The sequence below is a fragment of the Bombina bombina genome, chromosome 2 (assembly GCF_027579735.1).
Source record: "Bombina bombina isolate aBomBom1 chromosome 2, aBomBom1.pri, whole genome shotgun sequence".
NCBI lineage: Eukaryota > Metazoa > Chordata > Amphibia > Anura > Bombinatoridae > Bombina > Bombina bombina.
Window position 1 is genome coordinate 565402389 of NC_069500.1, and position 247144 is coordinate 565649532.

At 38.6% G+C, this 247144-nt stretch overlaps 1 protein-coding gene across 1 annotated transcript; it reads left to right on the top strand.

The window, feature by feature from the left end:
* The first annotated feature begins 44919 nt into the window (after positions 1-44919).
* LOC128647180 (G-protein coupled receptor 54-like) lies at positions 44920-234998 on the top strand. Its single transcript, XM_053699965.1, has 5 exons — positions 44920-45223; positions 213904-214028; positions 223166-223301; positions 227137-227375; positions 234553-234998. The coding sequence occupies exons 1-5, from the start codon at positions 44920-44922 to the stop codon at positions 234901-234903; spliced, it is 1155 nt and encodes a 384-aa protein (XP_053555940.1). The 3' UTR covers positions 234904-234998.
* Positions 234999-247144: the final 12146 nt, after the last annotated feature.

Sequence of the window (247144 nt, forward strand, 5' to 3'; positions counted from 1 at the left end):
TGTTGGAAAATCCATCACGACCGGGGCTTTTATTCATTGGTAAGTTATCTATGGCCTCTTCTACTTCTTTTAGGGTAAACTGTTCTTCTAAGGCATCTCTATCGCTTGTCTGTATTTCGTTTAGGTCGGATTCATGAAGGTATTTATCTAATGAGCTTGTTTGAGAAGGGTTGTGATGAACAGGGAGGTTATACAGGTCTCTGTAATATTCCTTAAAGGATTGTGCTATAGTATTAGGGTCGTATATCTCCTCCCCCCTTCTGTTTGTTAAGTTGAAGATGTAGTTTTGTAGGGATTTGTGTTTTAGTGCCCTTGCTAGCAATGATCCTGCCTTATTCCCCCCCCTGATAATAGAGTTTTTTAAGATACAGAGCCTTTCTACATGCTTCCTTATGTAGGTGATTCCTTACTTGTTCTCTCGACTCTTGTAGTACCTGTAATAGTTCTTTATTTTGGGGGTTGTTTTTATGAGCTAATTCATCCGTCTGGAGTTTTTTTAGTAATTGTGTATACGTGAAGTTAGTCTTGCGTTTGTGGATAGCTTTATCTTTCATGAAGTGACCTCTCATGACTGCTTTATGCACTAACCAGACCGAAGAGATCTCCCTAGAGGTATTTAAATTAGTCTGGAAGTATTCGGTCATCGTTAGTAGTGTTTGTGCTGCTGTGATTGGCATGCATGTTCATTTTTATTGAATTCCTCAGGGTGCCAGTTCTTTTTGCACACTATGCCCCTTCACAGAGAAAAAATATCCTGAAGCATATCAGTCTGACCCTGCCCAATGACAGTCCAGTGCCAAAATACCAGGCAATTCTTCTCTGAACAAGGGAAGCAACAACCACAGACGATCGTTTCGGCCTCCTATGGGCCTCGTCAGTGAGGTGCAGTTGTATCTCTCTAAAGGCAAGTGTGCATGGAGTCCACATCTGGTTTCCCCATTACTCTTAGGGTGACCCAAGAATAATTTGCATAAAAATCGAAAGAGAGAGAACAGCACTCCATGAGATAGAACAGAAGCTGGAATAACTTCCATGCATGTTCATTTTTATTGAATTCCTCAGGGTGCCAGTTCTTTTTGCACACTATGCCCCTTCACAGAGAAAAAATATCCTGAAGCATATCAGTCTGACCCTGCCCAATGACAGTCCAGCACCGAAATTCCAGGCAATTCTTCTCTGAACAAGGGAAGCAACAACCCCAGACGATCGTTTCTGCCTCCTATGGGCCTCGTCAGTGAGGTGCAGTTGTATCTCTCTAAAGGCAAGTGTTCTATCTCATGGAGTGCTGTTCTCTCTCTTTCGATTTTTATGCAAATTATTCTTGGGTCACCCTAAGAGTAATGGGGAAATCAGACGTGGACTCCATGCACACTTGCCCTTAGAAAGATACAACTGCACCTTACTGATGAGGCCCATAGGAGGCCGAAACGATCGTCTGGGGTTGTTGCTTCCCTTGTTCAGAGAAGAATTGCATGGTATTTCGGCGCTGGACTGTCATTGGGCAGGGTCAGACTGATATGCTTCAGGATATTTTTTCTCTGTGAACGGGCATAGTGTGCAAAAAGAACTGGCACCCTGAGGAATTTAATAAAAATGAACATGCATGGAAGTTATTCCAGCTTGTGTTCTATCTCATGGAGTGCTGTTCTCTCTCTTTCGATTTCTACACTTATTAACCCCTAATCTGCCGCCCCCAACGTCGCCGCCGCTATAATAAACATATTAACCCCTAAACCGCCGCACTCCCGCCTTGCAAACATTAGTTAAATATTATTAACCCCTAATCTGTCGACCCTAACATCGCCGCCACCTACCTACATTTATTAACCCCTAATCTGCCGCCCCCAGTATCGCCGCCACTATATTAAAGTTATTAACCCCTAAACCTAAGTCTAACCCTAACACCCCCAACTTAAATATAATTAAAAGAAATCTAAATAAATATTCCTATCATTAACTAAATTATTCCTATTTAAAACTAAATACTTACCTGTAAAATAAACCCTAAGATAGCTACAATATAACTAATAGTTAGTTACATTGTAACTAGCTTAGGATTTATTTTTATTTTACAGTTTATTTTAACTAGGTAGAATAGTTGCTAAATAGTTATTAACTATTTAATAACTACCTAGCTAAAATAAATACAAAAGTACCTGTAAAATAAAGCCTAACCTAAGTTACAATTACACCTAACACTACACTATAATTAAATTAATTCCCTAACATTAAAACCCACCACCCACACAACCAACCCTACTCTAAAACCCACCCAATACCCCCTTAAAAAAACCTAACACTAACCCCTTGAAGATCCCCTTACCAGGAGAAGTCTTCATCCAACCGGGCCGAAGTCCTCAACGAAGCTGGGTGAAGTCTTCATCCAGACGGCATCTTCTATCTTCATCCATCCGGCATGGAGCATGTCCATCTTCAAGACATCCGACCTGGAGCATTCTCTTTATCCGATGGCTAACACTGAATGAAGGTTCCTTTAAATGACGTCATCCAAGATGGCGTTCCTTCAATTCCGTTTGGCTGATAGAATTTTATCAGCCAATCGGAATTAAAGTAGAAAGAATCCTATTGGCTGATGCAATCAGCCAATAGGATTGAGCTGGCATTCTATTGGCTGATTGGAACAGCCAATAGAATGCCAGCTCAATCCTATTGGCTGATTGGATCAGCCAATGGGATTGAACTTCAATCCTATTGGCTGACTGCATCAGCCAATAGGATTTTTTCTACCTTAATTCCGATTGGCTGATAAAATTCTATCAGCCAAACGGAATTGAAGGGACGCCATCTTGGATGATGTCATTTAAAGGAACTTTTAAATAACTATTTAATAACTATTCTACCTAGTTAAAATAAATACAAACTTGCCTGTAAAATAAAAATAACGCAACTTTTGTTGTGTTCGTTTCGCACCCTCTATAGCGCAAAACTTGCAATCTAGGTGCATGTGAATACTCACATGGGATCAGATTTTTGAAAGAAATTTATCTCCATCATTGATTTTGCAAGGGACCTCACAGACCTGGCTATGCAGCATATTTTAAACACAAGTCTTTATGAATCTTGCAAAACAAACAGCATTGAATAGTATCTTCTTGAGAACACACACTTATGTCAAGATTAGAAACTCATACGTGAGCACTTATAATGTTTTTATCCAATAAATGTTACTTAAAGGTAGATTAAACTAAAATTGTTTCTTTCATGATTTAGACAGAGCATACGATTTTAATCACCTTTCCAATTTACTTGCTTCATTCTCTTGGTATCCTTTGTTGACAGAACAAAAAGGTTACTATTAATAGCTAGATGAACACTATGGGGCCGAATTATCAACTTCCGAAAGGAGCTTGGTGCCCTGTGTTTCTGGCGAGCCTTCAGGCTCACCAGAAACACAAGTTATAAATCAGAGGTCTAAAGACTGCTGCTCCATAACCTTCCCGCCTGATTTGAGGAGGTGGACAGACATCGCCGGAAATCAACCTCATCGAATACGATCGGGTTGATTGACACTACCTGCTAGCGGCTGATTGACCACGAATCTGTAGAGGGCGGTGTTGCACCAGCAGTTCACAAGAACTGCTGGTGCAATGATAAATGCAGACAACGTATGCTGTCTGCATTTATCGATGGGCAGCGGACATGATTTGCAATATCAGATAATGTCCGCTCACATCATGATAAATAGGCCCCATAGGGTAGGCAAATGATGTGCAGTCACCATTCACCAGCTAGCTCCCACTAGTGAATTGCTGTTCCATAGCCTACCTAGGTATGCTTTACAACAAAAAATAATACCAAGAGAACAAATTATATAATAGAAATAAATCAGAATGTTGTGTAAAATTTCATGCTCTATCTGAATCATAAAAGCTTTATTTTTCCAATTTAGCACACAAACAGGAGCTACAAGTATCAGAAGAAATTGGATGTCAAAAACACTGAAATGCAAAGCAAATTATAAGCAACAACACAAACAATATGTTTTATATATTTCATTTTACAGCATGACCTAATGCAGTTAATGTCAGATTAAAGCCCAATAAACAAGTCCAATTGATGAAAACAACAAGGAAAATAGGCTACATAGACACAATATTATATTCAATCAAGGATGCTATGGAAATTGTATTTAATTCACTCATAAACATTATCCATCTGTTCACAGGAATATGAAAGTAAAATATAAATTGTTCTATATGGCTAGAACAGTTTATTAACCCCACACCTGTTACTGATATTGCTTATAGATAATACAATAAAAGTACAGAGTCTGGGGGGGGGCGGAGCCAACTGCCGAAGTGTTCAGTCGCACATAGCAAGAGCTCCTGATTGACTTTTATGAAAATGACATTATTTGCCTGAAAACCATAATATTCTATAACCCTTGTAGATAGCTTAGAGATCACTGATGCCTTTTCAGTGCTGGGATGCATGAAGGGTGATTGCACGACAAGAAAAGACCCTGAATACTACTTCACACAGCATGCAACAGAGGCGCGAATCGCCATCTTGGCTTATGGATGCTCTTTTCTACTAACCCTCTTGTAACAACGTTATCGGCTGATCACCTAGAGTATAATGGAGAGTCTGAATAGATGGGAGTCTGAAGTGCAACAACTCCTAGATGACCATTTCAGAGACTTAAAAAAGGATTTGGAGCTCGTCCTTAACAAGCTGTACATATTCCTACCTGACCAGACATCGATTGCGAAATCACCAAGTCCGGCTGTTTATCCTCCTTTACGGAATGTAGTTCCAGACACTATTGGGGAACTAACTACCAAGCAGAGAGATGCAGCTACAGGATGGTGCAAGCAGGACCCTACGGAAACTACTGACAGCCTAAACATGCAGCTACTGGATGTTGACGACCCGGAGGCTGGTATGTTGCCTATACTATGGATCCCAGGCACGCATTTACATACCCCAAACGCTGCCCAAAACAAAAAGAAAGCGGCTGTAGTCCGGGAGCAGGATCGGAGCCATTCACGGACACGGAGGACCAATTCAACAAAAGTCCCAGCCTGCCGGACCCCTAACAGTAAACGAGCTCAGCAGAAGAGAGTCAGGAGGAATGCTCGCTACAACGATGTCGGGATCGAAAGCAAGATAACACGGAGGCCCTACACAAGAGAAGGTATTGGCGGAGGCCTCTATTTTCATAGGACGGATCCAAGGGCACAATCAGATGATCTCCTGGCAAGTCCCAGTTATGCATCTGTCACGAACTGATTTTGACTCCTCTAAGACATGTCTCTTATCTCATTTATTGGGACAGTGAGTGGCCAAATACTTAGTTATAAATCATCCCTGTATATCTCGTGTGAGACCTAAAGTACATCAGGCTAACTTTATCAAGTATTAGTTCTAACATATCCTACTCGAGATTTATTGTTCTCCATATAGGAGATTCAGGCTGAAGATTAATGCATATTACAGATTTCTTCTGCACACTCCCGAGTCCCGATAATAACAAAAGATATTTCACTTATTTTAATATGCAGCTTACTTTCCCTCTAGCCCTTTAGATGGCAGTATAGGCATATAGGAATTTTCTGTCTTGTTGCTGCAGGCTCCTTTTTCTGTTTCCATAACGTGGATGATATCGGCTAGTGACTCACTGGTATTTGTTAGCTACTACTGTTTATAACTTTATACATGTGTTCTTTAGACAAATGGAGGTTATTTAGGCTATTCTGCAGTTGTAAATTAAACATGTTAAGTAGCATTTTAAATTCTGTTTGGCTAGCTAGCAATTTATAATAGGTACTTAGTTTTTCATCCTGACCTAACTGGAGCTATCAGTTTCAAGTTATGGAGCCTAGTAATAAGTAATAGGGAGCCTAATTTCATTTATATTGCAATTATGTGTCAGAGGATGGGTCAGGACAATTTTTGTTCAAACAGTCTAATGTCTTATATGTGCATTTAGGAGTAATTGACATTGCGATGATGACAAGTTCTGTCTCCTTACTACAGTATACCATATGATATCTCCTATAATGCCTTATTATCCTACTATATTACTGAGGTCTCTTTTTTGCACTATTGTTAGTGTTGCATGTTAGTGTAAACTATATCTTCCCCTCCATTACATTGCTTACTTCGCAGTTGTTTGAAACTATCTGCCCAGTAACATATTTCTACCATGTCTTTCTATATGCCCTCACCCATTTAAAACCCCTGACCTGTACCAAGGGGCATGCCTCCAGCGGCCGAGGCGGCATGTCCACATAAGTTATTTTTTATAGACAGGAATGCATGTAACTGCCGAATCCCAATTGTTAATCTTGCCTCATCTAGTTTTGTTATTGAACTCAGGTTTTAACAGTGATATGCAACTTTCAAATATGATTTCCCCTGTATATATATATATAAAGAAATAGGGAGGATTTAAACAATACAACAAATGTTTTTCCCTATATGACTATACTGTAGCCAATTCTAGTCCTAGCTTTATAATAGTTCAACTATAGTATACATTTATTTTTAGGTGCTGCAGATATAAGTACTACTGTTAGCTATATATTTACAGGGTGATATACAGGCCAGGCTATATGTTCATCTTTATATACCTGAGCTCTTCCTAAACAGGGGACCTCAATATTCTACATGCCACATGTGATATATTTTAGGACTATATATCTAGGATATAGACAGGGAACATACTAAGTTACTTCTATCTGCTGTAGAGTCCCTACCCTTACAATTCCACTTGACTAATCTTGCTCCATAAGTAGTTCGGCTCCATATTCCCCCCTAAGGGTTTTCCCTTAGTATATGTTTACTAATGTAAACTAAGGAACACAGATTCCCTCGCATTTTCCCATTCTTTATTATATATTTGATACAATTCAGCGGCCCATATAATCCCCCTCCCTATATAAGAAAAAATGAGGAAGATACAGGTTGTTAGTGCCAGTAAGATTTAATATTGGTTTAGATTAAGATGGTCTTGCCATAGAAATATTACACAATATCACTTTTCATATGTTTGAAATTATGCTTTATTTGGATGGGTTTTATGTAACACTACATTTTATACACCCATCAATTTTAAATGATATGTACTGACTTACAAGAGCTGATTTGAAAGTAACCTGTTTATATTGTACTGTATACTGTGATGTTTATTTTGAATTTCCTCAATAAAAATAAAATATAAAATAAAAAAATAAAAAAAGTACAGAGTCTGGCATATAAGGGCAAATCAACTCATCGCTATATAAAAACATTTATTTTTATGGTTCTTTAAATAAAAGCTCTGACCCCAGATAACTAGGCTTTATCCTTTTGTCTGTTAAAAGGTTTTGATATGTACTTTTTTCAATTAATGCTTAGTCATATCTGGAATAATACATTTACTGCTTGTCATATTAGCCATACAAATAATTTGTTTGTGGTATATAAAACCAAAACAAACTTAATTTATTTTTATGGATAAAACAGCAATACATTTATGTAGACAGATTTATTCAAAGCATATTAAAACCCTTAAAATCAGAAACTTGATATCCTTTGATGTTTCCTAGCCTATAAAATAAATGGAACACAAAGGAGTCAAATGCTTAGTACAGCTTGACATAAGGTGAGTGAAAACAAAAAAATGATACTCACATACAGTACAGCACCAGATAAGTGCTAAGAGGGCAGGGTGGCACTTCACAGTAGTCCAGCTAACTCAATGTAATATATCCATATCCAACATGGCAACAGGAACAGATCCAAAGGAGATGGGATTCCTATATAGGGAAGACACATAGCCCAGCACAGTATGACTAAAAAATGCAGTGAGTGTATATTAAGGACACGCACATAGCAAAGGTACAATAATGAGCTGAATACGTAGGCTGGGACTTCTCACCCTATCAGCTGAGTGCACTCCGGTAGTCATAGAAGTGGAATCCACAAAGAGAAAAGTATGACCAAAATAGCACAAGTGTATATAAAAAAAACCTCAAATGTATTGAATTAAAACAACAACGCGTTTCTCAGCCTACACAGGGCTGTTTCCTCATGCTACATACAATCAAAGTATTACAGTTACTTGGTTACATTTTTGTCACTTTCCCAGACTGTTAAGGTGGAACTGCCACTACCTGTAATTCATTCATATTTTTTAGTTTTATTTCCGAATTAAAACATTTCAAATTTTTAAATACGTATTAGGACACTAAAAGCATACTTTCACTAGTTACAAACTCTTTATTCAATGGGCTGGATTCAGTGAAAGTCACAGCTCTGGTAGGTATAACCCCCTTTACAGGCCGCTGTAGGATTCATAAAGATTAGAGGTATAATCTCACAGACGCTTTGGACCAGATTACAAGTGGAGCTCTAAGCAATATTAGCGCTCCACTTTGTAATACCAGAGCACGATAATGTGAGCTGGTATAACAAGTTAATTGCAATGCTAATGTGAGCTTGCGTTTTCATTGCTAGGAAGCATTGCGCTCACTAGAGTGCGCTTCCATGGGTTACTACAGAAGCCTTATTCTGATGAGACTTCACAGACGGCATCAGAACCTGGCACAGTGAAGGGGGTAAGTAGCGCAGTATACACATATTAAAACATAAATGTATATGTATATAATCATATTCATATACATTTACATTGTGGTCTATGGGAACACATAGCGATAGTCCCTATAGACGGCAATGTGAAGGCATTTTTCAGTGCTTTTTTTTCTAACCCCCCTCCACTCCCACTAACTTTAAAGCCCCAAAACTGCCTAATGCATTTTTTTTTTATTTAATAAAAATGCAATTTTTTTTAAATAGAAAACTATAATACCCTTATTTTGAGAGCTGCCCTTATTTTGAGGGCTACCCTTATTTTGAGGGCGTTTGGGGCACTTTTGAAAAATAAACCAGAGATCTAATCTCTGGTTAATTTTCGAAGCCCTAATTGCTACCGCAAGCTTGCGGTAGCAATAACCAGCTACGTGTAATGGCTGGTTAATTTTAGTGCTTCCCACAAACTGGCATGATAATTTAGCGATCTAGTTGTAATCTAGCCCTTTGTGTTTGAGTAAAGGCTCATAGACACCAATACACTGTGTGCCCTTCACCCGTTACATACATCTCTCACTCCAGAGTTCATTCTGAGGGAACATGGCACAGTTTGAAAAAAAAAAAAAAACCCATTAGATATGAGATACAAAATAATGAAATTAAAAATCAGTAAAATGTTTGTGTCCGATTTGACGTTTGAAAAAATTTAAATGACAAGTTTTAATTGTACTGTAAGTTTTTTTGCATTTCAGGGTTCAGGGAATGCCTTGTTCGGCCTCCTTATCAGCGCTGCATTGTATATTTTACAAAGCAAAGGCTGCATTTATAATTGCACCATTTTAATTAAAGGGATATAAAGTGCAATACGAAACAAATAATTAAAGTCAGTTCCACAGCAGCAATGCACTACTGATAGCTAGCTGAATCCATCAGGTGAGCCAATGATAAGAGACAAATTTGTGTAGTGACCAATCACCAGCTAGCTCAATGTAGTGCAGGATATGTACATATTCCTTTCAATAAAAATAAAAATAAAAAAGAACAGAATATATTTGACAACAGAAGAGAATTTAAATGTGTTTTAAAATTATATTCTCTGTTCGAACCATTCAAGTTTAATTTTGACTTTCCTATTCCTTTAAATTTCTTTCCTATGGTGTTTGCAAATAAAATACAGTATATAATGTGGTTTAACTTTACATTACATTAATTGAACTTAGGGTTGCCAGCTGCACGCCTTAAAAATACTGGGCACACTCTAGTTGACTAGGCATGATGGCAGGTGGGGGTCATACAATGCCCCCCCCCCCCCAAAAAAAAGCTCTTGATCCAACTATGTATATGTTTAACAAGTAAGCAGTCATTTACCCCTTGGCTCCATTAACATACAAATCAATCATTTTACCTCTGGTTGCCAGTAACACATGTAAATAGTAGTGATGTGCCCCCCTTGTCTGCCTCTTTTTTTCTGCTACATATTTGTAATGTATTGAGGCATAGGAGGTATATCACATTTACCTAAAATTCAGGAACTTAATAAAACTGGACATTTAAGTGTCTAGTATTTTTGTGAAGATTTTACTGGACTGCTAAAATACTGGACTGTCTAGTTAAATTCTGGACACCAGGCAACCCTAATTGCACTATAGTTTTCAATTAAAACGTATGTTGTTATCACTGTGTAATATGGATTTATATTTTATTTGCAAATGCTGTAGAAAGGAGATATGAGATTAAAAACGAGGTAAAAAAATATGAAAGGTGCATTTATATTAAATCAACCGCATTCAGCCTTTTTCTCAAGAAACACAGTACTCAGAAGATGGATGAAGACTGGTGGGGTGGAAGAGGAAATCCCCAGCAGAGCACTGCCATGTCTGAAGATAGAAGAGGCGTACCACCTTGGAGTAGTAGCTCCCCACCTAGGAGCTTGAGTTAATTTGGGTTTAGAGTTAGATTTTTTTTTAGTGGGTGCTTTTTTTTAGAATTGGATTTTACTTTTTATGTAAAAGAGATTAATCACTTTAGGGCAATGTCCTACCAAATGACCTAATCAGAGCAACTTTTTTTAGGATAGGGTTTGTTTTTTTAAACTTAGTTATTATTTTAGAATAAGGTATTTTTTTTTTTTAGGGCAATGACTTTAAGGTGCTGCCCTACCAAATTCCCTTATTAGGGCAATCATTTTTAATGGGTTAGGTTTTTTAGTTTAGGACAATTTTTAGTGTAAGTTTTAAAGATAGGCTGTTTATGGGGATTGGGTGGTTTCAGAAAAGAAATATTTGTTTTAAAAAGCAAAAGAGCTAAATTAATTTAGGGTGATGCCCTAGAAAATGCCCTTCTAAGGGCAATCTTTAGAGAGGTTTTATTTTGGGGTCAGCTTTTTTTTAATGGGACTTTAGTTTTAGTATAGGCATAACTGTTTTGTTTTTTTTTTCATTTTTGGTACTAACTGTAATGTGTTTGTTATTTTTTGTAATGTTAGTATTTTTTTTGTGTATAGGAGTTAAGTGGAGTAGGAAGGTTATTGTGGTGGGGTATTGTAGGTTTATGGGTTAAGTAATATAGGGGCTATTGTGAAGGGGTATTGGTAGCATAGGGGTTAAGTAGGTTACAAGGGATTATGCGGTGGGGTATTGCGGTGTAGGGGTTAAGTAGTTTAGGGGGATAATGCAGTGGGTTATTGGTGGTGTAAGGGTTAAGTAATTATGGGGATAATGCAGTGGGGTATTGGCGGTTTAGGGTTTAATTAGGTTAGGGGGATAATACTGTGGTCTATTGGTGGTGTAGGGGTTAAGTAGGTTAGGTGGATAATGCAGTGGGGTATTGGCAGTGTAAGGGTTAATTAGGTTAGGGGGATAATGCTGTGGTGTATTGGCAGTGTAGGGCTTATGTAGGTTAATAACTTTTAAATAGTGTTTGTGATGCGGGAGGTTTAGGGGTTAATAGGTAGTTTATAGATGTTAGTGTACTTTGTAACAGTTTAGTTATGAGTTTTGTGAAACATTTTTGCTACACAAAATCCATAACTACTGCTTTCCGATGGCGGAATGGATCGTGTCGGTATAGGCTGTAATGCAAGCATTTTAGCCTCACCGCACAACCTGTAATACTAATGCTATGGAAATCCCACACAAAAACGCCATTTTTTTGAGTGCGGGATTGACATTGCGTTACAGGCTAAAATGTTGCAGTATAGCTATACCGACACGACTCATAATGGCTGTGTTACTGTTTTTACGCTGAAATGACCATTTGTTCAGGGTTTAAACTGTAACGCAAAACTCGTAATCTAGGTGATAGCTTGTTAAGACATGTTGTAAAATGCCACAAGAGGAATTATGAATTCTTTACAGTTATATTTATCTACTGAGCACAATTTCAGGTCCGATGGATTTAATCTCTCGACCTGTTCAAGGCAGCAGGAAACATTTTGGATCTGAAAACACAGGTATATGGTACTTTGAATGAAACTCTGTATTTAGCAGCATGTAGAGCATGATTTTATTTAAAATAATTTTTTGCTGTATAATATTTGAAATAATAATATTTCTTTTTCTACATAAAATGTATATAATATAGCTTTGCATATACTAGCCCCGATGATCGAAAGTACTACGAGGCGGAAAAATATTCCAAAAGATCTGTCGCCATGTCGAGCGAGCCTGTCGAAATATTCCAAGCTCCCGACATAGCGGCATCGCCGAGCGGTGTTTACTATACATGCCATTGGTCGTCAATGCTGGCTTTTGACAACAACCAGTATCACTGCCCATATTGGTGATGTATAGTAAAGGATCCTTTGAAATAGAACTGTCGTGCTTAACCACTGATCCTAATACCCCTAAACCAAAGTACCCCACAATCGCAAACTTAAACTAATAAATATTTAACATACCCACCGCAAGTACCGTCTACTCTATTAACCACTTAACCACCACATACCCACTGCATGTATATATCTATACATAATTATATAGAGGTATAGATATATACAGATATATATAGGAATATCTGGTTATAAATAATTAAAACATATTTCTTTATGTGAAGAACATTGGAATGAAAATCCTTATTGGCAAAACAATAAAAAGGCAATAGGACAGGCCGAGACAAAGTCAGAAAAGTCTACAGCAGGCTTCAGAACAATACAAGGATTAAATTTCAGAGTAGGGAGTGTCTGGGCAAGCAAGTTGTAATAGTCTGTGAAGATTACCAACACTTTCTTAAAAAAGAAGTGTGATAAAAAAACAATGTGTGATAAATCTAGATTGGATTAGGCTAAATGCAGGTGGTAAAAAGCTTAAAAGGGACCCAAAACCCCAACATTTTCTTTCATGATTTAGAGAGAGCATATAATTTTAAAAAACTTTCTAATTTACTTCTAATATCAATTTTACTTCATTCTCTCGGACAGAAAATCAACTGCTTAAAGGGACAGTATACACCAATTTTTATATAACTGCATGTAATAGACACTACTATAAAGAAGGATATGCTCAGATACTGATATCAAAATCCAGTATACAACCTTCTAAAAACTTACTCTGAAGCTCCAAGTTTAGTACTGTTGATGTGGTTAAGCTGGGACATCCAGTAAAAGGGGCTGGGGAAACAGGAACAGGCAGACCCATTATACAACCAGGAATCAGACATCAGTATACAGGGAGTGCAGAATTATTAGGCAAATGAGTATTTTGACCACATCATCCTCTTTATGGATGTTGTCTTACTCCAAGCTGTATAGGCTCGAAAGCCTACTACCAATTAAGCATATTAGGTGATGTGCATCTCTGTAATGAGAAGGGGTGTGGTCTAATGACATCAACACCCTATATCAGGTGTGCATAATTATTAGGCAACTTCCTTTCCTTTGGCAAAATGGGTCAAAAGAAGGACTTGACAGGCTCAGAAAAGTCAAAAATAGTGAGATATCTTGCAGAGGGATGCAGCACTCTTAAAATTGCAAAGCTTCTGAAGCGTGATCATCGAACAATCAAGGGTTTCATTCAAAATAGTCAACAGGGTCACAAGAAGCGTGTGGAAAAAACCAAGGCACAAAATAACTGCCCATGAACTGAGAAAAGTCAAGCGTGCAGCTGCCAAGATGCCACTTGCCACCAGTTTGGCCATATTTCAGAGCTGCAACATCACTGGAGTGCCCAAAAGCACAAGGTGTGCAATACTCAGAGACATGGCCAAGGTAAGAAAGGCTGAAAGACGACCACCACTGAACAAGACACACAAGCTGAAACGTCAAGACTGGGCCAAGAAATATCTCAAGACTGATTTTTCTAAGGTTTTATGGACTGATGAAATGAGAGTGAGTCTTGATGGGCCAGATGGATGGGCCCGTGGCTGGATTGGTAAAGGGCAGAGAGCTCCAGTCCGACTCAGACACCAGCAAGGTGGAGGTGGAGTACTGGTTTGGGCTGGTATCATCAAAGATGAGCTTGTGGGGCCTTTTCGGGTTGAGGATGGAGTCAAGCTCAACTCCCAGTCCTACTGCCAGTTTCTGGAAGACACCTTCTTCAAGCAGTGGTACAGGAAGAAGTCTGCATCCTTCAAGAAAAACATGATTTTCATGCAGGACAATGCTCCATCACACACGTCCAAGTACTCCACATCGTGGCTGGCAAGAAAGGGTATAAAAGAAGAAAATCTAATGACATGGCCTCCTTGTTCACCTGATCTGAACCCCATTGAGAACCTGTGGTCCATCATCAAATGTGAGATTTACAAGGAGGGAAAACAGTACACCTCTCTGAACAGTGTCTGGGAGGCTGTGGTTGCTGCTGCACGCAATGTTGATGGTGAACAGATCAAAACACTGACAGAATCCATGGATGGCAGGCTTTTGAGTGTCCTTGCAAAGAAAGGTGGCTATATTGGTCACTGATTTGTTTTTGTTTTGCTTTTGAATGTCAGAAATGTATATTTGTGAATGTTGAGATGTTATATTGGTTTCACTGGTAAAAATAAATAATTGAAATGGGTATATATTTGTTTTTTGTTAAGTTGCCTAATATTTATGCACAGTAATAGTCACCTGCACACACAGATACCCCCCTAAAATAGCTATAACTAAAAACAAACTAAAAACTACTTCCAAAACTATTTAGCTTTGATATTAATGAGTTTTTTGGGTTCATTGAGAACATGGTTGTTGTTCAATAATAAAATTAATCCTCAAAAATACAACTTGCCTAATAATTCTGCACTCCCTGTACATCTAGGACTTTGAGTCTGAAAGTCAGCACATTTTTAATTAAAAATAAGCAAAACTATACATTCTTACAAAAACACTCCCAGATGGGCTATATAAATGAATCATCTACAAAAAAATTATGCAAAGAAAATTCTATTGTATAATGTCCCTTTATAGTAAAGTAACTCTTATCCTATAAGTATTGTGTTTGTAGATAAAACCATTTTTAATTACTAATTAAATGAGAATGCTAAAAAATTGTTTATAAAAATGCTATCTTGTCAAAAGAATTTGCACATAAATGTACTCTCCATACAACACATGGGGACACCAGCCAATGGTTAAAGGTGCATGAAACCCATTTTTTTCTTTTATGATTCATATGAAACATACATTTTCTTAGTATCTTTTTTTTAAGAAGCAGCAATAAACTACTAGCTGAGCCAATGATAAGAGGTATGTATATATATATATATATATATATATATATGCACAGCCACCAATCAGCAGCTAGCTCTCAGTTCCTGTGCCTACCTAGGTATGTTTTTCAACAAAGGATACCAAGTGAACAAAGCAAATTAGATAATAGGAGTACATTTTTGGGTTTCATATCCCTTTAACGAATCAAGCCCTTATTAACAATGGTGTACTGAAAAGAGAATCAGTGTTTCGATTATTTTCAATAGGGTTCACATTTTCATAAATTAGAAGTGTCAAGTTCAAGTGTATTTTGATGCATAAACACAACCAAATTTGCTTGTTGAAAAAAATGTGGGCCATAGGGGCCGATTTATCAATGCTTCAACTGATAATACGCTGGAATCTTGCGTCAAATTAGATGCAAAGTTGATCTCCTGTAGTTAACAAAGCATCAATATTGTCAAATGTTGAAATGTGTGATGTAATATACGCTCCTGCGATATCAATCCGACGCACATTGATGCTTGTGTTATTCAAGCGGAATACTGATCATCCACCGTCATAATATTTGACTTTATTTGACCCTCTTGCCAATTTATCATACATTCAACAGGTACGCTCACATCTATTCCGACGCAGCATACCTATCGTTCAAACCACCACCCTTGAGGCCGCGAATGCCATGTAAATCAATGGGAGTCTGAAAAAACAGAAACATTATGTTTGATGCTGCAAGACAATGAAGCATATTAGATAATAAAAGTAAATTAGGGAGATGTTACCCTACTTATGGATTATGTTACATTTTTGTCTCTCATTACAAAGCTAGGGGACAATATTTAAATTAAACAAATACATTACATATTGTAGCCAACTTCCTTTTTTTTGGATAAATCTATTTACACCATGTTTAACACATGTAATACAAGTCCCACTCTCCACTTCGCACCAAATTTGACGCAACACTTTTCGCAACAAATTTTATGCAATACTAAAACTCCTAAACAACCCACAAACTGGTAAAGTTTTCCACAACTTCTTTTTGGTAAATGCATAATCGTGATTAATGAAATCAACCAATCTGATTGAAAAATAAATTTTCTACTATCACTAACAAATCAAATCGCTCTATATTTGAGTAATTGATCACTCATCAGAACTTGTAAGTGTCATTCGTTTCATTGTGTATTATACTTTGAAAGTATGTATATGTGAAATTAGTATTAAAGATAAACATTGATGATGACGACATTAGGCCACACAGTGTAATATTTTAATAATCGAATGATGTTTGATTCAATATAATCTTAAGATGATTGCTCAAAGGGAAAGTCTACCTAACATAAAACTGTCATGAATCAGATACAACATAAATTAAAATCACCTCTTTACTGTCATGCTATTTTCAGTGTTTTTCTTCCTTCCCTTGTATTTCATTTTCATTAAGAAATGTCATCTTAAATGCCAGCCCATTTTTTAACACCTGGGTTAAAAAAAGGGTTACACAGGTGCAGATAGAAAAATGACCCAGCTCTTAAAATATCCATTGATTGCAAATAAATACATATGATACCCTGATTACATGTTATATTCGCAATTATTCTTGCTCAGAATAATAATACATTTAGACTATATACTTATAGTGGTATAAATAAACGCAGAGATATGAAAGACAACATTGTTTAGAACAAAAAAAAGGAATTTAGGGACATGTAAATATGTTTGCAAAAGATTTATGACATAACACACACACATATATATTTCTATATATAAATATATATATATATATATACACACACACAAGTATGTGCAAAGATATATGTACAAATTCTGGCATTAATAATCATTTTCAAAAAAGAAAAAAAATCATGAGATAGGCATATCATGATTTCTAGAAATAAAAATACACATTAATTTATGTGAAAATATCATATATCAGATTTTTTTGTATAACAAATAAATAAAAAAATAACTTTCTATGAGTTATTATTGTTTATTCAGGTATAAACCTAGCTATTTCTTGCACATGAACAGATGAAAAATAAAAGATTAGCTTTAGGGAAATGTGCTTGTTCATGGACAGTAATGAAATTGTATAAATAAAGTTGGAAAAAACAGAATATCCGTGACATTGATGACTCTTATTTATCAACAGTCCAATGCTCATCGCGCCGTACTTGATGCGCGTGTTTTTGACAGACTTTTTAATAAATAAGGCCGTTGTATGTAGATTCGCGGCAGCGATATCTGGCGAGCTTATTGACTCCAGCGAATGCATCGAGATTGACGCAATGATAAATCGGTCCCTTAGTTTTAATTTTACAAAAACAGCAGTAGTACTAAAGTTAACCCATTATTGACTGTAGTTATTGTAAATGGTGACATTATACCAAGCGGTATAGTGGTATAATTAACATGCCGATTTAATAAAATCCATTATGAAAATAATATTTTGCATAAAAAAATTGCTGAAACTGGAACATTTGCGTTATTTAACAAGACTTGTACCCACATTTCCTCGCACAAGTTGATATGGAGTTGCCATTTTAATCCCAACCACACCCCCAGAACACTCTCAGCCAGCCCCTTGTTTGTCTCTGAGACACCTTCCATTCTATCCAGTAACTACTTCCCATAACAAAACAGATATGCAAATATTTTACAGATATAAAAATTTATATTAAAGGGACATGAAACCGAAAGCAGAGCAGAGAAAGTTTGTTAAATGAGGTAAGCGGTACTGACAGTAGGCAGGGTATTTTTTAGCGACAACAGGAAGGAAATCCAGTGGTATGGCAGTTCAGGGATAAGCCAATAGAAGGACCGGAAACAGTCAGGAGTCAGCAACAAAGGAAATCCAGTAATATAACAGTTCAGGGATAAACCAATAGAATGGACAGGCAGGCAGAGTTCAGTAACAGTATAGCAATCCATTAGTTCAGGGGTTAAGCAGGCAGAGTGGTCAGAAAGGCAGAGTTCAGCAACAGTATAGCAATCCAGTACTTTAGGGGTTAAGCAAGCAAAGTAGTCAGACAGGCATAGTTCAGCAACGTTATGGCAATCCAGCACTTTAGGGGTTAAGCAAGCAGAGTAGTCAGACAGGTAGAGTTCAGTAACATAATAGTAATCCAGCAAATACAGATAATAGCACCCAGGAGCACATGCAGTAACACCTATACTTGGGCAGTGATGTAAGGTGAATGGAGTACTTACATAGGCACATATTGGCGCCAAGGAGGACACACAGGTGTAATCAGGAGCGACATCCAGAAGAGAGACAGAGTGTGGTGATGACGTAATCGCTGCATGCTCTTCACCACCGCCTGCATCTATGGCAACAGCCATAGCGAGCAGCGGCGTGGTGGCGGTGTTAAATAGCCCCTTCCTAAGGGTTACCTCCGGGAATCGAAGTCGGCTTGGAGGGATGAGCAGCATGAAACCTGGAGACCAAAAAAGGAGCATGCACATCACGTGCAGGAATCCAGGAACCATCTGCCACAGAGTAACCCTTCCAATGCACGAGGTACTGCAGTTGCCTGCACCTGTATCTGGAGTCCAGGATCCTAGCAACCTCATATTCAGGTTCAGCATGAATAAAGAGCGGAGGAGGTCTGAGTCGATTATATCTGTTCTGTACAGCTAAACTTTACTGAGAGCGAATAAGTTGCCAATAAGTAGTGAGGTTAGTAACGTGTCGGTCTGCAGCAGGAACCCCTGTGGACTGAGCAGAAAAAGGAAAGACAGAAGGTTGGTAACCTGCTGTGGCTTGAAATGGAGAACATCATAGAGTGGAGTGCCAATGACTATTCTTTGCCAGCTCAGCTAGGGGTAACAATTCAGACCAGTTGGTATGGAGAGAATTAACAAAAGTTCTGAGATAGGCTTCGAGATCTTGATTCACTCTCTCAGTCAGCCCATTAGTCTGAGGATGGTAGCAAGAAGACAAGGAAACAGTGGTTCCAATCAATTTGCAAAATGCTTTCCAAAAAGTAGAGATGAATTGTGGACCTCTGTTGGAAACAGTATTCATGGTAATGCCATGTAGTCGTACCACATGTAACAGTAAAATAGATGATAATTCTTGGGCAGATGGCAGTTTTTTAAAGAGTACAAAGTGAGCTAATCTGGAAATCGATCCACCACAACCCAGATAACCATATGATGGTCAGAAGGAGGAAGAGCCACAATGAAGTCCATTTTTATGTGTGTCCACGGTTGTTTGGGAATGGACAATGGTTGGAGAAAGCCAGGAGGCAAGAATCGGGGATTTTTATTGGCAGCACAAGTCGTGCAGGCTTTCACATAATCCTGAGCGTCAGACTTCATAGTAGGCCACCATACATGTCGGGAAAGAAGCTTAAAAGTCCTTGTCAAACCTGGATGTCCTGAAAGTTTACTATAATGAGCCCAGGATAGCACAGGGGTACGTAGGTTCAGAGGTACAAAGAAGATATTGGGAGCCGTGGGGGCTTCAGGAGGCTTTCTAGACTGGGCACGTTGCAGTCTTTGAAGAAGAGATGTGTTAAGTTGAGCATCCACACAGGAAGGGGGTATGATATGTTCAATAGGAGCTTCAGAGGAATCACTAGACTGAGGAAGCTGATGGGAAAGGGCGTCAGCCGTTTTATTTTTGGTCCCAGAAAGATAAGAGACCACAAAGTTAAAATGGGAAAAAAAACAAGGCCCACCTGGCCTGTCGAGAATTGAGTCGATGAGCAGTCTCTAGGTACATCAGGTTCGTGTGGTCAGTGAGAATCTGAATGGGATTGGTGGTACCTTCTAGCCAATGACACCATTCAGTCAGGGCCATCTTAATGGCTAAGAGTTCACGATTACCCACATCGTAATTCCTCTCTACAGGAGTAAAGCATTTAGAGAAAAAAGCTACAGGGTGTAACTTGGAAGTTAAATCCCTTTGAGTTAAGACTGCTCCAGCTCCAATCTCAGAGGCATCAACCTCTAAAGTGAACTGCAGGTCAGGATCAGGATGACGGAGTACAGGAGCAGAACAAAAGGCCTTTTTCAGAAGAGAGAAGGCATTCATGGCTTCAGGAGGCCATTTTTGGCAGTCTTTGTTCCGTTTAATCTATCAGTGAGTGGAGCAACTATCTGGGAAAAGTTCTTTATAAACTTGCAGTAATAATTGGAAAACCCCAAGAATATCTGTAGTTCATTTAATAAAGTTGGTTGAGGCCATTCCAGAACTGCTGTGAGCTTAGAAGGATCCATGGCAAAACCCTCCTTCAAGATAACATAGCCAAGGAACTGGATCTGAACTGGATCAAACTCACATTTCTCCAGTTTGGCTACCAGAGAATTGTCTCTGAGGAGAAGTACCTGTCTCACGTGTTCATGATGCTCCTCAAGGGTGGAAGAGAAAATATGGATATCATCCAGGTAGACGATAACAGTGAGATTGAGGAGGTCACGGAAGACATTATTGACAAATGGGTGAAAGACTGTGGGGGCATTACACAGCCCAAAGGGCATTATGAGGTATTCGTAATGCCCTGATCTTGTGTTGAAGACGGTCTTCCATTCATGCCCTGGGAAGATACGAATCAGATTGTAGGTCCAGCTTGGTGAAGTAGCAAGCATTCTGAAGTGAATCATAAAGTTCAGTGATCAAAGGAATGGGATAGCGATTCTTGATAGTGATGTTGTTTAAGGCTCTGTAGTCAATAGCCCACCATCGTTCTTACTGACAAAAAAGAAGGCAGCCCCTGCAGGAGAGGATAAAGGGCGAATAAAACCTTTAGCTAGGTTTTCTTGAATATGTCCCTCCATGGACTTGGTTTCAGTTTTCGAGAATGAATAAGTCCTTCCTTTAGGAAGTGGGGCTCCAGGAAAGAGGTCAACTTGGCAGTCGTAAGGATGGTGGGGTGGCAGCACATAAGCTGCTTTCTTTTCAAACACATCTGTGAAATCTGCATATACTGAGGGAAGGCTTGAAGGGGTCTGTAGACTGGCTATAGGGATCCGGAGCAGAGGAGTAACTTTAGCAAGGCAGGAGTGGAAGCAGGAGGTACCCTAGGAGGAAAATGTCCCTCAGCCCAGTCGAACTGTGGATTGTGTATACGAAGCCAAGGAAGATCAAGGATGACAGGTTGTGCTGGAGAATGAATGGCATCGAACTGCAACTGGTATGAAGGACTTCCACAGTCAGGGTTAGGGGTTCTAACCCCAATATTATCCTCTAAGCATTGGCTTTTCCCGGCAGAATATCACAATTCTTAAGCTGGTGTGAGTTAGAACCACAATAGAAGCACAGTCTCAATCACCTTCTTCTCTGTCTTTCGGATTCAGAGGGTTTGAGGGAGGAGAGATCCATGGGTTCCTCTACAGAGTTTACTGGAGGTGCTGAGGGGAAAGAGGATAGTCTAGAGACCAGACGTGTGAGAGGACGAGAGGGAAGGATTCTATGAGTTCTGTCTCCCTCAGCTTGTCTCTTCTGGAAGCAAGAATCTAGACTGATACAAAGTGTTATAAAGTCATCCAAGGAAGAAGAGACATCACGATAAGAAAGTTCAAGCTTGATGCGTTCATGCAAACCTCTCCTAAAGCCACCTTGAGAGCACTGCCATCCCAACTGGTCTCAAGTGCCAAGGTGTGAAACCTGATTCCATATTGTGTCACAGTTCTATTGCTCTGGCAGAGATCCAGGAGTATTCTGCAGCAGAAGCACAGCCAGAAGTCCAAAAGACAGAAGATAATGCATAAATGAAAGCATCAGCATCGTTCAGGAGTTGAGCACTCTGTTTTAAAAGGGGGGAGACCCAGGCCAGGGCCTTGTCTTTCAATAAGGAAATGATAAAGGTGACCTTTGACTGATCAGACTGGAAGGTATGAGGATCATTGCAAAAGTGCAGCCTGCACTGGTTAAGAAAACCCCTACAATCAGTAGTACCTTCATATTTGTCAGGCAATGGTGTCCGGAGTATACTTCCAGAAGCAGGGGAAGAAGTTGCAGCACTAGGAGCAGAGACCGGCGTTGTAACAACGGGAACAGTATCCTTCACAGCAACTAGTGAGGAGAGTTTAGAATCCACACTCTGCAATTGTATGGTATGGGTTTCCAGCACCTGTCCTTGAAGATAAACTGCTCTTTCTAACTCATTTGGGTCCATGGCCCAAGTATAATGTAATGCTTGTGGGATATTCTGCTATCAGATAAAGCTTGGCCAGTAGTCTTCTTACCCCAGCATCAAGCTGAAATGATAGGAAATATCCCAGAGCAGAGAAAGTTTGTAAAATGAGGTAAGCGGTACTCACAGTAGGTATGGTAGTCTTTAGCGGCAACAGGAAGGAAAAGGAAGGAAGGAAATCCAGTGGTATGGCAGTTCAGGAATAAACCAATAGAAGGACCGGAAACAGGCAGGAGTCAGCAACAAAGGAAATCCAGTAATATAACAGATCAGGGAATAAACCAATAGAATGGTCAGGCAGGCAGAGTTTGGTAACAGTATAGCAATCCAATAGTTCAGGGGTTAAGCAGGCAGAGTGGTCAGACAGGCAGAGTTCAGCAATAGTATAACAATATAGTACTTAAGGGGTTAAGCAAGCAGACTAGGCAGACAGGCAGAGTTTAGCAACTTTATGGCATTCCAGCACTTTAGGGGTTAAGCAAGCAGAGTAGTCGACAGGCAGAGTTCCGCAACGTTAAGGCAATCCAGCACTTTAGGTGTTAAGCATAGTCAGACAGGCAGAGTTCAGTAATGTAATAGCAATCCAGCACATACAGATAATAGCACCCAGGAGCACACACAGTAACACCTATACTTGGGCAGTGATGTAAGGTGAATGGAGTACTTACATAGGTGCATATTGGCACCAAGGAGGACACACAGGTGTATTCAGGAGCGGCATCCAGAGAGAGAGACAGCGTGTGATGATGACGTCATTGCCGCACGCTCTGCACCACCGCCTGCGTCTATGGCAGCGGTGTGACATTCAGATAGAGAATATCATTTTAAAATAGTTTCCAATTTACTTCTATTATCAAATTTGCTTTGCTATCTTTCTTGAGGAGATACCTAGGTAGGTAGCGTACGCATACCTGAAGCACTACATGAAAGGAAATAGTGCCGCCATCTTGACAATGGATTACATTGTTGCAAAACTTCACACTCCTGAGCTTACATCCCTGTTTTTTAACAAAGGATAACAAAAAACTAAGACAAATTAATAATGGAAGTAAATTGGAAAGTTGTTTAAAATTGTATGTTGTATCTGAATCATGAAAGAAAAAAATTTGGGTTTGATATTCCTTTAATCATTTACCAAGTGCGCTTCAGAAGTTGTTCCAGTGGCATTTTGTTTTTCCAGTTCGAGAACAGGTGCTTATTTCATGTACGAGATTTCATGTATTAGGCACTGCAAGCAACTTTGGATGTTAATAGCAAGAATCCCTACTAACGAATATGTGGGAAGCAACGCTCAATTAATTACAAACATGATATTGCAGAGGGGCCCCTCACAAGTATCTATTAATCTTTTAATCTATCACTGAGTATTTATTACTGAAGGGCTTACAAAGCAGTGGATATAATGCCCTTAGTGAGGCACAGCTAAGAGCTTTTAATAATAGGACATAAAAAAGTAAAGCCCACTGCTGTGATTATATCAGTTGTGGATCATAACCAAATTTATTAGCGTAGCAACTACAAACTGGCATGACAACAAGAACAAATAGGTTGTTAAAAGGTTAAATATAATGTTTGCCTAATTAATGAATAAGAAGATTATACATAAACCACCAATCCTTAAATTAAATATAGTAAACACATTCACAGACATCATAGCATCTGTTGGCAGATCTTTTCCTCAGTTTAAAAAAATATGAATATTAACAACCAGTGTGTGCACTGTAGTGACAAACTTAAAAATAACTAACAAAAAGTGTTGGACCATTACTATGCGGGACCAATGTGACATCCTGTGTGAAAACCATTATATATCACTGTCTATACATGTCATAAATTAAATAGGAATGATGCACCTATGAAGAATATAATAGACAACGGGTTAAAAAATCCCTTTCTGTAGCACCTCAACCTGTGTATTGAGACTTGTGGGTGACATTTTCAAGTCTGTGTATCCATCTGGCTTCAGTTTTTAAAACTCTCACAAAGTCATTTCCCCTCCTCAGTGGAGTAACATGGTCAATTAAGATAAAGTAAAAGTCTATGACTGTATGTTACATCCCATGTCAAGCTGCAGGTTGTTTTGAATGTCTATTATTAATAGCTAATTGATAAGTGGATTTATCATATAATCTAAAGACCGTTGCTCCATAACTTGTCCGCCTGCTCTGAGGCGGCGGACAGAAATCAACCCGATCGAATACGATCGGGTGGATTGACACCCCCTGCTAGCGGCTGATTGGTCGTGAATCTGCAGGGGGCGGCATTGCACCAGCAGTTCACAAGAACTGCTGGTGCAATGATAAATGCTGACAGCGTATGCTGCCGGCATTTATCGATGTGCGGTGGACATAATACGCTACGTCGTATCATGTCCGCTCACACATTGGTAAAAAGGCCCCTATATCCTTCACTATATATTTCATATTATCCAAAAGGCAATGTACAATGTGTCAAATCATTTTTTTTGTGTGTGTGTATAAGTTGTAGTGATCATCATTATTTCTGTCCCTTCGTGTTTGCCATTTCTCCTTCGGTGGTAGCCTCCACCAAAGCTTGGTTACACCCATGTTTTATGTATCTGTCCCACACCTTCTTCATCTGGACGGACACTCTTGTATTAATATGTATTGTTTTTCAAAACATCTATTCTGTACTTGAGATCCAGAATGGCAACTCAAAGCATTCCCTTTTGGTTTAGGGTTATGGTGTAAAGGCTGCTGACATCAAGAGTGTGAAATAAATCCTTAATGCTGATGTCAGTTTTGTCCTAAATACCTAAAATCTCTATTGATTCCCTCAAGTAAAAATAGGTATTTTTATCTAATGGCTGTAAAAAGCAAGCAATGAAGATAGCCAAGGTTTGGTGAGGGTGTCATGTGCTTTCCCACTTTTTTTTTGCCATTGCGTCTTACAATGCGCCTCATTTTCTGAGTTAGGTGCACCACATTTTTATGCAAAATAGCTTGTCATTTTTTCATGCCATTTTATCTATTTCAGTGCCTGTTTGTTTGAATTTGTTCCTGACGGTGCCTTGGATTTTTTCTGCAGCTTCTGTATATGAATTTGGTTTGGTTTACTGACTGTTATTTGGATTCTGATTTGACTGAACTAATTGTTGACCTCAGTTGGCTTGAACATTTCCTGAGTCCTCTTGGTACTGCACTGCTCTCCCTCTGCCTGGACAACTCGTTGGATTTAGAAAAGAAATTTTGGAAAGAGTTCCAAAGACAGTGATGCCTAAATAGCCCAGACTAATGTAAGGCTGGAACTAAGTTTAAAACATAACTTTTATTAAATTACACACTGGAAATAAAAATGGGTAGTAACATTAAAAGGTAGAGAGAAATGGATATAGTTATATTAAAAGGTTGTCTCTTGGTTATTATTATATCAATGGCCTTGTTTATATATAAAATAAAAGAGATTGACTTTGGCAACTATTGATATTATTTACAAGTGGTTATTGGTACCACTGTGATATAATTGAAGTCAAGTAAGATATTCACTCAATGTCATTCCACATTGAGTATATATAAAGGGTTTGTGGTACAAAACACTATAGGGAACATTATTATTCCTTATTAAATCACGTGTTTTCTATTGTGGTAGTAATCCCACTGTGATACACTACTAAGATGGGAGCTATTGATCTAGATCTGACCATACCATATAGAGATTTGAGAATTGTTAATAAGGTGGTTATTGTTAATTGTTATCAGCTGGGATCGTATTGTGAAGTATTCTCTGTGATGCATTTTATGTTCTTCTCCTAGTTTCAGTTAGATTGTATTTCTGGTTTTCAGTATACTGTATCCACTATTAAAATGAAACCTATCTCAAATGGTAATTTTGTCTTTCAATTTCGGAACGTGTCTCATTAATACCATATAATTGTGATATTCACAGTCAGCATTGGATATTCGTGTATAACAGATTAAAATCACTAATATTAGGGGATTGCCTATATAGTGCCACTGCTTCTCTGTGTGTGTGTGTGTGTGTGTGTGTGTGTGTGTGTGTATGTGTGTGTGTGTGTGTGTTTAAACCAGAGGTATTAAGCTCATTGTATCCGGGGACACTGGCCAAGTGTTTTTCTCCCATGTGGGGCCACTTTAACTGGCTATACTAGAAACTGGAAGTGACTTTTACCCAAGTAGGAGTGCATGATAGAAACTGTAGACCACAATAGACATACAGAGTGTATATTTATCTGGTGGATGCCAAGTGAAGTGATCTTTGTGGAACTGAATAAAAAGTGACATATCAGTGCATAATGGGAGTCTACGCTGGACAATGCATTTTTGTCTTTATAGCTATCTTGTCAGTGCCTATATAGAACATCAACTTGTTACACCTCTTAGAACCCTAAAAAAAATTATGGGGCCAAATTAATAATTTACCTAATAAACAAGAGAGGGCCAGATTAAACTATTTTGAGGGCTGCATATGGCCCCAGGGCCGGTACTTTGAGACCACTGGTTTAAACTCTTTGGATTTGCCTTTAATACTTTGCTGGATTGGACACTATCTCCTGCACTCCTATACCTGACACGAGCAGTCCTCTCTCTTACTGCAGGTACCATTATCAATTTGTAACCACTTAAAGGGACAGAAAGATCAAAATTGAAATGTAGATGGTTGCATTTTTATTTGAAATAGAAGCATTTTTGCAATATACTTCCATTTGCAAAAAATATTCTAGTTATTGCTGTTTTTCTGCGGCATACACACATTTCCTCTGAGGGCCTGTGCACTAGCTTAAAGGGACAAAAAAAGTCAAAATTAAACTTTCATAAGTCAGATCGAGCATGTAATTTCAAACAGCTTTCCAATTTCCTTATATTATCAAATTTGCTTTGTTATTTTGGTATCTTTATTTGTATACCTAGGTAGGATCGTAGCTGGTGATTGGTAGCTGCGTATATATGTCTCTTGTTATTAGCTCACCATATGTGTTCAGCTAGCTCCCAGTAGTGCATTGCTGATCCATAAACACGTGATTTGGGGTTAAATGTTCCTTTAAGGGATAATACTGGGTTGATTGACACCCCCTGTTAGCGGCCGATTGGAAGCGAATCTGCAGGGGGCGGCATTGCACCAGCAGTTCACAAGAACTGCTGGTGCAATGATAAATGCGGACAGCGTATGCTTCATATCATGTCCGCTCGTACATTTATAAATATGCCCCTTAGTGGCCTATTTTAGAACGTGCAAGCGGACATGATCCGATATTGCGTATCATGTCCGCTGCACATCGATAAATGCCGACAGCATACACTCTCTGCATTTATCATTGCACCAGCAGTTCTTGTGAACTGCTGGTGCATAACCGCCCCCTGCAGATTTGCGGCCTGCCTCTAGCAGGGGGTGTCAATCAACCCGATCATATTGGATCGGGTTGATTTCCGGCTATGTCTGTACGCTACCTCAGAGCAGGCGGACAGGTTATGGAGCAGCGGCTCGCCAGAAACACGGGGCATCAAGCTCCATACAGAGCTTGATAAATAGGCCCCTTGGTCTCAACAGTGATGTTGGGTTGCTCAGAGTCTTTAAATTAGGTCATTTTGTTTGCCACTATGGTATGTGTATTTACAGTTAGAAATGATCTATCCTTATTCAGGGCCAGATTACAAGTGGCACGCTACTTAGCGATTTTGCTTAAGTGTAAACTTTGCTAGGAGTAAGCTTTTTGCGCATTTTGAGTTGTGCAAATATTAAAAGTTGAAAGTAAACATTTTGTGCGAGAGCGAAACCTGACACGTGCTAACCAAATATCTTAACCGTGTTAACGCATTCTCCCCATAGGAGACAATGGAGAGAGATGAAACCCAAATGTTTTCTTTCTTTTTTTTGTTTAAACCCTTAATGACCACAGCACTTTTCCATTTTCTGTCCGTTTGGGACCAAGGCTATTTTTACATTTCTGCGGTGTTTGTGTTTAGCTGTAATTTTCCCCTTGCTCATTTAATGTACCCACACATATTATATACCGTTTTTCTCGCCATTAAATGGACTTTCAAAATATACATTATTTTCCTCATATCTTATAATTTACTATAAAAATTTTTATAAAATATGAGGAAAAAATAGAAAAAAACACACTTTTTCTAACCTTGACCCCCAAAATCTGTTACACATCTACAACCACCAAACAAAAACCATGCTAAATAGTTTCTAAATTTTGTCCTGAGTTTAGAAATACCCAATGTTTACATGTTCTTTGCTTTTTTTGCAAGTTATAGGGCCATAAATACAAGTAGCACTTTGCTATTTCCAAACCACTTTTTTTCAAAATTAGCGCTAGTTACATTAGAACACTGATATCTTTCAGGAATCCCTGAAAATCCCCTGACATGTATATATTTTTTTTTTAGAAGACATCCCAAAGTATTGATCTAGGCCCATTTTGGTATATTTCATGCCACCATTTCACCGCCAAATGCGATCAAATAAAAAAAAATGTTCACTTTTTTCACAATTTTTTTCACAAACTTTAGGTTTCTCACTGAAATTATTTACAAAAAACTTATGCAATTATAGCATACATGGTTGTAAATGCTTCTCTGGGATCCCCTTTGTTCATAAATAGCAGACATATATGGCTTTGGTTTTGCTTTTTTACTAATTAGAAGGCTGCTAAATGCGAGGCTGCGCACCACACGTGTATTATGCCCAGCAGTGAAGGGGTTAATTAGGGAGCATGTAGGGAGCTTCTAGGGTTAATTTTAGCTTCAGTGTAGTGTAGTAGACAACCCCAAGTATTGATCTAGGCCCATTTTGGTATATTTCATGCCACCATTTCACCGCCAAATGCAATCAAATTTAAAAAAACGCTAAATTTTTCACAATTTTAGGTTTCTCACTGAAATTATTTACAAACAGCATGTGCAATTATGGCACAAATAGTTGTAAATGCTTCTCTGGGATCCCCTTTGTTTAGAAATAGCAGACATATATGACTTTGGCGTTGCTTTTGGTAATTAGAAGGCCGCAAAGTGCTGCTGCGCATCACACATGTATTATGGCTAGCAGTCAAGGGGTTAATTAGGTAGTTTGTAGGGAGCTTGCGGGGTTAATTTTAGTGTAGAGATCAGCCTCCCACCTGACACATCAGACCCCCTGATATCTCCCAAACAGCTCCCTTCCCTACCCCACCCCACAATTGTCCCCGCCATTTTAAGTACTGGCAGAAAGTCTGCCAGTACTAAAATAAAAGTTTTTTTTTTTTTTTAAATACATCTTTAGCATATTTACATATGCTACTTTGTAGGATCCCCCCTTAGCCCCCAACCTCCCTGATCCCCCCCAAAAACAGCTCTCTAACCCCCCCCCCTGCCTTATTGGGGGCCATCTTGGGTACTGGCAGCTGTCTGCCAGTACCCAGTTAACAATATTTTTTTCTCTTTTTTTATTTATTTTTTTTACATTTTTCTGTAGTGTAGCTTCCCCACGACCAACCCCTACCCCCACCCCCTCCCAGATCCCTTAGATTACTTTTTGGGGGCATTTATTCCCCCTCTTCCTCCCACTTACTACATGATTATTTCTGTAGTGTAAGCGGTTCCCACCCGCTCCCTCCCATTGCACGCGCCCGCCCGCCGATCCCCCGTGCACGCGCGCGTGTCTGTGCACGCCCCTGACTCTCCCACCCCCGATCCCGCCCCCCTCTGTGTATCTGAAGCCATCGATGGCCGCCCACCCGCCTCCCACTGCAGCTCCCACTCACCAACGATTGCGGCCATCGATGTCCGGTGTAGAGAGGGCCACAGAGTGGCTCTCTCTGCACCGGAGGGGTACAAATTGTTATTGCAGGATGCCTCGATATTGATCGCTTCCAGCTGCTTTCCAAACCGAGGACGTACGCCACACGTCCTCAGGCGTTAACTGCCTTTTTTCTGAGGACGTATGGCGTACGTCCTCGGTCATTAAGGGGTTAATATTTTATTTAAATTTTTAGCAGTGACAATAAAATAATAGAATAAAATAAAATTAAGCCTGCTTAAAGTGGTATAATGCCAGGGCTCACCTACAGTAGAGACAAATAAATAGATCATGGGTACTGGAGAATGTGGGAACAATGTAAATCTGCAATAATGAAGTTATCCATTAACATAGAGGAAGGAAATGAAAAGGAAAAAAACACAAAAATAAACAATAATTAATATGTGACGGATTCTGGCTACCCCGACTGGGTAGCTCTGCCAAAGGATCCTCCCGATACCTGGAACCTGCCGCTATGTAGCGGAGAAAGGGATTCTAGCAGAACCCACCCAAATAACTAGACAGAGTAGCATTCAGGTGAAAATACGAAGTACACTTTATTGGTAAAAACACACATTTATACACAAACTCATCTTGATAAGAGCCTTATCAGTCCCTCAAATCTCCCGCCATTCCCGGCACTTCAGACAGGCTGGCACCTCCATAGAGCCCCATGTCCTTCCAGTGACCAGCGGTACATGAATGGTGCGTTCGGGGTGATCCCTGGGGAGCCGCAGCACTTCCAGGGTGTCGTTGGAAAGCCCTTGGTCCCCAGCTGCTACCGTCAAAAAAGCGACATGATCCATGGCTGGGGGCCGGGGCTGTGGATGACCAAATTTACACTGGAAAGGTCCCTGGGAAGAGGGGGCTAAAGGGGGGTCCGTCAGCCAGAACATCCGCTCCGTGCTCTCTACTATCCGACATGGTAATTACCCTTCCCAGCTCAGTCAGCTGCTTACCGGTATGGCCCCGGAACTCAGATTCCCTTTAATAAAGTGAGCGCTACCTGTCTAGGTATGACTAGCTCCTCTGGTTGGAGATCGCCGTCATACATCTGATCGGCTGCAGTGTCAGTAGGGAGCTCTTGTTCAGAAGGTAGGTGATCTGTTATTAGGAGCTCAGTTAAAGGGACATAAAACAAGTTGGGATAGAGACAAAATAATATAATATTTACTATAATAACTTTACCTGCAAATTTATACTGCAGTGCCTCGCCATTAACCCTTTCTTTATAGTTTCTGAATTTTAAAGCTCTAACTCCCCCCACACAATTACTTTTATGGCTGTATTTATGTTTATTGTTCTTTTGGTAAAATGCAAAAGTGAATAGGGATTATCTGCTGGAGCATGTCTAGAAGCTGTGAACTCAGTTTAAATACAATTTTGAAACAGGTATTGGCGCACCTCCAAACAGTTAGCTGCTCCAGGCAGTTTAGCTATTTAATTCATTTTGCTTATTTTTGAAAATTATTTTAAAATACTTGCCAGCAATTTAAAAAAAATAATAATTATGCAAACTATTTTAAATTAATTAGCCCTTTTAGGGTATGCACAGATCTCAACCTGTTTTATGGCACTTTAAGGGCCATGACTTTTGAATCAAAGAGCTACAGGCTTCTCTTATATAGCGCCATTCTTCTTTAAATGTTGCTTGGAGCTCATGAAAATTAATATTAAGCCTTGCCTCCATTTCCTGCAGTAGTAATGTAGCTTTAGCCTCCATTTTAACTGCATCTGAGTGAACATGGAATGGTTTGTTGGCTAGATATTATGTTCCAGTTGATCTAATAAAAGCACACTATGTGTAATGGTATCAGTCCGTGCCCCCCGGTTAGCCGGGGGGGGGGGTGTTGGAGCAAGATGTAAAGGCCGCCGCCATAGTCTTCAACTGTCTGGATTGATTGATTGGGTGATGTGTGGAGGTCCCAATTTTGCGTTCTAGCATGGCTGCCATCCAAACACGCCCCCCAAAATGTTTTATTTTAATATTCAGAAAGAGCATGCCATTTTATATAATTTTTCAATTTATTTCTAATATCTAATCTGTTTCATTCTCTTTGTATCCCTTGTTGAAAAGTATACCTAGGTAGATGTAGAAGCTTCTGATTGGTGGCAGCAAATAAATACATCTTGCCATTGGCTTTCAGCTTACCCCCAGTAGTGCATGGCTGCTCCTTCAACAAGGATACCAAAAGAATGAAGCAAATGAGATAATAGAAGTAAATTAAAAAGTTGTTTATAATTGTAAGATCTATCTTAATCATGAAAGAAAAAATGTGGGTTTCATGTCCTATTAACACCTATTGCTTGCATGCTAAGTTATGAATATTTAGCATTCTAATGTTTTTCACATACAGAACAATGTAAATGTTACTGTAAATATATATTTCTATGTATATCTGAATATACCTATACCTGTATATTTATTTTTATAGATATATACAGGGAGTGCAGAATTATTATTTAGTATTTTGACCACATCATCCTCTTTATGCATGTTGTCTTACTCCAAGCTGTATAGGCTCGAAAGCCTACTACCATATTAGGTGATGTGCATCTCTGCAATGAGAAGGTGTGTGGTCTAATGACATCAACACCCTATATCAGGTGTGCATAATTATTAGGCAACTTCCTTTCCTTTGGCAAAATGGGTCAAAAGAAGGACTTGACAGGCTCAGAAAAGTCAAAAATAGTGAGATATCTTGCAGAGGGATGCAGCACTCTTAAAATTGCAAAGCTTCTGAAGCGTGATCATCGAACAATCAAGCGTTTCATTCAAAATAGTCAACAGGGTCGCAAGAAGCGTGTGGAAAAACCAAGACGCAAAATAACTGCCCATGAACTGAGAAAAGTCAAGCGTGCAGCTGCCAATATGCCACTTGCCACCAGTTTGGCCATATTTCAGAGCTGCAACATCACTAGAGTGCCCAAAAGCACAAGGTGTGCAATACTCAGAGACATGGCCAAGGTAAGAAAGGCTGAAAGACGACCACCACTGAACAAGACACACAAGCTGAAACGTCAAGACTGGGCCAAGAAATATCTCAAGACTGATTTTTCTAAGGTTTTATGGACTGATGAAATGAGAGTGAGTCTTGATGGGCCAGATGGATGGGCCCGTGGCTGGATTGGTAAAGGGCAGAGAGCTCCAGTCCGACTCAGACGCCAGCAAGGTGGAGGTGGAGTACTGGTTTGGGCTGGTATCATCAAAGATGAGCTTGTGGGGCCTTTTCGGGTTGAGGATGGAGTCAAGCTCAACTCCCAGTCCTACTGCCAGTTTCTGGAAGACACCTTCTTCAAGCAGTGGTACAGGAAGAAGTCTGCATCCTTCAAGAAAAACATGATTTTCATGCAGGACAATGCTCCATCACAGGCGTCCAAGTACTTCACAGCGTGGCTGGCAAGAAAGGGTATAAAAGAAGAAAATATAATGACATGGCCTCCTTGTTCACCTGATCTGAACCCCATTGAGAACCTGTGGTCCATCATCAAATGTGAGATTTACAAGGAGGGAAAACAGTACACCTCTCTGAACAGTGTCTGGGAGGCTGTGGTTGCTGCTGCACGCAATGTTGATGGTGAACAGATCAAAACACTGACAGAATCCATGGATGGCAGGCTTTTGAGTGTCCTTGCAAAGAAAGGTGGCTATATTGGTCACTGATTTGTTTTTGTTTTGTTTTTGAATGTCAGAAATGTATATTTGTGAATGTTGAGATGTTATATTGGTTTCACTGGTAAAAATAAATAATTGAAATGGGTATATATTTGTTTTTTGTTAAGTTGCCTAATAATTATGCACAGTAATAGTCACCTGCACACACAGATATCCCCCTAAAATAGCTAAAACTAAAAACAAACTAAAAACTACTTCCAAAAATATTCAGCTTTGATATAAATGAGTTTTTTGGGTTCATTGAGAACATTGTTGTTGTTTAATAATAAAATTAATCCTCAAAAATACAACTTGCCTAATAATTCTACACTCCCTGTAGGTATAGATATCAATTTGACATTAAAGGGACAATGAACCAAACATTTTTCTTTTATGATTCAGATAGAGCTTGACATTTTAAGCAACTTTCTAATTTACTCCTATTATCAATTTTTCTTCATTCTCTTGCTATCGTTATTTTAAAAGCAGGAATGTAAATCTCAGCAGCCAGTCCATTTTAGGTTCAGCACCATGGATAGCGCTTATTGGAGACTTACATTTACCCACCAATAAGCAAGCATAACCCAGGTTCTCAACCAAAAATGGTCCAGCTCCTATGCATCACATTCCTGCTTTTTAAATAAAGATAGCAAGAGAACGAAGAAAAATTGATAATAGGAGTAAATTAAAAAGTTGCATAAAATTGCATGCTCTATCTGAATCATGAAAGAAAAAATGTGGGTTTAGTGTCCCTTTATTATATATATATATATATATATATATATATATATATATATATATATATATATATATATATATATATATATATATATATATATATATAAAATAAATATTACATTATTTTCTATGTGAAGAACATAGGAATGTAAAATATGTGTAACATGATTCAGGTTTCGAGATTTAGGTCTGACGCTGTGTCTGGTTAGCGCACATTCACCTAGATTACGAGTTGTGCGCTATGAGTCAAATAGCAGCGTTGTGGCCCATAACGCATAATTTTCCCTAACGCAGGCATTACGAGTCTTGTCGATATAGCTGTACCGCAAGCCTTTTAGCCTGTAACGCAACGTCAGTACCGCACTCGTAAAAATTATGTTTTTTTATGGGATTCCCATAGTGCCAGTATTACGAGTTTTGCAGTGAGGCTAAAAAGCAAGCGTTACAGCCTAAAACGACAAGATCTGTACCGCCATCTAAAGTCAGTAGTTATGAGTTTTACGCTACAAAGATGTAACATAAAACTCATAACTAAAGTGTTACAAAGTGCACTAACACCCATAAACTACCTATTAACCCCTAAACCGAGGCCCTCCTGCATCGCAAACACTATAATAAATTTATTAACCAATAATCTGCCGTTCTCAATATCGCCGCCACTTTAAAAAAATGAACCCCTATTCCGCCGCTCCCTGACATCCTCACCACTATACTAAAGTTATTAACCCCTAAACCGCCGCCCTCCCTCATCGCAAACATTATTTAAATATTATTAACCCCGAATCTGCCATCCGCCCACATCGCCCCCACTATACTAAAGTTATTAAGCCCTATATCGCCGCAACTATAATAAACCTATTAACCGCTAAACCGAAAGCCCCCCACAATGAAATATACTAAACTAAACTATTAACCCCTAAACCAAAAAGCCCCCCACATCAAAATGAACTAAATTAAACTATTCAACGCCCCCCTAACTTTATATTAAATTTACAATTTCCCTAGCTTAAATTAAATTAAAACTTATCTGTCAAATTAAAAAAACTAAGTTTAAACTAACAATTAAACTAATATAATTATTAAACTAAAATTAAACTAGCTACCAATTACATTAAACTAAACTACACATAAAAAAATTCTAACACTACTCTAAAAATTACAAAGTATCTAAATACAAAAACAAAAAATACTAAGTTACAAAAAATAACAAACACTAAATTGCGGAAAATAACAAACAAAATTATCCAAAATAAAAAAGAATTACACCTAATCTAATAGCCCTATCAAAATAAAAAAGCCCACCCAAAATAAAATAAAAAAACCTAAACTACAATAAACTACCAATGGCCCTTAAAGGGACAGTAAACACCAGGATTTTTGTTGTTTAAGAAGGTAGATAATCCCTTTATTACCCATTCCCCAGTTTTGCATAACCAACACAGTTATAATAATATACTTTTTACCTCTGTGATTACCTTGTATCTATGCCTCTGCAAACTGCCCCCTTATTTCAGTCCTTTTGACAGACTTGCATCTTTAGATAATCAGTGCTGACTCCTAGGAGCTTCACGTGCCTCAGCTCAATGTTATCTATATGAAATACATGAACTAACACCCTCTAGTGGTGAAAAACTGTCAAAATGCTTTCAGATTAGAGGCGGCCTTCAAACTCTAAGAAATTAGCATAATAAAAGTAAATTGGAAAGTTGTTTAAAATTACATGCCCTATTTAAATCATGAAAGCTTTTTTTTTACTTGACTGTCCCTTTAAAAAGACCTTTTGTAGGGCATTGCCCTAAGTTAAACAGCTCTTTTACCTGTAAAAAAAATACAAAGACCCCCCCAACAGTAAAACCCACCACCTAACCAACCCCCCAAAATAAAAAAAACCTAATTCTAAAAAAACCTAAGCTATCCATTGCCCTGAAAAGGGCATTTGTATGGGCATTTAGCTCTTTTACTGCCCCAACCCTAAACTAAAAAAAAAAACCAGCCAAAAAAACCTTAAAAAAGCCTAACACTAACCCCCTGATGATCCACTTACAGTTTTTGAAGTCCTGCTTGAACAATATTCATCCCAGAGTTGAAGTCCTGATCCAGGACTTGATAAAGGTATTTCCATTACCAAAATGCGTCAACTGGTAAGCATACTTCCATATATTTATTGATTTTAAAACAACCTACACTATTTTATCTTTCTTTTTACAGAAGAAGGACCCAGGGATTGTAACAAACATTTGCTAAGAAGATAGTATTCTGGTTTGAATACGGCTAATAGGCATTGACATTGACCCCCAGCACTCACATTTGGATAATTACTACTACAGCTTTTAGGATTCACATTTTTTCACAAAAAAAACATGTTTTTTTTTAGACATTTGGATTCTTCTTAAAGGGACACACAGCCTATATTGGTTCATCGACTACATACATTTATAGCTTTGGATATATTCACGATTTGAACACATCTTTTGACTACCATTATTGTTTCCAGGATTCGCATTTTTTTAGACATTTGGATTTTTCTTAAAGGGACACACAGCATATATTGGTTCATTGACTATATACATCTATAGCTTTGGATATATTCACGATTTGAACACATCACATCAACTCTTGATATTTGGCCAAATTTTGCATTTTGTGGTGTTTTATTTTGTATTTTGTTCTTATTTCACTATTGTTGAAGACTAATTTTTTTTTTTCTCATATTTCTCACTATCCCTCAATATTCTCATATTTTCATGTGTTGTGATAGTGTATACTAGTTTTAATTCCATTGATGTCCCATCTGGTTTCTACTATGTACTCTGCACTGAGAGCTTTAATCATTTTTGATAAGTTTGTAATTTGTAACAGAATTACACAATTTTAGGAACAATTGTTTGTCATTTCAAGTGCTAAATTGGCTCTACCAATATCTGTTTAATATCTCATTTAGCTGCTATTGTTGTACAAATCTGTTTATTTATGGATCCATGTTTTTAATTTTTTAACTTGTTTATTTAATTAAAATGTTTAAATAATAAAATGTTTAAATAATAAAATGTTCATGTAAAAATTGACATCATTGTAATTGGTCCATACCCAGCCTCCGTCAAGTTGACGCTTTGATATACTTTCCATTAATTTGCATAAATGATTGGCTAACACTAATTACAGATTAATTAACATTTTTGTTAATGAGCTAAGGTTTAGCAGTTAGAATATTTTTCCCTCGGAAGATGGCACCCGTCACTAAGCTATAATAGACAAATATGTATTTTGTAAATATATTCTGAAAAACTAGTCAGTATCTCCATTTGACCGTTAACCAAGGTTGAACCCCACTAATGTTTATAGAAAAAGAGACTTGCTGGAACCATGTAACCATGTATGAAAAACACGGGTGTATTTGTGGATATTTATACCAATAATATAATGATAGGAATCATGCAGCTATGTTGGGGACCTTGAATATTATAGTACCTAAACATGAATTAATTTGATAAAGTACAAAAACTTCACAGTAAGCAATTATATACTGACAAGCAACACTAGCTAATAGCTACATATTAATACTGATAAATAATATATATGTGTATGTGTACCTGAATCTATAAGTAAATACACATGGTCAATTTTACCCTTATATTATATAGCACAGACATATGTGATTAATATGCAATATCAAATAGTGAATTTTCCCATACAATTGTCCTGACATAATCCCCCTCTTGAGATGACCTGTCACGAGTGAGTAAGACAAGGTCATCTCGATAAATGTCCTGTGATTTAGTACCTGAATGGGGTAAAATTCAACTTATAAAATATTTTAACATTTATTGGTGTAGGAAAATATCAAATGTCTGTCAAGCAATGCCCAATTGTGTATACAGTCTATGTCCCTTTAAGTGGTTGCAATGCTACATCTCCAAGAAACAAAATAAAGTGAAAAGTTTGCAGTTTATTTCTTCAGGCATCCACATAAACCAAGTTATTGTATAGTGTGTGGTTACTGTTAGGATTAAACCACCAGATTTTTTGAGAAAAACTTTATTTCTGTGTATGTGGCCCAGGAGAATATTTGCAGCAACTGTATAACAAGTTATTGTGCTGGTTTTTGTTTGATTAAACATCATGGTTGTGTCTGTATCAGACTTCCATCGCGTGGATCAGGTATTTGATAGACATCATGGATCCATGAGGAACACTTGGCACTGTATGAGGATGGCCCAGAACATGGTGGTTCCTTAAATGGTCATCTCTCCTTGTATCAAGCATCTGTCAGTTTAAGCTTGACTCCTATAACGTAAGAAATAGCACATTAAGTATATTTCTATAAAGTGATGTCACATCACATCTCTACTTGCTATGAGATGTGAGACCTGAAAAAAAAAATATTAAACATGCAACATTTTGTCATTACATCATAGTAATGCTTCACTTGGATGCAGTTTTCACATATTAAAGGGACAGTCTACCATAAAATTGTTATTGTTTTAAAAGATAGATAATCCCTTTATTACCTATTCCCCAGTTTTGCATAACCAACACAGTTATATTAATATACTTTTTACTTCTGTGATTACCTTGTATCTAGGAACCTTCTTCCAGCCCCCTGATCACATGACTGTGACTGTTTATTGTCTATTGTCTTAAATTTAGCATTGTTTTGTGCTAAATCTTAAATAACCCCCTGTGCCTGAACACAGTGTTATCTATATGGCCCACGTGTACTTTCTGTCTCTTTGTGTTGAAAAGAGATTTAAAAAGCATGTGATAAGAGGTAGCCCTCAAATACTTAGAAATCAGCATATGAGCCTACCTATGTTTAGTTTAAACTAAGAATACCAAGAGAAATTGGAAAGTTAATTAAAATTAAAAGTCCTATCTGAATAATGAAAGTTTAATTTATACTAGACTGTCCCTTTAAGTATGATATTGTTTTCACATATTAAGTATGATATTGTCATATCTGCCACTCTTTATCCGGCAAGAATTGTTTCCTGGAATAAAAATAAAACAAATCATCCTTGATTAATAAGCAGATTTGTATCAAGCCATAGTCCTTTAGAATATATTTGTAAAATAGTAAAATAATGATTGATTAGGATATCATATCCATTTGCAGTACATAGATACAGGGGTATATTAACTATACCACTTGTTTATTGTCATATTAGTTTGTAATACAGTTCCAAACAGGTTATTAGTATCAATAATCACCCCTCTAGTTATTTCTGAGCAGTGTAACTATTAAAGTATAATACTCAGAATATATGGAAAAAAACATTTCATCCATTGGTTTAATTGAGCAAGTAATTTAAGCAAGTTTTTGTTTCAGACTTACCAACAGCTTCATAGCTACCTTCAGTTTGATTGCCTATTTACTTTGGCCTAGTAAACAAGAAATCCTAGAGTCAAGTTTGACCCTGAACTAATTTAAGTTCCAAAAGATCAGTTGGATTTATGTTATTGGCTATGTCTTAACTTTATTAGCTTCTTTTAACAGGTTTACCCTATTCTAGGGACCCTTTTCAGTTTTGCACTTTTAGACTTTTTAACCATATACACCCTATTAACCTTAGGCAGGGTATTCCTTCTAAAGGAGACTCAGCAACCCTGAGGAAACTTTAGGTACAGCATTTCAAGCCTACAATGTACCTTTCTCACCCTATTTATACCTAGGTGGGTTTTCACTGGTAAAGTAACTTTGTGCCTTTGTAGAAGCTTACCTCCTCATATACTCTTTCTGGAACACCTCTGGCCAAAGCCTAATTTTGCTGTCTTAATATTAATTTCTTGCTCTGAGTACATTGCAATTCTTATAAGGTTCCCTTCCCCTAATGGTATATTATAGGCAATCCAGTTTTTTTCCAATAGGAGTATGATTAGTAAGAGGCCTAGTTATTGAGCTATTATGCTAGGCCTATATATGTATCTAAGTCTTAGGTTAATAACTTTTTATGTAGAGGAAAAGAAAATACTACTCCCCTCTAGGTTTGTCACCCAACTAAAGTATAGAGAAAAAAAACACAACATGTTTAATACAGTAATGATTTGAAAATCAGGTACTACCTGATGTCATCAGTTCTAGGCAGGACATTTGGTCTCTCGACTGAGGAATGTAGATCCCTTCTTGCAGCCTGCAACTTCACGTTACCCTTAATTCAGGATAAGAAGGCTTATAAGTCTCATGAGAACATCTTTGTTCTGTTAAACAAATAGGGAAAATGTTTTTTTCTGTAGTAGCAACACAGTTCCCTGCAAAAATTGTATTATTAAGGAATAAAGACTCATCCAGTCTTGTCACTGTAAAAGAAATCAGTTTTGTTAGATCAAAACTATAATCAGATATGTAAATTCCGTAGATTCAGATAAAATCTTGCATCCTTTGTTTGCTGTCCCCTATTGCCTTAATTAGGGGTGTTTATTTGTAGACACTTACTTATTATAGACCACAGCTTAGCTGATAAGCAGCAATAAAACTTAATACAGTTATAGTTGTTGACTAGTTAGTAGCCAAATAACCATATATTTGTTTAGGTGTCACTTGAATCACTTAATTAAATTATATCTAATGTATTTATTAAACTCTGATGGGGTTATTGAAAATCATTTTTTGATTTTTATATATTTTTTGCATTTTTTGCAATTTTTGGCCATTTTTTACTGTATTTTTCACAGTTTACCACCTTTTATTGCACGTATACACGTTTGTATAGGTAACCAACCGGTATCCTTACCAGAGATCTATCCAGACATTGCGCTATTTCGATCATCTGAGATTGTCTCTTCTATTAGTGTATTCATTATTTGCACTTTATATCTATTACATTGTATACCAATTGTATTATATGTATTTTTATATGTATTTTTATAACATTAAGTCTGATTGTATTGTATTTTATCTGAACAGTTTTTGACCTGACTTAATATATATCTGAGAGCGACCAATCCTGAGTCACTCTTTTCTATTATAAAATTTTTTTTGATTATATATATTTTTTAGATTAGTTTTTAATATAAATAAATTGTTTTAAGCATTTTGAAACTACCAGTTTCTATACTTATTTGCCTATATAGAAAGATCACTGTAGGTGTTATATATTATATATTATACATTATTAGATATACCATTGTCAATATCACCCTCCTTTTCAGTCAGCTTTGTTCCTGATTTATCCTGTTTTATATATACTTTAGCCAACTTTGGCGCTCCTTTTCCCTTTCTCGGCACTTTGAATCCAAGATCCAGTTAGGGGGTCATTTATAGTGTAGCTGTATATATATATATATATAAATCTAGGCGCAGTTCTCTACAACCACATACATCTGGGTTATTGAAAATAACAAAGAATTCTGCAATATCTGTGAGATTCAGTTTGACAGCAGCCTGCCACTAAAATAAAAATATCAGTTTTTTTATATAATATAAATACTTGTTTCTTGCAGTTAGCAATTTTTACTTAAAGAAGAAACACTATTTTTACTGCATAAAGAAATAAAATGTACACTTAAACCAGTGATAAATGCTAATTATTTCCACAACAAAAAACAATTAATAGAGCCTTAGAACTCTCCACTGTGCCTCCAAATAAAATGTGAATATTATCCTTATTATTATTTTTATTATTATTATTTCAGCAGTGTACCCGCAAAGTGTATTATGTGTTTAGACACAATAAATACTATGGAACCTCTATATCATTCTGATAATGTAACTCAATATTTATATAATAGCGGTCACCAACTTTGCCGGGGCAATGTGTGAAATTTAGTAACACTCTGAATTATATCATTTGCAAAGGATAATATGTATAACACCTGAATCCTTTTAGTTCTGATTTGTCTATTAATTAAACTGAAACCAGATCAATAAACAAACTTAGTTTACTAAAAGAATTATTGGAAATAAAAAGCAATATTTGAATAAAGCAATCAATAAGCATACATCATTACAATGATTAAATGATTATCAGGTTAAAACTAATGAAAACAATCACTAAATGATTTTATTTGCAGTAGCTTGCGTGTATAATAGAGAAACAGAAACTTTTGTTATTTAAATTCTCAGCATGTGTTGTATGGAGAGGACTTTTATGAGCAAGTTCTTTTAACAAAGTAGCATTGTATTACACTATCAGTGATTAGTAATTAAAATTGTTTTTATCTACAAACACAATACTTATAGGCTACGAGTTACTTTACTAATAAAGTGATGGTAACTTCTCCCCTTTAAAAAAAAAAAATACATCCAGTATGCTAGTGATAGTTTCATTCATCAGTAGTAATAAAGTTGCACTATAACTAGGGTGACCATATTGACGCTTTAAAAGGGGACACATAGCTCAGCATGCACAGATAGCTCAGCATGCTAAGGCACTGTGGCTGAGCTCTGTAGCAACCCAAGGGTTGCAGGTTCGATCCCCGGCGAGGTCCACTCAGCCTTTCATCCTTCCGAGGTCGATAAAATAAGCAGCGCCTTGAGACCCTTACGGGTGATTAGCTGTGCTTTAGAAGTACCCAATATATAATATATATTTGTTGTAGTTAGAGCGCTGACAATTCAAAACATTAGCTCACAGAAAAAATTACTTTTGAAGTGGGCAGCAGAGCCCTGGTATTTAAATTTCTTATTTATATTAAAAAGTTATAGCGCATTTTCGTTACAACTGATTAATTAAATTCCATCTAAAATATCACTAACATTCCGGATCTGTTTTTTAAATGGGTAGAGTTTACCATCAGTTTAATTTGATTTTCTGTTACGACTCCTAGTCTATTTCACAATTTTACAGCATTTGTTATTGGAGGATTGTGAACTGTTATGTAACTATCATTTGAAATATCAATTTTATATATTTTGTCATTATTGTTTTTACTACAGATAGTTTTGTTTATGCTCACTGGTTTATTAGCAACACTTTAAATGGTTTGGCACATTTCTGGGAGATACTTTCTGTGATAGATAGATGATACATAGATAAATGATAGATAGCTAGATAGATAATATATATATATATATATATATATATATAATCAATGTAAATATTTGCATAGGAAATTAGTACATCTAGGCAAGTATCCCCGCTTGCTTTTCCCCAGAAATTCTTAATATACTTATATCTAGGATACTTGCCTAGATGTACTAATTTCCTAAAATGCAAATATTTACATTGATTTAATTTTGAGACATGGAGGATTTTAATTTCAGTTTTTTATCTCCCCCCATAATTTTAATGAATTTTGGTTTATATATATATATATATATATATATATATATATATATATATATATATATATATATATGATAGATAGATAAATAAATGAATGATATACAGTATATATATATAAAAATATATATATATATAGATGATGATAGATAGATAGATAGATAGATAGATGATACATAGATAAATGATAGAAAGATATATAGATAAATTTTATATATATATATATGATAGATAGATGATATATAGATATATATATATAGATAGATAGATACATAGATAAATTTTATATATATATATATAGATGATAGATTATAGATATAGATAAATAGATAGATAGATAGATAAATTAGATAGATGATAGATAGATAGATATAGATGATAGATAGATAGATAGATGATAGATACATTGATAGATAAATGATAAATATATTAGATAGATAGATGATACATAGATAAATGATAGATAGATAGATAAATGATAGATAGATGATAGATAGATAGATAGATAGATTGATAGATAGATAGATAGATAGATAGATAGATAGCCAGACATACAGATATTTATATTTAAATGTATATATGCAATGTACCCTTGCTAATATAAATAAATGTAAGAGCTCTTTTTTATAAAATACAATCTGTGGAGTGTGCCCAAGTGGTCACCTGTTTAAAAAGAAACATGTTTAGTTATATTTAGAATAAAAAAAAAACATATTTGAGGAAAACAAGAACTAATATTTAAAAGACATTGATAAGTCTCTGAAAATGTATGATCAGGAAGTGATTTTACTACACACATACACTACACATTGTTACAGCTGTTTACAGTGGATAACATTAGGACCCAGAGGGTGCTGTTGTCTCACTCTGTACTGATTACACGCTGAGCTAAAGCAAAAACACGTATTTAAGCTCGAGTCAAGATTGTAAAAGAACAAGCACTTGCTTGGAATAGATCTCACTGATGGGGACTGGAAAACCGCAGTGGCTGAACTGGAAATGATTTGAATATGAAGCAAACAGCCCATATTTCAACTGAATCTATCACTATGAAGACAATTTATGCAGGTTACTGTAAACACAATTAATTATCCCAGACAGAAACTGCGTAGCATTTAATGGCAATAATCTGGTATATCCCAGTGATGCTGATGTGAAAAAAGAAATACCTTTATACAGGAAAGCAAAGGACAATAGGTTTGTGACTGTGAGCTGCTCTGCTGAAACTTTACTGAAGTAATGAAGGATACAAGTGGCACCCCATACCCTTTGCAGTTGCTGCCAGGGGCAAGCGAGAATTCATCACTGCTCTCTTGTTTCAATGAGTCTGTGGAGGACTCAAATAAGCAGAAACATTTATTAACACCTGAGTGTAATGGCTCAACAAACGCTGTTAATCAGACACCCCCTTTGCTGGTGGATGCCTGGCTAGTCCCGCTGTTCTTTGCTCTCATCATGCTTGTGGGACTTGTTGGGAACTCCTTGGTGATATATGTCATAACTAAACACAGACAAATGAGGACCGTCACTAACTTCTATATAGGTAAGTCACAAAACGTTATTGCTTAAATATCAGCCATTAGTTATTAACTTTTGCTGATAAAAAATAGCTTATTTCATCTCTTATCCTTGAAGTTGTTGTCCAATGTGCAGCCACACATTGTTTTTTTTCTATTTGTCTGTGTATATAAAGTTTTATTGCACTTGTCATGATAAAGAGTTACACATTTAAATTCTATGTATGAAGAAATATAGTGAAAGGAACAGTCCACACCAGAATATCTATTGTTTAAAAGATAGATAATCCCTTTATTACCCATTCCCCAGTTTTGCATAACCAACGCAGTTATATTAATACACATTTTTACCTCTGTGATTACCTTGTATCTAAGCATTTAGTGCTGTGTTGTGCTAACTCTTAAATAACTCCTTGTGCGTGAACACAACGTTATCTATATGGCTCACATAAACTAGCAGTCTCCTGTTGTGAAAAGCAAATAAAAAGCATGCAATAAGAGGCTGTCTGTAGTGGCTTAGAAACAGGCAGAAATTTAGAGGTTTAAATTTTATAAAGTATATTAATATATCAATGTTGCTTGTGCAAAGCTGGGGAATGGGTAGTAAAGGCATTATCTATCCTATTAAACAATAACAATGTTTGTGTAGACTGTCTCTTTAACTTTAAATTAATTTAAATGGAAGTACAAAAGAGGGAAAGTTGTTTAAAGTTTTATACGCTATCATGATTCAGGACATTTAGCTTCTTTCTATCAGCTAGATTACAAGTTGTCAGCGCTATAGGGAAACTAACGAACGCCACAAAGCGGCATTATTTCACCTCCCTATATCGCTGCTATTACAAGTTTGTAAAAAGCTAGCTTGTGCGGGCGATATGGTGGCAAAATACAAGTGCTGCTTTGACGTGCTCGTGCACAATTTCCCCATAGACATCAATGGGGAAAGCCGGCAAAAAAAAGCCTAACACCTGCGATTGCGGAAATAAAAGCTTATGTTTAAACCTAACACCCTAACATAAAAACCACGTCTAAACACCCCTAATCTGCTGCCACCGACATTGCCACAACCTACATAATGCTATTAACCCCTAATCTGCTGCCCTTAACATCGCCGCAACCTAAATAAAAATATTAACCCCTAATCTGCCGCCCCCAATGTCGCCGCCACTACACTAAAGTAATTAACCCCTAAACCTCTGGCCTCCAACATCACTAACACTAAATAAATATATTAACCCCTAAACCTAACCCTAACCCCAAGCATAACCCTAACGTAACCCTAAGCCTAAGTCTAACCCTAGCCCTAACACCCCCTAACTTAAATATAATTAAAATAAAGCTAAATAAACCTTACAATTATTACCTAAATAATTCCTATTTAAAACGAAATGCGTACTTACCTGTAAAATAAAACCTAAGATAGCTACAATATAACTAATAGTTATATTGTAGCTAGCTTAGGTTCTATTTTTATTTCACAGGTAAGTTTTTATTTTATTTTAACTAGGTAGACTAGTTATTAACTATTTACTAACTACCCAGTTAAAATAAATGCAAAGTTACCTGTAAAATAAAACCTAACCTGCCTTACACTAAAAACTAATATTACAATAAAATGAATGAATTTATTAAAATACAATTTTCTAAATTACAAAAAAAAATAAACACTAAATTACAAAAAATAAAAAAACCACATGATAAAAAATAAAAACAAATTACTCCTAATCTAATAGCCCTGTCAAAATAAAAAAGCTCCCCCAAAATAAAAAAAAAACCTAGCCTACACTAAACTGCCAATGGCCCTTAAAAGGGCCTTTTGTGGGGCATTGCCCCAAAGAAATCAGCTCTTTTACCTTTTCTAGGGTTTTGGGCAATGTAATAAAGCTAAATGCCCTTTTAGGGGCAATTCCCATCCAAATGCCCTATTCAGGGCAATGGTTAGCTTAGGTTTATTTAGATTTTTATTTGGGGGGGTTGGGTGGCTGGGTGGTCGGTTTTACTGTTGGGGTGTGTTTGTGTTTCTTTTTACAGGTAAAAGAGCTTTTAAGGGCCATTGACAGTTTAGTGTAGGCTAGGGGTTTTTTAATTTTGGGAAGGATTTTTTATTTTGATAGGACTATTCAGGGCCGCACTGGGACCAAAAAGAGGCCCGGGCATTTTAGGGAAAAGAGGCCCACTCCCCCCCCCTGTTCATAATATCTTATTTAACTGTATACCAAACATGGCAAGTATAATACTTGTTTAAGTGAGAGAAACCATTTAAAATTTCCAACACTCACACAACCTCACTATAACATTGGGCCAGCCCGGCCTGCAGTGCTAATAGGGTTGCCACCTTTTCCTAAAAAAAATACCTAGTATCTAAGCCTCTTAAGACTGCCCCCCTTATTTCAGTTCTTTTGACAGAACTTCATTTTAGCCAATCAGTGCTTACTCCTAGGTAACTTCACGTGCGTGAGCTCAATGTTATCTATATGACACACATGAACTAACGCCCTCTAGTTTTGAAAAACTGTCAAAATGCATTCACATAAGAGGTGGCCTTCAAGGTCTAAGAAATTAGCATATGAGCCTACCTAGGTTTAGCTTTCGACTAAGAATACCAAGAGAACAAAGCAAAAGTGGTGATAAAAGTAAATTGGAAAACTGATTAAAATTACACAACCTATTTGAATCATGAAAGTTTATTTTGGACTTGACAGTCCCTTTAAGAGTTGTGTATAAACTTATGTCTTTTGAACAAACAATATTTTCTAAAAATGTCAAGTAGCTCCACTGTCTTTACCCCCCCATCAGATGCCCCAAGCACACCACTGAGGACACAAGATCTTTGACACAAATTATTTCTGCTTTTTTCCCAGGGGTTGCATACAGGAATTACTTCTCTTATTGAGATATATTGCTGTCAAGGGAAAATGTACCTGTAGAAAATAACAAGCAGTGCTGCTCAGACACCCCCACATTTTAACTGTGCTACTTACTTGGAATATTTTTCTCTAGTAAATCTTGCTATAGTTAGAATGGGATACATTTTAATGAATATTAAGGTTATTAAATGTATAGCAACAGAAAGAAAGGCAGCATATTCTAAAGTGTTTCTGTAAGCAAACAACATTAATAGTAAAATTGTTGTCTGCTTATATGTTATGTTTAAATGCGGCTGTAACATCAGAACTAGCAGGCTAGCCGCATGTATTAATTCTTTTATAGTGGTTTTTTCCCATACTCTGTGCACTACAACAAAATGTGTTCCTCTTAAAATAACAAAATTAGAATCAGTTTTATTTCATGAAATTTAGGTTAATTAACTGCAATTTCCAGGACTTTAGCAGCTTTTTGAAAATTGTTTGCTCTGTGTTTGGTTACGTTACTAGGCAGGCATTAATATATAGAAAACAACATGTTTGTAGAGATGTCTGTGAAATAAAATTTGGCTGGCAAACTCCTCAAGACATCTCTACAATTAACAAACATGTTGTTTTCTATATATTAATGCCTGCCTAGTAACAAAACAGAGAGAGCAAACAATTTCAAAAAGCTGCTAGAGCCCTGGAAATTGTAGTTAATTAACCTAAATATTCTGAAATAAAACTGATTCTAATTTTGTTATTTTAAGAACACATTTGTTGTGTTGTAGTGCACAGAGTATGGGGAAAAAACTGAGGCGGTAAAAGAGGGCGCGCAAAACTGGAGTCAAACAGGGAACAGCCCCATCCCTTCCACCTGGGCATCCAGGAGACTTACACAACCCATTACTTTACTGGGTGGTTGATAGCTGCCCAGCCTGCCCTCTAGCCCCCCTGGCCAGCGCAGCGCCTATTTACCTCCTGTCCTCCTCTGAGCTCTGACCTCTTCTTCTTTGACAGGTCCAGGACTCCAGGCAGCAGCGCAGCAGTAGAGGTCAGGGTGCGGTTGGGGCCCAGCCCACTCTGCAGAAGAGTGAAGACTCTTTGGTTTTCGGTCTTTACTCCGACTCCGCCTCTGGTCCCAGTCTCATGCTCCCAGGTCTTAACCTCACCCCACAAGCGGCAACCAGCAGAGCAGAGGGCAGACCATTCTGCCTGCACGGTCCTTACTCACGCTAGCTCACTCCTCTCTCTCAATGAGGAGGGTCAGGGTAAGAAGGGACCGCTTACCGCTCAGGCTGAGGGAACAGGACCAGGTAGTTTGACACTGTGTCTATAGTACTGTGGACGTTCCGTGTGTGTCCACCCGGTAACCACTGTCAGTCTGCCAGCCTCAGAGCTCATGCTCTCTCTCTGCCCCAGTGAACCGGCTCTGCCACCTAGTACACTCCCCTGCCTTCAGTGCCTTGCTGAAATCCAGTCCCACATGTCAGGACTTTAATTTAACATATGCCATATGTTGTAATCTGCGGTCCAACAGCCACACTGCACGGCACCAAACAAAACCTTAGACAGCCTGGCCGGGCAACATAATAACTCAGACAGCCTGGCCGGGCAACATAATAAAAGCAGTCAGCAGTAAAATTGGGGGCGGGGCTAAGGTAACCGGCGGCCCACCGGGCAAATGCCCGGTATGCCCTATGGCCATTCCGGGCCTGGGACTATTAGATTAGGAGTAATTTGTTTTTATTTTTGATAATGTGCTTTTTTTTTTTGTAATTTAGTGTTTATTTTTTTTGTAATTTAGAAAATTGTATTTTAATAATTTTTTTTTTTTTATTTTATTATAATGTTAGTTTTTAGTGTAAGGCAGGTTAGGTTTTATTTTACAGGTAAATTTGTATTTATTTTAGCTAGGTAGTTATTAAATAGTTAATAACTATTTACTAACTAGTCTACCTAGTTAAAATAAATACAAACTTACCTGTGAAATAAAAATAAAACCTAAGATAGCTACAATATAATTATTAGTTATTTTGTAGCTAGCTTAGGTTTTATTTTACAGTTAAGTTTGTATTCAGTTTTAAATAGGAATAATTTAGGTAATAATTGTAAGGTTTATTTAGATTTATTTTAATTATATTTAAGTTAGGGTTAGACTAAGGGTTACGTTAGGGTTTGTGTTTAAGTTTAGGGGTTAATATATTTATGTAGAGTTAGTAATGTGGAAGGTCAGAGGTTTAGGGGTTAATAATTTATTTTAGTATATTTCGTTGTGGGGGGCTTGCGGTTTAGTGGTTAATAGGTTTATTATAGCGGCAGTGTGGGCGGATGGCAGAATAATGGTTAATAATCTTTAAATAGTGTTTGTGATGCAGGAGGGCAGCAGTTTAGGGGTTAATAGGTTTATTAAAGTGTCAACGATATCGGGGAGTGGTGGAATAGGGGTTCATAATTTTTTTAGTGGTGGCGATGTTCGGAGCGGCAGATTAGGGGTTAATAAACTTGTTATAGTGTTTGCGATGCGGGAGGGCCTTGGTTTAGGGGTTAATAGGTAGTTTATGGGTGTTAGTGTACTTTATAACATTTAAGTTATGAGTTTTATGTTACAGATTTGTAACGTAAAACTCATAACTACTGAGTTTAGATGGCGGTACAGATCTTGTCGGTTATAGGGTGTACCGCTCACTTTTTGGCCTCCCAGGCAAACTCGTAATACCGACGCTATGGAAGTCCCATTGAAAAAGGACTTTTTTGACGTTGCGTGACGGCCAAAAAAGTGTGCGGTACACCTATACCTACAAGACTTGTAATAGCGGCATTAGGGAAAAAGCAGAGTTATGAAGCATAACGATGCTTTTTCACTCATAACGCAAAACTCGTAGTCTAGCTGTATGATAGCAAACTGATTTAGGCTTAGGAGTGTGACTTTAATATTGTTTTTATAACATTGTTACAGTCTTCTTGCAAACAAAGCTGCCTTATAATAATCTGTCCCATGTGCTCCTCAAATCCTACCTCAGTATGCTCTCAAGAAAATCAGCTACATTTTAGCATAGTATACCAAGTGAAACAAGTAACTATCGGCTAGATTACGAGTTGTGCGGTATGGGTGAAAAAGCAGCGTTAAGGCTATTTTTCACTACTGCTGGTATTACGAGTCTTGCAGGTTTAGGGGCACCGCACACTTTTTTGGCCATAACGCAACGTAATTACCGCAGCTTTTAAAAAGTCTTTTTTCAATGGGATTTCCTTTGCGCCGGTATTACGAGTCTGCCTGGGAGGCCAAAAAGTGAGCAGTACAGCCTAAAACTTCAAGATCCATACCGTAAACGGAAAGTCAGTAGTTATGGCTTTTGTACAACGCCGTAACGCTGGATGTCTTAAAGATGGAGCCGCTCCTCGCCGGATGGATGAAGATAGAAGATGCCGTCTGGATGAAGACTTCTGCCCGTCTGGAGGACAACTTTTGCCGGCTTGGATGAAGACTTCTCCCGACTTAGTTGAGGACTTCTTGCCGCTTGGATGAAGACTTCTCCCGGCTTCGTTGAGGATGGATGTCCGGTCTTCAAAAATGTAAGTGGATCTTCGGGGGTTAGTGTTTTTTTAAGGGTTTATTGGGTGGGTTTTATTTTTAGATTAGGGTTTGGGCACTTGAAAAAGAGCTAAATGCCCTTTTAAGGGCAATGCCCATACAAATGCCCTTTTCAGGGCAATGGGGAGCTTAGGTTTTTTTTAGTTAGGGTTTTATTTGGGGGGGTTGGTTGTGTGGGTGGTGGGTTTTACTGTTGGGGGGTTGTTTGTATTTTTTTTTACAGGTAAAAGAGCTGATTTCTTTGGGGCAATGCCCCGCAAAATGCCCTTTTAAGGGCTATTGGCAGTTTAGTTTAGGCTAGGTCTTTTTTTATTTTGATAGGGCTATTAGATTAAGTGTAATTAGTTTAAATATCTGATCATTTAATTTTATTTTGTGTAATTTAGTGTTTGTTTGTTTTTGTAATTTAGTTAAATGTATTTAATTAATTTAATTTATTTAATTGTAGTGTAAGGTTAGATGTAAGTGTTAGACAGGTTAGATTTTATTTTACACGTAAATTTGTATTTATTTTTACTAGGTAGTTAGTAAATAGTTCATAACTATTTAGTAACTAGTCTACCTAGTTAAAATAAATGCAAACTTGCCTGTGAAATAAAAATAAAACCTAAGCTAGATACAATGTAACTATTAGTTATATTGTAGCTAGCTTAGGGTTTATTTTACAGGAAAGTAAGTATTTAATTTTAAATAGGAATTATTTAGTTAATAATAGGAATTTTTATTTAGATGTATTTTAATTATATTAAAGTTAGTTGGTGTTAGGGTTAGGGTTAGATTTATGGTTAGGTTAAGGGGTTAATAAATTTAGTATAGTGGCGGCGACATTGGGGGCGGCAGATTAGGGGTTAATAAGTGTAGGTAGGTAGTGACGACATTGGGGGCGGCAGATTAGGGGTTAGTAAGTATAATGTAGGTGGCGGCGGTGGCGGCGGTGGCGGCGGTGGCAGATTTGGGGTTAATAAGTGTAATGTAGGTGGTGGCGATGTCGGGGTGGCAGATTAGGGATTAATAAGTATAAAGTAGGTGGCAGCGGTGTCCGGGGTGGCAGATTAGGGGTTAATAAGTGTAATGTAGGTGTCGGCGATGTCGGGGGTGGCAGATTAGGGGTGTTTAGACTCGGGGGTTCATGTTAGGGTGTTAGGTGTAAACATAAATTTAGTTTCCCCATAGGAATCAATGGGGCTGCGTTACTGAGCTTTACGCTGCTTTATTGCAGTTGTTAAGCTTTTTTTCAGCTGGCCCTCCCCATTGATGTCTATGGGGAAATCGTGCACAAGCACGTAAAACCAGCTCACCGCAGATTTCAGCAGCGCTGGTATTGGAGTGCGGTATGGAGCACAATTTTGCTCTACGCTCACTTCACAGGACTCTGGCAAGAGTAACAGAGAAAGTTCAGAGAGTACAAGGCTTATAGTTGATCCAAAGAGATTCAATAAGAACAAAATAATCAAGCAACAATGATAGGAGGAAGTGACCTTTTATAGGGTGTAATTGAAGAGGAGGTGTCAGTCTTAAAGAGACAATACAGAGTATTACAGATCCCCCTACTCAAGGAATCCTCTCAGAGGATTCGGTTTTAGGTTTCATAGGGTAATGCTTATGAAAAGTTCTCAGCAACTTAGGCACATGAAGATCAGTGGATGAAACCCAAGAGTTCTCCTCTGGACCATATCCTCTCCATAAAACTAGATATTCAAGTTTCTTACGTCATAGCCGAGAATCTAGTATATTCTGGATTTCCTATTCATCTTGGTTATCAATGTTGAGTGGAGGTGGAGCAGCTTGTAAACGGTTGGAATGTTTGGTATCTAAGGTTTTAAAAGAGATACATGAAATGATGTATTTTGTAAGAATCTGGTAGATCTAGAACAACTGTGCATTCATTTATAATCTTCTTAATAGGAAATGAACCTACAAATTGGGATCCAAGTTTTCTGGAGGGTACCTCGACTCTCAGATGTTTGGTACTGGGTCAGACCATATCTCCAATCTTATAATTGGGACTTGGTCTATGTTTCAGGTCGTAGTAGTGTTTCTAAATTTGTTTGAGCATTAGTTAGGTGTATTTTAAGAAGATCAATTCCCTTCTTTAATGTAGTTGGGAAATCAGATGCACTAGGTGATTTGTTATCTGTATCAGAGAGAATAATACTCTTAGGGTGGTAACCGTATGTAGCAAAAAATGGTGTTGTTTTACTGGAGCTGGAGAGTGAGTTATTATATGAAAACTCTGCCATAGGTAGCAAAGAATACCAATCATCTTGTAAGTGAGACACATAACATTGTAGATACTGTTCAAGAATCTGATTGAATCTTTCTGTAAGTCCATTTGTCTGGGGATGAAAGGCAGTTAAAAGTCTAGAATCCATTTTTAGGATTTTGCATAGAGCATTCCAAAAAAAAAAAGAAGTAAATTGTGTACCACGGTCACTAATTATTGTGCTGGGTAAACCGTGGAGTCTTACGATATGTCTGATGAAGACTTCAGCTGTTTCTTTTGCAGTGGGAAGATGTTTTAATGGGACAAAATGAGCCAGTTTGGTCAAATGATCCACAACAACCAATATAATATTATGATGCTGTGAGGATGGTAATTCAACGATAAAGTCTATTGATATGGTTGTCCAGGGGGTGTCTGGAATCGGATTTGAACGTAAGTAGCCAAAAGGTTTCTTGCATTGAATTTTATTTCGGGCACATACATCACAAGAGGTAACATATTCAAGAATACTTTGGTTCATTTGAGGCCACCAAAAATATCTTCTTATTAAATCGATAGTTTTTTGTACACCTGGATGCACTGAGATGAAGGGGTCATGAAATGGTTAATAATTGTGTGTCTGGGTGTTTTAGGAAAATACAACATGTTGTTATTGAAGTATTAACCTGATTGGCCTTGTCTTAGGAATGTCAGTTTAGATAAATCTTCTGAATCTAAAGCTTTTAGAATCTCCTTTTCAAAAGAACATAAGGATCCTATTATTTGGTTTGGAGGAATTATATGAGATTCTGTCTTTGGCCTCGCTTCCATTGAGTCATTAAAAATGGAGCCGTAAGCTACCGAAGCGGCCTTGCAGATAGCGTGCAGTCGCTATTTTCGTGTAGCTGTAAGTTAACGTTGTGTTAGCGCTTCCATCTGATGTCGGATTTCTTGAAAATCAATTAGTTGCTAAGGTAACCCGACCTTACGCTATAGAATTTACGTTTAACGTCCGTGCTCCTTACCGGTGATCACCTCTCAAGAAAAATAAAGATACACTTATCCATATTTTTAATAATCAAATACTATTTTTTAATATAATTATATTTACCACTTCATAAATATAAGTAATATATATTGCTGCCCTAGGCATAGGTCTAGTTTGCATTCTGTAGATATGTTCTTGCATATATTATTATATTTAAATATATACTGATATTTCTATTAGAATATAAGTTCAACTATTTAAATACATGAGACAAAAATAAATATTACTTATAACAATTTATTTCTACATTAAAACACTTGCATTATTTGCAAGTTTTATAATTTCAATAGAAAATAGGTCTCAAAAAGCACAATTTTCCTCTTTTACACCTAGTTGAGCTGGGTGTAATATTTCTCAATGTATCGACAGCCTCCGACAGTATATTAACGTTTTGCGCTTTCATTGGAAACCTGGTATAATTTATCGATTAACGGCTTCTATTACTTTCTATGGGACGCAAAGATTTTTTCGGCAGCCGAAGTCCAGCTGCCGATATTGAGGTATAACGCGCCATTGGAAACAGTCGATAAACGATATTGCTTTCAACAGCATATTTAACGGTTTGCGAGTGCACGCAAACTGAATTACGACTCAATGGAAGTGAGCCCTAAATTTGTGGATTAAGTTCACTTGTTCTAGATAACGCATCAGCTTTAGTGTTTTGAGTTCCTGGGCGGTATGCTATATAGAAATCGATTCTATCCAAAAACAATGCCCAACGAACCTGCCGAGAGGACAGAGTTTTACTTTTTTTTAAGTATTCTAAATTTTTATGATCCGTGAATATAATAAAAGGTTTAGAAGTGCCTACTAAAATGTGTCGACATGTTTCCAGAGCACATTTGATGGCAAGTAACTACTTATCTCCGATGGAGTAGTTTGTTTCAGCTGATTGCAAACGTCTAGAATAAAAAACTACGGGAAGTGGTCTGTATGTTTCATCTAAGCGTTGTGAGAGAACTGCTCCAATTCTTGTGTCAGAGGCATCAGCTTCGACAACAAATTGGCAATTGTGGTCTGGGAGGTTTAGGATAGGTGCAGTGGTGAAAGTATGTTTTAGATATTGAAAAGCTTTTTCTGCTGAAGGTGTCCAAACACATTTTTGGTTCTTTTTAGTTAAAGCAGCCAGTGGTTTAACTATGGTAGAAAAATTTTGGATACCTTTTCTATAAAAGTTTGAGAAACCTATAAACCTCTGCACAAATTTGATAGATGTTAGTCTAGGCCAATTAGTTATGGCTATAACCTTTTCAGGATCCATCTATACCTTGTCTGGGGAAATAATGAAACCTAAAAACTTACAGCTAGATTACGAGTTGTGCGTTAGAGCAAAAAAGCAGCGTTAAGAGGTCCTAACGCTGCTTTTTTATGCCCGCTGGTCTTGAAGGTTTAGGGTCACCGCACACTTCTTTGTCCTTACCGCAAAACAACTTACATAAACTTCGTAAAGTCTTTCTTCTATGGGACTTCCATAGCGCTGATATTACGAGTCTGTCCTGGGAGGCCAAAAAGTGAGCGGTACACCCTACCCTGTCAAGATCGCATTTAAAAGTCAGTAGTTATGAGTTTTATGGTACAATGCCGAAGCATAAAACTCATAACTAAAGTGCTAAAAAGTACACTAACACCCATAAACTACCTATTAACCCATAAACCGAGGCCCTCCGCATCGCAAATACTAAAATAAAAATTTTAACCCCTAATCTGCCGCTCCGGACAACGCCGCCACCTACATTATATTTATGAACCCCTAATCTGCTGCCCCCAACATCGACGACACCTACATTATATTTATGAACCCCTATTCTGCCGCCCCCAATGTCGCCGCCACCTACCTACACTTATTAACCCCTAATCTGCCGCCCCCAACATCGCCGCCACTATAATAAACATATTAACCCCTAAACCACCGCACTCTGATCTGCCGTCCCTAGCATTGCCGCCACCTACCTACATTTATTAAACCCTAATCTGCCGCCGCCAAAGTCGCCGCCACTATATTAAAGTTATTAACCCCTAAATCTAAGTCTAACCCTAAACCTAACACCAACTAACTTAAATATAATTTAAATAAATCTAAATAAATATTACTATAATTAACTAAATTATTCCTATTTAAAACTAAATACTTACCTATAAAATAAACCCTAAGCTAGCTACAATATAACTAATAGTTACATTGTAGCTATCTTAGGGTTTATTTTTATTTTACAGGCAAGTTTGTATTTATTTTAACTAGGTACAATAGTTATTAAATAGTTATTAACTATTTAATAGCTACCTAGCTAAAATAAATACAAAATTACCTGTAAAATAAAACCTAACCTAAGTTAAAATAACACCTAACACTACACTCTAATTAAATAAATTAACTAAATTAAATACAATTACCTATATTAAATTAAATTAAAGTAAAAAGAAAAAACAAACACTAAATTACAGAAAAAAAAAATTACAGATATTTAAGCTAATTACACCTAATCTAATAGCCCTATAAATATAAAAAAGTCCACCAAAATAAAAAAAAACCCTAGCCTAAACTAAACTACCAATAGCCCTTAAAAGGGCCTTTTGCGGGGCATTGCCCCAAAGTAATCATCTCTTTTACCTGTAAAAAAAAATACAAACAACCCCCCCAACAGTAAAACCCACCACCCACACAACCAACCCCCAAAATAAAATACTATCTAAAAAAAACTAAGCTGCCAATTGCCCTGAAAAGGGCATGTGGATGGGCATTGCCTTTAAATGGGCAGTTAGCTCTTTTGCAGGCCCAAAGTCTCTAACCTAAAAATAAAACCCACCCAATACACCCATAAAAAAATCTAACACTAACCCCCTGAAGATCGACTTACCGGGAGAAGTCTTCATCCAAGCCGGGCCGAAGTCCTCAATGAAGCCGGGAGAAGTCTTTATCCAAGCAGGGTGAAGTGGTCCTCCAGACGGGCAGAAGTCTTCATCCAGACGGCATCTTCTATCTTCATCCATCCGGCGCGGAGCGGATCCATCTTCAAGACATCCGACGCAGAGCATCCTCTTCATCCGATGACTAAAGATGAATGAAGGTACCATTAAGTGACATCATCCAAGATGGTGTCCCTTAGAATCCAATTGGCTGATAGAATTCTAATCAGCCAATCGGAATTAAGGTAGAAAAAATCCTATTGGCTGATGCAATCAGCCAATAGGATTGAAGTTTAATCCTATTGCCTGATCCAATCAGCCAATAGGATTGAGCTTGTATTCTATTGGCTGATTGGAACAGCCAATAAAATGCGAGCTCATTCCTATTGACTGATTGGTTCAGCCAATAGGAATTTTTCTACCTTAATTCCGATTGGCTGACAGAATTCTATCAGCCAATCAGAATCTAAGGGATGCCATCTTGGATGACGTCAATTAAAGGTACCTTCATTCATCTTTAGTCATCGGATGAAGAGGATGCTCCGCGTCGGATGTCTTAAAGATGGACCCGCTCCGTGCCAGATGGATGAATATAGAAGATTCCGTCTGGATGAAGACTTCTGCCCGTCTGGTGGACCACTTCGCCCAGCTTGGATGAAGACTTCTCCCAGATTTATTGAGGACTTCGGCCCGGCTTGGATGAAGACTTCTCCCGGTTAGTCGATCTTCAGGGGGTTAGTGTTAGGTTTTTTAAAGGGTGTATTGGGTGGGTTTTATTTTTAGGTTAGGGAATTTGGGCCTGCAAAAGAGCTAACTGCCCTTTTAAGGGCAATGCCCATCCAAATGCCCTTTTCAGGGCAATCGGGAGCTTAGTTTTTTTTAGATAGTATTTTATTTGGGGGTTGGTTGTGTGGGTGGTGGGTTTTACTGTTGGGTGTTGTTTGTATTTTTTTTTTTACAGGTAAAAGAGCTGATTACTTTGGGGCAATGCCCCGCAAAAGGCCCTTTTAAGGGTTATTGGTAGTTTAGTTTAGTTTAGGTTTTTTTTATTTTCGGGGGCTTTTTTATTTTAATAGGGCTATTAGATTAGGTGTAATTAGTTTAAATATCTGTAATTTGTTTATTATTTTCTGTAATTTAGTGGGGGGGGTTTTGTACTTTAGCTAATTTAATTTAGGTAATTGTATTTAATTTAGTTAATTTATTTAATTATAGTGTAGTGTTAGGTGTTATTGTAAGTTAGGTTAGGTTTTATTTTACAGGTACTTTTGTATTTATTTTAGCTAGGTCGTTATTAAATAGTTAATAACTATTTAATAACTATTCTACCTAGCTAAAATAAATACAAACTTGCCTGTAAAATAAAAATAAACCCTAAGGCCTAGATTTGGAGTTTGGCGGTAGCCGTGAAAACCAGCGTTAGAGGCTCCTAACCCTGGTTTTAGGCTACCGCCGGTATTTGAAATCACTCAAAAAAGGGTCTAACGCTCACTTTTCAGCCGCAACTTTTCCATACCGCAGATCCCCTTACGTCAATTGCGTATCCTATCTTTTCAATGGGATCTTTCTAACTCCGGTATTTAGAGTCGTGTCTGAAGTGAGCGTTAGAATTCTAACGACAAAACTCCAGCCGCAGAAAAAAGTCAGTAGTTAAGAGCTTTCTGGGCTAACGCCGGTTCATAAAGCTCTTAACTACTGTGCTCTAAAGTACACTAACACCCATAAACTACCTATGTACCCCTAAACCGAGGTCCCCCCCACATCGCCGCCACTCGATTACATTTTTTTAACCCCTAAGCTACCGACCGCCATCTACGTTATACTTATGTACCCCTAATCTGCTGCCCCTAACACCGCCGACCCCTGTATTATATTTATTAACCCCTAACCTGCCCCCCACAACGTCGCCGCCAGCTACCTACACCTATTAACCCCTAATCTGCCGACCGCAAAGCGCCACCACCTACATTATAGCTATGTACCCCTAATCTGCTGCCCCGAGGTCCCCCCACATCGCCGCCACTCGATTAAATTTTTTTAACCCCTAATCTGCCGACCGCCACCTACGTTATACTTATGTACCCCTAATCTGCTGCCCCTAACACCGCCGACCCCTATATTATATTTATTAACCCCTAATCTGCCACCCTCAACGTCGCCTCCACCTGCCTACACTTATTAACCCCTAATCTGCCGACCGGACCGCACCGCTATTATAATAAAGTTATTAACCCCTAATCCGCCTCACTAACCCTATAATAAATAGTATTAACCCCTAATCTGCCCTCCCTAACATCGCCGACACCTAACTTCAAACATTAACCCTTAATCTGCCGACCGGAGCTCACCGCTATTCTAATAAATGTATTAACCCCTAAAGCTAAGTCTAACCCTAACACTAACACCCCCCTAAATTAAATATAATTTAAATCTAACGAAATTAATTAACTCTTATTAAATAAATTATTCCTATTTAAAGCTAAATACTTACCTGTAAAATAAATCCTAATATAGCTACAATATAAATTATAATTATATTATAGCTATTTTAGGATTAATATTTATTTTACAGGTAACTTTGTATTTATTTTAACCAGATACAATAGCTATTAAATAGTCAAGAACTATTTAATAGCTACCTAGTTAAAATAATTACAAAATTACCTGTAAAATAAATCCTAACCTAAGTTACAATTAAACCTTACACTACACTATCAATAAATAAATTAAATAAAATACCTACAATTACCTACAATTAAACCTAACACTACACTATCAATAAATTAATTAAATACAATACCTACAAATAACTACAATGAAATAAACTAACTAAAGTACAAAAAATAAAAAAGAACTAAGTTACAAAAAATAAAAAAATATTTACGGGGAGGAGCCAACTACCACCAAGACAAGTCGCACATCTCAGGAGCTCCTGATCTATACAATATTTATATGAACTTTAATCTTACTTGTGGCCTCTGATTAAAGGAATATAAAGAGTATTAACTTTTTATCGCTGTCTGAGAACTTTATACTATTTGTCCCTGCTCAGCAATACACGCTTTTCAGCTTAACTTTGCCTCAAGTTGAAGCATGAGAAATATGGCGGCGCTTCTACTAGCACAGATATCTGACATACTAGAGCAACATCATCAATCTCTCCTGGAAACGATGGATAAATCCTTCAATGCTCTTGACCCCCATGACACCGCTTCAACTACCCTAGCAGCTTGCGAGGAGGTCTGGGATGACATAGCGAGTGTAAGGGAGCCCCGGCATCCGCCATCTTTAATACCTAGGCCGGTACACAATCTATCCTGCTATGGCATGGCTAAGACAAGAGTGATCACTATTCCAGAAGGGGATTGGGCATCAGATGCCGAACTGTGCGGCTCGCAATCCTATCTGCTGCATGAATCGCTAGGAGTGGCATCACAGTTGGACTCACTGCAGTGCGCTACAGACCCGCTGTGGACACAGGACCTACGCTCGGCCCCTTACTACCAGCTACCTTACCGGTGCTCACACCGAGACTCCCTAGAAATTAAGAAACTCTCTAGCGATGATGGTAGAGAGTGGGATGAACTCAGAACTTGTGCTACACTACTGCACTGGGACTCCCAGAGTTTGGAAATGATTGTGAAGTGGTGGCCATCACTGAAACGTTCACAGCAGCTGCACGGTGATTTTTCTGGCCGCAGAGTAGGAATCGGTTAAAGCGGTGACAACATTTCTACTAACTCTACCATAGATCACCATTGGCCTAATTATCTGTGACTACAAACTTGATATGATAAGTGTTAAAACGTTTCCATATACTGTAGATTTATGCCACATTACTGCTCATTTCCTATATATATACTATAGCCAACCTACAAGGGATAAGGCTGCTACCTTGTTTGGTATTTTTGAGTCTAATAGCACGCATCCTTCTTATCAGACTGTGGTTTATCTAGTAAACTGTGTGCTATTTTAATTTACCTGCTGGATCTTAATCTCTACTACTACTATATATGCAAGTTTCTGTTAGATATGAGCTAGCTATTCTACATTTAAATGCTTTCTTAACAGTGTTCTATCTGCTATTCATTCTATGATGTGTAAGGTTGGCCTTTATTATGTTTATTATGTTTAATGTTAACGATTATCAGACTTGCAACTGATATTACATCTATAATTGTGAATGAATGTTGACTATTTCAGATGCCTACAATTTGTTGCTACATGCCTTGCAAAATTTATAGCTAGCCCCACTTCACATAGTATATGTAAAAAACTACTGTTTTGCCACCTCTGTTGTCATGATCACTCGCTGATTACTCATAGTCCCCTTAGTAACAGTTATCATCCTTGCATAGATATAGGGATCACCCAGATTTCAATTGTTTCATTACATAGTTAGCACAAAGGGCATTAAATATATCATTTAACCAGGTTGAGGAGAGCGAGTGGGCAACTATTGGGAATAACTCACTTATACACATAAGAGTAGTGTCTGTTGTCTGGGCATAGGGCCCGTGCCTGGATGGCAGTGCATAACTGCTGTAAGCTTGTGGAACAGCCGTATTCCCTACGTTCACTATAATGCCCTTCATAACGTCTGTCAGCCCTTGGCCTATGCTGTGCTCTGTAGTCTCCCTCATGTTACTTCAGGGACAGTACTTCCTGTAGATAATGGGGTATCTACCAAACCTGGCCTACCAATGTATATACTTAATATGACTGGTCCTACTTGCTAATGTCAGACAGAAAAGGAATCCTTATCCCTGATTTTGCTCATTTCAATTTAACTCCTCCTCTTCCATTACATTTCTTAATATGCTCTGTTGCATAGTTCTAAGTATAGCTATTTCATTATTAGCATGTATAATGTATCACATTTCTTTATATGGTATTCGCATCACTTATTATTGCGTGTTGAAACTCTTCCTATTCCTATTTTATATAACGAGGATAGTTCTATGGTGCATTTTATTCTGTTTTAATGCTCCTCAACGGTGAGATAATTCTGAAAATATGTAAAACGCCCCCTCCTCCCCCCCCCTCCCCCCACAATAATGTATCCCCTTCTCTAGGGGAACTAACAAGGCGGTTTTGTCTCGTCTATACCGCATCTGAATCACAGCTCTTAATTGCTCCCTAAGTACCTAAACCTTCATAGCATAATAGGTATGCGTTCATATGCCCTGTCTTGATCAGCAGGACTGATCACTAATATGTGTCACCTACGCATGCTATTTTAACACAGCTGTTAGTTAATTTTATGGAGGTGTTCCAATGTTTCATTATAAATCCATTTATCAGTAAGGGAGCTCGACATTATATTATCCTAGAAAACAAAAAATGAGGTTTTCCATTTGGGGTCCATGAGTGGCCCTCTCCAATACTGTATAATATGAGAAAGTAATTGTCTTTCAACTATTTGGTTCTCCTATTTGTCATATGTTTGCAGCTCACTTTGTAATACTCCTCTGTTTTCTCTTTTTATTGTATATTGGCAATTACCAAATGTTTATTTTGACAAAAACCTCAATAAAAATTATTTAAAAAAAAAAAAAAAAAATATTTACAAACATAAGGAAAATATTACAACAATTTTAAACTAATTACACCTACTCTAAGCCCCCTAATAAAATAACAAAGCCCCCCAAAATAAAAAAAATTCCCTACCCTATTCTAAATTACTAAAGTTCAAAGCTCTTTTACCTTACCAGCCCTGAACAGGGCCCTTTGCGGGGCATGCCCCAAGAAGTTCAGCTCTTTTGCCTGTAAAAAAAAACATACAATACCCCCCCCCAACATTACAACCCACCACCCACATACCCCTAATCTAACCCAAACCCCCCTTAAATAAACCTAACACTAAGCCCCTGAAGATCTCCCTACCTTGAGTCGTCTTCACCCAGCCGAGCCAAATTCTTCATCCAAGCGGTGCAAGAAGAGGTCCTCCATCCGGTAGAAGTCTTCATCCAAGCGGGGCAGAAGAGGTCTTCCATCCGATTGAAGTCTTCATCCAAGAGGCATCTTCTATCGGCATCCATCCGGAGCGGAGTGGCAGCATCCTGAAGACCTCCGACGCGGAACATCCATCCTGGCCGACGACTGAACGACGTATGACGGTTCCTTTAAATGACGTCATCCAAGATGGCGTCCCTCGAATTCCGATTGGCTGATAGGATTCTATCAGCCAATCGGAATTAAGGTAGGAATATTCTGATTGGCTGATGGAATCAGCCAATTAGATTGAGCTCGCATTCTATTGGCTGTTCCGATCAGTTCTTTTTTATTTTTTGTACTTTAGTTAGTTTATTTCATTGTAGTTATTTGTAGGTATTGTATTTAATTAATTTATTGATAGTGTAGTGTTAGGTTTAATTGTAGGTAATTGTAGGTATTTTATTTAATTTATTTATTGATAGTTTAGTGTTAGGTTTAATTGTAACTTAGGTTAGGATTTATTTTACAGGTAATTTTGTAATTATTTTAACTAGGTAGCTATTAAATAGTTCTTAACTATTTAATAGCTATTGTACCTGGTTAAAATAAATACAAAGTTACCTGTAAAATAAATATTAATCCTAAAATAGCTATAATATAATTATAATTTATATTGTAGCTATATTAGGATTTATTTTACAGGTAAGTATTTAGCTTTAAATAGGAATAATTTATTTAATAAGAGTTAATTAATTTCGTTAGATTTAAATTATATTTAACTTAGGGGGTTGTTAGTGTTAGGGTTAGACTTAGCTTTAGGGGTTAATACATTTATTAGAATAGCGGTGAGCTCCAGTCGGCAGATTAGGGGTTAATAATTGAAGTTAGGTGTCGGCGATGTTAGGGAGGGCAGATTAGGGGTTAATACTATTTATTATAGGGTTAGTGAGGCGGATTAGGGATTAATAACTTTATTATAATAGCGGTGCAGTCCGCTCGGCAGATTAGGGGTTAATAAGTGTAGGCAGGTGGAGGCGACGTTGTGGGGGGCAGATTAGGGGTTAATAAATATAATATAGGCGTCGGCGGTGTTAGGGGCAGCAGATTAGGGGTACATAGGGATAATGTAAGTAGCGGCGGTTTACGGAGCGGCAGATTAGGGGTTAAAAATAATATACAGGGGTCAGCGATAGCGGGGTCGGCAGAATAGGGGTTAATAAGTGTAAGGTTAGGGGTTGTTTAGACTCGGGGTACATGTTAGAGTGTTAGGTGCAGACGTAGGAAGTGTTTCCCCATAGGAAACAATGGTGCTGCGTTAGGAGCGGCTTTTTTGCAGGTGTTAGGTTTTTTTTCAGCTCAAACAGCCCCATTGTTTCCTATGGGGGAATCGTGCACGAGCACGTTTTTGAGGCTGGCCGCGTCCATAAGCAACTCTGGTATCGAGAGTTGAAGTTGCGTTAAATATGCTCTACGCTCCTTTTTTGGAGCCTAACGCAGCCATTCTGTGGACTCTCAATACCAGAGTTATTTTAAAGGTGCGGCCAGAAAAAAGCCAGCGTTAGATACGCGGGTCCTTACCGACAAAACTCTAAATCTAGCCGTAAGCTAGATAAAATGTAAATATTAGTTTTAAATAGGAATAATTTATTTAATGATAGGAATATTTATTTAGATTTATTGTAATTATATTTGTTAGGGTGTGTTAGAGTTAGGGTTAGACTCAGGTTTAGGGGTTAATAACTTTAATATAGTGGCAGCGACGTTGGGGGCGGCAGATTAGGGGTTAATAAATGTAGGTATGTTGCAGCGACATTGGGGCGGCAGATTAGGGGTTAATAAATATAATGTAGGTGTCTGCGATGTTGGGGGCAGCAGATTAGGGGTTCATAAGTATAATGTAGGTAGCGGCGGTGTCCGGAGTGGCAGATAAGTGGTTAATAAGTGGAAGATTAGGGGTGTTTAGACTCGGAGTTCATGTTAGGGTGTTAGGTGTAGACATAAATTTTATTTCCCCATAGGAATCAATGGGGTTGCGTCATTTTTGCATTTTTTTGCGTCATTTCTGCATTTGTTAGACTTTTTTTCAGCCGGCTCTCCCTGTTGATTCCTATGGGGAAATCGTGCACAAGCACGTACGACCAGCTCACCGCTGACTTAAGCAGCGCTGGTATTGGGGTGCGGTAATGAGCAAAATTTTGCTCAACGCTCACTTCTTGTCTTTTAACAACGGGTTTCTGAAAATCCGTAATACCAGCGCTGCAGGTAAGTGAGCGGTGAGGGGAAACTGTTCGTTAGCACCGCACAGCCTCTAACGCAAAACTCGTAATCTGGGCCGTAATTTCTTTAACATGAAATTGGCACTTTTCCAACTTTGCAAATAATTCCGATTATCCTATCTTTGTGAAGGTATAATCTAGATTATACCTATAATCTAGATTATAATCTAGACAGAGACAAGTATTTTGCTTTATATCTTTTCACTTTACTGCAGGCAGCATTTTAAAGTACATTAAATTTAAATAAACAGTAAAGACAAGCATGAACAAAACATATTAACCAATGAAAACAAAGTTTGAAATGAAATGGACAAAAATAACCAATGAGAAGAGTCCAGTAATTCATAAAATGACCAGTAACTGTCAAATCTTCCTCTTTGATCTTTGTTGCAAAAACCATTAAGGATATTGTCAGAAAAATAATACATGAATCCTAGAAACATCAGGATGGATAGGAACAGGAACATTGAAGAAAAACAATTTTGCTTGAAGAAGTTCCTAGAGTCTGGAATAGAAGAAAACTTGCTTGTAGATAACTCAAATCTTGGAGAAGTTGATTGTAGAGTTCGTATAGTATCATAAGAAGGTTCCTGGAAAACCTGAAGAGGAATTTTGCACTAAAACAAAAACATAATAAGACAATGTTAATAATTATAATAAAAAACTTTTAATATAGGGAGGGTAAAATCATAATACAAACACAAAGATAATAAAATGTGGGGGGGAAAATACTTGTCTCTGTCTCTTTAATAAAATCTAGATTATAACTTCACAAAGCTAGGATAATCAGAATTTTATTACAAGGACAGTGACTCATATTTTGCTAGTTTAAAGCAAAGAACTTATGAAACTAAATTAAAAGGAATAGAGTGGATAGGTTTAAAATAAAATTGTCTAAAAACTGAATCTGATGACCAGTCGGCAGCATTAAAAATGTCTTGAAGGGAAGCAGATTTGGAAAAATGCTTTAGAAGCAGACGCTCCTCTTATTGAATGTGAAGACAAATTATTGTCAACAACTGCTTGATTCATAACCCATTTCACCCATCTACTGATAGTAGGAGAAGAAACGGGTAAATGAGGAGGAGCATAAGAAAAAAGAAGTTGATTATGAGACGATGACCTAAGCAAGGAAGTTCTTTGTTCGTATTCTTTGAGACAAAGAACGACACAAAGCTTAGGATGTTCATAAAAATAAGGATAAAAAATAGATGAAGATAGGGTCTTAGTTCTACGAGAGATAGAAAAAATAACACCCTGAGGAGAAAAAGATTTTGAATTGAAATCAATAGCTTTGACGTCAGATACTCTTTTACAAGATAAAAGACACAGTAGAGTGGTTAATTTGACTGTAAGTTGTTTGAGGGTTAAGCTTTCATTATTAGGCCAAGAATTAAAAAGAGAAATAACCAAATCTACGTTCCAAAAAGAAGAATATTTAGAAGAAGGAGGATGTTTAAGGCAAATAGATTTTAAAAGTCTACAGATAGTAGGATGTTGACCTATAGGAATATTATTAAGTAATTCATGTCCAGCAGATCTAGCTGATCTAGCTACATTAATGGATCTGTAAGCTAAACCCGATTGAAAAAGAGAGGATAAAAAATTAATAACTTGATTTAAAGGAGCTGAAATGGGATCCAGGTGTCTAGAATTGAACCAGCTAGACCATTTAAGCCAGGAGGATAAATAACATTTTTTGGTTCCAGGGGCCCAGGAATCTTGAAGGAGGAGTCTAGCTTCTTCCGATAATCCATCGCCAGACCAGGATCCCCTGAAATCATCCAAGCGATTAGATGAAGTTTGTCTTGAAGGACTAGAGGAGGAAATTGGTCTGAAGGATCTGTTAGAAGATCTGACCTGGATAGAAGTAGAATTGGATGGAGAAATGATAATTCTAGTAGAAGAGGATACCAAACTTGAGTTTGCCAAAAGGGAGTTATTATTAGAAGAGAGATCTGCTGACGTTTGACAAAAAGTAAAGTCCTGAGGATCATTGAAAAGGGGGGAAAAGCATATGCTCCTGCGGTCAGCCATTGTCGCAGAAAAGCACCTATTGCTAGAGCTTGGGGATCTGGTCTCCAACTGAAATAAGGAGATATCTGGTAATTCAGACGAGAGGCAAAGAGGTCTATTGAAAAGGGACCCCTTAGAGATTTAATTTTTTTGAAAATTAAAGAATTCAATTTCCAATCGCTGAAGTCTGTAAGATATCTGGATCCCCAATCTGCCATCTGATTGTTTAAACCCGGAATATATTCTGCTTGAATAGATATATTCTGGGATAAACAATCGTGTATAAAACATTTTGTTAAATCTGATAAAATGTTTGAAGCAGTACCTCCTAATCGATTGATGTAACGAACAGCAGAGATGTTGTCCATCCGAAGAAGAATTGTTACAGGATTTTTGTGTTTACAAAACTTTGAACTGCAAAAAAAGCCCCTGCAAGAAGTTCCAAACAATTGATGTGAAGATTTTGTTCTGCAGGAGACCATTTCCCTCCTGTAATCAGAGGACCACATCTTGCACCCCAACCAGATTTGCTCGCATCTGATTCTATTATTATATCTGGGGAACTCCCGAAAATTGCTTTTCAATTCCAAGCTTCTATATTCAGGAGCCACCAATTCAATTCCTCCGAAGCTTCCGTTGATAAGGATATTTTGTCTTGATAAGAGAATCCCTGTCGAAGGTAATAGATTTTTAATCTTTGGAGAGCTCTGTAATGAAGTGGAGCTGGAAAAATTGCCTGAATAGAAGAGGAAAGAAGGCCTATAATCCTGGCTAGGAGAAGCCGAAATAGTGTCCACATTGAATCCAAGAAAAATCAAGTTCTGGGAGGGGACCAGAACTGATTTTTTAAAATTGATAATGAAACCCAGGTTTTGGAGGAAATTTATCGTAAGAGATAACTGATCCTTCAAAACAAGGGGAGATTGATGAATAAGAAGGATATCATCTAAGTATATTATTAGACAAAATCCCCTTTTCCTCAACCAGGCTGTGACTGGTTTGAGAATCTTTGTAAAGGCCCATGGTGCAGAAGAAAGGCCAAAAGGCAGACAAGAAAACTGCCATAATTTGTTTCTCCAAAGGAATCTCAGATATTTCCTGAAATCTAGGTGGATTGGGACTGATAGGTATGCATCTTTTAGGTCTAGTCTTACAAGCCAATCTTTGTTGTAAAGACAATCCCTTTAAAGATGAATACCTTCCATCTTGAAGTGATTGAAAACAAGGAATTGATTTAATTCTCTTAAATTTATGACAGGGCGAAGAGAACCTTCTTTCTTTTTTACAAAGAACATGTTGCTGATGAAAGAATCTATTGGAGAAGGTGCTAGTTCTATTGCATTCTTCTCCAATAGCTCCGAGATTTCTATATCTAGAAGGGATTGATCTTCTGCAGAAAATGTTATCGGGAAAGGATGAGAGTTTTGTAAGGGAATTTGGATAAAATCTAATGGAAGGCCGGATATAGCTTGAATGACCCAAGTGTCTGATGTAATTTTTTGCCATTGTTTTATAAAATACATAAGTCTGCCACCTATCTTTAGAGAGGAAGAATTTGTGGAAATACAGATGGGAGAACTTACCTTGGAATGATCTCCTAGTATTCCTGAAGTTCCTGGAGGCTCTGTTGAAATATGTTCTGCTTCTTGATGGAAAGAAGCTTGCATGTGACGAAGTGGAAAGTACAGAATTCTGGAAGTGGGACCTGGAAATGTTTGAATAGCGGCTGGAAAAGCGATCCCTGCCTTTTCCAGCCCTGGGGAAAACCTTAGAAGTTTGAGATTGGTAGAAAATCTTCTTAGTGTTTGTCTTAATTTTGTTAAGACTGTTAAATGTATTAACGTAAGAGCTGAGCTGCTGTAAACCAGCATCATCAAATAAGAGGCCATCAGCTTTAGGGCCCATTTCAGTTGGGACAAAATCTGCAATTTTTGGGTCAAGGCATCTTAAAAGAAGTCTTCTCCTTTAGGTAGATAATGAGGTATTGGCATCCCCTAAGAGGTAAACCAATCTTTGTATCCATTCCCTAGATACGTATGGATCTAGCATAGAGTCAGACGCAATAGCCTCTTCTGATAGTTCAAAGAGCTTGGTTACAGAACCTAATGTATCTAGCAATTTATCCTGACAAGATTTTAAAAATCTGTCAGGACCTCTTCTTAAATTGGTATTTTTATTGCCTTACGGCTAGATTTAGAGTTCTGCGGCCAAAGGGGTGCATTAGCTACGCATGCTTTTTTTCCCCCGCACCTTTTAAATACTGTTGGTATTTAGAGTTCACAGAATGGCTGCGTTTTCAGTGCGTTAGGCTCCAAAAAGGGAGCGTAGAGCATAATTTAATGCCACTGCAACTCTCGATACCAGCGGTGCTTAAGGACGCGGCCAGCTTCAAAAACGTTCTCGTGCACGATTCCCCCATAGAAAACAATGGGGCAGTTTGAGCTGAAAAAAAACCTAACACCTGCAAAAAAGCAGCGTTCAGCTCCTAACGCAGACCCATTGTTTTCAATGGGGAAACACTTCCTAAGTCTGCACCTAACACTCTAACATGAACCCCGAGTCTAAACACCCCTAACCTTACACTTATTAACCCCTAATCTGCCGCCCCCGCTATCGCTGACACCTGCATATTATTATTAACCCCTAATCTGCCGCTCCGTATACCGCCGCAACATACATTATAGTTATGTACCCCTAATCTGCTGCCCCTAACACCGCCGACCCCTATATTATATTTATTAACCCCTAATCTGCCCCCCACAACGTCGCCGCCAGCTACCTACAATAATTAACCCCTAATCTGCCGATCGGAGCTCACCGCTACTATAATAAATGTATTAACCCCTAAAGCTAAGTCTAACCCTAACACTAACACCCCCCTAAGTTAAATATAATTTTTATCTAACGAAATAAATTAACTCTTATTAAATAAATTATTCCTATTTAAAGCTAAATACTTACCTGTAAAATAAACCCTAATATAGCTACAATATAAATTATAATTATATTGTAGCTATTTTAGGATTAATATTTATTTTACAGGCAACTTTGTATTTATTTTAACCAGGTACAATAGCTATTAAATAGTTAATAACTATTTAATAGCTACCTTGTTAAAATAATTACAAAATTACCTGTAAAATAAATCCTAACCTAAGTTACAATTAAACCTAACACTACACTATCAATAAATAAATTAAATAAACTACCTACAATTACCTACAATTAAACCTAACACTACACTATCAATAAATTAATTAAATAAAATACCTACAAATAACTACAATTAAATAAACTAACTAAAGTACAAAAAATAAAAAAAGCTAAGTTACAAAAAATAAAAAAATATTTACAAACATTAGAAAAATATTACAATAATTTTAAACTAATTACACCTACTCTAAGCCCCCTAATAAAAGACCCCCAAAATAAAAAAATGCCCTACCCTATTCTAAATTTAAAAAGTTCAAAGCTCTTTTACCTTACCAGCCCTGAAAAGGGCCATTTGCGGGGCATGCCCCAAAGAATTCAGCTCTTTTGCCTGTAAAAAAAACATACAATACCCCACCCCCAACATTACAACCCACCACCCACATACCCCTAATCTAACCCAAACCCCCCTTAAATAAACCTAACACTAAGCCCCTGAAGATCTTCCTACCTTATCTTCACCATGCCAGGTTCACCGATCCGTCCTCGGAATTCTTGATCCAAGCCTCGGAAGTGTTGATCCAAGCCCAAGCGGGGGCTGAAGAGTGACGTCCATCCTCCGGCTGAAGTCTTGATCCAAGCGGGCAGAAGAGGACATCCGGACCCGCAAACATCTTCTTCCAAGCCGCATCTTCTATGTTCTTCAATCCGATGACGACCGGCTGATCTTCAAGACCTCCAGCGCGGATCCATCCATCTTCACCGACGACTTCCAGACGAATGACGGTTCCTTTAAGGGACGTCATCCAAGATGGCGTCCCTCGAATTCCGATTGGCTGATAGGATTCTATCAGCCAATCAGAATTAAGGTAGGAAAATTCTGATTGGCTGATGGAATCAGCCAATCAGAATCAAGTTCAATCCGATTGGCTGATCCAATCAGCCAATCAGATTGAGCTCGCATTCTATTGGCTGTTCCGATCAGATTTCTAACGCTCACTTCAGCCACGACTCTAAATACCGGCGTTAGAAAGATCCCATTGAAAAGATAGGATACGCAAATGGCGTAGGGGGATCTGCGGTATGGAAAAGTCGCGGCTGTAAAGTGAGCGTTAGACCCTTTCCTGACTGACTCCAAATACCAGAGGGCGGTAAAAACCAGCGTTAGGAGCCTCTAACGCTGGTTTTGACGGCTACCGCCCAACTTTAAATCTAGCCGTAAGAATTTTAATAAATTTTCATCAATATTGGGAGTCAAATGGGTGTTGTGAGGGAGCTCAGGGCGAGGACATTCAGCTTTTAAAATATTTTTAGCTTTGGAAGGGGTTTACCAATGTAATGGCCTAAAAATTTTGAAACCCTTTTAGAAGGTTTCCATTGAGATGATCTGGGATGTTCTAAATCATTAGGATCAGTATAGGGATCATCAAAATTATCATAAAGTTTAACCTTTTTAGATTTTGACATAAACTTGGGTTTCTTTGATTTAATAATTTCTTCTTCAGAAGAAGAATTGTCCATAAAATTATCCATAGATTCATTAGAAAATTCCTCAAATTCTGGATAATATTTTTCAATTTGCATGTCCGAAACATCCATATTATCGGATGAATCAAAAGAAATTAAAAATTTTCTTTTTCTAGTCAGTCTCTTTTTAATTTTTATGTTTGAGTCACTTTCTGAGTCTGATGAGACATAGTTGCGTTGCAAGGCAGGCTGAGAAATGTCAGAACTGCGCTGACGTACATTAACTCTCTTATAAGGGACATGAAGTTTGTCATAAGATTTTGACTTAACATTTTTTAGTAAATGCTTCTTTTTAGATTAAGCTTTTCTAGGCATGTTTTCTTTAATCTCACGGAGTTAATTGCAGACTGAAAATGCATCATCTGCTGTTTGAAAGGCTCCAAAGAGCTGTCAATAAATTCTCTGACTGATTTCTCAGAAAACTGAGATTTATTGTCATCAGACATATTTCAATAAAATAAAGCAATTATTTGCAATAAGCCTAACAGAAATGAGGGCTTAATAAGTATTATATTATTCAGCTAAAATATTATTGAGGAAAATTTTTTTTTTTTAAACTATAATAAAAATCGAATTTATATAATAATACTATTAACTAAAACACTTGAGGGTTAAATAAACTAAACGATTATTACAAAATAGCTAAATATGCACAGTATAATAAAACAAATGTTGCCAAATGTGAAATAGCAACAATTCCGGAGACAGCCTGAGGTGGAATGAGGGCGGTAAGAGAGAAACCTGTGATTGACAGGAAAAAAGGTGGGTAGCAAAAACGTCACGCAAAAAGGAGGCGTGACAGAAGAGAGAGGAGAAAAGGAAACAAGATGGCGGTCTCAACCGGAGGCTGCTACGCATACAGAAGAAAAACAGGACACCAGGCTAAAACAGGAGAGGGGGAATATATATATACAAATAGAATCGGAACAAATGTAAGTAAGATACAAAAGAAAAAACGGCATAAAAAATGCGCAGATAAAATATAAAACGGAAAATAAGTAATACAAGGGGAAAAAACGAAAGTAATATAGTTTATAAATTAAAGCAATGAAATATACAAAAAACGGGTATGAATAAACCCATTGCAAAGAAAAAGAAACAAAAATTTTAATGCAAATAGAGTTAGGAAAATAAATAAGATAAAAAAGGAAATATAGTTAATTAAAGAAATGTACAGATAAAAGAAAACAAATAAAACAACAGAAATAAAAATAACAAAACAAATTTAATTTTTATCATGATAACACAATATGCTTATCTCTTGAGCAGCAAAGAGAAAAGAGGAAGATTTGACAGTTACTGGTCATTTTATGAATTACTGGACTCTTCTCATTGGTCATTTTTGTCCATTTCATTTCAAACTTTGTTTGCATTGGTTAATATGTTTTGTTCATTCTTGTCTTTTTGTTTATTTAAATTTAATGTACTTTAAAATACTGCCTGCAGTAAAGTGAAAAGATATAAAGCAAAATATGAGTCTCTGTCCTTGTAATAAAATCTATGATCTCGAAGTCTTGTAAGAACCCAGCGGACATGTTTTACATGTTCTTCTTTGGTCTTCTTTTACATGTTCTTTTACATGTTCTTCTTTGGTCTTCTTTTACATGTTCTTTTACATGTTCTTTTACATGTTCTTCTTTGGTCTTCTTTTACATGTTCTTTTACATGTTCTTCTTTGGTCTTCTTTTACATGTTCTTTTACATGTTCTTTTACATGTTCTTCTTTGGTCTTCTTTGGTTTTAGAATATATCAAAATATCATCAAGGTCGATGATTACTCAAATGTCAGTTAAGTCCCTAAAGATGATTTTATATTGATAAAGCTCGAACCTAGTTCTAAAGGCAGTCTTCCACTTATCTCCTTCCTTCATTCTGATGAGATTGTAAGCTCATTTTAAATCTAATTTAGTATAGATTGTTGCTCCATTCAGACGTTCAATGAGTTCAGGGATGAGTGGAAGTGGTTAACGATTTTTTATAGTAACTGAGTTTAAGGCTCTGTAGTCAATTATGGGCCTTAATTTTTTGTCTTTATTTGTTACAAAGAAAAATCCAGCTGCAGCAGGAGAGGTAGATGGCTCAATACAACCTTTCTTTTGGTTTTCATCTAAATATTGTCTAAGTTGTTATAATTCTTTTTGTGACAAAGGGTACATTTTCCCAAAAGCTATGTCTGAGCCTGGTATTTTGTCAATGGGTCAGTCATATATCCTGTGTGGGGGGAGTGTCTCTGCTTCTTTAGCACTGAAAACATCTTGTAAATCATTGTATTCTAAGGGAAGACTTGGTTCTATGCTTCCTATAAATGCATGTGGGTAGCATGTGGATTTGCAATAAGTAGATGAGAGAGTAATGTTATTATGTACCTAATCAATATTAGGATTATGTTTTATCAACCAAGGGTAACCCAGGATAATGGTATGTAAGGATGTGGGTATAACATCAAAAGTGATGAATTCATTATGTCCATGTTGGGTTGTTAGCATGAGTGGTATGGTATGATCCATAATAGGGCCATCTTGGATTAGGGTGCCATCGATACATTTCACAAATACTGGATCTTGTTTAGATATAAGAGGTATTTTATGGAGTTTAACAAACTGATAATCGATGAACAGGTCAAAGGCTCCTGAATCGATTATGGCATTAGTCCTGATCTCTTGCTGGTCCCACTGTAAGGACACAGATAAAGTGAGTTGGCATGACATTTAATTTCCAGATAAAGTAATAAAAATATTTTTTTTACCCTTTTTCTGTCAATTTAAAATAGGGCACATGTTTATCAGCACAGTAAAGACATAAATTTAACACACAACGTCTGTTTTTCTCTTCTTGAGATAGGGGGCCTTTTAATATGCCAATCTCCATAGGAGTCGTAGAAGTAGTTGCTCTGTCTGGAAAATAATTTGAGGGTTTCCTTCGGGGATATATCGCTTTGTAGTCTTTCTGCACGTCTTTCTCTTATCCTGCTATCTAAAGTTGTACAGAGTTTAATTAAACCATCTAAATTTTCAGGCATGTCCAATCTTGCAAGTTCATCTTTTAAACTCTCTAAGAGTCCGAGTCTAAATTGATTCTTCAAACTGATTTGATTCAACAAAGAGTCAACTGACCACATTTGAAACTTTGTAATGTAGTCTTCTATTGGGCGTTTTCCTTGTTTCAAAGCTCTAAGTCTGGTCTCAGCTTTGATTTGCTTATCACAGTCGTCATATAAACTAGCCATTGTTGTGAGAAAAACATAAAGAGATTCAAGAATAGGATCATTAGTCTCAAAAAATCTGCTGGCCCATGCCCTAGGTTCTCCTGTGAGAAAGGAAATGGTTGTACAAACTTTTATTTTTTCTGTATGGTAAGTGCGTGGTTTCATTGAATAGAGAAGAAGACAAGCATTTTTAAACTCCCTAAACTCAGATCTTTAACCAGAAAAGTGAGTAGGTTGATTTATATGGGGTTCAGGTAATTCAGAGGTTCTAGGTGTCATTATGTCCTTAATTAAAGCTTTTAATGCTGTATTTTCTGCTTGTACCTCAGTAAGTCCTCTAGCTAGATAGTCTAACTTTTGATTGATGTTAGCAAATTGTTACTAATTTCTGTTGGATCCATTTTGAATAAAATAAAATAAATAAAAAAAAATGTATATTTTTTGGGCTTGATTATTATGTAAGGTCTTGAATAAAGACCTTGAGCAAATATTATGTTTTGTTGCTAATAATATAAACCCAGATAATATTAGTGATTTAAATGAGTATAAGTCATTATTAGCTTTTGTTTCATTAGAAAGTTTACATACACAGAAGTATTTGTTAAGTGTATGTGGCTCTAAATATATAATAAACCAGACTGAAAGGAGTTGAAGTTTAGTGAAAACTGTTATAAGGTATTCACATATGAGGATATTCACTTTTAGTGTTGATTCTCCATAAGAAGTAATGATAATTTGTATAGGCATGGATTTCCATAAAACAAGATATCATAGAATATAAGTTTAGAACTCATAGAGACCAAATAACTTAGGTATATAAAGTGTACTTTAGATGAAGTTCTAGTAGACAAACTTAGTAGACAATGATTAGTAAGCAACTGCACAAGATAATGGTCCATTGTATACTCAGCAGAGAGACGGTAGTTAAACAGTTCAATACTCTGCAAATTGCAGATATACTTGCGGTTTTCCTAAGTAGAAGTTTTCCAATATCAGGATGGCGTCTGGGAGGCTGAATGAGCAGTGTGTCAGCTGAGAAGTTCATTGTGGCTGTGTGAATGAGCGGAAGACGTTAGCATCAAAGTAGATATAAGCTCCGGCAGGAGTAGCAGAGAAAGTTCAGAGTACAAGGCTTATTGTTGATCCAAAGAGATTCAATAAGAACAATATAATTGAGCAACGATGATATGAGGAAGTGACCTTTTATAGGGTGTAATTGAAGAAGAGGTGTCAGTATTAAAGAGACAATATGGAGTATTACAAAGAGGGGGGAGAGAGACAGCAAAAGAGAGGGGGGAGAGAGAGAGAGAGCAAAATAGAGGGAGAGAGAGAGAGCAAAAAAGAGGGGAGAGAGCTGGCAAAAGAGAGTGGAGAGAGAGAGAGCAAAAGAGAGGGGAGAGAGCAAAAGAGGGGAGAGAGGGAGAGCGAAAGAGAGAACAAAAGAGAGGGGAGAGAGAGAGCAAAAGAGAGGGGAGAGAGAGAACAAAAGAGAAGGAAGAGAGAGAGCAAAATAGAGGGGACAGAGAGAGAGAGAAAGAGAGAGAGGGGGAGAGAGAGTAAAAGAGAGGGGAGAGAGAGAGCAAAAGAGAGGGGAGAGAGCAAAAGAGAGGGGAGAGGGAGAGCTAAAGAGAGGGGGGAAAGGGAGAGCAAAAGAGAGGGGGAACTGAGCAAAAGAGAGGGGGAAAGAGAGCAAATAAGAGGGGAGAGAGAGCAAAAGAGAGAGGGGAGAGAGAGCTAAAGAGAGGGGGAAAAGAAAGCAAAAGAGAGGGGGAGAGAGAGCAAAAGAGAGGGGGGAGAGAGAGCAAGAGATGGGAGAGAGCAAAAGAGAGGGGGAGAGGGAGAGCAAAAGAGAGGGGGAGAGAGAAAGCATAAGAGAGGGGGAGAGAGAGCAAATAAGAGGGTGAAGAGAGAGCAAAAAAAGGGGGAGAGAGAGCAAAAGGGGTGGTGAAAGAATCCGCCTGGATGGATTCTTTCACCACCCTGCCTTTTTTGGAATCCAGCTCGATTCCAGAATTAGTAGGGTGGTGAAAGAATCCGCTGCATCCAGGTGGATTTCGAAAATGGCAGGGTGGTTCTGTCACCACAATAGACTGCCCTTCCAAAAATGGCAGGGTGGTTCGGTGGCTCCGTCACCACAATAGACTGCCCTCTGGGCAGGCTTTCCAACTAGTAGTCTATAAAAACAATTAAGATTGCAGGTTATTTTATATCACTCCATTATTTGAACATAAAACTATATAACATTTGGGTGGAATTCTTTTTGGTTGTGAAATGGAAGAGAGTAAAAATATTAGAAGTATACAGAGAATAGCTGATTTTAAAGGACAAGAAAGTCAAAATTAATGTAATTTTAAGAAACATTCCAATGTACTTCTGTTATCAAATTTACTTTGTTCCCTTGGCATCCTTTGTTGAAAAGGCATACCTAAGTAGGACCAGGAGCAGTAATGCACTACCGGGAGATAACTGCACGTATGCCTCTTGTCACTGGTTCTCCCATTCGGGCGTATTTATCAAGCTCTGTATGAAGCTTGATGTCCCGTGTTTCTGGCGAGCCTTCAGGCTCACCAGAAACACAAGTTATGAAGCAGCGGTCTAAAGACCGCTGCTCCATAACCTGTCCGCCTGCTCTGAGGTGGCGGACAGACATCGCCGGAAATCAACCCGATCCAATACGATCGGGTTGATTGACACCGCCTGCTAGCGGCTGATTGACCGCAAATCTGCAGGGGGCGGTATTGCACCAGCAGTTCACAAGAACTGCTGGTGCAATGATAAATGCCGAGAGCGTATGCTGTCGGCATTTATCGATGTGCAGCGGACATGATCCGCAACATCAGATCATGTCTGCTCGCACGTTCATCTCGGTCTCACTAATGCATTGCTGCTTTGGAACTTACTTTAACCCTAAAGTTGTTAAACCCTTACAGGGAAAGAAAGTTCAAAATTGAAATGGACATGGGTGGATTTCAATTTTGAATATAAACATTTTGCAATATACTCCCATTTGCAAAAATACTTCTTGTAAAAGTTATTACTGCTTTTCAGCAACATATGCACATATGCTTTGAATGCCCCTTGCACCATCATTCAAACACCACAAATTCTGAGGGAGTCAGCAGTAGTTTGTATGACACAAATTAAGTCTTCACTGACACAATACACACAGGCATGGTATTTGAATCCTGATGATTTAGTCATACGTAGCATATGTGCATATACCGCTGAAACAGTAATAACTTTTGCTTGAAGCATTTTTGCTATTAAAAGTATATTGTAAAAATATGTCTATTTAAAGGGACATTAAACACTTTGCTATGGTAATATAAAATTATAAATCGTATATATTAAAAAAAAACTCTTTAATATAGTTTCATTATTTATTTTGGCCCCTTTTCCTGTAATTCCATTCTGAAATTGTGAGCTTTTAATTTCCTGTTAGAAATAGAAGTACAGAACATTGCTATAGTCAACACAGCCATTGGCTGCACACTCTAGTAACCTATTTATAGCTGTCCCTAATTGGGCACAGCAGAAAAGGTAACCTTAGTTACAACATGGCAGCTCCCATTTGTTTTATAGACACTACAACTTTACACTTAGGGCGCAATCCGATATAGATTGCAGTTTGCGGCGCAAGCGAGGAAACCCCCGCCGCCCGTAATTTCAGCTCGCAACTCGAGCTATCCAATATAAACCGCCGGCAATTGCTTAAGTGCCATAAGTCGGATAAACCAGCGATGTCCAGAAATCTGCGTAAGTACAAATTTCTGGAGTCGCCAGTGACTTACAGCACTTTATAAACTGCCGGCGCCTACAAAATCTGACTAAGTTATTAAATCTCCCGTACTGTCTAACACGCCTCCCAAACATAGCCAGACACGTATACCCCTCTACCCGCTATCCCCCCTCACTCTCCTAATAATAAATGTATTAAACCCTAAACCGCCGCTCCCGGACCCCGCCGCACCTAATAAAGTTATTAACCCCTAAACCGCCGCTCCCCGACCCCGCCGCCACCTACATTAACTACCCCCTAATGTGAGGCCCTTACACCGCCGCCACCTACATTAACTACCCCCTAATGTGAGCTCCTACCCCGCCACCAGCTATATTAAAATTATTAACCCCTAATCTAATCCCCCTACCCCGCCGCCAGCTATATTAAAATTATTAACCCCTAATGTAATCCCCCTACTCCGCCGCCAGCTATATTAAAATTATTAACCCCTAGTTTAATCCCCCTATACCGCCGCCAGCTATATTAAATAGATTAACCCCTAATTTAATACCCCTATACCGCCGCCACCTATATTAAATTAATTAACCCCTAATTTAATCCCCCTACACCGCCGCCAGCTATATTAAATAGATTAACCTCTAATTTAATCCCCCTATACCGCCGCCACCTAAATTAAATTAATTAACCCCTAAAATACTAAAATATCCCTACCACTAAACCTAAGTCTAACCCTACAAATAGCCCTGAAAAGGGCTTTTTGCGTGGCATTACCCCAAAGTAAACAGCTCTATTGCCAGCCCTTAAAAGGGCTTTTTGCGGGCCATTGCCCTAAAGTAATCAGCTCTTTTACCAGCCCTTAAAAGGGCTTTTTGCGGGGCATTGTCACAAAGTAATCAGCTCTTTTTCCTCTAATCTAAATCCCCCTACACCGCCGCCACCTATAATAAATGTTTTAACCCCTAATCTAATCCCCCTACACCGCCGCCACCTTAACTATATTAACCCTAATTATATTAGGATTAATATAGTTAATATAGTTATTATATTATATATATTAACTATATTAACCCTAATTATATTAGGGTTAATATAGTTACTATAGTTATTATTTTATATATATATTAAGTATAATAACCCTATCTAACTCTAACACCCCTAACTAAATTCTTATTAAAATAAATCTAATTAATATTAATATTATTAATTCAATTATTCCTATTTAAATCTAAATACTTAGCTATAAAATAAACCCTAAGATAGCTACAATATAATTAATAATTACATTGTAGCTATTTTAGGGTTTATATTTATTTTACAGGTAACTTGGTATTTATTTTAACTAGGTACAATAGCTATTAAATAGTTAATAACTATTTAATAGCTACCTAGTTAAAATAATTACCAATTTACCTGTAAAATAAATCCTAACCTAAGTTGCAAATACACCTACACTATCAATAAATTAAATAAACTACAAATATCTAAACTAAAATACAATTAAATACACTAAACTAAATTACAAAAAAAACCACAAAATTACAAAAAATAAAAAAAGATTACAAGATTTTTAATCTAATTACACCTATTCTAAGCCCCCTAATAAAATAATAAAGCCCTCCAAAATAAAAATAAAAATCCCTACCCTATTCTAAATTACAAAAGTTAACAGCTCTATTACCAGCCCTTAAAAGGGCCTTTTTGCGGGGCATGCCCCAAAGTAATCAGCTCTTTTGCCTGTAAAAAAAAACACAATACCACCCCCCAACATTACAACCCACCACCCACATACCCCTACTCTAAACCCACCCAACCCCCCCTTAAAAAAACCTAACACTAAGCCCCAGAAGATCTCCCTACCTTGAGTCGTCTTCACCCAGCCGGGCAGAACTCTTCATCCAATCCGGGCAATGTCTTCATCCAAGCGGCAAAGAAGAAGTCTTCCATCCGGGCGATGTCTTCATCCAAGCGGCAAAGAAGAAGTCTTCCATCCCGGTGATGTCTTCATCCAAGCGGCAAAGAAGAAGTCTTCCATCCCGGCGATGTCTTCATCCAAGCGGCAAAGAAGAGGTCCTCCATCAGGGCGAAGTTTTCCTCCAAGCGGCATCTTCAATCTTCTTTCTTCGGACCTCCGACGCGGAACATCCAGCTGGCCCGACAACTGAAAGACGAATGAAGTTTCCTTTAAATGATGTCATCCAAGATGGCGTCCCTCAAATTCCGATTGGCTGATTCAGATTCAAGTTCAATCCGATTGGCTGATCCAATCAGCCAATCAGATTCAAGTTCAATCCGATTGGCTGATGCAATCAGCCAATCAGATTGAGCTCACATTCTATTGGCTGTTCCGATCAGCCAATAGAATGCGAGCTCAATCTGATTGGCTGATTGGATCAGCCAATCGGATTGAACTTGAATCTGATCGGCTGATTGAATCAGCCAATCAGATTTTCTTACCTTAATTCCGATTGGCTGATAGAATCCTATCAGCCAATCGGAATTCGAGGGACGCCATCTTGGATGACGTCATTTAAAGGAAACTTCATTCGTCTTTCAGTCGTCGGGCCAGCTGGATGTTCTGCGTCGGAGGTCAGAAGAAAGAAGATTGAAGATGCCGCTTGGAGGAAAACTTCACCCCGATGGAGGACCTCTTCTTTGCCGCTTGGATGAAGACATCGCCGGGATGGAAGACTTCTTCTTTGCCACTTGGATGAAGACATCGCCGGGATGGAAGACTTCTTCTTTGCCGCTTGGATGAAGACATCGCCCGGATTGGATGAAGAGTTCGGCCCGGCTGGGTGAAGACAACTCAAGGTAGGGAGATCTTCTGAGGCTTAGTGTTTTTTAAGGGGGGTTTGGGTGGGTTTAGAGTAGGGGTATGTGGGTGGTGGGTTGTAATGTTGGGGGGTGGTATTGTGTTTTTTTTACAGGCAAAAGAGCTGATTACTTTGGGGCATGCCCCGCAAAAAGCCCTTTTATGGGCTGGTAATAGAGCTGTTAACTTTTGTAATTTAGGTTAGGGTAGGGAAATTTTTTTATTTTGGGGGGCTTTGTTATTTTATTAGGGGGCTTAGAATAGGTGTAATTAGCTTAAAGTTCTTGTAATCTTTTTTTATTATTTTATTTAATTTAGTGTTTGTTTTTTTTGTAATTTAGTTTAGTTTATTTAATTGTATTTTAGTTTAGATATTTGTAGTTTATTTAATTTATTGATAGTGTAGGTGTATTTGTAACTTAGGTTAGGATTTATTTTACAGGTAAATTGGTAATTATTTTAACTAGGTAGCTATTAAATAGTTATTAACTATTTAATAGCTATTGTACCTAGTTAAAATAAATACCAAGTTACCTGTAAAATAAATATAAACCCTAAAATAGCTACAATGTAATTATTAATTATATTGTAGCTATCTTAGGGTTTATTTTATAGCTAAGTATTTAGATTTAAATAGGAATAATTGAATTAATAATATTAATATTAATTAGATTTATTTTAATAAGAATTTAGTTAGGGGTGTTAGAGTTAGATAGGGTTATTATACTTAATATATATATAATATAATAACTATATTAACTATATTAACCCTAATATAATTAGGGGTTAATGTATTTAATATAGGTGGCGGCGGTGTAGGGGGATTAGATTAGGGGGTAATACATTTATTATAGGTGGCGGCGGTGTAGGGGGATTTAGATTAGAGGCAAAAGACAATGCCCCGCAAAAAGCCCTTTTAAGGGCTGGTAAAAGAGCTGATTACTTTAGGGCAATGGCCCGCAAAAAGCCATTTTAAGGGCTGGCAATAGAGCTGTTAACTTTGGGGCAATGCCACGCAAAAAGACCTTTTCAGGGCTATTTGTAGGGTTAGACTTAGGTTTAGTGGTAGGGATATTTTAGTATTTTAGGGGTTAATTAATTTAATATAGGTAGCAGCAGTGTAGGGGGATTAGATTAGGGGTTAATGTATTTAATATAGGTGGCGGCGGTGTAGGGGGATTAGATTAGGGGTTAATACATTTAATATAGCTGGCGGCGGTGTAGGGGGATTAGATTAGGGGTTAAAGTATTTAATATAGCTGGCGGCGGCGTAGGGGGATTAAATTAGGGGTTAATAATTTTAATATAGCTGGCGGCGGGGTAGGGGGATTAGATTAGGGGTTAATAATTTTAATATAGCTGGCGGCGGGGTAGGAGCTCACATTAGGGGGTAGGTAATGTAGGTGGCGGCGGTGTAAGGGGCTCACATTAGGGGGTAGGTAATGTAGATGGCGGCGGTGTAAGGAGCTCACATTAGGGGGTAGATAATGTAGGTGGCGGCGGTGTAAGGGGCTCACATTAGGGGGTAGGTAATGTAGATGGCGGCAGTGTAAGGGGCTCACATTAGGGGGTAGGTAATGTAGATGGCGGCGGTGTAGGGGCTCACATTAGGGGGTTATACATTTAATGGAGGTGGCGGCGGCGGCCGGGAGTGGCGGTTTAGGGGTTAAATACTTTATTAGGGATTGCGGCGGGGGATCGTGGTTGACAGGTAGATAGACATTGCGCATGCGTTAGGTGTTAGGTTTTATTTAGCAGTTCGCGGTTGACAGGTAGATAGACATTGCGCATGCGTTAGGTGTTAGGTTTTATTTAGCAGCTAGTTTAGGGAGTTACGGGGCTCCAATAGACAGCGTAAGGCTTACTACGCCTGCAATTTGTGGCAAGGTGAAAATGGAGTAGGATTTCTCAATTTTCGCCACGTAAGTCCTTACGCTGTATATTGGATACCAAACTGCGCTGGTTTGGTATACCTGTCTATGGGCCAAAAAACTACGTTCGAAGGCAGAAATATACGAGCGTAACTTCTATGTTATGCCGTATATGTGATACCAAACCAGCGCAAAATTTGGCGTCGCCGGCTTTTGCGGGCGACGATGCATATCGGATCGAGGCCTTCGTTTGTCAATATTTAAACAGCTAATAAACTTTAAAAAAATACCTTTTTGACCTTTCTGTCCCAGCCAAGCTCTCATGATCATGTGATTACTGTGACAGCCAGGCACAGTGGTCAAACGATAAATAACAATTCATTGTTTGTAAACAATAACTTGTCATGACCCTGTTCTTCTCTCCATCAGCACCTATGTCATACAAACAGTTAAACATTCATTTTAATTCAGTGTTTTGTTTTTTTATACATTTATTTTAATAAAGTGTATTTCATATATATTTTTTTATCCCTAAGGTTTATTTTCTGCCCACAGTGATAAAAGGGTTATTAAATTAAAAGTCTAAAAATGTCCCTAGTTAAATACTATGGAGTGTCTAGTTTCTACAAATATATACTTTTGTTTAGTTTTGGTTTGGGTGACCACTCTTAAAGACCATGCCATTTTAAACACATTTCCAATTCACTTCCATTATCAAAATATGCACAATCTTTTTATATGCACATTTTCTGAGGCACCATCTCCTACAGAACATCTGTAACAATAAATAGAATATATGCATTTTGTGATTGGCTGATGGCTGTCACATGATGCAAGGAGAAGAAAATAGAACTATCTTTGAAATTTGTCAAAAATAAAAATGCCTCCATTTTCTTTTTATTGTGTATTTCTTGCAATTCTACCATATTTAATGAGTCATTCCATCATAACAACTTTTAGTTTGTAATACACAGACATGTTAGGTGAATAGTTGTAAGCTATAGTATAATCCTGCACACATGTGGAGGGGTGTAGTTAACTAAAAAGTTTTACTTAGATAACTAAGTCAAAAAGAGCTTGACAAGGGGCGGAGCCAACTGTTACACTGAGCGGTCGTGTATTACAGGAGCTCCGCTCAGATTTCCGTTTAAAGATCTAAATTTCTGCAAATTAATTGACCCTGGGATCAGGGATAGTGCCACTAGACACGACCACAAGCTGTCCCCCTACTCAAGCGCAACCTATCGGGACATCGACAGTGCTGAAGTCATATGCCGGGACATTGCTGAGACAGAGTGCTGCGCATTAAACGGCTGCTAAAGCTGCCAGCCCTCAACGGATTCCCCTCATTAGTGACCCAGCATCAGGCCTCCAGACCCCCATCGGGACCCTCACAGAGCGCAATTCCTAAAGCGGCCTACCCTACGATACTCCGCCCGGCGACCTGGGACACCCCCTGCCCAGAGGATCGTCCTTACTGCCGCCGCTTGGAATAAAAGGTGAGAGACTAGCACTACACCCACATACCTCACCGCTGTTATCCCCGGCCAAGGAAACAATTCAGAGCCCACACTTGATCCGGCCTTTAATCCAGGGACTTGATTTTTCAGTATTAGGCTGCACCAAAGGACTCCTCTTTTTGGCGCGAACTGACACCATTTTACTCCCGCATACCCCTAAGCACCGGCAAGGGAAAAGCCCTATCAATTTATTGCAAAGTCCCTTATCATCTCTATAGAAGGGGGAAAGCAGGGAACAGACTCTACTCTTAGACAATAAGCCAGATCTGAGAGCTGGTAGGGACCTGGACCTCAAGAAGTGCTGGCTTGAGAGGCAGGGGAGAGACAACTCCATCATTCGCAGCGGCATTCATTCAAAACCCTCTAAGCCAGCACTACCCTTACCACACCATCTTGTCCTGACCTTGTTCTTTTTCCCCTCTTGAACCACTTAATAACTTAAAACAGCCTCTCAACTGCACAGCATAGGAGATAACTTGATATAGAGAGGAAAGAGAAAGGGAAAAATTCTACATTTACAAAAGAAAGAAGGGAAGAGGAAAGGGGAAAAATAAGGAAGAAAGGAAGAGAAGAGGGAGAGAAAGAAAGAGAGAAAACGGGGGAAAGAGATAAGGAAACTGAACTTTAGTATCAAGTCCAGGAATAACAGCTACTAGGCACTCATCTTAGTGTCAAACCCACTTTCTCCTCCCTCCCTAATAAGATCCCCCCACTGCTCAGATTCAACTTTCAATTTTAAAAGCCCTCTGAGAAAGACATCTACTCTCTGCATAAACAGGGAGTAAGCACAAAAACCTGGTCGCCCACTTTCACACCTACCCCCCTCCCCCCTTTCCCATAGCTGTAACTAGCTGCGGGTCATACCCACCTCCCTTCTTCCAGACTCGCCCAGAGGTGGCAACATCCCTGGAGGGGGGAAGCTTTTGAGAACTCGCCTTGCTACTGTGATAACAACCTCACCCTCAGAGCACCTATTGCTAATAAATGTATTACAGCGCCATACTCTGATAGCGCACCTGACACAAAACAACTGAGACTTTTACTGCTTCCACCCCAGCAACCCCAGAGACAAATGCAGGGCTAGGCCCCCATTCATGTGAGGTGCCAGTCTAAGCTCCCCCAGGTATCATTCCTAGAGCAGAACATTCATCTCCTCTTGTCTATTTATTTATCTTTTTTTTTCTGAGATCTAAGCCACAAGGAGCAACCCACCACTGAAAATGGCACAATCCGGAAAACGAAAACCAAAGCACCAAGAAATTCCTAACAGGCCCTTAACGGACCACTTCCACAGTAAAAACACCTCTGACCCAGACCTCTCAGAGGAAGACTCGAGAGACTCTAACTTCTCACTACATAGACGCCTGAAAGACGACAATCTATCTAAAGACAGAACAGCACTCTCTCAGTCAACATTTTTCGAGTCTATCAAGACCTTATCAGACAAAATGGATACCCACTACTCCTCCATAAGACAAGATCTCCGTCAATCAGTCAGTGAGTTGAAGAGGGAGATTTCCACATTAGGAGAAAGAACGGAAACCCTAGAAAAGAAACATGAAGAACTAGCCGTAGATCACACCAATCTCCTCGCGTATTCCCAGAGCCTTGCAGAACAAATCTCTGATCTAGAAGTTAAAATGGCGGATCTAGAGGACAGGTCCCGCCGGAACAATTTGAGAATCAGGGGAATAGCAGAAGAAATAACAACAGCGGATCTCAACAGCTATTTACTAGATCTCTTTAAAGGCTTACAAGGCGCCACTCCTGCCTCAGACCTCCTGATTGACAGGGCCCACAGAGCCTTACGTTCACGCAACTCACCCTCTGATGCCCCAAGAGACGTAATCATAAGACTCCACTACTACACAACAAAGGAGAAGATTCTCAGAGCATCCTTCACCAATAAGCCCCTTAACGAGCCTTACCACAATATACAAATTTTCCCGGATTTGTCTCTCCATACTTTGGCAAAAAGGAGATCCTTTCAACAGGTGACACAAACCCTGAGACACCATAATATCAAATACAGATGGGGGTTCCCGGTAAAAATCTTCTTCAGACATGAAGAGCAATCCTATATTATCTCGACTCTGGATCAAGGACTAAAAGTACTGCACAACCTAGGCCTCGCACTCTCTAGGGAATCCAGAGCAAGACAGAAGAACACCCCCAAAGACCTTAACACCACATCCCCCAGTGGAGGTCCCTCCTCTTCGAGAGGACGGGGACCCAACCGGGCAACCCAACTAATTGAGACAGTAACTCCTACCTCTGGTCACTGTTACTACATCTATCCTTTGCGGAGAGACTAGACGATATCAGAGCACACATACGGGTACTTCCCTTACTCTAATTTTGTTCTGTTTGCTGAGAACCTACTAACAACACTTCACCTGACTAAAGGACCCACCCAGGTAAACCCAAGAGCTTACACACGGGTACATATCTTACTCTCTTATAGTTCTTGGTTGTTTTCTTACCTCTTTATGCTACACTATGTTGTGAACTTAATTTCAAACCGATGTTACACCCACTACTCCCCCCTGTGTTATAAATTGCTAGAGTGGATCCCTGCGGGCCGGCTCCCTCTCCCCTCCCCCTCCTTGTGGGGGGGGACCAGAGCCCTCTCGCAGAGAGATAATGGGTCCCACACGCCCCTCATATGGGATGATACTTAAGCTAACCGAGTGCAACATTTTCACCTAACCTTAATATGTTACATTCATTACATAATATCTCGCTCCTTCCTCATCCAGACCGAATCAAAAGATTCAATAGATGTTTCATATCACTACCTGGAGGAGCATAAGGGGGTTGATTCGGGACCCATGTCTATGTTTATGTTTATGTTCCATAATATATACATTTCTGAATAATATGTTAGGTCTCTTTTGCATGTTCTCTCCCTATTTAGAACTTATGTAGCAATAATGACAGATACGTCATGTATATTTACACCAATGGGGAGAGCAGATCTAATATTGAGACTCATGTTTAAGTTTTACTTTATATAGACTTGAATTGTATAATATATTGTATTGTCTCTGTGTGTCCCCCTCCCTACCTAGAACTCAGATGGCAACAATGACAGATTGACTTTGCTAAAGATTTGTATAGGAAAATTTTAGAGAATCTGATCGTATAGGACACTACCCCCCTACCTTCTACATCTCCCTCTCTTCACATTAGATCACAACAACACCCTCCATAGGCCATACCCTTCCTCACGAGATCTCCTAGCTACCGCTCTTAATCCCTGGCACACGTCAGCTTTACAAACTGCTATCTTCACACACACCCTATATCATAACCTGGGGGATGCCTTCTTACCTGGCACCTCCCTTTCCCCGCAAATACATTTCTCGCACATATTAGCTATTAGCACTATTCCCTACCTGTACTTCAAACCTATCCTCATATACACACCTTATACACTAGACCGCTCAGTAGCCCATAAAAATACCTCACTCAAAGTGACGTGATCCATCATAGGGCTCTTTCCCCCCCCTCCCCACCAGTTTAATTCATCTCTTCCAGTATACCTACTTAAAGCGGCTCTTGACCGCTGAATACCTCAAATCCCCCTTAAATCTCTCACAAATTAGTTATACATAACTTGAACCACATTTGTAGCATTATATAACACCTACTGGTCCACCCACCCCCAGACTAACTGACCCGGGGGAACCCACATTACCTCTACTCCCATTCCACATACCCCTACCCTTCCCCCCTTACGCACCCCGCAACCATGAAGGACTTAACTCCCCTACAAAACGCAGCCTCCTCAACAATTACCTCTATAAAAACAATATAGACATAGCTTTCATCCAGGAGACGCACTGGGCTTCCAACTCAGGAATCTCCCATACTACACGCCGATACCCCATAGTACTTGAAGCCACATATTCCTCAAAATCCAGAGGAGTAGCAATATTTCTCAGCAAAAACGTCCAGTATGAACCCATATATGTTGAGTGCGATCCTGCCGCTAGATTTATTCTCCTAGTGTGCAAACTCAACAAGCAGCCAGTTACTTTGGTTAACCTGTATGCCCCTAACTCTAAGCAGATTAGATTCCTCAGATCGCTCCTCCGGTCTGTCTCAGCAGTGAAACAAGGGGTACTCATTGTAGGCGGAGATTATAACATACTATGGGATATCCACTTAGACAGAATTGGCCAAAGCAATTTCCACAGCGATAGAAACATACAATCACTCTCCAAAGCTTTTCAGACATTAATGGCACAACATGATCTTTATGACATATATAGATCGTTCCACCCACAAGAGAAAGACTTCACTTTTTACTCCACACCCCATAAATCACACTCCCGCATAGACTACTTCTTTTCAAGCGCCACACTACTTACACAAGTATCCTATATCAAAATCACTACGATATCATGGTCAGACCATGACGCCCTGCACCTGCAGCTAGGCCCATCCCTCTCACCTAACTCCCCTCCTAGCTGGCGCCTACAGGACTGGACCATTACTGACCCGACCCTGAAGTTAGAATTACAATCCAAAATCACAGATTACCTTAGCCTAAACGATGATAATCAAACCTCGGTCCAGAATCTATGGGCTACGCTTAAAGCAGTTATGAGAGGTCACCTCATTCACGCCGAGTCGGCCGCTCGCCGGAGAGGCAACACAACTCTTTCAGCCTTAAACATACAACTGAGACAGTTAAGAATCTCACTTGGATCCCAGTACACCCCGTCAGTGAACCGCCAAGTAGCAGACATCACAAAACAAATCCAACACCTAGAAATCCACAAAACACACAGACTGCTAGAGAGGTTCAAGAGAATATACTACCACCAAAGCAACAAAGCTACTACCCTACTAGCATCAAAACTTAAACACCAGACTGCCCAATCCCGCATCATGGCCATTCACGATCCGCATGGCAGACTAGTCTACTCTCCCTCGGACATAGGGAACTCATTCAAACAATTCTATCATACCCTGTATAATATAGGGAACTCACAAGACATGCAGGCTTGCCCTGCAGAGGAAATAACCTCCTACCTGGAGAATATTTCTCTCCCCAGACTTGACCCAGAAAACGCTCAGACTCTGACAGCGCCAGTCATGCTAGATGAAATACAGAAAATCATACAATCCATGAAATTCAGGAAATCTCCTGGCCCAGACGGTTTCACCGCAAGATTTTATAAGACCTTCCAACACTTACTTGCTCCCCTCCTATGTAGACTCTGTCAGGAAGCCATGAGTAAAGGCTCATTTATGGCAGAATACTTGGAAGCCACAATAGTAACAATCTTAAAGCCAGGCAAACCCCCAGATCAGTGCTCCAGCTACCGCCCAATCTCTCTATTAAACATAGACACTAAAATTTATGCCAAATTATTAGCCAATAGACTCTCAGTAGTTATTCCGACCCTTATAGACTATGACCAAGTAGGCATCATCCCACATAGAGAGGGCCCAGACGCGACAAGACGCATCCTGAATCTTCTACATTTTGCCTCGATACAGCAGATCCTCCTTCTGGCCCTGTCCTTAGATGCCGAAAAGGCGTTTGACAGGGTCAGATGGGACTATCTATGGAAAACTATGGAATCCTTTCGAATCCCAGACTCATTTATACTTGCGGTCAAAGCCCTCTACTCCAGTCCTTCAGCTAATGTACGGGGAGTGGGGTTCCAGTCATCCCCATTCATCATAACTAATGGCACTAGGCAGGGGTGCCCATTGTCGCCCCTGCTGTTTGCCTTAGCTATCGAACCCTTGGCTCAGAGTATCAGAGAGGACTCACGAGTATCAGGTCTTAACATAGGGACACAGACCCATACTATTTCACTGTATGCCAATGACATCACCCTTTTGTTATCCTCACCCAGGGACTCCCTCCCTCCTGTCTTTAAGATAATAGAAAAGTTTGGTAAATTGAGTTATTATAAGCTTAACATTTCGAAGACGGAAGCCCTTCCCATACACATACCATCTAAGACCCTTGTCCGTCTTCAAAGGAAATACCAATTCCATTGGAATGAATCTACCCTTAAGATCTTGGGAATATCCCTCAGCCCAGACCCATCTATCACAATTGCCCGCAATTATTCGGACAGACTCGTAGAATTCAGGAAACTACTAGACACATGGGAATTCCGTGAAATTTCCTGGACTTGTCGCATTGCTGTGATAAAGATGTCCTTTCTTCCCAAAATCTCTTACCTCTTCAGGTCCATACCGTACAATATTCCTAGACCCACCCTAAACAAACTACAGAGTCTGATGACGTCTTACGTCTGGAGAGGTAACAGACCCAGAACCTCTAGGAGAACTTTAGAGAAACCAATTGAACAAGGAGGCCTCGCCCACCCTAATCTTATAAACTACTACTATGCAGCCAGGCTCTCACACCTGTTAGGCTGGAATAACACGGAACATCACTCAAAGTGGCGGATGATCGAATAAGAACTCATTCCATCTTCACTTACTCTGACGGATCTCCTCTGGATCCCATCCCACCATAGACAACATCTGAACATTACCCTCCAAGTATTTAAACACACGTATCAGTTATGGGACCAAGTTCGACATAACCCAGCCATATCTCCTTATTCTTCGCATATGCTCACCATCCCGGGAGCACTGTACTGCCTACCAGATTCCCACCCCGAAGCATGGCAACACAGAGAGATACAGACAGTGACAGACTTTTATGATAGTGACAGGTGGCTTTCGCATCCCAATCTTTGCTGTAAGTACCAAATTCCTCCTAACCTATGCTTTGAAGCATATCGCCTGAGCACACGCTTACGCACATGGGGATACCCAAAGACAAAACTCAGGCGACCTACATCTTGGGAGTCCATGTGGCAACAAGCTTCCAATATCTCACACCCCCTATCTGCACACTACAACTTACTCAACAACACGCACACTCCGCACAAAATTTCACAACATACTGCTTGGGAAAGAGAGCTGGGTTTCTCCGCAGACCTCGACACATGGCAGGCTAGAATCCTGATAACTAAAAAGTTGATACACTCTGCTACTCTCTGGGAGTTACATTATAAAATTCTTGTTCGCTGGCATCTAGTCCCAACCACTTTACACAGAATTTATAACACCAGCTCTCCTACATGCTGGAGACACTGCCAGCACTTAGGCACTACACAACACATTTGGTGGTCCTGCCCAGTCATTCAGCCTCTCTGGAAAAAAGTCTACAGCCTCCTCCGCACCTTGGGAATCACCATACAGTACACTCCAGTAACAGCGCTGCTCCATCTTCAGATGACAAACCTCACCACCCCAAAAGAAGCCCTGGCAATTTATGTCCTCATGGCCACAAAATTAACGATAGCCAGATCATGGAGGAATGAAAACTCCCCCATCCTTCTCCCAGACACTCACCGTAATCCAATATATTGGTCAAATGGAGCAGTACTCCTACAAGGCCCTAGACAAAGTTGACTCTTTCCTCGAGATCTGGTCCCCCTGGCTTACGAAATTCCCTGATTGGGGTGCACACCAAACCACAAATCCTCAAACTTAGGCACCTCTCTATTCCTTTCCCGCTCTCCCCTCCACCTCCCCCCACCTATCCCCCGGACAGTGAACCATCATCCTACTTTCCTACCAATATCCAGTACTCATGCCTTATATTTCCTATTATAGCTACGCATATATCCCTGAAATAACTACTCATATTAACTCTACATTTTCCAAACCCATTCCCCTATAAAAGAAAAAAACGAATTGAGACCATACTTCACCATAACATGGGTTATGCTCCCCCTACAGCCTTGTATTACAATAACGCGCGGAGATGATATACCTCGCTTTGCATTATTTTCTCTTAATCTGGTAATAACCATCTCAATGATGTTCACACTGTAATTGTTTATTCAATGTGCCTCTTACCCAAATGTTATTGTTCTACTCTTCATCTATCTCAATAAAAATTTTGTTTATAAAAAAAAAAGAGCTTGACAAAAGAAAGTTGTGTACACCTTGAAATTTTAAAACATAGCTTTTATTTGAACTTATTAAAAGAAAATGAAGTGATAGTCATTACAATTCTCACACACAATTGCCATTCAAACCATATTAAAAACACATTGGGGCATATTTAACAATGTGTGAGCGGACATGATACATCGATCGCTGCCCATCGATAAATGCTGACAGCATACGCTGTCAACATTTATCATTGCACCAGCAGTTCTTGTGAACTGCTGGTGCAATCCTGCCTCCTGCAGATTCGCGGCCAATCGGCCGCTAGCACAGAGTTGATTTCTCTCGGCTTGATTTCTGATCGGGTGGATTTCTGTCCACTGCCTGAGAGCAGGCGGACAAGTTATGGAGCAGCGATCTTTAGACCGCTGCTTCATAACTTCTTGATAACTTCTGTTTCCGGCTAGCCGAAACAAGGGGCCTCAAGCTCTATACAGAGCTTGATAAATATGCCTCATTGTCTCAGCCTAGTTAGAATAATCTGGTGCAGAGGTGATATGGTGCTCTCTCTCTCTACAATACAAAATATTGGAACCTGCCCTGGTTATGGCATTGTCTATCCCTACAGCCAGACTGCAGTCAGTGCATAAAGTGCATGCACAGTTTCAGACAGGAGGGAAATGTGAATCAAGAAGTAATTTGACCTGACAATATCACAATGGGTTAGTTAGTAATAGTGAGTGACACGTTAAGTACAAACTATAAGCTGTAGAGCTTGTAATAGGAGGGCCCAGGAAGAAATGCTGATGATTTGTAATTTGTAGTACTAGTAAATAATTTAGTAATATTATGTAATAAGGTATATAATATATTATATATAATAGTATTATTTCCTAATATTATATATTTAAAAAGAGAATAACATAAATATATAACTTTAAAAATGTTGGATTTCAAGCATTACTGCTGGTGGTGGATTGGTTAAGGTTAATTTGAAATCCAAAATGTTAATCATAACATTAACAGGTCACCACATTTCCTCCTGTGCTAAACACCCTTTCTGATGGTGTACTAGTTGCAGGAACACAAATATATTTTTGTGCAATTAGAAGTGAAAGAGAGAGCGCCTAATAGTGTGATATCGTTTGAGATCAAATAGATATGATTACTATACACTTCCGCCAAATGGATACTCACAAAAGAGTCGGCACTCACAAGTAGTGCATACAGGCAGGCTGACCTTTGTACAGCAGTCAGTACGCTGAATCTGTCAGATTAGTGTTGTAGATCTGTAGTAATAAAAGAGGGAGAGAGCGCCTAATAGTGCAATATCGTCTGTACCAAAAAAGACACACAGAAAACAAGGGGGGCAATCAGGTGGATACTCACAAAAAAGTTGGCACTAACAAGTAGTGCATTTGAGCCGGCTGACCTTTAAACAGCAGTCAGTACGCTGTACTACTAGGATTTGTATCCCTCTGGCCAGTAGTATGATAGTTTGCGGATATTTGTAGATCTTGCTTGTCTTTGTCACCCAGATTTTCTGCACGATAAACGTCTCACCAGCAGCAGGATCACGGTCTCTCCTTGGAAGGATAAGGAGCACGTAAACTTTCAAAGCGTTTTCCACTCCACAAATCTCAGCGTTTTCACTTCTCTGCTGTTTGGTTCAAATCATCTGCTAGCATGATTGTGTGATGCAGTCAATCAGCTGAATTATGGCTGTACTCTGATTGGTCCAAAAACGATATCACACTATTAGGCGCTCTCTCTTTCACTTCTAATATTACAGATTATCCGACTTACCACCGGCTTGGAGTGAGGCTGCCTGCCACATTTTCTGAATGTAACAGCGACTCTACTCAACGTTCATTCATGTATTTGTTTTGTCTGGACTTTTTTGTATAGCTTGATACTAATAACAACACGAATATAGATTTGTACTTTCCAAGTGGTGTATGAAAATATCACTTTTTGAGTTCACATTGTGTCACGACACTAAAAACACTTTTTAAACTAAGGATATGACTTCTATCTAACACCTACCTTTCTCTTTATACAACACTCATACCATACCATGAACACTATTTGAACACCCATTTATTCCAGCACTCACAATCACCACACAGAGTGAATAAACCCCCCCTCCCCCATCTTTTGTGCACCCAATATTATATTTGCGCACCCTATTGTATGTTTGTTTTAGCATATCTTTTTTCTCTCTATATTTTTGTGCAAGCTTGCTTAATTTGGGAAACTTCATCAGTTAGCTGTTACAGCTTAGCTTTGATGATGTTAGTATAGCTTCTTCAAGTTGCAGAGATGGCGCAGCGGACTCATTCTTAAAAAAGCTTCCTAAGACGTTCTTGATTGCTTTGCAGGAGGAGGACCATCTGCTGCAGTTGCTGGCATTGTGTCTTCTACATCTTGTGCAATAACATTCACAATTACTTTGCATGGGGGAATGTCGATTGCTTGACTTGGCTCCTGCACAGCTTGCTGCTCAGACACAATGGTCATATCAGACATCCCCCTGGCCTTGATGCTTGGAATTTTATCCACATTTATGTAGCTTGTCTTGAATTGTGGATCAAAGAATAATGCCATATCTAGCAGGCCTTGAGTATGTTCTTCATAATTTATTTTCATATATTCAAGAATTTTGGATTTATTTTCAATGTCTTGGTCAAGTCAAAATCATCTTCCTCCAGAGCCCGTATCTTTGTATTTAATAGATGCAGAAATGGTTTCAAATATGATACACTGATGCAGTTGTCTCCAGAAAGGGCATCAGTAAAATCTTGAAATTGTCCCAGTGCCTTACTCACAGATTCAAGAACATCAGTGTCCTGTCATTGTTGAACCAGATGTCTGGTTTTTCTGTTTGCAGAGAGAACCTGAATCAATGCTCTCTGTTTTGCTAAAACTCTCTCTATCATCTATTGTCTTCAACTCCACCTTGTTGGGCACTCTGTTATAAGTGAATGTTTTGGGAGTTGAAGTTCTTCCTGGGTTTGAGTTAATTTCATCTTCTTTTTAATGAAGTGCACGGTTAAACTCATATATGGCTCCATTGTTCGTCTTGATCACATATCTGTTGTTGTTGCATATAGTTCCAATTGTTTTATCTCAGATTCAACTACAGTTTTGCATTTTGCATACATTTCTGGGATTGCAACTACTGAAGTATTTGCCAGATGGCAGTTGGTATCTCTTGTCGAGTGTGTGTGTTATTTTTTGAAGCCTTCATTATTAAACTGTGTATGCAGGCACCATGTCTTTAAATATGTAATATGCAATAGCGTTGGTTATTTCTATATGCCTTTTTGGGTTCTTCGCATATGGTGATGATGTGCTTGAAGATGCCTTCATGATTGATTGTTGAACTTTCTGCTCAGCTTTTTTGTGTTGTCTTTTCTCTGCATGTGTTTTTTTTTTGCCATACATTGATCAAAGATTTCCTTATGCCACTTTTTTAAGGGTGCTGGTTTGTTGTGTTACTTTGTTTTGTTGCAACACTCATTCCAAAAATCTTGCAGATTACTTAGTTCTGTTTCACATCATCTTTTCTTAATCCAAAATATTCCCAAACAACTGTTGTAGAATTTCTCTTTGGCACCAACAAGTCATCATAATCATCATCAACATCATCATCATAATTTTTGTAATTGTTGGACACGAACAGCTCTGGATCAGAACTTAGCTTGATTTTTTTATCTACGCATACACTACCAGCTAGCACAAAAAACGAGGAGATTTATAGTACCACACAGTCCACACTGCCAGGATCAGCAGGGTGGCACAATGAGAGACAAAAGTCCAAACTCAGGCTTGCACTTGAATAGAAATAGAAAGACAACAATTGAATGGGGTTGATGATTCATTTAGCTGTTACAGTTTAGCTCTGATGATGCTAGTATAGCTTCTTCAATTTGCAGAGATGACGCAGCGGAAGCAGTCTTGAAAAAGCTTCCAAAAGATTTTTGAATCTCAATTAATTTGGATCAAGAAGGAGGATGGTCTGCTTGTCCTGCAATTTAGACAAGAGACCACAGGCTTGCACTTGAATATAAAGAAGACAACAATGAGCTTGATGATGCAGTCACCTTGATTGAAGAGGCCACAGGCTTTCTGCACTTGAATATAAAGACGACAACAATGGGCTAGATGATGCAGTCACCTGGATTGAGATACAAGAGACCACAGACTTGCACTTGAATATAAAGAAGACTACAATGAGCTTGGTGATGGAGTCACCTTGATTGAAGAGGCCACAGGCTTGCTGCACTTGAATATAAAGAAGACAACAATGGGCTGGATGATGCAGTCACCTTGATTGAGAGACAAGAGACCACAAGCTTACACTTGTAATTAATTGAATATAAAGAAGACAACAATGGGCTTGCTCATCATGTTTATTTGAGAATGAGGCAACACTGGCTTTCACTGGAGGAGACTGACCTTGCAGTTGTAAAATACACTGACTCTGGAGGACTGACCTTGCTGTTGTAGAAGACACTGTCTTTGTATGACTGACCTTGCTGTTGTAGAAAACACTGGCTTTGGATGACTGACCATGCTGTTGTAGAAGACACTGGCTGATTGGCTGACCTTGCTGTTGTAGAAGACACTGGCTGAATATGGCTGACCTGCTCGCTGTTTTAGAAGCTTGCAGTGCACTTGCAGGATGACTTTGCTGTTGTAGAAGACACAGGCTGTGCAGGATATGGATGACCTTGCTGTTGTAGAAGAATAGACAGGCTAATGCAGGATGTTGTGGATAACCTTGCTGTTGCAGAAGAAGAAAAAGGCTGCCGTGCAGGATGTGGATGACCTTGATGTTGTTGTAGAAGAAGAAACAGGATGCAATATATTCTTGTAAAAACGGGATCCAGCAGCACAATAGTGTAAAAAAAGAAACATTTATTTCAACACTTTAAAAATTGTACAAACCATGGACAAGAAAGTCTGGCGAGTTTCGCGCCCCCTAGTGGCGCTTACTCATAGACTGGAGACATACATCTCCAGCTGTAATCCTTAGAGATATTTTGGCCACTCGAACCATCCTCTTGACAGTGTGTTTAGACAAAAGCCTCCAGGGATCTGGCAAGAAGAGGATTCCGTTTAGTGCTCTCTCCAGAACATGTTAATGTAAGTATAAAGCCTTTAATATCAATTTAAAGGAAACAAATAAATACTGACAAATTTCGTCACCATTTTTTCATTTTCTTTATATTTTGTTGGTGCCGTCATTTGTATATTTGTTTTTGTGACAGTTCAATTTATTGTATGCAGTGAGAAGTAAACAACTGCAAGATAGATGCGTTTTCATTGATTATAATTGAGCTGATTTTGCAACTTGTGTTAGTGACAAGAGATGGTTACAAGTATCTGAATTCACGAGCAGAGGCTAGGGACACATAGATGGGTCCCCACTAGACAATCAGGGATCAATGATTTGTAACAAAATGTATTATTAAATATATAGTATATAGTATAGAAATTGGAAGGTATCATGCCATAGAAAAAACTTTATATAATATTCTGACCCCCCCCCCCATCCTGTTGCTGTAAACCAAAATATGCCACTCTTTAATCAATAAAAAATACATATTAAAAACCCTTTATGTAGAAAAAAAATCTACATCATATGAAGCTGATTCAGTGAGATGGAAAAAGCACTCCACTTCAATAAATTAGCATCCTAGGATAACATATACATTTGATTTTGTTTGATTTTTCTTCCTAGACAGATATAATAACTCTTTGTGAACCTTAGCAACTGCACAACCTTTGTTAAGGATGTGTAAGTGCTGCAAATTGTATAGAAAGTAAGATTTGTTTAAAACTCATACTGAAAGAATACAATAATTATATTTAGCACAAGTGCTCTCTTAAGGAAATGTGCATTAACTGTTTGCCTTAAATGATTACATCAGGAATGGCAGCAGAAATGAAGAGATTGCTTACATCTAAAGCACATTCATTCAATCCATTATGTGATGCTAATTCATTTATTTAGAGTTAATGTATGTATTAAAATGATCTTTGTGAACTGAACATTGACATTTTAGTGATGGAATAGATCACAATTAATCATGATATAAAATCATAATGATCTAAGAAATACATAGACAATATTACCCATCCCCCAAATGTTATTTTATGTAAACCTCTTGTGATTATAATTGTCTGCTAATCACAGATGATTTGACTTTAAGAACAAAATTGACACATTATTCAAATGTCCCTGTTCCTCATTTTTCCGGTCACATCCCACTTAGGGCTATGGATTGCAAATATCAATATCCACTTTAAATCCTCTCCACATTTTTTCCTCTCTGTTGATATTCTCCTACATGAAAATCAATTTATTACATTCAGGGCTAGAAAAATATTAATGTGGTTTACTAGTCAGATACTAAATAGTTACTGGTGCATGAATGAGAAAGGGATATTGAAGTCAAAGTTAAATTCTCATGATTCAAACAGAGGGTTTAATTAAAAAAAAACAACTTTACAATTTACGTCTATTATCAAATGTACCATATTCTTGTGGCATTGTTTATTGAAATATAGCTCTTTTCAATATGAACATACTGAGCATGTCTTATGCACTATGTGTCAGATTAGGAGTGGAACAGTATTTATTGCTCCTACTTGCTCACTAACTCCGCTAGAAGTAAGCTTTTTGCACGCAACGGTAGCGCTCGTATTACAAGTTGAAAGTAAAAAGGTTTTGGTTGCATTCTAACCCAATGTGCACTAAAAGCCGAACTTGGAATATCACATTAACCTATTCCCCCCCAGAGAAGTCAATGGAGCAAAAAAAAGTGGGAAAAAACCCTTACACCCTACTCGCCCTCACATATTCTCAAGTGCGTGAACCTGACATGAAAATATTTATATATTTTGGTACACAATATATCTATACCTATATATATATATATATAAAATTATATATATATAGAAAATTATATATAGGTATAGATATATACAGATATAAAAAAATAATGTGTTAGTGCTTCAGGGATATGTATGAAATGTTGTAGATCAGTCCCAATCAGAGGTAATGTTGATATCTTCCAGGGATTGCAGCTCAGAAAAAAACAAACAGATGCTGCAAATAGTTAAGTCCTGTTATAAATTCAGGTGGAAAATATATGTAAGCTATATACTCCCACATTCTAGAGCTTCACATCAAGCACTAGATATAAATGCCCATTGTAGACTCCTAATGGAGATATTGAATTGAACCCAGGCTGGATATTCGTAAAACTATAAAAAAAAAATTAAAGCAGGTGTGCAAACCACAAGGCTTATAGGAGGACAAACCAAGGTAAGAACCTCCGCTAACATATATTGCTATAATTTAACAGTGTATTTAGTTGCGGTGTACGGCTAAGAAGGTTGACCTAGATTTGCCATTGCTCAACAGAAGTGCTTTGGTCACATGATGTAGCAGCCATCTTGCATTTTGCGAAAATCTTTAAACATCTTCTTCTCTTAAACCGCTTAGTGCAATCAAGCGCAATTTTGCACATATGCTCCTTGCAAGGCAGTGGCGTCACTAGGGTTGGTGTCACCCGGTGCGGTAAGTTATGGTGTCACCCCCCCCCCCAGAAAGCAGACACACACAAAAACACAGGCACATACACATACAAACACTCAGACACACTTAAAAACATACTCAGATGCACACACAAACACTCGGAAACACACTCAGACACACACACAAAAACACACACACAAAAACACTGAGACACACACACAACACAAAAACTCAGACACACACATACAAAATATGTAAACTGCACTGCATTAATTATAAAGCTCATGCCTAGAGCTGCTCCCTGGCTCAGCAGATCATCAAATGAAAGATAAACAGAGCACTCTAAAAATAAATCACTAAAGAAAAGTTTTAGGTGCAAACTATGAAAATTCTGCTCTCTGACTCTGTTCCAAGTCTGTCAGTGCACAGCCCCGGGCCGCGTGCCTACCGCTTCTTATGGCCAATCACCTCTGCACTCTGCCCACCCCCAGACCCCCGCCCGCCCTCCTACCTGTTCAGTGTGCACTTAGTGTACCGTAACCGTAATGGTCTGGTGGGCATCATACGTGGCTCCTTCACTTTAAAGACAGTGTCAAACAGTCATGCGGTCAGGTGCCAGGCATCCCCTCATGATTTGCCAGTTCCCGTTTAGAGAGACAGCACAGCGGTGAGTGACTCCACTGCTCCACATGTCACTGAGCAGTGAGCACAGATAGGCAGGCAGGTTTAGGCTAGCAGCGCAACTTTGCAAGCCCCACGGCATGCCCACAACATTCATAGCAAAATTGGGCAGGGAAGAAGCAAAGTACAAACAAGCAAAAGCAGCCGGGAAAACTATTTGTTGAAATTGCAGCACTGGCTCAAGGGGCAAAAAAATTGTGTGTCTACATCTTCCCCAGTGCCACCAATGTTCACAAATGCCAGCCCCTCTAATAAAAAAAAATCTATGCATCTCAACATTGTATTTCTTTGAATTTCAATAAAATAAAAAAAAATAAAAAAAATTTTTTTGGTGTCACCCCCTGGTGGGTGTCACCCGGGTGCGGCCCGCCCCCCCCTAGTGACGCCACTGTTGCAAGGTCCTCTACCAAGTTTGTTCAAATTGTGATTTTTCCATAATCAACATAGCTGCTGTGAGACATTAACCTTTTTATCGCCATTTATTTGCGTAATTTTGCACTTTATACATTATTTTTACAATATTTAACCATATTACAGTGTAATAGACACGTGATTACACATAGTCATAACCCTCAAAGACAATATTGCAGTTAAAATTTGCATTGCGCAGTCGCCGTCGTGAAATAAAACATTTGCAAATTTTCATGAAACTTCTGTAAATTGTAGAGGTCTATAGTGAGCATTAGTATGTGCAATTTGAAAGCCATACGACGCATAGCTTGGTGGCCATTTTGTTTCGTATGCGCTGTTTTTAAAAACTACAAAAATCTTCTTCTCCGAAACCGCTTATGGCATAGACTTGAAATTTTGTTTACAGAGTTATCTTATGACTTACATTAAGATTTGTTCAAGAGAAGTTGATAGGTCATGTGGTTTGGCAGCCATTTTGAATTGTTAAAAAATGCTTAACGATATCTTTAAATTAATAATAAAACAAAAACTGTTTTACAAAAATGCTTTATTTTTGCCATGTTTATTGACATATGGTGAAAATTATTGTGCATAATATGGAGGCTGTATATCATAGGATCTGGCAGCCATTTTGTTTTATGCGAATATTTTGAAAATCTATTTTCTCTGCAACTGCTTATGTTAGAACTGTGAAGCTTATATTATGACCTAGAGTCACAGTTGTTCATGTTGAAGGAATTGGTCATAAGCTGTGGCAGCCATATTGGTTTACGCGAAAATTTCGAAAATGTGTTTTCTTTCCAACCGCTTATGTTAAAGCTGTAAAATTTGCTGTATAACCATATATTGTCACCTAGAGTTACATCTGATCGTGATAAAAGTATTGGTCATATGGTGGGGCAGCCATCTTGAAAAACGCAAAAATTTCAAAAATGTGTTTTCTTTCCAACTGCTAATGTTAGAATTGTAAAAACTTCTAGAAAGCTTTATATTGTGACTTAGCTGCTTGTATGCCATTGTCAATGCACATGGCCACCTCTATGGCTGCTTGCAGCTATATTTAACCTTGCTTTGTAGTATCTTTAAAACAGCTTTGTTATGGAAACATGTTTCATAAAAATGGCATTATAACAAAATGTATATTTACCGCAATTTAACAACATATACACTTTTTAACAACATGATATAAAATAATTTACCAGCATATTAAAAAGCTATTTTTAATCAATACTAAAGATTGAAAATTAAATTAGGTTTTGTCAAACTCATGACCTTGATCTATCTTAATCATAAAAACATTATTAATTTTAGCCTACTGGGCTATACCTTAGTTACTCATTTTATTCCTCGAAAGGAAATGTATTTGATCTAAAAAGAGTACATCGGTATACCTTATTATTTACATAAGACAATAATTAGTTTGTTTCATATTTAGTGATATTACTGTTTAGGACGTTTCTTTCAATATTGTATCTCTTAGAGAAAAAGTAACAATACATTCTTTCTTAATATAAGACCTAGTGTCAGAATCAAACTTACAGCCTTAAGGTTAAATAAAATTGGAAGGTGAATTTTTACAATATTAGTTCACTCCTCTATTTTCAAAATTGAGGAGAACTGGAGCAATGAGAGAAAAAAAGGTATCGTATAATATGGTTGTAAGCAATAAATTTAAATTTAAATAAGAATCATAATAATGTGATAAATCATAACAAAAAAATAATTTAAATGTAAGAAATACAAATTTTAAATACAAAATTTAAAATTTAGAGAGAGATCATATTTAAAATGGGAGAACTTTAAGGTAAAGATTGCTTATAGGAAATGATGGAGTTCAAAATCTTTATTGAGTCCATTCGGTATAATGGAATTTAAATCAAATATCCATTTCATTTCCATCTTTCCTAGAGCTGCATTAACAGTGCCACCTCTCCAATGGGGTATGATTTTTTATATGCCTAAATATAGAATGATGTGTTTAGGGTCACTCTGATGTTTTCTTTTAAAATGGTTTGAAAGTGCATGTTTGTCATCCCCTCTTTCTAAACGTTCTTCCTATATAAATTAAATTGCATTAACATTTTAATAGGTAAATCACGTTACAAGTTATCATTTGTCTTATTTCATAAGTTTTATTTTTATTTTTACTGTTAGAATTTTTGTTGTTCGAAAGATTTTACATTTCTATCCTGTTGGTGATTTTTTGCAACCCATACATTAACCACCTTTTAGATTGTAATTTAACCAAGTATCTCCTCTTATTTCTCTATCTATATTTCTCTATCTTTATTATTAGGTACATTTTTAAATTGGCTTTTGGGGATGTTTTTTAATCATTTATATAAATGACAACTATCCAATTGGATATAGTTGTTGATATGTACCTGTAAAATTTAGACTGTAAATATTCGACATTCCAATCTTTTGCACATAGCAGAATATGTTCTAAGTATTTTTAAATAGATATTCCTATATATATCTGTATATGTTTTTTCTGTTTGCATAATTAGATCCAAAAATGTAATGAATTTTTTCGCTCAACTCCCAATTTAGTTTAATTTGCCAATCATTATTGTTTAAAGACTCCATAAATGAACAAAGTTCCTTTTCAGAACCTTTCCAGATGATGAAAAGATAATCTATATATCTGTGTTAGGTCACCAGGTTTGCATCCCAGTCCGCGTTTTCTTTCACATAAGTCTGTTCCCAGGCTGACATGTATAAATTGTCGTAGTTGGGTCAAATCTGGGGCCCATTGCTGTGCCATCTAATTGAAGGTAAAAAGAATCCTCAAACCAAAAGAAATTTGTTTCCAAGATAGTACTAATTCATCTAGGATAAATTCTTATTGTTTTGAATTAAAATTCTTGTCTCTTTGTAAGATACTTTTCACAGCTGAAATGCCTTTATTTTTGTTGATGTTAGTATATAGAGGTGTTATGTCAGCTGATACCAAACACCAGCCTTTTTTCCATTTGATCCCTTTTAAAATCTGTAACACATTTAATGTATCTTTTAAGTATGCTTTTGTGGTGACTACTTACGGATGCAAAAAATGGTCTATGTAAGCTGATAAATTACTTGTTAGTGATCCCACTCTCGAGACTATAGGTGTCCTTGGGGGATTTATTAGATCTTTATGTACTTTAGACAATACATACATTGTTGAAATTTTGTGGTGTGTTATGTTTATAAAATCATATTCTTTCTTATTCAATACGGTTTGCTCTAAACCTTTATTTAAATTTTTTTTAGTCTTTCTTTAAATATAGGCATAGGATTGCTGGTTAAAGTTTTTGTGTCCAATAGCTGTCTTTTACATTTTCCAATATAATCTTCCTTATTCATGAGAATGATACCTCCGCCCTTATCCAGTGACGTGCAGTAATATGAGGCAGGGGAGGCAGTGCGCCGTTCCACTGCCCTCCATTTATTGCGCAACCTGGATGCTGAATACTGTTCTTCGCTCAGAATGAGCTAGCACCATCTAGTGGTGGCTTACCGGCCTGATACATGCTTCAATAGAGGCGGTTCTTAAAACCGCCTCTATGATGGAGCAGCAGTTCCACAGCCAACCAGCAGCATCAGGAGGTGTGCCTGCTGGTCTTGGCTGAGTGACGTGATGAATGACATCGCAGTCGCATTGGCGGTAAAACACTGACAGCAGTAAGCAGGACAGAGCTGCTGCGCTGTAGTAGATGAGCCGGGAGCGGGGAGCTACATGTGAGACTGAATCTCACTCTAAGACCAGTCTGTCAGGTTAGTCACTGTCAAATCACAGTCAGTAGTGAGGGCGGGGAGCGAGCGAAATTAGCACTATCCGGATAGTGATAGTGCACTAGTTTCACTGGATGTGAACATGTACAAGTTTGGGGCTGTATTAGAGTCATTGAAGCGGATACAGGAGCTGAATTTGAGGCACGCTATCTTTGCTACATGTCCCACTGTGTGGTAGCCATGTAAGTCTGAGAGACAAGGTTTAAGGTTACCTACTACGCCCAGTACCGTTAGGAGATTTATTGCAAACACAACTATATGTATGCCTTTTCTGTATGTTGCAACCCTTCCTATCCTACTGTTGAACTGCAACTCAGAATCTGTTAAAATAGCGGGACATCTACCGCAGCATTCTGAACTACTCCATTTATGTTCTAAGTCAGTCCTGACAACTCATATATTCAGCGTATTCCATGTGTTTACAATTCCTTAGACCTATTGATGAAGCTCTAATAACTTGTTGTGTGCCTCTGTGGGACCGGACCGGCTGGCAACTGTATAATATATATATATATATATATATATATATATATATGTGAGTGTATAATATATATATATATATGTGAGTGTATAATATATATATATATATATATATATATATATATGTGTGAGTGTATAATATATATATATATTGATTGTCAGTGCATTACTTGGATCTGCTGCTCCTAAGCTCACTTCACTCTAACTGCTGGTGCTAAGGAGGGACATCTTTGTTTTATTTATTTAACAAGCATGTAACCCTTTTGACCAAATGGCGTTTTATTTATGTAATTTTGTTAAAAAGTTTTCTTAAACCATTTTTATAATATTGTATTGAACACACTCACTTAAGTGGCAGAAAATTGTGGCAGTGTGTGAATCAGTATGGTCAGGCTCAGCCACTGATAGCAAGTAAAAAAAAAAAGAGGTACAGTGCCTGCATTATTTAAAGGAAAAGGCTATGTATCATCTTTCTATAAATAAACTAAAATATTATTTTAATAAATTATGCAGCAGCAAGTCTTTTTTTTTTTTTTTTTAACATATCTTGTATGTGTTTGTTGCCAAAAAAAATTGTGCCTGAATATTTTGTTAAAAAAGTAAACCATGAACCTGCATGAATAAGTTGAATCAAAGGTATAAACAGAGAGGGCCGAGACGCACAATCTAGCAAGCCAATGACTTAAAGGGACACTGAACCCAAATTTTTTCTTTTGTAATTCAGAAAGAGCATGCAAATTTAAACAACTTTCTAATTTACTCCTATTATCAATTTTCTTTGTTCTCTTGCTATCATTATTTGAAAAAAAACATAATTTATGCTTACCTGATAAATTCCTTTCTCCTGTAGTGTAGTCAGTCCACGGGTCATCCATTACTTATGGAATATTTCTCTTCCTAACAGGAAACTGCAAGAGAATTACCCAGCAGAGCTTGCTATATAGCTCCTCCCCTCACCTATCATAATCAGTCATTCGACCAAAGCAGAAGAGAAAGGAGGAACCATAGGGTACAGTGGTGACTGGAGTTTAATTAAAATTTAGACCTGCCGTAAAAACAGGGCGGGCCGTGGACTGACTACACTACAGGAGAAAGGAATTTATCAGGTAAGCATAAATTATGTTTTCTCCTGTTAAGTGTAGTCAGTCCACGGGTCATCCATTACTTATGGAATACCAATACCAAAGCTAAAGTACACGGATGAAGGGAGGGACAAGGCAGGAACATTAAACAGAAGGAACCACTGCCTGAAGTACCTTTCTCCCAAAAATAGCCTCCGACGAAGCAAAAGTGTCAAATTTGTAAAATTTTGAAAAAGTGTGAAGCGAAGACCAAGTCGCAGCCTTGCAAATCTGTTCAACAGAGGCCTCATTTTTAAAGGCCCAGGTGGAAGCCACAGCTCTAGTAGAATGAGCTGTAATCCTTTCAGGAGGCTGCTGTCCAGCAGTCTCATAGGCTAAGCGTATTATGCTACGAAGCCAAAAAGAGAGAGAGGTAGCCGAAGCCTTTTGACCTCTCCTCTGTCCAGAGTAAATGACAAACAGGGAAGAAGTTTGACGAAAATCCTTAGTTGCCTGCAAATAGAATTTCAGGGCACGGACTACGTCCAGATTATGCAAAAGTCGTTCCTTCTTTGAAGAAGGGTTAGGACACAGAGATGGAACAACAATCTCTTGATTGATATTCCTGTTAGTAACTACCTTAGGTAAGAACCCAGGTTTAGTACGCAGGACTACCTTGTCTGAATGAAAAATCAGATAAGGAGAATCACAATGTAAGGCAGATAACTCAGAGACTCTTTGAGCCGAGGAAATAGCCATCAAAAACAGAACTTTCCAAGATAACAACTTGATATCAATGGAATGAAGGGGTTCAAATGGAACGCCTTGAAGAACATTAAGAACTAAGTTTAAGCTCCACGGCGGAGCAACAGACTTAAACACAGGCTTAATCCTAGTTAAAGCCTGACAGAAAGCCTGAACGTCTGGAACTTCAGCCAGACGTTTGTGTAAAAGAATAGACAGAGCAGAAATCTGTCCCTTTAACGAACTAGTAGATAAGCCCTTTTCTAAACCCTCTTGTAGAAAGGACAATATCCTAGGAATCCTAACCTTACTCCATGAGTAACTCTTGGATTCGCACCAACGTAAATATGTACGCCATATTTTATGGTAAATTTTTCTGGTAACAGGCTTCCTAGCCTGTATTAAGGTATCAATAACCGCCTCCGAGAAACCACGCTTTGATAGAGTCAAGCGTTCAATCTCCATGCAGTCAGCCTCAGAGAAATTAGATTTGGATGTTTGAAAGGACCCTGAATTAGAAGGTCCTGTCTCAGAGGCAGAGACCACGGTGGACAGGACGACATGTCCACTAGGTCTGCATACCAGGTCCTGCGTGGCCACGCAGGCGCTATCAGAATCACCGAAGCTCTCTCCTGTTTGATCTTGGCAATCAAACGAGGAAGCATTGGGAATGGTGGAAACACATAAGCCATGTTGAAGACCCAAGGGGCTGTCAGAGCATCTATCAGCACCGCTCCCGGGTCCCTGGACCTGGATCCGTAACAAGGAAGCTTGGCGTTCTGACGAGACGCCATGAGATCCAGATCTGGTTTGCCCCAACGACGAATCAGTTGAGCAAAGACCTCCGGATGGAGCTCCCACTCTCCCGGATGAAAAGTCTGGCGACTTAGAAAATCCGCCTCCCAGTTCTCCACGCCTAGGATGTAGATCGCTGACAGGTGGCAAGAGTGAGACTCTGCCCAGTGAATTATCTTTGAGACTTCCAACATCGCTAGGGAACTTCTGGTTCCCCCTTGATGGTTGATGTAAGCCACAGTCGTGATGTTGTCCGACTGAAATCTGATGAACCTCAGAGTTGCTAACTGAGGCCAAGCTAGGAGAGCATTGAATATTGCTCTTAACTCCAGAATATTTATTGGGAGGAGTTTCTCCTCCTGAGTCCATAATCCCTGAGCTTTCAGGGAATTCCAGACTGCTCCCCAGCCTAGAAGGCTGGAGTCTGTTGTTACAATCGTCCAATCTGGCCTGCGAAAGGTCATCCCCTTGGACAGATGTGGCCGAGAGAGCCACCATAGAAGAGAATCTCTGGTCCTTTGATCCAGATTTAGTAGGGAGGACAAATCTGAGTAATCCCCGTTCCACTGACTTAGCATGCACAATTGCAGCGGTCTGAGATGCAGGCGCGCAAATGGTACTATGTCCATTGCCGCTACCATTAAGCCGATTACTTCCATGCACTGAGCTACTGACGGGTGTGGAATGGAGTGAAGGACACGGCAAGCATTTAGAAGTTTTAATAACCTGGCCTCTGTCAGGTAAATTTTCATCTCTACAGAATCTATAAGAGTCCCTAGAAAGGGAACTCTTGTAAGTGGTAATAGAGAACTCTTTTCCACGTTCACCTTCCACCCATGCGACCTCAGAAATGCCAGAACTATCTCTGTATGAGACTTGGCAGTTTGAAAACTTGACGCTTGTATCAGAATGTCATCTAGGTACGGAGTCACCACTATGCCTCGCGGTCTTAGTACCGCCAGAAGTGATCCTAGAATTTTTGTAAAGATTCTTGGGGCCGTAGCTAATCCGAAGGGAAGAGCTACAAACTGGTAATGCCTGTCTAGGAAGGCAAATCTCAGATACCGGTAATGGTCCTTGTGAATCGGTATGTGAAGGTAAGCATCCTTTAAGTCCACCGTGGTCATGTACTGACCCTCTTGGATCGTGGGAAGGATGGTTCGAATAGTTTCCATTTTGAATGATGGAACTCTTAGAAATTTGTTTAGGATTTTTAAGTCCAAGATTGGTCTGAAGGTTCCCTCTTTTTTGGGAACCACAAATAGATTTGAATAGAATCCCTGCCCGTGTTCCGTCCGCGGAACTGGGTGGATTACCCCACTTAGTAAGAGGTCTTGTACACAGCGTAGAAACGCCTCTTTCTTTGTTTGGTTTGCTGATAACCTTGAAAGATGAAATCTCCCCCGTGGAGGAGAAGTTTTGAAGTCCAGGAGATATCCCTGAGATATGATCTCCAACGCCCAGGGATCCTGGACATCTCTTGCCCAAGCCTGGGCAAAGAGAGAAAGTCTGCCCCCCACTAGATCCGTTTCCGGATAGGGGGCCCTCTCTTCATGCTGTCTTGGGGGCAGCAGCAGGTTTCTTGGCCTGCTTGCCCCTGTTCCAGGACTGGTTAACTTTCCAGCCCTGCCTGTAACGAGCAACAGCTCCTTCCTGTTTTGGAGCGGAGGAAGTTGATGCTGCTCCTGCCTTGAAGTTACGAAAGGCAAGAAAATTAGACTGTTTGGCCTTTGATTTGGCCCTGTCCTGAGGTAGAGCATGGCCCTTACCTCCCGTAATGTCAACAATAATTTCTTTCAAGCCGGGCCCGAATAAGGTCTGCCCTTTGAAAGGAATATTAAGCAATTTGGATTTAGAAGTCACGTCAGCTGACCAGGATTTAAGCCACAGCGCTCTGCGCGCTTGAATGGCGAATCCGGAGTTCTTAGCCGTAAGTTTGGTTAAGTGTACGACGGCATCAGAAACAAATGAGTTAGCTAGCTTAAGGGTTTTAAGCTTGTTCATAATTTCATCCAATGGAGCTGTGCGAATGGTCTCTTCCAGAGACTCAAACCAGAATGCCGCTGCAGCAGTAACAGGCGCAATGCATGCAAGGGGTTGTAATATAAAACCTTGTTGAACAAACATTTTCTTAAGGTAACCCTCTAACTTTTTATCCATTGGATCTGAAAAAGCACAGCTATCCTCCACCGGGATAGTGGTGCGCTTAGCCAAAGTAGAAACTGCTCCCTCCACCTTAGGGACCGTCTGCCATAAGTCCCGTGTGGTGGCGTCTATAGGAAACATTTTTCTAAATATAGGAGGTGGTGAAAAAGGCACACCGGGTCTATCCCACTCCTTGTTAACAATTTCTGTAAGCCTTTTAGGTATAGGAAAAGCGTCAGTACACACCGGTACCGCAAAATATTTATCCAGCCTACATACTTTCTCTGGAATTGCAACTGTGTTACAATCATTCAGAGCCGCTAATACCTCCCCTAGCAATACGCGGAGGTTCTCAAGCTTAAATTTAAAATTTGAAATTTCTGAATCCAGTTTACCCGGATCAGACCCGTCACCCACAGAATGAAGCTCTCCGTCCTCATGTTCTGCAAATTGTGACGCAGTATCAGACATGGCTCTACCATTATCAGCGCGCTCTGTTCTAACTCCAGAGTGATCGCGCTTACCTCTTAATTCTGGCAATTTAGACAGTACTTCTGTCATAACAGTAGCCATGTCTTGCAAAGTGATTTGTATGGGCCGCCCTGATGTACTTGGCGCCACAATATCACGCACCTCCTGAGCGGGAGGCGAAGGTACTGACACGTGAGGAGAGTTAGTCAGCATAACTTCCCCCTCGTTGTCTGGTGATAATTTCTTAACATATAAAGTTTGACTTTTATTTAAAGTGACATCTATACATTGTGTGCACAAATTTCTATTGGGCTCCACATTGGCCTTTAAACATAGTGAACAAAGAGATTCATCTGAGTCAGACATGTTTAAACAAACTAGCAATGAGACTAGCAAACTTGGAAATACTTTTCAAAATTAATTTACAAGCAATATAAAAAACGTTACTGTGCCTTTAAGAAGCACAGAAAAAACTAACACAGTTGAAATAACAATGATCAAAAATAGTTATAGCAACCAAATTTTCACAGTAAATGTATTAAGTTAGCAAAGGATTGCACCCACCAGCAAATGGATGATTAACCCCTTAGTACCCAAAAACGGATAACAATTATATAATTAACGTTTTTCTCACAGTCAAATACACTGTCACAGGACTACTGTGACTGATTACCTCCCTCAAAATGGATTTTGAAGACCCCTGAGCTCTCTAGAGACGATCTGGATCATGGAGGATGAAGTAGACAGATTGTGACTGAATTTTTACTGTGTAAAAAAGCGCTAAAATAGGCCCCTCCCACTCATATTACAACAGTGGGGAAGCTCAGAACTGTTTCTATGCAGAAAACAAAAATGGCCATGTGGTAAAAATCATGCCCTAATAAGTTTTATCACCAAGTACCTCACAAAAACGATTAACAAGCCAGGAAAACGTTTTAAACATACATTTAAAAGTTATGTATTATTATTAATAAGCCTGCTACCAGTCGCTTTTATTGCAGTTAAGGCTCATACATTATTTCAGTATTTACAGTATTTTCAGAGTCGATTCCATTCCTTAGAAAATACATTCAGTGCACACACACACACACACATCAGCCTGATACCAGTCGCTATCACTGCATTTAAGGCTGAACTTACTTTACAATGGTATCAGCAGTATTTTCTCAGTCAATTCCATTCCTCAGAAAATAAATTACTGCGCATACCTCATTTGTTGCAGGGGAGCCCTGCATGCTATTCCCCTTCTCTGAAAGTACCTCACGCCTCAGATGAGAAACAGCCAGTGGATCTTAGTTACGTCTGCTAAGACCATAGAAAGAAACCCAGGCAGATTCTTCTTCTAATGCTGCCTGAGAATAAACAGCACACTCCGGTGCCATTTAAAAATAACAAACTTTTGATTGTAGAAATAAACTAAGTTAAAAAAAACACCACAGATCTCTCACAGCTTCCTACTAGTTAGGCTGCAAGAGAATGACTGACTATGATAGGTGAGGGGAGGAGCTATATAGCAAGCTCTGCTGGGTAATTCTCTTGCAGTTTCCTGTTAGGAAGAGAAATATTCCATAAGTAATGGATGACCCGTGGACTGACTACACTTAACAGGAGAAAAGGCATCTAAGTTTTTTTTGGTTTCAGTACAGCACTTTTTTATTGGTGGATGAATTTATCCACCAATCAGCAAGGACAACCCAGGTTGTTCACTAAAAATGGGCCGGCATCTAAACTTACATTCTTGCATTTCAAATAAAGATACCAAGAGAATGAAGAAAATGTGATAATAGGAGTAAATTAGAAATTTGCTTAAAATTTCATGCTCAATCTGAATCATGAAAGAAAATTTTTGGGTACAGTGTCCCTTTAATAAATAAGAAAATAAACTAATAAAAGGCCCAAGTTTCTCTTAATGGAGTGTTAAAATAGAAAAATGTTTATTAAGCAGGAAAAAGAAATTATAATTGTGCCGGAATTATCCTATTCACATAAAAAAAATGTAAACGTGTTTCATTAAAGCTGTTTAAAATATTATAGGAAATGCAGGTTTGTGCACAACTGATTCTTGAAGGTTTATGGCTCACTGGGGTTAAAAAGGACAACTACCACCACAGTGTAAAGAGTATCTGTGTGTGTGTGTGTGTTTGTGTGAGTGCATAAGAGTGTGTCTTATATATTTGTATTTCTGTGGTTGTGGGGGCCCAATCAATGGTATAGTAAGGGGCCCAAAATGGTATAGTAAGGGGCCCAAAAATTGCTAGTGGGGGCACTGCCAGGAGTGATTCTACAGGTGCGGATAGTAAAAAAGAAAATGGCATACTCTAATTCATTAAAGCATGCTATTTTAAGATTCTGTACCACTATAACTTTACCTCCCCCCTGCAAAGGTGTTAAACACAAAGTAGAAGTACCACTCAGGCCTCACACAACACCACTGGTCCTGAGTGGAAACTGATAGAATTATCAGCACTAGTAGTGTGATTCAGCGGTGTAACTAGCGCTGCTAAATGTATTGGCATCAGTTTCCACTCAGGACCAGCAGTGCAGTACTTATACTATGTATTTAACCCATTTGTGAGGGTTAAACACGTAGAGGTGCAGGTCACAGGTCTTAACACTGCATGCTCTACAGATAAAAGAGTATGTAGTTTTTCAATTATAATGTCCCTTTAAATTCTAAATACGGTGATAAATATATTTTGTGTGTGTGTTTCTTGGGGGTATCGCAGCCGGTGCCTCACCAGCATCTGAGCTCACCGCACGTCACTGTTCACATCCCTCTGAAAAACACTGTACTCTGAGAGGAATCTGGCTTCAAAGTGCTGAGAAGTGCATATCACAGAAGAAAATCAAGCACAAACTTACTTCACCACCTCCATAGGGAGGCAAAGTTTGTAAAACTTAATTGTGGGTGTAGTGAAGGGTGTATTTATAGGCATTTTGAGGTTTGGGAAACTTTGCCCCTCCTGGTAGGATTGTATATCCCATACGTCACTAGCTCATGGACTCTTGCCAATTACATGAAAGAAAAGATTGTTTTTAACATTCATTATCTTAGGAGTAGAAAATGAGTGAATAAGGTTGTTTTGTTGTAGGATTAGAAAGTGTCACTATTTTTGTGATATAATACAAAAATGTCAAAGCAAAGCTTGACAGAGAGGCCACTAAATAAAAAAACGTGCAAATCTGAAGTTACTGCATATGTTACGCTGTTTTGTTTTGACTTATCAGTTCTCAATACGAAGTGTAAGGTGCTGTGAAGCTGCATATTACCCAGCTGACCCATTACAATCCCGGTCTAGGTAGACATATGGCAGTATGTACAGCGTACCAGACATGTGGGTTTGCTACGGGAACGCTGCTTTGTGTTAAGCACACAGACTCCTATACTATGCCTAGCACACGTTCTTTGCTCTGCCTACCTATACAGCACAGGGGATATGAGTTAACCCACCGGGGACCATACAGAAGTAATCACATGATCAGACACTGCTCCTCCTCCAGTTTTCGTTTCTTTACACAAGGGGCTTCACCACTCTCCTACAATAAAGAAAGAGCATATGGAGCATAGCGCAAGCGCAGATTCACAGACTCTTCCTCATGCCTGTAAATTTCTAAATGCATCACTGCAGAGGTTAGAGGTACTTTAGTGGCATTTGTACGTCATAGGGGGTGGGGCTAATAATCATGTACTCTCGCGTTTTTAAATCTCAGAGGTTAATCTCGTTTTAAAACCGCATATGCGGTTAAACGTTCAGCCCAAGTCTATATATGTATACATATGTATTTATGTGTTTATATATATATATATATATATATATATATGTATATATATATATATATATGCAGTATGTCTGTAACTACATAAATACACAAGTACATATAAACACAAATATAAACATTTATATATAATATTATATATACATATACATATACATACTTAAACATATTTAGACATGTACTGTATGTGTATGTATCTCTATGTTAAAGTCCTTTGCGTACCTTTTTTTCTTACACTTGAGACCTCATATCTTTGAGCCCTTATAACTTTTATGTGCAATATTTTTTTAAATATTTTTTATTAGTGTTATTATGAGTGTAACTGTACTTTTCAATGTATTTTTTATGTGTTTATGACACATTTTTTGTTTCGCGAAACAGTTAACCAGAGCTATGAGGTCGCGCTATCCTGATGTGCATTAAATTCAATTGCGCTCAATCGATTGCATTTACTTTCAACTTGTAGCACAAAAACTACATCCAATGAGCGCAAACAGCTGAGATAAAGTGTTCCTGGCTTCAGTAACCTCAGAAGGAAAACATCAACATAGTGCAGTATTGTCAGACTTGAAAAAATGCACTAAAAGGAATGTACTCACAGGAATACGTAGAAATAATCTGGTTTATTCAGAAATCACTGGCATCTTGTTCCATTGACAACAAAATCCAGTTTAATAAAACATAAAATATAAAAGTTCTTGTATTTCAGATAAAAAGTCAACTGGTTTCAGTTGTGAACCACCTTTCTCAAGAGTCATTTTAAAACAAAAAGTGACACTGTCACCAGATTCTGCCACAAGCACCAGGGGAGAACAGCACGGCTAATTTTTCTTGCATTGCTAATATATGGCAGAAGAGACACCGGAGCAGGCTGTGTTCACCTCGAGAAGGGAAGCTCATTTTTATTTACCACCATATTTGTTTGTTTTGCTTTAACTTGCATTTCTATTTTCTATTTCAAAGTGCTTGTGTAACTAGTCCTTATGGGCCCTACAGGTGCAAATGTGTCCCTGTGTATGTTTAACCCCTTAATGACCACAGCACTTTTCCATTTTCTGTCCGTTTGGGACCAAGGCTACTTTTTCGTTTTTGCAGTGTTTGTGTTTAGCTGTAATTTTCCTCTTACACATTTACTGTACCCACACATATTATATACCGTTTTTCTCGCCATTAAATGGACTTTCTAAAGATACCATTATTTTCATCATATCTTATAATTTACTATAAAAAAATATAAAATATGAGGAAAAATTGAAAAAATCCCCACTTTTTCTAACTTTGACCCCCAAAATCTGTTACATATCTACAACCACCAAAAAACACCTATGCTAAATTGTTTCTAAATATTGTCCTGAGTTTAGAAATACTCAATGTTTACATGTTCTTTGCTTTTTTTGCAAGTTATAGGGCAATAAATACAAGTAGCACTTGCTATTTCCAAACCATTTTTTTTTTTTCAAAATTAGCGCTAGTTACATTAGAACACTGATATCTTTCAGGAATCTCTGAATATCCATTGACATGTATATATATATTTTTAGTAGACAACCCAAAGTATTGATCTAGGCCCATTTTGGTATATTTCATGCCACCATTTCACCGCCAAATGTTATCAAATAAAAAAAATCGTTCACTTTTTCACAAATTGTTTCACAAACTTTAGGTTTCTCACTGAAATTATTTACAAACAGCTTGTGCAATTATGGCACAAATGGTTGTAAATTCTTCTCTGGGATCCCCTTTGTTCAGAAATAGCATACTTATATGGCTTTGGTGTTGCTTTTTGGTAATTAGAATGCCACTAAATGCCACTGCGCACCACACGTGTATTATGCCCAGCAGTGAAGGGGTTAATTAGGGAGCATGTAGGGAGCTTTTTGGGGTAATTTTAGCTTTAGTGTAGTGTAGTAGACAACCCGAGTATTGATCTAGGCCCATTTTGGTATATTTCATGCCACCATTTCACCGCCAAATGCGATCAAATTAAAAAAAACGTTAAATTTTTCACAATTTTAGGTTTCTCACTGAAATCATTTACAAACAGCTTGTGCAGTTATGGCACAAATGGTTGTAAATGCTTCTCTGGGATCCCCTTTGTTCAGAAATAGCAGACATATATGGCTTTGGCATTGCTTTTTGGTATTTTGAAGGCCGCTAAATGCCGCTGCGCATCACACGTGTATTATGGCTAGCAGTGAAGGGGTTAATTAGGTGTGCTTGTAGGGAGCTTGCAGGGTTAATATTAGATTTAGTGTAGAGCTCAGCCTCCCACCTGAAACATCAGACCCCCTGATCCCTCCCAAACAGCTCTCTTCCCTCCCCCACCCCACAATTGTCCCCCGCCATCTTAAGTACTGGCAGAAAGTCTGCCAGTACTAAAATAAAAGCTATATTTGTTTTTTTGGTGGTTTTTTTAAAAGCATATTTACATATGCTGCTGTGTACTATCCCCCCTTAGCCCCCAACCTCACTGATCCCCCCCAAACAGCTCTATAACCCTCCCACTCTAACTTAATGGGCACCATCTTGGGTACTGGCAGCTGTCTGCCAGTACCCAGTTTAGAAGAAAAAATGTTTTTGTTTTACATTTTTTTAACTTTTCTGTAGTGTAGCTCCCCCCACACAAAAACCAACCCCCCACCCCTCCACGATCTCTTTTTGTGCTTTTTTTTTTTTTGTGCTTATGCCACTTCTAACTTTTTATTCATTTTCCGTAGTGTAGCGGTTCCCACCCGCTCCCGCCCCGTGCACGCGCCCCGCCCGGACCCTTCGTGCATGCGGGCGCGTCCGTGCGCGCCCCCGACGGTCCCGCCCCCGATCCCGCCCCCCTCGACGTCACACGGCACACCGATGGCCGCCCACCTGCCTCCCAAGTCAGCTCCCACCCACCAACGATACCGGCCATCGATGTCCGGTGCAGAGAGGGCCACAGAGTGGCTCTCTCTGCATCGGATGGCCATGTAAGGTTATTGCAGGATGCCTCCATATCGAGGCATCACTGCAATAACCGGAAAGCAGCTGGAAGCGAGCAGGATCGCTTCCAGCTGCTTTCCACACCGAGGACGTGCAGGGTACGTCCTCAGGCGTTAACTGCCTTTTTTTTGAGGACGTACCGTGCACGTCCTCGGTCATTAAGGGGTTAATCAAAAGTTTCAGCAATTCTCTAGCATCTGCTATTGTTACAAATACACAAACACAGCTATTTTAGTCAGAGTGAAACAAATTAATATTAATAATTGTCAGGTTCATAACAAAAGATAGTCAATGTCAAAATCTGCCCATGCGACCTTATCAGTTCTACTGTTAAAAAAACATGATACTTTAAAATAGTGCCATTACTCAATATCTAATTTTCACTTTAGTGCTGCTGCTGACCCAATTATTTGCTGCTTGCAGACATTGATTGTAGTGATGCTGACTTCCTCTGAGGAATAATTTTAATTCACACTCTGTAATTCAGCATGTTTTTTATCTGCCAAATAAAATATACTGACAATATATGACAGTTTATTAAATCCTATGAACATGTAAGGGATAATTTATGCTATGTGCAGTGCCAGATTTAAGGCTGATACAAATTTAGGGGCCACATTAACACACAAAAAATACCAATTGTCCTTACCTGCTTTGCTGCATCACATGGCTAGACAATTGTTTAAGGACATATTATGTGTTATATTATGTAAATATGTTTGTTTACATTTCAGAGCAATGGAGAGCTGAAATCAGGAATTTCCTTAGGTATTGTTTTAAACTTTGAATTGATCCAAAGTGAGACTGTCTAATGAGCAATTATAGTGAGGCTATTTAATAATATTTGCCTAAATAACAACTTAGTTATTAGTTGGTTCATGGCATGACCTATGGCTGTGAAACTGTCTGTGTCCTGCAATAACTGGGTACGACTAAGGGGTTGATTTTATTTACTATGGCTGTTTCACTGGTATCATTTTGCTGCAGAATTGGTGGCTATGATGCTACAATATGTTTTGCTTTCCAATACCCAATAATGTTCTAGGAATAGTTTTCTTTGATGACCATATATTTTCTTTACTCTGCTCTACATAATACTCAGTTCAGGACTGTGGCTGGTTCATCTGTGTCTGTTAAAGGGACAGGAAACCCAAAAATGTTCTTTCATGATTCAGATAGAGGGTACCATTTTAAACAACTTTCCAATTTACTTCTATTATCTAATTTTCTTCCTTCTCTTGTTATCCTTTGCTGAAAGATTTATCTAGGCAAGCTCAGGAGCAGCAGATAACCTAGGCTCTAACTGTTGATTGGTGGCTGAATATATATATTGATTGTGATTGGCTCACCCATGTGTTCAGTTATAAACCATTAGTGCATTGCTGCTTCTTCAACAAATGATACCAAGACAATGAAACAAATTAGATAATAGGAGTAAAATAGAAAGATGTTTAAAATTGTATTCTCTATCTGAATCATGAAAAAAATTTGGGTTTCATGTCCCTTTAAGTTCTTGGGGTCGATTTAACAAGCAGCGAATGCTGCTTCCGCCTGAAAAGGAAGTTAAGAAGCAGCGGTCATAAGGCTGCTACTCTTTAACTTCTCCACCAACTTTTAGGTGGCCAAGTTACGCAGAAATTTGCCAGTTGCGTATTTTTTGTTTTATTTAGTATTGAAAAATGTATTTTCTATGTTAAGAGATAGAGTAATGGTTAAACATTGCATTACACAAATCTTTATGAAATATGGCATGCAAATAGATTTTATCTTCAAATATGTGTTTTCTTTATTTGGTAAATAATGGTTTTACATAGTTTGTAAAGTATTTAAAGCACAGTTTACATACTCTTGTGTTCCATTTGTCCTGCGCAACAAAAACTCATCAGGTCATAACCATAATCTGTTTTGGGCCAGATTACGAGTGGTGCACTAAGTCACGCGCAAGCGAAAAGGGGTTTATCACGTCTGTTTGTGTCTGGTGTAGTGCTCGTAATACAAGTTGAAAGTAAACGCGATCGCTTGAGCCCAATTGAAGATAACGTTCTTCGGGACAGTACATCCTCAGAGCTCTGGTTAACTGGTTCTCAAAACAAAAAAGGTGCCACTAAGTACAGTTACACTGATAAAAACACCATCTAATAAAAATTATTTTTAAAAAATTGCACCAAAAAGATATAAGGGCTCAAAGATATGAGGTCTCAGGTGTTAGAAAAAAAAGAATGCAAATGGTTTACACATATAAACACATAAATATATATGTATATATGCATATACATATATTGCTGCCCAACACTGCATGATTTGCTGTGCTGCGATAGGTGGTTTGCTGTGGCTGCCCACATGAAAACAAGGCTCCCATTGAAGTCCATGGAAGCTCGCTATCATGACCCCAAGTTTGCATTGTGCTGCACATTTACCGTGTAAGCACAATATTGCCCTGCACTCGTAATCTGGTCAATAGTATTTTTTTTCCTAGTTTGTGCTCTTACTTAGAAATGTATATAATTGTTGCAAAGAAGCAGAACAGCATTCTCAGAGTGAGGAACCTTCAATAGGAATTAAAGGGGAAAAAATCCCATTGGCTGTTGCAATCAGCCAATAGGATTGAGCTTTCATCCTATTGGCTGATCCAATCAGCCAATAGGATTGAGCTTGCATTCTATTGGCTATTCCAATCAGCCAATAGAATGCAAGCTCAATTCAATAGGATTTTTTCCCCTTTAATTTCTATTGGCTGATAGAATTCTATCATCCAATGGGAATGTAAGGGATGCCATCTTGGATGACATACCTTAAAGGGAAACTTCATTCTACAGCGACCATCAGAAGAAGAGGATGCTCTGCGCCGGATGTCTTGAAGATGGACCCGCTCCTTGCCGGATGGATGAAGATAGAAGATGACGTCTGGATGAAGACTTCTACCGGCTTCGATGAGGACTTTGGCCCTCTTGGATGAAGACTTCTTCCGGCTTCGACGAGGACTTCTGCCACTTGGAGGAGGATGGATGTACAGTCATCGAAAACTGTAAGTGGATCGTCGGGGGTTAGTGTTAGGTTTTTTTAAGGGTTTATTGGATGGGTTTTATTTTTAGGTTAGGGACTTTGGGCAGTAAAATAGCTAAATGCCCTTTTAAGGGCAATGCCCATACAAATGCCCTTTTCAGGGCAATGGGGAGCTTAGGTTTTTTAGATAGGTTTTTATTTGGGGGTGTTGGTTGTGTGGGTGGTGGGTTTTACTGCTGGGGAAGTGTTTGTATTTTTTTTTTTACAGGTAATAGAGTTGATTTCTTTAGGGCAATGCCCAGCAAAAGACCCTTTTAAGGGCCATTGGTAGTTTATTGTAGGCTATGTTTTTTTTTATTTTAGGGGGGCTTTTTTATTTTGATAGGGCTATTAGATTAGGTGTAATTCATTTTTATTTTTGATACTGTGGTTTGTTTGTTTTTGTAACTAAGTGTTTTTTATTTTTTGTAACTTAGAGTTTATTTTTTTGTAACAGTAATTTTTAATTCTAGATTTCAATAATTTGGGTAGGGGTTAGGTTTTTTTAATATGTAATATAGTTATTTTAATTGGTAGTATAATGTAATTTTAGTATAATAGTTAGGGTAGGTTAATTAATAGTTTAATATAGTTTAATTTAATTCTAAAGGTAAGTTTAAATTTATTATAAGATAGGGATGTTGTAATTTTAATGTAAAGTTAGCGGGTTGTTAGGTTTAGGGGTTAATAGCTTAATTTAGTTTATGGCGATGTGGGGGGCTGGCAGTTTAGGGGTTAATAGGTTTAGTTAACGGTAGTGAAGTGGGAGGCCAGGGGTTTAAGGGGTTAATACTTTTTTTTTAATTTTTTTATTATTACTTTTTATTGAAGTTCAATTTACGACAAACAGCATCTGTCAATGCAGTCAATACAGAAAGAAGAAAAACAAAATTTAGTAAGACAGCTCCAACTGTACATATCAAAATTGTAGAGCATTAGTTTAACAAACAATAAACATTCTATTTGCCGAAGAAGCTAAGAGCCTTAAAAATAGTAATAGGGGCCACTTTTGGACCTCACTCGATTAAAAAGAAAATAAAGCGTTAGAAGGCTACCCTAGACGTTAGGGGACCTCTTTAGGATCCCAAACAATGAACTTCAGTTTTCTTAATTTATAAACCTTTATAATCACAAGCTTAAATTAGAATGATATATTAACCTATGTAGTGACAACCACAATGAAGGTACAATTCCCAAATGGAAATAACATGGTGAAACAAACAATCAGAGACTCTTCTAGAAAATTATGATAATCAGCCCAGTGGAATGAAATGTAGTAATTAGAGTCACTACTGTGGTAACATGGATAAATAGATGCTAGAGAGAAATTTATATTGCGGCATGTACAAGATAAGCCGCGCATTTAACCCTCCTAAATTAGGAGGTATATTATGGTGGGGGGGGGGAGGTGGTAAGTTGAGTATTATGGTAAGAATATATAGCGTAGGAAACTTTTATTATGCAGGGCATCTATGATAAAGAAATAAATGGGGCAACCCTCAAGGATTTATGTCATATGTTGACAACTGAAAAGCGTAATGGTTACTATAGGAACCTCAAATATCTGCCAAAATTGTGCGTGTAGAGTAAAGTAAAGTAGACCCTCACAAGATTCTTGACAAGATAAATAGGGCAGAGGATTAAAGCTTATGGAAACTGACCTGGTGGTACTGCGCAGGGTGATAAGAGATAAAATAGTCCTATATACAACTTACCCTCTTATGGGTATATATCTATGGACACAGGTCTATAATAACTGCATAAAATAGTAGGGTTATAAACATATAATGCAATAGTTGATAAGGGGCTGACGAATGCCATTACTATTGTTATTTTTACCCCTAACTAAACCAAGGTCCTAAGTGCAAACACATCAAATCTGTCGTGCTAAAGAAAAAACTGCGTTACTGTGGTACAGTTGCCTTAAATCCTATCTCCTGGGCATGGGCCCTATACCCAGGGAGGACTCAGACATGATGCGACAGTAAGGTGCTAGGTACTCATTTTTCAGATATTATAGTATTAGTCTTTTAGCAGTATAATATAGTGTCGCACTTCAAGGATATGCTCACTAAACTATAAAACAGAAAAGATTGACAAACTTTAAGGGAGACTATAGTAGCAGTCTAATGTTATCTAAATACAGATAGCCTGGTTTGCATCAAAACATTATGGTAAACAATTTATAATTAAACCATGACTCCCCTCTAGCGGTGGAAGATGGCTATTACATCTGATACCCAGGAATATTAGTTAAAAGCCAAATTCTGCATTATAACTGGTTTTAAAATATATGGCTCGAATGATATAGTTCTATAGGACCTAATGTAATCAGCACAGTGAAACATACACACATAATATAGTGAACACGAATGTAAGCCACTAATTTAAACTAGAATAAGGCTGTGCAAATAAACAGCTTATGTTCACGCTTAGCCCACACATAGATAGTAGCCCCATTGTTCCTGTAATGAGTGTTCACACTGGTAGTGAGATATCAATAATGAAGGGTTAGTCCACATTCACAAGTCCATAGGTGACTGAGAGGGTTTTTGAGAAAGATAGTCCACTTTATAACATTTCAACATAAAAGTTTAATGATAAGATAATATGCAAACAACTAAAGCTAAGTTCGTTCAAGAGATATTCAGAACCATGTTTCACTAATTGACCATACTAGCCTGCTTCAAAATAGGTCAAAGGCAGCCCAAGACCTAACGATAGTTGTGTTCTAGCCGATACCGGCCCTAAAGTGAGATGGGGGATTTCCCCGCAGCACAAGTTTCTGGAGCGGTATGTGCTGAGAGGAGATATGCGCCATTGCTGACTTCCATCCCAAATCAGCAGAGTAGATAGTAGGGCGCTCAAACTGAGTTTTAGCACTCCCGGATCGTTCCCCTCTCGTTGATAGCAGCTTGGATCGCAGCAAAGCCCGCTCTGGGTCCTTAGACTGTTGATCAGCAATCTGTTCCGCATAAAGGCAGAAGCCCCCAGCCTCCCGTGTGAAAAGCGGGATCTCATTCAGGGGTGTGCTGTTGAGTTGCAGAAGATCACAAGAGCGCGTATCCTCCAATTTGCCGGCAGGCTGGGCCTTAGCTTCTGGGTTAGGTAGGTTCATAATAGATTGCAGAGATTCTGTGAAGCGGAGCTGATATTGCTTTAAAAGGGCCCCAATGTCTTTCAAGAAGCAGCAAGCGAATGCCATGGTGAGCTTAGTAAGGTTTTTGTGGATTATCCTTCTGGTGCAGATTAAAGATGGCTGCTCTAGAAAGGCCTCAACTTGTTCCTCCGACAAAGCAGACAGGCTAGCTTAACTTCTCCTTGTCCTACGGACTCCAAACTTCTGAATGATGCTCAGTGAACAATTAGGCACTTTATGAATGTTAACTTTGCTGAGTACAAAGGCCAAATATGCATTTTTTGGATAGTATACAGCCAGAGCTGTGGCAACATGCGACCTTTCTTTCTCAGAGCTGGCTCCGCCCCCAAGGGGTTAATACTTTTATTAGTTGCGGCGGGGTCCGGGAGCGGCGGGATAGGGGTTAATACTTTTATTTAGTTGCAGTGGGGTCGGGGAGCGGTGGGATAGTGGTTAATACTTTTATTTTGCAGTGGCGGGGTCGGGGAGTGGCGGAATAGGGGTTAATAATTTTATTACAGTTGCGGAGGGGTCTGGGAGCGGCGGGATAGGGGTTAATACATTTTATTTAGGTGTCAGAGATGTCGGGCAGCAGATTAGGAGTGTTTAGACTCTGGGCTTATGTTAGGTGTAAATGTTACTGGTTTTCTACCATAGAAATCAATGGGATATCTGGCAGCATCGAACATAAGCTTTCGCTGCTTTCAGACTCCCATTGATTCCTATGGCATCCCCGGCCTCCAGGGTGGCGGATTGAAAACCAGGTACGCTGGGCCGGAATAGTGGCATTGTGGCGTGTTAGAAATTTGGTAAATGGCAAAAGGTGTCAGATAGTGCCAAATTTGTATTCGGAACATCTGTAATGATGTAAGCATCGATCTGTGTCGGATTGAGACCGGCGGATCGTATGTTGCATCACAAATTTCAACTTTTGCCGGTCTGTAGGCTTTGATAAATAGGTCAAATCAAGCTCGCCACAACTACGCTGCGGAATTCCAGAGTATTTGAGGTTGACGGCTTGATAAATAGGCCTCTATGTATTTAAACCCAGAAAACAGTTACATATATAAATAATGCCCCAATTCAGAGCTGTAAAGGAATCCGCCAGTGAGTCAATTGGCCATCAATAGCGAGGAGTGAAAGAATTACATGCTCTAATGAGTATTCAATTTACCACTACAATCCCCATTATGTGGGGTGGGGACTTTATTTTCAGTACTTCTCTGCTTTTCATTTTTCATTGGCGTTAACATATTTGTATGCCGTAAAATTTCCTACATTTTTTTTGTTGTAAAAAAAATGTGTGTGTTCATGCACGATGTGATGGGGGATATTTATTAAGCCCAACAACCACAAATACGCTGGAATTCCGCATCGTAATTGTGGCAAGCTTGATTTGACATAGTTATCAAAGCCTACAGACCAGCAAAAGTTGAAATCTGCGACGTAACATACAATCTGCCGGTCTCAATCTGACACAGATTGATGCTTACGTCATTACAGATGTTCCGAATACACATTCGGCACTATTTGACACTTTTTTCAAAATTATCAAATAGTTAACCAGTACGCTCACGGCTATTCCGGCCCAGCGTACCTGGTTTTCAATCCGCCACCATGGAGGGCCGCGGATGCCATAGGAATCAATGGGAGTCTGAAAGCAGCGAAAGCTTATGTTCGATGCTGCCAAATATTCAATTGATTTCTATGGTAGAAAACCAGTAACGTATACACCTAACATAAGCCCCGAGTCTAAACACCCCTAATCTGCCACTCGACACCGCCGCCACTAAATAAAGTTATTAACCTCTATCCCACCGCTTTCAGACCCCACTGCAACTAAATAAATGTATTAACCCCTATTTTTGCCGCTCCCGGACCCCACCGCAACTAAATAAATGTATTAAAACCCCATTCCGCCGCTCCCGGACCCCACCGCAACTAAATAAACGTATTAACCCCTAAACCCCTGGCCTCCCACATCACTACCACTAACTAAACCTATTAACCCCTAAACCGCCAGCCCCTCAAATCACCATAAACTAAATTAAGCTATTAACCCCCTAAACCTAACAACCCGCTAACTTTACATTAAAATTACAACATCTCTATCTTATAAAAAATTAAAACTTACCTGTAGAATTAAATTAAACTATATTAAACTATTAATTAACCTACCTTACCTATTATACTAAAATTATATTAAACTACCAATTAAATTAACTATATTACATATTAAAAAAACCTACCCCTACTCAAATTATTTAAATCTACTATTAAAAATTGCTAAATTACAAAAAAACAAACACTAAGTTACAAAAACAAACAAACATTAAGTTACAAAAAAACAACAACTCAGTATCAAAAATAAAAATGAATTACACCTAATCTAATAGCCCTATCAAAATATAAAAGTCCCCCAAAATAAAAAAAACCTAGCCTACAATGAACTACCAATGACCCTTAAAAGGGCCTTTTGTGGGGCATTGCCCCAAGGAAATCAGCTCTTTTACCTGTAAAAAAAAATACAAACAGCCCCCAACAGTAAAACCCACCACCCAACCAACCAACCTTCCAAATAAAAAGCCTATCTAAAGAACCCAAGCTCCCCATTGCCCTGAAAAGGGCATTTGTATGGGCATTGCCCTTAAACGGGCATTTAGCTCTTTTACATGCCCAGACCCTACTCTAAAAATAAAACCCACCCAATAAACCCTTAAATAAACCTAACACTAACCCCGACAATCCACTTACAGTTTTTGAAGTTCCCGCTTGAAGGATCCAGCCGGCAAGAAGTCTTCATCCGGACGGCAAGAAGTCTTCATCCAGGCGGCCTCTTCCATCTTTTTTTCCAGCCGGCGAAGTCTTCATCCATGCGGCCTCTTCTATATTCATACATCCGGCGCGGAGCGAGTCCATCCTGAAGCCATCCGACGCGGAGCTCCTCTTCAAAAAAGGTCTCTGCGATAAACTGTATCTTGTATGCAAGTGACGTCATCCAAGATGGCGTCCCTTGCATTCCTATTCAGCCAATAGTTTACAGCGGAGACCGTATTGAAGAGGAGATCCTTGCCGGATGTCTTTAGGATGGACCCGCTCCGTGACGAATGTCTTCAGGATGGACCCGCTCCGCGCCGGATGGATGAAGATAGAAGAGGCCGCATGGACGAAGACTTCGCTGGCTGGATGAAGCTGGAAGAGGCCACCCAGATGAAGACTTCTTGCCGGCTGGATGGATCCTTCAAGCGGATCTTCAAAAACGGTAAGTGGATCGTCGGGGGGTTAGTGTTAGGTTTATTTAAGGGTTTTTTGGGTGGGTTTTATTTTTAGAGTAGGGTCTGGGCATGTAAAAGAGCTAAATGCCCTTTTAAGGGCAATGCCCATACAAATGCCCTTTTCAGGGCAATGGGGAGCCTAGGTTTTTTTAGATAGGCTTTTTATTTGGGAGGGTTGGTTGGTTGGGTGGTGGGTTTTACTGTTGGGGAGTGTTTGTATTTTTTTTACAGGTAAAAGAGCTGATTTCTTTGGGGCAATGCCCCACAAAAGGCCCTTTTAAGGGCCATTTGTAGTTTTCTCTTGTAAGGTGTATCCAGTCCACGGGTTCATCCATTACTTGTGGGATATTCTCCTTCCCAACAGGAAGCTGCAAGAGGACACCCACAGCAGAGCTGTCTATATAGCTCCTCCCCTAACTGCCACCCCCAGTCATTCTCTTGCAGCTCTCGACAAGATAGGAAGTATCAAGAGATATGTGGTGACAGTGTAGTTTTACCTTCAATCAAAAGTTTGTTGTTTTTAAACGGTACCGGCGTTGTACTGTTTTACTCTCAGGCAGAAATTAGAAGAAGAGTTCTGCCTGGAGGTTGATGATCTTAGCAGTTTGTAACTAAGGTCCATTGCTGTTCTCACACATAACTGAAGAGTATGGGACAACTTCAGTTGGGGGAACGGTCTGCAGATTACCTGCTTTGAGGTATGTTCAGTATATTTATTTCTAGACAGATGAATGAGTTCTAGAAAATGCTGACAGAGCCTTGTGTATTTGAGGTAAGCCTGATGCAGTGATTTAACAGCGACTGGGATCATGCTTACAAAACAGGGTAATACTCTTATTACTTAGTGACAGTTAAACGTTTACATGAATTCAAAAATAGTTCCTTAAAGGGACAGATTTCTGCTCTGTATATTCTTTTGCACAAGCGCCTGGCTGATGTTCCAGAAGTTCAGGCGTTTTGTCAGGCTTTGGTTAGAATCAGGCCTGTGTTTAAACCTGTTGCTCCGCCATGGAGTTTAAATTTAGTTCTTAAAGTTCTTCAAGGGGTTCCATTTGAACCCTTGCATTCCATAGATATCAAGCTTTTATCTTGGAAAGTTCTGTTTTAGTAGCTATCTCTTCGGCTCGAAGAGTTTCAGAGTTATCTGCCTTGCAGTGTGATTCCCCTTATCTGATCTTCCATGCAGATAAGGTAGTTTTGCGTACCAAACCTGGGTTTCTTCCTAAGGTAATATCTAATAGGAATATCAATCAGGAAATTGTTGTTCCGTCACTGTGTCCTAATCCTTCTTCAAAGAAGGAACGTCTGTAACACAATCTTGACGTGGTTCATGCTTTAAAATTTTATTTGCAAGCTACTAAGGATTTTCGTCAAACATCTGCATTGTTTGTCGTCTATTCTGGAAAGAGGAGAGGCCAAAAGGCTTTGGCAACTTCTCTTTCTTTTTGGCTGAGAAGGATAATCCGTTTAGCTTATGAGACTGCTGGAAAGCAGCCTCCTCAAAGAATTACAGCTCATTCTACTAGAGCGGTAGCTTCCACATGGGCTTTTAAACATGAGGCCTCTGTTGAACAGATTTGTAAGGCGGCGACTTGGTCTTCGCTTCATACTTTTTCTAAATTCTACAAATTTGATACTTTTGCTTCCTCGAAGGCTATTTTTGGGAGAAAGGTTTTGCAGGCAGTGGTGCCTTCCGTTTAAGCGCCTGCCTTGTCCCTCCCTTCATCCGTGTCCTAAAGCTTTGGTATTGGTATCCCACAAGTAATGGATGAACCCGTGGACTGTATACACCTTACAAGAGAAAACAAAATTTATGCTTACCTGATAAATTTCTTTCTCTTGTGGTGTATCCAGTCCACGGCCCGCGCTGTCACTTTAAGGCAGGTGTTTTTTATTTTTAAACTACAGTCACAACTGCACCCTATAGTTTCTCCTTTTTCTTGCTTGTCTTCGGTCGAATGACTGGGGGTGGCAGTTAGGGGAGGAGCTATATAGATATATATATATAGCTCTGCTGTGGGTGTCCTCTTGCAGCTTCCTGTTGGGAAGGAGAATATTCCACAAGTAATGATGAACCCGTGGACTGGATACACCACAAGAGAAAGAAATTTATCAGGTAAACATAAATTTTGTTTTTTGTAGGCTATGTTTTTTTTTTTGGGGGAGCTTTTTTATTTTTTTATTTTGATAGGGCTATTAGATTAGGTGTAATTCGTTTTTATTTATTTATTTTTATTTTTTTTATTTTAAGAATTTTTTTATTGAGAATCAAAAGTACATACAGTCAATAAACAAAAAGGAAAAGTTTTTTTCCCATAAAAGCATCAAAATGAGTACATAGATTTGACAAATAACATCCAGAAACATTGGTTGATTAATAAACATCCAAGTATACTTTAAACAAGATGTGTATTTCTAGATATTAGCTGAGAAGTATCCTCAGGTTTCATAGGGATCTCAAATAATAAACTATAAATCTAGCATCTGTTTAAAAAGAAAAAGGTTATAAGTGACCGATATAACCACATATCTCAAGTGTTAGGACGGTCTCTAGTTCATCCTAGTTGTTCAGTGGTGTGGTGTGGGGGGGGGGGGGTCAGGGGAAAGAGGGAAAGGGAGTCATCTCATGGGGGGTGGTGGGAAAGTCTAGGTAGAAAGGGGGATGGGATAAAAGGAAACAGAGAAGAGAGAGTGGGAATGACAATAGCATTGTAGAGGGAAAAAAAAAAAAAAAGGGGGGGGGAGGGTTATAACAGCTTGTGCACAGTGTCCCCGGGCCCAGCTGTCTGCGAGAAAGGACAGCGGCGCGAGTGAGCAGTCGGATCTACTGGATTTGAATCCAATCTTCCCCATATTGCCCAGTAGTCTTCCATTCGTTCTAGTGAGCTATATGCAAATTTCTCCATGTTAGCTAAGTATTGTATTACCTCACAAACATCTGAAATTGTGGGTGGAGAAACTTGCTTCCATGCTCTAGCAATACAAATCTTAGTAGCTGCCATCACATAGATCACCAATTGTTTGCTACATTTAGGGAGGGCCTTGTCCAGGATATGGGAGAGGGCTGAGCTTGGCGTCAGTTGTATAGTCAGATTCATGGAGTGCAGGAGCGTCTCAACATCTCTCCAGAGGTCTCGGATTTTTGGGCATGACCACCACACATGCGAGTTGGAGCCTTCCCCTCCGCATAGTCTCCAACACTTTGGAGATACACCTGTGAACATTTTCGACAATTTGGTAGGGACTCTATACCATTGTAGCAGAAGTTTCATGTAGCTTTCAAAAATCGTTATGCAGTGAATCGTTTTTTTTTGTCAATTGGATCGCATCCTCCAGCTCCTTGTCTGATATGTGTAAGTTCAGCTCCCTACACCACATTTTAATTTGGCTCGGAAGGCCCACCGAATGATCTTGTAGCATAGCTTTGTAGTGGAATGTAAGGGGTTTTACCGTTCCCCTCTCATGTAGCCATCTCTCTTCCCATTTAGAATGGGGTCTGAGGTCATGAGTTCCGAATTTCCAGGAGCGGAGCAAGCTAAGTACCCTGCAGCATTCGAAGTAAAGCCATAAGGGAGAACCCTGTAGTAAGTCAAGTACTTGATGAACCGTCATAAGCTTACCATTAGAGAATAAGTGCTCCACCAGTTCTAGATTATGTTGTATCCAGAACTCGACATGGATATTTGGGAGGCCCCAAAGAAGACCTTTCATCTGGTGAATCGGCGAGGGCTGACTGGGGCCCACCGATAACCCCTCAATAGCAGGTGATGTGCGAATCGTCTCCGCCAATGGTTCCATAACTAGGGCGAATAATAAGGGGGACAGGGGGCAGCCCTGCCTTGGGTCCCCATTAGAAATGTCAAAGGAGGAGAGCAAAAACCTAGCCCTCTCACCCTAGCACTCGGACTGGAGTACAAGACTCTGATCATGGTGATAGCCTCGGGTGGAAAACCAAACTCTCCAAGACCCTCCACATATACTCCCATCTGACCCTGTCAAATGCCTTTTTGGCATCTAGTGACAGGGCCAGGAGGGGGGTTTTCTGTCTCTTTGCTTCAGAGACGATAGAGATCAGACGTCTCGTATTATCCGGTCCCTGTCGACCACTAACAAAGCCAACTTGGTCTGTATTGATCAGCGACGGTAGCAAGGGGGACAGTCTATCCGCGATAATTTTAGAGTATAGTTTTGTGTCCACATTAATGAGCGAAATTGGGCGGAAATTGCTGCAGAGGGATGGATCCTTGCCCGGCTTAGGTATCGCGACAATAGTCGCCTCAAGATATTCTTTTAATATCTTTCCCTCTGACCTGATTTCATTGTAAGTGTGGCATAGTACGGGTTTAAGTTGTGTTTGTAACTTTTTATAGAGTTGCCCCGGGAACCCGTCAGGACCCGGGGCTTTGTCATTTTTTAGCTGCTTAATTGCCAATCCAATTTCTATCTCAGTGATAGGTTCTAGTAGCTTATCTTTATCCTCTTCTGAGAGTGTGGGCAGATGTAATTTCTCCAAAAAGGAGGAGATGGCCTGAGGAGGTACCACTTTAGGTTTCTCATGCGAGTTAATATTATAAAGGCGCTCGTAGAAGTCTGCGAAGGCCTTCCCTATGTCCTCAGGGGCATGTACTTTTTGTCCCCCGAGGACGAGGTACGGTATCCGGGAACACGCCAGTCTCTGTTTCAGTTTATTCGCCAGCATAGAGCCCGCTTTATTGCTTTTGGAGTACATAACCATTTTAAATCTCGAAAGGGCTCATTTAAATTTTTCCATTTCCAGGTTTTTAATTTGCAATTTCAAATTCAGAATCTCACTGGATAGACCAGCTGTAGGGGCCAGTTTGTTTTGCCGTTCTTTCGTCCTTAGGTCACAGGTTAGTTTGCCAAGTGGGGCTCCCCACTTTTTTTTAAGACTAGATGTCTTCGCGATGCAGAATCCCCTGATATAGGCTTTTAAAGCTGCCCATCTAATTTGGTGGGAGGTCTGGCTAGGTCCGTTAGTCTCCAGAAATTCCTCTATCTTGTCTACCAATTCCGGAACAAAGGATGCATCTTCCCACAAGAATTTTGGGAGTTTCCATGCCGGTCTTATCAAAGTAGACCTCTCCATGTCAATTGACATTACAACGGCATCATGGTCAGGACCATGGGCAACTGGCATATGCTAGAGTTGTGATATTGTTCATAGACCAAGAATCAACAAAGAAGTAGTCCAACCTCGAGTACGACCGGTGAGGGGGTGAGAAGTACGTATTGTCTCTTGATTCCGGGTGGCATGCCCTCCACACGTCGTAAAGTGCGGACTGGTATATGAGGTTTTGGAATTTAGGGGCCGTGGACTTAGAATAACTAATCCAAAATTTTATCACTCGGGATTTTTTTGTCTATATAGGGGTCCCAGACTAAATTAAAGTCACCTCCTAATATCAGCGTGCCTTGTTTTAGACCATCTATAAAATGTAACATTGTGCGCAGGAAAGTTTATCTGACCCTGATTAGGGGCATACAAGTTTACGAGAGTATAGAGATGTGAGTTGAGTTTGCAAATCACTAGTAGAAACCTCCCTTCTGGGTCCGTTTCATATGTAATTGTTGAAATACTACCGCTGCATTAATGCAAATTGATACACCTCTGCTCTTCTCATGGTAAGTCGAGTTGAGGACCACCGGATAGTATTTAGATTTCAGTACCGGGGTATTTGTGGAAGCCCAATGGGTCTCCTGTAAAAAGGATACATCACATTGAAGCTTTCTTAAGTACGATTGCACCATGCTGCGTTTCACTGGTGAATTAAGTCCCTTCGTGTTGAGGGAGACAAATTTGAGACCGGGGTTCATCGTTACACTTAGAGAGAAAGAAAAAAAAAAATTTTGGGAGAGGGGAAGAGGAAGAAGGGGAAGGTTAGAAGGTTAATATCAGTGTGGTTTAGTTGTTGTCATCTAGTCCTCTATTATGAGGGTATGAATGAGAGGTCACTTAGTGAATGCGATTGAATCTGTATTCTTTTGCTTACTTTCGGTAAGCTATGGTATTACCTTTGGGGGGGGGGTGGAGAGATACAGTCTAATGACCGTATAAGCTAGTATCCAAGAGGATGAGCAAAAAGAAGCAAGAAGAAAGGGGGGTATTAAAGTCTGGACCGAGGCAATGTCCATAGGTAGGGGGGACAGGGGGTGTTATCAAATAGTATTTTCTTTTGTTCCTATCTCCTTTCTATCTCTTTCTCTATTACTTTTCAATGTTCCTGATTCGCTACTGTGATTATGGATAGAAGAGAAAGTAAAGTCATATCAAACCTCATGATAAAGAATCTCATGTCTCAAATAGACAGGTCCTATTCTGAATGCCTTCCTCGAGATATATCTATGTGGACTAATGTGACCAAGTGAGTCATGAGGAAAGTAGGTATATGGACTTTGGGTGGGCTCCGGTCTGTACTTGGTTAGAGGTGTACTTGTCGGTAAGAAAGGGAGTAAGTATCAAAGTAAAACTAATATGACATCTTAATGATCTCATTAACAATATCTAATCATAACAACATTTTTCAGACCTGAGTGCGAGATTAGGATGGTATGGTGTTGTGATAATCCCAAAAAAACATAACTGTTTATAACAAGAACTTTTTCAAATATGTATTTGCCTGTAAAATTTTCTTTGCAGGTTGGATCAGACCTTTCTGCTGTGGTCAAATATCCTATTTATTAATATCTTCATGTGGTTTTTGTTGGAGTGAAACAGTTTAGTATTCTAAAACCTAAACTAGAAAAGACTTTCACAGCATGTCTAAAAGTTCTCACTTTCCCGCCTGGTAGAGTAAGGGGTCTCTCAGGGTATTACTGATGGGTGGTAGCTCTCAACTTCTATTCCCAGCTAGGTGGGCTAGGGCCAGGAAGTGGATAACTAAGTAACCTTTCTAGGTATATTAGGCCTTACGTACATCCTAGTGAGTCATCTAAATTCAGTTGTATGTAAGTGTAGTCTTACTAATAGCGCGTTGATCTGTTCTCATTGCAAGGAACAGGTTCATTATGTCTATAGTGAAGAAGCATTTTGAGATGTAACTATGATTCCACTAGTGTCATGTTTGTTTGTTCCTGGCCTGTGTGTGGATCTCTATTTCACATACTAACTAGGGGGAAAAAGTGTCTAGTGGATGCCAGAACTAGACCTGGAATGTTATGGCCCAACCTTCAGAGTCTTACAAGCTAGTTCCCCTGAGGCCCTGACAGTAAAGTGAAGCGCTGCTAGCTTAACCGGTCTCACATTTGGCTGCCCTTGTGTCTCTATCAGCATCTAGTAAGTGAGCCTTTTGGTGTAAGCATGTCTACAGGTTTCAGTAGGCTAAAATCTAAGACAGCCAGACATAAGTGTCTGGAAGGGCAGAGTACATTAATACAGGTCTTGACATATGATAGGAACCCTAAAACATAAAGTGAACATGGGCCTTTAAGATAAGGCTCAACAATACTTGTAACCAGCTTCAATAATGTTAAATAATTAACCATAAACATAACAAAAAGAAATATAGAACTCAGGGGTTTTCATTGTTAGCAGCAGATTAGGGTCATGATAACTGGGGTAAAGAGTCTCTTATTGTATGTCCTTGGCCCTATAACATTTCCTTACATGAGTCTTCTGAGTGGGGCCCACCATTTTCTGCGACAAACATTTAAGATGGTAAAAATAATCATGAACATTACAAAAGGATTGTGTAACTCAAACATTTTCGTTGTTAATGCCAAATCATGACTGTGATAACTGGGGCAGAGAGTCTCTTATGATATGTCCATGACCCTAAAACAATCCCCTGAATGGGGCTAAGTGTCTCTTAGTCCTGCAATAAAACATTTCTATCTTCACACAATTATATAACTGGGATATAAACAAGCATTCCCTTGTATAGCATAATAACAAGGAACATTTAGTGAAGAAAAATATACTTATCAGTCTTCATCATCCGAGGGATCTTCTGATCTATCTGTTGAGGGCTGATGTGATATTGAGTTCTGTCTTTTAGATGAGGTATTTCTCTGAGCAAGAGGTCTCCACTCAAATGCTGTTGGTCTCAGAATAGAGGAGGAGGTGGTGCTTTGTTCCACTTCTGCAGGAATGGGGGTGCCATTCTCTCTATTTAGGCTGGTACTTTTGATCCATCCTTTGAGGAGAAGTTGACCTTTGTCTGGAGTGTCAGCAGTGTAGAATCGGCCATCCTTTTGAATCAGCAGCTTAGTGGGGTATCCCCACCTGTATTTAATTCCCATCTGTCTCAGCGACTTTGTAACTTCTCGGAAGGTGCCTCTCTTTTGCACCGTGTACTGAGACAGGTCTGGAAATATTTGTATAGACTCAAATCTGTGAGGCAAAGTAGGACGTTGAAACATGGCTCGAAGGATTTGTTCTTTATATGTGAAATAGTGGAATCTAGCGATCACATCTCTTGGTTTCTCCGCTGAGACATTCCTCCCTCTGGGGAGCCTATGTGCTCTGTCTATTAGGGTTTCATTAGGAAATCCTGGAGAATGAAGTATTTCACAAAGCTCAATAAGGTATTTGCCTAGTTCGGATGGAGTAACTTCTTCGGGAACACCTCGAAATCTCAAATTGTTCTGGCAGGAATGATCTTCCATGTCAGCCATCTTAGCTTCGACTGTGTCTAGCATGTCAACTAGTACTTGTGAGTGACTAGCCAAGTTCCCCTGTTCCACCGTTAGGTCGTCTTGTTTCTTCTCCAGAACGTCAATACGTTCACTTATGACTCCAATATCTTTTCTAAGATCTGCCGTAGAACTCCTGATAGCTTTAGTGAGAGATTCTTGGAGGGAGTTCATCCTCTGATTGAGGGTGGTGACAATATCTGAAGCCACAGAGCCAGGGATGCTGTTTTTCCGTTCCGTAGCTTCTGCCATATCTGGGCTACTCCCCGACAGCTGTTGTGAGGTGTTAAGTTCGGGCGTAGGTTTCCCAGCCACAGACTTAGCTTTAAAATGGTCTGCCACTGATTTTCTATACTCTGAAGGATTAGCAGTTTTCCTCCTAGAGCCCTGTGGCATGATAGAGATGGTGAGGGTTTTAGCGGGGAACAACAGTGTGAGGTAGTGCAATTAAGCAGAGATCCCTCGGTATGGTGTTTAGGACTAGTTTCTAAGATCACATTCCTTTTAATTAATCATCTTATGCCTCGGCCCAATGGACCCCCACCCCTTAGTGCATGTTGTGAGCCATGAGGACCATCAGAAGTAGGATCATAGCCAGAGATTGGAGTGATAGATTAGTGAGCAATAGCCCAAAGTAAGGTTTTCAGCAGTTTTAAATGACGGCAGAATGGGTATAATGTACCGGGTAGAGTCTCTTAGTTATACTGTCCCCTCCTAGGATATGCCTCCTATTGGCCAAGTCGGTAAAGGGTCAGAGGGTATGACCCGCAGGCAGCCTGCACCTGCGGGAAAGGAAGGAGGGGACTAGTTGAGGACACTGATAGTTAGATTAGAGAGTAGGCAAGGTTGTAATTGTAGTCATAATCACTCTCTGCTGTGAGAGGCTTTATCAATCTGAAAATTCTGCAAATTTATAGGAAAAGGACCCTTTGTTGAAGATGATTCTATCTGGTGGAAAGTCCAAAGAGGTCTTGTTTCACTTTAGCCAGCAGAGCACCAAGAACATCTAGCACTAAATAGCAAACAGTCTCCTTTAGTAATATGGTCGTTCTGAGCTGTGTGATATGTGAGCCATACAGTAAATAAACTTGTGAATGAGTCTTTGAAATTGCAATAACAAGGCAGGTCTATGGCTGCCAATCAGGTAGAGAAAGTCACAGGTGATAAATATTTTATTGCAGGTCCCTCTGTAAAACAAAAACCAGTTCTATGCACCTGACAAAGTTGGTGTATATATATAGTTGCACGTTTATATTATGGCTGGTCTTTACAAAAAAAGCTGCTGGTGAAGTAGTAATAAGTATGTAGCAGGGTAGGATAAAAGCTTTAGGGCTAGATATATAGTTGCCTGCACACAGTCAAATTAGTTGATTAATCCTCTAAATCAAACAATTTTAAATGATTATCGGCCCACTAGGGAAGAGCCGAGATGGGGTATCCCTTAGGAATGATTCACACAGCCGTTGCAGAGAAGCAAGGGGAAGAAGGAAAGATGGCGGGTTTTGGCGCCTTTTTCTCTTTTTACTTTATTTTTCTTTTTGTCCCCTTTGTTATGTAGTAGGAGGATATATGTCTCTTTTATGTCCGTGTGTCCCACTGTCTTGTGCCCCTGTCTGTACGATTACACACTTCACTGTCTATTCGGTATGTGTATCAGAAAGGAAATGGGCTTTTTACCTTTATAACAGTGCAGCTCGAGGGCTAGGACGGCAGCGGAAGGAACATCTACCGGATCCTGTTAATATGTCCCCTGGAGCGATACCAAGTCTCGTCGGAGGAGTTCACCGGTTTCACTGGCAAAGGTGTAGAGCAGGGTAGTGCGGGTCAATCCGTTCCTGAGCCAGCCGTCCACAAATTGCAGCCGCAACTCTCGTCTGCCCCAGAAGGGGAATCCCGGTACTAGTGTGGCTAGTTTTTGGGCAGATTGCAGGTAACTTCCCTGAGACCACTCTGGAGCGGATCCCCGGCCCTCCGGAGTGACGGATGTAAGTAGCGGGATCTTCCTGGCTGATCACCCAGGTCTCTCGCAGGGGCAAAGAGAACATGTAGGCCCCAAACGAGCTCTGTCTGTCAAGTGCGGCAAAAGTTCCGTATAGCTCGTAGTGCAGACTAGGTGGCTCCGATACTATTAGGGTTAGTATGTTAGATGAAATGAAGGTCTTGCTTGTAGATCGCTCCGGAGCGGATGTGTATAATTGATTTTGCTGTATAATTGCTTAATTTTGCTTTAATTATAAGTCTGTGAGCAGAGATCCACACACATACGTCTTCACAGCATGGCAGTTAGCTCCGCCCCCTCATTTTTATTTTTGATTCTGTGGTTTGTTTGTTTTTGTAACTTAGTGTTTGTTTTTTGTGACTTAGTGTTTGTTTGGTTTGTAATTTAGTAATTTTTAATAGTAGATTTAAATATTTTAGTAGGGTTAGGGTTTTTTAATATGTAATATAGTTAATTTAATTGAAAGTTTATGTAATTTCAGTATAATAGTTAGGGTAGGTTAATTAATAGTTTAATATAGTTTAATTTAATTCTACAGGTAAGTTTTAATTTAGGGATGTTGTAATTTTAATGTAAAGTTAGCGGGTTGTTAGGTTTAGGGGTTAATAGCTTAATTTAGTTTATGGCGATGTGGGGGGCTGGTGGTTTAGGGGGTTAATAGGTTTAGTTAGTTGTGGTGGGGTCCGGGGAGCGGCGGAATAGGGGTTAATACATTTATTTAGTTGCGGCGGGGTCAGGGAGCAGCGGAATAGGGGTTAATACATTTATTTAGTTGCAGCGGGGTCAGAGAGCGGCGGAATAGGGGTTAATACATTTATTTAGTTGTGGCGTGGGTCAGGGAGTGGCGGGATAGGGGTTAAACATTTTAGTATAGTGGCAGCGTTTTGTGAAAGGGTATGAATAAAGTTGGTAAAAAGCTGAATAGCAGCGAGATCGATGACTGTTAGTTAACAACAGTCTGATGCTCATCACCCCGTACTTGGTGCGTGGCTTTTTGCCTGCTTTTTTATAAATATGGAGAGTGTATTCAGGTCCGTGACCACGATGTTAAGCGAGCGTATTGGTGCCGTCAAATGCAACAAAGTTGAAGGCTTGATAGAGCCCTGCCCACTATACATCCAGTCCCACTCCTCCCCTTGCAGTCCCGGCCTCCAAAACGCTGGTGGGCCTCCAACAAGTGCCTTCCCTATTATTACTTTCTGCCAATACCACTGCAGATGCAGCTCCATTTATCTTAATAGAACTGAACTTGCAACTCACAGCTGTAAAGAAGGACAAGAACAAATCATTTTCATTTCTGCAATTTGTGAGTTGTTGTGGAAAGTACAGTATTTTCTCTGAGATATTAGTTTCACAAATGAATTTTATTCAATTTAGGCTATTGTGTAAATCATTCATGATATTGTCCTTTCCCTTTGTCTGCTTTTTATTCCATTCGATCTAAAACATTCTCACCAGCAAAGAGCCAGATTACAAGTGGCTCGCTAATGATAGCGCAGGTAAGATAACTAATAGTTTGACCACACTACCATTAGTGAGTAACTTTGATATTACAAGACCATGGTAAAGCACATTAACCAGAAAAGGGTTAGCGGCAGACATTGCTGAAGTGCAGCCTATACTTTCAATGAATATCACAACCGCAAAACGTTTTAATAAAAATATATCATATTAATATTAATAAAAAGTCTTTAATGTATTTTAATGTGTTCAATAGAAATACTTTAAATTTCTATGTTCTTCAGATAGAATCTGTATCTGTATATATTCATATAGATATATATGTATATATATATATATATAAGTAAAAAGAAAAAAGCATGTCTATGTGAAAAATATAGAAATTTGAAGTATTCCTAACTTGCTTAAGGCTTAGCGCAGTTGGCCTAAAGCGAGTGTCAGGTTACCGCACAAACGATAACTGTTAGGTTTTTTACAGTGTGTCCTATTGAAGTCTATGACGAGAAGAAGTTAGTACGGTCATGGTATCTAAAGTCCTGAAGTTAGAGCTCATCAGTATTTTTTACTCTAAGTGCAGTTAGCGCAAGAGCGAAAAAGGTTATTTAGTGTGCCTGCCAAAAAATGTGTAAATACCATCCAAATGTTCTCAAAATATCTGTGACACAACAAAAATCACCCAAGTTGAGAAACATGATTTTGAGTTCTAAAAGTTTAGAATCACCTCCAGGTGTCCAATAGATCAGTGCTATGCGGCCTAAGTCTTTGAAACATGTATATCTTTATAATATCATACTGTATGTACAACCCCTTAAATATTCACATTTAAAAATACCTATATACCTTATATACACATATGCATTTAGGTCTAGATTACAAGTGCAGTTCAAAAATGCAAGTGGTATAGAGCGCTAATATACCACAAGCACTAAATCCACATTTCTTCAGTATTTTCACTAAAATTACAAGTGGTTTTTCAAATATTCGTGATAGTTTTATGAATACTATTAATTGCGCTAGTGCAAAAAAGTTGGTACTCTAGCACAGTGGCTAGTAAAAAGGAATCAAATAATTAAAAATATACACAACTATTTCCCTGTCTTCGACTCCATCCCACTCTAATCCCCATAATCACCACTGCCCCTAAATATAGCCACCCTCTGTTGTTTACCTCTAATTGTCACTACCCCTATTTATAAATCCCCTCTGCTATTAACCTCTTTACCACCAATACCCCAACAATAAAGCTTCCTCTCCTATAAACCCCTAACCTCCGACATCCACAATAAAACCCCAAGTCTATTAACCCCCTCTACCCTAACTATAAAACCCCCTCCACTATCAAGCACCTAACCTCCACTAGCTCCATAGATAAAAACCCCTTCACAACTAACTAAACTGTCACAACCCCAATTGCAAAACAATCCTATGCAAATAACCTCTAAACTGCTACAACCCCATTAAAAACTATGCTATTAATCCCTGAACCACCGCAACCCCATAACAAAAAAAACCATACTATTACTGATAACCCCCTAAAATCCCCTAACCTGTTACAATTAAAAGGAAAAGAAAGCTACTAAAAATACATTACTGAACCAGAGAACATTTTTATTTAGAAGGAAGCGGCTGTTGTTAATTCCCTTGTATCCCCTTGTTTTTCCTAGAGGTGGGTAACGTCTTTCTAACATGCTGTTCATCATGTGGTATTGTGATAAGCAGCATCACTAGACTCTAAAAGGATTTTGATAGAGAAACTGAAAGAAACCTCCTAATCTCCATTCCCCTAAGATTGGTAAATATTGCCTCATAATGTACGTTTGATGGCATAGGGCTTTAAAAGACAACATAAATGGCACACAACATCATACAGAAATAATATGCTGGGAAAGTCCCTATCTTTTCTTAAAGAATACCAAGAAGTACATGAGACCTTTTATTTGAAATAGGAGATTTATCTGCTTCAGACAAGTGGTCATGTGCTAGCTGCCAAGCTATTGTCATAGCAGTGTGCCTCCATTCTACCTATATTGGTTGGTTAGTATAAATAAAGCAAACATAATGGCGCACCAATTATGCATTAACTTCCAAAATGGCTCCAATACTTAGAGAAAAAAGATAAAATGAACTGCCTAGGATAAAGCACACTGATTGCAAGCTGACTTATTCATAAGCTCACACTGGAGACAGAACTGCTTCTAACAACCCAGTTCAGGAACAAGAGGGTCAAAAGGTAAATAATCAAAAACATTCAAGACATCCTTGTTTCATTTAATGCGTTAATGCGCTGTGCAATCTTGATTACACGATAAGAGCAGCAGTATTATTAGGTATAGCAGCTTATGTTAGTCATTTTTAAAATTGTTGGTTTGACTGAAGCTCTTGAGCAAATATCTCAGAGCTGGAAGGATAAAGAGGCGTTTTGGGATGCTATGATAAAACATTAGTTATAAGTCTACAAGCTTTAACCTTATTAGCGTGTTTGTGACTACTGCAGTCTAAACATTTTTACTCAAAATAGCTACTGCTGAAGTACTATGTATTGTACTTTAAAACATTAATTGCAATTTCTACTTAAAGGGACATGCCACCCACATTTTTTCTTTTATGATTTAGAAAGAGAATGCAATTTTAAACATCTTTCTAATTTACTTATATTATCTAATTTGTTTTATTCTCTTGATATTCTTTGATGAAAAGCATTTCTAGATATGCTCACTAGCTGCTGATTGGTTGCTGCACATAGAAGCCTCGTGTGATTGGCTCACCATGTGCATTGTTTTTTCTTCAACTAAGGATATTAAAAAATTAAGCAAAATAAATAATGGAAGTAAATGGTAATGTTGTTTAAATTTCTATTCTCTATCTGAATCATGAAAGAAAGATTTTGGGTTTAGTGGCCCTTTAATGTTTGCAAAGAAACTGTCAAATTATCTACATCCTCTATATAATATAAGTTTGTGTGTCATCACTCTTACACCACAGATGGAGGGCTATAAGCATTTACATTATTTTTTGTTGGATAGTATTTAATGTAAGCTAATCACCTATGTTTATTTTTTAACAAATAATATTTTAATCCTATCATCATTTTATTTCATTCACAAAATTATCTTGAGTATCACAGTTATAAACAAAATAATCTAGGGGGTGTCAGATGAAACTCATTAAACAAACTGAGGGTGTTCCAAGATTAAAGGTTGCAAACAACTGATCATTGTTGCTATGTTATTGCTTCTCAATATACTGAAATTGCTACATGGTGCATGAAATCTTGGCAAGTTTTAAAGACAAAAAAAATTACACAATCTGAATAAGGTTTGACAAATTTGGCCAACCTAATTTAAAGGTAAACTGTTAAAATGTTAACAAAAAGAGATAGCAATTTCTCAATAAAGAAAAAGATGAACTTCATTATGGACTAGATTATAGACTAACTGGGGTCGATCCGTATAAATCGTCGCCCGCAAAAGCGGCGACCGCCAATATTTGCGCGGGTTTGGTATCACATATACGGCGCTATCTAGAAGTTACGCCCGATATATTTCTGCGTCGCCCGCAGTTTTTTGGGCCAAGGCAGGTATACCAAACCCGCGCAGTTTGGTATCCAATATGCCAGCGTAATGACTTACGTGGCGAAAATGGGAGAAAACTTACTCCATTTTCACCTCGCCACAAAAAGCAGCCGTAAGAAGCCTTACGCTGACTATTGGAGCCCCGTAACTCCCTAAACTAACTAGAAATAAACCTAACACCTAACGCATGCGCAATGTCTATCTCCCTGTCAACCGCGATCTTCTAAAATAAACCTAACACCTAACGCATGCGCCAATGTCTATCTACCTGTCAACTGCGATTCCCCCCCCCCCCGAATCAGCCAATCAGATTGAGCTCGCATTCCTATTGCTGATCGGAACAGCCAATGAATGCGAGCTCAATCTGATTGGCTGATTGGATCAGCCAATCGGATTGACTTGAAATCTGATTGGCTGATTCAATCAGCCAATCAGATTTTTTTACTTAATTCCGATTGGCTGATAGAATCCTATCAGCCAATCGGAATTCGGCGGACGCCATCTTGGATGACGTCATTTAAAAGGTACCTCATTCCAAGTCAGCAGTCGGCCGGGATGGATGCTCCGCGGCGGCGGAGCGAAGAAAGAAGATTGAAGAAGCCGCCGGAAGAATGAAGACTTTGCTGCCGCTTGGAGGAAGACGTCGCCGGAGGAAGAATTCTTCTTTGCCGCTTGGAGGATGACATCGCCGGAGGAAGAATTCTTCTTTGCCGCTTGGAGTGAAGGACATCGCCCGGATCGGATCAGGAGTTCGGCCCGGTGTGGTGAAGACAAGGTAGGGAGATCTTCAGGGGGGGTAGTGTTAGGCTTTTTTAAGGGGGGTTTGGTGGGTTTAGAATAGGGGTATGTGGTGGTGGGTTGTAATGGGGGGGGGGGGGGGGGTATTGTATTTGTTGTATGCAAAAGAGCTGAATTCTTTGGGGCATGCCCCACAAAAGGCCCTTTTAAGGCTGGGTAAGGTAAAGAGCTTTGAAATTTGTTGAATTTAGAATAGGGCAGGGTAATTTTTGTTTATTTGGGGGTTTATTATTTTATTAGGGGCTTAGAATAGGTTGTAATTAGCTTAAATATCTTGTAATCTTTTTTTTATTTTTTGTAATTTAGTGTTTGGTTTTTTTTGTAATTTAGTTTAGTTAATTTAATTGTATTTTTAGATAGATGTTTGTAGTTTATTAAATTTATTGATAGTGTAGGTGTATTTGTAACTTAGGTTAGGATTTATTTTACAGGTAATTGGGTAATTATTTTAACTAGGTAGATATTAAATAGTTAATAACTATTTAATATCTATTATACCTAGTTAAAATAATTAACAATTTACCTGTAAAATAAATATTAACCCTAACATAGCTACAATGTAATTATTAATTATATAGTAGCTATCTTAGGGTTTGTTTTACTAGGTAAGTATTTAGATTTAAATAGGAATATTTTAGTTTATAAATGAATTAGATTAATTTAATATAAATTTAGTTAGGGTTAGATAGAGTTAATATAGTTAATATAAATACTATAGTAACTATATTAACTATATTAACCCTAATATAATTAGGGTTAATATAGTTAATATATATAATGTAATACCTATATTAACTATAATATACTTAGGGTTAATATAGATAATATAGCTGGCGGCGGGGTAGGTAGATTAAATTAGGGGTTAATCATTTCTAATAGAGATCGGCGGCGGTGTAAGGGGCTTACATTAGGGGTTAATAATTTTAATATAGATGGCGGCGGTGTTAGGGGCTCACTTTAGGGGTTATAGATATAATATAGCTGGCGGCGGAGGTACGGGAGCAGCGGTTTTAGGGGTTAATAACTTTATTAGGTTGCAGCGGGGTAAAGGAGCGACGGTTTAGGGGTTAATAGCTTTTTTATTGTTAGGCCTAGTGAGGGGGGATAGCGGATAGAGGGTTAGAAACGTGTCGGGCTATGTTAGGGAGGCGTGTTAGACAGTGCGGCTATGTTAGGGAGGCCGTGTTAGACAGTGCGGGTGTTTTAGACTTTAGTCAGGTTTTATAGGCGCAGGCAGTTTCTAACGTGCCGCAAGTCACTGGCGACGCCAGAAATTTGTACTTACGCAGATTTCTGGACATCGCTGGTTTGTGAGACTTACGGCACGTTAGCATCTGACGGCGACCTATATGGGATGGCTCGAGTTGCGAGCTGAAACTGCGGGCGACGCCGGTTCCCTCGCTTGCGCCGCAAACTGCGATCGATATCGGATCGCGCCCACTATCGTTAGCACAAGGAGCGCGAACGTGATCATGAGGCTGCAAGTTTTTTTGCACTCAAATGCACATTACAAGTGGTGCTGTGTTTAAATTACTGCAATTTCGTTTACACAAGCTCACAAAATTTTATGCTCCCCATTTTTTCTATGGGCGATGTTAAGCATCAAAATGTGTTCATATTACAAATTGAAGTAGAATGAAAGCTTTTTCTATTGGCTGATTGGACTAAGAATTCAAAAATTTGCGAATAGAAATGCAAAGGCACCCCTATATAAGGGGGCACCTTGCATTCAAACTTCAGTGTGCTGCGGTGACGGCATTAAGAGGAAGACCGATGGAAGATCAGAATAAAAGAACTAAGAAGCATTGGATAGAAGATAGAAGAAGACAGCCCCAGAGGAGTGCCACCATGGACCCGTAGCTGCTGCCCTAAGGAGCCAGATTCAAGTTTGGTGAGTACCAACTTTTGGGGTTTAGCGGTAGTTTTGATTTGGGTGGACTCTTTTAGTTTTAGGATAGTTTTTTTTTAATCATAGCAAAAGTGTTTAAAGGGATATGAAACTCACATTTTTTCTTTCATAATTCAGATAGAGCATGCAATTTTAAGTAACTTTCTAATTGACCTATTATCAATTTTTCTTCATTCTCTTGGTATCTTTATTTGAAAAAGCAGGCATGTAAGCTTAGGAGTCAGTTTTTTATGCAAGCAGGATACAGCAGGAATAGTAGATTTATGCAACAAAATATATTTTCACCACATTCAGCTTACTTAGAGTAGACTAGCAATCATCCAGAATTATTAAATATTCATTTTGCTGGGGTGGGCTTATTATCCTCACTTTTATAGCTTAAAATCAAGAGTTATGTTGGATTGCTGTAATATTCTTAAAACCATTCATACATTTTCAGAGCATTTTTACTAGATTTGATAAAATCATAGCTTATTTATTACCTATGAAATAAATATTATTTCTAATTATTAGTAAATACAGACATTGACTAACTGTTAAGGTTTGATTGTTCTTTAGCTTGAATCTAGAAATAGAAGACTAACCTGTGTATCTGTGTCTCCAACAGTAGTCTCTATTTCACTGTGCAAAGATTTGAAGGGATTACGAAATGACTTGATAGTGGGAGCTGACCTGAAATATGATTGCACCAAGCCCTTAATCATGCATGAAATATCGCTGTATATTGCTATGCATTGAACACCCTAAGAAAAGGACTTTTGGTCCATTTTAAATAAGTGGTGTTGTTGCAGTGTGAATTCATATCCATTTGGAGGGTTTGACAGAGACCCATTTGCAATGTGCACACATTACTTAAGCTCTCTTCAAAATAACAGGGTGCTGGGCTCCTACCTTGGTTTATACTGAGATATGATTGGCCACATTTTACTATTTTATACTGGTCGAATTAGTGCTCTCTTGTTTTATTATCTAGGACTGTGGACTATAGCTGCCCATGATGTTATGATAGGTTTATGTTGAAGGAACAGGAAGATACATTTCTACAAATAACAACTACTAATGCTGATAAATACTACTAATTATAATCATAATAGAACATTTGGAGGGGCATTCTCCTCACTGCCTCAATGGATCAGCCACCACTTATATCTATGCTCCTGCATCAGTTAGGGCAAGATTACAAGTCGTGCGGCAAATCAGTTGCAAAAAAACACAGTGTGCATTATGGCTTTTTCGCATTTGGGGTTGCGCAGCTACTACAAGTTGCAAAATAACTTATTTTGCATGCTTGTTAAGCCACGTAATGCAAACAGCCAAATCTTGTGCGTCTTTACGTATTCCCCATAGAAGTAAATGAAGAAGACAAATAGAAAAAAAAAACAACCAAAAACCCTAATATGTTATGCAAAGCCCATGACGTATTCTCCTTGAAAAGTGTACATGAAAATGCGAATATTTCATATTGCGAAAATGTTTTCGTAACAGAATTTGTTCTATTTATTTCTAAGTAAATATTTCTCTATATATGTGATGATTTCTGGACTGATACATCTATTTATTGCGAGCTATGTATATGATTTTATATATGGCTAGATTTTTCGAGATCTATATGCGAATATCGTTTTAAAATCCCTCTGAGATATTGTTTAATGTGCATAAGATTGTAATGTAAAATATTTTCATTATCTCCAACAAATGTCTATACATATAAATTCATGTTTTTCTATGTATGTGTATGTATGTCAGTGTAAAATCCCTGCGTCAGCTTTTTATTTCTCTAACACCTGAGATCTTGTATCATTGATCTTTTATAAGTTTTGTGTGCAATATATTTTTAAAATAATTTTTATTAGACAGTGTTAATATGAGTGTAGCTGTACTTTGTAATGTATTTTTGAGGTGTTTTGTGAAACATTTATGTTGTGCAAAACTGTTAACTACAGTTCTTCGAGTGCGGAAAGAATTGTTGCGTAAAAGTCGAATGCGCAATCACAATTTTTCAAGACTTTTAATACCTGTTCAATGAAAATTGATTGAGAAAAGACCAAATTGCGCGTGGAAAACTAATAACGCGCTACTTATAATCTCTCCCTTAGCATGATATGCAATGCTTTATATGAAAGAAAAGAATCAGCTCTGACAAACATTGGTGAAGGGGAATGGAGCATTAGAGGGATAGAAACATCAAAAATGAAATGTATATGAATGCATTTCAGTTTTATATAGAAACATTTTTTGCAATATACTTCCATTAGCAAAAATGCTACTAATAAAAGTTATTACTGTTTTTTCTGCAGCATACGCACATATCCTGTGAGGGCCTGTGCACCAGCATTCAAACACCAACCTTCTCAGTGTGTCAGCAATAGCTTTTAAGACACAAATTATGTCTATAGAAGCAATACACACCACCAACAGTTCTCTTAGCAAGCTTACGCCTAGATTTAGAGTTCTGCGTTAGGGTTAAAAAGCAGCGTTAAGGGGTCCTAACGCTGCTTTTTAACACCCGCTGGTATTTAGAGTCAGGCAGGAAAGGGTCTACCGCTCACTTTCTTTCCGCGACTCAAGACTACCGCAGATCCCCTTATGTCAATTGCGTATCCTATCTTTTCTATGGGATTTGCCTAACGCTGGTATAACGAGTCTTGGAAGAAGTGAGCGGTAGAGCCTCTACCGACAAGACTCCAACCGCGAAAAAAAGTCAGTAGTTAAGAGTTTTATGGGCTAACACGGGAACATAAAGCTCTTAACTACTGTGCTATAAAGTACACTAACACCCATAAACTACCTATGAACCCCTAAACCGAAGCCCCCCCACATCGCAAAGCCTATAATAACATTTTTTAACCCCTAATCGGCCACTCAGGACACCGCCGCAACCTACATTATACCTATGAACCCCTAATCTGCTGCCCCAACATTATATTTATTACCCCCTAATCTGCCCCCCCCCCCAACGTTGTCGCCACCTACCTACACTTATTAACCCTTAATCTGCCGACCGGACATCGCCGCAACTATAATAAATGTATTAACCCCTAACCGCCGCACTCCCACCTTGCAAACACTATAATAAATTCTATCAGCCAATCGGAATTAGGTAGGAAAAATCTGATTGGCTGATGCAATCAGCCAATCAGATTGAAGTTCAATCCGATTGGCTGATCCAATCAGCCAATCGAATTGACCTCGCATTCTATTGGCTGCCATTCTGATCTGCCAATAGAATGCGAGTTCAATCCGATTGGCTGATTGGATCAGCCAATCGGATTGAACTTCAATCTGATTGGCTGATTGCATCAGCCAATCAGATTTTTCCTAACTTAATTCCGATTGGCTGATAGAATCCTATCAGCCAATCGGAATTCGAGGGACGCCATCTTGGATGACGTCATTTAAAGGAACCTTCATTCAGCCTTAGGACATTGTACGAAGAGGATGGCTCCATGTCGGATGGATTCAAGATGGCTCCGCTCCGGTTGATTGAAGATTGAAGATGCCAATGTATGAAGACATCTGCCGCTTGGAGGACCTCTTCTGCCCCGATCGGATGAAGACTTCTGCCCGCTCCAGATGTCACTTCTGGCCCATCGGTGCCCAGCTGGGTGAACATGGCTCCAGGTAGGGTGATCTTCAGGGGGGATAGGTTATTTTAAGGGGGGATCGGGTGGGTTTTAGAGTAGGGATATGTGGGTGGTGGGTTGTAATGTTGGGGGGGGTATTGTATTTTTATTTACAGGTAAAAGAGCTGATTACTTTGTAATTTAGGATAGGGTAGGGCATTATATTATTTTGGGGGGGGTTTATTTTATTAGGGGGCTTAGATTAATTGTAATTAGTTTAAACTTCTTGTAATATTTTTTTATTTTTTGTAATTTAGTGTTTGTTTTTTGTACTATAGTTTAGTTTATTTAATTGTATTTTAGTTTAGATAATTGTAGGTAATTTATTTAATTAATGTATTGATAGTGTAGTGTTAGGTGTATTTGTAACTTAGGTTAGGATTTATTTTACAGGTAATTTTGTAATTATTTTAACTAGGTAGCTATTAAATAGTTAATAACTATTTAATAGCTATTGTACCTAGTTAAAATAAATACAAAGTTGCCTGTAAAATAAATATAAATCCTAAAATAGCTACATTGTAACTATTAGTTATATTGTAACTATATTAAGGTTTATTTGATAGGTAAGTATTTAGTTTTAAATACGAATAATTTATTTAATGATAGTAAAATTTATTTTGTTAATTTAAATTATATTTAAGTTAGGGGGTGTTAGGGTTAGGGTTCAACTTAGGTTTAGGGGTTAATAACTTTATTATAGTAGCGGCAACGTTGGGGGCGGCAGATTAGGGGTTAATAATTGTAGGTAGGTGGCGGCAATGTTAGGGAGGGCAGATTAGGGGTTAATACAATTTATTATAGTGTTTGCGAGACAGGAGTGCGGAGGTTTAGGGGTTAATACATTTATTATAGTGGCGGCGATGTCCGGTGGGGTTAATTAGTGTAGGTAGGTGGCGGTGACGTTGGGGGGCAGATTAGGGGGTAATAAATATTATGTAGGTGTCGGCGATGTTAGGAGCAGCAGATTACGGGTTCATAGGTATAATGTAGGTTGCGGCGGTGTCCGGAGCGGTAGATTAGGGGGTTAATAATATTATGCAGGTGTCAGCGATAGCTGGGGCAGGCAGATTAGGGGTTAATAAGTGTAAGGTTAGGGGTGTTTAGACTCGGGGTTCATGTTAGGGTGTTAAGTGTAGACTTAGAAAGTGTTTCCCCATAGAAAACAATGGGGCTGCGTTAGGAGCTGAACACTGCTTTTTTGCAGGTGTTAGGTTTTTTGCAGCCCAGCTCAGCCCCATTGTTTCCTATGGGGAAATCGTGCACGAGCACGTTTTTCCAGCTTACCGCTACCATAAGCAACGCTGGTATTGAGGTTTGAAGTGGAGCTAAATTATGCTCAACGCTCCCTTTTCTGAGGCTAATGCAGCCATTCATAGAACTCGTAATCCCAGCGTTGTCTTAACCTCTTAAGGACATATGACGGAATTTTTCCGTCATAAAACAATTGAGCAAACTGAAAGCTGTGTCCTTAAAGGATTAAGGGTGCGCTGAAAAAAAAAGCCTCGTTAGCACCGCGGGTCTTTAACGACAAAACTCTAAATCTAGGCGATAGTGTTTGAATACTGGTGGATAGATCCTCACAAGATATGCGCGTATGCCACTGAAAAACAGTAATAACTTTTATTAGAAGCATTTGTTCTAGTGGAAATATATTGCAAACATGCTTCTATTTCAAATTGAAATACACATATGCATATTCAATTTTTCATCTTTCCCTAATGGAGCCATTATTTATCTCCCTAGATCTAGAGCTACAAATGATCTCACTTGAAATATAGTAAGCCCTTCTTTTGATTATGTGTGTTGCTTACTAATATGCAGGTGCAGGGATGAAACTACCAGGGATGCAGTGGATCGCAACTGCGACCGGGCTCTGGAGGTCCACCACTCAGGGGGGCCCAACAGCTTCAGCACAAAAAAAAAATTTCCTTCATGGGATGCTACTCTGCTGTAGGAACATTTACATAGCTACATCATGATCCCCAGTCCCACCTTGCAAGGCTTCCACCTGGATGAGGAGTCTGAGTGTGGGCACTGGGCAGGGCTGGCTTTTGGCGGGTTCAGCGCACTCCGCCTCGCACTATAGCCTAGATGTGTGCCAATCTTATCTTCCATCACAGGCCTTGTGCTGGAAGATCAGAGTTGCACACAGCCAGGCTATAGCACAATGCAAAGCGAAGATCATCCATGCCTGTCGGACCCACCCATCCCTAGAATTCAAAAGTCACAGGCATCACACAGCAGCAGACATGAAGAACTTTTAGTAGTCAGTTGCCGCAGCTAGACAAGTAGGGAGTTGCTTGTTAGTACATTTTACTTGCCGAGCTGGTGGCTGCTAATGCTGCTATTCTGCTACCTCTGCTGCTGTGTCTACCTTGCCCAGTCGCAGTACACATCATAATATATTATTATTATTTATTTTAAATTCTAAAAGCCTGGCACAGACACAGCACAGTGAGCGCAGGTTGTTACAGAGAGGCAGGTCCCTTTTCAGGCCCGCCGCTGGCAATGTGGGCAACTAGCCGGGGGACCAGGTGGAGAAACCGGGCTGTCTGGGGAGTGGGACCATGATGAATCTAGCTGCATGCAGAGTGTCAATTCAGAGAGTTAATCACATTTTCAGCATGGAGGCAGCCATCTAGTACTCCTGCATGGATGCCCAGTGAATAGCGCTAAGGGAAGACTAAGTTCTTAGATTCTTGTACCTGGGCCCTGTGGTTTCTAGTTACGCCCCTGTGCCGGTGGTCATCATGGTCAGCCCCTATACCCCCTTGCTTTCCTAGAAGGATGTGATACCTCTCATTTGAAAGATGAGAGATTCCTCTTTTTAATGAGGGGGATAACATGTCCTAATAACATGCTGGTTATAACATGGTAAAGGTGGTAATCTGCATCACAAAGGATTTTGATAGGGGTTTTGAAACAACCCTCCTTATCTCATTGCCTGTTTGAGGAGATAAGGCTTCAAAAGATATCATACATTGCACACACGTCATTTAAAAAATGGTAACCACTTCTTCAGACATCTCACACTCTACTGGACATCCCATTTTTTATTTCTATAGCAATGGTTTGTCTACATTTTATGGAGCTATGAGCTTTTATGGAAATAATAGAAAATGTTTTCTAGTTGCAGTAATTAACTTACGACTAGATTACGAGTTTTACGTTATGAGTGAAAAAGCCTCATAAAGCTGCTTTTTCACTACCGCTGCTATTACGAGTCTTGTAGGTATAGCTGTACCGCACACTTTTTTGGCCGTAACGCAACGTAACTACTGCACCTTTAAAAATGTCCTTTTTTCAATGGGACTTCCGTATTACGAGTTTTGCCTGGGAGGCCAAAAAAGTGAGCGATACAACCTATACTAACAAGATTCGTACTGCCAAGAGAGGGGGGAGAGAGAGCAAAAGAGAGGGGGGAGAGAGAGCAAAAGAGAGGTGGAGAGAGAGAGCAAGCAAAAGAGAGGGTGAGAGTGCAAAAGAGAGGGGGGGAGAGCGAGAGCAAAAGAGAGGTGAGAGAGCGCAAAAGAGAGGGGGGGGAGAGCAAAAGAGAGGGGGGAGAGCAAAAGAGAGGGGGGAGAAATAGCAAAAGAGAGGGGGAGAGAGAGCAAAAGAGAGGGAGAGAAAGAGCAAAAGAGAGGGGGGAGAGAGAGCAAAAGAGAGAGAGGAGAGAGAGCAAAAGATAGGGGGGAGAGAGAGCAAAAGAGAAAGGGGAGAGAGCACAAAAAAAATGGGACAGTGAGAGCAAAAAAAGAGGGAGAGTGCAAAACTTAAGGAGGGGAGAGAGAGAGCAAAAGAGAGGGGGAGAGAGAGAGCAAAAGAGAGGTGGGAGAGAGAGTGCAAAAGAGAGGGGGAGAGAGAGCAAAAGAGAGGTGGGAGAGAGAGTGCAAAAGAGAGGGGGAGAGAGAGAGCAAGAGAGGGTTGAGAGAGAGAGCGAAAGAGAGGGAGGAGAGAGGAAGAGCAAGAGAGGGGAGAGAGAGAGCAAGCAAAAGAGAGGGTGAGAGAGAGAGTGCAAAAGAGAGGAGAGAGAGAGAGAGCAAAAGAGAGGAGAGAGAGCACAGAAGAGAGGGGGAGAGAGCAAAAGAGAGGGGGAGAAATAGCAAAAGAGAGGGGGAGAGAGAGCAAAAGAGAGGGAGGAGAGAGAGCAAAAAGACAGGGGGAGAGAGAGCAAAAGAGAAAGGGGAGAGAGAGCAAAGAAATGGGAGAGAGAGACAGCAAAGAGAGGGGGAGAGAGAGAGCAAAAGAGAGGGAGGAGAGAGAGCAAAAGAGAGGGGGAGAGATAGAGCAAAAGAGAAAGGGGAGAGAGAGCAGAAATGGGAGAGAGAGCAAAAGAGAGGGGGAGAGTGCAAAACTGAAGGGGAGGAGAGAGAGCAAAAGAGAGGGGGAGAGAGAGCAAAAGAAAGGGGGAGAGAGAGAGCAAAAGAGAGGTGGGAGAGAGAGCGCAAAAGAGAGGTGAGAGAGTGCAAAATAGAGGGGGAAGAGAGAGAGCAAGAGAGGTTTGAGAGAAACAGGACGAAAGAGAGGGGGGAGAGAGAGAGCAAGAGAGGGGAGAGAGAGAGAGAGCAAAAGAGAGGGGAGAGAGAGAGAGAGCAAAATAGAGGGGATAGAGAGAGAGAGCAAAAGAGAGGGGATAGAAAGAGAGAGCAAAAAAGGGGGGGGGGAAAGAGCAAAAGATAGGGGGGGAGAGAGAGAGAGAGCAAAAGAGAGAGGGGAGAGAGAGCAAAAGAGAAAGGGGAGAGAGAGCAAAAAAAATGGGAGAGAGAGCAAAAGAGAGGGGGAGAGTGCAAAACTGAAGGGGAGGAGAGAGAGAGCAAAAGAGAGGGGGAAAGAGAGCAAAAGAAAGGGGGAGAGGGAAAGCAAAAGAGAGGTGGGAGAGAGAGTGCAAAAGAGAGGGGGAGAGAGTGCAAAATAGAGGGGGAAGAAAGAGAGCAAGAGAGGTTTGAGATAGAGAGCAAAAGAGAGGGGAGAGAGAGAGCAAGACAGGGGAGAGAGAGAGAGCAAAAGAGAGGGGATAGAGAGAGCAAAAGAGAGGGGATAGAGAGAGAGAGCAAAAGAGAGGGGGGAGAGAGAGCAAAAGAGAGGGGGGAGAGAGAGCAAAAGAGAGGGTGGAGAGAGAGCAAATGAGAGGGGGAGAGAGAGGACAAAAGAGAGGGGATAGAGAGAGAGCTCAAAAGAGAGGGGGGAGAGAGAGAGAGCAAAAGAGAGGGGGGAGAGAGAGCAAAAGAGAGGGGAGAGAGAGGGCAAAAGAGAGGGTGAAGAGAGAGAGCAAAAGAGAGGGGGAGAGAAAGCAAAAGAGAGGGGAGAGAGAGAGAGAGCAAAAGAGAGGGGGAAGAGAGAGAGCAAAATAGGGGGGGGGGAGAGCAAGGTGTGGGACCACTGTACTGCAAAAAATGGCCCGTGTACACAGGCTTTAGGACTAGTTAATAATAATGGTTTACTCCAGGCCTCAAAAAGTGCCACATTTTAAAGATATATTTTGGATTGGACTCAAGCACAAAACTTTACGCATCATTTGTAATGAGTACACTAATAGCACTCCCTGCACTATCCATTAACACTAAAAAAGTTTGTATGTGTTAATAGGCACACACACAAAAACACTCAGACACACACACACAAAAGCACTCAGGCACACACACACACAAAAACACTCAGACACACACAAACACTCAGACACACACACACACAAACACTCAGACACACACAAAAACTCAGACACACACACAAACTCAGACACACACACACATACAAAATATGTAATCTGCACTGCATTAATTATAAAGCATATGCCTAGAGCTGCTCCCTGGCTCAGCAGAGCATCAAATGAGAGATAAATAGAGCACTCTAAAATAAATCACTAAAGGAAAGGTTTAGGCACACAAACTATGAAAATTCTGCTCTCTGACTCTGTTCCAAGTCTGTCAGTGCACAGCCCCGGGCCATGTGCCTACCTTATGGCCAATCACCTCTGCACTCTGCCCACCCCCAGAACCCCGCCCGGCCCTCCTACCTCTTCATTGTGCACTTAGTGTACCGTAACTGTACCGATCTGCTGGGCATCATATGTGGCTCCTTCATTTTGGAGACAGTGTCAGGCAGTCATGCGGTCAGGGGCTAGGCATCCCACTCACGATTTCATGGTTCACCTTTACAGAGACAGCGCAGCAGTGAGAGACTCCACTGCTCCACACATCACTGAGCAATGAGCACAGATAGGCAGGCAGGTTTAGGCTAGCAGCAATACTTTGCAAGCCCCACGGCACGCCCACAACATTAATAGTGAAATTGGGCAGGGAAGGAGCAAAGTACAAACAAGCAAGAGCAGCAGGGAAAACTATTTGTGGAAATTGCAGCGCTGGCTCAAGGGGCAACAAAAATTAAGTGTCTACAACTTCCCCAGTCCCACTAATGTTCACAAATGCTGGCCCCTCTAATAAAAAAAAATCTATACATCTCTACATTGTATTTCTTTGAATTTCAATAAAATAATAATACAAAAAAAATTTCTAGTGGTGTCACCCCCTGGATGGTGTCACCCGGGTGCGACCCGCACCCCCCGGACCCCCCTAGTGATGCCACTGTGTTGTGAATATTATCATTATTATTATTTCAGTAGTGTACCCACAAAGTGTAATCACTAAAGGAAAGGTTTAGGCACACAAACTATGAAAATTCTGCTCTCTGACTCTGTTCCAAGTCTGTCAGTGCACAGCCCCGGGCCATGTGCCTACCTTATGGCCAATCACCTCTGCACTCTGCCCACCCCCAGAACCCCGCCCGGCCCTCCTACCTCTTCATTGTGCACTTAGTGTACCGTAACTGTACTGATCTGCTGGGCATCATATGTGGCTCCTTCATTTTGGAGACAGTGTCAGGCAGTCATGCGGTCAGGGGCTAGGCATCCCACTCACGATTTCATGGTTCACCTTTACAGAGACAGCGCAGCAGTGAGAGACTCCACTGCTCCACACATCACTGAGCAATGAGCACAGATAGGCAGGCAGGTTTAGGCTAGCAGCAATACTTTGCAAGCCCCATGGCACGCCCACAACATTAATAGTGAAATTGGGCAGGGAAGGAGCAAAGTACAAACAAGCAAGAGCAGCAGGGAAAACTATTTGTGGAAATTGCAGCGCTGGCTCAAGGGGCAACAAAAATTAAGTGTCTACAACTTCCCCAGTCCCACTAATGTTCACAAATGCTGGCCCCTCTAATAAAAAAAAATCTATACATCTCTACATTGTATTTCTTTGAATTTCAATAAAATAATAATACAAAAAAAATTTCTAGTGGTGTCACCCCCTGGATGGTGTCACCCGGGTGCGACCCGCACCCCCCGCACCCCCCGGACCCCCCCTAGTGATGCCACTGTGTTGTGAATATTATCATTATTATTATTTCAGTAGTGTACCCACAAAGTGTAATATGTGTTTAGACACAAATAATATTATGGAACCTCTATATCATTCTACTAGTGTAACTCAATATATATATATATACATAAAACAGTGGTTACAACTTTGCAGGGCAAAGTATGCAATTTAATAACACTGAATTATGTCATTTGCAAAGGATAATACATATAAAAACTAAATCTTTTTAGTTCTGATTTGTCTATTAATTAAACTGAGACCAGATCAATAAACAAACTTATGACTAGATTTAGAGTTCTGCATTAGCCGTCAAAACCAGCGTTAGGCGGTGCCAACGCTGGTTTTGGCCCGCCCGCTGGTATTTAGAGTCAGTCAGGAAAGGGTCTAACGCTCACTTTACAGCTGCAACTTTTCCATACCGCAATTTTCAATGGGATCTTTCTAACGCCGGTATTTAGAGTCTTGGCTGAAGTGAGCGTTAGAAATCTAACGACAAGACTCCAGCCACAGCAAAAAGCCAGGAGTTAAGAGCTTTCTGGGCTAACGCCGGTTCATAAAGCTCTTAACTACTGTGCTCTAAAGTACACTAACACCCATAAACTACCTATGTACCCCTAAACCGAGGCCCCCCCCACATCGCCGCCACTCTATTAAATTTTTTTAACCCCTAATCTGCCGACCGGACACAGTCGCCACCTACATTATCCCTATGTACCCCTAATCTGCTGCCCCTAACATCGCCGACACCTACATACTATTTATTAACCCCTAATCTGCCCCCCCCAACGTCACCGCTTCCTTACCTACACTTATTAACCCCTAATCTGCCGCCCGGACCTCACCGCTACTATAATAAATGTATTAACCCCTAATCCGCCTCACTCCCGCCTCAAAAACCCTATAATAAATAGTATTAACCCCTAATCTGCCCTCCCTAACATCGCCAACACCTAACTTCAAGTATTAACCCCTAATCTGCTGACTGGACCTCGCCGCTACTCTAATAAATGTATTAACCCCTAAAGCTAAGTCTAACCCTAACACCCCCCCTAAGTTAAATATAATTTTATTCTAACTAAATAAAATAATTCTTATTAAATAAATTATTCCTATTTAAATCTAAATACTTACCTGTAAAATAAACCCTAATATAGCTACAATATAAATAATAATTATATTGTAGCTATTTTAGGATTAATATTTATTTTACAGGCAACTTTGTATTTATTTTAACCAGGTACAATAGCTATTAAATAGTTAAGAACTATTTAATAGCTACCTAGTTAAAATAATTACAAAATTACCTGTAAAATAAATCCTAACCTAAGTTACAATTAAACCTAACACTACACTATCAATAAATTAATTAAATAAACTATCTACAATTATCTACAATTAAATCAACTAAACTAAATTACAAAAAAAACAAAACACTAAATTACAAAAAAAACAAACACTAAATTACAAAAAATATAAAAAGATTACATGAATTTTAAACTAATTACACCTACTCTAAGCCCCCTAAAAAAATAACAAAGCCCCCAAAATAAAAAATGCCCTACCCTATTCTAAAATAAAAATTTAACAGCTCTTTTACCTTACCAGCCCTTAAAATGGCCTTTTGCGGGGCATGCCCCAAAGAAAACAGCTCTTTTGCATTTAAATAAACATACAATACCCCCCCCAACATTACAACCCACCACCCACATACCCCTAATCTAACCCAAACCTCCCTTAAAAAAACTAATACTAAGCCCCTAAAGATCTTCCTACCTTGTCTTCACCACGCCGGGTATCACCGATCCGTCCAGAAGAGGGTCCAAAGTCTTCCTCCTATCCGGCAAGAAGAGGTCCAGAAGAGGGTTTGAAGTCTTCATCCTATCCGGCAAGAAGAGGAGATCCGGACCGGCAAACATCTTCATCCAAGCGGCATCTTCTATCTTCTTCCATCCGGTGCGGAGCGGGACCATCTTGAAGCAGCCGACGTGGATCCATCCTCTTCTTCCGACGTCCTAAGTCCGAATGAAGGTTCCTTTAAATGACGTCATCCCAGATGGCGTCCCTCAAATTCCGATTGGCTGATAGGATTCTATCAGCCAATCGGAATTAAGGTAGGAAAAATCTGATTGGCTAATTGAATCAGCCAATCAGATTCAAGTTCAATCGGATTGATAGAATCCTATCAGCCAATCGGAATTCGAGAGACGCCATCTTGGATGACGTCATTTGAAGGAATCTTCATTCGGACTTAGGACGTCGGAAGAAGAGGATGGATCCGCGTCGGCTGCTTCAAGATGGTCCCGCTCCGCACCAGATGGAAGAAGATAGAAGATGCCGCTTGGATGAAGATGTTTGCCGGTCCGGATCTCCTCTTCTTGCCGGATAGTATGAAGACTTCGGACCCTCTTCTGGATGGATCGTTGATACCCGGCGTGGTGAAGACAAGGTAGGAAGATCTTCAGGGGCTTAGTGTTAGGTTTTCTAAGGGGGATTTGGGTTAGATTAGGGGTATGTGGGTGGTGGGTTGTAATGTTGGGGTATTGTATGTTTATTTAAATGCAAAAGAGCTGTTTTCTTTGGGCCATGCCCCGCAAAAGGCCCTTTTAAGGGCTGGTAAGGTAAAAGAGCTGTTAAAGTTCTTAACTATTTAATAGCTATTGTACCTGGTTAAAATAAATACAAAGTTGCCTGTAAAATAAATATTAATCCTAAAATAGCTACAATATCATTATTATTTATATTGTAGCTATATTAGGGTTTATTTTACAGGTAAGTATTTAGATTTAAATAGGAATAATTTATTTAATAAGATTGATTTTATTTCGTTATATTTAAATTATATTTAACTTAGGGGGGTGTTAGTGCTAGGGTAAGACTTAGCTTTAGGGGTTAATACATTTATTAGAGTAGCGGTGAGGTCCGGTCGGCAGATTAGGGGTAAATAATTGTAGGTAGGTGGCGGCGACGTTGGGGGCGGCAGATTAGGGGTTAATATATATAATATAGGGGTCGGCGATGTTAGGGGCAGCAGATTAGGGATACATAGGGATAACGTAGGTTGCGGCGGTGTACGGAGCGGCAGATTAGGGGTTAAAAATAATATGCAGGGGTCAGCGATAGCGGGGGCGGCAGATTAGGGGTTAATAAGTGTAAGGTTAGGGGTGTTTAGACTCGGGGTACATGTTAGGGTGTTAGGTGCAGACTTAGGAAGTGTTCCCCCATTGGAAACAATGGGGCTGCGTTAGGAGCTGAACACTGCTTTTTTGAAGGTGTTAGGGTTTTTTTCAGCTCAAACTGCCCCATTGTTTCCTATGGGGGAATCGTGCACGAGCACGTTTTTGAAGCTGGCCGCGTCCGTAAGCACCGCTGGTATTGAGAGTTGCAGTGGCGGTAAATATGCCTGAACGCTCCCTTTTTGGAGCCTAACGCAGCCCTTCTGAGAACTCTTAATACCAGCGTTGTTTAAAAGGTGCGGGGGAAAAAACATGCGTAGCTAACGCACCCCTTTGGCCGCAGAACTCTAAATCTAGGCGTTAGTTTATTAAAATAATTATTAGAAATATTAAGCAATATTTAAATGAATTAAATTTAATAAACATACATCATTACAATGATTTAATGATTATCAGGTTAGAACTAATGGAAACAATCACTAAATTATTTTATTTGCAGTAGCTTGTGTGTATAATAGAGAAACAGAAACAATTGTTTGTTATTCTGACTTGTCTATCTGGTCAGCTTAGCCTCCCATCTCCTCTGGACAGGGTGTGGTCATCATGCATGCTCAGTGTGTCCCTTTGTGCGGTCTGCTTGTGTCCCCTCGTGCCCCCTTTTGTGGGTGAGTGCATATTTTATGGAAAACACTTAACTCCACCCCAACTGATAAGGTAAGGTTCACATAAATGATTGGCTAACACTAATATTACAGATTAATTACCAATTTTGTTAATAAGCTAAGATTTAGTAGTCCGAATATTTTTCCCTCGGAAGATGGCACTCGTCACTAAGCTATAACAGTATTTTGTAAATATATTCTGAAAAACAAGTCAGTATCTCGATTTGACCGTTAACCAAGGTTGAACCCCACTAATGTTTATAGAAAAAGAGACTTACTGGAACCTTGTATGAAAAACATGGGGATATTTGTGGATATTTATACCAGTAATATAATGATAGGAATCATGCAGCTATGTTGAGGACCTTGAATATCATAGTAACTAAACAGGAATTATTTTGATAAAGTACAAAAACTTCACAGTAAGCAATTATATACTGACAAGCAACGCTATCTAATAGCTACATATTAATACTGATAAATAATGTATATGTGTATGTGTGCCTGAATATGTAAGTAAATACAACAATTTTACACCTATATAATATAGCACAGACACTTGTGATTAATATGCATTATGAAAACAGTGAATTTTTCTGGACAATTGTCCTGACAAAGTAGCCGATGCTGCTTTGGAGCCCCATCATTTCAGGCTCGCTTGAAACTGAAGTTAATAAGACCCCTGCTCTTTAACTTGTCCACCACCTTTTAGGTGGTGGATTGGAATCATCCCAATCCGATCGGGATGACTGACAGCCCCTGCTACCAGTCGAGTGGCTACCAGAGAGCAGGGGACTGCATTGCTCAAGCATTTCACTAGACAGCGTATGCTGTCAGCATTTAGTGAGGTTGAGCGGACATGATTCGCTACATCTAATCATATCCGTTCTACTATTAAAAAATCTACCCCAATGAGTTCTTGATTGCTCTTCACTTGTAACCTAGCCCCATATGGCATAAACCCATAAAGCCAAAAGGGAATGTTTTGTTCTATCACACATCAGCAGTGTCTGTTTCTCACACAACCCATTGTTCTATCACACATCAGCAATGTCTGTTTGTCACACATACCATTGTTCTTTCACACATCAGCAGTGTCTGTTTGTCACACATACCATTGTTCTTTCACACATCAGCAGTGTCTGTTTGTCACACATCATCAGCAGTGTCTGTTTGTCACACATGCCTTTGTTCGATCACACATCAGCAGTGTCTGTTTGTCACACATCCCATTGTTCTATCACACATCAGTAGTGTCTGTTTGTCACACATCCCATTGTTCTATCACACATCAGCAGTGTCTGTTTGTCACACATACCATCAGCAGTGTCTGTCACACATGACATTGTTCTACCACACATCAGTAGTGTCTGTTTGTCACACATACCATCAGCAGTGTCTGTTTGTCACACATACCATTGTTCTATCACACATCAGCAGTGTCTGTTTGTCACACATCCCATTGTTCTATCACACATCAGCAGTGTCTGTCACACATCCCGTTGTTCTATCACACATCAGCAGTGTCTGTCACACATCCCATTGTTCTATCACACATCAGCAGTGTCTGTTTGTCACACATCCCGTTGTTCTATCACACATCAGCAGTGTCTGTTTGTCACACATCCCATTGTTCTATCACACATCAGCAGTGTCTGTTTGTCCCACATCCCATTGTTCTATAACACATCAGTAGTGTCTGTTTGTCACACATCCCACTGTTCTATCACACATCAGCAGTGTCTGTTTGTCACACATACCATTGTTCTATAACACATTAGTAGTGTCTGTTTGTCACACATCCCATTGTTCTATCACACATCCGCAGTGTCTGCCACACATACCATTGTTCTATCACACATCAGCAATGTCTGTTTGTCACACATACCATTGTTCTTTCACACATCAGCAGTGTCTGTTTGTCACACATACCATTGTTCTTTCACACATCAGCAGTGTCTGTTTGTCACACATCCCATTGTTCTATCACACATCAGCAGTGTCTGTTTGTCACACATCCTATTGTTCTATCACACATGAGCAGTGTTTGTCACACATACTATTGTTCTATAACACATCAGCAGTATCTGTTTGTCACACATCCCATTGTTCTATCACACATCACAGTGTCTGTCACACATCCTATTGTTCTATCACACATGAGCAGTGTTTGTCACACATACTATTGTTCTATAACACATCAGCAGCATCTGTTTGTCACACATACCATTGTTCTATAAAACATCAGCAGTGTCTGTTTGTCACACATACCTTTGTTCTATCACACATCAGCAGTGTCTGTTTGTCACACATCCCATTGTTCTATCACACATCAGCAGTGTCTGTTTGTCACACATACCATCAGCAGCGTCTGTTTGTTACACATGCCATTGTTCTATCACACATCAGCAGTGTCTGTTTGTCACACATACCATCAGCAGTGTCTGTTTGTTACACATGCCATTGTTCTATCACACATCAGTAGTGTCTGTTTGTTACACATGCCATTGTTCTATCACACATCAGCAGTGTCTGTCACACATACCGTTGTTCTATCATACATCAGCAGTGTCTGTTTGTCACACATACGATTGTTCTATCACACATCAGTAGTGTCTATTTGTCACACATAACATCAGCAGTGTCTGCAAATGTTTCTGTACCCAGGCAGCAATCATTTAGGCTCGCCGTTGCAAAAGTGTTTTTCAGGAGTGCTATGGCAATATCTAAACAAATAAAATTGTCTGTTTCTGCATTTAGTATGTACAGTACCTAATGACTATTTTTCCTTCTTCCTTGTCATTTTCAGCATGTCAGTCTTATCTTGATGATATCTGTGGCCTTCAGATGATGTCCCTTTTTTATTACAGAACAAACCATATCATTATATTAATGACAATTGCTTCCCTTACACAAAGCATTTCTTTTTACATTTCCATGGATACTATAGTGTTCTTAATATTGTTATTTTTTGTTAGACAAGATGAAGGCTTTTTATGATTTCTCAAGGATAGTTACATCCTAGATTAGAGGTGTTTACTGTTTCCCAAGCTATGTATACATTATTATATTAATGAAGATTGTGGCTTTCAGAATATTCTCATAAATTATAGGGTTGCAAACAGCTTTCTTTTTTATCTGTTGAAGACAATCATAATTTCATAGACATAAAATAGTGTTATTTTTTTAAATCCCTTAATAAATTGTTTTATATTTCAATAATATAAACCTTTAGTGCCAGATCACAAGTGGAGTGCTAAATATCACTTTCAGGATATTCATAATAACACTATCTAATAAAAAATATATAAAAAAAAATTTGCACAAAAAAGTTATAAGGGATCAAATATATGAGTTCTCAGGTGTTAGAAAAAAAAGGCAGGCAAAGGGCTTTAACATAGAGATCCATACATATACAGTAGCTACTGAAGGGAATGACTGAGACTGAAGATTCCGACAGAATGCAACCAATTTTAAACGTCTCTTGTCTGTTAGAGACAGAGTCATGGACACTGAGTCTATCTGGAAACCTAAAAAGGTGACCCTTGTCTGAGGAATCAAAGAACTTTTTGGTAAATTGATCCTCCAACCATGTTTTCGAAGAAACAACACTAGTTGATTCATGTGAGATTCTGCAGAACGTAAAGACTGAGCTGGTACCAAGATATCGTCCAAATAAGGAAACACTGCAATACCCCGCTCTCTGGTTACAGAGAGTAGGGCACCGAGAACCTTTGAAAAGATTCTTAGAGCTGTCGCTAGGCCAAAAGGAAGAGCAACAAATTTGTAATGCTTGTCTAGAAAAGAGAATCTCAGGAACTGATAATGATCTGGATGAATCGGAATATGAAGATATGCTTCCTGTAAGTCTATTGTGGACATATAATGCCCTTGCTAAACAAAAGGCAGAATAGTCACCATTTTTAAAGTTGGCACTCTATCATAACGATTAAAAAATTTTAGTTCCAGAACTGGTCTGAATGAATTTTCCTTCTTTGGGACAATTAATAGATTTGAATAAAACCCCAGACCCTGTTCCTGAAATGGAACTGGCATGATTACCCCTGAAAACTCTAGGTCTGAAACACACTTCAGGAAAGCCTGAGTCTTTACTGGATTTGCTGGGATGCGTGAGAGAAAATATCTTCTCATAGGTCTTACTCTGAATCCTATTCGGTACCCCTGAGAGACAATACTCAGAATCCATTGAATTTGGACAGAATTTGTCCAAACATCCTTGAAAAATCTTAATCGGCCCCTACAAGCTGAGCTGGAATGAGAGCTGCACCTTCATGCAGACTTGGGGGCTGTCTTTGGTTTCTTAAATTACTTGGATTTATTCCAATTTGAAGAATGTTTCCAATTGAAAACAGATTCCTTGGAGGAAGGATTAGGTTTCTGTTCCTTATTTTGTCGAAAGGAATGAAAAATGGTTATAAGCTTTAGATTTACCCTTAGCTCTTTTATCCTGAGGCAAAAAACTCCCTTCCCCAATGACAGTCGAAATAATCGAATCCAACTGAGAACCAAATAACTTATTACCTTGGACAGAAAGAGATAGCAATGTGGACAATGAAGTCATGTCAGCATTCCAAGATTTAAGCCACAAAGCTCTTCTAGCTAAAATAGCTAAAGACATAGATTTAACGTCAAAAATGGCATCACAAATAAAATGATTAGCATGTTGAAGCAAGCAAACAATGCTAGACAAATCAGAATCCAATTCTTGTTACGCTAAATTTTCCAACCAAAAAGTTGATGCAGCTGCAACATCAGCCAAAGAAATTGCAGGCCTGAGAAGATGACCCAAATATAAATAGGCTTTCCTTAGATAAAATTCAAGTTTCCTATCTAAAGGATCTTTAAAAGAAGTACTATCTTCCATAGGAATAGTAGTATGTTTAGCAAGAGTAGAGATAGCCCCATCAACTTTGGGGATCTTTTCCCAAAACTCCAATGTAACAACTGGCTACAATTTTTTAAACCTTGAAGAAGGAATAAAAGAAGTACCAGGCCTTTCTCATTCCTTAGAAATCATATCAGAAATAGCATCAGGAACTAGAAAAACCTCTGGAGTAACCACAGGAGGTTTATAAACAGAATTTAAACGTTTACTAGTTTTAATATCAAGAGGACTATTTTCCTCAATATCCAATGTAATCAACACTTCTTTTAACAAAGAACGAATATACTCCATTTTAAATAAATAAGTAGATTTGTTAGTGTCAATATCTGAGGAAGAATCTTCTGAATCAGATAGATCCTCATCAGAGGAGGATAATTCAGTATGTTGTCGGTCATTTGAAATTTCATCAACTTTATGAGAAGTTTTAAAAGACATTTTACGTTTAATAGAAAGCGGGATGGCAGACAAAGCCTTCTGAATAGAATCAGCAATAAATTATTTTAAATTCACAGATATATCTTGTACATTAGATGTTGAAGGAACAGCAACAGGCAATGTACTATTACTGATGGACACATTATCTGCATGCAAAAGTTTATCATTACAACTATTACAAACCACAGCTGGAGCTATAATCTCCACAAGTTTACAACAAATGCACTTAGCTTTGGTAGAACTGTTATCAGGCAGCAGGGTTCCAACAGTGATTTCTGAGACAGGATCAGGTTGAGACATCTTGCAAATGTAAGAGAAAAAAACAACATATAAAGCAAAATTATCAATTTCCTTATATGGCAGTTTCAGGAATGGGAAAAAATGCAAACAGCCTTCTGATAGAGAAAAAAGGCAAGAGGCATATAGGAATGGGGTTTTAAATAATGAAAATATTTGGCGGCAAGTATGTCGCATAACACAAACAGAATTTTTTTTTGCCGCTATCAACATCCGGAAATGACACGCTCGCTTAATTGAAGATGCAACCTTGTGAAAGGACTCGGCGTCAACTAAGACGCCTGAAGTGATGAATTTGCATCATCGAACATAACTTCACGCCAAAAAATCTTGCGCTAAAAATGACGCAATATACTTTGGCATTTTGCGCCCTCGCAAGCCTAATTCTGCCCGTGAATTTAAAATGACAGTCAATTGAAAAAAAGACTATACCCCAGGTAAGAAATAATTTTTCCTAAAAAATGCATTTCCCAGATATAAAACTGACAGTCTGAAAAAGGAAATATACTGAAAACCTGAATCATGGCAAATATAAGTACAATACATATATTTAGAACTTTATATAAATGCATAAAGTGCCAAACCATAGCTGAGAGTGTCTTAAGTAATGAAAACATACTTACCAAAATACACCCACCCACATATAGCAGATAGCCAAACCAGTACTGAAACGGTTATCAGTAGAGGTAATGGAATATGAGAGTATATCGTCGATCTGAAAAGGGAGGTAGGAGATGAATCTCTACGACCGATAACAGAGAACATATGAAATAGATCTCCCATAAGGAAAACCATTGCATTCAATAGGTGATACTCCCTTCACATCCCTCTGACATTCACTGTACTCTGAGAGGAATCGGGCTTCAAAATGCTGAAAAGCGCATGTCAACGTAGAAATCTTAGCACAAACTTACTTCATCACCTCCATAAAAGGCAAAGTTTGTAAAACTGAATTGTAGGTGTGGTGAGGGGTGTATTTATAGGCATTTTAGGTTTGGGAAACTTTGCCTCTCCTGGTAGGATTGTATATCCCATACGTCACTAGGTCATGGACTCTTGCCAATTACATGAAAGAAATTGAAAAGTGCTGTGGTCACTAAGCGGTTAATATATATATATATATATATATATATATATATATATATATATATATATATATATATATATATATATATATATATATATATATATATATATATATATATATATATATATATATAATTTTTTAAATTAACAACAAATTTGCTAAGTTATAGTTTAAAAGTAAAATAAATTTGATCTGTTCCAGTGTGTTAGGCTAGCTTTTACCGTAAAAGCAAACTGCATTTGAATGTATCTTAAAAGTTTGCTTAGCAAATTACAGCATTTTCAAATTTGCTAAGTAATAGTTTAAAATTAAAGTGTAAGTTATAAATAGTACAGCATCAATATATATTAGATAAATGGCATATCGTGTAAAGCATGAATTTTCCTTTTCTTAATATATTGCATAAAAACACTGGATGTACAGCATCAGAATGAATTAAAATAAAAATAAAAAGAGCAATGTGCCTAATAAACCATACATTTTCCTAAAAATAATGTATTCCATAAAAACACATTAAAACCCATTCCAGAATTGAAATACATTTCATAGAAATAAAAATAAATATAAACACCCCTAAAATCTATAATATGACTTGATAAAAAAAAAACAGTTTAGCAATAAGATTTCAAAATAACCAATATAATAAGCTAAAATCCAATACATAGGAGAGTTAAAATTAATATACCATAATTAATTGTATAGAAGTGGAAGTATAAACAGAACAGAGGGACAGTTATAAAAATGCAGCAATATCAATATCTTTGTTGAGGCCGTATGGCACCATACTGTTAAATAGGTGAATCTAGTATGTCTCTCTTTGTCTAAGGAGACGTTCTCTATCTCCCCCTCTCTCAGGCAATTTCACATGTTCCAAGATAGTTCCCCTAAGACAACTTGGATCCTGGTTGTGAATAATCCTATAGTGTTCTGATACACTATGTGATTTAAGACCCCCTTTAATATTTGTGATATGTTCAGATATCCTTTTCTTAAAGGGGCGGGTAGTTCGACCTATATACCGCAGATCACAGCTGCATTGTATTAAGTACACTACGTGATCAGTTCTGCAATTACATAAAGATTCAATATCACATTGTTTACCATTGGATGCAGAGATCACCTGTCTAGTTGGTCTATTACCATTGTATGAGTGTTCACAGGCTTAACAATTGAGTCTATTACATTTATAGACTCCTTTTGTCCCACTACCACCAAGCCACATTTTCTTGGGATGTGCTTTCTTTAACTGGCTGGGTGCAAGAATATTTTTGAGATTTTGATTCTTTCTGAAGATAAAACCTGGTTTCTTTTCAAGAACTTCTTTCAAAATCTTATCTTTATGAAGGATGTGCCAATGTCTCTGGATAATATGTTTTATACTCACTGATCCTTCATTGAAGCAGAAATAAAATTTATATGTTTGCTCTTCTTGATGAATTTATTCATTTTGTTCTTTTTTTGGTGTTTACACTATTAGCATGATTAATATCTTTCACTTTTTTATATGCAGTTTCAATATTCCTAGCTCCATAACCTTTTTCTAGAAATGTTTTCTTTAAGAAAACTGCTTCTGTCTCAAAATTTCTTTTAATCTAAATTTAATTGCCCATACGGAATGTTCTTTCTCCAGCTTGGGTAGTGATTACTGGTGGCGTGAATGAAACCATTACTGTCTGTTTCCTTTCTGTGTAATTTGATCTCTACTTTTCCCTCCTCATGGAATAGAACCAAATCAAGGAATTTGATCTCTGATTTACTATATTTTTCCGTAAATTTCAAATTAACATAATTTATTTTGATGAATTCCAAAAATTCTTTAAGGACATCTACCTCCCCTTTCCAGACGAATATAATGTCGTCTATAAAATGAGCCCAGGTCACTATATGTTCATTAAAGGGATTTTTATTCCAGAAACTTTTCCTCCCATAGACCCATATACAGGTTAGCGTAGCTAGGGGCAAACGTAGTCCCCATAGCTGTTCCGTATATAGTATTCATTTTCAAAGAGGAAATCATTCTGTTCCAAAATGAACCTAATTGAATCCAAGATAAACATTTGATTTTTTCAGGAAGATTAGACAGATTCTTTAACCAGTACTCTATGGCCTGTATACCCAAGTCATGCGGTATATTGGTATACAGGGCTGTTACATCAGCTGTCACCCAGACATAGTCATCTTCCCATTTTAATGGGGTGAGTTTATTAATGGGGTCAGGGGTATCCCTGATGTACGATTTCATTAATGGGACCAAGGGTTGTAAAAAATCGTCCACATACTCGGATAATAGTGATGTTAAAGAATTTATACCCACAACTATAGGCCTCCCTGGAGGGTGTTTCTCACTCTTATGTACTTTAGAGAGGTGGTAGAACACTGCTACCACTGGATTATTGTTACTCAAAAATTTGAATTCATCTTCATTTAATACCCCATCAAATTTGGCAGTATCTAAAAGATCTATATATTTATTAACAAAAATTGCAGTGGGGTCTGTTGGGAGTTTTCTATACATCATTAAGAAGTATTTTTGCTTCATTTACGTAATCCCTCCTATTTTGCATTACAACTCCTCCGCCCTTATCTGCCTCCCTAATAACAATATCTGTATCCTCTCTGAGTTTATTTAGCTCAATTTTATCTTTCTTACTTGTATTGTCTTTCCTAATTTTGTAATTTTTACAATAGTCATACAAATCTTGTGTGACTAGACTCTCAAATACAGGGATACAGCGACCTTTAGAGTGTATCGGATAGAAAGACGATATAGGCCTCAGACTTGTATTTTTATTAAATTCTAACACATGTTCCTTTTGTTGCTCTTTGGTTAAACAATCATCCCTAATTGGACCTTCTAGGTCTGCCAAAAGGGCCACCATATCCATATCGTCTTCTGTAAGCACGTTATAATTCGTGCTTTGTACAGATCCCTGTTGCTCTATCCTGATTTTCTCAAAATGTCTACTCAATGTGAGTTTGCGGATAAATTTATGTAAATCAATAAACAGAGTAAAGGCATTAGGGCCTTTGGTAGGTGCAAAAGAAAGTCCCTTTTTTAAAATTTCCATTACATTTTCACTGAAAGTTTTGTCTGAGAGATTAAATATTTTAACACTATTTTCTACTGCATCCAATTCCCATTTGTTTTTTGTTTTTTTTATGTTTGTTGTGAATCTGCTTTCCTCCTCTGCATCCTTTATACTTCTGTCTATTTGTCTTTTTTTTGGATTTTGTTTTCTCCATTGTGGAGTTATATCCCTGTTTTGTCTTAGATTCGGTGCACTTATTTTTGTGTGATATCCTAAAAAAACCTGGCCATTAGAATGGTTATCTTTTGTTTTATTCCTAATTCCTCTATCGTTCCTATAGGAACTTGTGTTAGGTTGATTTGGGGTATTTAATGTTGCAGTATTTCTGTCTTGCTGATCCCTATTTCCCCTGTTCTGTTGATAATAACCTCTGTTATTATATACATGTGTGTCCCTATATGAATTACTTCTAGATCCATTTCTATTCTCAAATCTACTATAATTGTTTTTTTTTTTAATTTCCGTTCATTAATAGTAGTGTCTATACTCCTATGTTCCTCATTTCTTCTACCCTGATGTCTATTTGATCTATTCCCCCCTATTTTTGGGGCCTGATTATTTTCATAGCCCTCAGTGTTCCTATTCATGTTACTTCTTATTTTCCCTTCACTGTCAAAATTAGGAGAATATAAATCCAACTATTCCATACTGGTTCTCCTATTCTGGGGGGTATTTACCTGATCATCCCAAACTTCAGGATATATGGTTTCTTTATCATTATTGCCTTCATTTTCTTTATCTTTTTCCTCATTGCCCCCTTCTGTGTTGAATTTATCATTATAATCCCTCATACATTTCCTCAGCTTGTTGCTTTCTACTTTCGCTTCAAAAGTTGCAATTCTGGTTTTGTTGGAATCATCAAGTTCTCTATAATATACGTCACCCTTAAATACATTAAGTCTTGCCCTGATATCTTTTATTTCAGTAGTTAAATTATCTAGTTTTTTCTGTCTATACTTGATCAAAATGTTAATCATTTTAAAAGAAGCTTCTTCTAGGGCTGTGTCCCATTCAGTAAGTAATTCCACTTCTGACTGGTCCATAATAGAACTTTTTTCCAATCTCAAACCTTTAGGTACTATCTGGTATTTAATATACCTTTCCAAATTCGTACAATCATACCAATTTAGCAGTTGTTTTCTAGTTAATTTATCTAATTTTTCAAAAAGGTGTTTTGGATCGGTACTCCCAAAATTATCCATCAGTGTTTGGGACTCGGTGCTGATAGAAAGTTTTTTTATCTTATTCTTAGCATCAAAATATCCCCCATACTCTAACACAGAGGAAGTAGCCATATTTCTCTTTTGAGAATTTGAGGAGAATATAAATTCCAAACTAAATAGGACACCAATAAAAGGAACTCTTGAGGAATTATTACCTTATAAGAACTCACAAATAGAGAATAAAAATAATAATAAAAACAATCTAGTGCTGCTATACCTAGAACAGAGATAAAAACAATAAATAAGAAGAATCCTGGGAAATAAACCCCAGGAAGCTCAAGGTCTCTTAGTGCTCCAGATCAGGGTAATACAGTATGTACCCTAAATGATACAAAAAATAGAAAATTAATTCTATATATGTCCGCCCTCTGACGTAATCACGCAATGTGTAAATAAAAGGCACGCTAGTTTCACAGTAGATCCATACCTCTGATGAAGAAGGCAGATGAAAGTCACTCAGGCCTTTGAAACGCGTTAGGATCATATAGACTGCTTTGAACTGATCAAATCACTGCTGGTTTCACTTGCTGCCACGATTTGCTATTTATGCTGTTTATTTACCTCATTAATTGAGGTTTTCTTTGTGAGTAGGTTCTCATTGTTATTGCTTTTTGCTATGTAATAAAAAGTTAATACACTATCAGTATCCCCTTTTCTTTACCCTTTATGAGTCTTTGTGAAGTTTCACCACTCTCCAATTAAAGGGAGTTTGAGAGTTTCTATCTTTGGGGACTCCAAGAGTAAAGAAGGACCTGCATCCAAAATCAGTGGCTTTTCAAGACAGCTGGATTTGATGGTGATTACGTCATTACTTACCTCATATGGATTGAGGTTTCCTCAAATAAGTGTACATCTTTGGGGGGACGTTATCTGAAGATACTGGGATTATCTGGATCATATATATATATATATATTTTGTTTTGCTCCTTTACCTATGTGTTTATGGACATTATTGTGATTGCACAAATTATCATTCTGTTTTATCACTGATATATTGATTGTTTGTTTTTTATATATGTGATTTAATACTTTATGCTAGGCAGCGCTAACCGTTTATTTATTTCTTATTTTTACTAAGAAGGGGGAAGTGGGGAATCTCCCTTTGGTTTTGGTGTAGCAGCAGCTATCTGCATATATAGAATAAATTTTCTATTTTTTGTATCATTTAGGGTACATACTGTATTACCCTGATCTGGAGCGCTAAGAGACCTTGAGCTTCCTGGGGTTTATTTCCCAGGATTCTACTTATTTATTGTTTTTATCTCTGTTCTAGGTATAGCAGCACTAGATTATTTTTATTATTATTTTTATTCTCTATTTGTGAGTTCTTATAAGGTAATAATTCCTCAAGGGTTCCTTTTATTGGTGTCCTATTTAGTTTGGAATTTATATTCTCCTCAAATTCTCAAAAGAGAAATATGGCTACTTCCTCTGTGTTAGAGTATGGGGGATATTTTGATGCTAAGAATAAGATAAAAAAACTTTCTATCAGCACCGCGTCCCAAACACTGATGGATAATTTGGGAGTACCGATCCAAAACACCTTTTTGAAAAATTAGATAAATTAACTAGAAAACAACTGCTAAATTGGTATGATTGTACCAATTTGGAAAGGTATATTAAATACTAGATAGTACCTAAAGGTTTGAGATTGGAAAAAAGTTCTATTATGGACCAGTCAGAAGTGGAATTACTTACTGAATGGGACACAGCCCTAGAAGAAGCTTCTTTTAAAATGATTAACATTTTGATCAAGTATAGACAGAAAAAACTAGATAATTTAACTACTGAAATAAAAGATATCAGGGCAAGACTTAATGTATTTAAGGGTGATATATATTATAGAGAACTTGATGATTCCAATAAAACCAGAATTGCAACTATTGAAGCGAAAGTAGAAAGCAACAAATTGAGGAAATTTATGAGGGATTATAATGAGAAATTCAACACAGAAGGGGGCAATGAGGAAAAAGATAAAGAAAATGAAGGCGATAATGATAAAGAAACCATATATCCTGAAGTTTGGGATGATCAGGTAAATACCCCCCAGAATAGGAGAACCAGTATGGAATGGTTGGATTTATATTCTCCTCATTTTGACAGTGAAGGGAAAATAAGAAGTAACATGAATAGGAACAATGAGGGCTATGAAAAAAATCAGGCCCCAAAATAGGGGGGAATAGATCAAATAGACATCAGGGTAGAAAAAATGAGGAACATAGGAGTATAGACACTACTATTAATGAACAGAAATAAAAAAAAAAAACAATTATATTAGATTTGAGAATAGAAATGGATCTAGACGTAATTCATATAGGGACACACATGTATATAATAACAGAGATTATTATCAACAGAACAGGGGAAATAGGGATCAGCAAGACAGAAATACTGTAATATTAAATACCCCAAATCAACCTAACACAAGTTCCTATAGGAACGATAGAGGAATTAGGAATAAAACAAAAGATAACCATTCTAATGGCCAGGTTTTTTTAGGATATCACACAAAAATAAGTGCACCAAATCTAAGACAAAACAGGGATATAACTCCACAATGGAGAAAACAAAATCCAAAAAAAAGACAAATAGAAAGAAGTAGAGAGGATGCAGAGGAGGAAAGCAGATTCGCAACAAACATAAAAAAAACAAAAAACAAATGGGAATTGGATGCAGTAGAAAATAGTGTTAAAATATTTAATCTCTCAGACAAAACTTTCAGTGAAAATGTAACGGAAATTTTAAAAAAGGGACTTTCTTTTGCACCTACCAAAGGCCCTAATGCCTTTACTCTGTTTATTGATTTACATAAATTTATCCGCAAACTCACATTGAGTAGACATTTTGAGAAAATCAGGATAGAGCAACAGGGATTTGTACAAAGCACGAATAATAACGTGCTTTCAGAAGACGATATGGATATGGTGGCCCTTTTGGCAGACCTAGAAGGTCCAATTAGGGATGATTGTTTAACCACAGAGCAACAAAAGGAACATGTGTTAGAATTTAATAAAAATACAAGCCTGAGGCCTATATCGTCTTTCTATCCGATACACTCTAAAGGTAGCTGTATCCCTGTATTTGAGAGTCTAGTCACAAAAGATTTGTATGACTTTTGTAAAAATTACAAAATCAGGAAAGTCAATACAAGTAAGAAAGATAAAATTGAGATAAATAAACTCAGAGAGGATACAGATATTGTTATTAGGGAGGCAGATAAGGGCGGAGGAGTTGTAATGCAAAATAGGAGGGATTACGTAAATGAAGCAAAAAGACTTCTTAATGATGTAACAATGTATAGAAAACTCTGAACAGACCCCACTGCAATTTTTGTTAAGAAATATATAGATCTTTTAGATACTGCCAAATTTGATGGGGTATTAAATGAAGATGAATTCAAATTTTTGAGTAACAATAATCCAGTGGTAGCAGTGTTCTACCACCTCTCTAAAGTACATAAGAGTGACAAACACCCTCCAGGGAGGCCTATAGTTGTGGGTATAAATTCTTTAACATCACTATTATCCGAGTATGTGGACGATTTTTTACAACCCTTGGTCCCATTAATGAAATCGTACATCAGGGATACCCCTGACCCCATTAATAAACTCACCCCATTAAAATGGGAAGATGACTATGTCTGGGTGACAGCTGATGTAACAGCCCTGTATACCAATATACCGCATGACTTGGGTATACAGACCATAGAGTACTGGTTAAAGAAGCTGAATAATTTTCCTGAAAAAATCAAATGTTTATCTTGGATTCAATTAGGTTCATTTTGGAACAGAATTATTTCCTCTTTGAAAATGAATACTATATACGGAACAGCTATGGGGACTACGTTTGCCCCTAGCTACGCTAACCTGTATATGGGTCTATGGGAGGAAAAGTGTATCTGGAATAACAATCCCTTTAATGAACATATAGTGACCTGGGCTCGTTTTATAGACAACATTATATTCGTCTGGAAAGGGGAGGTAGATGTCCTTAAAGAATTTTTGGAATTCATCAAAATAAATTATGTTAATTTGAAATTTACGGAAAAATATAGTAAATCAGAGATCGAATTCCTTGATTTGGTTCTATTCCATGAGGAGGGAAAACTAGAGATCAAATTACAAAGAAAGGAAACAGACAGTAATGGTTTCATGCACGCCACCAGTAATCACTACCCAAGCTGGAGAAAGAACATTCCGTATGGGCAATTTCTTAGAATTAAAAGAAATTGCTCACGTATGGAAGATTTTGAGACAGAAGCAGTTTTCTTAAAGAAAAAATTTCTAGAAAAAGGTTATGGAGCAAGGAATATTGAAACTGCATATAAAAAAGTGAAAGATATTAATCATGTTAATAGTGTAAGATTTTGAGAGAAGTTCTTGAAAAGAAACCAGGTTTTATCTTCAGAAAGAATCAAAATCTCAAAAATATTCTTGCACCCAGCCAGTTAAAGAAAGTACATCCCAAGAAAACGTGGCTTGGTGGTAGTGGGACAAAAGGAGTCTATAAATGTAATAGACTCAATTGTTGCATCTGTGAACACTCATACAATGGTAATAGACCAACTAGACAGGTGATCTCTGCATCCAATGGTAAACAATGTGATACTGAATCTTTATGTAATTGCAGAACTGATCACGTAGTGTACTTAATACAATGCAGCTGTGATCTGCAGTATATAGGTCAAACTACCCACCCCTTTAAGAAAAGGATATATGAACATATCACAAATATTAAAGGGGTCTTAAATCACATAGTCTATCAGAACACTATAGGATTATTCACAACCAGGATCCAAGTTGTGTTAGGGGAACTATCTTGGAACATGTGAAATTGCCTGAGAGAGGGGGAGATTGAGAACGTCTCCTTAGACAAAGAGAGACATACTGGATTCACCTATTTAACAGTATGGTGCCAAACGGCCTCAACAAAGATATTGATATTGCTGCATTTTTATAACTGTCCCTCTGCTCTGTTTATACTTCCACTTCTATACAATTAATTATGGTATATTAATTTGGTTATTTTGAAATCTTATTGCTAAACTGTTTTTTTTATCAAGTCATATTATAGATTTTAGGGGTGTTTATATTTATTTTTATTTCTATGAAATGTATTTCAATCCTGGAATGGTTTTAATGTGTTTTTATGGAATACATTATTTTTAGGAAAATGTATGGTTTATTAGGCACATTGCTCTTTTTATTTTTATTTTAATTCATTCTGATGCTGTACATCCAGTGTTTTTTATGCAATATATTAAGAAAAGGAAAATTCATGCTTTACACGATATGCCATTTATCTAATATATATTGATGCTGTACTTTTTATTCACTGTATATACTGATTGATTTCAAGACATCTTGTTTATTTCGATATATGATATATCCTATTTGTATTGATAGCATACATAGTGATATTGTTATACATAAAGTTGTACTTGTTCAAAATGTTCGTAACGAAACGGATTTCCGCCCCTCTATGACGTAACTACTTAGGACTTGCAAATCCCTTGTCAGTCTATACGACGTATGTCTTGAGTTCATCTAAGCATTAGTCTGCACGCTTTTGTATTTACAAGACATCGGAAAAAGGTTGTTGTATAATATGAATTGTTTTTTATGATGGCATACATGTTTTTTGTATATCACGCTGTAATCATGTTTTAAATTATATCTGACAGTTTTAATGATTTTAAGTCCGCCCTCTGATGTAATCATGCAATGTGTAAATAAAAGGCACGCTAGTTTCACAGTAGATCCGTACCTCTGATGAAGAAGGCAGACGAAAGTCACTCAGGCCTTTGAAACGCTTTAGGATCATATAGACTGCTTTGAACTGATCAAATCACTGCTGGTTTCACTTGCTGCCACGATTTGCTATTTATGCTGTTTATTTACCTTATTAATTGAGGTTTTCTTTGCAAGTAGGTTCTCATTGTTATTGCTTTATGCTATGTAATAAAAGGTTAATACACTATCATTATCCTCTTTTCTTTACCCTTTATGAGCCTTTGTGAAGTTTCACCACTCTCCAAGGAAAGGGAGTTTGAGAGTTTCTATCTTTGGGACTCCAAGAGTAAAGAAGGACCTGCATCCAAAATCAGTGGCTTTTCAAGACAGCTGAATTTTATGGTGATTACGTCATTACTTACCTCATATGGATTGAGGTTTCCTCAAGTAAGTGTACATCTTTGAGGGGACCTTATCTGAAGATACTGGGATTATCTGGATCATATCGCATTTTCAAAATATATATATATATATTTTCTTTTGCTCCTTTACCTATGTGTTTATGGACATTATTGTGATTGCACAAATTATCATTCTGTTTTATCACTGATATATTGATGGTTTGTTTTTTATATATGTGATTTATTACTTTATGCTAGGCAGCACTAACCGTTTATTTATTTCATATATATATATATATATATATATATATATATATATATATATATATACATATTTAGAGATGTACAGTATGTGCATGGAAGTTTTAGGTCTCATGACTTCAACATCGGACGCGATACCCTTTGATTGTTTTCATATGAGACCTCTCCAGCTTTGTATGCTAAATCAATGGTGCAGGGATTATACAAGGATATCACAATTATTATCCTTAAATCCCAATGTTCGACTATCTCTGACTTGGTGGTTAGATCACCATTGTATAGTTCTAGGGACCTCTTTTGTTCATCCAACCTGGACTGTGATCATAACAGATACGAGTCTTTCAAGTTGAGGAGCTGTTTGGGGATCTTTGACAGCAGAAGGGGTTTGGAAATCTCAAGAGGCGAGATAACCAATCAATATTTTGGAACTCTGTGCGATTTTTAGGGCTCTTCAGATTTGGCCTCTGTTGAAGAGAGAACCGTTCATTTGTTTTCAGACAGACAATATCACAACTGTGGCATATGTCAATCATCAGGATGGGACTCACAGTCATCAAGCTATGAAAGAAGTATCCCAGATACTTGCTTGGGCGGAATCCAGCTCCTGTCTAATTTCTGCGGTTCATATCCCAGGTATAGACAATTGGGAAGCGGATTATCTCAGCCCTCAGACTTTACATCCGGGGGAGTGGTCCCTCCATCCAGATGTGTTTCTCAGGTTGTTAAGAAAATGAGAAGCCATCCAGAAATAGATCTGATGGCTTCTCATCTAAACAAGAAACTTCCCAGGTACCTGTCCAGGTCCAGGGATCCTCAGGCGGAAGCAGTGTATGCGTTGACACTTCCTTGGTGTTATCAACCTGCTTATATTTTCCCACCTTTAGTTTTTCTTTCAAGAGTGATCTCCAAAATCATCATGGAGCAATCGTTTGTGCTGCTGGTGGCTCCAGCATGGCCTCACAGGTTTTAGTATGCGGATCTTGTTCAGATGTCCAGTTGCCAACCTTGGCCACTTCCATTAAGGACAGACCTTCTGTCTCAAGGTCCGTTTTTCCATCAGGATCTCAAATTATTAAATTTTAAGGAAAGGAAATTGAACGCTTAGTGCTTAGTCATAAAGGTTTCTCTGATTCCGTGATTAATACTATGTTGTAGGCTCGTAAATCTGTTTCTAGAAAAATTTATTATCAAGTTTGGAAGACTTACATTTCATGGTGTTCCTCTCATAAATTCTCTTGGCATTCTTTTAGAATTCCTAGAATTTTACAGTTTCTTCAGGATGGTTTGGATAAGGGTTTATCTGCAAGTTCCTTGAAGGGACACATCTCTGCTCTTTCTGTTTTATTTCACAGAAAGATTGCTAAGAGAATTTATGAGAGGAACACCATGAAATGTAAGTCTTCCAAACTCGATAATAAATCGAGTTGATGTATTTGCTTCATCTGAAGCAGTTTTTGGTAGAAAATTTCTTCAGGCAGCTGTTTCAGTTTGATTCTTCTGCTTATGTTTTAAGTTTTTTCCTTTCATTTATGAAAATAAACTTATATTTTGGGTTGTGGATTATTTTTCTTCAGCGAAAAATGAAAAAAAGAGGATGACGATTCAACCTCTGGAGGTGCGCTGGGCGTCAAACAAATCGGATTCCAATGATGGATGAAGAACGAAGGCTGCTCTCTCGGACAAAGCGACAACGGCCAAAAACAATCCTGGATGGGAAAAAAGAGGTGCCAATAGGGTGATATCGTAATCACAGAGTCAATAACAGCAAGCGGCGGTGATTATACTCACAGACGGGGCGGCACTGTATTGTGCCAGAAACAGCAGACCGGGACCTATTCGTCGCCCGGCAGACAAACACTCGATAAGATTCTCCAGAACGTCAGGTAGGACCCTTCGACCAATCGGGTATGGGAACGCGTCCACGCCTTACTCCGGACGGACACTCCACCAATCCACAGACAGCCTGGATACACACCTCCCTCCTCTGGGATCACAGCAGAAAGACCATACTCAGTGAGTACTTTGTAGGAACCACAGGGTGGATGGTGCTAACATCCAATATCCACCAAACAAGGGAACTTGATAACAGATTCAGAGGAAAGGACTCCAAAGGGGTATATTAAAACAATTTATTAAAAGTTTTATTAAAAGTTTTAAAAGAAACCAGCAACACGTTTCTCAGCCTAATGAAACGGCTCTGTGCAGCCGAGAAACGCGTTGCTGGTTTCTTTTAAAACTTTTAATAATTTTTTTTAATATACCCCTTTGGAGTCCTTTCCTGTGAATCTGTTATCAAGTTCCCTTGTTTGGTGGATATTGGATGTTAGCACCATCCGCCCTGTGGTTCCTACAAAGTACTCACTGAGTATGGTCTTTCTGCTGTGATCCCAGAGGAGGGAGGTGTGTATCCAGGCTGTCTGTGGATTGGTGGAGTGGCCGTCCGGAGTAAGGCGTGGACGCGTTCCCATACCCGATTGGTCGAAGGGTCCCACCTGACGTTCTGGAGAATATTGTCGAGTGTTTGTCTGCCGGGCAACGAATAGGTCCCGGTCTGCTGTTTCTGGCACAATACAGCGCCGCCCCGTCTGTGAGTATAATCACCGCCACTTGCTGTTATTGACTCTGTGATTAACATATCACCCTATTGGCGCCTCTTTTTTCCCATCCAGGATTGTTTTCAGCGAAAAAACATAATTTATGCTTACCTGATAAATTTATTTCTCTTGTAGTGTATCCAGTCCACGGATCATCCATTACTTATGGGATATTCTCCTTCCCAACAGGAAGTTGCAAGAGGATCACCCACAGCAGAGCTGCTATATAGCTCCTCCCCTAACTGTCATATCCAGTCATTCGACCGAAAACAAACAGAGAAAGGAGAAACCATAGGGTGCAGTGGTGACTGTAGTTTAATTAAAATTTAGACCTGCCTTAAAAGGACAGGGCGGGCCGTGGACTGGATACACTACAAGAGAAATAAATTTATCAGGTAAGCATAAATTATGTTTTCTCTTGTTAAGTGTATCCAGTCCACGGATCATCCATTACTTATGGGATACCAATACCAAAGCTAAAGTACACGGATGATGGGAGGGACAAGGTAGGATTAAGCGGAAGGAACCACTGCCTGAAGAACCTTTCTCCCAAAAACAGCCTCCGAAGAAGCAAAAGTATCAAATTTGGAAAATTTGGAAAAAGTGTGAAGTGAAGACCAAGTCGCGGCCTTGCAAATCTGTTCAACAGAGGCCTCATTTTTAAAGGCCCAGGTGGAAGCCACAGCTCTAGTAGAATGAGCTGTAATCCTTTCAGGGGGCTGCTGTCCAGCAGTCTCATAGGCTAGGCGTATTATGCTCCAAAGCCAAAAGGAAAGAGAGGTTGCCGAAGCTTTTTGACCTCTCCTCTGTCCAGAGTAAACGACAAAAACCACAAATGAGAGGGCGCTAGAAGCTAAGAGAAACCAACACACTTAATCAGCATTAATTAGGCATTCATAATAAAGAATACATTACACCAAGTAATTTGAAAAGTTTACTACCAAAGATAAATTGTACAATACACGGGACGTCTCCCTGCAAAGGTATATAATACAAGTAAAAAGAATTAAAAGAAAAGTACTATATGGAATACCACCCTAAAAATAAAAAATAAAAAATATGAAAAAAATGAGAAATATCAAAAATCAAAAATAATGTTGCTGGCTAAGAGAATATCCAATCAAGGGAAGCGTCAGATGTTCCTCTTTGTTGCTGTGGGATCCAGTTTGTATCAGTGTTAGAAACAAATGTTGCTAGTTAAAAAGTGTCAATGTGATAGTTATTCCATATATTTGTATCAACTCTTCAAGTGTTAGTAACACATATTGCAATTATTTCCCATAATCTTATATGTAGGCTAAAAGACTGCTTCAATATATATAGAATATGCAGTAGGTGAAACTTTATTTTTCTGAAGGTATATTTGTATCACTTCAGTTAAATGAGTATTGACTCCGTGAGCCTTGCTTGTCAGTCACTGGATATTTGTATTGTGCAAACTTCTCACCTTAATAGCCTGCTATATATCAATTTACTCAGCAAAACAACTTATACTTTTTACCGGAACTTTTCCTCGCCAAGCGCGATGACACCCTTGGACGGCTGTGTATCAGATGATCACACTTGACAGGCAGCTTGGGGTAATACCGGAATCTTTTCCTCGCCAAGCGCGATGACACTCTTGAACGGCTGTGTACCAGATGATCACACTTGACAGGCAGCTTGGGGTAATTCCGGAATCTTTTCTTCGCCAAAACCGTTACCACTCCAGTCAGCGTCTTTCTGAGATTTTCACCTCCGTTGGTTGTGTGCAGCTGTAGCAAAAGGGTAATCAGCTGGGCTGATAATATGAAGCAACCTCCGCTCTTAGCGTATTTCACGTGCGGGTAATCAGCTAGGTACCTAGTTACAAGTTCTTGACAGGGTCAGCAACTCTCTTTCTTCTACGCGTTTCACCCGTGTGGTTGGGCTTTCTCAAGGTTGCTTCATATTATCAGCCCAGCTGATTACCCTTTTGCTACAGCTGCACACAACCAACGGAGGTGAAAATCTCAGAAAGACGCTGACTGGAGTGGTAACGGTTTTGGCGAAGAAAAGATTCCGGTATTACCCCAAGCTGCCTGTCAAGTGTGATCATCTGGTACACAGCCGTTCAAGAGTGTCATCGCGCTTGGCGAGGAAAAGATTCCGGTATTACCCCAAGCTGCCTGTCAAGTGTGATCATCTGATACACAGCAGTCCAAGAGTGTCATCGCGCTTGGCGAGGAAAAGTTCCGGTAAAAAGTATAAGTTGTTTTGCTGAGTAAATTGATACCAAGTCCGATGCTCTCTCCTGTTTGATTTTGGCAATCAGTCGAGGGAGCAGAGGAAACAGTGGAAACATATAAGCCAGGTTGAAGAACCAAGGCGCTGCTAGAGCATCTATCAGTGTCGCTTCTGGGTTCCTGGACCTGGATCCGTAACAAGGAAGCTTGGCGTTCTGGCGAGACGTCATGAGATCCAACTCTGGTTTGCCCCAACGATGCCCCAACGATGAATCAACTGAGCATCAACTGAGCAAACACCTCTGATGACTTAGAAAATCCGCCTCCCAGTTTTCCACGCCTGGGATATGGATTGCTGACAGGTGGCAAGAGTGGTACTCTGCCCAGCGAATTATATTTGAGACTTCTAACATCGCTAGGGAACTCCTGGTTCCCCCTTGATGGTTGATGTAAGCCACAGTCGTGATGTTGTCCGACTCAGTGTTGCTAACTGAGGCCAAGCCAGAAGAGCATTGAATATCACTCTTAACTCCAGAATATTTATTGGAAGGAGTTTCTCCTCCTGAGTCCAGGATCCCTGTGCCTTCAGGGAATTCCAGACTGCACCCCAACCTAGAAGGCTGGCATCTGTTGTTACAATTGTCCAATCTGGCCTGCGAAAGGTCATACCCTTGGACAGGTGTACCCGAGACAACCACCAGAGAAGAGAATCTCTTGTCTCTTGATCCAGATTTAGCAGAGGGGACAAATCTGTGTAATCCCCATTCCACTGACTCAGCATGCATAATTGCAGTGGTCTGAGATGAAGGCGTGCAAATGGCACTATGTCCATTGCCGCTACCATTAAGCCGATTACCTCCATACACTGAGCTACCAAAGGGCGCGGAATGGAGTGAAGAACACGGCAAGCATTTCGAAGTTTTGATAACCTGGACTCCGTCGGGTAAATTTTTATTTCTACAGAATCTATAAGAGTCCCTAAGAAGGAGACTCTTGTGAGTGGGGATAGAGAACTCTTTTCCTCGTTCACTTTCCACCCGTGCGACCTCAGAAATGCCAGAACTATCTCTGTATGAGACTTGGCAACTTGAAAGCTTGACGCCTGTATCAGGATGTCGTCTAGACACGGAGCCACCGCTATGCCTCGCGGTCTTAGAACCGCCAGAAGTGAGCCCAGAACCTTTGTAAAGATTCTCGGGGCTGTAGCCAACCCGAAGGGAAGAGCTACAAATTGGTAATGCCTGTCTAGAAAGGCAAACCTTAGAAACCGATGATGATCTTTGTGAATCGGTATGTGAAGGTAGGCATCCTTTAAGTCTACTGTGGTCATGTAATGACCTTCTTGGATCATGGGTAGGTTGGTCCGAATAGTTTCCATTTTGAATGATGGAACTCTGAGGAATTTGTTTAAGATCTTTAGATCCAAAATTGGTCTGAAGGTTCCCTCTTTTTTGGGAACCACAAACAGATTCGAATAAAAACCCTGTCCTTGTTCCGTCCGCGGAACTGGATGGATCACTCCCATAACTAGGAGGTCTTGCACACAGCGTAGGAATGCCTCTTTCTTTATCTGATTTGCAGATAGCCTTGAAAGATGAAATCTCCCTTGTGGAGGGGAAGCTTTGAAGTCCAGAAGATATCCCTGAGATATGATCTCCAACGCCCAGAGATCCTGAACATCTCTTGCCCACGCCTGGGCGAAGAGAGAAAGTCTGCCCCCTACTAGATCCATCGCCGGATAGGGGGCCGTTCCTTCATGCTGTCTTAGAGGCAGCAGCAGGCTCTCTGGCCTGCTTGCCTTTGTTCCAGGACTGGTTAGGTTTCCAGGCCTGCTTAGATTGAGCAAAAGTTCCCTCTTGTTTTGAAGCGGAGGAAGTTGATGCTGCACCTGCCTTGAAATTTCGAAAGGCACGAAAATTAGACTGTTTGGCCTTTGCTTTGGCCCTGTCCTGAGGAAGGGTGTGACCCTTACCTCCAGTAATGTCAGCAATAATTTCCTTCAAACCAGGCCCGAATAAGGTCTGCCCCTTGAAAGGAATGTTGAGTAATTTAGACTTTGAAGTCACGTCAGCTGACCAGGATTTAAGCCATAGCGCCGTACGCGCTTGGATGGCGAATCCGGAATTCTTAGCCGTTAGTTTAGTCAAATGAACAATGGCATCAGAAACAAATGAGTTAGCTAGCTTAAGTGTTCTAAGCTTGTCAATAATTTCAGTCAATGGAGCTGTATGGATGGCCTCTTCCAGGGCCTCAAACCAGAATGCCGCCGCGGCCGTGACAGGCGCAATGCATGCAAGGGGCTGTAAAATAAAACCTTGTTGAATAAACATTTTCTTAAGGTAACCCTCCAATTTTTTATCCATTGGATCTGAAAAAGCACAACTGTCCTCAACCGGGATAGTAGTACGCTTTGCTAAAGTAGAAACTGCTCCCTCCACCTTAGGGACCGTCTGCCATAAGTCCTGTGTAGTGGCGTCTATTGGAAACATTTTTCTAAATATAGGAGGTGGGGAAAAAGGCACAACCGGTCTATCCCACTCCTTGCTAATAATTTCTGTAAGCCTTTTAGGTATAGGAAAAACATCAGTACACACTGGTACCGCATAGTATTTATCCAGCCTACACAATTTCTCTGGTACTGCAACTGTGTTACAGTCATTCAGAGCAGCTAATACCTCCCCAAGCAACACACGGAGGTTCTCAAGCTTAAATTTAAAATTAGAAATCTCTGAATCAGGATACCCCGAATCAGAGATGTCACCCACAGACTGAAGCTCTCCGTCCTCATGATCTGCATATTGTGACGCAGTATCAGACATGGCCCTTACAGCATCTGCGCGCTCTGTATTTCTCCTAACCCCAGAGAAATCGCGCTTGCCTCTTAATTCAGGCAACCTGGATAATACCTCTGACAGGGTATTATTCATGATTGCAGCCATGTCCTGCAAGGTAATCGCTATGGGCATCCCTGATGTAATTGGCGCCATATTAGCGTGCATCCCCTGAGCGGGAGGCGAAGGGTGTGACACGTGGGGAGAGTTAGTCGGCATAACTTCCCCCTCGTCAGAATCTTCTGGTGATATTTCTTTTATAGTTAAAGACTGATCTTTACTGTTTAAGGTGAAATCAATACATTTAGTATACATTCTCCTATGGGGCTCCACCATGGCTTTCAAACATAATGAACAAGTAGTTTCCTCTGTGTCAGACATGTTTAAACAGACTAGCAATGAGACTAGCAAGCTTGGAAAACACTTTAAACAAGTTTACAAGCAATATAAAAAATGTTACTGCACCTTTAAGAAACACAAATTTTGTCAAAATTTGAAATAACAGTGAAAAAAGGCAGTTACACTAACGAAATTTTTACAGTGTATGTAACAAGTTAGCAGAGAATTGCACCCACTTGCAAATGGATGATTAACCCCTTAATACCCAAAAAATAATAAAAGACAAAAACGTTTTTTTGTTTTTTTTTGTTTTTTTTTTTCAAAAAGTCACAACAACTGCCACAGCTCTACTGTGGCTTTTTACCTCCCTCAAAAATGACTTTGAAGCCTTTTGAGCGCTCCAGAGATGTCCTGGATCATGCAGGAAGAAACTGGGTGTCTGTGTCTGTAATTTTTGCTGTGCAAAAAAACGACAAAATAGGCCCCTCCCACTCATATTACAACAATGGAAAGCCTAAGGAAACAGTTTCTAGGCCAAATTCAAGCCAGCCATGTGGAAAAAAACTAGGCCCCAATAAGTTTTATCACCAAATACATATAAAAACGATTAAACATGCCAGCAAACGTTTTATATTACATTTTTATAAGAGTATGCATCTCTATTAATAAGCCTGATACCAGTCGCTGTCACTGCATTTAAGGCTTTACTTACATTAGTTTGGTATCAGCAGCATTTTCTAGCAAATTCCATCCCTAGAAAAATATTAACTGCACATACCTTATTGCAGGAAAACCTGCACGCCATTCCCTCTCTGAAGTTACCTCACTCCTCAGAATATGTGAGAACAGTCATGGATCTTAGTTACTTCTGCTAAGATCATAGAAAACGCAGGCAGATTCTTCTTCTAAATACTGCCTGAGATAAACAGTACACTCCGGCACCATTTAAAAATAACAAACTTTTGATTGAAGAATAAACTAAGTATAAAACACCACACTCCTCTTACGACCTAAATCTTGGTTGAGGCTTGCAAGAGAATGACTGGATATGACAGTTAGGGGAGGAGCTATATAGCAGCTCTGCTGTGGGTGATCCTCTTGCAACTTCCTGTTGGGAAGGAGAATATCCCATAAGTAATGGATGATCCATAGACTGGATACACTTAACAAGAGAAATGGCAGTTTTTATTTTATCCCTCCCTCTCTAGTGACTCTTGCGTGGAGTTCCACATCTTGGGTATTGCTATCCCATACGTCACTAGCTCATGGACTCTTGCCAAATACATGAAAGAAAACATAATTTATGTAAGAACTTACCTTATAAATTAATTTCTTTCATATTGGCAAGAGTCCATGAGGCCCACCCTTTTTATGGTGGTTATGATTTTTTTGTATAAAGCACAATTATTTCCAAATTCCTTTGTTGATGCTTTTTACTCTTTTCTTTATCACCCCACTACTTGGCTATTTGTTAAACTGAATTGTGGGTGTGGTGAGGGGTGTATTTATAGCCATTTTGAGGTTTGGGAAACTTTGCCCCTCCTGGTAGGATTGTATATCCCATACGTCACTAGCTCATGGACTCTTGCCAATAAGAAAGAAATGAATTTATCAGGTAAGTTCTTACATAAATTACAGGGGCGGACTGACAAGTCGGGCCCGGCTTCTTAAAGGGGCCCCATGCATCATACTGATGCTGCCTTTTTTTCTCTATATTTTTTTATTAAATATATATATATATATTTTTCCTTGAATATTTTTTTATTTTTTTTGCGGAGGGGGGTGGGGGGGGGTCCCCGGTGCGGTGCAGTGGTGAAGAAGACGTGACTCAGTCAGAGTCGTGACTGTGATTGAAGCCAGAAGGAACTAGGACTCAAAGCCAGTTAGCCTAAGACACTGGACTGGAGCGTGGAGCCGGGTGTAAGCGGCAGCCTGCCCTGCAATATGTGGACCGACCGGCTGGTGTAACAAAAACAATCCGGAATCCGGTCCACATATTAATGGTCACGTCACCTGCCCTGGCTCTGTCTGTCTGGCCGCTCAGCTCCACCTCCACACGCCGTGCGCACAAAATTTGAACTGTGCATTAGAGGCTTAGGCGGCAGCTGCAGCAGATAGACGGTGGCCACATGTGAAGGAGCCGATCTGCTGAGGAGTGGAGGACAGAGTTAGGCAGATGGGCCAGGCCTAGTAGGCGACAAGTTCAACAATGTTGACGAGTCAGTCGACTAAGGTAAGTGGCAGGCAGTCCACTCCAGCCCAGACTGGCAGTCTTGATATAGCTCTGTTTATCCTCCCACCTAGATATTTCAGTGACACCCAAGATACAATTATCACTTCTACAAATTTATGTGGCGCTTTACATATGAAAAATAATCATTTTAATTACATTGTAATAAGAACATCTGCGGTTTATTATAGGTGTACCCAGGAACAGTGACTGTATGTGCCACATTAATTAGGTATTTAGCATATCATAAGGCCAGGCAGGACTGCAAAACTATAAAGTGTAAAATAAAACTAACTTCTATCTACATCTGGCTATTTATGTTACCATCTAATTCATATTTAATATAGTAATAATGTGACTTCCAGTTATAAGCAGAATTGTGTTATTTTTGACCCCTATAATGTGACATTATTTTCTGGTCCCTTCTGCCAATATGCTGTTTAAATTTTTAAAACTGTGTACCAAATACTCGTGAAGCTACTATAACAAGGAAGAATAACGTCTTTATTTACTTCTTTTAAACCAAATGTAGCCTTGTCTTGGAGTAGTTAATTCGGCTCCTGGTGTGTATTATTTATTAATAATAATAATAATAAATTATTATTATTATTATTATTTATATATATATATATATTGGGGGGGACCTTGTGAAACTCTGCTTCTACAACAGTATACACTCAACAGAGAGAGGGGAGCACATATATATTGGAAAGCCTAATTAAGAATTACTTAAAGGGATATTAAGGTAGTGTAAAGATATATGGCCCAGATGCTCTTGACAAGTTTAAACAAAATGTATAGATAAACAACACTTACCTGCTCTGTGCTTCCTTGATGTGGGGCTTTAGTTGTCTTTTATTAAAGAAAAAAATATATTTGTAGACTCAAACCAAAGTTCAAGCGCAAAATGTTGGCTTATTTTCTTGGTAAAATATTTTTAAAATATAAAAATATATTATTAACATCTTAGTATGGAGAAGAAGGCTTAGGCAGTGGCTTCTTCTGTTTGCATCAGGCAGACTGTGACACAAACACAATGCATTCAAGCATTAATGATTCTAAGTAATTACCCCAGAACAATATGGGGTTCGAAGGGACTAGGCACTGCTTTTGTCATAAATGTTTGTTAAATATTAAATATGAGGCATTAAGGAAAAACTACTGCTATGAAATGTAGTACATAACCCCAATGCATAAGGAGTCATGTTTGACAGGCCTGTAATACTGCTGTATTAGTGAGTAAACATATCGAAACTGCTTCTCAGCACACTAACGCCTAGATTTAGAGTTCTGCGTTAGCCATCAAAACCAGCGTTAAGGGCTCCTAACGCTGCTTTTTACCGCCCGCTGGTATTTAGAGTCAGTCAGGAAAGGGTCTAACGCTCACGATTGAGCTCGCAATGCAAGCTCAATCTGATTGGCTGATCCAATCAGCCAATCGGATTGAACTTGAATCTGATTGGCTGATTCAATCAGCCAATCAGATTTTTCCTACCTTAATTCCGATTGGCTGATAGAATCCTATCAGCCAATCGGAATTCGAGGGACGCCATCTTGGATGACGTCATTTAAAGGAACCTTCATTCGTCGTTAGTCCGTCGGTGAGGAAGGATGGCTCTGCGTCGGCTGCTTCAAGATGGACCCGCTCCGGATGGAAGAAGATAGAAGATGCCGCCTGGATGAAGACTTTGGACCCTCTGGAGGACCTCTTCTTGACGGATAGGATGAAGACTTCGAACCCTCTGGAGGACCTCTTCTTGCTGGATAGGATGAAGACTTCGGAGCCTCTTCTGGATGGATCGGTGATACCCGGCTGGATGAATACAAGGTAGGGAGATCTTCAGGGGCTTAGTGTTAGGTTTTTGTAAGGGGGTTTGGGTGGGTTAGATTAGGGGTATTTGGGTGGTGGGTTGTAATGTTGGGGGGTATTGTATGTTTTTTTTTACAGGCAAAAGAGCTGATTTCTTTGGGGCATGCCCCGCAAAAAGCCCTTTTAAGGGCTGGTAAGGTAATAGAGCTGTTAACTTTTTATTTTAGAATAGGGTAGGGCATTTTTTTATTTTGGGGGGCTTTGTTATTTTTTAGGGGTCTTAGAGTAGGTGTAATTAGTTTAAAATTCTTGTAATCTTTTTTTTATTTTTTGTAATTTAGTGTTTGTTTGTTTTTGTAATTTAGTTTAGTTGATTTAATTGTAGGTAGTTTAGTTAATTAATTTATTGATAGTGTAGTGTAAGGTTTAATTGTAACTTAGGTTAGGATTTATTTTACAGGTAATTTTGTAATTATTTTAACTAGGTAGCTATTAAATAGTAAATAACTATTTAATAGCTATTGTACCTAGTTAAAATAAATACAAAGTTGCCTGTAAAATAAATATAAATGCTAAAATAGCTACAATATAATTATTCGTTATATTGTAGCTATATTAGGGTTTATTTTACAGGTAAGTATTTAGCTTTAAATAGGATTAATTTATTTAATAAGAAATAATTTATTTTGTTTGATTTAAATTATATTTAACTTAGGGGGGTGTTAGGGTTAGGGTTAGACTTAGCTTTAGGGGTTAATACATTTATTAGAGTAGCGGCGAGGTCTGGTCGGCAGATTAGGGGTTAATACTTGAAGTTAGGTGGCGGCGATGTTAGGGAGGGCAGATTAGGGGTTAATACTATTTATTATAGGGTTTGCGAGGCGGGAGTGAGGCGGTTTAGGGGTTAATACATTTATTATAGTGGCGGCGAGGTCCGGTCGGCAGATTAGGGGTTAATAAGTGTAGGTAAGGTAGCAGCGACGTTGGGGGGGCAGATTAGGGGTTAATAAATATAATGTAGGTGTCTGCGACGTTGGGGGCAGCAGATTAGGGGTTCATAGGGGTAACGTAGGTTGCGGCGGTGTCTGGAGCGGAAGATTAGGGGTTAATAATATAATGCAGGTGTCAGCGATAGCGGGGGCGGCAGATTAGGGGTTAATAAGTATAAGGTTAGGGGTGTTTAGACTCGGGGTTCATGTTAGGTACAGACTTAGAAACTGTTTCCCCATAGGAAACAATGGGGCTGCGTTAGGAACTGAACGCTGCTTTTTTGCAGGTGATAGTTTTTTTTCAGCTCAAACTGCCCAATTGTTTCCTTTGGGGGAATCGTGCACGAGCACGTTTTTCAAGCTGGCCGCTACCGTAAGCAACGCTGGTATTTAGAGTTGAAGTGGCGGTAAATTATGCTCTACGCTCCCTTTTTGGAGCCTAACGCAGCCCTTCAGAGAACTCTAAATACCAGCGTTATTTAAAAGGTGCGGGGGGAAAAACACGCGTAGCTAACGCACCCCTTTGGCCGCAAAACTCTAAATCTAGGCGTAAGAAAATAGTATACATACAATTACTGCTGGTATCAGGCTGTGTTTGTGAATCAGCGTGAATATGGCAGTGTGTCTATGTGTGAATCAGCGTGGGTTTGGCAGTGTGTCTGTGTGTGTATGACAGTGTGTCTGTGTGTGAATCAGTGTGGGTTTGGCAGTGTGTCTGTGTGTGAATCAGAGTGGGTTTGGTAGTGTGTCTGTGTGGGTATGGCAGTGTGTCTGTGTGTGAATCAGTGTGGGTTTGCAGGTTGTCTGTGTGTGAATCAGAGGGGGTTTGGCAGTGTGTCTGTGTGTGTATGGCAGTGTGTCTGTGTGTGAATCAGTGTGGGTTTGGCAGTGTGTCTGTGTGTGAATCAGAGTGGGTTTGGTAGTGTGTCTGTGTGGGTATGGCAGTGTGTCTGTGTGTGAATCAGTGTGAGTTTGACAGTGTGTCTGTATGTGAATCAGCGTGGGTTTGGCAGTGTGTCTGTGTGGGTATTGCAGTGTGTCTGTGTGTGAATATGTGAGGGTTTGGCAGTGTGTCTGTGTGGGTATGGCAGTGTGACTGTGTGTGAATCAGTGTGGGTATGGCAGTGTGTTTGTGTGTGAATCAGTGTGGGTTTGCAGGTTGTCTGTGTGTGAATCAGTGTGTCTGTGTGTGTATGGCAGTGTGTCTGTGTGTGAATCAGTGTGGGTTTGGTAGTCTGTCTGTGTGTGAATCAGTGTGGTTTTGCAGGTTGTCTGTGTGTGAATCAGCATGGGTTTGGCAGTGTGTCTGTGTGTGAATCAGTGTGGGATTGGCAGTGTGTCTGTGTGTGAATCAGAGTGGGTTTGGTAGTGTGTCTGTGTGGGTATGGCAGTGTGTCTGTGTGTGAATCAATGTGGGTTTGGCAGTGTGTCTGTGTGTGAATCAACGTGGGTTTGACAGTGAGTCTGTGTGGGTATTGCAGTGTGTCTGTGTGTGAATATGTGTGGGTATGGCAGTGTGTCTGTGTGTGAATCAGAGTGGGTATGGCAGTGTGTCTGTGTGTGAATCAGCGTGGGTATGGCAGTGTGTCTGTGTGTGAATCAGAGTGGGTTTGGCAGTGTGTCTGTGTGTGAATCAGCGTGGGTTTGGCAGTGTGTCTGTGTGTGAATCAGAGTGGGTTTGGTAGTGTGTCTGTGTGTGAATATGTGTGGGTATGGCAGTGTGTCTGTGTGTGAATCAGAGTGGGTATGGCAGTGTGTCTTTGTGGGAATCAGTGTGGGTTTGGCAGTGTGTCTGTGTGTGAATCAGTGTGGGATTGGCAGTGTGTCTGTGTGTGAATCAGAGTGGGTTTGGTAGTGTGTCTGTGTGGGTATGGCAGTGTGTCTGTGTGTGAATCAATGTGGGTTTGGCACTGTGTCTGTGTGTGAATCAGTGTGGGTATGGCAGTGTGTCTGTGTGAATCAGCGTGGGTATGACATTGTGTCTGTCACACAAAATGTAGTTTAATAAAGGAAGAAATTGTCTTTTTATATCTCAATTAAAAACATGGTAGAGAAGGGGTATAAGAGGTGGGAGGGACAATGGAGATTGGCAGGGCACTGTGATGGGAGGGGCAATAGGAGGTAGATAGGTGGAGCAAATAGGAGGGGGGGGGGCCTGCCACACTTTTGCCCGGAGCCCTGGTTGGTCTCAGTCCGCCCCTGATAAATTATGTTTTTCTTACCATTAGAGACCAGGGCTATTTTTACATTTCTGCAGTGTTTGTGTTTAGCTGTAATTTTCCTCTTACTCATTTTCTGTACCCACACATATTATATACCATTTTTCTTGCAATTAAATGGACTTTCTAAAGATACCATTATTTTCATTATATCTTATAATTTACTATAAAAAATATATATAAAATACGAGAAAAAAATGAAAAAACACACTTTTTCTAACTTTGACACCAAAATATGTTAGACATTTACAACCACCAAAAAACAACCATGCTAAATAGTTTAGAGTAAAGTTTAGAAATACCCAATGTTTACATGTTCTTTGCAAGTTATAGGACAATAAGTACAAGTAGCACTTGGCTATTTCCAAACATTTTTTTTTTCAAAATTATTGATAATTACATTGTAACACTGATATAAGTCAGGAGTTTCTGAATAACCCTTCACATGTATATATTATTTTTAGTAGACAACCCAAAGTATGGATCTAGGCCCATTTTGGTATATTTCATGCCACCATTTCACCGCCAAATGCAATAAAAAAAAGTTAACTTTTTCACAAACTTTAGGTTTCTCACTGAATTTTTTTACAAACAGCTTGTGCAATTATGGCACAAATGGTTGTAAATGCTTCTCTGGGACCCCCTTTGTTCAGAAATAGAAGATATATGGCTTTGGCATTGCTTTTTGGTAATTAGAAGGCCGCTAAATGCAGCTAAACACCATACTTTTATTATGCCCAGCAGTTAAGAAGTTAATTAGGTAGCTTGTAGGGTTAATGTTAGCTTTAGTGTAGAGATCAGCCTACCCCCTGGTTCCTCCCTGACCCCCCTCAAACAGCTCTCATCCCTCCCCCACCTCACAATTGTCACTGCCATCTTAAGTACTGGCAGAAAGTCTACCAGTACTAAAATTAAAAGCTTTTTTTTTCTATAATTTTTTATAATTTTTTTTTAAAAATATTCTGCAGTGTTGGATTGCCCCCTTAGCCCCTAACTTCCCTGATCCCCCCAAACAGCTCTCTAACCCTTCCCCCTCTACCTATTTGACGAAATCTTGGGTACTGGCAACTGTCTGCCAGCACCTAGTTTGCTAAAAAATAATGTCTTTTTAAAAAAAAAAAAAAAAAAAAAATCTGTAGTGTAGCTGCCCCCCTCAATACTCTTCCCCCCTCCTAGATCCCTTTCCCAGCATTATTATTTTTCCAACAATACTCTTTCCCCCCTTCCCTCCTCCTATATTAATTAATGTAGCGCACGCACGCACTCCCTCACGCACCCCGTCCCTTCGCGCGCCCCACCCCCTCACGTGCACTACAGGATCCAGATTCACGCCTGCAGGAAGTTCACCAGTGATGGGCCGCCCACTTGCCTCCCTCGGATCCCTCACACGCCACCGATTGGCACCATCACTGGCTAATGCAGAGAGGGCCACAGAGTGGCTCTCTCTGCATCGGTTTGCTGAAAAAAAGGGTATTGCATGATGCCTCAATATTGAGCCATTGCTGCAGTTCCCTGAAAGCGTCTGGAAGCGATCACGATCGCTTCCACCTCTTGAAACCCCAGAGGACATGCCAGGCACATCCTTGGTCGTTGACGACCGGTTTTTGTAGGACTTGCCTGCCACGTCCTTGGTCGTTAAGGGGTTAAAGGGACAGTCTAGTCCAAAATAAACTTTCATGATTCGGATAGGGCATGTAATTTTAAACAACTTTCCAATTTAGTGTTGGTTATGCAAAACTAGGGAATGGGTAATAAAGGGATGATCTATCTTTTAAAATAATAAAAATTCTGTTGTAGACTGTCCCTTTAAGCTTTTAGTAAAATAAATTACATTCAGTGAATATGCAAGCCTACAATATTCTCCCTTGAAGATTATAATGTATTCTCTCTTTATCTCTCTCTGGCCCTGAAGATTGAAAGCGTTGCAAGGTGGCAAGATATTCAAAAGGGATCAGTTGCAATGTTGAGAAAGCCAGAAAAATATTCAAAAGGGCTGAATGTACTGTTTAAATGGCGTTTTACCATACATTTCAGTGGGTGGCAATGCTTCTCTAATAATGGCGATATATTCAAAGCAGTATTGCCACCTACATCAAAGCTGTAATGTAAATGATCCGTTTAAATAATACTGTATGACAAAACAATATGACAACAGAAACTCAGCCCCTGTTCTAACAATAAAATAGTGAATTAAACATATTAATAATACTTGTACAAATGGAAAAAGCCCAATGGCCCTACCGAATTGACAAATAGACTCTACCCTATATAAATAATTGCCAGCTGGCCAATAAAGCAAAGGGGAGGAGGTGATGTGTATTGGATACTATTAACAAACAGAGATCAATGGAAAAAAGTAACCATTCAGAGAATACACTAATAGCACTCAGACAGTCTAAGTCAAGTAATCACTTGTCTACAAATTGGCAGTAAACTAATGGGCCATGAAAGAGTTTGCCTATATTAAAACATAGCTTTTAAAAAAACGCTAAATAAAAACTGGGAAATACGATTAAAAACTACAACTAATAAGGAGGATACAATAGTAAGTACAGTAACGCATAGAGTTCCAATGGACACAAGAATCCAGTAATAGTAAGAGATTGTATAGATGTATCAGTGTGATTGGTGTTTTCCGAATGCTCTGAAAAATTTATGAGAATTCTTATCAAACACAATAAGTCAGAATAAGATCTATTAGAAACTCAAATACAAGATCTAAATACATAACAAAGAGTTTGAATCTCTAAATGACTTTGAGAATTCTTATCAAAGATATCAACAGGAACTTGACAAATATGAACAAGAAATACAAGAAATCAAAGTTATGAAACAAGGGAAATTAAGTAGAGATAAATCAGACTATGAGAGCAAAAAGTTTACAAATAGAAAAGAAAGAGCGTTATTAACAAAGAAAAACCTTCACACGTTAATATTGTAGAGAGTGACGTATCAGTTACTGATATAGAGGAAACAGATAATTCAGAATCTGAAACAGAACCCCAAACGTAAAACTCAGGAAGCAATGATAGAGTAACACGCAGGAAAAGGAAGGATTATTTAGAAGGAAGTGCCTCTTCTACCAAGCATACAAGAAGAGGTAGGGGGAAAACCCAAAAGGCAAATGAAAAACAAAAACAATTCTCAAAACAAATCAGACAGAAAAAACTGGAAACCGTACAAACAGGATCCGAGTCCATTCTCTCAGATAAGGATGAAACTATGAAAATTATTAATCTTTCACAAAAATTACTTTCAGAAGACTATAGAAAAGTTCTATCTAAAGGATTATCATTTTGTCCCACTCCTAAAAGTGACAAATTTGAATTTGTGAAATACGTACAAGTATTTCTCAGAAAAATAGCTCTAAAGAGATTTTACAAAGATAAATCCAAACTCTGTGGTGATGAAATAGACACTTAAACATGGACTGAGGATGAAAGAACTACTCTAGAGATAATGGAAAATCTCCTAAATGAGAATGAATCTCCAAAAGTACCTACAGTAATTGGAGGGATAAAATAAGAAATAAATCACAGTACATGCCAAAAATAAGTCAAAATCACAACTTTTATCAACATTGTATGTAACAAAATAACTAATCTGAAAGTAAATCAAACCAAACATAATCTTTCTCATAAAGAACAGAAAACTTTATCTGATTTAAAGAATTGGAAGGATGTAATAATAAGAAACTCTGACAAGGGAGGGAATGTGGTCATTTGGCCAGTCAACATGTATTTACAAGAAGCTGAAAAACAACTTAAGGACGTGTCATGCTACAAAAAATTGAGCTACAGCCCTTCACAACAACTCTTACAGAAATACATGTATATGATTGAATCAGCCAAAAAAGACCACATAATAACTCCCAAAGAGTATCAATTTCTTAAAGTATCGAATCCAACTACAGCAACATTTTATTTGATCCCTAAAGTTCACAAGAACCAATACCACCCACCTGGACGTCCAATTGTTTCTGGCATAAATTGCTTTACAGAGAAAGCCAGCCAATACGTGGATTATAGACTAAGAGAATATCTATCGCTTCGCAATTATCCTTGTATGTAAAATACACGCTGGATGAATTGAAACAACTGGAAAACATTCATGTAAACACTACAACCTGGCTAGTAACGGCAGACAAGTCCTTATACACAACTATTAACTACGATCTAGGACTCAAAGCAGTAAGTAGCTTTCTAAAAATGGGATCAAATGAAGATACTAATTATGATTTCATCCTTAAACTCCTAAGTTTTGTGTTACATCATAACTTTTTCACCTTTGATCATGGGTTTTACCTACAAACCAGAGGGATGGCAATGGGCACTGCCTGAGCCTCAACATACGCCAACCTATTATTATATGTCACTCATACCCATGTGGATACGTTACATAGATGACGTGCTGTTCCTCTGGGAAGGGACAAAGGATGAATTAGATCTATTACTGAAAAGTTTGAATAAGAACAACTTAAATATCAAACTCACATATGAAACAAGTCAAACTGAAATAACCTTCTTAGACCTCCGAACAAAAAACCTGATGATACAATTAGCACTGACGTGTATAGAAAATCCACAGCAACAAATAGCATTTTACACAGTACAAGTGCACATGCTCCAAATACAGCAAAATCATTGCCTATAGGAGAATTTCTGAGAATGAGAAGAAATTGCTCAACGGAGGATAATTACAAATGTAGGGCAAAGGATCTTAGAGATAGACTTCTTTTGAGAGGATACAGTAAGAGGTCTATTAAAAAGGCAGAATATAGAGCAAGACAAACCCCCAGACATGAACTACTCAACAAACAAAAAGGTACACATTCCAGATCAAGTGAGATTTATAACCACTTACAACCAACAGACTAAAGATGTTGTAAAGATCTTACAAGATAACTGGCACATATTGAAGGCAGACCCTATACTATCACCTTTATTAGGTGATAAGGTACTAGTAAGCTATAAAAGAGCCCATGACCTAAAAGCCTTGCTAAGTCCAAGCCATTATGCTGGCTCTAAAATGAAAACTCAATTAACCCAAGGGTCTTTCAAATGTGGTACATCAGTACCTGTAGTTTCATGCAAAAAAAAATATTCAATCATCGATTGATTTGACAAACCACATATTAATTGCCATACCAAAGGGGTGATTTATGGTCTTCAATGCAAATGTGACAAATTCTATGTGGGAATGACTACTAGAAAGATCAGAACCAGGTTACAAGAGCACTTAAGAAACATTAAAAATGCTCAAAAAGACACCCAGGCAGGCAAAACAATTACTTCCATTGCCAGAAATGTCTTCTTAGTGCATCAATTGAGACAATCAGATCTCCAATGCTTTGGATTACAGAAAATCAATCTAGGAATAAGAGGTGGTGACCTAGAAAAAACACTATTACGGGCTGAAAGTAGGTGGATATTTCTGTTAAACTTAGTTCATCCACATGAGTTAAATGAACAGAACAACTTTGTTTCATTCTTGTGAGTCTTAAGCACCTACCACTTTTAACTCTTCAAATCCAACTAAGCAATACCTACTTATATGAAGAACATCTAATTATTAAAAAATAGCGCATCTGTTTCTATACTTATGTAACTGTCCTAATAATGATTAAGACAAAACAATTGCTTATATCTTGTCTAACAAAAATACATTAGGACTTCTGGTTTATGAACACCTTGATGATACATAAATGAACATAGAGCTCTATATTTATTTGGATTTAACATAACTAATCTATTAGAATAAGAACCTATCTTCAAGTCCCCCTTTTCTCCCTTTGCTTTCCCCTCTAGCCATTATTAATTTTGTGCAGCATCCCTTTTTTCCTGTTGTATCACTTCACTGATTTTCACTATTTTACACTGTTGTTTTTCCCAGTGTTTATCCACACCCCCTATTTCCCCTACCACTGATTATTTTACATTCTCACAATCGCAATTATATTTATAATTTTCAACATGAATCACAATACATGTTAATGTAATCACTCTCCTTGGTATAGTACAAGTATCACTCATCAATCACATAGACACATTAGCCATTGAGATCACACACATTCTATTATGATAATAGTTGTATCATCTTATCACAGTGTTTTACATAGTATTTCCCCATCGGTGTATTTGTATTTATTTTCCAATATATTTATAAATTACTGTATTCATATATATACTGTTGGTGTTTCCTTGTCAATACAATGTCAACTGACTAGCAAAAGACACCTAGGCCTCTAGTTATGAAGCTCCGTAATTGTCTTGCATTCGCCGGCCCAATACGCTCGCCTAATCTTGCCTCACATCGCCGCCGCAAACCTGAATACGTTCACAAAAGTTATCAAAAAAGCTGTCAAAAAGCTGCGCACTAAGTACGGTGCGATGAGCAGCGGAATGTGATAGTTATCACTCATCTGATCTCGCTGCTCTTTGGCTTTTCTACAGCTTTATTGATAAGCTGTCACTAAGCACCCACACTATACTATAATGTTCTACCCCCTATACCGTCGCCCCCGGAGACCCCTGCAACTAAATAAAGTTATTAACCCCTAAACCGCTGCTCCTAGACCCCGCCGCAACTATAATAAATGTATTAACCCCTAAACCGCCGCTCCCGGACCCCGCCGCAACTATAATAAATGTATTAACCCCTAAAGCGCCGCTCCCGGACCCCTCCGCCACCTACATAATACCTATTAACCCCTATCCTGCCCCCCTATACCACCACCACCTATAATAAATTTATTAACCCCTATCCTGCCGATCCCGTACCCCGCCGCAACTAAATAAATTGTTTAACCCCTAAACCGCTGCTCCCGGACCCCGCCGCCACCTATATTAAACTTATTAACCCCTATCCTGCTCCCCCTACACCGTTGCCACCTATAATAGATTTATTAACCCCTATCCTGCCCCCCTTATACCGCCGCCATCTATATTAAACTAATTAACCCCTAAACCTAAGTCTAACACTAACCCTAACACCCCCCCTAACTTAAATATTATTTTAATAAATCTAATTAAAAATTACTCTTATTAACTAAATTAATCCTATTTAAAACTAAATACTTACCTATAAAATAAACCCTAATATAGCTACAATATAACTAATAATTATATTGTAGCTATTTTAGGATTTATTTTTATTTTACAGGCAAATTTAAATTTATTTTAACTAGGTACAATAGCTATTAAATAGTTATTAACTATTTAATAGCTACCTAGATTAAAAAAAGACAAATTTACCTGTAAAATAAAAATTAACCTAAGTTACAATTAAACCTAACACTACACTATCATTAAATAAATTATTCCTATTTAAAACTAAATACTTACCTGTAAAATAAACCCTAAGATAGCTACAATGTAATTAATAATTAAATTGTAGCTATTTTAGGATTTATATTTATTTTACAGGTAACTTTGTATTTATTTTAACTAGGCACAATAGCTATTAAATAGTTATTAACTATTTAATAATTACCTGGCTAAAATAAATACAAAATTACCTGTAAAATAAATTCTAACCTAAGTTACTATTAAACCTAACACTACACTATCATTAAATTAATTAAATAAATTAGCTACCTACAATTAAATACAATTAAATAAACTAAACTAAATTACAAAAAAAAACACTAAATTAAAGAAAATAAAAAAAATATTACAAGAATTTTAAACTAATTACACCTAATCTAAGCCCCCTAATAAAATTAAAAAAAAACAAAATAGTCCCTACCCTATTCTACATTACAAAGTAATCAGCTCTTTTACCAGCCCTTAAAAGGGCTTTTTGCGGGGCATGCCCCAAAGTAATCAGCTCTTTTGCCTGTAAAAAAAAATACAACCCCCCCCAACATTAAAACCCACCACCCACATACAGGCAGACATCTTCACCCAAGCGGCATCTTCTATCTTCATCCATCCGGAGCGGAACCATCTTCTTCCCAGCCAACGCGGATCCATCCTCTTCAACCGACACCTACTCGCCGAATGAAGGTTCCTTTAAATGACTTCATCCAAGATGGCGTCCCTCAAATTCTGATTGGCTGATTCTATCAGCCAATCGGAATTAAGGTAGGAAAAATCTAATTGGCTGATTCAATCAGCCAATCAGATTCAAGTTCAATCCGATTGGCTGATCCAATCAGCCAATCAGATTGAGCTCGCATTCTATTGGCTGTTCCGATCACATGTTTAATATAGGTGGCGGTGGTGTAGGAGGGGCAGATTAGGGGTGTTTAGACTCGGGGTACATGTTAGGGTGTTAGGTGCAGACATCTCCCATAGGAATCAATGGGATATCGGGCAGCAGCGAACATGAACTTTCACTATGGTCAGACTCCCATTGATTCCTATGGGATCCGCCACCTCCAGGGCGGCGGATTTAAAACCAGGTACGGTGGGGCGGAAAAGTGCCGAGCGTACCTGCTAGTCATTTGATAACTAGCAAAAGTAGTCAGATTGTGCCAAACTTGCATTCGGAACATCTGGAGTGACGTAAGAATCGAACTGTGTCGGACTGAGTCCGGCGGATCATAGCTTACGTCACAAAATTCTACTTTTGCCGGTGTGTAGGGCTTGATAACTTAGGCGAATCAGCCTTGCCACAAATACGCTGCGGAATTCCAACGTATTTTAGGTTGACGGCTTGATAACTAGAGGCCCTACTATCTAGATCAGTGTTTTTCAACCAGTGTGCCGTGGCACACTAGTGTGCCGTGAGAGATCCTCAGGTGTGCCACGGCAGACTGACAACAGTGACATATTTTTTAAACTTTGCTTGTTTTTTACTCCCAGTGCAGGGGTAGTTTGTAGGAGGCATGGCATAACAGCACAATACATACAGTATGTGTGTGTTTGTGTGTTTGTGTGTATGTGTGTATATATATGCTGTATTAGGCTACAATGTGTGATTTTTTTTAAATTTTGGGATGGTGGTGTGCCACAGGATTTTTTAATGTAAAAAAGTGTGCCACGGCAAAAAAAGGTTAAAAATCACTGATCTAGATGTCTTGACAGCAGAGGATTTAGTGATAGGATGCCGGCAATACGCAATGGATTCTGTTTCATGCTGACATCACAAGGAGGCGTGGTCTACTTCGACACACAATATAAAGTTAGGAGCGCAACGCACGCTCACCCTTTGAAAAAGCCGGTTAGCAGCGAAACATGTTAGGGATTTGGTGATGAGTCTGGGAGCTCCTGTGTTTTTAGGGCAACTAGGAGGATAACTACCTTATGACTTATTTCTAGACTATATTATTTTGGAGCACTTTCACTACATCGAGGCATTTGATAGAGAGTAACAGTGTACTAGCTAACGAGCTTATACTAACAGCTTATTATCGGCAATACCAGAGCTGTTGTGTGCTTTTTTCTCTCTCTCATGCCGTAGTGAGAAGGCCATATGATGGTATACAGTATGTTGTGATGTAACTCTCCAAGTTGTGTATTTAATAGTAATACTGAAGGCAGAGGTACACCATACAATTATATTCACTATTGTGGCTGGACCCTATTTTGTTTGTTAGACTGTTCAAACAAGTAGTTGCAACTATTGTTGCCACAATCTATATACTATTTGATCTTGACTTCAAATGCATAATCTTACATAACGCTCCAGCTTCATTATATGTTATACCAACATAAATTATGCTGTGATGTGATATAATATATGGGCTCTTAAGGGAGTGCAGCATATAGCATCAGCTGGCAATTTGGCAAACTGCTAAGACATAAACGGCTCTATATATATGAGCACCTATCTTGAATACACTTTCCCTGAAATCAGATTCTCCACAAGAGTCAGAGCTCCATTTAACAAACAGACATATCTCACACAAGTAGATATATTACAGCTGTGGAGCGTAACCGCTCAAGTCATTAGAAGCAGAAGAACTGCAATAAATTTGTAACTACACGTTATACAATATTTAACTCTAAGTCAGAGTGTATAACCTATATACGTATATCTTCTCTTGATCCACCACAGTATATTGGTTTCAAAGGGAATTTAGTATACAGCAGTGGTTGATAATCCTATGAACGATTAAGACTCTCTATATATGAGCATTATAATTTAATATGCTGCCCTTTAAATCTGATTGTTTATAATGGGAGCCTGAGCTCCAATTCACTTCCTTTGTTGGAACTTTCTCTCCTTGTACCTTAACCCCAGTTTACACCAATCACACTGATACATCTATACAATCTCTAACTATTACTGGATTCTTGTCTCCATTGGTATTCTATGCATTACTGTACTTACTATTGTATCCTCCATATTAGTTATAGTTTTAAATCGTATTTCCCAGTTTTAAGTTTGCGTTTTACTAAAAGCTATGTTTTAATAAGGGAGAACTCTTTCTTGGCCCATTAGTGCACTGCCAATTTGTGATTACTTGACACCTTAGACTGTGTGAGTACTATTGTGTATTCTCTGATTGACTACTTTTTTCCATTCATCTCTGCTTGTTAATATTAATAATACACCTACAGGAGCAGGGAGATTGACGGTATATGATCTATGTGTATAAAATGTTTAATGTATATGTATTGTATAGCATAGAGTTAGAATATGCATGTAAACTCTAGGCGTAAGAAACGTGTATTGTGTCCTTGGAATTTTTTTTTTACTTATTTGAAAAATGCGATTGCACATTCACAATATTAATAATTTTCATAATATTGAGAACACAATTGCACATTTGCAATATTCATATTTCCATAATATTAAGATTGCATGATCGCATTATTCATATTTCATAATATTGCAATCGCAATTGTGCAATCATGTTTTACTTATAATATTGCGATCACACTAGGAAATGTGTTCTGTGTTCTATATTAATATATATCTATATATAGCTCTGTATTAAAGGAATACTAAAACCACATTTTTTTCTTTCATGATTCAGATAGAGCATGCAATTTTAAGCAACTTTCCAATTTAGTCCTATTATCAATTTGTATTCGTTCTCTTGGTATCTTTATTTGAAAAAGTAGGAACCTAAGCTTAGAATCCGGACCATTTTTGGTTCAGCACACTGGGTAACGCTTGCTAATTAGTGGCTACATTTAGCCACCAATCAGGCAGCGCTATCCTGGTGCTGAACCAAAAATGAGCTGGCTTCTAAGCTTACATTCCTGTTTTTCAAATAAAGATAACAAGAGAAGGACGAAAAAATTGGCAATAGGAGTAAATTAGAAAGTTGCTTAAAATGGCATGCTCTATCTGAATCATGAAAGGGAAAATTGGGTTTAGTATCTCTTTAATATATATTAATATTAATATAGAACATGTTTGCTACAGTGCGATTGCAACATCAGAAGGAAAACACAAATGTGCAATTGTGAGCACAATATTATGGAAATATTAATATTGGAAACGCGCAATCGCATTCTTAAAATAAGTAAAAAAACATGCCTAAGAACACAATACAAGTTTACATACATATCATAACACTATACTTTACTATACATATACATTAAACAATGTACTGTATATAAATATTTCATATACCACATCCTCAGCTCCTATAGTTTTAATAGGAAGCTTTTTTTCTTTAATAACAAAGTAGATCACAGACATGATGAATATATAGGCGTTCTGTGGGAGTCACCTGTATTTAAATTGTGAAACATTGTCGTGGTTTTCTAATATTCAAAGTACTGTCCTCCATCTCTTAGCTATACCTTGTCAGCCATATGAGTCTTGTCTGATTTTCAGTGGTGATATTTCCAGTGTGACAAATCTAGTACAGTGAAGCTGAATATACATTTGCATAATATGAAGTATTACTACATAGAAAACATTTTTTTTATTTTCTATTTTGTTAAAACATGCTTTAAAGATAGCACACACCCCTCCCTCCCGCGCCGTCTACATCACAGCTCAGTGGTGATGTTGGCGGTTTTTGCTATTGGGAGACACATTGCCACTTGTCAGCACAGTAAGGTTCCGCCTACTTTTTTTAATATATCGCCAGACCGACGCAAGAATGGTGAACCCAAACAGGCTATTTCTCGTTGGTCTGACAATGTTTTGAATATCGAGCCCTCTGTCTCTCATTGTATGCAACAACAAAGGTCTGTCTCTCTCTCTGACACAACAGAGTGGGAATCAGTTGCTCTGTGCTTGCATATTTATGCCTTCCATAATCCTACCAAACTAGCATTTAGGATTGGTCAGAAAACAAATCACAGGCTGACAGAAACATCAATCAAAATCACTAACTTCCTGATCTCTTTCGATTGGTTTCAGGCTGCATTTAAAGAAAAATGAATCCAACAAATTAATGTATTAATTCAATTTTATTTGTTAATTTGTTTATTTGTTAAAGGGCTAGTTTGTTATTGTTATTAGTTTGTTATTCATCTTTGTTAAAAAATAAATTACATTTTTTTTTGTTAAAAACAGCATTAGTTTATTAACAAATGCACGTCTAATGAGAACTGTTAAAATCCCATTTTAGAAGATATTATAAATTGCCTCATTTTCCATCTAATTTCCCGTACTGTTCTTCTTCATTTCAGGGGCGTGATCAGATATAGATCGTAGTTTGCGGCGCAAGCGAGGTATCCTGCGTCGCCCGCAGTTTCAGCTCGCAACTCTAGCTATCCAATATTCAGCGCCGTCAGATGCTAAACTGGCGTAAGTAGGAAAAACCGGCGAGCAGGCAAAATGTGCGCAAATACACATTTTAGTCGTCGCAAGTACTTGCGCCTGTATTTTGTTCACGTAAAGTCTCAATAAAGTGTAGTTTTATGCATATTAGCCTACGACTCGTAAAAAATAACGCCAGTTCTAAGAGATGCGCCACGAAATGACAAGATTCAAAATTCAGACTTAAACCCCTGTGCAGCCGCCATTTTCTTTAGTGTGTTTGGTTGGTTCTTGGAGCTACAGCACACTACAGTGAGTAGGAGAAAGTCGTTGCATAATATTTAGTTAGGTCGGATTTGGAGGATTTGATAAGCTTGTACATTTACTGTCACTTTTTTACATATTGCACACATTTTGCATACACACATATACAAAATACACAACACTTTTTTTTTATAACACCTTACACATTTTATTTATCTTTTACAGTTTGAAAGGCTGAGTGTCTGGTTGTGATTGTGTGTGATTGAAGTGGGAGTGAGTGTGAGTGTGTGAGTGTGTGTAGTGTGAGGATGTCAGGGAGAGCTAGGGCTGGGGGGAGGAGGGAAGGGGAGTTGCAGGGAGAAGATTATGGACAGGAGGAGCAGCAGGGTCCCCGTCAGGGAGTGAGCGGAGTGGGGAGAGGGAGAGCCAGAAGGGAGGATGGGAGTGGGGTTGCCCCAAGGCCAGGCACACTTAGAAGAGGGATAGAGGGTGCACATGGGGATAGAAGGGGGGAGGAGGGAGAGGATAGGGAGGAACCCACACCAGGGACATCCCAGGGAGGGAGCCAGGCGGCCCAGGACGAGGAGCGTATGAGGTGTCCTAACTTCAGTTTTGCAGAAAACCTCGCTCTAGTCCAGGCTGTCCTGGAGAACCATAATGCCCTCTTTGGACAAGAGAAGGGCAAAGGAGTTGCCCGTAGGCGTAAAGATGCTTGGCAGAAGGTGGTGGAGGCCGTCAATGGTGTGTCCCAACAGAGGAGGAATGTGGATGGCCTAAAGAAGAGATGGAATGATTGTAAAAGGAGAGTCAAGGAGAAGATGGGCCAGGAAGCAATGTCCCAGAGGGCAACAGGAGGTGGGCCTCACTATGAGGCGGAATACAACGAGTGGCAGGAGCTGATTCGTAGGTCCCTGAGCGTCACAGCAGTCCGTGGACTTCCAGGGGCTCGTGACTCAGGGGCTGCAACATCAGCACAGCATGCTGGTGAGTAACATCCCACACCCCACTATTATATGTATTTGAGTTATAACATCCTATATTGTCACACATTCATGTACACAATGATGGTATTTTGCTTACTAACAACAAAATATACAATGAGATTTAACATTAAAGGGACATGAAACCCAAATAATTTTATTTCATTATTCAGATAGAGAATACAGTTTTCAACAACATCCCAATTTACTTCTATTATCTATTTTTCATCATTATTTTCATAATCTTAGTTTATTAAATATCAATGCACATGGGTGAGGCAATCACACGAGGCATTGTTGTGCAGCCACCAATCATCAGCTTATGAGCCTATCTAGAAATGCTTTTCAGCTAAGAACATCAAGAGAATGAAGCAAATTAGCTAATGGAAGTAAATTACAAAGTTGTTTAAAATTCCATGCTTGGCTAGCTGAATCATGAAAGAATAAATATGGGTTGCATGTCCATTTAATGCTACTTAACACATTGAAAATCATGATATGAGGTGGAATAGTGAAATACTAACATGTCTCAGGCCACAAGCCACATGTAGACTTTTCAGTAAATGGACATTATAGTCATCACAACCATAGTGTCACTTAAAGAACACATTTTCTCCATCACTGACATGTACACAGAACTATTGTATGAAGCACATACATGTATACTTGCATATTAAAAACCATCATATCACAAATCTCAATGTGCACATGCATGTTATAGAGTTTGACATGAGAATGTGGATAGGCCCTAGCATGTACATTGTATGCCCACATGGATATATATCTGACTGTACTAATCCCTCTCATCATTTGACTCCTCCACAGAACCTCCCAGTCACCAGGGTGCCAACGCCCATGCATCCCCCTGCAACACTGGATCAAAGTATATCTCCACCTCGACCACCGGTCCAGAGAGTCAGCAGGAGTATGCCAGGCATGACATGGGTTGGACTGCCTCAATTGAGAATCCCAATGTTATGCCGTCTGCATTACAGGAGGATACCTGGCAGGAGCCCTGGCCGGAGGAATATTCCTTTGGCTTGGAGGGGGAGCCACGCCAGCCCCGAAGGGTAGATGTCTTTACCCCCCACAAGAATATCATGCCACTCAGGGATTCTACCAGCAGGCTGAGTGGATGCACACCATCAGCCAATGGGACTATCAGTCCATCCGGACATCTGCACCATCGGCAGCAGTTGGAAGAGCTCCACCAACTGAAATTCATCGCCCTGCACCCCCAGCTGAGATTCCGGGGCCTGCACCCCCAGCTGAAATTCCGGGGCCTGCACTCCCAGCTGAAATTCCTCGCCCTGCACCCCCAGCTGAGATTCCGGGGCCTGAACCCCCAGCTGAAATTCCGGGGCCTGCACCCCCAGCTGAAATTCCTCGCCCTGCACCCCCAGCTGAGATTCCGGGGCCTGCACCCCCAGCTGAGGATCAAGAAATGGAACCAGTGCCTATAGTCCCTGCTGGGGAAGAGCCCATGGATCCACTGACTTCCGCCATGGGTGATGAATACATTTCCCTACAGAGGAGGCAAACATTGACCTGTGAGAGTCTAACGTCAACCTGCGAGAGAATGCAGAGGGACCAACGCAGGTTCCATAGGAGCCAACAGCGATTACAACAGCGTTCCATTGAGCTGCAAAGGGACATGGCAGCATCTGTAACTGCTATGGTACAAAACCAATCACAAATGCTGAGAGTCATTTCGGACATGCAAATCCAGAGTGACCACAGATGGAGGGAACAGAACCAACTGTTGGGTGTGTTGGTGGAGCATTTCACCCACCAGCAGGACATCGCCTCAAGCATCTCATCTGTGACCAGCACTCCTACTGGATCCACACAACCCAGGAGAGGCAGGAGACCCACTCCAGGCCCCTCAGCCCCCTCATCTAAGAGGCCTAAAAGAAAATAAATCTTGTTCTATTTCATCCTAAATCTTGTCCTCTGTTATTTACCATATAATTGTCATCCACATCCATGTGAGGTGTGTTTTAGTACAGTAATATTGTTAAAACATATAATAATACCTGTGTTGAAATGGGCAAAAAAGGTATTATTATCATGTTCTTCTGACATATTCCTGTTCGATAAACCACATCACATAGTTGTGTACGAACTGGTACATATAGTAATATTCACTTCTAAGATGTAAATCAAGGTTTCTCACATCCAATATAAATTGACACGTTGGTATATATAACTAATAATGTATTTAAAGAAGGTGTGAACATAAGGTATAAATATCCATTATCCTCATTCTTAATGATAGTGAACTAAATATGAATGAAAAAAATGAGAAATATACAGTAATTAGGGTTGTTAAAGGGACATGAAAGCAAAATGTTTTCCTTCATGATTTGTAAAGAGCAGACAATTATAAACAACTTAATAATTTGCTTCTATTATTTATGTTGCTTCATTCTATTGATATTCTTTGCTGAAAAGCATATCTAGATATGCTTGGTAGCTGCTGATTAGTAGCTGTATATAGATGCCTCCTGTGATTGTTTCACTGTGTGCATTGCTATGTCTTCATTAAAGTATATCTAAAGAATAACTGAAAATAGGTAATCGAAGTAAATTTTAAGGTTTTTTAAAATTATATTCTCTATCCTTAATCATGAAAGAATATGTTTGGGTATAGTGTCCCTTTAAGGGAAGGGGGTTGGGATGTAGTAGTTTCACTTACATGCAGTGGAAATCCAAAGTTTGAAATTCTGCAAGACATGATATATACACATGCAATGGTTGGTGAGGTACTGTCAAACATCATAATACATGTGAATGTTACGGTTTACTGTACTTATGAATAAGTAACTTACAGGTGAAGTATTCCCAGATGACATAATCCCTCACTTCATTCCCCCTCAGTGTCCCCCTGTCCACATCCTCAGGTACAGGAACCAGATGCTGCTGCTGCTCTGGGTCAATGTCCCCCAACAAACGTGTGTCCACAGCCAATGTTGTGTAGAATACAGCAAGCATTGACAATGGAACACACTTTGTTGGGGTTATACTGTAGTGCTCCGCCTGTAACATCCAGACACCCTGAACCTGGTTTTTAATAGGCCAAAGCTCCTTTCAATGACATTCCTTGTTCTTATGTGTGCCTCCTGGTACCTGAGTTGTGGCTCTGTAATGGGGTGCACCAAGGGGTTTTAATAGCCATGGTCTGCAGCCGTACCCTGCGTCACCTGTCATGTAAACATATGTGTTTGGATTACTACAGGTACATCATTTGTGCATTATAAGCAATCTACTTTTATGCCAGTATTAGTCTAGACCAAAAATCTATTTTAAAGGACCAGTCCAACACAGTAGATTTTCATTATCAAAAAATGCAAGATAACAAGACAATGCAATAGCACTTAGTCTAATATCAAAGTTATTTTTTATGACAATTTAGTGTTATGTATTTTGAAAACTCCCCTGTACCATGTGACATCCATCAGCCATTCACAAATGCATACACACTTATTCTTGCACATGGTCAGTAGGAGCTGGTGACTCAAAAATATAAAAGATACAAATACTGTGCACATTTTGTTAATGGAAGTAATTTGGAGAGTTTATTAAAATTAAAAGTCCTATCTGAATAATGAAAGTGCAATTTATACTAGACTGTCCATTTAATAAGAACCTGCAATTGTTATCAGCTTTATAATTTACTTAGATTAGATCAATTTCTCCATTCTATAGATAACTTTTGATGACAAGCATATTAGATATGCTCAATAGCTGCTGATTGGTGGCTGCACATAGAAGCCTCATATGATTGGCTCATATATGTGAATTGCTATTTTTTAAAAATAAGATATCTTAAGAATAAATACAATGAGATAATAGAAGTGAATTGTAATGCTGTTTAACATTGTATTCTCTATCTGAAACATGAGATTAAAATTTGTGTTTAGTGTCCCTTTAGTAGAAATATACAGACAGAATGAAGGTACTCACCAAGCAGCCATCCTCCCGAGAGTGTTCCATTTTCAAACATATTGAATAAGGAGGTCTGGCGCAGGATGTAGGAATCATGTGCACTCCCCGGGAAGCCTGCATACACATGTAAGAATTTCAGATTGGTATCGCAGACCATCTGGCAATTCAATGAGTGAAACCCTTTCCTGTTAATATAGAGGATTGTCTCCTCATGTGGGGCCACGATACGCACATGTGTGCAATCAATTGCCCCCATGACATTGGGAATACCCCCCAGTCGATAGAAGCCTTGTTTAAGACGGTTCCATTCCTGGGGGGTACGGGGGAAATGAATGTATCGTTGTGTCTGGTTATCTAGAGCAGTCAGAACCTCCCCTAGAATCCTGGAGAAGGTAGACTGCACTAGGCCAGACACAAGCCCCTCTGTTGACTGGTATGAGCCGGTTGCCAGGAAGTGTACAACACACAACAGCTTCTGCATACCAGTCAGAGCTCGGTTCCTATACGCTTGAGGGTCAATATCATCCTTCAAGACCTCATATAGGTTAATGAGGCTTGCAGAAGTCAAGCGATACTTTTCCCTGACCTCCACTTCTGTCATCCCAAACAGGGTGACCCTAACCCTGTGTACCCTTGGTGCTCTTCCCCTCTGCTGATGCCTTCGTCTTATAGGCCCTGCTGACCTATGGGCAGCTGCAGCAACAGCAGCATGGGGAGCACCAGGAACAGGGACAACAGCAGGAGGAGCAGGGAGGGCAGCAGCAGCAGCTGGAGCAGGGACAGCTACAGCACCATGACCAGGGACCTCAGCAGCAGGGATACCATCCAAAACAGGGGCTTGTAGGGGTTCCAGCACCCCTTGTGCCCCACGACACTGTCTCACTGTAAATGCAATATACTGCAAGGGAAACATGGTGGCTAATGAGGGTGTGCATTTGCAGGTGTTTTAAGGCTGCAGGTGAGAGGTTGTGCTGTTTGTGATTGGTTGACACACTTGCAGGGGCAGGAATAATAAATGCTTTTAAGAGGTTAACTATTTGTGAACAAGCTGCTGCTATGTATATTGTTAAGCATGCATTTGTTAGGCCTTCAGAGAGTTACGTTGGTTTCTAAGTCAGTGCAAGGGTTCCTGCGCCTTCAATTTGTGGCGAGCTGAGAATGGAGTAGATTTTGTTAAATCTGCGCGCGTAAGTCCTTACGCCGTATATTGGATAGCAAATTGCACGTGTTTTGTATGTCAGTCTATGGGCCAAAAAACTACGGGCGACGACAGAAATCTACGCGCGTAACTTCTAGCTTACGCCGTATATAGGATACCAAACCCGCGCAAATATTGGCGTCGCCAACTTTTGCGGGCGACGATTTTTATCGGATCGACCCCCAGGTGTAAATCTCGGAAACTAGAAAACAGTGCTTTCTTAGTCATTAATTTAAAATAAAAAAAATACAATTAAAATATTAACAGTCAATATAATCATTGAGCAAATGTGTGTAGTGTATCCATCATGCCTATGTACAAATGGCATTTTGTATTGTTTACCAGTTATCAGGATGGATTTGCATTACAATAGGTTAATCTCATACATGTAAATGATTATATTACTTATACACTGTACAAAAAGGGGTTGATTATTTAATGTAACCTTAAAAGGTATAAAACAACCATTGTATTTGTCAGTTTCTGTTGGATTAACAGTTTCAATCCCAATTACAATTTAACAGTCAAAAATACATTTTTGGGGAACTTTTCTAGTGACAATGCTGACTCTTGGCTGTGGGCTTTTAGCCCTCTAATCTATTTTGTATAGTGATCACTTAAAAAACGCACTTCCCATCCAAAAACCAAAACCTTGTTGTCAGAGCTGATATCAGAAATACTGGCATTGACCCGCTCTAGAGTGAATAAGAAGAAAAACATCTCTATTTGTATTATAGTGTACTAAGCAATCAATGTTATATTTACCTTTCCTGAATCCTATAACAGACTTTGTAGAACCAATTTTTCTCACAGTTGTAGCTCTTAACCCCAGCAAGTTTAAATGAGTTCAGGTCACTGACTTTTCAACTTTTTTTAATATCATTTTCTTTTTGCTTTTCTCCAACAGTTAACCTAGCTATCACGGATATTACATTCCTGGTGTGCTGTGTGCCTTTTACTGCCAGCCTCTATCCACTGCCCAGCTGGGTGTTTGGCGATTTCATGTGCAGGTGTGTGAATTATCTCCAGCAGGTATGTACTGAATTAAACATCAATATAACGTTAAAGCAAGTGAAAATACATAGTGCTATGAATGATTTGTTTAAAGGGACAGTAATTCACAATTCAGATATAGCGTGACATTTTAAACAACTTTCTATTTTACTTCTATTATCAATTTTGCTTAGTTCTCTTGGTATCCTTTGTTTTTGAGTAATCCTAGGTGAGCTCAGGAGCGTGCACGTGTCTCTAGCCATCTGGCAACAGTGTTTGCAGGAATGATTTAAAACAATGTTATGGATAGATGCAAACTCTGCTGTTAAAGAGTGACTGTAGCATTCTATAGCAGCTGTTTGCAACTATGTATAACATTGCTATAAACATTGTAGCAAACATAGCTCCTAGGATTACTCTTTAACAAAGGATGCCAAGAGAACTAAGTAAATTTGATAACAGGAGTAAATTGAAATGTTGCTTAAAATACCCATTCCATTTAAAGGGACAGAAAACCCCAAAACTTTCTTTCATGATTTGGATTGAACATACAATTTTAAATAACTTTCCAATTTAGTTCTATTATAAAATTTGTTTCGTTATCTTGTTATCATTTGCTGAAGGAACAACATTGCATTACTACCAGCTAGATTAAATCATCTAGTTAGCCAATCACAAGATACAAATGTGTGCAGGCACCAATCAGCACCTAGCTCCGACTAGTGTGGATATGTGCGTATTCTTTTTTAGCAAGGGATACCAAGAGAAGGAAGCACATTTGAAAATAGAAGTGAATTTAAAAGTGTCTTAGAATTACATGCTCTATCTGAATCATGCAAGTATAATTTTGACTTTCCTATCCCTTAAATTTCAATTTTGACTTTACTGTCCCTTTAAGCAAAACATGAAAAAGCATTCCCTACAGCAAAATGACTTTGTTACAGGGTAATCTCTTTGTTTAATTTACTTAAATTAATTATAAAATGTTAAACAAGACTTAAATTGACGGGGAACTTTAATTCATGAAAGGCTTTGTAAACTCTTACGGCTAGATTTAGAGTTTTGTCGGTAAGGACCCGCGTAGCTAACGCCGGCTTTTTGCTGGCCGCACCATAAAAATAACTCTGGTATTGAGAGTCCACATAAAGGCTGCGTTAGGCTCCAAAAAAGGAGCGTAGAGCATTTTTAACGCAACTTCAACTCTCGATACCAGAGTTGCTTACGGACGCGGCCAGCATCAAAAACGTGCTCGTGCACGATTCCCCCATAGGAAACAATGGGGCTGTTTGAGCTGAAAAAAAACCTGCAAAAAAGCCGCGTTCAGCTCTTAACGCAGCCCCATTGTTTGCTATGCGTAAACACTTCCTACGTCTGCACCTAACACCCTAACATGTACCCCGAGTCTAAACACCCCTAACCTTACACTTATTAACCCCTAATCTGCCGCCCCCGCTATCGCTGACACCTGCATATTATTTTTAACCCCTAATCTGCCGCTCCGTAAACCGCCACTACTTACATTATCCCTATGTACCCCTAATCTGCTGCCCCTAACACCGCCGACCCCTATATTATATTTATTAACCCCTAATCTGCTCCCCACAACGTCGCCTCCACCTGCCTACACTTATTAACCCCTAATCTGCCGAGCGGACCGCACCGCTACTATAATAAAGTTATTAACCCCTAATCCGCCTCACTAACCCTATAATAAATAGTATTAACCCCTAATCTGCCCTCCCTAACATCGCAGACACCTAACTTCAATTATTAACCCCTAATCTGCCGACCGGAGCTCACCGCTATTCTAATAAATGTATTAACCCCTAAAGCTAAGTCTAACCCTAACCCTAACACCCCCCTAAATTAAATATAATTTTAATCTAACGAAATTAACTCTTATTAAATAAATTATTCCTATTTAAAGCTAAATGCTTACCTGTAAAATAAATCCTAATATAGCTACAATATAAATTATAATTACATTGTAGCTATTTTAGGATTAATATTTATTTTACAGGTAACTTTGTATTTCTTTTAACCAGGTACAATAGCTATTAAATAGTTAAGAACTATTTAATAGTTACCTAGTTAAAATAATTACAACATTACCTGTAAAATAAATCCTAACCTAAGTTACAATTAAACCTAACACTATACTATCATTAAATTAATTAAATAAAATACCTACAATTACCTACAATTAAACCTAACACTACACTATCAATAAATTAATTAAATACAATATCTACAAATAACTACAATGAAATAAACTAACTAAAGTAAAAAAATAAAAAAGAACTAAGTTACAAAAAATAAAAAAATATTTACAAACATAAGAAAAATATTACAACAATTTTAAACTAATTACACCTACTCTAAGCCCCCTAATAAAATAACAAAGACCCACAAAATAACAAAATGCCCTACCCTATTCTAAATTACTAAAGTTCAAAGCTCTTTTACCTTACCAGCCCTGAACAGGCATGCCCCAAGAAGTTCACCCCGATAAGTTAAATATAATTTTAATCTAACGAAATTAATTAACTCTTATTAAATAAATTATTCCTATTTAAAGCTAAATACTTACCTGTAAAATAAATCCTAATATAGCTACAATTACCTTACCAGCCCTGAACAGGGCCCTTTGTGGGGCATGCCCCAAGAAATTCAGCTCTTTTGCCTGTAAAAATAACATACAATACCCCCCCCCCAACATTACAACCCACCACCCACATACCCCTAATCTAACCCAAACCCCCCTTAAATAAACCTAACACTAAGCCCCTGAAGATCTTCCTACCTTATCTTCACCATACCAGGTTCACCGATCCGTCCTGAAGAGCTCCTCCGATGTCCTGATCTAAGCCCAAGCGGGGGGCTGAAGAGGTCCATGATCCGGCTGAAGTCTTCATCCAAGCGGGAGCTGAAGAGGTCCATGATCCGGATGAAGTCTTCATCCAAGCGGGAGCTGAAGAGGTCCATGATCCGGATGAAGTCTTCTATCAACGGCATCTTCAATCTTCTTTCTTCGGGAGCCATCATCTTCCATCCGACGCGGAACATCCTCTTCTCCCGACGCCTACTAGCCGAATGAAGGTTCCTTTAAGGGACGTCAATAGAATGCGAGCTCAATCTGATTGGCTGATCGAATCAGCCAATCGGATTGAACTTGATTCTGATTGGCTGATTCCATCAGCCAATCAGAATATTCCTACCTTAATTCCGATTGGCTGATAGAATCCTATCAGCCAATCGGAATTCGAGGGACACCATCTTGGATGACGTCATTTAAAGGAACCGTCATTCGTCGTTCAGTCGTCGGGCAGGATGGATGTTCCGCGTCGGAGGTCTTCAGGATGCTGCCGCTTCGCTCCGGATGGATGACAATAGAAGATGCCGCCTGGATGAAGACTTCAATCGGATGGAAGACCTCTTCTGCCCCGCTTGGATGAAGACTTCGACCAGATCATGGACATCTTCAGCCCCCCCTCTTGGGCTTGGATCAGGACATCGGAGGAGCTCTTCTGGACCGATCGGTGAACCTGGCAGGGTGAAGACAAGGTAGGAAGATCTTCAGGGGCTTAGTGTTAGGTTTATTTAAGGGGGGTTTGGGTTAGATTAGGGGTATGTGGGTGGTGGGTTGTAATGTTGGGGGGGGTATTGTATGTTTTTTTTTACAGGCAAAAGAGCTGAATTTATTGGGGCATGCCCCGCAAAGGGCCCTGTTCAGGGCTGGTAAGGTAATTGTAGCTATATTAGGATTTATTTTACAGGTAAGTATTTAGCTTTAAATAGGAATAATTTATTTAATAAGAGTTAATTAATTTCGTTAGATTAAAATTATATTTAATTTAGGGGGGTGTTAGTGTTAGGGTTAGACTTAGCTTTAGGGGTTAATACATTTATTAGAATAGCGGTGAGCTCCGGTCGGCAGATTAGGGGTTAATAATTGAAGTTAGGTGTCGGCGATGTTAGGGAGGGCAGATTAGGGGTTAATACTATTTATTATAGGGTTAGTGAGGCGGATTAGGGGTTAATAACTTTATTATAGTAGCGGTGCGGTCCGCTCGGCAGATTAGGGGTTAATAAGTGTAGGTAGGTAGCGGCGACGTTGTGAGGGGCAGATTAGGGGTTAATAAATATAATATAGGGGTCGGCGGTGTTAGGGGCAGCAGATTAGGGGTACATAAGGATAACTTAAGTAGCGGCGCTTTGCGGTCGGCAGATTAGGGGTTAATTATTGTAAGTAGTTTGCAGCGACGTTGTGGGGGGCAGATTAGGGGTTAATAAATATAATACAGGGGTCAGCGGTGTTAGGGGCAGCAGATTAGGGGTACATAAGTATAACGTAGGTGGCGGTCGGCAGATTAGGGGTTAAAAAAATTTAATTGAGTGGCTCTTAACTACTGACTTTTTTCTGCGGCTGGAGTTTTGTCGTTAGATTTCTAACGCTTACTTCAGACACGACTCTAAATACCGGAGTTAGAAAGATCCCTTTGAAAAGATAGAATACGCAATTTACGTAAGGGGATCTGCGGTATGGAAAAGTCGCGGCTGAAAAGTGAGCGTTATACCCTTTTTTGAGTGACTCCAAATACCGGAGTTAGCCTAAAACCAGCGTTAGGAGCCTCTAAAGCTGGTTTTCACGGCTAACGCCAAAATCCAAATCTAGGCCTTAATTTTTTAATAATTACACTTTCATGTCTTCATATATTCCGCCGTTCCTCTGCACGTAACATTGATTATTCAGGCTGTAGCGAATTGTATCGTGCCCCCTTTGGCATCCAAAGGGGGCACAATTTACTTGCTGCAAGTCAAAGGGGGCATCGTACGATTTGCTACAGTCTGAATTGTCACTGAAATAAGAAATAGAGTATCTGTTACGGGCAGAGGAGCTGCGGAATATATCAAGACATGAAAGTGTAATTATTTAAAAAAATAACGGCTAGATCACGAGTTTTGTCGGTAAGGCTGTGCGATGCTAACGAGCCTTTTTTTCTTACCGCTCCCTTAAGCCAACGCTGGTATTACGAGTTTTCTGCAAGCCGGCGTTAGCCTCAGAAAAGTGAGCATTGAGCAAAATTTAGCTCCACATCTCACCTCGATACCAGCATTGCTTAAGTCAGCGGTAAGCTGGCTAAACGTGCTTGTGCACGATTTCCCCATTGAAAACAATGGGGCTGAGCTGGGTGAAAAAAAACTAACACCTGCAAAAAAGCAGCGTTCAGCTCCTAACGCAGCCCCATTGTTTCCAATAGGGAAATTAATTTTATGTCTGCACCTAACACCCTAACATGAACCCCGAGTCTAAACACCCCTAATCTTACACTTATTAACCCCTAATCTGCCGCCCCCGCTATCGCCGACACCTACATTATAATTATTAACCCATAATCTGCCGCTCAGGACTCCGCCGCCACGTACATTATACTAATTAACCCCTAATCTGCTGCCCCTAACATCGCCGAACCCTACAATATATTTATTAACCCCTAATCCTCCCCCCTCAAGTCGCCGCAACTATATTAAATTAACGTCGCCGCCACTATAATAAAGTTATTAACCCCTAAACCTAAGTCTAACCCTAACACCCCCCTAATTTAAATATAATTTAAATACATCTAAATAAAATAACTACAATTAAATAAATTATTCCTATTTAAAACTAAATACTTACCTATAAAGTAAACCATAAGCTAGCTACAATATAAATAATCAGCAAACACAAAATGGAACTCCAGCACTCCAAAAGTTAAAAAGGCAATATTTATTAAGCAACGTTTCGGGGTCACAGCCCCTTCCTCATGCTATATTTTTATTAAATAACACACCAACATTTAAATACCCTTCACAAGGCGCCAAAATGCACCTACATTGGGAAAATGTCTCCCCCTAGTGGTCATCTGTGACTATTACACTGGGTCTATGTAATTTAATGTTTCATATAGAGTACTGACCACCTATTTAAAAGCAATACACAATATACAATAATATAGAAGAATGTGGATGCAGTTTGATTATAAATTGTACTAACTATACTAGACAACAGTACACTTACTTACAGGAGTTCTAAACTAATTAGGGATATATTAAGAGTTAATAACAGTTAAAGGACTTTTTAGATCATAATGAGTGTCAGAATTATGATGAACTAAAGTCTTGTTATCCAATATTATATTAGAAATAAAATGTTATATTTAGAAAAAGCAGGACAGATCATAGTCTCTATTGAGACCCTTAGGTTGTAATGTGGCAAGTTGATGTATCCACCACATTTCCCTTTGTTGCAGGAGACGTTCCCTATCCATACCATTTCTATTAGGGCCCACATGGTCTATGATCTGCCACCTCATCTGACTGACACTGTGACCTTTCTCCAAAAAATGACTTGAGACAGGGGCCTCTTTATTTTTGCACCTAATGTTTGATCTTTTGCTTTCTGATTACAAATATTGTAAATACAAACGTTAAATGTTACCATCACTTTAAGGGTTACCTAGAAAGGCTGGCAATACCATTTTATTTAGTTTTGGAATACCAATTTATTCAGTATTAATGGTTTGTGTTAAACATGCTTAATTTAGGATCAGATAGCTTTAGATTTTTTCTGATGCTGGTTTCTACAAGATAATTAATCTCCCTTAAGTCCCTGTTGCTGAAACCTCTATTACACAATATATTATAGATTCTTGTTGGGAAGTGCAACTTAACCCTATAAACTCACTTAATAATGGGACACTGTTCTCAAATTATTCCCTGCATCTAAACATATTGCATATTTGATTTTGCATTAAAATTATGAAGCTGTTTAACTTTAAATTGAAATTAATGCAGCAGTATCAACTGTGTACTTCCTAATACAGGTTTACCTCGCTCATACAGCGGGTAAGGACCTGGAGCCGTGCTATAAAGTGAAAACTTACTTAAAGTAAACCAGGGCTGTTTTAGCTTTCTTTTTACTAGTCAATGTGTTTAAAACATGTTTGATCTAACATATATTAGGTGTGCAATAGTTTAGTTTAACACTAGCACAGTACAGTATTCAATTAGTATTCAATACAAACTGTACAGTCTCTGTAAAATAGTGACAATTAATGCAGTAACATGTGTGTTGTAAACAGACTGAGCTGCGCATAACAAAATGGTTCAAGCCGCCTTTGTCGCAATTTCACATTGAGTATAGTAATGTTTCAAAATCCTTGGAGGTTAAACTTCATCTCCATATTAGCGTTATATTAATGAAGCGCTATAAAGTGAGGCATACCTGTACACATTTGTGCATTTCCCTCCTGATAATGCTCAATGGTTAATAGGTACTTCCCATTAGCGTTATCAGCATTAGTAGAAGGAAGTAACTATTAGCTTATAAGTATAACAACAAGTGATAGAGCTATGTTAAACAGCTTTAACTTTATATTAATTCATGCAATACAAATGCCAACCTGCTGCTCTGAACATATATTGAGTACAGTATCTATTAAATTCCTGGGGTGCCACCCAAGACTGCAGATATGCAATAAATAGTGTCCATTATATAAACTGTCTTATATCACCAAGTTCCCTGTTATCTTCAATCTAAAATTTTAATTGTCTCCCCTTTTAGACCATCAGTCCCACACTATAAATCTGTTGAGAAACCGTATCTGCACACTTTGTGTCCACTGCCTTGCCACTAAATTCTGTTTACTTATACACATTCAGCCATTACTGTATCCTGCTTTTTCACCAAAATAATGTCTGTGCAGCTTTCTCATTGACTAGACAAATTTGAACTTTCTAACTAATTATGTCCCTGACTTTACTTGTTACATGCCCTCCCACAATCCCCTGTTCACTCTGTAATCCATTGTGAATGTCTCTACAAGTATATTAATTTGGCTAGAGAATAAACTAATGCATATTGACAATAACATACAAAGCCTTTATAGAAACATACAAGTAGGAAATTTCACTTTGTATCAAGTGCAGGCTATTTTATTTACTTTTACTGCATTTGTAGGATACAGTAGTATCAGCCAATCAGCAGCTGATCAGCTGAATACTTTTTGTGTGAATGATAATTGAAAACCCTCAGCCTTTTATTTTATGCAGTTTAATTACCATTAAGGTTCTCTAAATTACAGAGCTGTTTTCTTTTTACATTTATGGCCATTTAAATATGATGCACATGTTTACAACTCAAATTTTATCTGAATTTTCCACTCCTCTCATTCTCTTTTAGTACAATCTCAGACACAAATATAAAAATAAAGGCCATGTTATGGTGACACTTCTGTTGCAATCTAATTTTAAAAATGACCAACTAAAGTAAGCCTGGACACTGTATAAGTGTCTCTAGGGCAATGGTTTTCAGACCTCCCTATGAAGCCTTATTTTGAGGATATTGGAACTTGAGCACAGGTGAAATAATCAGCTGATTAATAAACATGGTTATTTTACCTGCTCTTGGCCAAGGTAATCCTGAAAATCTGGCCTGTTAGGGAGGCCTGATCTAGGATATGGTCCCCTGTTCACAGTATATGGAACTGTATCAAATAAGTCTGAAATTGTTAATTATATTGTCATGAGATTTCTGAGCTTTTCTTTTGTAGTTAATTCTTTATCTCTGTGACATGGAATATTGTGTCTGCCACTTGTCTTCTGCTTATCAATAAAAATATGCAACAGAAAGCAATAAAATAAGTCCTAGCAGATTTAAAGGGACAGCAATTTAGGGATACATATGTAGCAGGGTTAGCCTTGATATGCCTGCAATGTGCTTTTTCAGTTTAATTAGAAATTCTACAATTTTTACAGCTAAATGTCATGATGTTGCATAGTTATTTTACTATTTATAACTAAACTTGTTATTTCTGAATGAGTTATAGGTGTATAATCATTTTTTATGCAAATGTATGTTAATTAGTATAAACAGTATTTATTTTTTTCCCAAGAAAAACAACCCTATGTATAGCTGGCATTCTAAATATTAATTTTGTCTGATACACTTCTAGCATACCAAAGATACTTTTTTTTCTATTAACTTGGTTTTATATTTTAGGTTAAGAATGCCTGACGAATGGACCTCAGTGTCCTGAAAGCTTGCAATTGTATCCACTATTAGTTAGCTATTAAAGGCATCACCTGAACATCGCTTTTGTTTTTTTCTTACAAAAGGATTTTTATTTTCTTAGGTTACTGCTCAAGCAACATGTATAACTCTTACGGCAATGAGTGTTGACCGCTGCTATGTAACAGTATATCCACTGCATTCACTGCGTCACCGAACCCCTCGTATGGCCATGGCAATTAGCCTAGGCATATGGATAGGTAATAATGAATTGTGTATGATATGGGGCAGGGCATCATAACTACACAATCTGAAAAGCTACTGTCCAGGTGTTTTGGGTAGCATAAATTCTCCATGCTTTTACTACACGTGATTTAATTTATCACAAGAACAATATATTAATGATTATATATTTATGTGGTTGGTTTTTACATTGCTATGCTAGTTAATGTTACTAAATAATGTTTTTTTTCCCTTCTGTAGCCCTTTTCAAGATATTTTACATTACTTTATATGTAAATATTGCAACTAAATAAAGTAACTTTATATTATAACGCTTTTATCTCTACCATAACTTAAATGAATATTGCTTTTGTCCTGTAAATGAGCAAATCAAACCTACCATCTGCGGATGAGAGCTAATAAATTTGAAACAGCTGCCTGGAAGTAGTTCTATTTTTTCTGAATCAACACCATAATGTGATGCTGTGTTTAAACACTGTACCAGAAGCAAAAAGCATGAGATATTGTATATCTAATTTGCATACATTACTCAAAATCCTCTGGTGCCTTGGTAACAATACAGACTAATTCTGAGGAAAAGCCAGCAGGGATACTTGTTACTTATATGTTTATATATATTTATTTATTTACATACACACACACATATATATATATATATATATATATATATATATATATATATACACACACACTTTCATATACTGTGTATATAGTGTATATATTAATCTGTAGCTATTAATTTAATTTAATGTATAATGTTTCATTTTTATGGTTTAACAACATGATTTGTGTTTAGACATTTTCAAGGTCAACAACATAGTTTAATAGGTGGTATAAAAAACATTAATATGTCCATATTATTCATATATGGTTCCTGTGAGTCTCTTTGTTTGTCAGCAAGGTTAACATCCACTGTTTTTATGTAGACAAAGACTCTTGTTTTGAAAAACTGTATATTTGCCTATCATAACGTAAGGACGAGGGAAAAATATGTTTACTGCTTCATCTTTGTTTAATAATAAAAACATTGAAGGAACAATCTACTCCAGAATTGTTATTATTTAAAAAGATAGATAATCTCTTTATTTACCATTCCCCAGTTTTGCATAACTAACACTGTAATATTTAATATATACTTTTATATATATATATATATATATATATATATATATATATATACTTGTTATCTCTGTGATTACCTTGTATCTAAACCTCAGCAGATTTCCCTCTTATTTCAGTTCTTTTGACAGACTTGCATTTTAGCCAATCAGTGCTCTCTCATAAGTAACTCCACGGGCGTGAGCACAATGTAATCTAGATGGCGCACATGAACTAACACCCTAGATGCAAAAAATTGTCAAATTCATTGAGATAAGAGGCGTCCTTCAAGGGCATAGAAATTAGTATATGAGCCTACCTAGGTTAGCTTTCAACTAAGAATATCAAGAGAATAAAGCAAATTTGATGAAAAAAGTGAATTGGAAAGTTGTTTAAAATTACATGCCCTATCTGAATCATGAAAGTTTAATTTTGACTAGACTGTCCCTTTAAAGGAAGCCTTAGATATCAGTGCAGTTAAAGAGATATAATACAATATTTTATTTATGATTCATATAGAGATTACAATTATAAACAACTTTGCAATGTACTTTTTTTAAAATCAAAAATGCTTCATTCTCTTGGGGACCACACAGAGGTGGGACATGACAGAAAGAGACTAGTGACTTAGCTACACAGAATATATAATCACTACAACCTGAAAATATATATATATATATATGTGTATATAAGAACAGAATGCCCTGTATAGGGTAAACTGTATACAACATCACCCTATATGCAATATATAGAATCACTACATTTTTTAATGCCCATTCATGAACAATAGATTCATTTTTGTGAATAAAAATATCTCCCTATACAATTTCCTTCTGGAATGAACCCCTGCTCACACAGCTCCACTGCTCATTCCACCACACACTGACCTCAATAACAGGATCATTCTGCAAAACAAAAGCTCCATATAGTGTATCCTGAGATGTTCTTTCCTACCACCAATTAAATGTGTCTATAGACACGCCGGCACCTCATAGTTGTCAAATTAACTCTCTTCATACTAGCAGTAAAAAAAACCTTTATAATACAACAAAGTAATTCATGCACATTGCATCAAGTAAAACCTTCATAAAAATGTATAAAAATACCCTTTGCAAAGCATTTCTCCTCCTACTGAGCAAAGCACGACCGTTTCATCAGGCTAAAAGTAATCCAAGGATTGTATAGTTGTTTTTTTGTAGTCTCAGATCTCACTCTGTTAAGGGTCTGAAGCAAGGAAATATTATTTACATTTATTACTATCTTACAACAAAATATTGGCAAAAATATAGAGATGGGGGAAAAGAAACCCTGTTCCCGCAGTCATGCCACATTCATAGATCTTACAAAATAGTATCAGAAGAGACAGTAAAATCAAACTTTCATGATTCATATAGAACATGCCATTTAAAGGGACACTGAACCCATTTTTTTTATTTCGTGATTCAGATAGAGCACGCAATTTTAAGCAACTTTCTAATTTACTTCTATTATCAATTATTCTTCGTTGTCTTGCTTTTTTAATTTGGTTCAGAACCATATAAAGCAATTGTTTATTGGTGGGTGAATTTATCCACCAATCAGCAAGAACAACACAGTGTGTTCACCAAAAATGGGCCGGCATCTAAACTTACATTCTTGCATTTCAAATAAAGATACAAAGAGAATGAAGAAAATTTGATAATAGGAGCAAATTAGAAAGTTGCTTAAAATTGCATGCTCTATCTGAATTACGAAAGAAAAAAATTGGGTTCAGTGTCCCTTTAAGGAGACTTTTCAATTTACTTCTGTTATAAAATGAACTTAATTCTCTTGTTATCCTTTGTTGAAAAGCATAACAAGGTAGGAACTAGCTTGTGATTGGTGGCTACACACATGCCTCTTGTCATTGGCTCACCAGATGTGTTTAGCAGCAATGTACTACTGGATCTAGCTGGACACATAGGAGTCGGTTCCAATCCTTTAGAGACATTTATCTAATGGTTTTCTACAGAAAATCACTGTTAAAGTCTATGGGGATTTTGTAGATAAATCAGTCGATAAATCAGTTAATGGTGTTGAATCTACCCCATTGTTATATGCAAGCAATAGTGCAATAATAAAATTATCATTCATTAGAGTATCTTGTTTTTGCACTTAAGCCTTTTAAAGGGACATAAAACTCAATTGTTGTTTCTTTCATGGTTTAGATAGAAATTGCAATTCTAAACAACTTTCCAATTTACTTCTATTATCAAATTTGCTTCATTCTCTTGGTATGCTTTGTTGAAAGTGTAGCAATGCACTGAGCTAAATGAAAACACTGGGTGAGCCAATGACCTGACACATATATGTGAAGTAATCAATCACCAGCTACCTCCCAGTAGTGCATTGCTACTTCTGTGCCTACCTAGCTATCCCTTCAACAAAGGATACCAAAAGAAGAAAACAAATGAGAAGTAAATTGGAAACTTGTTTAAAGTTGCATGCTCTGTCTGAATCATGCAATAAATTATTGGGTTTCATGTCCCTTTAAAGGAATTGCCAACTCTCATAATCAGGAAAATACCCTTCAATTAACCCTTTGTGTGCACACAGTCATACAATTCTCACTTTTAGGATACATTTGGGAAAGAATTAGAATAATTATAAAATTATTAACATTGTAATATTAAGTAGTTTTTCACATAATTCACTGCTCAGTTTTAACCCATTACAAATATATTTGATTTGATTTTATACAGTGGTAAATGCAATTGATTCCTTTCTATTTGACAGGTTCCTTGGTACTATCTATTCCATTTGCAATGTACCAAAAGCTCAGCACCGGATATTGGTACGGACCACAGATATACTGTATAGAAGCCTTTCCTACAATTATCCATCAGAAAGCTTTCATATTGTACACATTCCTTGCCGTCTACCTTCTGCCGCTGATAACAATTTGTGTCTGTTACGCATTCATGCTAAAACGAATGAGCAGGCCGGTTGTTGAACCTATTGACAACAACTATCAGGTTTGTATTTCTCAGTTTCACTTTATGTCTAAAGATATTGTACTGTAAGTTTATGTTATGTTGAAAGACAGATATCTACACATTAAAGGGACATGAAACCCAACATTTTTCTTTCACGAATCTAATAGATTTTACATTTTTAAAAAACTTTTTAATAACCTTCTGTTATCAATTTTGCTTCATTCCCTTGGTATTATTTATTGAAAAAACAGTAATGCATGTGTGGGAGCTAGCTGAACACATTTGTAAGCCAATTAAAATAGACATACAAGTTCAGCCACCAATCAGCAGCAATCTCCAAGCTCCTAGATATGTTTTTCAACAAAGTATACCAATCGAGTGAAGCAAATCAGATAATTGAAGTAAATTGGAAAGTTGTTTAAAATTGTATGTTCTATCTGAATCATGAAAGAAAAATGTTGGGTTTCATGTCCCTTTAATGACAACAAATTAATACAGGCTCACTTATTCATAAAATATTTTCTGTTGTGATAGTTATGAAATATATAAACGCCCCATTTAATTGTATATTAATCTTAATTTAAATATGTTTAGTAATTGAGTCCTTAAAGGGTCAGTAAAGACAAAATTAAATGTAATTTAATTTTGATTTTACTGTCCCTTTAAGATGTCCAAGAAATTAAAACTATGAATACAGGATCTCGGATTTATTCAGAACTTTATTAATAATGTATTAATGTGTGAAAAAATAAAGGAATATTAAAATGAAAATGTAATTAATGGGACAGTAAAGTCAAAATGTAACTCTGATAATTGAAATATAGCACTCAATGTTAAGCAGCTTTCCAGTTTACTTCTCTTAACAAATTTGCCTCACTCCCCTGGTATCTTTTGTTGAAGAACATACCTAGGTAGCCTCAGGAGTAGGTGGGAACTAGCTAGTGATTGGCGACTGAACACTCTTGTTAGTGGCTCACGAGATGTTGTCAGCCACCACCCAGCAAGAGAATGAAGCAAATTTGATATTAGCAGTAAAAAGGAAAGCTATTTACAATTGCATGCTCTATCTGAATCCTGAAAGTTTAATTTTGATTTTACTGTCCCTTTAACCATAAAATTTTCCATAATATAAATCACCTTTTTTCTAAATTCCAAACCCTAATCCTCACAGCTATTTTTGATCAGTGCAAGAGATCATTATACATTTCCACATAATTCCTTGGTCAATGGTAAGGAGATAAGATAAACATACTCATATTTTACAACAGGGTATGTCTCTATATTGCAAAACAAAGCTAAATTCACTAACAAAAATAAAGTTGCAAATACTTTATTCCATTTAAAATTTATGCAGATAATTTGCAGTCAAGTGCTTCATTTCTGATGCACATTATAAGCATCAAATGCAAGTTGCTTTAATGCCCCTTTAAGCTGGAGGTATTTGCCTTTTATTGAATATGTTGCCCAGAATTACATCTTATTGAAGAAGTTTCTATCACTTGTTAAAAACTCAAATAGCATTGAGCATAGACCTAAGAACGCACTGTTATGAAGGGCAGATAAATTCTATGGCATCTATTTATCAAGCCGCCAACCGCAAATACGCTGGAATTTCGCAGCGTATTTGTGGCAAGCCTGATTCCCCTTAGTTATCAAACCCTACAGACTGGCAAAAGTAAAATGTTGTGACGTAACATACGATCCGCCGGACTCAGTCCGACACAGATCGATGCTTACGTCATTACAGATGTTCCGAATGTCTACCAGGTACGCTCGGCACTATTCCGGCCCAGTGTACCTGGTTTTCAATCCACCGCCCATAGGAATCAATGGGAGTCTGAAAGCAGCGAAAGCTCATGTTCGCTGCTGCCCGATATCCCATTGATTGCTATGGGAACGTTTACACCTAACATGTACCCCGAGTCTAAACACCCATAATCTGTCGCCACCTACATTATACTTATTTACCCCTAATCTGCCGCCCCGCCACCGCCACCACCTACATTATACTTATTAACCCCTAAACCGCCGCTCCTGGAGCCCACCGCCACTCTAATAAACTTATTGACCCCTAAACCGCCGCTCACGGACCCCGCCACAACTAAATAAAGTGTTTAACCCCTAAACCGCCGCTCCCGGAGTCCCCCGCCACCTACATTATATTTATTAACCCCTAATCTGCCTCCCTACACCGCCGCAACCTACATTATATTTATTAACCCCTAATCTGCCCCCCCTACACCGCTGCCACTATATTACATTTATTAACCCCTAAACCTAAGTCTAACCCTAACACCCCCTAACTTAAATATAATTTAAATAAATCTAAATAAATATTACTATCATTAAAGGGACAGTCAACACCCATGAATACTTTATCCCATACCTTAGATCAACAACAAAAAATGAGCCTGCACCGTATCCCATCTTTAATAACACTAACGTTAGGTGGCTAATCTTCAATGAACATTTAGTTTTCAGCGGTAGATATGGCCGCCAAACTCCCCCCACTGTTACGTAGGAGGCTTCTTCTCTAAGTCTTCAGCCAATGAGCATCAAATCCTCGGCTAGATTCTTTAGCCGCGTTCACAGAGACAATAGGATTGAGCTTGAATTCTATTGGCTGTTCCAATCAGCCAATAGAATGCGAGCTCAAACCTATTGGCAGATTGCATCAAACAATAGGATTTTCCTACCTTAATTCCGATTGGCTGATAGAATTCTATCTTGGATGACGTCACTTAAAGGACCCGTCATTGTTCAAGAAGACTCTGGATGATGAGGATGCTCCGCGTCGGATGTCTTGAAGATGGAGCCGCTTCGCACCGGATGGATGAAGATAGAAGATGCCGTCTGGATGAAGACTTCTGCCCGTCTGGAGGACCTCTTCTGCCTGGCTTGGATGAAGACTTCTGTCCGTCTGGAGGACGCCCGCCACGTTTCGTTGAGGACTTCGGCCCGGTTGGGTGAATACTTCTCACGGTAAGGTGATCTTCAAGGGGTTAGTGTTAGGTTTTTTAAGGGGGTATTGGGTGGGTTTTAGAGTAGGGTTGGTTGTGTGGGTGGTGGGTTTTAATGTTGGGGGCGGATTTGTACTTTTTTTTACAGGTAAAAGAGCTGATTACTTTGGGGCAATGCCCCGCAAAAGGCCCTTTTAAGGGCTATTTGTAATTTATTGTACCTAGTTAAAATAAATACAAACTTGCCTGTAAAATAAAAATAAATCCTAAACTAGCTACAATGTAACTATTAGTTATATTGTAGCTATCTTAGGGTTTCTTTTATAGGTAAGTATTTAGTTTTAAATAGGAATAATTTATTTAATGATAGGAATATTTATTTAGATTTATTTAAATTATATTTAAGTTAGGGGGTGTTAAGGTTAGGGTTAGACTTAGGTTTAGGGGTTAATAAATTTAATATAGTGGTAGTGGTGTAGGGGGGCAGATTAGGGGTTAATAAATATAATGTAGGTGGTGGGTTTTAATGTTGGGGGGGGATTTGTACTTTTTTTTACAGGTAAAAGAGCTGATTACTTTGGGGCAATGCCCCGCAAAAGGCCCTTTTAAGGGCTATTTGTAATTTAGTGTAAGGTAGGGCTTTTTTTTATTTTGGGGGGGCTTTTTTTATTTTGTTAGGGGGATTAGATTAGGCGTAATTAGTTTAAAAATCTTGTAGTTATTTTATTATTTTCTGTAATTTAGTGTTTGTTTTTTTTTGTAGTTTAGATGTTTTTATTTAATTTTATTTAATTGTAGTTAATTTAGGGAATTAATTTAATTATAGTGCAGTGTTAGTTGTAATTGTAGCTTAGGTTAGGTTTTATTTTACAGGTAAATTTGTATTTATTTTAGCTAGGTACTTAGTAAATAGTTAATAACTATTTAGTAACTATTGTACCTAGTTAAAATAAATACAAACTCACCTGTAAAATAAAAATAAATCCTAAACTACCTACAATCAGGGCCGCCATCAGGGGGTGACAGGGGTGACTCCTGTCAGGGGCCCAATGAGCCAGGGGGGCCCCATGAGGCAAGAACTAAAAAAAAAAAAAAATTTTTTTTTTTTTTTTTTTAAATTTGGGCAGCCACCAGTGGGTACTACAGCAGAGTGCTAATTGTGCATGGGAAATCTTATTACAAGGAGTAAAGTATTATCATTTGAGAGGATTTCTTAGTGTGCACTAAACCACTATGCGCAGTGTGAGACAGACTTGGCACTTTGTACAGTGTGTACCTGAGTCAGACGGCAGATCACTTTCATTTGCAGAGGAGGTAGGACTTACTTAGCAAATGTTTTTTATTTCTTTGTGCAATTTTGGATTGTAACTTCAGTGTGGTAGTAGTTGTTTGGTGGGGCTAGGAGTCCATAAAAACACATTTTTTTTTTAGCAGCAGTGTATTTATGATTATTTGACAATGCTGTAGAAATTCTATATTTAAAACCATGCAGAAATGTTTCCTCCTCAATACACAAATGGTAGATGCCCTTTTGGCAGATATGCATTATATATATATATATATATATATATATAACATTCCAGTTTACTGCACCTTTATGCAAGGACTTTCCAGATGCAAGGAGGCATTTTATCTAAGATTTTTACATCTGCATACATTTTTATACTCTCAGACTAAGATTGCTCAGTGTTTGAAATGAGACAGGTTAACTTAAAACTGTTGAGTTTACACTACAGCTGACTTAATTTTGAAATACATACCAACAAGTCTAAATCCTGCATTTAACCAGATCTAATGGTATGAGTACCACAGCTTATGGTCCCACCAAGACAATATAGAGTACAGCATTTTCAAAATCCATAAGTACAGCTGACAGCTGGGAAAATTTGTACACTATATTTGAAGTGGTGCTCTTGGTTGGGGAAAATAGGGAAAAAACAAACATATGTCAACCTTTTAAAGGTACTTTTCTTCATCTAGCCATCTACCCAGTTCATTAATGTACAATTTTGAATTCACAGAATTATTTTTGTTTGCACATTTACAAATATGATTCTTTAAAAAGTGATCTCTTAATTTCTAATTTTTTTTTTATCATGCATGTCACACACTGTTGATTTAGGTAGGTGATGCAAGGTGCATAAATGTTTCCTCCTGTGAGTGTTTCTGTGGGTGTCTGTGTTTATGTCTTTGTACTTTGGTTTGTTTCTCTAGGAGTGTGTATGCATTTTTTATCTGTGGGTCTCTCTGTGAGGGTGGGTGTGTATGTCTTTGTGCATTTTCTGTGGATGTCTGTGAGGGTGTGTGCATATGTCTTTGAGCTTTTTCTGTGGGTGTCTCTGTGAGGGTGTGTGTATGTTTGTCTTTGTGTATTTTCTCTGGATGCCTCTGTGAGGGTGGGTGTGTATGTCTGTGTTTTCTGTGGATGTCTCTGTGAGTGTGTGTGTTTTATGTGGGTGTCTCTGTGAGGGTGTGTGTATGTCTTTGTGTGTTTTCTGTGGATGTCTCAGTGAGAGTGTGTGTGTGTGTATGTCTTTGTGTGTTTTCTGAGGCTGTCTCTGTTGGTGTTTCCTTGGGTGTATGTGCAAGTTTGAGTTTGTGTGTGTGTGTCCATTGTCTGTTCCTTTTTAGGACATTTTGACCTTACTACTAATTATTCACATCTTTCTACAGACTTTGAGACTAACAAGACCTTTCCGGAAGTAACCAATCCACCATTTAACCTTTAAATAATTGTTTAGGCAGTTCAGGGCCCTTCCTTTCAGCCACTGCATGCTGTTGTCATAATTTAGTTGTCATCTTCCTTTACAAAAAGATAATCAGAACTCCATATTTTGTTTTCTAAATCTCCTTTTTTTTTACAAAAATGTAGTTTACCTCATTACTTGTCAGGTCAATGTAAACAAGTGCTAAGTGTCTGTTTGGGTGTCTGTGTCTGAGTGTGTTTCTTTGCGTGTCTGCTGGAGTGTATATATGTGAATCCTTAAAGGGCCATTAAACCCAAAAAATTTCTTTCATGATTCAGATAGAAAATACAATTTTAAACAACTTTCTAATTTACTTCTATTATCTAATTTTCTGCAATATTTAGATATCCTTTGTTAAAGAAATAGCAATGCACATTGGTGAGCCAATCACATGAGGCATCTATGTGCAGCCACCAATCAGAAGCTACTGAGCCTATCTAGATATGCTTTTCAGGAAAGAATATAAAGAGATTGAAGCAAATTAGACAATAGAAGTAAATTAGAAAGTTGTTTAAAATGGTATTCTCTATCTGAATCATGAAAGAAAAATGTGGGTTTAATGTTCCTTTAAGTGTGTGTGTTTGTGTGTTTCAGTGTATGAGTGTGTCTGTGTGTGTGTGTATGTCACTACCATTACAACATTTCAAAGTTTAAATAGACACTTAAAAATAAAGTGCATATACGTTTTAGTCACTTGGTCAAAAATTGCACATGTCAAAGGAAGGGGGGGGGGCCCTGATCAATGGTTGAGTCAGGGGCCCCAAAATTTCTAGTGGCGGCCCTGTCTACAATGTAACTATTAGTTATATTGTAGCTATCTTAGGGTTTATTTTATAGGTAAGTATTTAGTTTTAAATAGGAATAATTTATTTAATGATAGGAATATTTATTTAGATTTATTTAAATTATATTTAAGTTAGGGGGTGTTAAGGTTAGGGTTAGACTTAGGTTTAGGGGCTAATAAATTTAATATAGTGGTGGCAGTGTAGGGGGGGGCAGATTAGGGGTTAATAAATATAATGTAGGTGGCGGCAGTGTAGGGGGGGCAAATTAGGGGTTAATAAATATAATGTAGGTGGCGGCGGTGTAGGGGGGGCAGATTAGGGGTTAATAAATATAATGTAGGTGGTGGTGGGCTCCGGGAGCGGCGGTTTAGGGGTTAAACACTTTATTTAGTTGCGGCGGGGTCCGTGAGTGGCGGTTTAGGGGGTAAACAGTATAGTATAGTGTGGGTGTTTAGTGACAGGGTATCAATAAAGCTGTGAAAAAGCCAAAGAGCAGCGAGATCGATGACTGTTAGTTAACAACAGTCCGCTGCTCATCGCACCGTACTTGGTGCGCGGCTTTTTGACAGCTTTTTTGATAATTTTGGAGAACGTATTCAGGTCCGCGGCAGCGATGTTAGGCGATCTTAGGCGAGCGTATTGGTGCCGTTGAATGCAAGTAAGTTGACAGTTTGATAAATAGATGCCTATGTCTACACTGAGAATGATTTACTTTTTCTTGCAGGTTCAGCTATTGGCAGAAAGAACGGAAGCCACAAGAACAAAGATTTCCAAGATGGTCGTAGTTATAGTCTTACTCTTTACCATCTGCTGGGGGCCTGTTCAACTGTTCATTTTGTCCCAAGCGTTTGATTCTGGTTTTCAACAGAGTTATGAAACCTACAAACTCAAAATCTTTGCTCATTGCATGTCCTATTCTAACTCCTCCATTAACCCTATTGTTTACGCTTTTATGGGAGCCAACTTCAGGAAGTCTTTTAAGAAAGCTTTTCCGTTCATTTTCAAGCAGAAGGTTGCGTGTACAACTAGAGCAGTTGGTAACACCGAAATGCATTTTGTATCATCAGGAACCTGATTTTACCAGGAATCATTTTACAAACAATTGCAATAAAGTTCTCAGTGCACATTAGATAATAAAATGAAAAAATAAAATGTTTGAAATTGAGATAATGTGCCTGGTTCTCTGAAGCTCTTTACTCATGCAAGATTCTCTAAAAAGGTCCATCAGTGCTACAATGCCCTTCACAGGATTCTCTAAAGGCAAACTTAAAGGGACAGTCTAGTCAAAATTAAACTTTCATGATTCAGATAAGGCATGTCATTTTAAACAACTTTCCAAATTACTTTTATCAACAAGTTTGTTTGTACTCTTGATGTTCTTTGTTGAAAGCTAAACCTAGGTAGGCTAATATGATAATTTCTAAGCCCTTGAAGGCTGCCTCTTATCTCAGTGCATTTTGACATTTTTTCACAGCTAGACAGCTATAGTTCATGTGTGTCATATATATATATAACATTGTGCTCACTCCCTTGGTGTTATTTATGAGTCAGTGCTGAGTGGCTAAAATGCAAGTGTGTCAAAAGAACTGAAATCAGGGGCAGTCTGCAGAGGCTTAGATACAAGGTAATCAAAGAGGTTAAAATGTATTAATATAACATAAAACAGGGTTTTTTTTTAGTAAAGCTCACCTAAAATAATAGTAATAAACGCTATAGTGCAACCTAGAAAAACATATTTAGAAAAAGCAAAAAGAAAGAAGATTCCACAAAATAAGTGCAATCTCAAAGTCTAGGATACAAAGCACATATAGACACAGGACCAGAAGATTCAATGCAAAAACAATAATTCTTTATATGTGAATATGTATATAAAGTGCATAAAAGAACACACATGTATGTACAATTCAAAGCATACAATACATCAACCATACAAATACATTCATACTCATAACAGTAAAAAGGGGTACCCCAATTGAGCAGCAAGAAATGTTCAACTTATTATTAATAAGGTGCACCATATGAGTCCAGAGACTGTAATTTCCAATTTTAACAAAATATTGGAGCAAACTTTAGGATGCTTTTGAGTACATGCAGTTAATTGCATAAGCCAACCATCATAGATCAGAAATTGCACAGGAAAAAACTTTGAAATCATGCAGTTAGTTGAATAAGCCAGATGTCATGAAGCAAGAGTCATAGCGTTATTGCAAAAGATCGTCAGTGCAATATAGATTAATATGTTAGGCTCATAAAGCTCAGTCCTGTCCAAACATCCAGATGTTCTGTGTAAATGTTAGCAGTCAAGCAGTAAAGCAAAGTTCATTCCTTATCAGTATTGCAACAATAACAAAGCGCAGTCTCTGTAGCAAGAGCTCAGTTGCAATAAAAAGGATATAAGTACTATACACATTTCATAGGTGCATTTTCACTTATTGAACAGAAAGCCATAAAGTCACTTTGCAAATATATATGCTTCATAAGCACATCGCCACTTATCATAGACAGGTAATCACATACCAGCCGCGTCGAGCGGCATGCTTGTATTTGGAGCAACGTGATCCTCATCCGTCTGTGAGTATATTGTCAAAAGCGGCACAGTGTCCCAATACAAAGATTCTTGATACTTGCTTTCAAAAGGGGTAACTCTCCCCTTGAGTGGGGTTTAGGTGTTAGATAGCGACCTGCCAACGCGTCCCCATGCGCGTTTCGCTCCACCCTCGTGGTCGCTCGGAGCTTCTTCCGGGTATGACGTAGCTACGGCTTACGTATCCATTTATTGGTTGTTTTGGTCATCTGACTTGGAGGCTCGTTCCGTTAACAGTATTGCGTAAGAGCTCATTGTTATTTTCAAACTGACAGCTGCATTTTAATCGCTGTCATATTCAAAACAATTATACAGTATTACTCATCAATAGATTACATAGGCCATAGCACATCAATTTAATACAACATTCATTCCACCACATACATACAATATTAGTACCAAAAAATATATATATAGCAAATAGTTTTCTATTTCTTTAACGTCCCTTAGATTTTCGAAATTAGGTCACAGGGAAGGCATTTTAGTAAAAGATTCATATTCATGTCTATAATAATGTACCAAATTAATCAAATTTATTATAATTTTTGCTATCAAATTCCTGGAGGCCGAAGACCCTAAACTGCATGGATAGAAGGAAGTTATAATTCTCTTCAATTAAGAGGAGAGATTTATCATTTCAAAAAAGAGGCGAACTCTAATTTTTCATTAAGGCCGTGTGGGGATAAAGTATTCAAGTAATAAATCCAACGAGTCTCTTTTTGTAGGAGAATGGTGTCAATATCACCACCTCGTTTGCTGGATTTAACTGCTTCAATACCAATAAATTTTAGATCATCTGTCCTAGACTGGTGGCATTGTGCAAAGTGCCTTGCTATAGGACTATCGATATTAAAATCTTTTACATCGTCACGATGTTCACTTATTCTGGAACGAAACTCCCTGTAGGTTTTGCCTACGTAAAATAATGGGCAGGAACATGACAGTAGATATATTACACCAGTCGTTGAGCAATTAATAAAAGATTTAATTTGATAGGTTTTTTCAGTATTGCTCATAAATGTTTTAGTTCGTTTTACATACTGACAACAAACACAATGATTGCATGGAGAGCAACCCACAATTTTCTGGGAGTGTCTATCTAACCAATTAGTATTCCTGACTTGGTTAAACTCACTTCTGACTAAAAAGTCTTTTAGGTTTTTAGCCCTTCGCGCGGTCATAAGTGGATAATCACCCACATATTCTTTAAGGGCTGGATCAAGGGAGAGGAGATGCCAATTTTCTTGTAATATTCTTTTAATCTTTCCCCAATGGGAATTGTATCTCGTGATATACCTAATTTTAGTAGTTGTCTTATCTTCCTCATTTGTATTAGTCTGGTTTTTAAATAGAAGATCTCTTCTATTCATGTTCCTTGCCTTAAAGAGAGCCCTCTTTATGCATCTTCTAGAGTATCCTCTAGCCAGAAATCTGTCTGCCATCTCATCCGCCTGCTTTTTGAAAACCCAATCATCAGTGCAAATCCGTCGTAGCCTTAAAAATTGCCCATAAGGAATATTTTTCTTTAGATTTTCTGGATGATGGCTTGATCCCAACAACACACTATTAGATGCTGTCGGTTTTCTATATACCTGAGTAACTATCATATTATCTCTTCTAGCAACAAGGAGATCCAGAAAACTTATTTCATTTAGATGATAATTACAGGTTAAGAAAATATTAAGGTCGTTATGGTTAAGGACCGAAACAAATTCCAACAGATCTTGTTCAGTGCCATCCCACAAAATGAGAATGTCATCCACATAGCGGATCCAGAGGGCCACATGTGCATCAACCCAATCAGAGTGTTCACTAAATACAATATTATCTTCCCACCAGCCAAGGTGGAGGCAAGCATAGGTTGGTGCACATGTGGCCCCCATGGCCGTACCGCGTTTCTGTCTGTAATACCTTCCATTAAAAAGGAAAATATTGTTGTTTAAGACAAACTCCAAAAGATCCACAACAAATTGAGTATGTTTAGAGTAGCCTGGTCCTCTAGTTGTTAAAAAGGATTTACAGGCCTTTATTCCAACTGCATGGGGGATCGAAGAGTATAAGGACTCTACGCCATCAAGTTTTTTAATCACGTCGGTAGAATCTTGCACAAAAGTGCGAAGTTCACCGACAAATGGTTTCAAAAAATGGTCAATATACCTACTGATACCTTCTGTTGGACCACCGATCCCAGAAATTATGGGACGGCCGGGAGGTTTTTCAAGCGATTTGTGCAACTTGGGTATCCAGTAAAAAACTGGGGTCACTGGTTTAGCATTGTACATATACCCTTGTTCTTGACTATTGATTAAATTGTATCTTCTCGCATCATTAAGAATAAATAAGAGTTCACTATGGGATCTCTGAAAATCATCAAAGGTGACTGGAACATATTGCTCAGTATCTTGAAGTTGGCGCATCGCCTCACTGATATAATAATCTTGGTCAAGAATGACAACATTCCCGCCCTTATCGGCTGGTTTTACTACCAGTTCATTATGGGCGATCAAATCTTCTAGGGCTTTCCGCTCTCCTTTTGATAAGTTATCATTCAATACACCAGTGAATTGAATCTGTGCAAATTGTTCAGTAACACTTTGAACAAATACCGCAATATTTGGAATGGATGAGAAAGATGGCATATAGGTTGATTTTTTCCTCATATCAGTATGGGGGCATATTATCATTGGTTCCAAAGATTGTTCATATGCAAGGGTTTCTAGATTATGGATGGCCTCTCTGTCCTCAGCACTCCTGAGGTTAATAGTTGTTCGAGGTGCCATAATCTTTTTTAAGGCTAACTTCCGTGCAAATAAGTGCAGATCTTTTGTAATTTCAAAGAGATCAAGTCTATTTGAGGGACAAAAGCTTAGGCCTTTTTCCAACAGACTAATATACTGTTGATTAAGAGGAAACGTGGACAAATTGACAATATTGGATTTTTGTTTTACAGGGGGTTCGCCGAGAAGTGATATAGACTTAGGTGTTAATTGTACCTCAATCGGTTTCTTGTAATCATGTAATGACTTCTGTTCCTTCTCCCTCCCCCCCCCCCACCTCTCCTTTCTGATGGGGGCCTTCGCGTGTCTCCACTTCCCCCCTCTCCTGGTCCTACCCCTAAAGGGCGTATCTCTTGATTACTTTCTTGGTTTCCATTATCTGGGTCAGAATCCATATCGGATCCATCAGTTCCGGAATCATAATGATTCCTACTGTTAAATTTATTGCGATAAATATAGACTTTGTTTCTCCTATAGTCATCTTGATCTCTAATCAATTTACGTCTTTTTCTCGATTTTATCTCACTCTGCAATTTTTCAATTAATTTCTGAGTCTCCTTGTTTAATTTCTCAAAAGAGGAATCACTTTCATAATATTTCAATTTTTCATAGACAGTATCAACTTCCACTTTACAATTCTCTAGTTTCTTCTCGTCCTCTGCAATCATTAATGAAATTAAATCAAGTGAACATTTTGTCAAGATTTCATTCCATTTCTCAATAAATTCATTGTTAGCATCTATCCCTCTTAAGTTGATACCTGGATCTAGCCTAATTCTCAACCCTCTAGGTATGATTTCCATTTTTAGATAGTTAGATAAACTTTGATATTCCCACTTCACTTTAACTTGCTTTGTCAGTTTTTTCTTATAACATTTAAATGCAGAGACTACGTCATTAATTAGTTCCTCCTCTCCCTCAATCTGCACACTCTCTTTTATTGAAAAAGCTTCAGATATATCTGTATTCCAACGCTCATCAGTTAATTTGAACGCCATGACTAAAATAGGGTCCTGGCCACTCAGGAATTACTTTGATAGATAAAATAAACTGGTCCAAAAAGAAATATAATAATCAAAAAATATATGATAATAACCGACTTTGATAATTTATGAATAATTAATATTGATAGGGAGCTGTTTACTCGAGACTCAATGGTTTGAACAACTCTTAATAAGAGCTAATATGTTAATAAACTATAAAACAGGGTTTTTTTAGTAAAGCTCACCTAAAATAATAGTAATAAACGCTATAGTGCAACCTAGAAAAACATATTTAGAAAAAGCAAAAAGAAAGAAGATTCCACAAAATAAGTGCAATCTCAAAGTCTAGGATACAAAGCACATATAGACACAGGACCAGAAGATTCAATGCAAAAACAATAATTCTTTATATGTGAATATGTATATAAAGTGCATAAAAGAACACACATGTATGTACAATTCAAAGCATACAATACATCAACCATACAAATACATTCATACTAATAACAGTAAAAAGGGGTACCCCAATTGAGCAGCAAGAAATGTTCAACTTATTATTAATAAGGTGCACCATATGAGTCCAGAGACTGTAATTTCCAATTTTAACAAAATATTGGAGCAAACTTTAGGATGCTTTTGAGTACATGCAGTTAATTGCATAAGCCAACCATCATAGATCAGAAATTGCACAGGAAAAAACTTTGAAATCATGCAGTTAGTTGAATAAGCCAGATGTCATGAAGCAAGAGTCATAGCGTTATTGCAAAAGATCGTCAGTGCAATATAGATTAATATGTTAGGCTCATAAAGCTCAGTCCTGTCCAAACATCCAGATGTTCTGTGTAAATGTTAGCAGTCAAGCAGTAAAGCAAAGTTCATTCCTTATCAGTATTGCAACAATAACAAAGCGCAGTCTCTGTAGCAAGAGCTCAGTTGCAATAAAAAGGATATAAGTACTATACACATTTCATAGGTGCATTTTCACTTATTGAACAGAAAGCCATAAAGTCACTTTGCAAATATATATGCTTCAGACGGATGAGGATCACGTTGCTCCAAATACAAGCATGCCGCTCGACGCGGCTGGTATGTGATTACCTGTCTATGATAAGTGGCGATGTGCTTATGAAGCATATATATTTGCAAAGTGACTTTATGGCTTTCTGTTCAATAAGTGAAAATGCACCTATGAAATGTGTATAGTACTTATATCCTTTTTATTGCAACTGAGCTCTTGCTACAGAGACTGCGCTTTGTTATTGTTGCAATACTGATAAGGAATGAACTTTGCTTTACTGCTTGACTGCTAACATTTACACAGAACATCTGGATGTTTGGACAGGACTGAGCTTTATGAGCCTAACATATTAATCTATATTGCACTGACGATCTTTTGCAATAACGCTATGACTCTTGCTTCATGACATCTGGCTTATTCAACTAACTGCATGATTTCAAAGTTTTTTCCTGTGCAATTTCTGATCTATGATGGTTGGCTTATGCAATTAACTGCATGTACTCAAAAGCATCCTAAAGTTTGCTCCAATATTTTGTTAAAATTGGAAATTACAGTCTCTGGACTCATATGGTGCACCTTATTAATAATAAGTTGAACATTTCTTGCTGCTCAATTGGGGTACCCCTTTTTACTGTTATGAGTATGAATGTATTTGTATGGTTGATGTATTGTATGCTTTGAATTGTACATACATGTGTGTTCTTTTATGCACTTTATATACATATTCACATATAAAGAATTATTGTTTTTGCATTGAATCTTCTGGTCCTGTGTCTATATGTGCTTTGTATCCTAGACTTTGAGATTGCACTTATTTTGTGGAATCTTCTTTCTTTTTGCTTTTTCTAAATATGTTTTTCTAGGTTGCACTATAGCGTTTATTACTATTATTTTAGGTGAGCTTTACTAAAAAAACCCTGTTTTATAGTTTATTAACATATTAGCTCTTATTAAGAGTTGTTCAAACCATTGAGTCTCGAGTAAACAGCTCCCTATCAATATTAATTATTCATAAATTATCAAAGTCGGTTATTATCATATATTTTTTGACTATTATATTTCTTTTTGGACCAGTTTATTTTATCTATCAAAGTAATTCCTGAGTGGCCAGGACCCTATTTTAGTCATGGCGTTCAAATTAACTGATGAGCGTTGGAATACAGATATATCTGAAGCTTTTTCAATAAAAGAGAGTGTGCAGATTGAGGGAGAGGAGGAACTAATTAATGACGTAGTCTCTGCATTTAAATGTTATAAGAAAAAACTGACAAAGCAAGTTAAAGTGAAGTGGGAATATCAAAGTTTATCTAACTATCTAAAAATGGAAATCATACCTAGAGGGTTGAGAATTAGGCTAGATCCAGGTATCAACTTAAGAGGGATAGATGCTAACAATGAATTTATTGAGAAATGGAATGAAATCTTGACAAAATGTTCACTTGATTTAATTTCATTAATGATTGCAGAGGACGAGAAGAAACTAGAGAATTGTAAAGTGGAAGTTGATACTGTCTATGAAAAATTGAAATATTATGAAAGTGATTCCTCTTTTGAGAAATTAAACAAGGAGACTCAGAAATTAATTGAAAAATTGCAGAGTGAGATAAAATCGAGAAAAAGACGTAAATTGATTAGAGATCAAGATGACTATAGGAGAAACAAAGTCTATATTTATCGCAATAAATTTAACAGTAGGAATCATTATGATTCCGGAACTGATGGATCTGATATGGATTCTGACCCAGATAATGGAAACCAAGAAAGTAATCAAGAGATACGCCCTTTAGGGGTAGGACCAGGAGAGGGGGGAAGTGGAGACACGCGAAGGCCCCCATCAGAAAGGAGAGGTGGGGGGGGGGGGAGGGAGAAGGAACAGAAGTCATTACATGATTACAAGAAACCGATTGAGGTACAGTTAACACCTAAGTCTATATCACTTCTCGGCGAACCCCCTGTAAAACAAAAATCCAATATTGTCAATTTGTCCACGTTTCCTCTTAATCAACAGCATATTAGTCTGTTGGAAAAAGGCCTAAGCTTTTGTCCCTCAAATAGACTTGATCTCTTTGAAATTACAAAAGATCTGCACTTATTTGCACGGAAGTTAGCCTTAAAAAAGATTATGGCACCTCGAACAACTATTAACCTCAGGAGTGCTGAGGACAGAGAGGCCATCCATAATCTAGAAACCCTTGCATATGAACAATCTTTGGAACCAATGATAATATGCCCCCATACTGATATGAGGAAAAAATCAACCTATATGCCATCTTTCTCATCCATTCCAAATATTGCGGTATTTGTTCAAAGTGTTACTGAACAATTTGCACAGATTCAATTCACTGGTGTATTGAATGATAACTTATCAAAAGGAGAGCGGAAAGCCCTAGAAGATTTGATCGCCCATAATGAACTGGTAGTAAAACCAGCCGATAAGGGCGGGAATGTTGTCATTCTTGACCAAGATTATTATATCAGTGAGGCGATGCGCCAACTTCAAGATACTGAGCAATATGTTCCAGTCACCTTTGATGATTTTCAGAGATCCCATAGTGAACTCTTATTTATTCTTAATGATGCGAGAAGATACAATTTAATCAATAGTCAAGAACAAGGGTATATGTACAATGCTAAACCAGTGACCCCAGTTTTTTACTGGATACCCAAGTTGCACAAATCGCTTGAAAAACCTCCCGGCCGTCCCATAATTTCTGGGATCGGTGGTCCAACAGAAGGTATCAGTAGGTATATTGACCATTTTTTGAAACCATTTGTCGGTGAACTTCGCACTTTTGTGCAAGATTCTACCGACGTGATTAAAAAACTTGATGGCATCACTATCTCTGAAAAAATGCTTTTTGTTTCTTTGGACGTAGAGTCCTTATACTCTTCGATCCCCCATGCAGTTGGAATAAAGGCCTGTAAATCCTTTTTAACAACTAGAGGACCAGGCTACTCTAAACATACTCAATTTGTTGTGGATCTTTTGGAGTTTGTCTTAAACAACAATATTTTCCTTTTTAATGGAAGGTATTACAGACAGAAACGCGGTACGGCCATGGGGGCCACATGTGCACCAACCTATGCTTGCCTCCACCTTGGCTGGTGGGAAGATAATATTGTATTTAGTGAACACTCTGATTGGGTTGATGCACATGTGGCCCTCTGGATCCGCTATGTGGATGACATTCTCATTTTGTGGGATGGCACTGAACAAGATCTGTTGGAATTTGTTTCGGTCCTTAACCATAACGACCTTAATATTTTCTTAACCTGTAATTATCATCTAAATGAAATAAGTTTTCTGGATCTCCTTGTTGCTAGAAGAGATAATATGATAGTTACTCAGGGATATAGAAAACCGACAGCATCTAATAGTGTGTTGTTGGGATCAAGCCATCATCCAGAAAATCTAAAGAAAAATATTCCTTATGGGCAATTTTTAAGGCTACGACGGATTTGCACTGATGATTGGGTTTTCAAAAAGCAGGCGGATGAGATGGCAGACAGATTTCTGGCTAGAGGATACTCTAGAAGATGCATAAAGAGGGCTCTCTTTAAGGCAAGGAACATGAATAGAAGAGATCTTCTATTTAAAAACCAGACTAATACAAATGAGGAAGATAAGACAACTACTAAAATTAGGTATATCACGAGATACAATTCCCATTGGGGAAAGATTAAAAGAATATTACAAGAAAATTGGCATCTCCTCTCCCTTGATCCAGCCCTTAAAGAATATGTGGGTGATTATCCACTTATGACCGCGCGAAGGGCTAAAAACCTAAAAGACTTTTTAGTCAGAAGTGAGTTTAACCAAGTCAGGAATACTAATTGGTTAGATAGACACTCCCAGAAAATTGTGGGTTGCTCTCCATGCAATCATTGTGTTTGTTGTCAGTATGTAAAACGAACTAAAACATTTATGAGCAATACTGAAAAAACCTATCAAATTAAATCTTTTATTAATTGCTCAACGACTGGTGTAATATATCTACTGTCATGTTCCTGCCCATTATTTTACGTAGGCAAAACCTACAGGGAGTTTCGTTCCAGAATAAGTGAACATCGTGACGATGTAAAAGATTTTAATATCGATAGTCCTATAGCAAGGCACTTTGCACAATGCCACCAGTCTAGGACAGATGATCTAAAATTTATTGGTATTGAAGCAGTTAAATCCAGCAAACGAGGTGGTGATATTGACACCATTCTCCTACAAAAAGAGACTCGTTGGATTTATTACTTGAATACTTTATCCCCACACGGCCTGAATGAAAAATTAGAGTTCGCCTCTTTTTTGAAATGATAAATCTCTCCTCTTAATTGAAGAGAATTATAACTTCCTTCTATCCATGCAGTTTAGGGTCTTCGGCCTCCAGGAATTTGATAGCAAAAATTATAATAAATTTGATTAATTTGGTACATTATTATAGACATGAATATGAATCTTTTACTAAAATGCCTTCCCTGTGACCTAATTTCGAAAATCTAAGGGACGTTAAAGAAATAGAAAACTATTTGCTATATATATATTTTTTGGTACTAATATTGTATGTATGTGGTGGAATGAATGTTGTATTAAATTGATGTGCTATGGCCTATGTAATCTATTGATGAGTAATACTGTATAATTGTTTTGAATATGACAGCGATTAAAATGCAGCTGTCAGTTTGAAAATAACAATGAGCTCTTACGCAATACTGTTAACGGAACGAGCCTCCAAGTCAGATGACCAAAACAACCAATAAATGGATACGTAAGCCGTAGCTACGTCATACCCGGAAGAAGCTCCGAGCGACCACGAGGGTGGAGCGAAACGCGCATGGGGACGCGTTGGCAGGTCGCTATCTAACACCTAAACCCCACTCAAGGGGAGAGTTACCCCTTTTGAAAGCAAGTATCAAGAATCTTTGTATTGGGACACTGTGCCGCTTTTGACAATATACTCACAGACGGATGAGGATCACGTTGCTCCAAATACAAGCATGCCGCTCGACGCGGCTGGTATGTGATTACCTGTCTATGATAAGTGGCGATGTGCTTATGAAGCATATATATTTGCAAAGTGACTTTATGGCTTTCTGTTCAATAAGTGAAAATGCACCTATGAAATGTGTATAGTACTTATATCCTTTTTATTGCAACTGAGCTCTTGCTACAGAGACTGCGCTTTGTTATTGTTGCAATACTGATAAGGAATGAACTTTGCTTTACTGCTTGACTGCTAACATTTACACAGAACATCTGGATGTTTGGACAGGACTGAGCTTTATGAGCCTAACATATTAATCTATATTGCACTGACGATCTTTTGCAATAACGCTATGACTCTTGCTTCATGACATCTGGCTTATTCAACTAACTGCATGATTTCAAAGTTTTTTCCTGTGCAATTTCTGATCTATGATGGTTGGCTTATGCAATTAACTGCATGTACTCAAAAGCATCCTAAAGTTTGCTCCAATATTTTGTTAAAATTGGAAATTACAGTCTCTGGACTCATATGGTGCACCTTATTAATAATAAGTTGAACATTTCTTGCTGCTCAATTGGGGTACCCCTTTTTACTGTTATGAGTATGAATGTATTTGTATGGTTGATGTATTGTATGCTTTGAATTGTACATACATGTGTGTTCTTTTATGCACTTTATATACATATTCACATATAAAGAATTATTGTTTTTGCATTGAATCTTCTGGTCCTGTGTCTATATGTGCTTTGTATCCTAGACTTTGAGATTGCACTTATTTTGTGGAATCTTCTTTCTTTTTGCTTTTTCTAAGTATTAATATAACAGTGTTGGTTATGCAAAAATAGGGAATGCTTAATAAAGGGATTATCTATCTTTTTTAAACAATAAAAATTCTTGAGTAGACTGTCCCTTTAAGCTTGATAGCTGTGCCTCTCATTAAGAGCTGTATCGTATATTTCTGCATGCAAAGGAAAA

Coding starts and splice junctions, on each gene's coding strand:
- LOC128647180 (XM_053699965.1), top strand. CDS start 44,920: ATGAAGGATACAAGTGGCACCCCATACCCTTTGCAGTTGCTGCCAGGG. Junction 45,224..213,903: donor CGTCACTAACTTCTATATAG/GTAAGTCACAAA, acceptor TTTCTCCAACAG/TTAACCTAGCTATCACGGAT. Junction 223,302..227,136: donor TAGCCTAGGCATATGGATAG/GTAATAATGAAT, acceptor TCTATTTGACAG/GTTCCTTGGTACTATCTATT.